This window comes from Drosophila obscura, unplaced genomic scaffold (genome assembly GCF_018151105.1).
Source record: "Drosophila obscura isolate BZ-5 IFL unplaced genomic scaffold, ASM1815110v1 contig_4, whole genome shotgun sequence".
Taxonomy (NCBI): domain Eukaryota; kingdom Metazoa; phylum Arthropoda; class Insecta; order Diptera; family Drosophilidae; genus Drosophila; species Drosophila obscura.
Genome location: NW_024542828.1, coordinates 8,379,487 through 8,594,122, shown reverse-complemented (window position 1 = coordinate 8,594,122; position 214,636 = coordinate 8,379,487). Strand labels below are relative to the sequence as shown.

Below are 214,636 nucleotides of genomic sequence, written 5' to 3'. Positions count from 1 at the left end.
CGTTTCGATGATTCCGATTTCCGATAGCTTCTGCGCCGTGCATTTTTAAAACGCCGTTGTTTCTAACCTGCGATCTTTGGTCGTTTTCCAGTACGCCTCGAAACTAATTTGGTCTGAAAACCATACACTACGCACAAATAATTAAGTAAATAAAATGCAGGGCCTAATGGAGGCACGCAAGTAACTAAATAAAAAGTTAATGCCTTACAGAGCATTTGATCTAACATTTCTAATTCCAGCTGGCTACCGATCACACAGAACCTTATTAAAATCACTTTCGCATCAACTGATTTCGATTCGTTGCGTTTTAAGTGAATTATTGGGTTATTTTTTATATTTTACATACACACATGTGTATGTATATCATTCCGACAGCTCAGCGCTCAAATGCAAAAATTAATGCATAGTAATTGGCGTTTAATTAGCTGCAGCTTATCCATGGCTCGATAATGATGAATTAGCTTTGGTCCCTGACCCACTCCGAGCAATAACAGGAGTAGCAGTTGTGGAAGCAGAACAAGAGGCAATCCTACAGGCAATCCTGCTGCTGCTTTTGAAACTTTCCCTCAGTTTTACATCCAGCATTCGGCATGTTTGAGTTAATTGAATTGTTGTTTTGTTCGGCTATATGACCAGCTGCATGCATGCATATTCCATATTAGTTATTGATTTCCCTCAGGTTGAGGTGTGCTTAATAGCAATCAACTTTGAGCAAGACCCGACCGGAACCAGAACCGAAGTCATGTTTCAATCAGTGGTTACATGGCTCTACTTCTATGGATGCAACGTCCATGCATTGGGTTTATTGATAATCCATAAAAAGGTCACAAAATGCATTCATTAAACACGATTGAAAAAAATACGAAATGGAACACACCACGTGCGTTGAAACAGATATGTACGTGTACATATGTATGTATGTAATTATTTGTTGAACTACAACTACTGTGAGTCGTTGCAAATGGGACGACTGGAGCAGGGCTGCTCGTACGACCCAGCCGGTTCTTCCTGATCGACAGGAGCCATTGCCATAGCGGCCTGAACCATGTACTGATGCTGCTGCTGCGATTCGAACGAGTTTTCTTCGTTCTCGGTGTCATCTGGAGTTTCATCGCCATCATCCCCAGTGTCCTCCTCCACATAGCCATAGCCGTACTCTTCCAAGACTCTTGGGTCACATATCTGACCCTCCACGCAGCCCACATACTCCTCTTCGTCCGTCTCGCTGTCATAGAGATCATCGTCGGCGCCCATACTGATCAGAAGGTCGCGCAAATAGCGCAACTCATCGTGGGCACGCGTCACCTTCCGCTCCAGCGCCTTCATTTGGGCCTGCAACAAAAAAGACCAGCAAACATTACCATTTTTCACATGTTTTCACCCAAAAAGTGCAACAAAATCAGACCTGCGGAATTAGGGGGCAGTCCAGCTGATGGAGAACGTACATCAGAGGGTCCACTGGCTGCGGCTCGATATTCATTAACTGCTTCAAAATGTCCACGAACCGAGAAAGAAGACCCGTCTCCGCTAAAAATTCCATGCTATCATTTTCCATCGTCGACATGCTTGCTGCGTAGTAAAAGTGTGAAGCGTAGAACGTGGGAAGCGTGGGAAGGTGCAAGGCGGAGAGTGGGATAGGTGCACAGCGGCGATCGTGCGATAACTGTAAGCTGGGCATGTGGAATATACATTTGTGTTGGCGAAAATATCCAAAGATTATTTTGTGTGGGAAAACGCAGCTTAGATTCGGCAAATACATACCTTTTTATTACGGAAATAAAACTTTTGAGCACGATCGACGCAAATCGCGGGATAACTGTAACAGCAGGATTGCTTTGGCAGCCCTCTAGCGGCAATTTCGAGTACTAATATAGCAACAAACGGGAGTGTGCTGTTAAGTGCAAGCTCTTTAGTGTGCTGTTGTGCGCGGACTCATTAGAGCTTCTGCGCAATGTGCTGTTAGGCGCAATATTGTTATTTTCAAAATAAAAACTCTAGTGTCATATAGCTATTACCACTAATCATACAGTATACAGATATGTGCCAGTCCTTGCAACGAAAGGGGCGCAGCTGAGGTTTCGCGTTAAATCGTGGTAAATTGGTGATGGAATTTTTTCCAAAAAAACATCGATTCCCAAAACAAGAATCGATTATATCGATGTTTGAATCGAGTTTTTCCCACCTCTATTGTTTATATATAGTCAAAATTTGAAGGAACGAATTAGAAGTTATATATAGCATCGCATCGACTTTTATCAAAATGGAAAAGTTAGGCAAGGCTAAAAAGGTGGCTCGAGAGGAGAAACAGCGCGAACAGAAGCTGGAAGAGCTGGTAAGAACATTCATTCCATTCCTTCCGTTGCGCGACTGCGCCCGGCGTTGCAATGGCAACGAAAATGCATATTGAAATATCCCTTAAATGGTTGACACCCTTGACACCCACGCAGGTGCTGAAGTCCCTCGACGAGTGCCACACGAACGAGGACAAAGTGAAGATGCTGATGCAACGGCAGGTGGAGAGCGAGAAGAACGTGGGCCGGCTGACGGCCGAACTGCGGGTGGTGCAACGCCACACGGAGGGGCAGCAGCGCGAGAAGGAGGCAATGCAGCGTGAACTCAACAAGTGCATCCTGATGCGCGACAAGCTGCAGGAGGTGTGCCGCGAGCAACAGCGCATCATCAAGTCGGTGAAGAACGAGAGCATGCTGCAAATCAAGGTGGAGGAGGAGCGCCGCAAGGAGAGCCAGATCAAGTTCCAGAGCTCGCTGAACGATGTCCAGAAGTCGCTGTCCAAAAACAACGAGGAGAACATCAAGTTGCGCGATTACAACATCGAAATGACCAAAAAGTGAGTGGGGCAGCCTTCGGTAGCAGCAGCAGCAGCAACAGCAGCCGGCGTTGCTTCAGCGGTGTGGTGTGCGCGCTGTCTAAACGTCTAAATATAGACACTGCATGCCGCATGTCTGCGGCATAGGCACGCACACACACTGACCATCTGTTCTCTGATTTTAGGTTAAAGCTGCTGGCGGAGCAGTACCAGACGCGCGAACAGCATCTGGAGAAACTCAATGAGCAGGTGCAGCTGGAGGCGCAGCTGCATCAGGCCAGGCTCAGCAAGGCCCAGGTCGAGGCGGCCATGGAGAAGGAGATTCTCAAAAAGTTTGTGCCCCCCACACCTCGCATAGTAATTAGCCAACCTCTAAATGTGCGTACCCGCTCGTTACAGGGAGAACCAAATTGGACTCGAAAAGCTGATTCAGGCTCAGCGCAGCATCAAGGATCTGACCGATCGCGAGCACCAGTTGAAGGAGCAGCTGAACATCTACATGGCCAAATACGATGACTTCCAGCAGTCGCTGACCAAGTCGAACGAGGTCTTCGGCAGCTACAAAATCGAACTGGAGAAGATGTCCAAGCACACAAAGAAGGTCGAAAAGGAGTCGCTGGGCTGGCGCCAGAGGTACGAGAAGGCCAATGCCATGGTCATCGAATTGGCCACCGAGAAGCAGATGCGCGACCAGCAGTCGGACCGCCTGGTCAAGCAAGTCACGCAACTGCAAAAACTTTTGCGTGCCCTGCAGCTGGAGCGAACGACTCTGCACAAGAGCCTCCGGGAGAACAACATTGAGATTCCTCCTCTGCCACAGCTGCCGCCAGAGCCGGAGGCAGTAAAGATTACGCCCATCAACACGGACAAGGCCAAGATGGAGCTGATGAGCCGAAACTGCGCCGAGCTGAAGCAAACTTTAACCAACTTGCAGAACCAAATGAAACTGCTGACCACCGCTGAGGCCAAGACAGCCATTGAGGAGAAGAACAAGGCGGCCGAGGATCAGCAGAAGCTGGCCAATGCCAAGAAGAACAACAAGAAGAAGGAGAAAAAGTCCAAGGCCAAGGCAGCGGCAGCAGCTGCTGCAGCAGCAGCCGCGGCAGGCGCATCAAACGAAGAACTGCCCGAAGTTGATGGGGCTGCTGCTGCAGAAACTACTTCCAACGGGGAGACACCTGAAGAGAAGTCTGAAGAGGCCGCCGACGAGCCGCCAACTTCAACAGAAGATCCGCAACCGTTAGAGCAAGCTGTGGAGGCGGTCATCGACCTGCAGGAAGCTGCCGGAGATGCCAGCAAAGTGAAGCACACCAAGGATGCACAGGAGCAGACTGCTCCTATTCCAAAAGTGGCAGAGTCTCCGAGGACCGTGGGCGATGGCGATGGCCCCCAACCTGCTGAACCCAACGATCTTGCAGCAGTGCCAGCCCTAATCGATGTCGATTAGATCCTTCGACTGTCGACTGCTCTACACATCTCACAACTAGCCCTCCACCCTCAAAGCATTTTGTGTCATTCAGTCTCCACCAACCGGCATGCTGCATAAATAAGAAGAGCCACAAATTTTGTACTAGTTATTTATTGTAGTTTATATTGTATTTATTTAAAGGAGTGTCTTCGATTATCGATCATATGTGTGTTGCTATACAACATCAAATTTTAAATTGAATAAACGTGTTTCCTATCAACGTGAATTGTGTCACAGCAAAGCTAATAGCAAGTAGCTCACTTGTGTTAACAAATTGTGCCATAGGACTCCATGCGGAGCTTACCAACAGGATCAGAAATTTAATACTATCCAATAAAGATGGATTATTTAAATAAATTAAATTAAACTAGTTAAATGCACCCTTCGAAAATAAATTAATCAATTAACAAATCCATAGATTAACAACCGAAAAGTGCTAGCCAAACTGGACCAACTGGCCGATGACAAGACCTTCCCCAATTTACAAGTTCATATGCAGAGAACATATAATTTATATCTATAATTCAGTATAGCTTTAATTTAAAGCCAAAGTACATAAATAAACCCCTTCATGTATGTACATACGTATAGCAATCATAGTGCACCTTGTGCTGGCCATGACTACGCCGCACACGTCATTGTTTAGTGACGCCAAAGTGTCTGCTGCCGCCACATGCAACACATTGCAATGCCCACCAACTGTGGGGGGCCTGTGGGAAAAAGTAAGTGGCCCCGTTTCGTTGCCAGGGTCATTATAATGCCGCCTTAATTATCTTCCGCACGCAGCTGTCATTTCTGCCGTTCGGCCAACCTCAGATATGAAATATTAAAGACGCATGCAACGCGGCGAATGCGTAATATCCGCAAGTGGCAGCGGTCAACAGAACTCTCTCTCTCTTTCACTCTTGGCAACCACAACAAAAAAAACAAACTGTGTTGGCGTGGGTCGGAGGAGAGAGAGAGTGTGTGAAAAGTGTGGCTAAAGTCGTCCATTCATGGCACTAAAATAATTACAGAAATTAATTTAGCTTGCATAAAGAGTGGTGCATATATGTAAGTAAAATAAAAAACGAAGGAATATAATGAGTGTGCGAGGATAACTATAAGGTTTCGACAGTTTGATACCCCTCATTGAAACGATGAGAACAATGATGTTGAACATATATTTTTGTTTTTTTTTTTTACATATGTGTGTATGTACATTTAAAAGTAAAAATACTCCATCTAGTTAGAAACAGTCTGTCCATGGGTCTGCCTATAAGCACACCTGGATCTCTGTTACTATGAGAGCTAGAGTACTTTTTACAATAACCTCGCAAACAAATTATTCCTTGACAGAATATTCACCCCATCATTGGTGCAACATTTTAATGCCAACATTACCTATCAGATTAGGTGGTATTTTTTAGTCAAAACACTCGACTCTACCATTCTAACATGCTCGATTCTAAGTTCTTGTGTATATTAATTAGAAACATTGTTTATTTATGGCTCATCACATCACACCCCCGCCCCAAGCCAAGCCAAGCCAAGCCACCAACCGTCGGCTATTAGGCGGTACTAAAAATGTCATTGCAGCGGCAAAATCAGCGGGCAGCACACATACACACATATGCATACATATTTAACACACTCTCAGCCAGACACACACGCACACCACTTACACACACTTACTCCCAGAAATGTGTGCACATTTCGCAGGCAATGAGCTTTTGAACATTTAATGAGTTAATACGGTAAGCCGCGCAAGCGTGCGCCAAGTACTTTGCCCACTTCCCCCCTACCGCCCACCCGACCCACCACGCTCACTGAGCAGTTTCCGTTTCGCCATTTGCAAGCTTGAAAAATGAGCATAAGAAAGAACACGCATACAGAGGTAGGCAGCCGTACCAGCGGCAGTCACACCGACAGGCCAGGCCACTAAGCACTTGTCATTTGGGGCTGTAAAACCTTCCACGTCCGTTCGTTGGTGAAAAAAAAAACTGTCCAAGTGTCCAACACTGAGTGGCACATGTGAATGCGAGAGACGCGCAAGCAGAGGCGTAACCAGGCGGCAGGGCAGGAGGTGCAAACATCATGTTCGTCCTAAGCACATGGGTGTCATTTCTCAGGCGGCGCCGAAAACGGCCAAGGCAGCAGCAGCACAGCAGCCAACATCATCAGTAGGGGCCAGCTACGCATTAACAGATCTGGAAACAGACGCCACACACAGTGGCGAGCGGGGGGAATCCTTTTTTGTGAGCTCTGTAAAGGCTGCCAGACTGCTTGACTATTCTGCTCAGGGATATTGGGATGAGCGCGTGCGAAATGTGGCAATATTTCTGCCTGCCAATTGCGGGCTGAGTAAGATGAATGTGGGAGCAGGACTGGCACAGTGGACATGGCTTGAATTTATTTGGGCAGTATTCAATAATCAAGATGTTAAACTTTGTTTGGTTGTCTTTGATTTAATTAAATTTATCATGCACAGGCATTTATTTTTTTTAATTTATTTTTGATAGCAAAAATTAATTGTAGCGTAAGCAATAAGCTTAATAATAACAAGAACACAACTAAAAACTCTAACACTTTTCCAGCTTATGGCATAGCCCGTCCCACTGTGTGCCTCAGACACAAGACAATGGAGCCCTCATCCATCCAACAGCCAAGTGAGCCAAGTGAATGCGCACCCACTCAATGCTCCAGCTGCTGGCCTGCTGCTGCTGCTGCTACTGCTACTGCTCTCTTTTCGCAGAGCTACTGTTAGCCGGGGCCTGTTATCCTGCTAGTGCTGGCTGTTGCAGGAGAGCGCATGTCAGGTTCCGCAGAGCGCAATGCGGGGAGAGCATAACAACTGTGAAGCTGTCGCCCGTCTTGGACAAAGCTGTGCTTAGTCAAATTTCGGCAACAGAAACCTGCCTGCCAGAGCAACAACAACGAGACGTGAAAACGGGAACGAGAACGGGATGCGGCACAACACGACACGTCAGATGGGGGGGACATGACACGACACGACACGAAGCGTGGAAGCGAAACGAAGCGAATGAAGCCATCGCATCGTTGCTTCTGCTGCCACACTGCCACTGCTAAACATTTTCGCAGTCCGCAGTCCTGGTAGCCGCGAAGGACTCGACTCCAACTGTAATCAGTTGTGTATAGGACACTCGGGTGCGCGCGTCGAACGGTTTCCTTGTCGAATGTGAGTGAGTGCAGTGGCTCCTGCTCCTGCTCCTGCTAACGCCAAACGGACTTGGAACGCTGCGCGGTTTTCTGCTGCTCTCCAGTTTTGTGCGGGGGGGGGATTTATGGTAAAACTTCTATCTGTTGTTGCTGGTTGCTTCTTCTGTTGTTAATTGCCAAAAACAAATTAGCGAGTAAACATTAAAAATAGTGTAGAAAGCAAAGCAAAAGCATGGGAAATTTTCCAGCTACAGCTGCTGCTGCTCCTGCTGCCGCTGTGAGCGTCAACAGCGCTGCTGCTGCTGCTTGTGCTGCTGTGTCCGAGATAAAGGATATGCCCGGATCTAAAAGATACAGTTTTTCTTCTTCTGTTTCAATTTTTTTTTTCTTGTTTTTTTTTTTCTTGTTTGTCTTGTGCAGGCTGCTTGGCTTTCTCGCTGCGGAATAGCGGAACGGAACCAGCAACAACAACAGAAATACAGCAATAATTTGCTTGTAGGATTGGCTGCGAAGGCTGGCCAAAAATGTAGCCACATACAATATAACTGAAAGTGAGGCCGAAACGAAACTATGCAAATAAATTAATATGCCGAAATCATTAACAAATTAAAACGAAACACGCAAAAGCAAGAGCAGAATATACACGAGAATAAAAAGGGAAAACGAAACCCGAGAGTCAAGTGCTTCGAGGAGAGCTGTTTGCTGGCATGCTTTGAGGTTAATTCCACCCAAAAACCAACCATCACCCAAGCCCGCCATCACCCAAGCGCCCCTTGGGTCCCTGGGTCCCCTAGCCACTCCTCTCCTCTCGTCTCGTCTCCGCCACGTCTCGTCTCACGTCTCGTCTTCTGTTTTCTGCTGTTGTCGTCGGACCTGCTTTCGCCCACATTTCTGCTTCTTCCGCTGCCGTCACCAGCGCCGCGTCAAAGGCATCAAAGGTAAATATACAAAGAGTGGATGGCAAAACAGAGAATGAGCATGGCTAGCGATAAGCCTTAAAGCTAGAGCAGAACTAACCTACAAAGTAAACAATACATAGGTACCCACCGTTCCGTTCCGTTACGCTACAAATGCAAATTTGTGCACACCCACACATCCGTCCAGCCAGCTCTGTGCCCATCCCCTACATTCTTGAGAACTGCAAACAACTCATTTAACAACGCCAGGGGGGGTGTGCCGTATGCAGTACCTCTAACCTGCTTCGTCTCTTCACCTGAAACTAGAAAAAAGAGAGAAGAACACAACAATGCAAAACGCACGCCGCCTTCAAACGCGATTTGTATGAAATTTTAATCGCATGCGATTTATTTGACTAGGCGCCAAAGCCGCACACACACACACACAAACACACCAACGCATTGTTGCACAAACATTCACACATACTACGGCATGAATGGCACACTAAAACAGAGACAAACACACGCAAACAGGGCCAAACAAACATTCACTCACCTGAAAGGATATTTTGTAGGGGGGGCATCAAACTGCTGCGGAAAACAGTCAGCGACATATGTATACGCAGAGAAATATATCTAAAGATTCTCTAAAAAAAAGTATAGGTTTATTTATTGAATATTGGAAATATGTACAGTTGAAATCAACAAATTCTTTTTTGTTGCTGTAATAATAATAAATAAAATTTTTTTATTTTTATCGGCAATGGGATTAATATGAAAGTAAGCTTTCATTAACAATCTACATGTTGAGAATGTGAAAAATAACTCACAAACTTCCAATCCTGAAATAGCAGCACAATATATATTTCCTCTAAAAGCTAAATAATCTTCCAGCGTATAGTCGTTAAAACTGTTCAGAACTCTGGGTAAATTCCATTTAGCCTTTCCCAATTGCACATATGTATAGTCTCATAAATAATACAGATAATCTATAGATTTTTTTAGTCACATTTCTCGTATTTACATTCTCCCGTTTACATTCTCGGCTGCCATTTCCATTCCATTTAATCCGACATCAGCAATTGGAACGAGCAAAACAAACCAAAAGATATGTGCAACAAATAAAAAAAAAAACTTTTCGATAATCCCTGACCAGATATTCTGCAGTTTGCCAATAAGCCAAATGTCAATACCATTTAGATCCACAAGCCGATTATAAAATGCCACTTACGACCGACAACATCAGTTGTTATTCGACAAGAGAAAGCAATTAGAAATGCCAACAAGTGTGGCCTGGCCGCACACTTGCGAGGGTCAGTGTGTCTGCCAGTCGTCGGGAGTGGGAGTGGGAGGCAGGCAGGTATTTAGCTGTCATCTATTTATATAATACTTGACGCACTTGGCCCTAACTATTTTTAAGTGCTGTCCGCTAAAAGGATCTGCACCTGCAGCACTGCAGCAGCGGGAGAGGCAAACAGAGGGCGGAAATGAAATTAAATGAACTTGCCTCGTCCTCAAGGGGCAGGCGTGTGGGATAGGGGGGGAAAAAAAACACTTAACACTTAACTAAGCGACAATTGTTGTTTTGTGTGGCGTTTAAAAATAGCATCAAGGTGCGCTTTCATTCATACACACACACACACACACACTCACAGGGGGAAAGCCTACACAAAAGTGGCTGCTGTTGTCCTCAAAGTGGGCGAATGAGAGCAGGAAAGCTAGGGACACAGCGCCTGAATGTATGCAACACGAAACTGTGAATGAAAATGTTAAAAATAGGAATACCCACGGAAGCCACGCGTTTAGCCAGCGATCTATATGGTCTGCTCCACAAGGATTCAGGGGAAATACGAGAGGGATAACAGTTGTTAGTGCACTAACAAAGTCTTCCACATAAGGTCACAGAGCATTAACTTTGCCTAGTGAGTAGTTTGAGAGAATGTTGGGAAAGGTCAGTGCATGCAAGCCGTAGAAATAATTGATGTTAAGTTAGAGACCGATAGTCGTAGCTTGCCTGATATGACCCCCAGTTGTAGACCGGATGGAAGACCACGAGAACTTGAGCCCAGCACTTCAAGCGGCAGTCCGAGAGTATCATTTTAATTAACGTTCGTATTTTATTAAGCTGACAGCGGTTAAACTTGCCCTCCTTTTTAAGTAATCAATGACGCTTTCGTTATCATACTATCAGTTAGACCACACGATAAGGTCACAGAACCTTAACCTTGATCGAAAATAGTTTTCAGCTGAAAGCAAAGCAAAGTTCATGACACGCACAGGGGAGGTAGTGCCAAATGCCAAATGGCAGGCCAGGCCACTGCTGCTGAGTCGTGAGGTGCAAAATATTTCTACGGCTTCGGCTATAAATTGCCTAATCACTTTAGGTGTTATATACACAGTTGCGTGGGCTATCGAATGACACAGGTGATTAAGGGCCGAATCGAATGATACGCGCTCGGTACTATGTATTGTCTGCGTGCAAGTGCGAAATGATTAATAGGCGTGACTGTGTTTTGTTTTCCTATGAATAATTAACAGCATAACTTTGGGCTTTAAACAAATTAAGTACTTAAAGAAGCCATAACTTTAACTCAACCAACTGTGTGCCCTCTTAGTGACATCTTAGATCTAGTTCGAAACGTTTATGCCTGGCCAAGGTCACATTACAGAATCCACAAGCCCCCTCCCCACCACAGCGTGAACATCAATTTGGAAACCATTAATGGTCAACTTATCAATGGACAACTGCTGCTGCTACAGCAGTTCCTTCCACTGGTTAAGGCCGTAAAACATACATGAAAACACACGAATGCAACAGCTAGCAAAAAAAAAATAAACGTTTAACTTTGGAGCAACAACAAACTTGAAATTTATATGAATATATACGGACAGGCAGCCAGATGTGTCTATAAAAGTTGCAAAACACCCATATAACCATTTTGATACATCCATCCATATTATATATATGTTGCAGAGGGTTTTCCCTCTTTTTTTTTGTTTCTTTTATATTTTTATCGCCAGCTGATAAGAGCAAAGTTTTCGTACGAAAGTTGGCGCCTACAGCCGTAACACGCATACGCCATGTGTTACACCAAAAAAATATACATCAAAAATTCGAAAAAAGTTAAATGTCTTTGCTGGGAAAAGCGCTTGGGCATAATTTTTGTTTTCTTTAATTTTCCCAGAGACGAAATCTACTGTGACAGGCTGAAGTATGCTGAAGGCATGCAATTAGCAAGTACAGTGCTTCACAAAAAATAATGGAAGCAGCTCTTGCACTGCTTTGCGGGCAAAGATTTTGGGTAACATTTCTTAATTTTCGCAGAGAGAGAGAGAGAGAGAGAAAATCCACAGTTACAGAGGAACAAGTGCTGGAAACATGCAATTAACAAGTACAATTGTTAAAAGTTCTTACTGAAAAGTGTGGCAACTCTGGCCCAGCACACACACACACACCCACTGGGGGAACGAGTGGCACTCACAAGCATTAATTACTGGGCCGAACCGAGCCGCCAAGTCAGCAGCAAACCACCAAAGTTGAAGGACCAACAGCAGGCGGAGGAGTAGAAGGAAAATATTGCATACTTTTCGGGAATATACCCCGCAGTTTTGCTGCCTCCCGCCGCCCCAACCCGTCTCGCGGCTGTATGAGTTGCCAGAGTTGAATGTTTCTTTTTATTACCATGGCCATTTGCTTTTGTTGTAATTGTTGTCGGGCTTTTGTTTTTGCTCAATTTTGTATTATTTGGTCTGCTCTTATTGTTCTTGTTTTTCGTCATGTTCTTGTAGATGCTCCCCCATACCCATACCCATACCGCCATGTTCAATGTGAACATAAAAACAAGCCAAGCAAAAACAAACGTTGAACAACCAGAGAAAAGTTAGTTTTTGTAGTTGATTTTCCACAAGAGAAAGAATTAACTTTTGGCCAAAAACATACACCAAAAAAATATGTAATTGGTTTTTGAATGGTGTTGGCAGCGTAGAGGCTGGGGGAATGACAAACTTTCATTCGTTGAATGTCAGTTAAGGATTATATGCTAGAAAGTTTCGAATACGATATACCTAAGAAGTTGTAGAGGTTTTGTTTTTCTATAAGAGCAATTTGATTGGGAAAGGAATTATCCAAGTAGCTGCGAAGATTATTTCAATCAGCGCTTAAATATATTAAATATAATGTAGATACAAGACTGGAATACAATAGATTTTATTTGGGGTTTGAACCATCCCTATTAATTAAAAAAAAAGCGTTTCAAACAATGAGTAAAAAAAAGATTATGAAACCTGATCTTAAACATTTTCAATGGTCCAATCAAAACACTTTAGCAGTTCTGAAGATTTATTTAAATTAAGTTTAATCATAAAGTAAATTTCCAACAATATAAAACCGAAGAGATTTAAGAGTCTCTCAGTGGTAGGCTGTCAGCGCAGCTACTCCCACAAATTTAATTCGTATAAAAATCTATAAATAGTTTAATGGTTATTGCACTCATAGAAATATGATATCGTTAAACTGTAATACCATTTCCACTGGCCAACAATTCTATCGTCTAAACCAATGTAACTTGCTTCGGCATTATTTTTTTGCCTTCATTCTGCTGGGCGGAAATAAATTAAGTCAGCTAATAAATTAAATCAAATCAAGCAACAAAAAAATTGTTGTCCAGTCAACTTTTGTGGTTCGCATACACGCACAGTGGGCATATATACTATATACAGTACGGTACATACGTATATGTGGATATCGCGTAATATTTATAGCTTGGCCAGAAATTTTCGCTAAGCTTTTGCCTTTTGGGCCAAGAAAGGGAACAACGAGAATGATTGTCTAAAAGTTGGCGCATATCGCCAAACCGGAAGTTCCGGGGGCCATAACGACTAGCGGGTGGCTATATATATACGGGTGTGTGTACTGTATGTGTGTGGGCACAAGTCGCCAGCAGGACGACGTTCAATGGCGTTTTATTGTTGAGCATTTCGCACAGTTGAATACGAAATTTTTGGGAACATACTCGTACACCCGAGGAGTACACAAAAACCCACTCTTAAGTCGCCTTTGCTTTTGTATAATTTTCATAGGAAACCACCCCCACACCCCCACACGCCATACACCCCCCTCCCGAAGTACTTGCAACTATTTTGGCAGTTTTCTTGTTGGCTGGCCAACAATGAAGCCAGTTTCTTGTTGGCCATTGCCAGAAATAACTGCATTTTGTGCGCGGGAGTTAGTAAAACTTTCGCTGTGCACGGAAATGCAATGGAAACTTTTTGGGTTACTATGGCTCCCCCCGGATTTTAGCATAGTCAGCAGAACAGAATTTTGCCTTGGCCCGGCCATAACTAAGACTGAATTGCATTTTTAGTGAGTCCTAACTGCTGTCAAATTAATGAACAACACTGTTGCCAGAGCTGAACTTTGATTGTGTCAGAGATTGTCAGTAATAAGCATCCGGTTAGGATTTCACTTTCACTTTGCCAATCCATCCTAGACATCCCATTCTCCATTCCCATGCCATACCATGCAATGGTGTGTGTGTGAGTGTGTGTGTGTGTGTGTGTCTGTGCAACTTGAGCTGATTGCTAACTTCCTCCAAGTGGCCCGACCCGGACTTGACTCGACTCCTTGAAATGTATACAGCTCGGTTCTTTGTTAAACATTTGCTCGTCTTTAAGTGCAGCAATTGCTCATCTATGATTGCTACTTCATTTCGGTTAGAGGCCACTTGAGCTGCTGCAATCCCTGTCGGGATGTCGCTTGGAGAGCGCTTGCCGCTTCAAGGCAAGTGCTCAAGATGCTTAAAAGCAAAAATATACACAGCAAATGATAAACAGTTGAACAGTGGAATAGTTTTGTCAACACTTTTCATGTAGAGTATGCCAGAACTCTAATGCCCGAACCCTCTGTATGATTACATGGCTGCCCCACATCAATTGAAGTGCCACCAACCACAAAAGAAACGATGATACCACACACTCACAGGTGCCACCAATTACGTGTCGCGTGTCGGATGTGCGATTAAGGCATCAGAAGCGACTAATAATACTCGTAGTAGCAGCTCTCGGGGAGCTCCCAGTCCACTTTGTTGATTTAAGATAGCCGCAAATACTTTGCCGAAAATTGCTTTTCCCTTTTGCCTCTTCTGTTTAACTAAAAAATTATTGCAAACTGAGAAGCGAACCATATGCCATGCCACACGCTCTGGGGAGTCGTTTGTTATTGCTGCCTTGCTTGTGTCGCGTCCTGGCTTATCTGACAGAGCTGCAAGCGAGTGGAGAATCCCTGCTGGAAAATGCCCTCTTAAATTATCGCACGCTTTTCCATTAACAGCCAAAAAACTAACTACAAAAGGGGGAATTTTCATCAGCACTTTTAGCTTGATTTCCCCAAGCTCCAGTGCCGGCTCACAGCCAAAGCCAAGCGCAAAACTAAAACTCAAAGTGAATGTCAAAAGGCAGCCACTAAAAACTAATATAATGCACTTGCTGTTCACACTCCATTAAGGATAATAAACTTTGGTCACACGGCTCTACGGTATGTACGGAATGAGTAACGACCCTTCCTTCCCCATGCCCTGGCCCAAGCCCATCTTATAACTCTCTGATAGGCCATTTATCTATCTATTGGCTGGCAGCCAACATTGGCCCATATCTTAGATCTTTTGGAAATTGGCAGAAATCCTTTTGGCACAATTACAAACTTTAATTATGCGTCATGCTGTCAAATCTATATATAGATAATACTCATTCATATCTACATGCATATGGAGCGTGCAAAACAGGAGCCGACGGAAATTAAACAATCAGAAATAAATCATTTATTATGACAGTGATTAAAATGCTTTATTTTATAGCAAATTGCTGGCCAATTTGTATACCAAATGCCCGATAACTCTTGGCAAATAGTTTCAAACACTAAATGCATTCAATTTAGAATTTTCATCGATTTATTTTAATATTTTGTACCAGATTATGATAATTTTTTCCCATTAGTTAAGCATAGGAATATATGCTAATATTATCCTTAGGGAAAACGTTTAACACAAAGATTATTCAGCACTTGTTTCTGCAAATTAATTCAATATTTCCTCTCATTACGCCAAAACACTTGAATCATTCATCAATCCTTGAGGCCAAGCGTGCTTGTTGCATCCTGCACTGCAGCTACACCGCCAATGTTGCTTCAATCTAATTTTAGTTAGAAGCTCTCAAAGTACACACGAGCATATGCAATTAAAGTTAATCCCCTATAATGTTCAGTGTTCAATGCAAGCATTATTAATCAATTAGGGTCGGATCCATTTACCTGAGGCCGTTGCTGATGACATTCAAATGTCTAAACAGGGCATTATCTCAAATCCCCACAGGGCTTGTGTCAACATCAAATATCTCGGCTTAGATTTGGCGCTCCGTTGGAAACTCAGTGGGAAAATCAGCACAGACAGGCTGCAAATGCACTTGCCATTTGCAATTTGCCATTTCGATTCGGTTGGCGATATCCGCCTACATATATTTCTCCCGAGATTCGGTGGCTCAACATTTTGCCAGTCTGTTCATTATACTCCGCCCTCCCTGCCCATTTTGTGGGCGGATTTGGTTCGGTTTTGAGAGCCGTACATCATGTGTGTCGTCATCGCTTGCCTTGGCCAACGAAGGTTCGGTTGAGGAGCACCGCAATACCACAGAACAGCAAAAAAAAAAAAAGGGAAAACCATGAAAAAATGACTATAATTGGCGTTGATTTATTGTCTTTGGTGGGCGCATCAAGATTGGGCGGCTGACCTCGTGGGCGTGCCCCACAAAACAAGCCGTGCCAAAAATTCAATTGTTTGAGCACCCGCACACCCCCACCCATAAAAATTATAAACTCGCTAGCACACAGATATACCATCCAAAATTTAATAATGCTCTCGGAATTGAAGTAGGGCTGCGACTGCAGCAGCGGCAGCGGCAGCGGCACCGGCTTCTGCGGTTGGTTGCGTGTTGTCTCTGGCCAGGAGTTTCTATTTAGATATGGCTGGGTTCGGCTCGAGCATGGCACTCCTCTCATTGTGCCAGTCTGTCTGCTGATGTCCATGAAAGTGGCATGAAAGCAGCGGGAAATGACAATGCCACAGGCTTGAAGACACGACACACAAACAGTGGGTCAAAGTTATTGTCAAATGGAATGGGAATCATGTAATTTGGGTAGTAAATATTTAGATGAACTGTAGGTAAAGGATAATTAATGCCGGGACCACTTAGTCCCTTGAATTTATTTCTGTAACATATTTATCGCACTCTCTTAAGCCTTTCTGTACACAAATTATAGCTGAATATATGAATGCACTTACTGCCTTGAAGCTCTAACCAAATCTACCCAGAATATAGTCAAACTTGACCTTGAAGCAAGATATTATACCCGTAAATTATTAAATATGTATTATTAAGTATTTCCAAGCTGCATACATCTAGTATTATTTCTAAGCCACACCAATGCTAAACAACACAAAATAATTTCAGTTGGTGTACTCTACAATATACTATGTATGTATGCAAATTCGTTTAGAGCTTTGCCTCATCAACAATGTCAAATATTATTCTGTGCAAATATCCAAACCACTGTTGACAATTCCAGTTAGTTGTGATAGAGAGGAGGAATAATGTTAGCAGTTGGGAGAAGGAGGCCGGGCCGGGCAGGGCTGGCCTGGCGTGCGTTCTTGTTTAGTTTTAGTTTTTCGTTCGAGTGGCATTGCATGACTGCATGCAAGCCGGTTTGGGCCGGGCCGGGCCAAGCCTTGTCCTTGCCTCGATTGTCGGCTGCTGCTGCTTCTACTTCTGCTGCTGCTGCTGCCATTTAAAAGCTAGCGTCCTGACATGCCACACAACAGGACTACCCGGGATACCCGCTCCAGGAACAACACAATTAGACAAATGAATAAACATACAAAACTTGGCAATGGCTTTGCCAGAAAATTTGCATATCCCATTTAATTGTACACTCCTCCTGCTGCTCCTCCTGCCAATGGACTATCTGCCGCCTTAAGTGCATTTCTGTGTCCTACCAGTACTCGTGTATTTTGTGTCTCACAACAATTGCCAATCGGCTAATAAGTATTTTCGTATTATGGCATTATACTCTGACCTGATTTAATATTTAATTAGGATTGCCCTGGCATTGAATGCGTGTGACTCCTGGATTGCCTAACTGCATGCACAGCCTGTGCAGCCTGTGCCTGCTATTTGTGGGTGTTCGTGCGCTCTATGCCGGAAGCACATGTCGTATACGTGATATTTGACAAACATTCCACACACATGCACTGCACATGCACATACTAAAGCTCTGGCCAAAACTGCATTTGAATGCTAAATATGTGTGCCGGTGCGGGTGTGGCGGCATGCTAAAAAAAAAAAGAGGGCTCTGACCATGCAGAGGCGTTGCTCCAACATGGCTTCAAATGTGGTAAAATGCATGCGGTTACACGGTCGAGCCAAGCCAAGCCGAACCACCACAGATTTGTGCGAAATAGAGTCATGAAATTAGTTGGCCGCCACTCGAGCGGTTAAGTATGACATTGCATTCGCTTTTATGGCTGCTCTCCTCTCCTTCCGTTTAATGCAATTTATGCTAATGGCAGCACCCATTTTCAGCACTCGCTTGAAGCGGCTTAAAGAGCTCAGCTCTTTAGCTCTCGACGCTCTTCTTTATGGCATTACGTCTGGGGCTAAGCTTTGTTGTTGATGCCATCCTTTAAGTTTTGGCTACACGAAAACTGCATAAATATTTCAGTCCTGCCGTGGCCGTTCATCACTTATTTATGCATTCAATATTCAACATGAATGAGCGCAAAAGTCTATGCAAAAAGAAAACACAAAGGCCCAGGAGCGTACAAAAGTTTTCAGTGTAAATATCTGTACAGACTTGAGGGGATTTTTGTGTTATTTTTTTGTGCCAGCGTTTTTAACAGAAAAGAATGAACAAGACTTGATACTTTAATGTATTAATATTAATACTTTAATATTACAGATCGAAATGGCATATAAGAAATCGATATTATTCCACAAGAAACTAAATAAGGCTTTTTATATATTTCCCAGATCTTAAAAGAGCTATCTTTATACTAAAACTCTGTCTTTGAAGCCCTCAACTAGTTCCTGAAACTAACCAAAATGTGTAACTATCTTTCACTTACTCCTTTGATATAAAATCAAAACCATTTCATTCGATTCTACGATTCTATTCGTTCTTTTGGAATGGCTTCATATCATTTTTAACGAATAATTCTTTTGGGAACTACAGTATCTGATATTCCTTCATGAATCTGGGCGCTTTAAATCTATTTGCAAAAAAATATTTCCTCAAATATTTAACAATTGAAACAAATACGAAAGCTGCGTTTTTCTACGATGATTTTATGTACGTAGGGCATCCATAGCTTCGGTTAGACTTTCTTTTGATTGTTTTAAACATATTTTTGACAGCCCGGAAATGAATGCAGCAATTTGCCTGGCAGGAAGAAGAAGTGTGATTCAGAGGCGAAGAACCGGCAAAAAGAATGGCAGAGCAGAGCTAAAGGGGGCAAATGTAAGCTATGCAAAAAGGGAACATAAATATGCTGCTTGGATTAAAACTGTCAAAGCTATTTCCGTTTCGCAGTGACCCCATTTTGGTCTATCTGGTGCTTAATCAATTCCAACTGAAAAATAGCCGTGACGTCGGAAATGGAACGTCCCCCCAACACTGCCCTACCCTAACCCTACCCTTTTTTTTCTAACCATTTCGCAAACACTCAACCATCTTCTCCCTCTCCCGCTCTCTCTCTCCCCTGCCTGTGTATGTGTGTGTGTGAGTAAGAGCAAATAGAATGGAAATGCAAAATGGAAATAGAGTGGAAATAGTTTGCAGCAAAAACTTTTTGACTTTTCGCTGATAAATATTGAAGGGCTGTTGAAATTTGTCAGTGAAAAAAGCGACAAGGATGCAGACTTGAGTTGGCAAAGAAATTGAATTTGCTAGGTTTATGGGATTACTTTCATGGCCTGTGATTTAATAGGACAGCATAGTTGGGGGCAAATGGCTGTGCGTTTTCCGTAAACTATGAAGCAAAAACCTTTCTCTGCTGCAGCACAAATACCCACTCGAATTAGCATTGGCAATCCATTTAGCATTTACCTCTGCAATCCTATTTCACTTACCAGTCTTAACTCAATTCAGAAGAAGATTTGCTAAGTGCAAATCAAAGCGGAGCAAACAAACAGCCAGAGCGAACTTGCATTCAATTCATTTGCATGCAAAGTGCTCATTAATTTCGTCTGGGAAGAACAACCTACCTACCTGCATACCTGCCCTTGCAGCGCGTGGCAAGTGAGTGCTGCAAGTACGCCAAAGTGCGCGCATAACTCGATTCGCGCCTTTGATTTATGGTACGCAATAATAATCTCCATTTGCATGTTACGCGCTGCGGCAACAGAGCCCGGCTGCAGACCCAACGGCAGTCAACAAGGCGTATACTCGATGTGCTCACACACACAAACATACTCGTACCTGCAACGAGTTGCACTTCCGGCTGCTGCAAGCCCACCACCTCCACCAGCAGCACTGATTTATGTAACTTTTTCCCTCACTCACTCACTCACTCACTCACCCGATCTCTATCTCTGCCTCTCTTTCAGAAATGGTTGCCTCATTAGCGACTTAGCGGAACGCGCCGCAAAGGAAACCGTAACCAAAAACCACCAAAAAAAAAAAAAGAAAAAAAAAGAACATCAAAATAAAGAGGATACCCCGAAAGGGCTTAAGAGCCGCAACAGCATCGTGTGCGCTCGTCAGGAAAAGGAAAAGGAAGCAGATGAACCCATAAAAAAAAAGGACAAAGAAATTGAATACTCGCCGGTTTTTCGGCGCCTTGCCAGCGAATTGAAGCAGCATGAGTTCGTACTCTGGCAACTAAAATCCCTCGTCTAACAGAGAGCACCTCAAATGAGTATTGATATTAAGCCATAAATCATAATTAACAAGCGTTAATTAAGCAACAACTGCAGACAAGAATAAGCACAAAGCAAAACAAAACCACGAACAAGTCAAAGCTGAAGTGGAAGTGGAAGTAAAAGTACAACAAGAACAACCATGGCCTCACCACCAGAAAGCCCCATCGAGGAGGTGGTCTATGAGTTGGAACAAACACGCGTGCCTAAGCCCATTCCCGTTGCCCTCGAGGATTTGTGCCGCCAAACAAAATTCACCAAGCAGGAAATCCGCGTCATGTACAGGGGATTCAAAACAGTAAGAGACTAACATATTTCAAGACTTATTTTTCCTCTACTACTATCTTTCTGAAACAGTTCAAGTTTGTTCAAAATTTATTAGAATAATTGGCAGATTAAGCAATAATTAATAAATATAGTCAGTACTCATACGATAAATAGTGAAAAACCGTAAGCATATATTAGTTTCCAGCTAGGTATATCTGTGTCTGATTAACTCATTTGCAATTCTCCAATTCTTTAAAGTTTAACAGCCAAATACAGCTGACCGGCGAAATGGCGTGCAAAAGAGAGTGCCATAAATGGCAGTCCATTTTAATGCACAAGCGTTTTGGGTTTCATTGCAAATGAATTGTACTTCTTTGTATGCGTTAGAGTCTGCCACTGCGTGTGTGTGGCAAGCAGCACTTGCAATCGCAGCAGCAGCATTTGCGCGTTCATTCGGAAAAAGTTTCTATACGTGTAGAATATGTGGGTCAACAGGAGATGAGCATTGGGTCAAGCAAATGGATAGTTTGCCTTTGCTTGCAGTGTTCGCTACACTCTGATACTGATACTGATACTTACTTTGCGCCATTGATAGTTTGTCTTACTGATAGTTTGTCTTATTGATGGTTTGCTTTATTGATCGTTATTATGGCTGATGGCTGTTCGCTGTTGGCTGCTGGCCTTATTGATGGCTTGCAGTTTCGAGGTCACTGCTGCGGGCACTGTTTACTCAATTAACCTGGCGAAAATTGTTTACTTTGGCAATAGAAAACTCTGAAAGTGTGGAAAAACTTTGTGAGCGTGCAGTTAAGCCTTCAAGATACATTGTTTGATAACCTACTTGGGTGTGTTATTGCGTATTGCGTATAGGATTACTTGGGTAATTTCATTTAAAGTACATATCTATGTAATAAAACCGACTAACCAACTGACTCATCAACGCAGGATAGCATTAAGGCCTTAAGCATTGGGCCAAGGCTTTTTTTTTCAATTGAATTTTGTTGTTAGTCCGAAATTTCTTCAAGAACTTCTAGAAATAGAGCATTCCACCAGATAGATTCCTTTTATTTTCCTAGTCGCTTAACATTTTGCTTATCCTCATTCATTACATTTGCTTTTTCTTTTTTGCCACTCATATTCAAGCAAACATTTTCATGGCGATTTCTTTCTTTTGCAGGAATGCCCCGAGGGCGTGGTGCACGAGGATTGTTTTAAGGATATTTACGCCAAATTCTTTCCACATGGCAGTAAGTATTTGTATATAAGTTGTGAGTGTGTGTGTGTCTTTGCCCCCACATTCTCAATGTGTGTGTGTGCCCATTCAATGTTGTCGCTGAGGTCTTATGCTTTGCCTTTTTATAGTTGCGCATCATAAAGCGCCACTTAAGCGACCATTTCGCTTTTGCAGCAGCTGCGTCCACACACAAATACCCCCAAAAAAAAAAAAGCCCACCGAAAAAGAAACTTCGACACGCCCCTAATTGTAATATATATTTTTTGTTTCTTTTGCTTATTCTATTTATATAGATTCGAGTTTATACGCTCATTATGTGTTCAAGGCGTTCGATGTAAATTGCAATGGCGCCATTAGTTTTCGGGTAATTACCGCCTCATTACAATGAGCTTTGCGCAATCTTTATTCATGAGTATTTCTGTTCTTATTCATTGATGATGGTTATTAGGATTTACTGGTCACCTTGTCGACACTGCTGCGTGGCTCTGTCTACGAGCGCCTCCGCTGGACATTCAAGCTCTACGACCTGAATGGCGATGGGCGGATCAGTCGCGGCGAGCTGAGCGAAATTATCTTGGCCATTCACGAGCTTATGGGCAGAAGACCACACCAGCCTGAGGACGATCGCAAAGCGAGGGATCAGGTGAGAATTAAATCTATTAAAATGGCTGTGGAGGAATACCAATTGAATGATATCTTAAAATATATTCATTTTCGATTGAAGGATTTATCAAAAGATTAATCATCTTAGTGGCAAAAATATTTAAAGTTTGGCCATAATTTTCAGATATTTTCATATGCATATTGATAATGATAGAACTACCAAAACTAAAGAGCAAATAAATCCATGGGACTCCACCAACGAAAATCCTGTTATAAAGGAATCCAATCCTCGTTTGCCTAGATCTCGGCATACAATTCTATTTGCATTTCGCAATCAGTGATAAGCTTTGGCCATGCCACACAAAGAGCTTCATTAAAATGCCGAGAGATGCAAGGCAAAATCCTTCCTTGTTTATCTAGACAGAGGGGCGGCAGGGGGCAGCAATCTGTCTCTGTCACTCCTACTGTCTCTCTATCTCTTTTTCTGCATATTCTTCTATCTCTGTCGCTGTGGCACACAGTTTTGTGCGCTTCATTTTTTATGCAAGAGCCATCGCAATTGATATAACATGCAGCATCCGCTGACGTTGGTCGCGGGCTCACAGTGCGTATGAGTAATTATAATTGTGAAAACAGTGGGGGAAATTGCACCAGAGGGGTATTGAAAATGCATTGACAGCTCAACCATACTCGTGTGCGGAAGAGGAAAGGCGAAAATCGGATACTTTTATGCGCGGAAACTGCGGCGGATATTTTACTTAATGACGCACATCGCACACTGCACGTTGCATGTCCTCCGCTCCTTATTGGTGATGATGAAAATCCCAATGAATAAAATCGGGAAAAAATTAAAATGAGGGATTAAATCGTAAATTGATTTCTGTTTGCCAAATGATTAAATCCACGCAAAGCGAAGAAAATAAAGGTAATTTGTATTTATTTTACTTAAAGGTGGATCGTGTGTTTCGCAAGCTGGACTTGAATCAGGATGGCATCATAACGATAGAGGAGTTCTTGGAGGCCTGCCTGAAGGACGATTTGGTAACGCGCTCGCTGCAGATGTTCGACATTGACCTTTGATGACAAGAGGACGAGCCCGTGTTGTTGACCACTTCAAAGACTATAGTATCGCTCATAGATCTATAAATGCATTCAACCAAAGCAAAGCAAAATCTCAAAACAACAAAAAAAAATTGAGAGGGGAAAGGAGGCCCCAAAAACAAACAAAAAAGACAAACATATACTACCTATGACAAAAACACCAGTGAAATTGATGGCAAAAGAGGAAATGAAACATATTAGTAATTAAAATTAGTTTAGGCCAAAATATCGAAAGAAGAAAAACTTTAAACTTTATGAGTGTGTTATTGTATAACTAGAAATGGCTAACAAAAAAAAAAAAAAAACGATGATAAAGAACAGATCAGAATATGAATATGAGGAAATATGTAATTTTTTGAGCATATTATGAATTTAATCCTGCCGTAAAAAGCGAATTGGTCTTATATGTATTTATAAACATATACATATGCGATATTTGAATGTGTAAATGGACTTTATTTCAAGAACATAAGCTAAACTAAAAACAAAAACTAAACCCCCAAACCGCAATGATTGATTCATGAATGGAATTGGTATTAGCGATAACAACCGAGAGTGACCGAGCTCTCAATACACGATTTACTTTACTCAATTAACAATATTCATACAACAACAAAACAAAAACAAAAACAAAAAACAGAAGAAATATTCTAATATTTACACTAAACTAAAGGATAATGCTAAAGAAATGTTTTTGTTTCCCTTTAACTTGGTTGCCGCCTAAATTTTGAACTCCCATTGGACCCGACAAAACCCTCCTCCTCTTTGCAGTCAATTAAATCTCCTGAATACAGAACATATGACAAAATGACAAATTGAATTCATTCAGCATGTGGAAAAATCTATTAAAATTCATTTTCCATTTACATAAATTGTACATTCCATTTTATGGCATCAACTAATTGAATTTGCAATGCGTAATTTAATATAAAGAAGACAAAAAAAAGTGTATACACGAGAATACACATGATGAATAATATAATGAATCAAGTATGTATGCCTGGGTCCTGTGTGTGCCCGACCAACCACCGATATATAAAAATAGCACTTGACAATTACAGTTTATTTAATATTTATACAAGGCCGTGCTGATTTTTTAATGTTAACTGCAATTCATACGACACGACTCTTCAATTATATTACATTTTCATTCAATTACCCATGCAATCACATACATACATATGTACGAATATATTTTTGTATGGGATCCTACGACTCCCCAACACCTGCACATTTTCCACATTTATTATTTCAACGCCCCATCAATCAGCGAGAAATGGGCGGCAGTGCCTTTGGCTCCTAGGGCAGCCACAATTGTTGCCCATTGCAGTGCAAAACAAAAGCATACAAAAGGAATGAAAGGATAGACAGGTTTTTACACTCAAACATTGAGTGCTTAATGGTACATGGTCAAGACAAGACAATCAATGTGGTTTGATATTTCCTATTTCCCCTTTTAGTTGTACGATTACACATCGTTCTTCCATTGTTGCTTCGAACAAAGAAAAACAAAAAACATAAATCTATATAAACTGTAGTGCACAGGGAAAAACGATAGTCACATCAAATCATTTCCAAAGGCTTTGGTCAGCTCACCGCAAATAAAAAACTGTTTGGAATTGAAAGAGTTATGCTATTATGAGGAATTTAAAGACATTTTTTTACTCGTTTTTATTGAAATGGTTTCAATCTAGGGCTGACATTTCAACCTATTTTCAAGTATTTTTTTTCGAATTTAGCTGTCCTTGATCCAAACTCGATCGTCACTTCATTTGAAATAAATAAAGGTTTCATTTATCTGTGTCCACAAACGTTCGTTTTACTTTCCAATAATTTTTATTTACATATATCAAAGTTCCATCCAACTTAAGTCAAGTATTCAATATAGATAAAATCTAGCATGAATGTAAGTTCTATTTTATATCAAACTGGGAGCCAACCACATTTAATCCCTATCCAAAATAAATCCAATCTAATTTCAATGTAGGCTTGAGCAAAACTTTTTTGAGTCTACTTCTTGGGGCATGCTAGCATTCCGCCATTAAATCATCGCCCCAGAATATGTATTTTTCCTTTCAGAAGGTTAAGCTATTTCATTTAGAGATACCTTCATCACAAAGAGATCAAACTATTCGGTTTTAGTAAAGAGCCTAACGGAAACATAAGCGACCTACCTACTGAATAAACCACCACACCCGCCCCGATGCTCTACCTAGTAAGAAAGGCGATCGATGCCATATTTAATGTATTATACACTGTCCAAAACTGAAACCGAAATGGCAAACGAAATTATATTAAACTATGATTCGTGTTGAAGGAACCTAAATGTCTAACTAGTCACATAATAATAATAATAATGAAATTGAAACGCTTAAACTTAATCTTAACCTAAATTAAACTCGAAAGTACTTTATTTAACTAATCGAATTGGATGTCAAAATATTACTGTTTTTAGCTGCTAAATGTTTAGTACGACTATGAATTAAAATATCCACTATGCTATGTGTCCAGATCGAAGTCTAATTGTTGTACGAGTAGCTAGATGGATGGGGTATTGAGATCAGATGAGGATGCCCCATAACCAGAAGCCCCAGACCCTGTGCTGTGGGCTGAGGCAATGTATTTTTAGCAAACATATTGTAACCACAATGACGATGATTACCTTTTAAACTACGTTTAATTCGCATTTAGTTGAGGCTAAATTTAATCAAAATGTACCTAGTAAATGTAAATTACGATAATAATTTTCCAGCTTAAGCGATTTGTAAATGAGCCCCAAAGAATGTTACGAGAGGGTTAATGTCCAAGCAGCCATCAAACCATCTCGTATGTAATTCCCTAAGTTATCTAAATATATAATTTACGAGTATGCTATCCCTATGAATAATAAATGGAACGAAATGAAACTTAACAAGAGCAAACGTGGTTAGTGATTTGGATTGTTTATAAGTAATTGATGAAAGGAGCAAGCCCCACAAAACTTTATTATAATAGCAATAACTACGATAATACTACGTCTAACATACATACATATGATATGATAAATCCATTTTATGTGTACAATTCATTCACCTAATTGTCTAAAGCTTGTCCCCAAGCTTCGTTCTACTTACCCACAACATTGTTAAATATTCCAGCCGACTAATCTACAAAATCGAATGAAACATATTTGCTGTCAACTTTAAAACAAAAGCAAATTTAATACTAAAGTCTCACTTTGCTTACAAAAACAAAACAAAATAAACAAAATAATAAATTAAAATTTGGTAAATGACAGAAAAAATACTAAATGGAATCTTCAGTTAAATGTTGTGTACTAAGGATAAACCTATTCGTGGTTACTTTTTAGTCAGCCTTACGGATGTCATTCACTAGGTTCTTGGACACTTCCAATCGAATTTCGTTTAAACTTAGTTCATAGCAGAGCAAAGCATAAATGGAAAATTTAAATAAAATAAAACTGTTCTTATGCCACTTATAATAATATTAAATAATACGAAAACTGAACAAAACAAATCTTGAATGATGCCCAAAAACAGAATGGGGTAAAACGATATAAAAAAAAAACAACAAAAACAAACATTTTAATAAAAATAACAATTTAATTATAAATGTGACTGAAGCAATTTCATTTTTGGGGTATCCAAGAGACAGAGCCACAATATTCTCAGCGTAGGCTAGCACTGAGACATGGAAGGATAGCTAACGAAATCTGGCAATAATATAGTACCTTATAAATTGGGCCTTTAGATTGTAGATAATTATAAAATTCTTAAAAAGTTTATTTTTATTTAAATCCCCAAGAGATTTAAAAAAACTCCAATTTATTTGTTTTAATAGATGTTTATTTATTTATCTCAAATATCCATAATGATTCCATATTATCTCTGGCTCTTGTTATTATTTTATAGATAAGTATTTAGTTTTACAAATATCTTTATCCTTCAAATTGAATACAAATCTTGAGCATCGTTTATATTGCTTTATTTCTGTCACTGACTTTTGCCTATTTGATGTCTTGCTGAATGTGCATTTTGTTTTATTTTGTGTATGTATTTATGTAAGTAGTTTCCATATGCTTTAAACAGGCAGAGTTTTTTTTGATTAGAATGAAAATGGTATTTCTGGGTATGTACTACATTTTGTTTTAATTTCAGATGCCTGATGATGTTTATAGTGCATTAAATATTTCGCTACAATCAATTTTAATTAATTATTTTCTTAGGTGACTTATATCCTAGATATTCCAATGGTTTGCTACAGTTCCAACACATGAATGAACTTTTGCCTCGATTGCCTTTATTTATGAAATATCTGATCTTAGCCTAAAACCTTTCTGATGATTTGATTTAACTCCGATGAAATTCCGCACATAAATACGTACTAAGAGATGTTCAATAAATAATTTACTTTAAGGTGTACATTTAAATACAATATAGATTTATTTACTTAAACTTGTTTTTGTTTTTTGCTTCATCTTCTTCCTTGTAAATTTAATATAATTTTGTCCTTGGATGGGTTCTTGTAGATTTGATTTATTTAAACGCTGTGAGGGGGTACAAAGTGTGACGCTCAGGCTACGCTTAACTAACAACAAAATTCACATACGTTTAACAACAATAAAATGAAAAATTGTACAAAAAATATATGTACGTACATTATTCAATTAGTTTACGGTGTATGGTAAAAATACAATGTAAATATATAGAGATTTTCGTTTCGATTTGTGTGTACTTTCCATTTAACATTTTGTGTGGTTGTGTTGCTCTCTTGATTTTTCCTCATACATACTATAAATAGTTGCACTTACACAATGATTCGTAAATAATAATGTTCATTTCGATGCAGGTAATATGGATTCGACAAAATTCGTTTCTAGTATGTGTGTGTTTCGGGTGGTTTCGAGAATGGCCAAAATTCAAAGTTTTATCGAAAGGTACAGTGCTCTTTTTAGCTTGCATTATAATGGTATTCCTGAAACTAATTTTGATTTGATTCAAGCATGAAGAAGAAAATAGTTGCAAGAGAAGGGAATATTCCAAAAGGGGTTAAAGTGGAAAAGTCAATCCAAAAATGAAATCAATATCGATCTCTTTCCAGATGACCTTCAAATTATTTAAATTTTTTATCAAATCAAAATCAGTATCTTTAATACCATTAATGAAGCAGATTTCCACAGAACAGCTCTTAGTGAACAGAATGGCCAACGTTTACTTAATATTTTCTAACATTTAGCTTTTGGCCAAATAAATTGGTTTTACGAAAACAAATACAATTTTGTAAATACATAAAATATTTGGCATTTAATTTCGTGAAGCTCAACGAATCGAATTTGGGGATTTTTATGTTTTTTTTAACAACATTTTGCACAAGATTAAAAAAAATGATTTGAATATTTATTTTGGGCTGGGTCTTTGGATAGCAATGCGTCTTTAACCAGAACAAAAATCTGTCAATCATTATCATTCTTGTGGAATGCCGTACGTTATGCAATATATACATACTACTACTACCATGTATATATAGATGTGTGTGTATGTATGTATGTAGATGTATATATGTACTTATATAATTTGGCTTTGCTTTAGCATAATAGCATACAAAAAATGGCCACCAATCAACTTAATAGGTAATCGAAAGTCTTATGGGAGAAACAAATTTTAAACCAAATTTGATTGCTTTTCATTTTGTTTGGATTTCATTTTTTTCTTTTTTTTTTTTGGCAATTAACATTATACTTTGTGCTTACGTTTGGTTCTATATATTTAATATATAGTATGTATGTATTGTATGTATCTATGAATTCGAAAACTTTCTCATTATGCTTAATATTATGGAGCCTGCTGCTTTATGCTTTTCGTATATTGTATAAAGTTTACTCTGTGTGTGTATGTGTGTCTTCTTGTTGTAGAAATATTTGGTTAGAAAAGTGTGTGTTTTTGTTTTGTTTTTGTTTGCATATCAAGATCTTATAAAGTGTATTTTGTTTATCTGCGTGACTTTGTATGTGTGTTTGTGCTTCAAATATCGTTTCGTCACAAACTCCAAAAAAGTGTCACTTCTCTCTACTCCTCAAATACAAATTCAAATTGCTCCGCTTATGCTGCACGCACTCTTGCTCTTCTTGTTGTTGTTAAAAGTACTACAAAATTGTGTTGTTGTTAAAGTATTGACCAGGGAACATCGGACATTATTCTCGTTTGCCTTCTAGTTTGCTGCTGAAATGCACACGTTTTTCCCCCCATTTCGCATTTGCATTCGCATTCGCTTGTCCGCTCTCAGTAATGCTTGCTATGCATCCGTTTCGATTTGGTTTGTTAGTACTTCTCATCGTCTGTGATTTCCCTATGGGAGTTCTGTAATTCTCAGGCCTTGTAGTGCTGATTCCTCACCGCACAGCACAGGCTCAGGGCAAAGGTCAGCGACAGCAGCTCCAGCAGTATGACGGCAGCAGTGATGGCGAAAATAGTGACCCAATTCTCGTAAATGATCTCAATCAGTTTATCAACGCAGCCCTGTAACAGAGAGTGCGATTCATTAATATATATGGTACATACATACAGTAAATATATCGAATTGTAAGTAAATATCAATCAGCATTCAGTTTGTTCACAGTTCGCATTCTCTGGCTCCACAAACATTTGAAATGCGTGTGGAATATCAATATTAATTAATACATTTTTATTGTCTCAGTGTCGGGCGTGGCGTGGCGATGAGAGAAAAACAAATCCACAATAACAGCAAAGGATTATTAATTTTGATGGGCTCTCAGACCATCGATAGCGTTCGCCAGTGCCAAGAAATCATGCTTCAGCCACACCTATCAATTGATTTTTGATGGTTTTTCGGTGGCTCAATGAATCGAAGAACGACCACAGACAACCAGACAACAGGCGACAGCCGACAGTTAAGGAAACAATTTGAATGTCAAATGAGATTGCCATAAGAATGGGCAATACTATAAATCTACTATGCCATGAATCATCCATTGAAACTTCTCCATTTATCCAGGCATTACCTGCTGATAGATGGCCGTATTCAAGGGGCCACCAAATTTCAAGCGACGCGACAATTCACACTCATTATCCTTGAGATTCTCCTTGCAGCAGGACTCGGGTATGTTGTAGAAGACATTCATGGAAGACACAGCAATTTCCACAATATTAGTGCGATCTACATTATTAAATCGACTCGTGGCCCAGTCCCCAGGTCCATCCGCACCGCAGCACTTCAACTGCAAAAAAACAAACAGAAAATAAATCAACTTCACTGTTCGCTTCAGATCTTTTACAAAATATGTGTACTCACATTCTTCTGCAGCGTATCAAAGGTAACCGTGCGTGAGCTCATGCTGGACTGGCCGTACTCCTCCTGCACCGAAGATTTCACCGCCGCCCGCACAATGTCGTCCAGCTTGTCTTTGTTGTGGAAGGCCCAGGCACCAGCTGCAATTTGTGCCACCATCACAATGAGTATCACACAGAAGAACTGCAACGGAAATTTCAAAATCAGATTTATGAATGGCTCTTTTTCCTCCGGCTGTGGGCGTTGAGTAAATAAACCCACTGGCGTCTGCACAAATATTTGGACTTGCCAGAGAATTTACTCGTTTTTGTTTTGTTCTCTGAACTCTTAATGTACTTTGTAAATGTTAGTTAATGGGCCATAAGTTAACCAAAACTGGCTCTACCAATATATCTTTTATTTCTCTTCGCTAATAATGTGTTCTTTTGAGCATCAGTTCTTAGGTTTTGCCAATTAAATAAAAACAAACCCAAATTGTTCAGAGCACGACATGTCGAAATACTTGTGTGGACGACTGTAAGGCGATCTAAGAAAGATATTCAACAAATTGCAGACTCCGCAAGAGGACCGTGGGCGCTCCAAGACTGCAATTATCTGAGCAGATTTCGGCGTGGGCCGGTCCGCACAACGGTATCCATTTTAATTGGAATTTGCAGGCAGACGCTATTTTTTATGGTTTTCTTTTGTTTGTTTACTTACCGATACCAGCAGACATTGCGACTCTCGACAAACGCCCCAGCAGCCAAAGAATGCGCCCAGTGTGATCAATATGCCGATGCCCAGGAAAACGTAGAGCGCTATATGATAATGATTATAGGATTGTGCCATTGACAGCATGAATGTGGGATCCGTCAGCATCCATACGGATGTGATTACGATGCTCAGTCCGATGAGCTGCAATAGAAATGAATAAAGGGAAATATTTTATATATTTATCAATATTTTGCAATCTTCTGTGTGGCTCGGTTGTAAAAGTTGCATTGTACACACTCGAAACACGCTTCCATGACGCCATCTGGGAGGCGTTGAAGGCAATTAAAGTGGGAGGCCCGACAGGCCTCTAATTCTACTCACTCATGCCCCTCCAACTTTGGTCGCGTTACTTATGATGTCAGCAGTGAGAGTGGAGAGGAAAATATTTTCTATTTGTTTCATTTTTAATTCAATTAAATTAAGGGATATATTTGTACGCAATAAGTACGAAATTCTAAAAATGGGATAAATACTACGAATTCTCTGATTAACTCGAGTGGCTACTGTAGCTTGAATTATGTATAGTATATGCACCAAGTGAACTGATTGTGAATCCGAGACGCTAAACTTATCTTCGTTTTGTTGTTGGGGGTTATCATAGGTCTACTCATACCCCAACGACTCCGAGAAAACAAATGAAACGCGAATTATATATGTTTGGATTAAAGCAATTGCAAGAAATTCTCTTATTAACTTCCCCTTAGGAATTTGTATAAAAGCAATTGAATCACTTAACCCGAGGAATACGAGTATGCAATCTGGACAGAGAATTTTTTATTTAAATTTGAATTTTCAGATCGTGTCATGAGTGAGAAAATCTAATTAAGAGCTAATGACTTAATAGCCGAGACATCCTATGTAGTGTGTGTGTGTGTGTGTGTGTGCTCGCTTCGTTCTGTTCATGAATTATTCAGAAAAATTATTCATAGTGGGGCAGGGAAATGTGTATTGAGTGTGCGATAAAAACGCTAATGGAAAGATGTAAACAAGTGCACTTATTATAAGGGAAATACAATCATTCGAGCTATACAAATATTCGAAGGTTCCAACTACAGAAACTTTGATTCATAATTTTAGCAACAAAACAAAAATGAGAATAAACTCTTGAAGACATTTCCAAATTCAAACATCTTCTTATCTCGTATCTTTCGCAATTGAACCAATATCTGGAGCATGGCCTACAATCTGTGCTACTTGATAAGATTACGCAGCCGATCTCGCAATAAACTGCGGAAGAGCAGTCTTCAAACGATAGATAGTAAAGTTTATCCTTTATTGCCTTAATTATATGGGCGGTAGTGTACGAGAACACATAGCAAAAACGAAAAGTACCGCAAATTTCATTCAAACGTAATGTAATGAGAGAGAGCCAAATCCAAGCTCTCCATGCGGGTGGTCCATGAGAAGACAAAAACAAAAGTGCAGCGTCGAGAGAACCTACAATATTGCGAGGGCGATTGAGAGAGCGAGACAAAAACTGTGTCACACTAAAATGCATTATATGAAAGAGTGAGAGATGGCCCTGTGTGTGTATGTGTGTGTGTGCAAGCTAACGGAGCATGTTGGATGATGGAAATGTTATACAAAGTTGCACATGCGAGGGCCGTTTTCAGAGTATGTAATATAAAAAGCAAGCTTAGATACGTTTATGTTCCCCCAGAGTACAAAATGGAATGCTTTACTAAGTCAACAGCCCCTCGTAAAAATGCTAAAAATGTTACGAGAATTGAATCCACGCCTTGGCAAATACACATACACATATCAGACACGATGTCGCGTGTCCACAACAAACAAACCGAACGAGGCGGACTAATAAATGTGCAAAGTCCTTTGGTGACCTACTTTTGAGTGCTCAAGAGAGCGTGAGAACGACCGAAGGGAGACAGTGAGAGAATGTGGCCAGGGCAAAGAGAAAAGAGAGCGATGCCGTTGCCGCTGCCGCTGCCGCTGCCTTTTGCATGTCCAGTCGCCGTTTTGTCCCCCACGCATTCCCCATTGATTTAACCATGCCATGCAACAGCAATTTTGGCCCGAAAGTACAATGGAATGCATTGCGGCCAAATGAAACCCCATTATGAATAATTGAGTGAAAAATAGCAGAAATTAATTATATAGTATCCATAGGTTGAAAAATAGAGATGGCAACTAAATTTATTTTGTGCCGGTGGGTGGACGGATGGACGGTCTCCCGAGTTAATGAGACGCAAGCCTTGTCAGATGGCCAAAAGACAAACAGCAGGCAGGCAAAGGCAACATTTTGGTCACTGTCAGCCTCAATGACGGCAGCGTCGGCATCATTGGAACGTCAGCGTCCCCGAGATCGTGGCGTTTGATCACGATGCCCCGCAGCGACTATGGAAATGGAAACGAGTCACAGTGGGATGTGCAAATATAAAAAGGATGAGAGATGACGCATGAACTTTTCCATGCACAACGAGATGAATCTTTGAGAAATATTGAAAAAACGATGTACTGTGTTAAATAAGTAAAAGTCAGACAGAATATTTCTTTCGGCTTTCATATAATATCCCCCATGAAAATAAAACGCGCACCACTATGCAATAGCGGGATAGGCTCTGCCAACAGCGCTGCTACTACCAATACCAACACACAGTTCCCGACCAAGACGGAACGGACGCACATGTTATTGTTGGTTTTCCGCCGTTTTCGAAAATAGCTCTTGACTAATAAATACTATAGACAGAAATCGAAAAAAGGCAACAACCATCAACACAAAAAACAAAATAAAAATTTAAAAACATTTAACAAAAGCATCAAAATTTCAAAATCGAAACCGATTTCGACAGGAAAGAAAGGAAGGAGAATCTACAGAGGAAAACAAACCAAACCACACACTCATATGTATGTACATGCGAGGGAGAGAATAATTGAATGAAAAACAATTGAAACAGAAACAACGAAATGTTGAAAGCTAAGAAATTGCGTAAAATTACAAACAAACAAAACGCGGAAAACGAGTGAAGGAGAGGCAAAGGCCGTGGGTGGTGTGACGAAAGGGTGGGCGGGGCGACCAATGTAGGTCCTTTCCCACTGATAAAAGAGAGAAAGAAGTTGGTAAAGAATTTAACTCAACAAAAAACTCACGTAAACGTTATAAAAATACTAGAAAAAAAAGAAAAGAATGAGAAGCACCAGCAGGAAAAGGCAGTCCAAAGAAAAACAACAACTGAACAAACTTGTGGTGTGGGGCTCGGGCAAGGGAGCCGCGCTGGAGAAGGTGGAAGGTGGAGATGGGGCGATGCTTTAGATGTCTGTCTTTCTGTCGAACTTTCTGTCTGTATGAGTGGGTGTGCGTGCATGTCATTCGCTCTCCCACTCACCCACAGCGGAACTTCTATTGTTTATGGGTGTAGGGAGCAGAGGAAGAGAGAGAATTCAGTGAGAACCCGGGAGCAGAGATAATGCTCTAGCTTTTTTTTTAAGTTAGAGCGTCTTTATAAGCACAATTCAATTCAAAATCCTGTTTACACATTCTACAAAATTTAGTTTTTTCCATTTCTGATGTTTGGCAAAATTTTAAACGGAAGCAGGGACTTAAAGTATCGCAGATGTCGCTTTGACTTTTATGCAGACAGATTTAGCTTCAAGTTTTTGTTATATTTATTTTCAGCTGAATAAGCACAATTTATGATTTCACATACGAATTAATTTAAATATTTCCTAACAGATGTTTTTTTTTTAATTTATTGTATTTCTAAATATATGTATAATAATTTTGCCATTTCCATTTTCCCATTTATTTATTTCCTATTAAAAACTGATTGCTATTATTTTATCTTTTTTTAGCATTGTTTAATCCATCTAGTTGTCGGGTTCCTGTAGGAGGAGAAGCAGAGAGCGTGCGCGCGCTGCCAGGCGGAGACTTGGCCCCACAAGAGGGCGTAGGGAATACACAAACAAATACACACACGCACGTCCATTCACATTCACGCTCTCATGTACACAAAATTCACTCTTCCACACACACACTCTCTCCAGCACTGCCGTTGCATATGTGTGTGTGTGTTTGTTCCAGTTGTTGTTGCTGCATTGGGAAGAAGATTCTTCTCCCATTTGCTGTTGTCGCGTTTACATACCCAAAATAAAATGTTTATAAGGACCATCAGATATTTGACGCACGAACAGCAGCCTTTGAGACCCATTGTGTCGATTAGTTAGCTATAGCTCTTTCCTCGCTTGAAATTCGTTAGATTTAACTGGTTTCTATCACCCCACCACCGCTCGTTGCGTTGGCTTCCTTCTGCTACGAACACGATTTGGTCGAAAGAAAATTGGAATTGACTCTGGGCCTGCAACAGCGACCGCGCCACCAGCAGCCTTAATGCACTTTTCACTTTTCTCCTGTATGGATGCTTGCACAATATTTGAAACACTCGATTGGCGGGCTCTATTTTTATAGATTTTTCAGCGGAACAACACTTTTATGCTCGAAACACCAATTGTGCATTTAACCGTTGCAACCGAATTATTTAAAAATTGTATTTCTGCGGCTGCGGCGGTACGGGCCGTGTTTTTTTGTTGATTATTTTTACTAGGGATGGAATGGGTATCGATATGGCAATGTCGATATTGTATCGATACTCAACAGCGATATTGTATCGATACTCAAATGCGATATTTGACGAAATCATAGAACTTTCTAAGGATATTAAAAATTGTCACAATTACTTTTGAGTTAATTTTTTTTGTCGTAGTCGGTGAAAACAGAGAATAAAGGATCTCAGTCGAAAGAGAGCACTCAAAACGCTTTCCGACTCGCTTTTGCGTTTTTTTATTTAATTCCGTACATACATGTACGTTTTTACATACAAATGTAGTTACCGTGTATTTACCATGTACAACATTTTTGTTGTCTCGTTTAATTTAAACAATATTTTATAAACAATCCAATAAAAGAGAGTACTTTAAATTAACCAATCTTGTAAAAAATTAACTAGTAAATGAAAATAAATTATGTGTTCTGTGCTGAGGATCCTAGATAGCTAGTAATATGAAACCGTGTTCGTCAGTATATTTACGGTATATTATTAAAAAGGAAGGGTATATTTCGGTATAGTAGTATAACTATATATTTTTAATCAAGTTCCAATTTATTTTTAAAGATATGAAGCTATTTTTCAAACTGACCGCCAAACCCCATTTAGCGCACAAAAAATACCGACATTTTTCGCTCTCAAATCGTGGTGGTTTTTCAACGTTAGTCAACATTTACGTTTTATTCTTTGGCCGTTTTTGTTTGAACCTTTTTATGGAAATAATGCAATAAAAATGACTTCTGAAAACTAGCTAATCTTGTAGAAAATTGATGTATCTATCGGATAAAATCATTTGTTTAGGGCTGAGAGGGCCAACTAGCTGTTAACATTAAGCCGAATATCAAAATCATGGAATACGAATTCAATCAATAAAATATAACGTTATCCCATTGTCGACCAGGGGGGTATTTAATATTTCCAAGAAATTTATGTAACTTTAAAATATTTTAAACTTTACAGGTGAAACAGGTCGGTGGTTATTTTTGTTTTTTAAATAACGAGGAGGATGGAGCTACGAGGAGCCTTTACAAACAGTATTATTTTCCGCGGTGTAACAATGGGTGGTCTACTTTTTAAATAGAGTGGTGTTAATAAAGTCTCGTTTAATCGCCGGATTTGGTATGGTATTTAAATGGTATTTCTTGAAACTGATATGGAATTTTTTATCGTTATCGTCTTTTGTATTTTGTACAATTCGCTTAAACCTTATTTTATAAGTAAATTCAATAAATGGGAGTCATTAAAATAGTCCATATATCAGAAAATTGATTCACCTATCTGATAAAATGATATGTTCAGTCGTTTTAGTCCTAACTAGTTAGGTATATTAAGCCGAATATCAAAATCGAGGAATATCAACGCTCCGGTCAGTATATTTACGGTATATTTTGATTATGAAAAGGTATATTTCGGAAGGTCTGACCGTATATCTTATCGATAAAGCCGATAAATCAGCTGAACGTAAAATGGCAACAAGCACAACAAAAATAAAAAGAAAAAACGCAAGTGCAAGTGTTAAATGGGCTGTCTAAGTTGAAATAGAATTTAATATTTAAAAGACTGTGAAAATGCGCATTGAACGTGTCTTTCGAGCACAACGGCCCACCGATAAAATGTAGAAGTGGCTTCTTTGGTGTTCTTTTCTCGCAGAAAGAAAATCGGTGCAAAGGAAAAAACAAAAATACATTCAAACACACGAATGTTAATGTAAAGGCAAAGTAAGCAAGGAGACGAGACCGAGAAACTCCCCCACCCCCTGATGAGTGTGACGACTGCAATGGGTTTTTCTTTCTTAAATTTTTTCCTGTAATTAAACACAAAGTGTACCCCACTCCCCCCTCACTAAGCTGAATCGCCTTATTTTTGTTGTTATTCGTGAGTGCATATGTGTGTGTCTTGTAATTTAGTTACGCAGTGGAGCGCGGAGTAGGGGGAAGTGGAATGAAGTGGAGTGTAACCAAACACGATACGGTGGAAAAAAAAACCTTAAAGCGCAGGCTAAAAGTTTCTCAAGCGCTGCAATCCAGTCTTGGCCCCCAACCACCCATCCCCTCCGCCTTACATTGGACCCCCCTCTAACAGTGCTTTGCATAGGTTTACGCACTTGTTTTTTTGCTACAACTATTTGGCATGGTCCACTCACCTCTCTTCCCCCCCTTCTACTTGGCGCCACTGCGTCTATGTCTTTTGCAATTTCACTTTCACATTCGTTGTGGGCCGTTACAACAACAACCGATTGCTTTGTAGTACTTCTTTTTTTGTGGGTTGTTGTTTCCTCCTCGTACCACTCCTACACACCTCCCTCTCCTCGGGCTATGGGGCGTTTCGAATTAGAAAGTGTTTATGTGTGTGTGTGAGCGGCATTTTCTCAATGATATTTTAGAGTGTGCGAGTGTGAGTGAATGGTTAATGGTTAATGTTTTGTAACCGCTTTTAAGCTGTGAAAATGCTTTGCAGCAGGCCCCCCACATCTCCGCTATATATTGTCACATGATTTAATTCTAATTAGTGCTCGTTAACAGTCCACCCCCGCTGTCCGCCCCTGGCAACTGCAATCAGCATGTGTGGGAAATTTAAATTGTTGCATCCAGAGAGAGAGAAACAGACAGACAGAATGAGACAAAAGGGGGACATCGCTCTTTTGCATACAATCACACAGATACAAATGTATATTTCAATCATTTGCATTTCACACACACACACACACAACACACAATCATACATACGTTGAGAGACAACATAAATTAGTGCAAGCAACGGCACTTGGCAACATGCAAAAGTAACAGCAGCTTTAACAGTGGTCTGTAAACTATGAAGTGGCAGCAGTTAACAGGGCGCAAAGAGCGTCTTAACATTGGACAAGAATGGCATGATGTGACGATTTGATACCCTGCAAGTCGATAGTTACTAAAGTTAATATATATAAAATCTTGGCTAATTTTTTGGTTTAATAGCATTGGCGGTTTCTGATCGTTTCTTCGGCAGTTAAACTATACAATTATTCATTATTTGATATTTTGAAGCTGATAAAGAACCAATATACTCTGTGTTTTCGCTCTGCGCGGGTATAAGAACATTTGTATGTAAGCCAACAGATAATTAACAGCGCCTTAACAGTGGACAAGTGCATCAACCTACAGCAATTATATGTGTGTGCGTGTGTGTGCATGGCTGTGTGTGAACAATTGTATAGAATTTGTTGCAATAACAATAGAAAACAACAACAAGCATAAAAGAAACTAGGTAACACTCTTATAATTTATTCCAACAACGTTTTAATGGCCTTCTTTCTGGGCTGTTAATGGTTGTGGTTGTTGTTGCAAGTTCCATGTGGACGGATTGTTATTTTTTCACACCGGTTCAACAGTTGCGGTTGCCCCTACTGGAACACTTCCCCCACCCCAGGGAAAGCACCATTACTAGACTGGTTGTAAATGGGGTTGGGGTGGGAATATGGAGAAATAAAAGTGCTATATATAGAAACGAGTATTATAAATGTTTGCTTACTTATAGGGATTATATGAGGAGCCACTTCCATGAGAGCCACAACTCATGTCTCGTTCAAATTTAATCACTGAAAATCATAGAACATAAAATCGTTAAACATTTTACTATTGATAGCATTTGAAGAAAACAAATTTAGAGAAATAAAGCATAAAATAATGAATATTTTTGCGGAGAATGCACAAATAAAGAAACGACAAATAGGTCAAAATTTTATATTGTTTATAACCTAGACCCCAACTATTATTTATTTATCTGTAAAGCACTTCTTAATGCACATCCCACCCCCTACAAAACCTTTGAGCAAATTCTAAGTAACTTTTCCCCTTCCTTACTTCCTTAAGGCCCTGCAAGTTGAGAAAAAACTGTGCTATCCATAAGTTTGTAAATATGAGGAGCAAATGTTGTTGTTTTGTTTATGGAACGTTTATTAACCGATTCTCCAAATAGAAGAAGTCTCTAATGCAATAAAATAAACTTGTTTATCGACTGTTAAACGGGAAATAGCCGTCAAAAGTGTTCTACTTTAATTTGAGGGCTGCGCGAAAGTTAACCTTAGAGTTTCTGTGCCTGACCTTAGTCATAACCAAGTAAATTATACATGTACATTTAGGTATATGGGTCTGTGGGACTGTGCGGCTGTTTGTGCTGTGAAAAAACCATAACCGCAGCTGCAGCTGTCCAAAGACAAGCGACAGATAGCGCCGCACAACATGCGGGGAGGGGGGCATGGCAGAGCGATAAGGCCCCATATAAACAAAACTTATCGCTGAATCAATAAACCAAAACAAATTTCACTTTTATTTCGTGTTTAGATTTCAAGCAGCAGCAGCGGGAAGCGGGAAAAGAGGACACACCACGCCACGCCACGCCAAGCGATAAAGATAAGCTCTCAGGGGGTACCCCCAGATAACCCCACTGAAACGGATATCTACTGACGCCTCTGATAAGGAACAGCTATCGGCGGTGACTGTCCGGAGGAGCTACTAACCGCCGGAACCAGGTAGAGCACTCGGCTCGGCTCAGCCGCCGAGCTTATCAGCGATCCCAGGGGGGTAGCATGTCGCACGGCAGCGCCGGCGGCAGTGGCGGCAGTCTGGGCGCGCAAACTGTGGGTGCCGGCAGCATTGGTGGCGGTGCAGCGGCAGCGGCGGCGGCAGCAGCAGCAGCAGCAGCGGCAGCGGGCGGCGGCAACGGCGAGTACCGTGAACTCCACTGGACAGTGTCGAGCGTGATGGACTCGTCGCGCGTCTCCACCTGCCTCATCTCGATGCTGCTCATTGTGTACGGCAGCTTCCGGAGTCTCAACATCGAACAGGAGGCACGCGAGCGGGAGCAAAAGAAGCGCAATGAGTCCATGACGAATCTCCTCACCGGGGAGCAGGTCGAAAAGGAGCCAAGTGAGTGTCGCCATTCTGTAATATTGCCACCATAACCTCGCTAATGGCTAAAGGCTCTTTGTGCTTCTTTACAGCGGATAAATTCGCCACACTAGACACGATGCATGCTCTGTGCCTGCCACTGGGCGCCTCCATATCGCTGCTCATCATGTTCTTCTTTTTCGACTCGATGCAGCTGCTCTTTGCCGTGTGCACAGCCAGTGAGTATCAATGGGAGTCTCCATGGGTCCCCCTACCCCTGCATCGTTCCATCAAACACTAAACTAACTTTCTGTCGCGCTCTCCTCCTTGCAGTCATTGCCACTGTGGCGCTGGCCTTTCTGCTGCTGCCCATGTGCCAGTACATTATGCGACCCTGCACGGACGGCAAACGTTTCTCCTTTGGCGTTTGTGGACGCTTCACGGGGGCAGAGCTCTTTAGCTTTATGCTGTCCGTGTCGATTGTGTGCGTTTGGGTGCTAACCGGCCACTGGCTGCTGATGGATGGTAAGCTGATCCATCTTACCCATAGACAAAAGCATTCGATAATTGTGTGTGTGTGTTTGATTTCTTACCAGCAATGGGCATGGGTCTGTGTGTGGCCTTTATAGCGTTCGTGCGTTTGCCCAGTTTGAAGGTGTCGACGCTGCTGTTGACCGGCCTGCTCATCTACGACGTCTTCTGGGTATTCCTCTCCTCGTACATATTCAGCACGAACGTGATGGTGAAGGTGGCCACGCGACCCGCCGAGAATCCCGTGGGTATAGTGGCGCGCAAATTGAATTTGGGCGGCCTTGTGCGGGACACACCGAAACTGAATTTGCCGGGCAAACTGGTTTTCCCCAGCATACACAATACGGGCCACTTTTCGATGCTCGGCCTGGGCGATGTGGTGATGCCGGGCCTGCTACTCTGCTTTGTGCTGCGCTATGATGCGTACAAAAAGTCACAGGGCGTCACATCGGATCCCACACTATCAACGCCAAGGGGCGTGGGCTCTAGGCTAACATATTTTCATTGTTCCTTACTGGGGTAAGTCCTGCAGTTGCTTTAGCGCTTTCTATATATATACTTATTTATTGTTGCATTTTTTTTTTGCAGCTATTTTTTGGGTCTGCTAACGGCCACGGTCAGCTCGGAGGTGTTTAAAGCTGCACAGCCGGCGCTGCTGTATTTGGTGCCCTTTACGTTATTGCCACTACTGCTGATGGCCTATCTAAAGGTAACAAATATTATATGCACTACGAATACTGAATGCTGTAATGCTTCCGTTTTTTTTTTGTTGTTGTTAGGGCGATCTGCGGCGCATGTGGAGCGAGCCGTTTATTACGCACCCACCATCAAAACAACTGGAAGTCTGAGTGTGTGTACTCTATTATCTACATATAACAAGCAACAAGAACAACAACCACAACAACAAAAGTAACATCAAACACACACACACAAAACACTCACACACACACACACAAAACACACACCCATAAGAAGATCTATTACTAAACAAATTTGTCTCTTAAATAACGTATTGAGTATGTATGTATTTTTTAATTCTACTCAACTAAGTTTCGTTTTAAGTTAGGTGATACTCGTTTTTCATAGTGAAATAAAACGCTAACAAAATCGAGTAATTTTAGTTTCTAGCATTTAAGTATGGGCAGTAAAAACTCTTATAGCATCCCGCATTCATTTCAATTGGCTTTAATGTCTCACCCAGCCCATGCAGATAAATACGAGTAGCAAATAGAGTCCAGCCCACAGTTCATAGGGCTAACATACACACACATAATCTATCATTACCCACTGCATACTATAGCAAGAGATAGCGAGAGACTAGCAAGGAAACTGTTGGAGATTCGTGTTCTTAAGGGAGTTCTCTCCTGCGGGGAGAAATTCAGAATCAGTATGGCCGTTCTGTAAATACTTAAGTTAACAAAACAAACAAACAAAATACATACATATATATGATAAATGATAAATTCTGGAGATAAACAAACCACCATGCAACAAATAATAGTTAGTAAGTTCGCCTTCACACACACTCACACACAACACACACACACACACATTTTATACCCCCGTTTTATGTTATCTCAAAATCACCCACATTTCCGTCCCCTCACAAAACCATCTAAAGAATTTTTGCCAAAATGCATGTGTTCGTTTTAAACAATAAAAGGAAAAGAATAGCAAGAGAAAATCAGAAATTTAGCGTAAAAGATTTGCACCTGCGGTGTGTGTTTCACAAATTAAGTTTCACGAATTTTAATTGTTTGTAATTAGAGCAGCTAAAAAACAAAAACAAAACAAAAAAAAACAACAATAATAACGATTAATTGTAATTGTATGCATATGGAAGCGATAGTTACATACTAATTTTAAGTAAATGCAATTTCGAAACGTATAGAAACAATAAAATGTGAGATTTAAACAAAACCAAAAACCAGCTAACCTTATTTGTGCACTACGCTTATTTCTACAGAAATTTTTACGTTAAAAATTAGTAACTTCAACTATAAACGATTATTCTATTTTCTTTTTTTTTTATGATAAGACAAACGAAACAAACTGCCGCAATATTTGAATTCAGATACAGTTTTAGAAGGACTGCCGCTACTCAGAGTGCGGTCACACCGACTTATCGTTATCGACTATAGTTTTTCATCGGTATATTTCATTGGTATTTTTGGGCTCATACCTGCAACACAAAAATGAGTCGCGAGAGCGACAAAAAATACCGCGGTGGGGTATAAATGGGTTAAGTCTCGTTGGATCGCCGGATTGCCCTGGTTTTTCTGCCCTGGCTGCTATGCCCGGGAAATCCCACACTAGATAAAATAAAAAATATGTTTTCTAATAATCCGAACTATATTTTGTATTTATTTAAATAGATAAAACACTTGAAATTAATGTTTCAAATGTATGGTATTTAAGTGGTATTTCTCGAAACTGAAATCGTATTTAATGGTATTTATTTGTTGGCAGAAAATACAGAAAAAATCGAAAACCGTATTTACGACGTAAATTGTTATTGATTATTATTAATTTATTAATACAATTTAAATAAAATAAATAGTGTAATTGGTATGTGTGTTTTGCTGCGTGTATTTGAATGAAACGAAGGCGAGCCCACGCGAGATATTTGGCAGAAGCATAACGCTTGTCGTAGGCGTGGAAATTCCTGTGGGAAATTTTTTCTTCTCGCGCGTTTGTGTAGGTGTGTGCGGTGTGTGTGTGGCGATATTGTTGTCGTTTTTTGTTTTTAATTCCGGAGAAGCATTTAATGCGCGTTACCAACGGGAATAAGCATATATATATGTACACTATACTATATACATAATACATATACTATGTAGGTGCATGCGTGTGGTGCTTTATCAGTGTGAATGCGCGGGGTCCGCCTTTATGTCTGCGTAATTTCCGACAGTGACACCTGGCCAGTGCGTGGGAGGACTTTTCATGCTAATGCGTAAAACATCTTTGTGTCCTTCTTTGTAGCTTGTGGCAGCCCCCTTCTTCTTGAACGCACTTCAGCTGGGTAATCCGTGCAGCAAACTGAATCACAACCGGCAGAGACAGAGGCAGCAGTCGCTGGGTGGCCATATGGGTGGCAACAGTGCTGGTGCGTCGAATGCCAGCGCCTTTAGCGCTGGCGGCTATATCGGCCCCACCAGCGCCAGTAGCCAACACAGCCTGGGGGCGGCGGGGGGCAGTGATCTGATACCCGGGCCGATTGGCACTGGCGCCGCCTTGAGCGTGACCTCGTACGCCTATGGTGGCACCAGCTGGGAGGAATTCTGCGAGCGGCATGCCCGCGTGGCGGCCTCGGACTTTGCCAAGGCCTGCATCACGTACATCAACGGCAACCTGCCGCCCGAGGAGGCGCGCAACATACAGCATCGCAGCTTTTCACAGAAATTCGTAGAGTCCTTTGCGATCCACTATGACACAGAGTTCTTCAGGCGCCGCAGCACTCTGAAGATTGGAGCCGGTTCGTTGGACTTTGATGAGCACGAGCACGAGGTGCCGCGCCTGCTGTCCAAGTCGCTGCTGCGGCGGCTCTCCTTCAAGGGACTGCGCAAGGGCAAGGTGAGCAGGGCCGCCCAAAGGCGGTGCCCGTCTCGTAGATTGTTATCCATTTGGATTTTAACTTAAGTTCCCCCTCCTGCAGGCCTTCTTTCACAAGAACTCGGACGACGTGGACGGCAGCGGCAAGCAGAGCAAGACCAAGCTGGCCAAGATCGTGGTCGAGTGCCGCAAGGAGGGCTACGTGAATAACCTGACCCCCGAGAGCCTCGACCAGCCGACAGGCTCCCAAAAGTGGGAGAAGTGCCGCCTGGCCTTGGTCAAGGCCGTCGGCGGCTACATGCTGGAGTTTTACACGCCGCCAAAGTCTGCCAAGCCACGCAGCGGTGTCTTCTGTTTCCTAATCTCGGAGGCACGCGAGACCACAGCCTTGGAGATGCCCGACCGCCTCAACACGTTCGTTCTGAAGGCGGACAACAACATGGAGTATGTGATCGAGGCGGAGAGCGCCGAGGAGATGCGCAGCTGGCTGGCCACCATTCGCTACTGCATGCGTACACCGCCCACACAGCAGCCCCTCATCGAATCGGACGTTATAGCGGCGGCCATGCAGACATCGCCGACAAATCCTTCGGGCAGCAGTGCCTTGGGTGGCATACAGAATCCCCAGTACCAGCAGCAGGGCGGCCTCGGTGGCTCCAATGGCAATCTAGTGGCCGGCGGCGGAGGAGTCGTTCTGTCCTCTTCGCTGTCGGCGGACAGCGCATTGGCCTCTGCTGCCATTGGCCATGGAGCCACATCCGCGAGCGACATAAATGCCATCAATGAGCTGGGCACGACACCGCCGTCGGGACCGCCGGAAATACCCATGCGACCGCATCGCGGCGAGCAGCGTCTATCGGCCTCCAGCAATTTCGATGGCGTCGAGCTGACCGAGAACGATGCGGACGTGAATGTGGCCGATCTAACGGCAGAGATGAGCCTCTTTCCCTGGTTCCATGGCACGTTGACCAGGTCGGAGGCGGCACGCATGGTTCTACAGTCGGAGGCTGCCGGACATGGCTACTTTCTGGTGCGGCAGAGCGAGACGCGGCGCGGCGAATTCGTGCTGACCTTCAATTTCCAGGGCAGGGCCAAGCACCTGCGGCTGACCATCTCGGAGAAGGGCCAGTGTCGGGTGCAGCATTTGTGGTTCCCTTCGATACAGGAGATGCTCGAACACTTTCGCCATAATCCCATTCCCCTTGAATCGGGCGGCACCTCTGACGTGGTCCTCACTGATTGGGTGCACAATACCAGCAGACTGAATGATCACTCAGCTTCGATGGCGGCAGGCGGCGGAGGTGGAGGAGGAGGAGGAGCGCACGAGGCGCACGGCCAGCAGCATCATGATCCATCAGCGGCAGGCGGTGGGCCAACCAATGGAAATGGAAACGGGCATGGTCATGGCACAGCAGGAGGAGGAGCAGCTGGCGGGGGCCATCCGTCGCCGAGACATGTGAGATAGCCAAAATTTTGGAGTCAATTCAGTGTCAGTGATGGTTTTATTTTATTTTACTTTGATTTCTGTTCGATTTCTTATCATTTTCATTGCAAAAGATGGGAGGGATGTGGCTTGAGCTCTGACCCCTGCGGGGGTACTAGGGAAATACGTTGAACCACGACATTATGTTCTATGTAGGCATATAGAAGTAGTTCGAAAAGTTTAACACTTTCCTAATATTTAAAAAAAAATGCCATAAAAATGATATTCTAGGATAAAGGGAATCACTCTTTTTATGGATTTTTTTTAGAAATCTTACAAATTGGCAATTGGAAACCATAACAAAAATTTATTTAAAATTTAAAAATTTATCTGAGACGTATTTCAGAAATATTTTCGATTTAAGCGTAAAGGAACTCTTGAGTCTGAGGTCTGATTAGAGGGAGTCTGTGCTCCAATATTTGTCTGCAAAGTCTGATTTAAATTATTGCCATAATTGTTACAATTTCTTAAGCATTTTATTGTAGTTATGTTTTCAGTCAATTGCGATTCGAAAAGGTTTTGAATGTAGGATGAACAAAATAAAATAAATGTATGAGAAAAGATTTCGAAATTATTCACACAAATTGTGAGGATTAATTGATCATAATATCAGAATTAAACACTGTTAAGGGAATAGTTCTTAAACATTGAGGGATTTTCCATAGGTAACCCAGGAAAGCAAAAATTTAGAAAAAAATCTACTCTTTTTTGTATAATTTTGTCCATTTAATTTGTGACATTCTTTAGGGGATTCCTGCTTGGAATCCCTGGATCTTTAATGTATAGTTTTTAGTTAGTATTTCTGTGTTTAGTTTGAATGACTTTGATATGTTTGTCGCATGCTAAATGTCTCCCACCAACACCACCACCGCCTCTCAACCCCAACCCCAACACCGAAACCAACATCAAATCCTACCCTCAGTACCAACAGACCACTAATGAAGTTTCTGCCTTGCGTTATGTTCCCACAGTGCAACGAAGTGATTACCATGAATCTAAGTGTTCGCCTAAAGACAAACGAAATTGAACTGCCATTGGAGCAGCCAACACACGTCTATTTTCCGGAGCAAGCCTACTTTCCATTGGACCCCACAACGCTCACGGTGCACAGTTCGCCGCCAGCTGGGCAGGGTAGCTTTCTCGATCAGCCGCATCTGCGGGCATCCAACGCCTCACTGCAGGGCTCCGCTGCACACCATCAGCAGCAGCAGCAGCAACAGGCGGGACAGGGTGGCAATGCCAGCGGTAGCGGCGCCAGCGGCAGTGGGAACGAGGGCAGCGGACGCGCCGTCGATAATCAGTATAGCTTCACCTAAATCCCGAACGGATTAGATTGGATTGGATTTGGGGGGATACTTTGCGAAATTTATCATTGTGCCATTTGTCTTGAGGGGGGGAAATATTTGTGTTTTATTGCATTATAAATAGTACAAGAGATGTATTGTATTGTATTTGTATATCGTGTAGTCAGCTTTTCTTATTTCCGTCTGCGTGTTCCGTTTCCTTCTCTCTTTGCTTTCTTTACTTGTTTCTATTAAGTTTAGTAGTACATAGCTCCTTTGGAAGACATGAATTAACTGAATATTATTATGTATACAATATTATATTATAGCTAAATGTGTGTGTTCATTTTTAAGTACATCAATGTTGTATGTATAGAAAAAAAAACAAAACAAAACAAAAAGAAAACGGAAAATATTACAAACAAAATTTAAGATTTATGTGGCACCAAAGGTGCGACTCAAGCGAATCCTAAAACTTCCTGCTTTACAAAACAAAAACAAAATTACATACATATATATATAAATACTATACCTATAAATATAAATTATGTATACATATATATAAAAATATATATTATATATATTGAAATTGGTAAACTACAATAAAATAAATGAAGTTATGTAAAAGTCAAACTAATTTGATTAGTTTCGTTGCTATTTCAATTTTTAAATTATTCACTTGGCGCCTACAAATTAAAAGCCAATTTCCAGCACTTTTCGATTTTACTATCGATAGAATGATTAGCCCATTATTCGGTATTTACGAGAAAAAGTGCTAATACCATAGGTTTCAAAGAAGCTTGGATAACAGAAATTTAATATTAAATTAAAATTGGTTGACCAGCAACAATGATGTCACATTCCGGTACACACTTTCGTTTTGTGCTTTGGCCGTTTGGCCGATAATGACAAGGTATATTTCGGTATATATTTGACGAACAGAGGGTATATTTTGTCGACAAGTCGGCGGTCACACTGCTTGGTCGATCGGTCTATCGCCTGTCTCTCCTCTCTAGCCGGTAAATTTAGCAATTTTTTGCTTTAAACTCGGAGTTTCTGTTAAAAATGGAGCTTGAACTGGATGTGGTGGACTCCCTCCAGGCACTGGCTTACGATGGCAACTGCCTGCAGCAGGAGGCGCTGACCAAAGCGCTGGACAACGGCATCGACGACGAGGACTTGCGTGCGGTAATTTTCTGGCTGGCCCACGAATTGCATGTGCTGCGCAAGACGGACGAGCATGTGACCTCCAGCAAGAAGGACCACGACGAGTTTGCCATCGAGCTGTCGCTGCTGCTCACAGAGCTGAGCTGTCCCTACAGCCAGCTGGTGATGGGGCCCATTTCGGAGCGCTTTGAGAGCCGCGACGCACTGCTGCAGTTGCTGGACTATTTGACCTCGGAGCTGATGTTCACTAAGATTTCGCTGAAGGCGCAGCCCGTGGGACCGCCTTGCAAAAAGTCCAAGACTGAGTCCAATGTCGAGGCGACGGTATTGCAGCTGGTGAAGGATCTGCAGCTGGGCGAGTTGCCCAAGAACATCACCACCAAGGCCATGTTCGACAAGATTACACCCCGACTGGAGCAGCGCATGGGTCAGACCAATCGCGGGGTTATCAGCGAGCCCCTGCTCAACCAGAAGAAGCCGCTCAGCGATGTCCAGTGGCGAATGCTGGAGGCGCTGCACATTGATCTGGATAGCGAGTACAATCTTCGTCGCCAAATGATGCTCACGCGCCTGGAGGCGACCATTCAGAGTTTCCAGTGGTCGGAGAGCATGAGGAATCGCGAGAACGAGATAATGCAACTCTTCCAGCTCAAGCTCAAGGAACTGGAGCAGTTCAAGCTGGGTGGCAACGAAACCAACATTGTGGCTCTCTTGGCCGCCCGCGCCGACTTGGCCATCATCGAAAAGACAAGTTCCGCAAATGTTCGCAAGAATACTGCCTCGAAGATCCAAAAGCACATGATTGGCAGTGTCCCGGATCGCGGTGGGCGAGCCAATGAGCATGCGCCGCCTCCCCCAGAGATGCCCTCTTGGCAGCAGCAGCGGGCAGGCGGGCCCCAAGGTGGAGGCGGTGGCGGGGGCCGTGGAGGTGGAAACTTTCGAGGCGGTGGCCGTGGCGGTGGGCGCGGTGGTGGTCGAGGAGGAGCAGCTGGTGGCGACAATAATTGGCAACAGCAGCAGCCACATCAACAGCAGCATCGCGATCGCGATAACAGCCGCGATAGAGACCGAGATCAGCAATGGACTGGCGGCAGTGGACGCGTGCAGGGCTCTGGCTGGAATCCCCAGGGCGGACGCGGAGGAGGTGGTCGCGGCGGCGGTGGGCGTGGTCGTGGAGGAGGCGGCGGTGGCTATCAACAACGCGGTGGCTACCGATAAGCTTTACATCTGTATAAACCAATTCCATGAACTGATATTATAAGAGATCATCGATACGTATCTACCCTGCTCTCCGCCTGTTTTAACTAATTTCGCCGTCTGTGCGGATAACCCAGTTTTATTTATTGCTAATTTAAATGAATGTGTTTATAAATGGCTGAAATTTATAAAATAAACTATCTATGTCATCAAATGCCAGCAAATGTCGCGTGTCGGCTTCAGTTTTGTACCCGGTAATCAGACAGAATTTGGGTATATTTTATTTCTGTAAGCAGTTGGAGATATATTTTTAAATTCGTAAATTCGCGTATGTGCAAAAACAATTATTTGTCCTTTTAAACTCGCTATGGAATAGCTCTAAGAAAACAGCAGTATACGGAAATATCATTGCTGTGCTCATACTAAAGTTTGTCGCTGGATAATGTTCTTACGTTTGCAGCTCTAAGAATATAAGTCTTACGTTCCCTTAGCCTCAGCCCTTCATATTCGCAGTAGATGGTTCCACGGGGCTGTTTTATACCACGTTCAAAATAATCAAAGCCACGTGGAAGAATGTTGAACACTTTTATAATTTCAATGGCAATTAAATTCGTTTAATTTCATAACTATAATTATTATTTCGATAAAAGATTCCATTTGGAGTCTAAGGCTTTACAAGCGTCGCTGTGTGAGAAAGATTTTCAGATATGTCATGACCCTGGGAAGTCCAACTCGAGCGCTTGTTACGCGGCCCTGCTGCTCATCATATAATATAACTCAACGAGTATGTATAGAGGGTATCACATAGCTCCTACAGCAACTATAACCTATCTATTTTGTAAGATTTGGGTTAGGATTTCACTTTCAATAGCCTGTCGATGATCTAGTTTACGTTTTGTTGACGGGCTCTTATCGAAGTGGGACCCATCGCTCCTCCAGAGTCGCCAGAGGGTCAGTCAGGGGACGTAACCTGTTAGCCATGAATGTGAAACTTTCAATGACAATTGATGTACGCAAGAGGCTTCTGCTGTCCACATAGTACTTGATCTTGCCCTCAATTCCCCCTGGTAAAGAACTACGCCCCTGGGCAGGTAACCAAGCATCAAACACACGCGACACTCAATTGACATTAGCGTCCAATCTAGTCATCATCTATGGGTACCAACGATACGCGCACTAATACTGCCACTGGCCAACCACCCACCCACCACCATAGATCCACTCTACAGCGCCGACAATTAACGTGTTCAATCAGCATGAAAACCATGTCGAAGTCATCATGGATGAGCCGGCAACAGCGGCTTGGATCAGTTCAAACGAAGCCCTAGCCCAGAGCGGTCGAGTGAGAGTCCCAGAAATTCCGAATACAAATTTTCAAATTAGATCAAAATGCTCAGCGTTAAACTGATGCATCTGATGCTGATAATTGGCACATACAGCGGCATTTTTGTGCCTGGCAGTGCACAAAATCTGTTGGACCGTCTCCGGTCTCCGGTGAATGTGACGCGGTTCGATGATGGCATCAAAGTCGTCTCCGGCACCAAAGTGAAGCGATACGAACGTCTGACGGTGCCACTGGGCGGTCCTGTTGGCATACCAGGAGGTGCTGCTGGTCTTTTGGGGCCACTGCTACCACCACAACCGGCTTACTTGGGATACACCTATGTAAGCAATTGGCACAGAACCTTCGGCACACTATTAACCCATCATTTATTTATTTATTTATTATTTAGTTGGTGCCGCAATGGCAGGCGGGTGCGAAGCTTATGGGCGATGGCGAGGCAGCCGGCGTGGCTGGCATGATCACCTTCCAGCAGCTGCCCTACAACTCGGACATCAAGGTGACCATCAATGTGACTGGGCTGCCGCCGGGCAAGCATGCTCTGCATATCCACACTTTTGGTGATATGAGTGATGGCTGCAAGTCCACGGGCGGACAGTTTCCCAATAACTTTGTAAGTTCCTGAAGCAAAGAAGCAAATCTGGAGACACTTTACGCCATAAAATACATACTTTCAGCTGGGCAATGTGGACGCTAAAGACGATGGCAGCATATCCGCGGTCTTCCAGAGCATCTACATCCAATTGTTTGGTTTCAACGGCATTGTGGGTAGGGCCATTGTTATACACAGCAAGGCGATCGATCTGAATACGGCTCTCAATGCGGAGGTCTTCTCCTCGGCGCTTCAGGCCATGCCGAATGCCTTGGCCTATCAAAACGAGGAGAACTCTGTGGGTCCATCCATAGCTTGCGGCGTGATTAGCCTGATGAGCACCGCCGTGGCTCCTGCATCCAGTTCATCGGCTGCGGCAGTGGAAAAAAGGGAGACATAATGCATTTTTAACAAATATTCTAAAGCTATTTAAATAAATATTCTACTTATCGTCTTAATGGAATAAAAGCTTCTTATTATTTAAAGATTTATTTAGATTTAAGCGCTCCCAAAGGCAATTATATTTAAATCAAAGTGAATTCTATTTAATTTCCCAATGGTTGTATTTAAAAATCGAATATTTAATTTAAACTTGGGTTTGTTTCTTTATAATATTCCCTTTTTTTCTTCATTTTAGAGGCCAGCAGAAAGCCTGCAGATTAAATTTAAGCACACACCTGCACGTTTCTGCCTAGCGAGAGATAATGCAGTGATCCATGTTTGTACAGTGATGGAAAAAATAATAGAAACGACAATTTTTTTTCGCATTTTTCAAAATTTTCTTCAGTCAAAATTTTTATTTTTTAAGTTTAATAATTTTGACTAATAGTCTATACAGTTATGTATCAAAACATAACAAAATAATAATTTAAAAAAAATTAGTGTAGCAAAAATAAATTTTTTCATTTTTAGGGCCTGGAAAAAATAATAGAAACGGCCGAACTAAAGCTATGAAAAATTGTTTTTTATCTTCAAAAAAGTTAACCTACTAACCGGTTAATTTTTAGCTTATATATTTGGATGTAATACCGCGATTTTCAGTGACTTCGACCCATCTGAGAGCCTATGGACTCCACCAGTTCGTCATAAATGGATGGATCCATGGAGAACCATTCGGACTTAACATTTTGACAAAAATCGTTCCTATTTTTGGTCTTATAGCCACCAGTCCTTTTCATTAAGATCTCCTAAAGGTAATCTATACGATTAAAGTCTGATATTTCATCAGGCCAATCCATTAGGGAAACTTCTTTGTCCAGGAACCATTTTTTGGTCAGCATTTAGGAGTGATTCGGGTCATTATCCTGATCGAACTACCACTTTAATGGTATTTCCTACTCAGAATTATACTGGCGAGTATATTTACATAGTCGGAGGCACACATTTTTTTCTATATCCAAAGTATTGGACCAATAACCGAATGGATAAAGCATCCCCACAACATTATGTGCCCACCACCATGCATACCCGCTTTAACAGAATACCTGGGTCGTGAGAAGTAGTATTAAAATGCCTTATATGAAGTGCCCCAACAAATATAAGCCCATTTACCTTAGTTTCATATGACTTTAACACATTTTTGTAACTTGGACGACATAAATGCACCTTCGCGAAATTTACTCGGTTTCTAAACTTTTTTGGAAAGTAGTGTTATATTTTTTGAGCTATATGACCTTTTAAATTGACATCAATCAGCCTATTCCTTATAGTACGACTACTAACCCGTGCTTTAAGATCATTTTTCAGATCTATCAACGAGAGAAAGGGATTTTTTTTGGATTTTCGAACAATGCGCCTGTCGAAATGAACCCATGTTCCGGGCTTTCATACGCGTGTGGTTCGCTATTTTTTGTAGTAAATCGAAGTAAACACTCTTTTTAAATCCATTTTAGATATGTGTGACCATCTGACCTTGTGTGGCCCTCAGTTTTTAGATTTAGGATATGTTTTTTTTAATATCCCTACAATATACTCCACGACCCATTCTGAACCGAATAATAACAACAACAAAAACGGTATCCTTAGGAATAGGTATTTCATATCTTCTTTTGTCTTTTGGCGATAATATATTACCTATATAATTCGATTTTAACCGTTTTATTACAATATAAGAACAAAATTGGAATGCGTTTCTATTATTTTTTCCAAGACAAAAACGTGATCTTCCTACAAATTAGTGTACCTAGCTTATAATTTTTACGAAAGGAGCCCCAAAGAGAATCCAAAGTAAACACCCATTATCCTGACACTAAGCACAGTTGTTTTTATTCAAAAAATTTGCTCCAAAAATGAAATATTTGGTTTCAAATTTGAATGCGCATGCCGTTTCTATTATTTTTTCCATCACTGTATATCTACATATAGATTCTATACAAATAGTGTGATTATTACGAAATTCTTAAAGTTATTACGTCATGCGAAGTTATTGCTAATAAGCCAACAAATATCAACATCAATATCAATGTTGACACAATATGCTGCAGCCTGCAGAAGAGTTTCATTGGAATCGCTGGGAAGCACAGGGAAAAGTCAGTGCTATACTCTGCCTGCAATAATTATACGATCGCCATAAACATTTTTGTAGATCAGCGACACAGAAAATTGCACAAATTTTAGAGCACCAACCTGCCTGCCGTTTATCTTTGGGAGCTGAACATGTTCAAACAGACAGACAGACAGACAGCAATGCCATGCCCGGTCGATGATCCATTCTATGCTGTAATCTGCGCGTGGCGGCCTCTATAAAAATAATCTTCAGATCTAGCAAAGTTTTTACCATCGTCTGTTATCCATTTGGCATGTTGGTTGGGGTCTTTCATTTCAATTCATTGCAATGGGAGGGGGCCTGGGACTTGGACTTATCAAATTCTGCTCAGCTTTAATGGCAGCTACGTGCAGCGCATGCCCAAAGGTCTTGGGGGCGCCCCCAAAGCAAACTTTCTTCGCACGTTGCATTCAACGCTTTGGACAGTTGCTTGCCAAAGCTCAAGATGTGCGTACGCGAAAGTAAAAGTTTTCCCAGCCACTGGATTATTATTTTCTTGGTTCTGGGCTTGGCCCAGGCCTTGACAGAGGAGGAGGCGGCTCTCCCAGAGGATATCGCAGATCCTCTGTTCAGCACAGATGAGGCCAAGTTCGATTGGCCGTGGGCGCGCAACAAGACCACCAAAGGCACACCGGCGGGCCTCAATTTGAAGAACGACTACACACAGATGGACATTGGCAGCTTCAGTGACTTTGACCGTCATCCGTGCCGACGTGTCTGCCAGCAGGGCCAGTCGCAGAGCTGCTACTACCAGCTGGTGGTGCACAACTACCAGAGACTGGGACCCGAGTGCCAGCGCTGCCAGTTCGATGAGCGGGCGTGTGCCGCGGAGCACTGCATCTATGGCGATGGTGTGGCCTCGCCCGTAATGGCCGTCAATCGAATGATACCGGGTCCGTCGATCGAGCTGTGCGAGAACGATTCTGTGGTGGTGGATGTGCTCAACTATCTGGGCGAGGCCACCACCATGCACTGGCATGGCCTGAATATGGTGGGCACACCGGAGATGGATGGAGCGGCATTTGTCACTCAGTACCCGCTGCAGCCGGGCGAGGTCTATCGCTACGAGTTCAAGGCCGATCGGGGTGGATCGCTGTGGTACCACAGCCACATGGGCTGGCAGCGGGGATTCGGTGTGGCTGGTCACCTGATCGTACGACAGTCGCGTCAGGCCAATCAGCACGCGCATCTCTACGACTACGATCTGGTCGAGCATGCGCTGATGGTGCAGGACATCTTCTACGACCGCGAGCTTCAGACGGTGCGAAATATTCTCATCAATGGCAAGGGCAGAAATCATCTGAATCAGCTGCCGGATAACGACAACCGACACCGCTACGAGCGTCTCAGGGTTACGCCTGGCTATCGCTATCGCATGCGAGTCCTGCTCAATGGGATCTCCAACTGTCCCGTGGAGTTCTCCATCGAGGAGCACAAGCTGCTGATCATCAGCACAGATGGCAACGACATTGAGCCCGTGCTGGCTGATGGATTCTTCCTCACCTCTGCGGAGAGATTCGACTTTGTGCTGGAGGCCAATCAGTTGGCCACGAACTACTGGATCCGTGTCCGTGGCTACGAGCAGTGCGAGGGTCGCAAACTCTATCAGGGCGCAGTGCTCAGCTATCGGGGCGCCACACGCACTGAGCAGCCACGGGGCAACATTTTGCCCACAATTGCCCCACAGAGCAGAGCCCTGGATGGTGTGGATAATCTGCTTAAGCCCACAAATAGCTCCGAGCAGAGCAGAGCTCTGGATGAGGGCCGCGTGCTGGTCAACGATTATCGCATTGTGGCCACGATTGCCGCCGGCCCGGAGGCCTTTCTGCGTCTGGCCACGGCCGAGAAGGACAACAATGTGGGCACTGTGGCGCTGCGTTCGCTGCAGCCTGTTCCCTGGCCACGCAACACCAGGTTCCTCACCTACTACTCCAGTTTCAGTCTCCGCCGGGCACCCAATGGCGAGCTGCTCTTCCAGATCGATGAGATCTCGTACATTCCTCCGGGCATATCCCTGCTGCAGGGTCGGCATCTCCTCCAGGAGGGTGGATACTTCTGCAATCGGAGTTCCCTCGCCGCTCAGGGGCGCAACTGCCAGCAGGATGTCTGCGAGTGCCTGAACGTAATCCGTATGCCTGCCTACCGCCCCATCGAGATGGTGGTGGCCAACTACATGACCAGCACGCATCCCTACCACATCCATGGCAACTCCTTCCGCCTGGTTGGCCAAGGTGTGGTCGGCAATATTGATGAGCTTCGCAATGTGAGTATATCCACACAATGAATCCTCCCATTTCGATTAATTCCAAACCGTTTCCCTTCACAGATACAGAATCTCGATCGGCAGGGACGTCTACCGCGCCTGCCAGATCACTACCATGCGGTGGTCAAGGACTCGGTGCAGATACCCGGATTGGGCTACATCATTGTACGCTTCATTTCCAACAATCCCGGCTTCTGGCTGTATCACTGCCACATCGAGGCCCACGCAGTTCAGGGCATGATGGCCGTGCTCAAGATCGGTGAGGATCACCAGATGAAACGAGTTCCGGCTCGTGTGCGGTGTTAGTTGTAGAAAAGTTATTTCTCATAGCTACCATTTAATGTTATTTAATTTCTTTATTTCTATAAATATAAATATAATTATATTTATTTATTGCTTGTGATTCTGATAGTTTTGGAGCTCCGAATGGTGTCAGATAATTCGGTGATTTTTAATAAATATTTGGCAAGGCTCCTTGAGGCAGAAATGCAGATGGGATACAGCAACATGGAAATCAGCAAAATTTAAGCCAAAGTGGCTAGCCACTAGCCATACACAATTGATAAGAGAGCGAAACACTTTATAAATCAGAGGACTCTTCAATATTGCGTCTATTAAATTGGCTAGAAAATGTATTATCTTAACATTTCTTTTTTCCATTTCTCGACAGGTTGCTGTCGTCTATTTTGCCTGTTTAGATTAATTTTCGATGAGAGGTTCAATTGCTGTACAAACATTTGCTTAAGATTGGCGAGCTTATCAAATAACTTAAAGTAAAATCTTACAGATAACACAATAACTCAATCAAGTAGCACTGTTCTCCTTCTCCTTCTCGTATTGCTGCATTATGGAAATCACGGGCTCGTTAATATACACACGAACTTCGTTGTTTAAGGCAAAGTCGCCGTGATCCCACATCGGATCCAGCATGCGGTGCATAAACTTATTGGGCAGACGCTCGCTCAGTGCCTCGACATCTTCCACGGCGACCAAAGCATCGTTGTCGGAATACCACAAGTGAACATCTGAGGTGATCAGCTCCACGGGGTACTGCGGTGGCTCCTCCGAACCATAGATCTTTAAATTCTTCTTGGGGCCATAATCGAATTGACGGAAATAGCCAGACTGCTGCTCCTGGAGGTAGTGAAGCATTTGATCGGTCGAACAGCCCGCCGGATGAGTAGCCAAACCATCTGGCATGGCGGTCTACGGGTAGATTGGGAAGCTTTCAAATCAAAGTAAAACGAATTTTTGGATTTCATGTTACTTACCATATTGACACGACCAGCGGTGTAGATCGACTCTATGGCATTTACGCACAGCGGACGCAGCAGGAAGTCAGGCTCACACAGGTTGAAAAGCAGAGCCATGAGGAAGTCGTTGTGGGGCAGGAACTCCTGGGAACCAAACAGCTTTGCATATATATTCTGATGGCCCAAATAGGGACCCAGAGCCCGCACCAATTTGTTTGTCAGATGCGTCATGATCGCCACCGGGGCAAACATGTGAGCTGTCTTGATTTTCCCATTGTACTCCGGCCGGGAGGACATCAGGGCAAAGAACACCGTCGTTCCCTGGGAGTGACCCACATAGTGGATGGCCTCCTGTCCCCTGCCATTATCGGTGGACAGCGCATAATCGATCATGGCCGCAATATCGTAGATTCCAATCTCGTGCCATGTGAACTGCCAGAAGTAGGGATGCTTTGTGGAGAGCTTCGTGTGGTTCTTGGAGTAGGTGGTGCCGCGGCCATTGCCCATCCAAACGTCGTAGCCAGCATCGGCCAGCAGATAGGGTAGGCCATCATTAGGTCCACACAGGATCCAGGCATCCGAGCAGCTAGTCAAGCCGTGCTGCAGCAGGACAATGGGACGCTTCTCGTTCTGGTTCTGAAGCTTGTGGGAGTAGGGTATGCGAAAGATCCCCAGGATATAGCCGTCATCGGTGACGACATTGTGATGTTCGGCTGGATAACCGTGAGCGGCAATACGATCGGCCTACGGGTGGATCCACCAGTTAATAATTTATCTCAGGAGTAATTTTTAATCTCTAGCATCCACTTACAGTCGTCAATCGATCCTTGAGGCCGATGTGTGCCTCTGGGTTATCGTATAGCTGGTAGAAATCGACTGCCCCCACCGGCTCATCTAGTGCTGCGGCATAGCTGCCCACGGACAAGCAAATCAGGATCAGTAACTGCCTGCAGATCGGGTTCATCATGGTTGGGCGATGGTTCGTTGAATACTGAGTGCTGGCCAACGTAAGGCTTTCAGCTTTTGTAGCAGTCCCAAAGTGGTTCGATCTCAAGTAGCTTTAGCTATCAAGATGTTGATTACATATATGTATATATATATTTGGACTCTCGAGATTATGCACCCATAAGGAGCAAAATCTACTTAAAAGCTACACAATTCGGATTAGAGAAATTAAACATATATGTATTTAAAATCAAAATAAATTCCATGCTTTTCCATGCATTGAAAATCCCAGTTGATTATTATGAGTGGGTAAAACCCTCAGAGTATTATTGGGTACTATGTAAACTGACAAAATAAAACCATATATGCCTATGCCATAAATCTAAAATCCTAATTGATGTATTCCGAAAATTGTGTACATTTTTCGAAGAATTACTTGCGTCACCTTCGCGTACTTATCGGCAATTAAAGCCACTTGAAGAGTCGTGTGATAATCCACAGAAAATACCCCCCATCGAAAGTTGTTGTTGTTATTATAGATTAGTGAGCAATTTATAGATTTTTAGGGGGGATGCAAAGGCAACTACCTATAAACTTTACGGCATGTACTTTCTAATGCAAAAATTACTATTTGATTAGAAAAGCCGGTTAAGTCGGTTATGATCCAATGAATGAAATATTTATGTGGAAGCAAGACCTTGTTCACCTTAGAAGTGGATCTACTTGTGGGTGTCTAAGAGGCATATCCGTTCAGTTCATGATAAGATTGCATTTATTCTGATTTATATTAATAGCTAAAACTAACTAAAATATTTAATAAAATATTTAATCCATTATCACTGTGGGTTTTCTGCTTCGTGTGCACTCATGATGGCGATAATTGGATCATTGATGTACTGGCGCACTTGCCAGTTCATGGCAAAGTCCCCATGATCCCACAGCGGATCCTCCATATGATGCATCTCTGCGTTGGGAATTGTCACGCTCAGGCGGAGAACATCCTCCACGGCGGCCATCTCATCGTTGTCCGAGTACCACATGTGCATTTCACACGTGATCTGCTCGGTGGCATAATCAGCGGGTGTATTCGTGCCGTAAAATTTCTGATTCCTCTTTGTGCCGAAGTCGAACTGGCGAAAGTGTCCGGACTGGTGTTCCTGCATGTAGTGCAGAATCTGGTCGGTTGAGACGCCAGCGGGAAAGGCACCAGCCAGCAAAGATGAAGCGGTCTATACAGTTAAGAAGTAAGCATATTAGAAAATCATAACTTAATTAGAGGATTAAATTTGATGGCCCTACCGTATTGGTTCGTCCTTCTTTGGATGTATCATCATCGCTGCTGCTGCTGCTGCTGCTGCTGCAGAAACCAGAGACCACAGATTCAGGACGGCAAACGTTGTACATCAGCGCCAGAACAAAGTCATTGTGGGGCAGGAACTCCTGGGAGCAGAAGAGCCGCGAGTAGGCATTGTTGAATCCCAGATAGGGGGACAAGCTGTTCACCATGAAATCATCCATGTGATCCATAAAGGCCACCGGGGCCAGCATGTGAGCTGTCTTGATCTTGGCATTATACTCCGGCCGCGAAGACAGCAAAGCGAATAAAACCGTTGTGCCCTGCGAGTGGCCCACATAGTGGATGCCCCTCTGTCCCTTGCCGTTCTCCGTGGCGAGCGTGTAGTCGATGGCAGCGGCGATGTCGAAGTAACCAATTTCGTGCCAGCTGAACCGCCAGAAGTTCGGATGCTTCGTGGAGAGGGAAGTGTGATTCTTGGAGTAGCGATTACCCCGAGCATTTCCCATCCAGACATCGTAGCCGGCATCCGAGAGCAGGAAGGGAAGGGCATCGTCGGGGCCCAGGCTGGGCCAGCCATCGGAGCTGCCGAACAGTCCGTGCTGGATAAAGGCGATGGGACGCTGCTGGTCCTCGTTCTGCAGGTTGTGCGAGTAGGGAATGCGGAAGACGCTGACTATGTAGCCATCTTCGGTGGTCACATAGTGCCGCTCCGCTGGATAGCCGTGCTCCGTGATGTAATCGAGCTGTGGCAACCGAGAAGGTTGAGTACTCGACAATTAAATGCCACTTCTCTGTGCATAGTTACCGTGGTGGGTGCAGTGGCCAAGGACAGATGCGCATCGGGATTGTTGAACAACCGATAGAAGTCGGTAACCTCCGCTGGGTCCGCAGGAGCACTCTGTCCGATTGTGCCCAGGCAAATCCATGCCAAAGCGAAGTAGACACCGATGTGAGATCCGGACATATTTCTGCTGAACTACAGAAAATGCGCAGCGCGCGCTCCCTTTAAAGACTAGCGCCTTGGACTCGATTAGTGGGCTAATCTCTTTTCGATAAGTATAGTCAACATTAGCCAATTAAATGGGCATAAACTGAAGTGGAGGACCACCCATAAACTCTCGCATGGGAATACCCAAAGCGACATAACTTGCAGCAAGCAGCGAAGAGAGTAATTAAATTACTCTTTGCTGGATGGATTTTTTCTCTAATCCGAATTTTATAACTTTTAGATTTTGCTCTTTATGGATCTCGGCAGTCTAAATATATATAATCCAACCTATATATTCAAAATGCATATCTGAGACTTGAATACATTTTACTCCTTGAAACGATTGCGTTATGTTCTTAGCAGCAACTCTAATCAACTTTGCCCAACATCAGATCAAACCTCCATTCACTACATAATCGACCAGAGGAACGCATGTAATATTTCCACTTGAGCAATTGCTGATTGCGAGTGAATGGATTGGCCGGCCGGCCAGCCAGACAGGAGAGAGAATAATGCATATTCGAGCATTTCATTACCATTTCACTAGTTCACAACCCAAACATCTCTCCGAGGGCCCAGTCGATAGCTGTGTGTGTGTGTGTCTGTATCTGAGCCGTTCAATTAGGCATAAAAATCCCCGGGTGGATATGCTAAAACGAAAGGAGAAACAAGAAGATAGTCGGGCTTCTGATGGCTGCATGCCAAGTTCAAGGTCATGATTCGAGTGTTCTGACTCTCGATTTGCCAGCCAAACATGGATTTGATTTAATTGGTCTTAATTTGTGGGCCGTCTAATCAATTGCCATGCATGGTTCTTGTCGAGCCGAGAAATATCCGTGCGATTACTTAATTGGATTAATTTTAGTGTACAATGTAAATGGTAGGCTGGCAGTGCATTAATTCACTGATCACTGAGCACAAGCGAGTGCCTGCTATATTTAGTTTGAGATTAAATCACTCTCCGCCACTCTCCGGCCACTTCTCTCTGCAGTCAGCGGAAAGTAGAATTACAACACAAACACAAACTGAAACGAGCAGCGAGGCGTGGCAAATAAAAAAACACACGGAAGCGTTAAATTGGCTCAAGTGTGCCCAAAACAAAACGAAAACCAGCAGAACAAAAATGTATACAGCCACACAAGAAGCGAGCCAAACAGTGCCAAAGTCAAGGCAAACTGCACACAAGGTTTGAGCAACAACAACAGCAGCTGCAACATCCAAGCAGCAGCTGCAGTCATAGAGAAGAAATATCAGAAAAAGTAACTAAACAACCATGTGGGTGGGTTCTTGCTCTTAACCCTTCAGTTTTGTATTTAAGAGTTTAATATTTTTATGCACAATTTTTAGCTGTTTCAAAAATATTACCCATAAACAGAATATCCATAAATATCAGCGGACAAATAATTAAAAACGCAGCGTAAATTCGGCTGAACTTTATTGATCAATAAAATCACAATAAAAAGAAATTATCCAGCAATAAAAGTGTTTTAATTTAATAAAGAAACAGATAAAGAACAGGGCAGGGAGCACTGCCAATTGGTTAAATTTAAGCTAGTATTTGGCGCCAAGTCATAAAGCCAGAAAATTTGTGGCTCGCAGACAAATTAAGTCCAGCCAAAAAAGGGTCAAGAGCTGGTGCCGGATTTTCGGTCATTATTTTGCATATGCTAAACACTGGTGTTCCGTCTCGCTTTTACTGATTTTTCCTTCATTTTTTGTTTGCCGCACAAAAATAATTAAATTTTGTAGCACTTTGTGGCCTTTATTTTCTTTGGCGCCATATTTGCATTGTGTTTTTTTTTTTTTTTACTTTTATTGCGGCTGCTACTGTCCCGCTATCTGCGCGTAATTTCTGCTCTTTGAAGAGATAAGGGGGCATATACCATATACTAGTAGTAGGTACTACTTTAGCCGTTTGTGTTTACACGAATTTATGATTTTAAGTGTATTATCTTTTTTTTACAATTATTACATGTTCATCCAGTCACTTCTTTTGGGTGTAATGTTTGCTTGTTAACATTAACGAATAGTGCTTGTATTTTGTTGAGCTTTATCTATGGGGCTGGGCCTCCATTAAAATCTAATTATAATATGTTGCAACTTTGGAAGGGGAAACCAAACTTTTGCAACTGTGCTAAAGGCTTGAAGTTGATCTAATTGTTATATATTGTTCTAATGGCAAATGCAATTAAGTTTTTGTCTAATCATTTAAGCTGCTGGTAATTTTCTGCCGTCCATCCTTTCAGGTTCTGATGTCCCAACCAAAGGTTAACTCTGCAAAAGATTACCCCAAAAGTGGAAGTCACGTTGTGTGTGTATGTGCATTATTTAGGTTTCTCAAATTGAATTTCACCTTCCTTCCTCGCACACTGAAACATATATGTATATAGTTCCTATATGTAATTGTCAAAAATCAATTGGTGCGCTTGGAGCATGACTGCAGCTGAGACTGTTTTAAGTTAACACAAATTGCTGCACAATTCGCAGGCATATAACTCTGCTATTGTCCGCCCATTAATGTGCATTAAAACCAATAAAATAGAGCTGAAGCAGTAAATGGATTCAAGGCGAGCACGCGTACAAGTGACATCGTTTCCATTCACTTTGCACTTGAGATGGGGTACAGTCAGCCAAGAGTGAAACCTGCCGCAGTTTCACAGTTTCACGCGCTGCTACTGCCAGTCGGATGTAGCCAATTTGGGCATTTGAACGGTTAGCTAACTCTGTTGGCCATTTTCAAAATTCGATTTGTGTCGCATCCTGTTTCGCCGCTTAACTCAATTTGCTGGCAGAAAAATGCCCCCAAATGGACAATATCCACTGCAAAGTTGTGGGCGTGATAATATTTCCCCGAACATTTAATTCAATTTAAATTACGGTCCCGTATTCAACACGCATAAGTCATGCCTTGGCCTTGGCCTGGCGCATTCAGCAAATACTAAGCAGCTCTTGAGGGTCGGTCTAATCTTCGACAAATACAATGTCTCGGCCAACACTCTGCTACATGGATCAGCTATCCTTAACGCCGTTGCCCATATCTATCTCTCAGTTTTGTTCCCAGGTGTTGCGATAACCAGTAGCCACTCGTTAAAACCAAACAGTACTCGTAGCCAAGTGACGTACCAAGTTTTGGTTTTTTTTAATGGAATTTTACCCTATTTTGATGTTGTAAAACTAGGATTTAGATATCCAAACTTTGTGGGTATATTGCATTTATATATATTACCGAGCGTCGGGCATAAAGCCGCAGACACGCCACGTCCGTGTACAAAGGAAAGTAATTTACAATCTGGCAAATCTAATGGCAGACGCATCTTAAGTACACGCGGCACCAAATGGGGGGTGTGCATTTGTCTATCTACGAGCATTCGAGCGGACCACAGTAGGCCTCAGTTGCCCAGTGTCGCGACTGACATACCCCTGGCAAATTAGGTGATAAAGCTTTACACAAAGCCTCAGACAGCACGATACAAGATTTGCGTGAATTATGAGAGGGGGGAGGTTGGTCGGTCGCTGCTGATGATGCTGATGCTGCCTACTGCTTTGCCATGGAAAGTTGATAAGATCTCTGGTGATCTCTAACGCCAACTACCGTCGAATAATTGAGTTCAGTGCTCAGTCGTGATTTGGAGCAGCCACTTGTGTGTGCTCTCGTCTAAATTGAAAACGATCTGGTCGCCGTGTGATCGTAATCCTGACACTCAAGGATCTGCGGATCGTGTGGGATATTTTTTCATTTACTTACTTACTTATTAAAAGTCGACTGAAATCAAATTTTAGCTCAACTTTTCAGCATATTTCTATGTAGCTTAAAGTGAAAAGTGTTCTGTTAGTACTAAAAAAAAACCCTAATGAAAAATCGAAACCGTTTCGCAGTGCCAAACTAAAACAAAAGTAATCAAATCCGACGGCATTAAAGTGAAGCGATTGAACGCGGCTGGAAGTCAATAAAAATAAATCCATAAAAGCAACTTGTGGTCCACGAAATAATGTCAGCCACTACGAGTCCAGTGGACTCAACTACTGCCACTGGCAGCCCCACCACAATAACCTCCACCGCCGCAACAATGACCAATGCGATTGTGAAGACAGTGGAGGCCATAATTAGCAACACGGCGCCAGCAGCCAGTCCCAGCTCTAGTGCCCACCCAACGCCCACTCAATCGTCCACTTTCGCATTCACTCCCACGACGACAGCCTCCATGGGCGGCCCGGAAGAGAAACTCAGCGTGAAGGATTTGAGTCAAACGCTGCAGCACTTTGGCATCGTCGACTATTTGGTGTTCATAGCCATGCTGGCGGTGTGCGCCGTCATCGGGGTCTATTTCGGTTTCATCGAGAAGAAGCAAAAGGCCAAAAAGAAGAAGGGCCAGCTGGACGGCAAGGATGGGGCTGGTGCGGCCGGAGTCGAGGAGCGACGCGGCTCGGAGGCATTGGATTACCTGGTGGGCGGTCGTCAAATGAAAGTGTTTCCGGTCGCGCTGTCACTGGTGGCCAGGTGAGTTACGGTTAAAGCTCTATGTAAATGTTAAATTGGCTTTGGCCACGTAGCTTTTTTTTTTTTTTCCTTTTTTTGTATCTGGCTACAGGATATGTGACACTGCTGTTTAATTGCTTTTGACGTGACCAGGAACGATAGAGATTGAGGTTGCTTCATGTTTGCGGTGCCCGGAGATTTGATGGGCTTTCTTAAAGTCAATTGCGACTCTTTGCTCTCTTTAAGTCTCTTGAGGGATAATCCTTAAAATTAAGTGGCATGCATTTCCTTGAATTTTGATATTATTTGGTTTATTCTAAATGAAATTCAGGCAGCCATTTTGAGGGACTTTAAGGGGGGATAATCTCCTGCAAATTGATGAGGATGTGCGTGCATTCACTTGAATTCTGAAATAATATTTGCACAAATTATCGTAATGGGCTTGGCTTATCCCTGGCAAATCAATCTAAATAATTTTTTAGCAATTTTCCACATCGACCAAACGTGCGTATACGTAATCTAAGCAAAAGACCAGACCAGACCAGACCATCTTCGTCTGGCTGTACGGGAATTGTTTGGCCAGGGCAAACAGAATAACATTTTATTTAAAAGTTTTCTTTACAAGCCGCCGGATGGCGTAAACAATATTCATTGTCAGGGTCAAGCCTATTATGGCCAAAGATGATGATGATAATGATGATGAGGATGATGCGAATAAGGGCCAATGCTGATTGTGCTGATATTGAAATGGCTTGCGGAACTTTTGGCAAGTAAATATGTATATGTACGAGTGTGCGAGAGTATCTGGCGTATAAATACAACTTAACAGCTTTCTGTGTCTAAGCCAGATTGAAGTTATTTAAACTTACGCCCGCCGCAAACTCAAATAATTTGCCAAAATTACTTTTTCTTTGGCGTTGCTATTCCTATTGTTGTTGCGTTACGGCGGTGAAGACTGACCTTGAATGCCAGAACTGGAGGGACTTTCTTTGACACGTTTTTGGTCAAGCACCTTTCGAAGGGTGCGGCCCTTTTGTCTTAGGCGTGTTTGTCGCCGCATTAATGACCCAGGCCGACAGGTCCTGGTCTCCGAAATACCATACCGGCTCTCTCTAGTACTTGGTCATTTGCCTTGGCCTTCCTTTCCTTTTTTTTTTTTTTTCTTTCTTGGTGCTGACAATTGTTTTGTGCGCCTTTTATTGTTATGGCATTCTATTTGTTGTCGTTTGCTTTTTGCAACAAATTCGGCCAACGTGCTTTGAATCACAATTACATGGCCCATCATTTTTTTTTGGTTCTTCTCTCCTCTCAAAAATGTCCTTTATGGCAGGGATACTTTTTTTCAATTTTTCAAATACGAGTATGCCTCCCTGCGTGAGATTTTATTTCGGTGTATGTGTGTCTGCATACTTTAACGCCGCTTGTTATCAACTTTTAATGGCATTTCTCTTTTGGTTGGCAACTTTTTTTGTTTTGGTTTTCTGCTCTGTTCTGGCAAATCATTTGTTTTGTGGCCGAAATTGAAATGATGATTGTTATGGACATTAATCATTAAAATCAGATTACGGAATGCACGGCCAGCGAAAGTTTTTCTTTCGCCCAATGCGACCAGACAGAATGTTAGCTCGATTACCATTTGAGCCATATTGCTGTTGTTGGTCATAATCCAATCGATTTGCTGTTAAGAGAAGAGCTTAGTAAATGTTGGCTGAATTTTTCCTTAAATTTCTTTCACCTTCTCGACAAACTTTTGCCGAATAGCTGCCGAAGTCGAATCAAGCCTAAGCTTAATTTAATTAAAAATTTATTAATGGAAAGCTGGAAATTAAATTTTGGGCCAGACTAAAAATAAACCTTGATCAATCGGTCGTCAATTAGGGTTTATCCATTTATGCTTTATGCTTTGGCCATAATTAGCCGTGACTAATATTTTCCCTCTCTCTCTCTCTCTCTCTCTCCACAGCTTCGTTTCGGGCATTTCTCTTTTGGGAACTTCGACGGAAATCTATGTGTATGGCACACAGTACGCCTTCATTCTGGTTACCCTGGCCATTTCGGGCGCCATCTCGTGGTACATCTTCCTGCCGGTGTTCTGCAACCTGCAGCTGACATCCACCTATGAGGTAAGCTGCACGTTCTCCGAATCGATGGAGTTGCTTGTGTCTGCATGTAACATATTAATTCAATGGTTTTTGAGTGCCTTCTGTATTCTGTATTTTCTCTAATACTTGATGGCATGTTATTGTCTAAGTAAAATTAAAGGGAAAACGTGTATTTCAATGGCATTCTTTGTGTGCCAAAAGCAAAGCAGAGCTAGAGGCAGTGGCAGTGGCAGAGCCAGCGTGCAATCAGCTGAAAGTATTTTTTGCCCTCAGTTTATTTGCATGCCGTTGCAATAACATTGGGTGGTATGGTGTAGTGTGCTCTGTTCTGTACCGTTGTTGTTTTTCGAATAGATATCTACGAGGGTATGGGGGCGCACAATGCCCAGCTGCAATAAGCCAGAACAATACCAATTGTCTCGACTGACATACGGAAATTTCGTTGCTGCTGTAGCTGGTTCCTGGTGTAGTCGTAGATTATAAGTTAGTGCAGCCAACATGGCGTATGGGTAATATTCGATTATGTATGCGCGACGTAGCCGCACAGCCACATGCTATGTGTCGGTTTACGTGTGTATGTGTGTCCGTGTGGGTAGGACAATGTTTTATTGTGTTAACCAAATGCCGAAGAACCAATGGAAAAAAAAATATTTACAGTACTTCGAGATGCGCTTTAACAAATCGGTTCGACTGCTGGGATCCACCCTCTTCACCTGCTCAAACGTAAGTTGAATACAATTTTAAACTAAAAAAATAGAAGTCAGTAGTGCTCACCGGAAGTAAATCTTTGTGTATTGACTTCACTTCTTTTGCATCTCTTTTCTGTAGATGATCTGGCTGCCCATTGTCATCTATGTCCCTGCCCTGGCGTTCAATCAAGGTAAGAGAGAGCTGCATTTAAAGTGTGGCAGTTACTCGTGCTAATACTTGTGGTTGCCTTTTGTATAATTTGTACAGTAACTGGCATAAATATACACATCATCACACCCATCGTGTGCGTCATCTGCATATTCTACACAACTGCCGGTGGCTTGAAGGCCGTTGTCTGGACAGATGTCATCCAGACCATCGTGATGGTGATCGCCATTTTTTTTGTCATTATCAAGGGCACCATGGATGTGGGCGGCCTCGGTGTGGTTATCCAGCGCAACTTTGACAGCGGGCGTCTCGAATGGCCGGAGTAGGTGAAATTTTTATTTTAATTACTTAAAGAATTCAATGACAAAATTATTACTTGTTGGATAACTTCAGCTTTTGTGTGTTGTACTATTTGACAGACTGATTCTCATTACTCTTTATCTCTTGCTATGTCTCAAACAGATGGACTTTCGATCCCAAGGTACGCATGTCCATGCTGGCCATGATGGTGGGTAACGTGGGACACAACGCCTATATGTTGGGCTGTAACCAAATAATTATACAACGCTACAATTCACTGCCCGGAAAGAAGGAGATGGCCCAGACAGCGTTGATTTTTATTATCGGATTGACGGTACTGAATGCCGTTTGCCTGTACAACGGACTTTTGCTTTATGCCACATATTTCGACTGCGATCCGCTGACCACGAAGGTAGGGTAAAACTGTTTGGAAGACATATTGAACATATTTTTCATAGTGTGAAATTTCTTGCAGTTGGCGGTGGCCAAGGATCAGTTGGTGCCTCTGCTGGTGGTGCAGTCACTTAGCTCTTTTCCTGGAGTTCCCGGTATGTTTGTGGCTGGTGTGTTCAGTGCTGCACTCAGTTCTCTGTCCACGGGGCTCAATTCACTGGCTGCTGTCTTTCTGGAGGATTACATCAAGCCACTGAGAAAGAAACCCATGACCGAGCATGAGGTGGCCATCACAGTGCGCCTCTGCACGGTCATTATAGGCGTCCTGTCGGTTGCCTTGGTCTTTGTGGTCGAGCGCATGGGCACTCATGTGATGCAGCTGTCCATGACCATTGGTGCGGTTGTCAATGGCCCGCTGGTGGGCCTGTTCGTGATGGGACTGCTGATCCCAAGCATTAACTCAAAGGTCGGTATTCCTTACGAAATCCTTGAGTCAAAATAAATAAACGATATTCTTGTTTGTTCAGAGCGCACTATTGGGCACCGTTGTCTCGTTCGTCTTCATGGCCTGGCTGTGTCTTTCGGCCCAGATGGCTGTCACCTCGGGGGAGATGCAGTGGGAGACCAAGCCGGTGAGCACCGATGGATGTACCTACGAATTCGAGCGTCCGTTGGTGAGCCCAGCAAATGCCACCATTCCAACGGCTGAGCATACGTAAGTTTTCCGTTTTATCTTCTGTAGAGCATACAAATTCTAACCTGAAAAGCTATTTTTACAGCTCCCTTAGTATTGGCGAGCAAATCTATCATGTTTCCTTCATGTACTACTCCATGATTGGAGCCGTTGTGTCAGTGGTGGTTGCCCAGCTGGCAGGCTTCTTCTTTGGCCGCAATACCCCCGAAGATGTGGACCCCGAGCTGCTCTCCCCCTGCATCCGAGGATTCTATAAGACCAACTATGCCAGCGTTCAGCTGGAAGAGAACACCTTAACGAATTTCAATGAGAAATCTTAGAGCCAATCTCTTGCCATGTACTTACTCAATAAAATTTACTATTAATAAGAGCATGACGTTTGAATTATCATAGGTCAACCATATTTGCATGAGACTAACTTATGTTTAAGTGAACATTGTAACGTACCTATAGCAAAAGCATACAATCGATCATTTGAATCACTTTAGTACTTTCAATTGCGCTATGGTGCTGGCATACGCAATTTGGGTGCTGTGCTCTTCATAGTGGATACGGTAAGCATATTAGTTCAGCATTTATATGACACAAATCTCACTCTACCCGCACTCTCTCTCCCCCACAGACGATCTGGCTGCCTCTATGCATGTATATACCGGCTATCACCTATAGCCAAGGTGAGTTAGATTGTGCTCTGTACACTACTATTTCCATTATTGCTTGCGTTGTTGCTTTCAGTAACCGGCACTGGCATATATGTAATTACGCCAATTGTGTGCATCATCTGCACTTTCTACACGTGTGTGGTGAGGCTTAATTAAATTTTGCTACCCACTTGTCAGTGTGAAAGACATACCTCATTACAGGGTGGATTGAAGGCCGTCATTTGGTCAGATGTCATACAGAGTTTCGTGATGTTCGGCTCCATTCTGGTGGTCTGCATCAAGGGAACCTACGATGTGGGCGGACTGCCTGTTGTTTTGCAGCGCAACGAGGACAGCGGTCGTCTTAATGTCCCAGAGTGAGTCTTAATTTTGTGTGTGTTTTACTTAGTATAAGATTATTCCTACTATCAGATGGACATGGGATCCCACTGTGCGATTGTCAATGTTGTCTGTGATTGTGGGCGGCACTCTGCACAAGATGCAGTCTTCGGATGTCAATCAAATCTCCATTCAGCGCTTCCTCTCTCTGCCCAGCTATGAGCATGCGAAGCGTTGCATGTTGGTTTTCACATTGCTGCTGATATTTCTGTTGAGCTGTTGCAGCTACATGGGTCTGGTGTCCTATGCCGTTTACCACGACTGTGATCCCATTAGCACCAAGGTAATCAAACTTTAAATCAGTCATTAATTCGTCTTAAAGTAGATATTAATTGTTGTATTTTTTTTTTGTTTCCATTTAATCAGCTGGCCAAAGCTAGTGATCAGCTCCCTGCACTGCTGATGATGCGCACTCTGGGATCGTTGCCAGGTCTGCCCGGACTTTTTGTGGCCGGTGTCTTCAGTGCCGCACTTAGTTCCCTTTCCACGGGTCTCAATTCCTTGGCGTGTGTGCTCACATAGGATATTGTGCAACCCTTGCTGAAGAGACCCCTGACGGAGCGTCAGACTGCGTTTTGGCTGCGTGCGATAGTCGTTGGCTTTGGCTTCTCGTGCATTGGGATGGTCCACATCGTGGAAAAACTGGGCAATGTGGTTCCACTAGCCACAACCACAGCGGCCGTGTCAATGGGTCCACTTTTGGGCATTTACGGCATGGGCGTGTGTCTGCCATGGGTCAAAGGAAAGGTAAGTTATGCCCTGGAATATAATTTAATTGTTACTTTATTTTGATGTTTTGTTTGCCAGAGTGTCATGGTGGGTAGCCTGGTGTCTTTCCTGGCCCTAGCCTGGATATGTGTCCATGCACAGCTGGGCCAAATGAATGGGCAGATTCGTCATCCCAAGATGCCCGTTTCGGTCGAGGGCTGTGACTACACCTTCGACAATACCACCGTCTTTCAGACCATCCACGATTACACGTAAGTATAGAATCTCCATGGGTTCACATTTGTCATCGAATATTTCTATATCTCCTCTAGTCCCTCGGAGCGTAATCTCTACCATTTATCGTTCCTCTGGTACACTGCTTTGGGCGGCGTCATTTGCACAGTTGTTTCGCTGCTGGCTAGCCTTTTTTTCGGCTGGGAGGACTTGTCTCAAATGGATCCCGCCCTGATCACGCCGTGCATGCGTCGATTCCTGCCCAACAAAAACTACCAAGCCGTACTTATGCAGGATCTGTTTAAGCGCAAGGATTGTGATGCTGAGACTGAAAACGATCCTTAAATTGAACCAATAAAGATTTATTATTGCGCTCTGGCTAAACGACTTTTATTTTAATTTGTTGTATCCATTCGTGCACTTTTCATTTGATCAATTCATCCTGTAAATACGCATTCATCGATATAATCTATGTTCTTCCTTCTGCTTGATTTATTTCTTTGTAGTACTTCGAGCGGCGTTTCGACAGGCGCATCCGCATCTTTGGATCATGTCTTTTTGTGGTGATGAATGTGAGTAGAAGTTCTGTCGTGATTATACGCCCCATAACTAATCAATTGAATCAATCTCAGATACTTTGGCAGCCCATTTGCATATATGTACCTGCCCTGACTTTGAACCAAGGTGGGTTAAATGGATTGATCCTGTCTTACTTATACGCATACGAGCATATTGTCCCCTTTTCACTCCATAGTTTCTGGCATAAGTGTGTCCAAAATAGTGCCCGTGACCAGTATGGTGTGCATTTTATATACCAGTGTGGTAAGTACCCAAACACCTCGCTCCCATATAAGTTTCGCCAATGATTATGGGTTTTCAGGGTGGCATAAAGGGCGTTGTTTGGACAGATGTCATTCAGGGCTTTGTGATGATTGGCTCCATGGCTTTTGTCATCATCAAGGGCACCTTGGACATGGGTGGCTTAAATGTTGTGCTCGACAGGAATCGTCAGTTCGAGCGTCTGGTGGGTCCTGAGTAAGTTTAACTTTTGGCGTGCCACCTAATCTGCAATGTTTTATGAGTAAATCTCTTTCAGCATGACCTTAGATCCAACGGTGCGAATGGGTGTCTTTGCTTTGTTTATCGGTGGGGCCTTCTTCAAGCTCCAAGCAAATGGCATCAACCAGGCCATTGTACAAAGATATCTGACCCTGCCAAACTTCAGAGCGGTTAAACAGGCAATTGTATTATCCCTAACCGGCTTCATGATTGTCCTACTGATGTGCGTGTACATTGGAATGCTGGCATTTGCTGAATTCTATCACTGCGATCCCATAACGACTGGTGTAAGTAGAGATTTTTGCGAGCACATACAATAAATTATGCTATCTTACTTATCTTACAGTTGGCCCGTGCCAAGGATCAGGTTATACCTCTATATGTGATGAAAAGTGCTGGAACTGTTCCCGGTCTGGTGGGTCTGTTCGTGGCTGGAGTGTTTAGTGCTGCACTTAGTTCCCTTTCCACGGCGCTCAACTCGCTGTCGGGTGTGATCCTGACAGACTTCATAGAACCGTTCCGCAAGAAACCCCTGACCGAGCGTCAAACCGCCTTCGTGCTGAGAGGCGTGGTTGTGGTCTTTGGTCTACTCTCAATGGCCAGTGTTCCGATTGTGGAGAAACTTGGCCTAGTCATGCAGTTGTCCTCGACAGTGGCTGCCATCACTTGCGGTCCCCTCCTGGGCGCCTTCAGTGTGGGAATGCTGCTGCCTTTTGTTAAAACTGAGGTTTGATTTACCCATCTGTGCTTTAGCTCTGCATTATTTGACAGTTTTCCCTCCCCATTGAAGAGTCTCCTCACTGGCATCTCGTGTGCCTCCGCCTTCACAGCTTATATTGTGGTTAGAGCTCAGATTGCCATATTTACTGGCCAAATGACATGGCCCACGAAACCTGTCTCTGTGGAGGATTGCGACTATCTGTTCGATCTGCCTGACAACTGGAATGTCACCACACCGGCGTATGTAATTGTTCCGAGTGGGTGAAGCCAGGCAGGAATTTATTTTAATGTTCCCTCTGTCCATTACAGAACCCCAGCTGAAGCCAAGAGCTTTAGCCTGCATGAGATATCATTTTTGTGGTACACTACAGTTGGCTCTGTGGGTACCTTAGTCGGATCGCTGTTGGCCACCCTGTACTTTGGGCGCCAGGATCCTCGTCTGGTGGACAAGGAACTGGTTAGCCCTGTCCTGCGCAACTATTGGTACGGCAAATACGAGAGTGTGGCCTGTGATGAGAAAACGGATCCGGCGCTCCACGAATCAGTGACACAACCAAAGCTGGAGCTGGCTGACAAATCCTAGCAATAGTCATGCGTTTTTAACATACTCAATAATAAATTTATATCCTATCCACCAATGCAGTTCCAGTAGTTTTTCTTAGATTTAAGATTTGTTTTTGTACCTAATCGAATGCTGAGGCTTGACTTTTTTTAGCTAACCTGCAAAGTCAACTTTCTACTGGATATAACCCCTTGCTATAATCAGAGATTATTTAGACCTGGCGAACCAATACTTATACACACTCATTCTTTCAGTACTTTGAGAGACGTTTTAGCAGGCGAATGCGTTTATTTGGAGCGTCCCTGTTTGTCCTAAAAGCGGTAAGATGATCAGCAAAGGGTCCGCAATTGAATATCTATTAAATGATTATCCAACTCTTCAGATTGTGTGGCTACCCATAGCGGTCTATGTTCCGGCGCTTACCTTCAATCAGGTGACTGGAATTGGGATACACACCATCACACCCATTGTGATCATCATTTGCACCTTCTACACCTGTGTGGGTGGCCTCAGGGGCGTTGTCTACACCGATGTGGTACAGAGCGTCATCATGTTTGGCTCCCTGATTGTTATCATGATCAAGGGAACTTTGGATTTGGGCGGATTCGGTGTTGTCTGGCAGCGTAATCAGGACGGTGGACGTCTCAACACGCCTGAGTAAGCTGATCCCTATATCAGGCCAGGAATACATTCCCATTCAACGCTATTATTTTTGTATCGCAGTTGGACTATGGATCCCACCGTACGGCTGAGTGTGTTCTCTGTGTTTGTGGGCGGCGCATTCTTCAAGCTGCAGAGCACTTCCATCAATCAGGCCACTGTGCAGCGCTTCATGTCGTTGCCATCGCTCAGGCACATCAAACAAACCCTTTACACCTTTACCATTGGTCTGATTCTGCTCTATTGTGGCTGCATCTACATTGGTTTGGTGTGCTATGCCACCTACTACGACTGCGATCCCATGTCGACAGGTGTAAGTTTTACTCATTAAATTGCAAGCAAAAGAAAGTCATCAGTTGGCCTGTGAATTTGATGCTAGTAAAACTTATATTTTATTTAGTTGGCTGGACGTCGGGATCAGCTGGTCCCGTTGCTGGTGATGCGCGTCCTGGGTGTTTTACCAGGCCTGCCGGGACTCTTCGTTTCGGCTGTGTTTAGCGCAGCTTTAAGTTCACTCTCCACGCTGCTCAACTCTTTGGCTGCCGTGATATTGGAGGACTTTGTGCGGCCGAAAATGGGAAAATCCATGAAGGAGAGTCATGTGGCACTGACCATGCGTTTGGTGGTAATCCTCTTTGGCATTAGCTCTATTTTTATGGTCTATGTGGTGGAGAAACTGGGCATGGTGCTGCAGTTATCCGCGACACTCCAGTCGAGCTTGTACGGGCCCATGTTGGGCGTCTTCACCGTTGGGATGCTAATGCCTTGGGTGGGCGAAAAGGTAATTGAAACAGTTGCAAATTTAATTTGTTTCATAATGATTTCCTGGTTACTTTTTTGTAGAGCATCTTTGTGGGCAGCGTTTGTGCCTTTTTAACCATGGCCTGGATAGCAGTCAATGCGCAAGTTGCCAATGTCACTGGCACCTTCAGGCACACAAAATTGCCAGTCTCCGTTGAGAACTGCGACTATGAGTTTGATATGAATCGCTATCTCAACTCAACATTGGAACAGTAAGCCTTCATTCGTCTATGGACCATAAGTTTTGTATAATGATTTCAATTATTATATCTTATTCAGGGAGCATCACAGTGGATCCTCTGTGTATCACGTTTCCTTCCTGTTATATGCCATGTTGGGTGCCCTGCTCACAATAATTATCTCGAACCTGGCCACATGCATATTTGGTCGTCAGAATATCAAGGATGTAGATGAGCAACTTCTTGCTTCATTTGTTCAACGTTATTTGCGAAAGAATAATTATTATGAGAGTGTGGAGCTGAAGAAGCCAATGAATGTTTCCTAATGTACACCACAAAGTCTAGAAATTTGCCTACAAATTAATTGCTGATAGGTGCAATCGAAATAGTTTTTACTTCTCCAGAGAAATTTTCCATCTTTCCATTCTCTTTATTAAAATATCTTTATAATTGTACGATGATTTGAATACAAACTATGACAGACAGTTGTATGGCAAAAGAAGGATATGGTGCCATTTCTGATCCCTTCTCATGCTATACAACTGGCTGCCATGGCAGATCTGTGAACTTAGATATGGACAAAATACTTTATGTTATTCCAAATGCTCTACGCTGGAGCCACTCTTGACGCATCGACGTGTGGTTGAGTCGCTGCGTAAGGTTGGCGGATAGGCAAGGACTGGGCAGGGAGCACGTTGCCTGCTGGACTGCCGGTTGGGCCTTGCCTTTAATGACTGCACTTCGGGCTGCATGGCACGGTTAATGCCGTTATTGGATACGGCTCGCTTCGACAGATCAGGCATGCTGGCGGCGGGCATTTTATTTTGCAGGCGTGGCACGGACTGTTGCCTAGAGGGTGGCCTAGACGGTGGTGCAGGTCGACATGTCTTGCATTCGTCCTGCGTGTAGGGCTTGCACATTTCGGTGTGGTATATGTGACGGTTTTGTTGCTGCCACAACTGATGCTGTGGCCCTCTCATATTGGGATCATTCTCCTCACTTCCACAGGTGGACCGTTTCTTCTTCCGTTCTCGTCCCCGCTCCTTCTCACTATCTCGTTCGGCTTGGTGGCGCCGTTTGTCCATTTTGGCTTGGTTGAGGGCACGATAGTGCACCGTTTGGTTGTCGATTAGCATTTGTGTGACGAACTTGAACTGGTTCAGGTTCGTCTCGTTCTGATCGTCGATTTCTGCGGGGCCAGAGTGAAGAGTTTTGCGTATTTTATTGAGAGTCAAACAAAAACACTTACTGGCGTTGATGTCGCGAAACATTTTGTGTAGCATCTTCTCCTGGCGCAGCATCTCCGACGACAGTAGCTCCATCTTTGCTATGGACTCCTCAAAGCACTTGGTCACCATACTCTGCACGGCTCCCTGCACCGTCTCCAGGACATTGTCGTGAATGATGCTAAAGAAGTCGGCGAAGGATTCCTGCAGCTCTTGATTCGGATCGTCGACTTGTACATTTGCTTGTCGCTTGCAATGTCGGTCCCTAACCATGTCCTCGCCTGCCGGTACGCGTGCATGCTTTTTAGTGTGCCCCACGGACTCTTTGCTGACGCACACCACTGCGGGCAATTGAAAGGCCACGTTTCGTCTGGACGAAGTCGGCTTGAGGGCTGATGGAGGTTTATATGCCATATTTTTGATGCTGCTCGACATTGGCAGCTTTCGCTTGGGACGCTTGCTGTTGACGCTTCCCTGATATCCCGGTCCCGGCCCAGAGACGTCCGCGTAGCGCATTCCCTGGCGAGGTGTTCCACTTCTGCTAAATGCTGCCGATCGCTCCGAGGGCCGGCCACTGCGTGGGTAGCCGTCTCTGGGCATGTACGGTCGCCGCTGAATGTCAAAACCTTGCTGTTTGGTTGATTTGGTAAAGCAGTAATTTGGAAACATGACTTCTTTGACAAAAATTTAAAATATTAGTAGTATATCTGTATGCAGTTGTCACTTTCATCGATTTTTTTTCATTACAATTTTTTTTAATTTGGAAATTATTAGTTTACTTTATTTTTGAAAGGTAACGCCAAAATAAGTTGAATGATCGTTCCAGTTGGATTTGGTTGAGACGGGTTGGTCAGAGTTGGCTCTGAGTGGTAGCTTTAAGGGGTTTATTGGTTCATACAAACGTCAGCTATGCCAGATCCATAAAAGCATACTTCGAGAGGATATACAAGCCTAAAATCTTAAGCCCTTTGTGCAGCATTTCTGATAGTAGCTATTTATTTCGTATATTTAATTTCTGTTGGCCATTTTCAGTAATTATATAATTAAAAGATGAAATGTCAATGCTTCTAATGCTCTCTTCTCGCTCTTCTCCATTTCCTGTTCGTTGTGGAACATTTCAATTAGAAGTTGACAAATAAATTATAGAAAATTATAATTGCAAAACTGCTCGACAGTCAACGGCAGCGCTCAGTGAGCTCCTTAATGGAATTTTCTTCGCTCGCCATGTCCAATGAAGCGCGTGCCCCAGACAAATCTTGTAATGCACTTTTGTCTTTATCAATTTGTTTCCCACCATCGGGTGGCTAGAGTGTTTCCATCAACTGCCACTGCCATTAAATATCAGGAAAAGGAGAGAGTAAATTTAAAGAGGGTGAAATGAAATGGACTTAACCAACCATAAAGCAAATATAAACAGGATATAAAACAGGATACAACGTTGCACAGCATTTAAACATGTATTTGCCTGATTCTCTGTTGGAACTTTGCATAGCACTCGTAATATTTGCCATTTATTGATACTGTAACAATAAATGAGAGATCCTCTGGCTGTGTGCTGGGCCCGCAGAAACCAATATGTTTTTATTGTCTGTTGGGTTTGTCGTTCAATTTGTTTGCTCTGTTGACTTTCTCTGGTGACGTCAGCCGTGGCCACAGACAAATTTCCCCATCATCGCAACAATTATAAATGAAGTGAGAGCAAAAATGAGCCCCAGGCCCCAGGAACCCATCATCCTTGTCGTCCTTGTGCCCATTGTGTGCTGGGGCGCACCGAAGTAGATTTTCCAGAGCGTGCCAAAATGAATGAAAACGCGAGAAAGGGACACATTGTGACACTCTGAGAATTTGTGGCCTTTATTCAGCTTTCTACACATTATTATGATATAAATATTAGCTTAAACCAAATTGACTACAACTTTATGCTCTATTAACTCTTATGGTCTACTTATAACTAATAGAATTTGGTTTCAGATGCTTGCACATGCTTCTTGTATACGTAGAATTATGTACTATATGTACAGGAGATGAGATGGAATTTAAATAGCCTTAATCGCTACTTAGGCCTGCAAAAAAAGATGTAATCATGAGAGTTTCTTGTCCACACAAATAATATGAGTCCGTTCAATAGAATACAAATTGGAGTGTGCATGAAATGAGCTTGGGGATATACAAGTAGTTCTTAATTTCACTCAAAATTGTAAGTATTATTTCTGAAATATCGAAATTCGAAAATGAGTAGTTTTGGCAATCCCACGAACTTTAACTGTCTGAAAGTGAGTTAAATGAACATTCTAGAGAATACTTGCAAAAATAAAAATTAATTTTAAAGTTAATTTCAGCTTAATTGCTCAGAGATACCCAGAGACTCATACATATATCCTTCTCAATTTCAGCTTTTGCTTAGCGTTAATTAAAATTCATACAAAATGCAAGTAAAGTAAGTACTAGATAATGCATAAATACCTATTATTAGATTGAGAGCATATTATAGTAGAGTAAGATTAAGTGTTTGAAATTCGTAGCGTAGACTTGGCATACTTATACGTACAGTTTGGATTTGGCTTTCACTATGCCTAGTACAACTATCGAACTTATTGTCTAAGCCTCTCGTGCAGTCGCATTCATATTGAAGTATCCTTTGCCCATTCTAGAGAAACTCCGCATCGCTGAAGGATGTGGGCCCGTGAACCGCAAACGTTGAACGCTTGCGGGTCGTGTGCGCCAGCTATCATACCTCCGACATGGCCGGCACGGTAATAATCTTGCTGGGACGCTCGCATATTACCACCCGCGCATTCGTTTTGTTCGTGGAGCGCCGCGACACCGTTAGAGAAGTGGTCAGCGTTCTCATCGAGTCGCAGCTGTTGTGCATCCGACGCCCCACTGTGTGGCAGCGATTCTGCTGCGAGTTGTTGCGATATGACTTGCAACAGCAGGTGAACCACTTGAAGGGTGGAAACCGACTGCAAGGCGAGCACATAAGAGAAAAAGCCAATAAAAAATAGATAAAGCAGAGGAAAATTAATTAAAATACACTCTAAATATTGTTGGAGAAACCACTGGACACACTAGTTTTATATATATTTAGCATAACTTACCTAAGTGTGCGAAAGACCTGCGATGAGAACAGACAGTAGATCAGTGGATTTGCCGCCGAATTCAAGGGAGCCAGACTCTGGATGAAGGTGGCAATGGCAATGTTTGTCTGCGAGTGTGGTATCTGGCCAAAGACCTGCAGCAAATCGAAGATGATGTACGGCGACCAGCAGATGATAAACACAAACACAATGGTCAGTGTCATCTTCACCGTCTTGACCTTGGCCCGTGGAATGATGCCCCTGGAGCTGGCTCGTCTTGCAGGTGCTGCACCAAAACCCGCTCGCTCTACAACAAACATCTTAATAAATTGCTCTAATACTTTTGGTATGATGTGTACCTGTGGGAACAAATATAGAGCCCTTGGCCCAAATTGTCTTGACTATAATCGCATAGCAGGCGGAGATGATAAGAGCTGGAAAAGCGAAGAGCGTGGCGGAGACCAGGCTCATGTACACCTGCCAGGCCATGGGCGAGCCCAGCTCTATCCAGCACTGCGGATGCCCCTGGATGAGCTTCTCCTCATACAGCACAAGAATGGGCAGCGAGAAGATAGCCGAGATGAGCCACGCGCCAGTCACCAAATGACGTGCTCTCTTCCCTAAGGAATATAAATTATGTATACATATAACTTACAAATATATTTCTGTGAAAACATTTTGCGCTGAACAAAATCGTTTGGCAATTAGAAAAGTTTTGGCAGAACGACTTACACGACTTGGAGAAGTTCATGGGATGCGTTATTGCATCGTATCTGTCAATGCTCATGGCCACCAGCACGTAGGTTGAGGAGTAAGTGACGCACACCTGCGAGAACCGTATAACCTTGCAGGCCAGATTGCCCGCTCGCCACGAAATCGTGATGCGCCATATAATGTCTGTCAGCACATTGAGCAGACCCACGCACAGATCTAAATTAAAGTCAGGTGAAAGCTTAAAATAGGGGAAAAATGGCAGATTAACCTTTTGTGTTCGTATCTCACCTGCTAGGGCCAATTGCTTGATGAAGTAATTCATCCGCGACTTGCGATTCTTGTTGATGAACATCACAAAGAGCACCGCGGAATTGCCGAGTACAATGACGGTGAAGAGTATCCACAGCACCGCAAATTGTTCCGTCTTAAAAGAAGCAAAATTTTTGTCACATTTCATTAAACGCTTATAACATTTTCATTGTCAACATTGTGTGAACAAAGTGTTAAGAACGGAAATCACGCATAAAACTCAATTTAATACCCGCCCATACACACGCGCACTCACTTCGTTGTTTATGGCTCTTTAAATAGCCATAAAAATGATAGAGCCAGCGACCTGGCTGGGGACAGGAGTGGGCCCTGGGGCAGGATGTGCCAGCGGAAGTTTGCCGTTTCCAGCTCGGTACTAACAAGACTAGGACAACACAAGAGCCAGCCCACACACAGATACTCCATCGAACACACCCACACAAATACTAATGATGAAATGGCAGACAGCAAAGGTTTTTTTTTTATTCTTTTCTTTTTTTTTTGGGTGAGGAAATTGCTGCCAAGTGCCGAGAACTGTCAGTGGCAAATCAGTGAGGAAAGAAATATATGTAGAAATAGTATAAGCGTTTCTAGGAAATCTAAAATATTGCGCAGAAAAAAATAATATCAAAATTCAATTACATGAGTGTTACTTAAATTGAATATTTGATTATTTTATTATGATTATTTTATCATATTATTTGGTCGCTAAATGTATAAATTTTAAATGCCAGATGCTATTTGTTCATGTCATATCAATAATATATAATTGCTGAACATTGGATGTATATTTTAATGTAAATATTTCACATAATTTGTTCTGTCTTTTACTGACTTTGCTACGATATTTAAGAATTTTCAGATATATGAATGTTTTTCTCAATATTAAATTTACTCTTAGGGCTCTTACATCTCTCAAGACTCACATATATCGAAGGTAAGTTTGAATTATGGCCTCGAGGTCTGAGCAGTCAGACGCCAAGCAAACTTGTCCCGAAAAAAACTTGACAGCCGACGTCCTTGGTGCGCCCAGACAGAGAAGACGCCCGAGCTTATGCTACATATATTTTCGTGTGGCTCATACTCATTGCTTATGTTCGCAGTATTCACTTTGCTTTCTTTTTTTCGGGCCTAAGTGCGAGATATATATACGAGTAAAGAGAGAGAGAGAGAGGTTCCGGCGACTTTTTGGCGTTGTGCGCTTTGGACCATTCTGTTGTCTGCCAGTCCATCATGTTGCGCAAATTGGAGCATAAATCAACAAATGAACAAACCACGACCAGGGCCCAGCTATTTTTACTCATTTTCTGCACATCCTGTCTGCTCCGTTTTTCATTATTCGCGGGTGTCGCGTTTATTATTAAATGTGGCTGCTGTTTCTGCCCCAAATCATTTGTTGAAAGCAAATTTCAACACTTTTTCTTGCAGATTGGAGTCGAGCCCTGATTTTGTTCCTCCGCCAAATGAGTTTGCAGTTTTCTTAAATCCTTTTTCGGCTTTGTGTCTTGAAGTGTTGGTGTTCTCGACAACTCGACTGCAATTTCCTACCATGACTTTTGAGTATATTCGCTTAGGATATTCCCGCCTGAACCTAACTCAAAGCAGTGCAAACTTTTCACGCGTTTCAAAAGTTTTTCCCATTTGATGTTGGCTCAGCTCCTATTTTTATTAGCAGCCATCTTTAGGGTAAAATTTTTCGCACGTTTTGTGCTTTTACTTTTTGCGGAAAGTGTTGGCAAAATATTTGCGCTTACAGATTCACAAATATTTCCCACTGAATGGGGCTGGGTAGGTTTTTGGGAAGAGGTGCACGTGTATATTTCTTTTTTCAGTTTATATATATTTTGTGAATTTCTCAGAATTGTTAAATGTGTTTAAAATGTATCACCTTTGTACGTTTAAGAAATGCCTTTAAATGGTTTAACATTGTTTGAAGTGGGGTAAAAGTAACATCGAAAATCTCTTGAGTGGATTGCCACCATTCCAAAGATACGTTTTGGTGTCCTCTTTTGTTGTTGAAATATTTAGAGATATAATGAATACCAAAAATGTATCTTATTCCGAATTAATACACGTTAAACGGTGTTCAATAAATGGGTAAAGAAAATTTTGGGGATACCAAACATGAGTATGAGTTTTAAGCACAATTCCCGCTTGAATTTAAGTAGGGTCGAATTTAAAAAGGATGGAAATATATGTATTTAAATATATAGATTTCTTACTATGTATTTAGTATTTAATTCAACATTGGGATGAATTTTTCCATAATTTTTCCATCATTTTGTTATATGTTCATTGTGAAATAAAAGCATTCTACAACCAATTACATAAAGTATTCAAAGTAAAGTGAATTACCGCAGGAAATTGATTGCACACATAGGAGAGGTATCTGAAATGTAATTTATTTAGCAAATCAAGTAGCAAAAATAGGACGAAATATTTTTAACAAAACATTGACAAGTAAACATACGTACATACATACACACATATATGTTTATTATTTGAGAGTGAAGAATACAGAAACTTTTTTGTGATTTCTTTTTGGTCTGTTTTAGATTTTTATTATGTGCCATGCTGTGGGCGATATAAAAATGTAATAAATGGCACATTGTAAGCCTTTTTTAATGATCGACCATTTCTGGTTGCCGCATCTTTTTTTTTTTGCTCTTGTGTGTGTGCGTGCGAGAGTGGGCTTTGTGTGTGTGTGTGTGTGTGTGTGTGTGGTTGCCCTTTTTTTGCCAAGTCATTATGCCTTTTTCAATTTGGCTTTGCACCTCGAGGAAATTGCTTTTTTGCTGCGAGAACAACATTAAAAGTGCGAAATTTAATTTCGAGCCAAAAAGAGTTCAAGCAATAAGCCGCAAGGCAAACGCTTAGCGAACAGATAGAAGGTAGAAAAACAAACACAGAGAAGCAGTATAGTACGAGAGACGGACAGAGAGAATACCAGCAGCCAGGGCAACCGTAAATCCTCATTAAAAAAGAATTTAACCACAGTGCCAGGTTGCACAATAGACGCACCACCTGTTGCAGCATTAGAAACTTTAGCTGCCGCCGCAAACTATTATGTCTGATTATTAAGTGGGACAGCCATAACAATAGCAGCCACTTGGCCCTTGACTGCCACGATGCGATTCCAAATGATGGTAGTCTCCTCCTGATGGTGCTCCAACATTGTGCCATTCCTGCACATCTTGTTTCCCGCTTTTATGTGACTTTAAGTGCACTTTCCGCGGCTTTTGGGTTTCGCCTTTAAGCTCACTAAATCGCCCGTGCTGACAAATTTCAACCGCTGCCTGCGGATCGTAAAGTGCAGCAACAAAGACAAATGGGTGGCCACAAACAAAGGCAATGGGAAATTAATTTCATTTTGCAAGAAAAGGAGCTTTCCATTCTGTTTTTGTTGCAGCTGCAGCCGTGGCAGCCACAGGCAGCTGCGCTTATAAATCAGCCCTTGTAGCGAAGTTGGCGTTCGCGGCAGTGCGGCCAGCGCAGGGCACAAACAGAGAAGAATCATTGCTCGAGCTCTCGATTGTGAGTTGCGGACAGAATGATACTCTGGCAATTATTTGCGATTAGTATCCTGTACATATTATATGTCTGTATATCTTTAATATTCTATCTTCATGGCAAACTGCGACCCTACCGCAAAAACTTTATTTGTATCATTTTTCCAGATAGGAATCATATCCCGAAAAGGCTGGACACAAAAAAATATATACAAATGTACAAAGACCCAGCCATGGCCTTACTGTAATTCAGACTGTTTGTTGAGACTTTAACCTAAGTGTGGCTAGAATTTTCTCAGAACAAAGGCTAGCCACACCCGCAAATATTCCATCGAACACGGTTTGTTCCATTTTATAGGGTACTAAAACGTCTGGCATACGCAGCCATAAGCTTAATCAACTTTTATTTTTGTTGCTCATATTTAAAAAGCATTGGACTTAAGGACGCAGGGGCACATGGCACTCGGCACTCGGCACATGGCACGCGGCTGCCATTGTGCGTTTCCCGAGAAGCTTTAGCTTGTATGTATGTATATATGTAGCTTCGACTGCAAGGATCCGTGTTGAACGTATTTTGTTTGCTTGTTGGTCTGCTTTCGTTTCTTTGGCACTTTTAAGGGCACATTCATTAATAGCGATTACAATGTGCTTGAGTGCTCTGGCTCTCACATCGGTCGCACTCTTCGCAGAAGTTGCATAAAGTAACATTAAATTTCATATTACGTATACGCCGCGTGCTGAGCCAGCAAATGGTCAGATAATAAGCATTAGCTGAAACTTTAACCGAAAGTTCAACGAACCCCAAGAAGCTCCAAGCATACTGTCCCCACGTAGGGAGAAGCATCATCTATATAAATATATATAAACACACACATATATATGTATGTATATCGTATAGAAGATAAGGGATACTAGTGCTTATGGGCGACAGGAGATGAGTGCGTATTATTTTGGTATAAAAACATGCATTTGGGTCAAGCCGAGCACATCAATCATGGTTTTTATAGTTGTTTGGTGTTGCTTGTTTTTTGGGGCAACAATGGTCCGAACCAACCGTTTATGAACTGTTCGCCCCACCAAAGCCACTGAAGTCAACCCGAACACGGCACTGGGATGGGGGATGGGGGTGGCCAGGCTGGCACATGAATGATGCTGCCACATGAGGGAGCTTGGGGAAAAACACTGCGCTTTAATTCGCCTAATGGCCAAACATTTTGTCATCAGCTGGCTTAAATCATGCCACTTCCACGGGACGCCGGGAGCCTGCATTTTTGGCGTTGATGTTGACACAAATTGAAATTAATAAAAGCTCCCCATTAGGGCCATCAGGAGCAAGTGGGAGTACTGACTGCTTGTGTACACACTGTTGACAAACTGTTGAGTGGAAATTCGGGGGCCATTCGCCAATGGCTGATGGGTGATTGTGTCGCTGGGTGTCGCTGGGTGGCGCTGTGTGTCGGTGTGGAAATATGAAAAATTGCCAAGGATTTGACCAACATAATTGTGGTCAGCTGTGATGTCAGTAATGGAAATGTGGCCAGTGGTAAAAGAGCAAAACGCTAATAATGACTGACTGCTGACATAATGGTTATTTAACTGGTCAACGAACGGGCGGCTTTGGCTCCCTCACAACTTTAAAGCAGCTTGAGCACTTGAGGCTAATGAGGGATTAGTACCATGGGTCTGTGCTCTGCTCTGCTCTGCTCCGACCCGCACTGACAGCTGTGACCTACTAAACACATCGATAAATTTTCAGCAAATACAAAAAATGTGTAAAGAAAACGCCCAGCACAAACCTCAAATTGTTACGCCAGTGACTCGTAAATTCTTTGGGGCCAGCAAAACACATTAATCAAATGAGTCGAACATAAATTCAGCTGGTTGGCCAAAAGATGGCCATAAAAGAAGCGCATAGATAGGCTGGCCCCTGCTGAATGCAAATGTACATATCTAATGTATAAATAAATTAAGGGGACGAAACGAACATAAATATAAGCTGAAATGGGCTGATTTTGACATAGCCTAGGCACAAGGCAAATTAAATTTCCACAGAAATAACACCAGAAGTACAAGCAAGGGCACGCACTCTCCCCATTGACCAGACAATGGGAAAACAAAGGCAAAGTTATATTTTGAACAGTAGACCAGGACCAGGAGACACCAAGCAGGGCAAACAATAAATACAAACACGCGCCTAGAACTATGCAAAACAAATTACACCTAACCCTCGGGCCCGAATGGGATGTGGATGTTGAGAATCTGCTGCTGCGGTTGGCGGAAGTTATGGTCTACATACACATATAGATATACATGTGTGTATGTATATGCTGGTGTGTGTTTTCAGCAATTTGCATAAACAACATGGGCATTTGTGATACTCGTACGCGTACGCACCAAAAGTCAAGTCAGGCATATATTTGAATATTTTTCCCAGCCATTTACCGCTTGAGCAGGGTTACCCTAGGGCCTCTTGCCCAGTGATAATTAACACATAAGCAGCAGACACATGTCTGACTATCGCCCCCTGACTATCGTTGGCCAAATGAGCCGAGGGACCAGGGCCTTAAGTAGCCATGCCAAATCGTTCTATTTGTGTGGTCAGCAGATAAGTTGACAGCCAGACCAGCCAGACCTGCCAGTGGGCAGCCAGCGATATTGAAGCCAGATTTTAACTAGACATTGCCTGTCAGTCAGCGTAAGTAAGAAGTTTGCTATTCGTTCACAGACAATTTGATTTGGCCATTGTCCTGTTTAGTTGGTCTTTGTCTAGCAGGCTTGCAAGCAGCTCAGAATTATTTGTGCAGACATTTTATCAAACATTGAAAGTAATACTATGAATAGCTCGGAGGTTTAGTTAGTTTCTTGGATAAATATTTAATTTTTAGATTTTATATGACTTGTTCCCTGCTTAGGCTCTTTATATAGACTCCCATCCAAGTTGCTCCCGTTATAATTCAAGCAATTAAACAAATACTTAAATATTACATGGTATAGCACTTTCAAAGTACATAGTGGGTACTCTCTGGGCAAGAACTTTCCCAGCATATCCACAAACTTGAGCCCAAAAGAGTGATGTGAGCCCGTGTCCATTATTGTGCCGGGCAAGCCTCACTTAATGCCTATGGACATCATTAGATGCCTGTAGACGAACTTTAGATGAACTTCCTCCGCAAACTGGCACACAGAAAAAAGACCAACGAAAATATAAACTTTCCAGCAATGGAAAGTTTGGAGCAACATTCGCTTTAAGCTGTGCTGGAAGGAACGGAACAGAACAGAGTAAGCAAACCGAACTAAAAGTGGGTATTGTTGATATACTAGTATTTGCCGAAAACTCTCCAACTCTTCAGATCCAACTCCAAACACATTGTCAGCCGCATTCCACCCGCAGGAATCTAACAAATTTAATTAACGTCCAGTTCCCCAAACGACAGCTGCACCTTCCGATTAACGCAAATCCCGGGCAAAGACAAGCTGTGAGTCCCATTCCGCTGCCAGAGCAGCAGCAGTAGCAGCATCCGAAAGAACAGCAGAACCTATCGAAAGCTAAATAAACTTTTTCTTAATTTAAAATTCCACAACTGGCACTTGTCAAAGGAGCACGAGTAAACCTACAAGGCAGACAGCAAGGGAGTGGGGCGAGTGCGAGTGCGAGCGGTTCGGAGACACACGGAAATGCAGCAGCTTTATAAGGAAACAGCTCGGACATGTTGGCGTTGGCCAAGACGAAGTCGGTACTCGGTCATAGTCCTCATCCTCATCCTTATCCTCGTGTTCATGCCCGTCTTAGTCCTCGTTCTCGTCCTCGGTCGAATGCTTGGGCAAGGACGACTAGCTGCCTGGCAGGCAGTCAAGTGGTCCAGAGCAACTAAAAACTAGACGCCAGAGTTGTTATTTCTGATTTTTTTGCCTCTGCAGTTTACAAATTTTCTTTTCTACTTTTTGTTATTTTTCCGCTTTCCCACACCACTGTGTATGCTATTCTATATGCTCGACCAACACTTGGCGGCCGGCTTTGATTTCATTTAAAGTAAGACTTGATTCCTCTGAGCACTCCCCGTGCTCCATACCCCGGGACTGCGAGGTGCCAAGTCAAGTAATTTTGTGTGTAAATGAAAAGTGTTGCCATGTTCTGTTATGCAAATTGCTGCGGTTGTTCTCGCTGAGGGATTGGTGCGGGCACGACTTTCGGATATAAAGTTTTCCTACTGAGATATGGGTATGGGAAAGATGCACATACAAGGAACTGACTTTAAAGTTGGCAGCTGAAAGTTATTAGTTGCTTGGCACTTGGCGAAGTTTTACCGACTGACTGGATAAACATAATGCTCGTGGAATAGCTCAGCAGCGGCAACTTATTCAAAATTTAACTGTTTCAAACTAATGCACTGATTTCACTTGTACAACTAATTGAATTAAGCTACTGGCTTACCAGACAAACCACTTTAATTTGAATCAAACTTGAGTTAACTGACTGGACAGAGTAATTCATTAGCCAGTGGTAGGAGGTAAATACATGCTTCACAAAACTACAAGTATTTACTGTTAACTAACTTGCTTGCATACGTAAAGTGAAAGCCAAAATTAAATTTAAAATCTCAGAGTATACTTTAAACTCAACGACTGTAAGAGTACGGTGAAGCAGTCAAGTGAACCCTCATGGAAAGAATAAAATAATCGTACATGGCCAGGGACAGAGAGATAGCGCCTATATTAAAGTTCTGCTTAAGCCTGCACATATGTAAATATAGCATCTGGGATTTCTTGAATCCTTTTCTCTTTCAACAACGTGTTGTACCAGTTACAGGGAGTGGCACCAACCACCAACCCCACCAGAAGCATAGAACTAGCTTTTTGAAGATACTAAAATTTCAAAAGAAACTAAAAAACTGAATTCTAATTTATCATTACAATGCAAAAGATAGATTGAAAGGAAAAAAATCCTCCATGAAATGGCAAATACGAATCAAATGCAACAGTAAATATCCAGCTCTCTAATTGAGTGTGTGTGTGTGTGTGCCTGAGTTGGTGTTCTATTCTGTATTTGTAGCTGTGTATCTGGCATTATAAAGTGCTTTGTGTCAAAGGAAAAAATGCATGGCACGCACGTGCCTTGCAGGCCAAATGCAATCACACACTTAATCATTTATGCACACACACACATATAGATATTTGAACACACTCACTTGCACAGATGCACACTGCTGGATCGTGTTCCAGTATGGTTTTATGTCACATTTGACATGGAGCACGTAGTAAACGTCGGGGCGTACGCGACTATGTCACGCTTTGGCAGAATTTTGCTTTTAAGTTTCCCACAGATCTGGTCCAGTTCGAGCAGAACAATGCCATAAAAGAAAATTATGTGACAAATGAGAGCAGTCGGAGTCAAAGATGAAGATGGAGTGGGGAAAATTGATTGATCTTTAAGGAAAATACCCTTGAAAATGCGGGAAATATTAAAAGTTGCATATCCGCCGAAGCTGCTTGGAAGCTGCTTTCATCATGCGCACATCATCATCATCAACAACAAACTGGCAATGACAGAGTCAATCGGAAAGACTCGATGGCGGAGGAGGATGAGTAGGGCATCACCAGGTGGATGAGTGGAGTGAGGATGTTTGTGCCAATTTCATCAAAAATGCGTAAATGACGTCGGCCACGAACTGCATTTTCCACGTGTGGCCCCGCTCTCTGGCACTGCCTCTAGCCACTTTGATGCTTTTTTGGCATGTGTTTCCCGTGCTGCTACTTTGATGTGGCACTCGGTCGCCGTCGCCTCACTCCGGTGTCGGCGGTGTATGTAATTTCTATGCATGTCTGTAACAGCAAATAAGCTGTCTGACATGTGCATCTTCCTCCCGTATCTTGACGCCTTGTTCCGTTTACATTTTAGCAAAAAAAAAGCCACTGAAATTCTTGGAATTTTGCAAGTGAAATTCAAGAGAAACTTGATTTTGTGTGTTGGCCATGAGGAAAGCATTTGTGTATTTTTTAGCCCCACTGAACCGGTAAATAAAGGCACCAATGAATGGCTCTGAATAGTGTATTAAAGGTTACATCTTAAAGCAGTCAACGTTCTCTAAGCTTAGAGTGCTGAAAAACTTTTCTCAACGCTGCAAGTGACAGTCCCTGGGATTTCCTTAAGGGAGCATCACATAATAAACACAAATGCATCATCCAAGAATTTGTTTTACTCAGCACCCACACAGACATAGACACCCATTTAAGCCATTTAATTTAATTTCATTTAAAGCGCCACATAGTTCATTGCATACTTTGGTGCGTCCTCAAGTGCTGCTGCTGCTGTCGCTGCTGCTGCTGGTGACCTATTTCCTAGGACCTGGTCTATGTAAATAGCTCACCCAAGCACTCAGACTCAGACCCAGACTGAGGCTCTTTTTCTCTCTCTCTCTCACAGTGCTTATATATATCTCTATCCCACTGGCTGGGACTTTTTCTGGTGCTGTACTTCAAGTATTTACTGAGCATAATTTCGCTGTTGGTTTGTCGCCTTTTGCATTTTCTCATTAAGTGCATTTCGCGCTCATGCACAAAAACAGCTGGAGCTGAAGCTCAAGTACGCTCTGAAGATGAATGTTCTACGCTTTGGGGAGATTTCTTTTATTTTTTCGTTTTGTTCCGCCTTGCATGCAGCTTAGCATTGTGGAAATTGTCGTATAACTTCAATAGATTCTACTGCAATTATCTGCCCTGGGGGGTCAGATTTGGTCCCTTAGGCTCGGATTTCAGCGCTTTTACGATTTGCATAATTTACACAATGTTTTTTTTTTTCGTTTCCTCTCGAAGTTTTTACGATTTTTAAAGTGTCATCCGTTCTGGTGTGTGTGTGTGTCTGTGTGTGTGTGCGTCTTTGGGCTGAGTCCCCCGTCTCTTACTTCGTTGTTATTTTTTCGCGGCTTGAATGCATTCGTGTGCTTCCGTTTCTCTTTTTTTGTGTTCTTCCTTTTTTGGAGGGCTTTCCACTTTGGGTTACCCATACGCTGTGTGGTTCCATGGCAGATGTAGCGGAACAGCAGCAGCAGTAAAAGTAATGCTGTAATTGACTTGGGCTATGTAAAATTTATTGTGTGCACTCGCCCCGGCTGCTTATGCATGCAAATTGTAATGATGCGAAAATGTAGCTGGGGCGGGTTTTCGCCCCCCGTTTCCTAGCAGCATTTCACGAAGAGACATACACTTAATGTTGCCACTTTTTCTGTGCCACTATTCTGTTGCTGTGCTGCCGTCCCGTCAGCTGTAGTGAGTGGCGTTTTGTGTTTATGAAAATGAAATTAAATTTTTTTCCTTTGCTCCGTTTTAGCATCTGACAATTTGGGGTTGCGTGTGGCGGAAAGAAATTGTTTTTGTTGGGTGTTTGTGTTCGTCTCCTCCCCCATTGTTCTAGGGGTTAGCTCTTATCGTTTCAGCTTATTGTTGCACAAAATGTCTCTTGATGTCTGTCATTAAGACAACTTCCGCAAATGATTACAGAGTGGAAGATAGCAAAAAGGAAGTGGATGGAAAATAGCACAAAGACAAATGGCTGCACACATGTATCTGTTATGATGTATGCCGGTGTTTGCAAAATTAAATACATATATTGATTTTTTGACTTCTGTTTCAGTATATTTGGATCAAGTTTCAGAGGGTGTTATGACTTCCTGCAAAGCTTTCAAACACATCAAGTAATATTCTTGCTATTTTGGATAAGTATACGTATAGCTGCCATAGCTATCGCTTCAAATGCTTCCACATAGCCCTGAAAAATTAGATAAAAATCAGATAGCATCATTGTATTTTTAGTTCTTTTAGGGTATCCAGAGCTTCGGCCACCGCAGCTAAGTTTTCTTTCTGGTGTACTATATTCTTGGGATACTTTTGTTTTCGTGCAACGATTCCCCTGGATAAACACAAATATCAATAATAAAACATACATTTGTCAGGAGTTGCCAATGTGGGCGAAGTGGCCCTGGGCCTTTGTGTGTGCCTCACTGATTGCAACAATAACTGAAGTTGAGTCGAGTGAAGTGGAGTGGAATGGTGTAATAGCAAGCATGAATGGGATGAATGCTGGCGGGTGGGTCCTGTTCAGATTGGGTCCTGACAGTTCCTCCTTAGCATATAATATAGCGGGAAAAACAAATCAATTAGACATTAAAAAGGAAACACAAACAGCATGGGGCACACCATGAGCTCCAGCTCCAGCTGCTGAATCCAAACCACATGTGGATGGACTCCTTCCGCTTGTGTTTGGTATTTAGTCGATGCCGTCGATCTCCCATGACGACGCCCACTTAATGGTTATCAGTTGGAGATGGAACGCTATTAGCGCCATGTTGATTTATTGCAATTTAATTTGGATTCAATTTGGGTCTGCGCTTTTGCAGCGAGTGTTCTATTTCACAAATTATGTGCAGACACGACTGGGGCGTGGCACAGATTTGGCCAGACGGGGGGGCTGTCCTTATTCTTTGTGTGGTTATTTATAGCGGCTACCGCAGGACTCCTCCTCTGAGGATATAAGATTGATTGCTTATAGACAGTAAATGCCTTTCGAGCCTTTAAAAAGGAAGTTTAAATTTTTATTTGATTTTTATGGTTCATGAAAAGTACAAAAAAGTTTTTGATAATAAAAAAAAAAAAACCAATTTCGAGAAGCGATTTGGCTTTCTATTTTATGCTTCGCCCTTTGGCAGAGTGCCTTTGCCATGCCATGAATATTTTCCGTTGAGTATGCTAAACGTTGTTGCATGCAACTTTTCGGGACAATGTCTGGCTGCCTATTGATTCTCTGTTCAAAATTTGGCAACAAGAATCTTACTTGGCAGAGAATGTGAAAAGTTTCCCCTTTTAATTGTTGCCGAGTTCAAAGTTCAAGCGTGACAAATAAACCAACAATTAACTTGAGCACTCATTAAGTCAACTTCTCAACCATCCATCCCTCCATCCATCCATCCATCCTTCCCCATTTATCTCCTTTTGGGGGTGTGGAAATATATTTTTGAAATTAACACTTCTAAGCATTGTTACTGCCTTTGTGGATGGAGGCTGTCGTCTAGCATAAGTTTGACAATGCGCCCGTTTCAGAGGCATTGACAAGGCCTGGCCTGGCCTGGCCTGGCCTTTGAATATGATAGAAATGGGGAGTCGAGGAGGCAAATTATAACAATTAGTTGACAAGAAGATGCTTATTGATTTTGCTGGTCAAGTGACACTTTGGGGAATTTGAACAGTCTTTTTGAAAAGCATCCAGCGTCAAGAGAGATACTCTTGAGGCGACCATTGAACCCGAGGTCGAAACCGAACCTGTGGATTGAACTATTGCCACCAGAAATTCGATGTCGGTGAACGTTAATGAGCTGCCAGAAATCATCGAAGCTGAAAAGTCAAGAAACGTGTCCCGAAGTCTCATTATGGATAGATTAAAGTAGCGGAAGTGCATTGACTTTCAATCCGAAATGAAATACAATACTCATATTTCATCGAGGACAAACACACAGAGTTCACTGAGAGAAAGATGGTGCGACTAAGTAAATGTTTAACTAGTAAAAACCGAGTGTTAGCCGAATGTTACTATTAATCCATGATAAAATAATCCTCTCCTGCTCTCTGTTTCTTATTTCTTGGTATAATTTTTCTGGCATTATGTTACTATTAGAAACGGTTATTTTTTTAATAATAGATCTCCTTTTTCTCTTGCTAAATTCGACAACACATTTAGTCTGGCTTAAGCCGTTTCTTTGCGCTGAAATCGTGAAATGTTTTTCTCTCTCTGCAGCTGTCACTGGATATTCCTGATGGCAACAAATCCTTATAAATCGCTATGACACATCCAACTAACAGGCGACGTGCGAGATAAAACTCTTGTCAAAACGTATTTTATGGGCCCGGACGAAAGCCTCCATAGAAGGCATTGAAAGTCGTCAAGGACCTGCGGCCAGCGTGGCACGTTGCCGTTGCTGCCTTAATAAAATTGATGTTTGTCGGTTCGTCTGTTGCCGGTATGTTTCCAGCACTTGGCTATGGGCAAATAATGTTGTTAACTCATTTCTAGCCAAGTGTGTGCTGCGGTGTCCCCACGGTCACATTTGAGGCCGGCCCGCTGGCCACTCAGGCAGTTGATGGCCTTGTGGGCATTTTGTTTTGTCAACAGCTTGACTCGGCCCTGCCAATGGGCGAATGTAATTAAGACCAACTAAGTGTGACGAAAGCGGGGTGTCTCTGGTGCCTGGAATTATGCTTTAATTTGCGTTAAAGCTCAGCCAGTGTAATTACACCTCAACTCGTGCCCACTCCCGGCACTCCGGTAGATCTCACATATGTTTATTTACTGCCTCGAGGGCTCGGCAAATACTTGAAGCTCGGCACGGCACCATAAACAAGCAGCTCAGCCCTTCCCACGCCTGTGAGAATTTATTCCTTCAAGCCGCTTAGTTCTGTAATTTTCTGGGGCTGCCCACTACACGCTCTGCAAGGCGCAACTTGAGGCAAATTAAATTGCTAAAAAAGGCAGAAAAACGAAACGAGGATGGGAGATTCACACCCCGCTCAAACACTTGCCTCCAACGGTTAATGATGCCGCTTTGTGGCCACTAAGTGTTTAACCTTCCAGACTGCGAGCCAGACTCAGAGCCAGACGAGGCATCAACGACGACGACGACGACACATGTCCCATATTTTACATGCGTCAAGTCTCGCCGTTCTGCTCCAAGCACAAGCTTAATTTTCCTTGGCAAATAAGCTTAAGACAAATTTTTACGCTAGATTAATGAGTTCTTGGAATTGACGCGTTTTCGTGGAATAATATTTGCCAAAGCAAAGGAAATTCGAAGCTCAACGAAAGCAAAAGCCCTAGATTGTGGCAGGTGTGGCGACTGGCAATAATAATAATCTACAATATTTCATTATTAAATTCGAATTCATTGAGGAAACTATTTGGCCCCAACATTAAGTACCATATTGTTTGATGACAGCTGTTTAGCTTTTATCAGCGTGTCCGAATGTCAGTATTGTGTTTTTTTTTTCAAATATTTGCAGCTGTAGCTGAACAAAATGCCGATTAATTTTGGCCTTTGATGGTCACATTAGCCAGAGCACCAGGGTCGCCATTGTACAATATTTCTTTACATATATATTTGTGCTATTATGTGTGGAGCCGCGCATGAGGTCCAGGCTAAAAATAGATGCAGTCATATAAGAATGATAGCCTTGAAACGTTGGCAGGAGTGCGTGGGGCTGTGTGAGATTGAGGGCCAGTCTCATTAGGGCATATGTAATTACGAGTATGGTGTAATAAGCTGAGAAGTAATGTGCTCCAAGGATTTCTAGCAGAGTTTCCCCCATCCCAGCCCATTCCATTCCACATCAAGCAGAAATATTTCTTTTCTGAATGAATTCCCATCAAATCACAAACAATGACTCTGAGAGCTTGTCCGGCTGCATAATATGCTTTGGTTTCCTCGAGCTAACAAACAAACATAAAATGGCGCATTTTTTCGATTCATTCTCCTTGCTGTTGGCTGTTGGCTATTGGCTATTGGCCCGGCAATCGATTCCAGTCGGGAAAAATTGTGGCCGGGTCCAGTTTGGCTTCCATCGGTTGTGGGGCAGTGTCGATGGGGGATAATTCTCGCAGATCCCCCTTCTCGTTTATTGAACAGCAAACACTGCAGTGTTGGCCATGGTCAGCATTTTGACATTGGCTAACCTTCCTCCCCATCCTGTCCAATCTCCCAGTCCAGTTGTAATTGGCATATCTGTGTCAGAGGCATTAGCTCGGGGCCAGCTTACTGCTAAGTCAGGCTGTGTGGTAGTGGGGAGGGGACCCTATCTGGGTGTTTATTATCTTTAAGGTGAGACATCAATATCAACAGCCTCCCACAGAATTCAGTAAGCAACTTCTATATGATTTACTTGTCTCAATGGGAAAAATGTGTTAACAAAGGATTTGGACAGATGAAACGCAATCAGAACAGCATCACGGTTCAGCAACAGGGTGACAAGGATGACCGCTGGTCAGACAAAATCCCTAACTAAGCTATTTAAATTTCAAATCATACGAGACCCCTTTTGCACCGACTTGTTAAGCCCGGGGCCCACACACACACACACACACACGGTAAAAGTATTACAGAAAATACTGCCAGTTCAGGTTCAGCGACCTTTTTATGCCAACGCTTTTATCTTTTATTTTCTGTTTTCATTTTTCTGTGTGACAGATTATTTTGAAAAATATACACGCTCGTTCTTGGTTGGTTCTATCAGACGCATATTTAATTTTCTATAAATTTACAGCACTTTCAAGCCTTGTAAAATTCGATGTAATAACATTTGTATATAAAATTTAAATATATTACGTATAAACATTACAGATAATCCTAGAAAACCTTTATAAATGTAGGCGTGAGCTAAAACAAATTTTATTTAGACACATTTAGTTCAATTTTTTTGCAAAATGCCGAATATAATAATGAAAACTGTTCAACTTTAAACCAGAAATTCTTTATATGTTATTATATTCACTACAAAAGTGGAATACTTAAAAGAAACCCTAATTTATTTTTATGAAATAGCTTAACTGGCTCAGATCTTTTCAAGGCAAACTTAAATTGATTGTCGCATAGGATGGGTTATTATTATTTATTTTGAATATGCCCGTATGTTATGTCAGGCCAAACTATGCATACATCATATCCCTAAGCCCTCGTCAGTTGGGACTCGTTTATTTGCCCATCCAACCGCTGCTGCCACAGATTATTGTTAGTTTCGTCAAAGAGGCAGACAGACAGTCAGTCAGACAGACAGACAAACAGACAGACAGTAACCCTTGACATTGCTCTTTGTCAGCCCAAATGCCATATGTTGCCGTGGCTCCTAAATACGACAGTGGCTCTTTTTTGCTCTTTTTTTTTGCGGTCCTCGCAGGCGACTCATTTAAATAAACCCAAATTTATGGCATCCACATACGCACGCACGTACTTTGAGTGATTGTCCCGCTAACACGGCTCCAGAATGTGCGGGTGTGGGCGAGGTTCTCGAAGTTTGTCGCATCTGATCGGATTGGTTTGGCTTGGCTCGGCTGAGGGGCCACTTCCGTCCCAACAATGGTGTGATTTATACGATGGGGCGTATGGAAATTTCATTACATTTTTATCACAGCCTCTCAACGCTCCAAGAAAAAACGAACGGAAGTTTAGTTTAATCGAAGTTGTTGTCACGATCCGCCTTGGCCTTTGATTGATTGCCCCCCATTGATAAGGAATGTGCTCCCTGTGGCCCCAGCATGCAAATGACTCGCTCCCTCCCTACCTCCAACCCCTCCACGAAAACTTTTTCTGTCTTGAAATTTTCTTAATTTGCAGCTGGCAAATGACATTTGCCTTTTTATTGTTTGTCGCTGACGCTTGGCTGCCTGGAATGAAGTTGGCCTTTTGCCGCTGTCTTTGCCTTCGCCCCCGCCTTCAAAAGGGAAATTGCACCAAATTGAAATTTGTATCAGCAGGCAACAAGGCGCTGGCAGCTGCGACACCAAAAACCCTCAGCCCAATCTTTTACTTATTTGCGGAGCTTCGTCTTTTCGTCTTTTGTTATATGTTTGGCAGAGTGCGACTTTGACGACAATCCTTTCTGTACCTTTTGGCCAAAGCCGTTTGTTTCCCGGCTTGTGAAGCTGTTGGATCTTTATACCCTTTGAAGAGGGTGTTGTAATTATTCCCAGAAGTTTCAAAGGCAATTATTTTTTTAGTATACTTTGTTTTCAACATTCGAACTGATTTTATTTTTACTTATTATATTTTTATATGTCTTTAAAACCCACAATCTTTGACCGAAATCAAACAATCAATTCGCAAAGGGTATCTATGGCAACGGCACACAACTCTGAAGCTTCCCTTACTTGTTTAAATTGTTTTCTATCCGCAGCTTCAGTTACCACCCACTCCATAGACCAAGCCAAAGCTCTTTGGTGTCTCTGGTGTGCAAATATTAGAATTGAAATTGAAATCGAAGCATGCAGCTGGGTCTACGATTGGCTTGGCTTGGCCAAGCGTGATTTCGATAAATATATTAGTGTATATATAAATTTCCATATTCATTCCTTTCTCTTACTCACCTCATAAAAGTAGAACGAATTTAAATTGTCCAATTCGCCCGAGTGGTCCGCTGTCGCATTGTGGACCGCCTCTGACATTGCATCTAAGTCGTGGCCTGGCGCCGCTGTCGTCTGGACAATTGTAGCCGACACAGTCGCTGTCGTTGTTGGCGCCAGCATCACGTGTGATATCGCAGGTGTAAAAAATGTCAGATTAACTGCGCTGCCGAGGGAGGGCGGCGACCCGGTCCCACCTGTCAGCGCTAGCTGGCTGTCATTGCCCGCCTCCTGCTCCGTTTCGGACTGCGACAGTCCTGCCGGAGCGGCCTCTGAGGCGGAGGCCAGCGTATAGTAGAGGGAGCTATCGAATAGCCTCAGGTGCAGCATACCGTGGCCGTAGATCCTGTCTCAGCTCTAGGCTCGAGCGGTATTTGCCATCCGCCTGTGGAAATGAGCGAAATTAAGAGAGTATTTAAAATATGGCTTAGCGGGGGGTGCTGTGCGAATGCTTAAAAACCCATAAATCCCGAATGAAAAGCTGCGCAATAAATGCTTTAAGTACTTTCCCGACATTTCCCTCAGTTAACATGGCTCTTGTGTGTATTCTCGTTTTACGGAGACCGAACACCAGGTGTTGCCGAGCAGCGGATTGTTGTCCTGTTATTAATATCGCCCATACGCCGCGTGTGACTTTTGTTGGTAGGGAGGGGGAGTGTGGAAACGATGTACATAACGGCCCAGAAGTTTATTCTTGTTTAAATTTGTTATCGCATGTGAGCGAAGCCTAAAAGAACGATTTCGATAGCAATAATCAGGGCTTCCCTGAACCCTCAAACCCCCAACAAATGGGCGTGCTCAGTGATTTGGAATAATTTATGACACCGCACGCTTGTCAAATACTATCATGAACGTGTCTCTAATTGAATTAGTGGCCCACGCACGCGATTTGACCCCTCTGGACACACTCGGTGTGTCCATCTCCATCTCCTCCCATGTAATTCAACAATTAGCTGCCAACAATGGACCTTTTAACCCCAAATGGGATTGTCACGTTTGAGCCCGTACAAGGGGGGTTGGGGTGTGGGGAGCCAGAAGAGCTTGTAACAAAGGAGCTTTGCTAAACTTTGAACCTAGCCTCGCTCGAAAATTTATGCATGCATATGTGCCTCTGTCTGGCATATCCATCTGTGGCCGTTCGCTCTCCTTCTGCCCTTTGACTACAACTTTAAATTGATTAAACACAACTTTGGGGGCGGCCCCAAAGAACGTGCCCTAAATTCTCAAATAAATTTTATTTAAAATGTCAAAACTTTTGTTAACTGCAGCCAGGTATTTTGTTCACTAATGTCAGCACGCAACTATTTAGCCAGTGATTTATATTGAAACCACACACACACACACAGCAGAAGAGTGGTATCCGTCTGGGTACCTCGCTCTCTTTTCTGACACATTCAATCTGTGGGCTTAGCAGGAGAGGCAGGGGGATTGAGAAGTACAAAATGTTGCCATTTTGATTTATTTGATAAATTTATCATTATAGCTCAGCGGTGGGTATTCTAATTCTGAATAAAGTCTGGAGATTAAGTCTATACTGATACCAGATAAAATCAATGAGGTGATTCTCTCTTTCCATAGTAAATTTTCTTAGCTTTAATGTTGAAAAGTCTATGAAACTAATTAAACAAATTTCAGGCTAAAATATTTATTATTCGTATAATTATTATTTATCATTGTTTTTGCATGCTCCCAAAATTATTACCATTAGTATGAAATTTCTTTAAATCAGAAGTATCTACATATTTTCGATCAGACTTTTCATTTGTCATATAATCTGAGTATATAATATATAGGTCAAACAACGTGATTTCCTTTGCATAATCAAATTTTTTTTTACACGAAAATATATGTCACATTAATTCGTTTCACATTAACATGCAGGAAAATGTTCATGAATTTCTCATTAATAATATGTAACATTAAAAAAAAACCGATGAGGTAATGTGGCACAAAATCCGCTTAATATTCTCCCAGAAAATCCTTTTCCACAGAACATTAAATCTTTGTTGTGCAACAAAATAGTTTCCTAGAATTTTGTGTCTAATATTTCACCATCTAATGAAGCTTACATAAATTGTCAGTGAATGAAAAATTTTAAAAAAGGGTTATAAGCCAAGGAATTTATCTTTGCAGCAGTTTGTCGATGGCCTCTGGCAAATCATTGGCCCGGGGCTTAGTTCTTCATTTTCGATATTTACATATGGAAATGGCCCAAAGAGCTTTGAAGTATTTTTGCCGGCGAATCAACCCATTTGGGCTTTGCATAAGTAGATTTGGGTATTAAAGTTTTAGGCTGCTGTTAATGCGCATTTAATTTGCATGCAAAATAGCCAAAAAATAAGTCTAAAACACCTCCCTCTGGATAGCAGTATTCTGGCTTCTGGCATTGAGTGAAATTTGATTGACATATTTTGAGTAAGCTGACAAACAAACCAACATTTCTCTTGGCAGCCGATTTGACTTGAGCCACTGCCACTGGCATTTTAGCATAGTCGCTGTCACAATTGGCGCTAAAACCTTCGAGCAGCATCGAGTTTGATTGTGAAATTGCTGAAGCGTTGACGAGAGGATTGCTTTTCTCTCATTTGAAGTTGATCGGCAATGGAGCTGCCTTAAAGCTGACAAAGGAGCATCCTTAAAGCGTCAGATGCAGATTAACAGTCCTCAGAGAATCTTGGCTACCAACTTGGCAAAAGTGTTTGCCTTTGTTGGCTGCATTTCGTTTTGGGAAACTTTGTGCAACGTTGCGTATGAGTCATAAAAGTCCAAAGCAGCTGGCTTTTGTTCTTTCACAATGCCACTTGCTGCATATTTATGTATTTCTGTTGTTTCTTCTCTGTCTCTAACTCTGCGATTTTTGTGTGGCCATTATATAAACCATTACGCTGTCTGCTCCGGAGTCACTTTAAATGTGCTCTGTGACAATTTTGGAGCACATATTGCACCAAGAGAGAGCAAGAGCGAGTGGAGGCGAGAAAAGAAGAGGAAGTGGCGTCACCAAGTTGTCTCAAAATGAAAAATTGATTTCACTGCAAAAAATATGGCATGGCACAGGACGGCACAAAGTTTATTGGGTCACTCCGTCCAGTCCACATCCACTCCGATCCTGCTCTGCTCCTTCTTTGCGTTATGTTTATGGACCGGACAATGCACGCAGCCCCGATTCCCTGTATGCAATTGCAGTTCATGGCAATCAGCGTCATAACGACCAAAGTTTAGTATTTCATTTCAGTTTTATGGAGCGTGACGCGTGCTGGCCACATAAAGGATAATTGCCTGTGAGTAAGCCAACTGGGAATGGGGAATGGTAGAGAACTGGAGCTGACTGCTGCCACTGCATACTGGATACGATACATTTTAATTATAGTTGCAGTCGTGCCACATCTGATACTTTGATTGTGTGAACAGCAGACTAATTGACAATCTGAAAACCATTTTCCGATCAGACACTTTAAACTGTCTCTACAAATCCACTCAAGAGTCCCTCGCCTAAAGTAGCCCGTAAATTTTAATCTAAACGCCAGACAGAGACGTGCGACTCTATGCTGGAAAACGGACCCAAAAATACGAGAATACACGAAAATTCCAAATGGTAGCCGTAACTGGATATCCAGGCTCGTTTAGGTGTCTGAAAGTGTTCCACATCTCTCCATTTCAATTTCCAGGCCTGGTTTTGTTAAAATTGTAAATAGACGAGCCGAGCAAATTGAAAAGTTGCAGCCACCAAGAAATACTGGGAGATGGCGAGTGTGGCGCCTCGGAATGGTCCCCGTTGGCCAAAAATGCCGACGCGTCGTTTCAAGGAGGTGGCAACGACGACGAAGGCGATGCCATTGAATGGCATTTTATTTTATTATTACACACAGCATGCTCGCTAGCTGCTTGTGTATTTATATTCAAATTTGTAGCACCTGTAAAACAGTTTGCGAAACAATGAAGACGCCGCCAGACATCGGTGAGGGAATGTCAGCTGCTGCTCCTTCAACCTTTCTGCCAGTGCCTGTGGCCCCCACCAGCATGCTAACCATTTGTGCAAAAGTTAGACAAATGTATGTTAATGTTGAATGCTGTGTGTGCTGGGCAAAAATTGCGTCAAGACATTTGCCACACGAGATTAAGTTCTCGGTCTCCGCTCCATGACAAGTTTAAAGTTCGACTTTCTTATCGGCCGGCCAGACATTATGAATGGAACAGAAAAGAAAACTTGACGTACACGCGCTAGAGGTGAGCTTCAGCTTCAGCTAAAGCCAAAGCCATAGACATGATTCTGCTTTTGCCCCGCAAATAGACAAAGAAAAGAAAAGTTAAGAGAATTGCGTATACGACATGTTGCCTTGACACCTTGTGTATGTGTGTGTGTGTGTGTGTGTGTTTGCGTGTGGCCTGGCGAGTTTCTCTACTAAGTGGGCGACTTTTGACGTATTCTTCTATATTTGTACAACGAACAGAACACCACTCTCATTTATTATGAATTTGTACAATTATTTATAAATACTTTTAACCCCCAGTCTGTCCACCTGTCTGTCTCACTGTCTGTCAAGTTTGTCTAATATGTGAGCACACTTAAGCACCTGATTGATATTTTGCCATAGAGTTTAACTGACAGGCTCTTGAAAATTGATACTTAAACAGTTTCGTGAAAAAGGAGACGGCGCGAGGCGCCGCTGTTAAGCGGTGTTATTGAATTATTTGTCTTTCAGCGATGGCCACCGAAAGGTGCAAATAAAAACAGAATCATAAATTACTTGGAATGAATTACTTGGCCAAGACCCCACTTGGGGGGTAGGTTAAGTCTATTAAGTCAATTATAAATAAATTATGCCGCTCTCATCCCCTACCCCGGAAAACGTGCTGAGGCTGGCGCAAAATAATCGACCAAGTGGATGGAGAGTGTTAATTAGCCAGAAGAGACGCAGAGTGAGGGTGCAGCCATAAAGGAACTCCAGCATTCTGCTGGGAAATTATTATTATTTATGCGTATTCACGGTATGCACTGCAAGTAATTGTTTCTCATGGCGAATGAGTTGTGAGTGTAATAATATATTTTCATTTACACTCTGCCCTTAAGCATTCCTCAAGGATACAGCCGAGCGACAGCTCTTCAATGGCCAATAGCGGACTAACCTCAGGGCATTTAATATTCAAAAATATTCAACGGTTAAATCATTTAGTTGGCTCTCTACTAATGCTGATGCTGGTGGCGGTGACTTCTCCTAGTTGGCTAATGAAAATGAACTGCCACGGGGGCTCAACCACAGCCCAGCCTCGGCTCTGTCTCGCTCATGTCAGACAGTCAGTATTAATGTTTGTATGTACGTAAGTTCAGAGTTGGATACTCGTATGATGTATCCCATAATTTATGCAGCACACAGAGCAACGCGTTCTGTGTTAAGTAGAATTTTGAACTTAACTTAATTAGACGCAAATGCAGAAAATAGAAATTGCCACAACCGCAACTCTCTAGCGAGTTCGAAACGCTTCATCAGTGATGCTAAGTCGCTGCTGGAATGTAGCTAGAAAGGTCTTAAATAACTGTACCAAGAATTTAAGAATGTAAATTTAAATGTCTTAAAAATAAAATCAAATTAAAAATAAGAGAAAAAAAACAGAGCAAATAGTTGTAATCCAGAAAATTCGCCTGTCAAAAATTCACACAAGCAAGTAAGGCTTTTAGACTGTGCATTAGTACCCTCAGATAATTCCATCTACTCTGAGCATTAAAACATTAGAAAGCGCGTACACACAGATTAAATAAAGAAATACAAGAATACAAAGAAAAACTCGCGCGTGTACCAACGAAGCAAAGCCAACTGATTGCTTTCAGTTTTATGGCCAGACATATTCTATTACATATTCTTTGTACCTTTGTTTAACCTTTGACATGTATGTATAGGAATATAAAAGTGGAGCCCGATGAGTGATTTCTGCATCAGAAACTGCTTCCACATAAAGCTCATTTCGCTAAATTTTGGCTAGAAAACAACCAAGAAAGCAGCACTTGACACAGCACTGAATTATGCGTTTACGGCTTCCCTCGGACTGAGACTACCAGCAGCGAGGGCGTGTCGTGGCAGTGCCCGATGCTCGGATGTTTCGATGCCTATTGCCCCTAAAGGCCGTGGCTCGTTAATTAATCAAAATACTGTGGGAGCTGCTGTCAGCGGCTTTTCCCCTGCTCCCATTCATTCGTCCCTTGCATCTGTCTCCTCTTGTCCTGGTCAACGAACCGGCGCGGTAGCTGGAAATCTGTCTCCTCGTGGTGTACACGGGCAAACAATTAAAGTCACGCGCGAAATCAATCGAATGCGTAGGGGAACTGGGGGATCTGCCCCATAGTAAGACCATTTAATTAAAAGCCGAATAATGAAGCACGAGTGCTGCGGCCAGGAAGTGACCAAAAGTCAGAGGGCAGTGCCCCACGAAAAGCAATTATAATTCCAGTGCAAATACTCTTACAAAGAGCAACTGCACGATGGCCAAAGAAGTGACTCAAACAACACCAGTTGAAAATTCACCATTGGAAATCAAAGTGGGCAACCGACGCCCAAAGGGACTGATGAGCAAATAAATCAGAAACAGAGACTGACTGGCAGACTGGCAGACCGGCAGACATGGAGGAACCCAGATAGAGATAGAGATTGACGATTGACACCTCCTACAACGCAGATTTTAATCAGGTGCCATACGTGGGCCACCGGCTGGAGGCGGGTGGGCTGCTCTCTGTAATTATAGGAGCGCCCCGAGAGGTGTGACACAAAATACGCTTTTTAATTCGATGGATTGAATGAACTTGAAATCAGAAGGCTCCAAAGTTTAAGACAACTCGGAGCATCGTGTTTTTTTTTTTTGGCGGTGTTTTCGTTGTTTTCATTGGGGATTTTGGGAAATGCTGTCAATCACGGACAGGCGGGTGGGTAGTCGCAGACATATCACAAATCGCTCGAGTGTAAAATAATTTGTCTCGATTCTCTTCTGCCTGAATAAAATCAATAAACGGCGACCTCTTCAGGGGGTGTGCCGACAAGATGCTGCAAATGCCATTTTGGCAAATCACCAAAGCAGGTGAGGTATCCCGCTCTCTCATTAGGTGGCGAGTGTACCTGTCGGGTGTCAGAGGTACTGGCAGTACCGCATAATTGCGATGACTTCTTGCTCTCGAGCACCATGTTTATTCTGATTCCCAACACGTTCGCGACGACGACTCCTTACTCCTTTCCTGACGGGCCTAGGCCTTGTCGGTCTGCCTGCCGGTCTCCACCTTTGATTGCAGCACTTTGTCCGTACACAAAATCAACCAGAGCTCTGCAGAGGTAAATACTCGTACAATTGAGCGACAAACGTGCATGACTTTTGTAATGTTTGTTTCCATGTGCCACTTTGGGGACTTCGCCTAGAACTTGAAAGTTTTTGTCAAACTGCAACATCTGTTGTTTAAGTCGAATCTTTTCTATTAATCACATCTGCCACATATGCTTGTAATCCAGTGCAGACGCAATTAGAGTCACATAACTGCCAAACTTTGGACATTCTATGTAAAAAACTTGTCAGAGTTCAAGCGTTATTTGCATATTAAATTATTATATCTGACTCGTAAAATTTATTTATTTATTGACTTTTTATATTCATAATGCTGAATAATAATATTAAAATATTAATTAAAAGGAAATTTAAGCAAAGTTTTGATGCTTTGGCCTGAAATATGAATTTTAACTCACTAAATCCTTTCCTTTCATTCATTTATATTTCATGTCACCCTCTTGTCAATCTTTCCCATCGATTACCGACAGTGATGAAAGCTTATGCAGTCAAGCAGCTGCACAAGTTCTTGGCCCAGAGTCGTTAAAGCTACCAAAGTACAGCAAACACTCAATGGCTTTCCCCCCCTTTAGCCCCCTTTTCCATCGAGAGCACGAGTACTTGGCAAAGAAGTTTTTGCATTTGAATAAGTTGCACAGAAAGTTTATCTGCTGTCGATTTCAGTTTTGTCTGAAAATACTTTTCGTCGCACTTCTGTGAGAAATCGAGCACTGAAAGGTTTTTGACTTTGATGCTAGTCCTGGTGCCGCCATAAATGATATGTGTGTCCAAGGGTCTTGATCTACACGACAAACTTTCAGTGCAGGGTGTAAACAAATGTGATTTGTAGAGCTGCCAGAAATATCATCCGTCTGTTGGTGTGTCTAATAGCTGGCGTCAGGTAACAGTTAAATTTTTTGTAACACCAAACGAAAAACACGTTGCATTTGCTGTTTTATCTATAGCTTGTTATGTTTTGCTCGTCCGTTGGTTGCACATCATTTTTGATGGCCAAACGCCCACACTTTGGCTAACAGAAACAGAGAAATGAAAACTAGCGTTGATGGTCGTAGCTCTAGATACCCTTGCAGATAGATCACAATTAAGAGAGTCTATACAAAACAGCGGTAGCTCGCTGTTCATACTGATTTCGAACAGATCAAAATCCTGGTCACAACCGTACTATCCTCTGCAAGGGTATAAAGACAAACATCATGTTTAGGACCAGCTGTTGTAATTTTTTGGGTTTTCTGCCATTCTTATTGCTGTCAAAGGCCCCAGCCCATTGTTGCCATTTATCCAACCTGTTTACATGTGTTGCCCCTTATCGCTTATCTCTACCCCAGTTTGGGCCTGTCCGAGGCACCGCCTAATTAGACAGTTGCCAACACCGATAAAGTGCCTGGAATATACGCGTACTTTGATAGCCTTGGCCTATCTGGCTGGCGCAGAGATTTATGTGACATCTAAACTTGAATTTGTGTCTTTGGGTGCATGCGGGCAAAGAAAGGGATTAGGCTAATGAAATATGTGAGACTCTAACACAAATAATATTTAGCTGATCTAAGGCAATAGTTATCTTACAAAACTCCCACACTGTTTCTCCTCTATATAATTTCAGAATTAAACAGAATTTCAGCGTAGAAAATGCTTGGTTTTTATGCCTGATGCTTTAGCTGTTATACAAACCATTACCTACTTATAAATAGAGTTTTGGGGTTCCACATTACGTGTCTGATGCAATGTGCAGTGCATATCAAACACTGCAAGCTAAGTGGCTTACAGCCCACACGCACCCATTTAAAAAAACGCAGAGAATGAGAGGGAAAATTAAGTGAATGAGAGAGAAAGCACACCCACATGCAGTTGAGACCAATGCGAGGGCGGCACACGTAGCGTACGAGTATGATTAACATGACTAATGTGCGGCTGGCCCCCGGTTTCTTGTGCATTTTTGTTTGTCACACCTTCAAGAGTATATTTAAATAAAATTGCAGCTCCAACCCAACATGATATTTATATTATAAATGGCGTAAAAATAACAATATAAAATTATTGAAATGTCAGCCTCAGCGATTCAGCCATAATTGCATGGCCAATAAAATCTCCGAGATCCCCGCTGAAATGTCAGCCCCGATTATTGGCCTCCAGGCACCTCGATAATTAAGCACCGGGACTGGTAACAGCGCATAAATTAAATGTAAATTGTTATATTAAAGCCTTTTGATTGAGGCTGATGCTGATGAGGATGTGGCCAGCGAGGCGGAGCCAACACATCATTAAAAAAAACTGGCAAACGCAGCAGAAAACCCATGAAAAAAGGTGAATCCTTGTGGCAGACAGGCCAGGCCAGACAGAGAGGCTGGGGCACAGACAGACCGTCAGACAGTCAGCATATTATAGGTAATCACGATATTTATGTGCGTTTAACGAGACATTCGGCAGGCGAATTTTTTGAAACAAATCATTGACAGCTGGCACAGCAGCCACACATTTGCGGTCTCTTTCATTGAGTTTGAAACTTTTCTTTTCTTTCTCCATTGTTTTTAAAGGCATTTGCCTGGTGGTTTTGGTCTTGATCTTTTTACTGCCATTTTTCATTTCCCTTGAGTGAAGAAAAAACCACATTAAGTTGACAAATAATTGAAAGAATAACAAATTGGATGTGAATTGTGAAAATAATTCATTTGTAAATATGTATATTATTAAATTGGAATTTTATTGTATTCCCTAAATAAGCTTTAAAAGTCAATTTGATTGTTTGGCATTTGGTTATTTTTATAACGAGTATTTAACTAAAATGTTGTTCTTATTTCTCTCCCCCTTTTTGTGAGAGGGAATGAACATATTTACACTGTGCTATTTGAACAGAGCAATTAGCAATAAACAGGGAAAAACTTTTCCCTTGTTGCAGTTGTCCCAAAAAAAAAGTTTATGCAAATTGTTGTTCTGTGCTTGTTTCCTAGTTTTCTGAAACAACCATTGAAAAGAGAGCATGTACAATCCCGAAATTAAAGTCCTGAATGGGAACGACGCTTTAAAAAGAATATAAATCATTTGCGTATCAAGCCGAGACACACAAATTTCCCTGGAACTCAACGTGGAGTCCTGAGCATTGTGACCCAATTTCTCAAACGATTTAACTTGAATAAATAAATTAGCTTCATTTATTCACATTCCAGGTCCTACGAAGTTACGAGCCGTTAAAATACGTGGAAAGGAAAGTCGAGTGGAGGATTCAATTAGGCACATTAGAGTGGCAACAAATCAGCGGCACATTCAACTAGCGATGATCAACATTGGGCGGAAGTTGCAGGCAACAACGCAGCATACGAATACGAAAATAAATTCTGAGGAAATGGGAAAAGCAAGACGAAAAGAAAAAACTGATATACTGACGAACAGATGGAATGTCTGTGTAGCTCTTTTTCATTCAGTCTCTGTTGGGGAAGTGACGTGGGCGTTTAATCGACTACTTCCTGTTATTGCTAGCCAATACCCATCCCCATACCCATCCCATTGGCGCCGATCCCAAACCATCGCATCCCATCTCTGCCCGAAGCACCGGATCCAATGACATGTAAAATTCGTCAAGTGTAAAGTTACCCTCCGAGAAGAGTCACCAAATCAAAGTGGAAGCTCCTGTTTCTCGCTCCATTTTTATGGCGCCGAAACACGTAAACCAGCGATTAGCTTTGAAGTTCAATTGTGTCGGCAAACAATAGCTAGGGGGAAACGCAAACGCATCCCCGATAAGAACGTGAGGGATTGAAGCTGGGCCATTCCTAAATTTAAAGAATCCACGCACGACCGCCCAAACTAAAGTTGTATGGGAAGTGGCTGCTAAAGCCCTCGGCGAAAGCATTTGAAATGCTGAGAATAACATAATCAATGCATCAAAAATGCCGGCAACTGGAAATTGAAATCATCAGGCACTACGAGCAGTCTAAACCAGAGCTGCAAATCTGATTTGCAATTTTACACGCACGTCTTTCTATGTGTGTTTCTATAGAATGCTCCAATCTAGGGGGACGGGCCACCGGCATTCATACGTGATATGGCTGGCACTTCCATTGCATACATCTGGGCTATCTGCCACTCTGGCTGCTGTCTCCGCTTAATATTTCTAACTGTTCCAAATGGAATGGTGCTGCAAATGGAGATATTTGTTTGTGGAAATGCCGAGAATTTCTCCCACATTGTCTCTCATATTTCCAGCATTATTTATGCGCATTTTTTTTTTAGCCCATCAAGGCCTGCCTGACACAACCACATGATTAGCCCGAGCTCAAAGTTATATATGTAAAAATGATACTCGGTCGAGGACAAGCTGGCATATGCTTATGCTGGCTGGAGCTGGAGTATATTCGTATTGCATGTCAGCGGTTGCCCGGCCAAACTAACAACTTCATAAATATGTCGAGCATGTGTAGGATGTATCGGATGGCAGCCGAACCCCGAACACTCTGGCAGAGATTTGTGCCACATCATCGCTCAGGGCTGACCATTTTTACGCTTCCGTCTAACAACAAAATGGCATTAAACGCAGATCAATCACAATCACCGCACCACGCTGACCCACATATCGTACCCGTACGCACACAAAGATACATTCGGAGACGTGGAGCGAGAGATTGACTTTGAGGCGGGGATAAAGTTGTCCTTGTGGTCGTCTCGGGTTCTCTATGGGAGTGTGTGTGTGTGTTTGTGGGGGCGGACTGCTCATAACCGACTTTTCACTGACATTCAATGCACGCATTTTTTTTTCTGGGGGCTTGGAAAGTTTTTCTATTTACTTGAATTTCTGTGTGCTTTGTGCTTGGATTGCTTTTTGCTTTTTGCTTTTTTCGGCAACTTCCGTACCCACTCCAAACAACAAATGAAGCTGGAAAAGTTGGTGGGAGGGGGGGTGTTGGCTTCTTCTCCAGAAAGTACCCTTTCTGAACTTTGTCTGGCTGCAATTTTCTTATTAATTGCCAGCCACTATGGAGGCCTCTGTTCCTCATTTTGGATTCAGAAATGTGCTACTTTTGGGGCGGCCTATCTGCCCTTGAGAACTTCCTGGAAAACGCACCACGACTTTAGTACAAATTGACAACTATTCGCCACTAAACTTAATTTTTTAGCCACAAAACAGCCGCACAAACTTTGCGATAGTTTATTCATTTACAACAGTATGACATGCTCGGTTTGTGGTTCCATCTGGCATCAATATTAAACTTGAACCCTGCCAAGTGGTGGGACAACCAAAAACATGAATAAAACAAAGAAGTTTCAACAAAAACCACTAATAATTTTTGGACTGAAACTATAGGGGAATTCAGAAAATGTTGTGTGTGCACCAAAACTACAGAAAAAAAAGAATTATTTTTAGGAATATTTAAATGTAATATTTTTAGATTTTGATGGAGAAACACAATAATAATAAAATCATCTCATTTAAATATAAAGTGCGTAGGTTTTATTTGAATTAATATTCTTATTCTTCTTTGGCTTTGTTATTCAGATAATAAATTATTGTTTATTCCATGATTCTGGCGATTATCAAAACCCTCACCAATTTGTCTCAATGAAATTGTTTTTGTTTTTTTGCTGGCTTGTTTGTAGAAGAGCATGTTGAGCATTAGTGTTCGAAATGAATTTTAAAGTGTAAATATTATTCTACGAAAATAAAGTTTATTTGCGCAGTTGCCTTGATATTTGCTATGTCTACTTAAACTCTTAGCGCGGCATGTCATGTGTCTAACGTTTCCAGTTAAGCAAATGTCTAACATTACTGTCAAATAATTTAATTAAATTTTAATACATCGTTTGCAACGATAGAATTTATGGGGAATATTTTATTGAAATGAATCCAATTAAACTTTACAAACGAGTTCAGGCACTCATTTGAATCCCTAATAAAATCCCATGCCTTTCAATCCATTTTAATGTAGAGGTATTTGTGGTGAACTGAAGCAAAATTCAATTAACTGTGCCATCCTTTGTCAGACACAGTCTCAGATGTGTAGCATGCCCCATGCATAATTGAGGGGCACAGAGACACGGAATGGAAGTCCAAAATCCATAGAATATGTGTAAATTAATTGCTAAGCTGCTGTTGCTAGTGCCAGCATGATTTTGCATTCAAATGTTAAGATTAATCACTGTCAACTAAATGCGAACAAATATATAAATTGAATGGATACTTAAGAGCTAAGAGGGAGACATATGGAGAAGGAGTGCAAGGCATGGCGCTTGGTAATTGCGCAATCGCAACTTGATACTCACTCAAACTGCTTGCCGTGGCATGAATTGCAACTGCAGCTCCAGTTCCAATGGCATAAGGTGCACTCGATACGTAGATGGAAATTACAGTTCGAATTCAAATTGAAATTGAGTTTGGTGTTCAAAAATGTGTTGAACAAGTGCTGCTGCCAACCAATTGGCTTGGGAATTACACTTCGATTTGCAAATTTGGCACGAACAAATTTCACTCGACTTCAATGGCTTCGATGAGCCGGAGGTGCAACAGCAGCAGCAGCAGTCACTGCAACTGCCCCTGCCACGGTTGACTACTTTCTTGTCTTGTAAGTATCTTAAAGATGCACACGCGATGGCCGGACAGTGGCCCTGATTGAGCTGCCAAATTGATTGTTAGCCTTATTCACACAGAACTTTCTTCACAGAGGATTCTCTGAGAAATTTCGTATCCTTATTTCTTTTAAAATTTAAAAATATTTTTGTATATATTGTTTTTATTCTATAGTTTTTTGCACTAAGCACATTTTGCTTTTAACAATTTTTACGCACTTGCCAACGCAATTCTTTGGCCAAGCAGCGTGAAGATATTTCGCGTCTGGTTCAAACAAAATTTCGGATTGAACTGAATATCTGTGTGGCATCGTTGTACGGATTTTCCTGTTTGGGCTGCTGCTGCTGTTGCTGATGGTGTTGCTGCCGCTGCTGTTGCCGACACCGACGATGGCCACGACGACGCACGAGGCAGGCAGCGGCAGCGGCAGCGACAGAGGCAGCATGCTGCTTGATTTCACTTCACAAAGCTTCAGCCGGCTCCAGAAGCCGACTCGTGTCCCCCCAGAAACAGCTGTTTTTTGTTTATGTTGCCGAACTCGTTTTGCTTGTTCTTCGTGTGGCAGGGTGTCAACATGATGCTACCACTGTTGCTGTTGCTATTGCTGCTGCTGCTGCTGCCACTGCCACTGCACTTGACCAAGCCATGCGGATGTGGAGCCAGAGTGCTTCAAGTGTTGAGTTAATATTTGTGGCGACTGGTCGGTCAATTAATTATTGTTGCTACTGCCGTTGGCTGGCAACCTTCAGGCTGGCAGCATGTTTGCCCAGCCACATGTTGTTGGCAGTTTGAGGAGAGCTTACTGCTGCGCAACATTCGGTGAATGTGAAGCTTTCTTATCAAAGGAATGATAGCAGCGAAGTAGGTAAGGGAGAGATGGGTGTCGGATTTGATCATCAATAAGTGGATTAGTTAGGGAATTTGTATGTTACAATTTTATCGATTTAATGTACCTGCCCCAACGGCAAGTCCATATGAGGGCTCAATGGATAAGCTGTGGATAAGCAAACAACACGATTTTTATATGCTGACATTTTTATTTACGCGTACATTACAACACTTAAATAGAAGCCGCCTTGTAAAAGCACATCGCACACACGACAGTGCCATGTTTTTCCGCCGTCATATTTATGACTTTAATTGAACCGCCTGAAGTGATGCAAAAACAATTTTTGTGCTGACCCACATACCGATGAATTGTATTTATCATTTCATTCAGAGTTGTGCGCCGCCTTAAAACAAAAGACATATGAACCTCACTGATCTTTTATACGTCATAAAAACCATGCAAATATCATAAAGAAATGTTCCGTTCCGAATGCATGTCAAAAAGCCATCACAGCCAAAACACTGCGAATTCGAATAATCATCACCAATCAAAGTGCCGAGCCGAGGCAATTTTTTTTTATTGAAAAGCCTAAACAAAATAAAACAAAGCGACAGCAGCTGCAATTTTGAGTCAGAGCCAGACGACAGACCCGCAAAACGAAACGCAAATCGAACAATTTGTTGGAAACTTTGGCATCATCGCATAGCATAAATAACAAATTTATTTGAATGATATCTGTAGGCAATTTATGTTGTTGTAGCGTTTATTTATTGTGCACATTTTGTCATAAAGCACACGGCCCGGATACAGCAGCCAGGGAAAGAGATGGAGCGAGAGAGAGAGAGCGGGGACTATTCTTTCGGGCGATGCCAACGCGATGTCGGCCCGTCATGTCTGTGTGTCAACTGTGAATGCTTAAAATTTATTTAAGCAACAATAAATAGCTCTTAAATTAAGCAAATAAATAGGCGTTAAAATTACACATATGTACATATGTACGTACGTGTGTGTACTGCGCATAATAAATAATGCTACAAATGAGAACGTTGAAGAATTCATCAAGTCAACGAGTCTTGGATACTCTGAAGTGGGAAGAAGAATTTGAATAAAAGAAAATTCTAGGAAATATAGTTCATAAATAAGCATACAAAGAAATTCCTCTGCACCCTCATGCCACCAAGAATAGAAAACTAAAATTGTTCAAGTGACGTATTTCGGGGTGGACAGAGAAAAGTCCTCTTGAAGATCTTGCTGACAGCTAACAAATTTATGTGTCTGTATGTGTCTGCTGCACTCGCTTGCCGCTGGCCTTTGAATTGGCTTGCCTGCAATTAAAATAAAATAAAATACAAGAAATAAAAACAGTAATACTCGTCATTTCTTGTGGCTTATAAATTGGAGCCACTTGTGAATTTGTGGCCAAACGACACGTGGTCAGAATTTTTGTTGATTTATCTTCATTGCGGCCTAATCTTTTCTGGGTGATAAATTTCTTGGAAATTTCGCTGCCTTAAGCCTGTCCAATGCTCTGGTCCCAGCAAATTTATCGTTTCACATAATGAAAATGACTAATATTCGTTTCAAATGGTGCACGTTTTGGTCATTCATCCCCTAAAACCAAATCTTTGTGCCCATTCAACAGATGTTCCCACACACACACAGACAGACCAAAACCAGAAATCAAAATCATTTCTACTGAAATGCTAATAATAAAGATGAATATGAATATAAACAAGTGCTGGTATTTTGCATTACCATGGCAGCATGAATACTTAAGCTCTTCAGTTCGGATGGCAGTCGGCACTCACATGCGCTTAGTAGCGGCTTTTCATGGAATTGCATCAAATGAAAAAACAATCTGATCCCAGTTCCCTCTCTCACTCTCTCTCTGTATTCCGCATTGTGCAATATACATAATGGGGCAAGTATGAAGGCAAATTCACAATACAGACAGTGAGAGAATGGGGCTTGTGGTCAACTGCAGGCATGGATGCCAGGACACGACCAGGCCAGACTAGAAACAGAACCAGAGCCAGTCACTGGCAGGAATCATACAATAAGTTATCAAAACGTTGACTGTCGTCGGCGTTTCATGGCTCATGGCTTATATTTATGCCAAAGCCACAAACACCCACACACACACACACACAAAACACTCACTTGCATAGGAAATGAGCTGCACTCGAGAGAGCATTTGAATAGAAATGGAAACCGAGCAAGGCCGGAAGGCGTTACATTAAATTAAAATTATCCCAGCAGATCTCATCTTATGTGGTACATAATAACTTTGTTTGTGGCCCGACGCATGCAACAGATTGTCAGTTAAATTATCTGCATGCGGCAGTTGATAATGTCTTCTGCAGCTTCCCCCATCCAGGCCCAGGTCCATGCCCATGCCCATGCCACCCCTCACGCACACACGTCGTATACGCAATTTGCATAATGGGGCCATCAAGGGCAAGAGAAATGGTTTCAGAATGGGTGTAGAATGCAACATTCCATGGATGGGTCTTTTGTTTCAAGGCACAGTCCCGGCGACAGTTGACCCAATTTTTAAAGGGTCTCCGCCAACGCTTTATTGAGCCCCTTTTTCCTTTCCGTCTCCTTTCCTTTTTTTGTTTCTTCACTTTTTCCCCTTTATTTTCAGTTTTATTAAACGAGTACGTCTTAAGTGTCTGTAACCTGAGGCCAAGCGGTCTATTTTTGGAAGTCCAGACTCGTAGACTTGAGGCTGCGGGCCTTAAAGCTAGCTAGCCAGAAAGTTGTGTACTTATGGATTCGAGCCACGCGGCTCAGCTGTCGAATCCTTCGCCTCGGATACACATCTGCACTTGCACCCCGAAGGCAGTTCAAAGGTAAATAGTCGGATAAATATTTGTAATAATTTTTTATGCGCTGTCAAGAAGCGAATGAACCACTTCCCCAGCTAAAGTAAGAGTCGCAATCAGCTGCAATGTATGTACATAGAAGCAGAGCAGAAGCAGAGGCTCATTAGCATTTTGATTTGACATCAAATCACACAAATATTTCCGGCAAAAAGTCAATGAATGGAAGCCGCAAACATTGAACCGAACATTGGTCTGCTATCCTCTCTCCTCTCTGCGGTCTTTGGTCTTTGTCATTGCCTTGCGCGGCCAGTGGAGCGGCAAAAGGTAAACAAATTTATGGGAAGAAGTCTGCCCCGCATGAATAATGAATCGATGGGAATATGGATGAAAGGTGTGAAAATGTGCACTGCAAGTAGTCAAGTTTTGGGCAATGCTTAATCAATTGGAATACATTTTGAGTTCATTAATCTTTGTTTTGCTGTTGAAAACAAAGCAATAATTAATTTATACGATAAATTATCAAGCCCTAAAACTTAAATTGATTCTTATTAAAATATAAATAAGAAGAATACTTTTTGAATTTCGAAAATGTTGCTTTGATTCCATTTAATTTACCGACTCTACAAACCTGAATCCGTACACTTTAACTAATCAAGTAGGCTCTCCATCTTGCGTGCGCTGTGTGTGCTCTCATACAAGCTAAGTCATCGGATGAAACAACATACTAAATGTAAATCAACAAAATTTTACAAGAATTTTTTTTGGAAAATTCCGAAACTTTTACGTATATTAATAGAAACAAACGAAAACAGAAAACTCCCGCGGAAGAGTGTCAATTGCAAGTGACAATTTGTTGATTTGTGTTCCACTTCCGATTTTAACATACAACTGACTGAATATGAAGATGATACGCTCCAATCGACGCAAGGTGATCGAAGAGGTATATGGCTCCAAGCTGGAAGGTATCCATTCGGCCAAGTCACAGGCCATACCCCAGGCGGGCAGGGCGTCCGCACAGAAGACCGGACGCAATGCGTCAGCTGGGGGCGGAGCAGCTGCTGCTGGATTGGGACACTTGCGTCCGCCGGACACACGCATTCAGCGCAGCTTTATGACGGACAACGACTACTACATTCAGACGAATCTTCCCCTGACGGCGGCAAACTTGCGAAATAACCCCAGTATTCTAGCGCACTCATCCCAGGCCCATCTGATGCCTGGTGGGCAGCCCCAGCCGTCGCCATACAGTGCCATGAATACGCGGCGTAGCAACATGGGCGGCGGCAAGATCACCGGACGTCAGTCCCAAATACAGAAGGTTGCCCATTTCGCTATGCCCGATGGTAAGGTAAACAACAGTGTCTACAGCTTGGCCAAGCCAAAAGAGCATTCGCATCCGCATCCACATCAGCAACGGCATAGTCGCGCCCTCAGCAAGTCCGTCACACAGCGCACCAACTATGGCGACAACAACAACGCAGACACGGAGCTCTCCGACAAGGATATGCTACTACCCAGCGGGACCAGCGGTTCGGTCAACAAACGTCGCACGCACCAGCACACACACCACATGCCGATGGAGATGCCGATCCAAATGAGTGCGATGCAGCCGCACCCACCACAGCACCAGCTGCACCAGCAACAATTGACCCATCACAGCAGCCATCAGCATCAGAATGTGGCACATTCGCATGCCCATGCACACCCACACCAGCATCCTCAGCATCCTCATCAAAAGCACACGTGTCCACGACAGTTGCAGTCAACGAGCCAGCCCCGTGTGAGTGCGGCCACTGATGACGATAAGGACGATGATCCCGAGGAGTTCTTCGAACTGATACGCCAGACCGTTCAGACAGCCATAGGGGTAGGTGATCGACTCACACATTGCCTTACTCTCATGATATTTTATGCACTAATTATATCTAGAACACCATTAATGAAACCCTGTTCAAGAACTTTCGAGATCTTGGCACCAAGATCGAACGCTTTTCGGGGGAACTGAAGCAGACAAACGAACATTTGGACAAGCTGCAGGAGACGGTTGCCGGCAGTAGGTGTATCCGCTGGAAACTTGAAATATAATCCCTAATTGTTATATGCCATTCCGCAGAGCTCGTTCACTATGGCGAGGAGAACTCGCGCCACTTCCGGTATCTGTGCATGAAGTCCGAGTACGATAAAATGTTCTTTCAGCACCAAGCGATGCTGACCAATCCGTCCGCAGATTCGAGCAATCCATCGCAGCAAAATGTTGCTGCCATTGGCGTTGCACCCACTCTGGGGGGTAATGCCCGTCCAATGTCCAACCAGAAGTTCAATAGCAAGGCGCCCAAGCGTTCCGGCTCTACCCAAGAGCGTGGCAAGATGCCCACAAGCAACACCAACAAAGTGCAGAACCCTTGTACATACCGCACCACTTCGAAAGCGCCGCACCAGCAGCAGACCACTGAGCCGCACAAGTCGTCATCGGATCAGAGTCTCGGTCAGTCCTCGCAACTGGGAGTGGCCGAAGTGTTGGGGCACATACAACGCTTCTGCACACAGATCCAGCAAAACGATATGGGCAGCCAGAACCAGATGACACCCGATGCCTTCAACAAGATGGAGGCGAGCTTGATCGCCAAGGCCAAATCGAATGTCGTACTAGGACTTTGTGGAACCGACAATAAGCCTGCAGCTCGCACCGCTGCTGCCAGTCAGAAGAAGACGAGCGATGAGCACGAGGGAGAGATGATGGGCGACAGCATGGATGAGGCCTACTCCGAGCTGGAAGACTTTCAAATGTCCTCCGATGAGATGACCTCATGCAGTGACGACGACGACTGTGGCCTGAAATATCCCAGCGGTGCGGTCACATCTCGTGCGCCGGCAGCCGTCAACTCGTTCCGCAGGCAGTCCAACAATGGAGCCGGGGATGGGCAATAGATACCATACCATACCCCCATCCATACCCCCCCCCCCACCCCTTTTTACAACCACAACCCTTGCAGAGAAATTTTCTACCTGATCAGACACACAGACACTACACAGATGTCCTTTTATACGTTTTTTCTTTCCCTGAGTACAATCGCAGTTTATTATGTTCATGACTGTATTCTCGGCTGCCACAAAATTTTTAATTGTTTCTATGACATAGCAAAAGCATAAATACTCTTTAGGTTCTGTCCAAAATATTTACATAAATTAACGAGAAATTAACGTGTTATCTATACATATTTCCATGTGTTCATTTGATTTGTCTCGGGAAAATCTTTTTATAATAAAAAAAAAAATACAAGAAAATGCAAATTGAATTTGTTTTAAGCTTTGACCTATATGCCCCACACCAATCCCAGTCACAGTACCAGTCAAGTAATGTCTATTGGTGTCACTAATAACTGTATTATATTGACTGCAAAAATAACATAAAGCTGCACCCGGGCTGACACCAAAACTACACATAAATAAATGCACTGACAAAAAAAATCAGGAATGTAATTTTAAATTCTGGAAAACATCAGAATTGACTAAGATAAACAAGCATCTATATAGTGCAAATGGTCCGCTATAGGTTCAACCATTAATATTAAATAAAATATATATTTAACTTTCAAAGTCGTATATTACTTGGATTTACATAGACTTAAAAGCCTCATTCTAGGCCGTTCTACGTGGCTTTTTTTTCCCTTAGTGCGCCGTGTGTCAAAGAGTGCGACGAGTGAAGAGCAAGACCTAACCACCCCCACAAACCCTTAGGCCGGTGCGAGCGGCCAGGCCTGGTTAACATGCAGCTGCATTTTTATGGGCTTACGGCGGCCACAGTTCTGCCAGTGCTTCCAGTTCTGCTGCAGACCAAAAAAACAGTTGCATCGTGAACGTGGTCTAGAGGCGACATATTGTGTGCGTGTGTGCAGAGTGTAATATTTATTTATTTGCATAGAACAAAAATTGCAATAAAAAAGCTAGCAAGTGATGCCTGAAAATTGCCTTCGAATCGCCCCCAAACTGTAATTAAAACTGGACTTTCTGACATTTGCGAATTGAACTTACGCAAGAGTCCCGGAGGGGAAAGAGGAATGTGACTAAATGCAATTTGTAGTTTTTCAACTGCTGTTTGCTTTTGACATTAATTAAAAGTGTTATGCAAAAGCCCGAAAACCGGAAACGCGCCATACGGCAGTTCGGCCTGGGCTGGCCTGGGCTGGGCTGGGCCAATGTCAAAGCTCATGTCTGTCTGTTTGTCTGTCAGTGTGGTTGCTTAATAGCCAAGGATGACATTTTGTATGGCTATGCTAGCTGCAGATTCGAAGCGTAAACTTTGATAGGTAGTTCTGGGAATTCTGTCAAAGCTTTTCCAATATTAGTTCTCCAATTATAATTACTGCTCGACCAGCGCGAGCACCTATGGGCAGGGGGCAGCTTGCAGGCCACCCTTCGAATGTGCAACCCGAAACTTTCTTCAGTGAATCGACTAATTGCAATGACCAATATTTGAACTGGCTTCGAGGCATGCTCGGAGTCGTATCAGGGGTTGCAGGCAGTACACCTAGCCGTACATATTTGCTCTTATAATTATGAAACACGGCACAGTGTGGCGAGGAAACCACTCAATGTTGAGTGACGATTCGAGCCAATAACCATAACAACGAGCCAGTGCCCGGTCTAAGCCAAGTTAGTCAAAACAAAACAGCCAACAGCCAAAACAGGTGCAGAACATTGCCACAACAGTGTTCCGCGTTTAGCTGCTTCGAGGGTGGGTTCAAGCAGTGAAAACAAAAAATAAATAAAACGAAATAAAAAAGCCAATAGAACATAATTGCAACGTTGACTCTGTACTCTTTTGTCTAGCCATTGCAATGCACTGCACCCGTTAACCGACGGGCACCCAAATCAAATTGATTGTCCACAGAACGATCACAAAAAAATACATACATACGAGTACGTACACCCGTATAGTTTTTGAGTGTGTGGGTGGGGAACTGTGTACCTCAGTGGACAAATATAAAACGAGAAACGTTTAATTGACCCTAAAATCACTGAGGCGTTGCCATCATTCTTTTTGTTGTTGTTGTTGTTTTGCCTTGGTTCAAACCGAAATTATTGTGGCCCACACTGTCAGATGGTTCACTAGCAAATAAGAGTGCGCGAATCGATGTGAAAAGTGAAATAATAAATTTTAGCAACAAAAAGAAATACTATGTATTGATTTTCTTGAACGCAAAAGAATATGAGAAAAATAAATATTTTCCAACGCATTACTTTACACTGATAGTGGGGAAAATCACGAAGAGTCGGAAAATGTGGCAGAGAGGAAACTGTGCCAAGCCAAAGTCTTTCGCTGTGTTAGTGTGACAATTTTTAATGCGATTAAAGTGCAACACACTCTCAACGCAACGCAACGTGGCACAGAGCGGCAAATGGTTGAAGTGGCATGGAAAAATGGCAATAGCTAAAATTAAAATTCTGCAAATGTTCGCATAACGTTTCAAACTCGTGTTCAACCAGCACCAGCACCAGCCTGCCCTGCCCTGCCTGTTACTCGTTACTCGTGTGTTCCAATGTCCAATTTAAAAACTTAAAATTTCCTCTCTGTGTTTTTAGTGTGTGGATATAAAATGCCAATAATTAGCCGTCTCCGTAATTGTTAAAAGAGAGAAAGACTGCAAAAACGAGCATTTTTTGTTAAATTAAAAAGCATACAATTTTAAGCAGAAAGGTCATGAGTCCGCGACAGTCTGCTACGAGGAGGCCATTACAATTGGGTGAGTACTGCACACACAAAGAAGAATGGAGAAGAGCCTCAAAGAAATGGAGAGAAGTGGACAATGGCGACCACTTAGGAGGGCTTTTATATACTATATTTACATAAAGACATTTATTCCAAGAGTCTGCTATAAAATAATTTAATGCGTGCTGAAATACATACATTTAATGCCAACCAACACTTCATTATCAATATGCAGCGCTCTTCTGTGTCCTAATCATACTACTTTGTGTCTACGATTGCCATGGAGTGGAGGTGTCATCACCGACCAGGAAATCTGCTCCTTTGCGAATCACCAAGCCGCAAGCACCAACACAGCAGGCAAGGCCAAGCAGCAGCAGCAGCAGCACATCCAAGGCAACCACCACTGAAGCTTCCACAACTGACGAGGGAGCCTCCTCCAGTCCGGGGGAGGGCCAGCTGGCCCCACTTATCTCTTCCACTACGGAGGAGAGCATCAGCAGCAGCAGCAGCAGTGGGGGGAGTAGCAGTGGCACAACGGCCAGCTTAGTGCCAGAGATATGTCTCAATGGACTGCAGTTGACAATCAGCAGCCCGGACGAAGGAACCCTCATACGAGAGCAAGATGAATTCGTTCAGATTATAGAGGGCGATGTGATGCTTAGTGTCCTGACCAAGGATCCCATCTCGGCCCTCTTTGTAGTCAATCGAGTGAACCAAGCGAATCTCATAAATGCAGATTTTGAAATAGGTAAGCAACCCATTCCCACAGCTTGTTAAATGACTTGTTAAATAACCCGCTTATCCATAGGACTTCGTGCCATCAATATTGATAACGTCAGCCTGGCGGAGAGCATTCTCCTGCAGGAGGTTCAATATCTGCAGCAGTGCACCCAGTACTCCTTGGGCATATTCATGGACTATGAACTGTACAAGCAGCTCGAGTCCATCATCAAAGATCTGGAGTACAATATCTGGCCCATTCCAGGCACACGGTCCTATCTCTTCCCCAAGGTGGCACATTTGTTGCATCAAATGCCTTGGGGCGACAAAATTGCGTCCGTTGAGATTGCTACCGAGAATCTGGAGATGTACAATGAATTCATGGAGGCCGCCCGTCAGGAGCACATGTGTCTGATGCACTTCAAGAGCGAGGACAATGTCTACATTTTGTTTGGCAACAAGATGGCCAGCCATTTCAAGGAGAATGGCACCCTCTTTGCGGTGCCCACCGACCGTACTGATGCTGAGTTCCTGGCAGGTGAATACAAATAATGATATTAAAATTATAGTAGAATTAGCGACTGTTTTATGCTCGGTAGCTGAGAGACAATAGAGAGATAAATAAACTAATTAAAATATTTTAGTAAATTCCACAAAATGCATAGCAACATTTAACATATATAAATTAATATCTAGCCCATTTATTTTCTTTTCCACAGATCTTCCCAACAGAGCATTTATCCTGATGGAGAAAGAAATAGACTTGGGCACCACCAACGAACTGGATCCCACGTCCACCACCCTGGATGAGGTGCTGATCGGAAAGAGTGTGCTGCCCTCGAGAGTGCTCAGCTTTGCCGATCCGCTGGTGGATTTAATGCACTGGTTGCGCGGCTCCCTGGCCAAGCACTGCAAACGGGATGGGGAAATGTACGTGCTGGAGAGCTGCTTTAATTTTCTCAACTTCATTGAGGACTGGCGCACGTCCGAGTATCGTCAGGCGCATGAGACTGCAGAGATTCTGTCGCTGCTGCTCATGCGCAAGCTGACCACCTCCATGAATTTCCAGATGTACCAGAAAAAGGTGCTGACCATCGACAATATCTCGAAGGAAACCCGCACAGAGCTGCGAGAGATTGCCTCGCAAAATTTAGTGAGCAACGTGACCACCTACTACCACTACAATCGCGACAACAGCACCAGCCTAGAGCTGAAGACAAAGTTCGGTCAGGTGTTCGATTGTCAGTACAGCGCTGGTGAGAACCGCCGTTATCCGTTCCTGTTCGACGGCGAGTCGGTCATGTTCTGGCGCTTCAAAGTGGACACGTGGGTGGCAACGGGACTGACGGCCGCCATTCTAGGCCTGATAGCCACGCTGGCCATCTTGGTGTTCATTGTGGTGCGCATTTCGGTGGGCGATGTCTTCGAGGGCAATCCAGTCACCTCGATACTGCTGCTCCTCTCGCTGATCCTGGTCTTCTTCTCGTTTGTCCCCTTCTCCATTGAGTATGTTGGCGAGCAGCGCAACTCGCACGTCACCTTCGAGGATGCTCAGACCCTCAACACGCTGTGCGCGGTGCGGGTGTTCATCATGTCTCTGTTATACTGCTTTGTGTTCTCGTTGCTTCTATGCAGGGCCCTGATGCTCGCCTCTATTGGCTCTGAGGGCGGCTTCCTGTCCCACGTCAATGGCTATATACAGGCCGTGATTTGTGTCTTCAGTGTCTTTGTTCAGGTGGGCATGTCTGTACAGCTGCTGGTCGTGATGCACGTGGCCTCCGAGGCGGTGTCCTGCGAGAATCTCTACTATGGCCACTGGCTGTGGGGCTTATTGTCCTACGACTTTGTGCTGCTCTGCAGTGTGGCGGCCCTGATCCCCTTCATATATCGCTCGCAGCGCAACTATCGCGAGGGCATACTCATTGTCATCGGCGCTGTGCTCATCATGGTCATCTGGGTCGCTTGGATTGTTCTCTCTCTGTTCGGTGACGAGTGGCGGGATGCTGCCATTCCGCTTGGACTGCAGGCCTCGGGCTGGGCCGTGCTTGTCGGCATTCTGATACCGCGCTCTTTCCTCATTGTGCGGGGTATTGAACGCTCGGACATTGCCCAGGCCCTTCCCTCGCTCACATCGCTGGCATTTGCCCAAAACAATCAGTATTCCTCAGAACAGGTGGGTTCTCACTGGATATATCTTTATATTTGCATATATCTTAATATTTGAATTTATTCTAGAGTGTCTATGAGTGCGTGAATCCCGCCATGCGCCACTGTTCGCAGGAGGAGATGAACCATCAGTCGCCCAGCGAGATACCCACGTTACCATTGCGCGGCGGCGGCCCACGACGACAGCAGTTCTTCGCCAATCTGCGGCAGGCCAATGCCAACATCAATCCCCAACGTCCGCCACCTCGGCCACAGCATAGTCCTTCACGCTCATCGGTCTCCTCGCTGCCTCCCTCGCCCGAAAGCAACAAGATCACACGATTTTAGAATCGAGTACGAGCATCCTTGTATGCCCTCGCGTGTGTGTGATGCACTTCTAGTCAAAGCTCCGAGAACGTGAATTCAGTTTGTTAACAATCTTTAATTTTAAATCATTGACGAACCAAAATATTACAAGCAAATAAATAAAATACATAAGTGAAAATACAATTCTGCCAAGAGCAAATGGATAATAGACACGATATTGGCAGCCTTGGGCACTTTTTATCGATGTTGGAATTTCCTCTCAGGCATCATAGAAGTCCAGCCCGAATTTGGGCGCTTAACCCCCCATCTAGCCGCGCCTGTCATTCAAAGTTCCTTATCCAAGGTTCATGCACACACTAAGTGAAAGCTCTCCATAGAAAGCTCTGCGACTTGGTCGCTTTTTTTTGTCGCACCATAACTCTAATTGGCTGAGCAAACACGTGACAAGGCAAATAATAGTGGCAAGACAAAGGCGGCCAGGCCCGTAAGAAATTCATCTAAGCTGGCAAAAAAAGCAGCAACAACAATCAAAGAACTCAATATCCTTGTGCGTCACGCGACATTGGACGCCCCGTTTTGTTTGGCCTTGGGGCCGCTGTGGAGTTTGTGCTGGATGGAGAAGTGGATGGCGGGTTTTGGAGGCCGCTGACGTCAGGCTGACATTGACCAGAGCTCGAGCATTGACCGTGGTACATGGACAAAGGCGCAACAAGATGTCGAGCCATGTGCCTATCCCCCCCACACAAGGGGCACGCTCCAAACCGAGGTTGCCACAAACTACAGACTACACGCGAACATTTTAAGTGGCGCCGATTGTGCTGACAATGCCACGCGCAAGCCATTCGGCGTGGCAGGGCTGTGGAAGGGCAGGGCAGGGAGGTGTGATCCAGGCCAACCTCAATAAAGTTATGCTTTGCCATGTAATCCCACCAAGCCCCGTCGCCCTCATAGCCACAGCCACTTCCTCTTGTTTCCCATTTCCCATTTCCGATTCCATGTTTACACAAAATGAATTGCATACTTTTCGGGGCGAGTGTGTAGGCGGTAGGCAGTTGGCGCTCCTTCAGCGCCTTTGTTTTCCGCGCTTTTCCGTGCACTGGCCGTTGGCATAATTTGCACTTCATTTGCCCACAGAGCAACACAGAAAGAAAATGTCTTAGCCAGGCAAGGACAAGGATTTGCACGCCTCCTTGCCAGGCAGGCAAGGCAAGGCTGACTGCCTGCCCATTCAGCCTCTCTTTGAGGCTCGGCACGATTTCGGCGCGTAGATAACTAAGCGAAATGAAATTTCGCCCCCCACAATATTCGTGTTTATTTGTTTGTCCTTGCGTATGTTTTGGCATAATTTTCAGCCCGAATTTTATGTACAGTTTTTTGCAATTAAATTTATTTTTGATCGAAGCAGTTTTAAATGGTATAATTTTTTGGCGTTTTCTAGGGCTTGCTTTGGCTGCTGCTTAAATCCAAGAAGTTCCTACATAATTGGACATGTTAAGCAGCGTATAATCATGGCCATACCCCAAGGATTGTAGCCGGAGCATGTGACACTTGACTGTCAAAAGCTGTGCTACGTGACATTATTAGCAATGCAGCCATAACGTGTATGTTTTCCTGCCATCCAGTCTTCGTTGGCGTGCTGCCGGCTACAGTTGCCGCTCATGGGGCGGGGGTGGTGGTGGGGTGCCGCATGATTTATGACTATGACAAAACTAATGATGGCACATTCGGTAGATGCCAGGCGTGCGACCAAACCCAAACCCAAACACACACACACATGGTACGTACATTTATTATTATTATGCATATATTTGTACATATGTACATACATACATATGTATGTATGTGTACTCGTATATGAGGTATTCCAGAAATTTATAGAGGCCAGCATAAAAATTTTAATTTATTATTATTCATTTTTTTTTTAATTATGAATAACAAGCTGCAATAAATTAATAAAATATTCATTTGAAATACTCAAAGAAATAACTAAAAAAAAAAAAACATAAAATAAGCAGTGATGCAACTACATGAGATTTCAGCAACATCCAGAGCTATTATCGTGGCATTTTTGAGTTATTTTTTGCTATTTTGGGAACACCGCAAAGTTTGTCTATCTCTTCCCAATTCGAGTCAAATTTAGACGAGCTGCGACACAACCACGTCAAAAGCTATGACGTTTACCGCCCCCACAACGTAGAAAGAGCAACATCTTGCAGATGAAATGGTTGAAGGAGAGAACGAACCCACCTCCGAACATGAGGCCAAAGTTCAATCTGTCATACGCAAAGTTTTCTTTGTTTCGCCAGTCTAAAAAAAATATAAGCCCGAAGCAATAAAATGAAACAATGAAAACACTCACACTCCACGCTCGATGATTCAACAGAGAATCTATTGGGGTTCAGTGACGACATCAACATATCCCCTGGCCGTATCCGCCGGTGAAAAGCAGCCATTACCAGTTACACAGACGCATTTCGGCCAAGAATGCGTATCTGCTCTGGCATGTCGCCAAATGTGCCCCACATCCTGCGACGCGATAGGCATTTGCTTATATTAGTCATGCTGCCCAAAAAAAGACATGTGACGCTCGGGCTCCCACTCACTCCACTCCCCATACACTCACACACAGATGCACATACAAATACGAACACACACACACACACACACACACACACACTGTCTCAGCAAGCTTTTACTATGCATGGGGCCAGGACGTCAGTAGCTGTCGCAATTTTACAACTATAGCAAAAGGCTCTTGGTGGGCTTGGGGGGCTTGGTGTGGCGAGGGTGGCAGAGAAGGAGTTTTCCCTTTTTACTCACTCTACACGCCGCGCAGATAGCGGCAAGGCAAACCAGAAAGCTTTTCATTCATCAAAAGTAATCAGGCGACGAGCAGCGTGACGCGGGCCTGGCCTATGTCACAAAAAGAGACACCCAATGGGGCATGTACAAGAAGGCGAGCAAGAGAGCGACGAGAGCTCTCCGGGTAGAGTTTGCGCCATTTGGCAAACTCGTGGAGCTATTTTTCGCCTATTTCATGACTGGCTCTGGCTATTTTAAACCCACAATTTCGTTGGCCAACTTGACGAAGCTTCTATTTCTGTGCATGGGGCTTTTTGTTGTTTGCGGTTTTTGCTCGAGTTTTTCTTGAATTGCGCTTGAGGGTTCATTCATGAAATTTGACAGGCTGACTCGCGTCGAACACTCGAACAAAAGACGAGTTTCGAGCTTTTTGTTTCTTTTTGTAATGTTTTACATTTAATTGCCAGGGTTTTGGCTATTAATAGACAGCAATTGAGGAGTTTTCCCAGCAAAAATTGTATAGCATCCTAGAGTTTTAATTAAAGGGTTTTCTCTGAAATTAAAAATGTTATTGCTGGCGAAATTAATTCAATAAATAAAGGGTTACAAAATGAGCAAAAAAGAATGAGTAAAAAAGAATTATGGCCAAACAAACTGCACTTATATTTAATCATTTACTAAAAAAAAAAAATAATAATATAATTTATTTTGTAACTGGCAACCTTCCCAATATTAATATTGAGTAATAATTTATGAATAAGGCATAAAAGATAATACATTTTTATATTGCTTATTTTTAAGCATATATTCATTGCATATAGCTGATATCTACTGTATTATATTTGCATATTTTAGCATCATTCTGTTTCATGATCTCGTATGTTAAATCCAGAAAGCCACTTTTAAAGACTGTCGAATTTTCCCGCTCCAATTGCTGCGCTCTCACTCTAATACACACTCTGCCAACCGCATCACTTTCCCTCTCTTTCAACAGCTGTACATCTGCCCGTCGTACGCAGGAAAGCTTTCGTCAAGTTGTGGAGAGCTTTCGCGAATGGAATACACATGTGGCAGGAGAACGAGCCAACATCCTTGAACAAACAGATTGGAGTCCAATGGGCTTTTCGCGTTAGTACGCGACGTTGACTCCAAGAGCACAGACACGGCAGCGGCTGGCCGACACGTTAAGCCAACACAAAAAAAAAACACACACACACTGTGACACAGGACGACACACGCACACAGTCAAACGCGCACCAACACTGACTCAGACAAAATCCATTCGTATATAATTGAAGCGCCAAGTGCCAGTGTCCTAGAAATGAAACATACTCCCCGAAATCAAATCGAAGTGGATAATGGAAAATTATTTGAAGAGAAAGTTGATAAGGAAGCGCCAGTAGAAGAAAAGTGCAAGTGAAAAGTTACTATAAGAAGCAGCAAAATCAAACAACCACTCACGCACACACACACATACACACGCGGACATACACACAAAGGAAACGTCATATGCCAGAGGCATTGACAGGAGCCACATCCAGAGCCATAGCCAAAGCAACGGAGCCACACTGCTGGAAAAGCATTTTGTGTATCCTATTTTGTGGGCTCGAACTCGAACCAGGCAAGCCAAGGCAAAGGCAAAGGCAAGGCAAGCGTGCGTCCGTGTCCGTGTCCATGCCCGTGTCCTTTGCAATAGCAGCCAGCAGCCAGCAGCCAACAGCAACAGAAACAGCAGCAACAAACAATAGCAATTACATCGTGTAGTAGTTGCTATAATGATAGATTTCAAAAATAAATTGAGCAAATTAACGTATAAAACGTGCCCCGCTTCGAAATTCTAAAAATACATACTGGCACAGCGCTACGCCAACTTGTCGAACCCAAAGGAGCAGTGGAAGTTGATTCAAGGGTCCAAGTGCCGCAACCGACTTTAAATTATGCATGCACATTGATTTTCTGACTGCGACGTTGTTGTTCCCGTTCCCATCGTATCCTTCGAAGTCGTCGTCGTCGTCGTCATTACCGTCGTTGTCGTCGTCGTCGTCGTCGTCGTTATATCCTCATCATCTTTATCATCAGCCTATATAGGCAATCTGGTCTGTTGTCGCATGTTATCGTCGGAACTGGTGTCGTCGACGGCTTTGTTGAATGCGAGTTATCAGCGCAACAACGGCCCAACAAAAGGTGAGCATCCGCCTGGACCATGCTGCGTATGTGTATGTTTCCTGTTTGCAAGGGGAAGCATTTTGTTGGATAGGACAAATCGACCAGGCCGATGATGTTAATGGTGGTTCATTATTTAACAATATGCATAGAATGGGGAGGTTCTTATCTAGAGGCAGCAGGACGATAGAGAATTATGGCACGAAAAGGAATGTAGAAAATAAAGCTGGGAATATGCTAGAGTATAAAGCTGGGGGACTGACTACATTCTGACTATTTCTTTTTTGACTTTTACTAAGCTATTATTGCTTTCTGATAGTGAAACCTTTGCTTAGTCACCTGGAGCTTATCTTATTCCTTTTCCATATCCATTTCGATCCAAGAAGAAATTTGTATCACTAATAGGTATTATCCGCTGCATCTAACAATTCTACTTATATTTATACTCTTTAGGCAGGCGCATTACATTCTCAGATACCCTGAACAAAAAGTCATTAAGTAAGAATATTCAATAACTCATTTGCAGAGTTTATTAACACCCTCGCAATCTCTAAGACAGCCACCCAGTCGACTGGTGACTGGACGCAGAACGGGCGATAGCCCATTGACACCCTTTGGAAATGACCTATTCACAGGCTCCTTGTCCTAGTCCTAGTGCCACTTTTGTCCTCCTTCTGAATGCTGTTAATGCTGTGTCATTGTTGCCACTACAACTGCTTTTAATCAGATTTCAATTATAATTTCATTTCGCAGCACTAATGTCGTTTGGCACACACTTTTCCGCCCACACGGGCTGCACCCGCCGGGTAATTTTCTACTGTGCAACGGCTTTTTAATGCAATTTATTAGGGGCTGACTGCTGGCCCAGTGGCCCAGAGCCAAGATCCAAGAGCCGATGGCGTTAAAATTTCCATTCAAACTGCAGTGAAAACTTCCACCGGAAACTCAGTTATAAAATGTCAACACCAATGGGAGCTTCGAACAGTTTTCACATTTCCGGTATGCAACTTCGGCTAGCCTTTGCCTTGTGCCACTGCCTCTGCCACTGCCACTGCATGGGTCCAAGTGAGTGGGTTTTAGTGTGTGGGTTTTGTGCTGACGTTGTTCTAACGATTTTACGACTTGATGTCATGCACCAAAACAGCAGCAACAACCAGTACAAGCATGATTGCATTGTTTGCTTGATTTTTTCTTTGCTTAGAATTCAGAATTGACTTTATGGCATGCATTCAGTCTGGCAATTGCCTTAATTATACAAATTGCTTGGCAGATTATAAATTACATTGCAGTTTGCACACACGACAGGGAGGGGCTGAGGATAGGTTGATTAAATTTCGGAAAATTCTTTCGCGTACCTTTCAATGAGTTTTCTCGGAAATTCGTAATAATAAACACACAATAAATAGTTATATCATGCTACTATTGGGGTATTTGTTTCGGGTCTGTGCAAAACTCAAAGGATTCAAGATATCAGAATACAAATTCATGTGAAATCCATTTCCTTTTCTCGTTGTTCCTGCTGCAGATGAAGTTTTACTGTCAACAACACTTGAAGAGTGCTACACATCAACAACAGCAGCAGCAGCAGCAGCCACAGGAGCAGCAGCAGCAACAGCAACAATGACCAAACAATTGACAACCACCACAGCAACCAATGGGGCATCGAGCATAACCCAAACGGGAGACTTGGCGCCCACAGTTATATCACCAACAGCCTCCACAACAACAATCGAAACAACAGGAGCAGCGGCAGGACCTGGACCTGCAGCTGGCACACCTTCAACCCTGACAGCTGAGGCAACAAAGAGTTTGACGCAAGCAGCAGCAGCAGCAGCAGCAGCAACATCGTCAGGAACATCGTTAAGTAACGATGCCAGCGGTCGTTCGGCAGCTCTGGAGCGTGCCTACGTCCATGATGTGTACGAGCACTGCGAGGAGCCCACGGGCCCAGTGCGGCCACGTATGGCGCACTTTCTGAGCAACCTGGAACCGGGCTCTGTGGTGTGCGACGTGGGCTGTGGCAGCGGACGCTACCTCACACAATGCAATCCGGCAATTTGCACAATTGGCGTGGAGCGGTGTTACCGTCTGAGCAAAGTGGCCCACGAGAAGGGCGGTGAGGTGAGTACAATGGGTCTGGAGTCAAAAGGATGTGTGTGTGCCCTGCCCTCTCTACGGTGCTAATTGTATGCAAGTGTTTGTGTTTCGTGGTCGTGGCAAGTTGCAGCCATGCAATTGACCCATTTTCCATTAACAAGCGGCACACACAGGGAGACAGGATGGCGAGAACCATAAAACATTCGCTGGATTCAAATGCCGCTGCTGCTGCGCCACTTGAGTTGTTGGCCATTAGCAGCACGCATAAATTATGCTTATCATTGGGAATTATTTGCACATGTTCCTGCTGCCGTTGCATTGGGGAGTTTTTAATGCTCCGTAATTGCAATGGCCGACAAGGGCGCCGTTAAGCGAGTCGTTAGAGAGCACTCAGAGGCGGTGTGAATGTGCTGGTGGGATATAATAAACTGCAGCAGCTCCTTTGCAGGCACAAACGTTGCATAATTGCTGCGCAGTTGGTGCAGACGCAAATCGCAAGCAAGTTTCCAATTGACCAACTTTGAATGGGCAATGAATCGATACTACCAATATAAGATAGCCGCAGTTGCTATACGTACGTATATAAATGCATTCGTAAGCATGAAGAATGAAATTGTTTTAATTGCAATAAATGAAAATTCCGCTCGCAATCAGCGAACAAAAGATATCAATTACTGTCACAGAATAATCGAAGGATGCAAGACAGGAAATACCATATTATTCACTGCTTATTCTGCACTCACGATTTTTAATGAGTTTCGTCTTTTAAATTGATTGTGAAATTAATTGCGAGACTTATGCAGTTTTTTTTTAAATTGAACTTTCGATGCGTATGCATCACAGGCCCTAAAGATAAATATGTTTATGCACCCCAAAGCATATAGATGTAGAAACTTATTAATGGTGGACAAAGTTTAAGCAAAGCCTGGCTAGCCTGTTGATCGTGGTAGGAATTGCCAGCATATCCAGTAACATTGTGCATGAAAGGGATGAGAAATATATTCGCAACTCAAAACTAAATAAATAGCCCAAGCAGCTGACTTTCAGGATCATGCTGATATTTATAATGTTTTATATATGAAATCCTTGAATCGTTTCTCCGCTTAAAACTTCTGCACGGCATTAAATGTAATACCCTCTGCCATGGGCGTAATGAACATCAGCCATAACAGCGAAAAGTTTTCCCCTCGAGCTGTATTTTCACTTAACAATGACACAACCATTCCGTATGGTTTCTCTCTCTCTATTTTTTTTCCTGTTTTTTCCCCGCTGTTACTGCTGGCTACCCACAACATTTCCTTTTACAGCGAGCAGCTATAAATTGCTACCACAGCCCCAGCCCCACCCGCTCCGCCCGCACTGCACGGGCTATTATTCAGTTGCCCGCCCTGAGGTATGCAACGCTTTTTGCAATAATCTATTACTAACGCCGGGGCTTCACATCATTTTGCTTATTTATGCTGCCATTTGCAGGCAAGAAAATACCATTTACTAAGAAATGCATTCCTCACCCTCTCTCCCGCAACACGCATTCTTCGCATTTAAATTGCTTTTGCGTGGGATTGCACGACGGGAAGGTACGAGGCCGTTGCGAGGGTTCCAGTTCCAGTTGCACAGCTGCAGCCATTCACCCAGCATTTACTGTAAATGGTTTAATTTATTTAATAACCTGTCATATTATCGGCCACCGGACAACGTGCCACTGATTGCGCGTCCTTGACATTTAGCCAATTATTTGCATGTGTTTCTAATCACTTTTTGCTGGCAGTATGCAGAGACTGTCGCTGCATAAAAACAGCAAATTGCAATCACATTCAATTGTTGGGATTCTGGCTGGCTTTGTTTCCATTTACCTAATGTGTTTAAAATAAACTCAAATGGCACCGGCACCAGCACCAGCACCAGCGCCAGCGCCAGCACCCGATGCAAACGTGACATGCAAGCAGATGAAAGTTTTTCGCTGTGAGACGTAAACTTTATGCAAAACCAATTTAACTTTGGCCGGGCGACTGAAAGTTGCACTTACTGGCAGGAACTTTGATTTCTGCAGCTCGTGCATGGCCTGGTTTTCAATAATTTTTGCAAGCCAATAAACCAGCAAGTGGAGCGTCAGCAGCTGCAACAATCACACACACACACACACATAGTCTGGGTGCAGGGGGGATATCCTGTGTAGGGCTGGAGGCTCATAAATTTTGAGCCGCGCCCAAAATGGCGCATAAAAGTGGGTAGCGCCGTGGCCGCAAAACATAACAAAAAGTAAAACTCAATAAGAGCGGAAAGCGAAAGCGCAGCCAGATTCCTTGCAGCAGCAGAGAATAACGAAAGGGCCACACGGAAAGGCTCTGGTAGCTTGTGGCACACTTTCCTTTTTTGGGCCAGGTGAAACCTGCAATTTACCAAAAGGGAAAAGCAGCAAAAGGAGCAAGCGGAGCAAACGGGAAAAAAAAGAGACGGCTCGAGGGGCCGTTCTTGGCTTAAGCGCCATTTAAATAAGCCGCAAGTCGAGTAGGCCAAAGAGGAACTGCATAAAATATAAGTATTTTCTTTTAGCCGAGAGTGCTGATCCCCCCCGTACTCCCCCCCGTTCTATCTGTCTGTGTGTATGTATGTTCTTGGTGAAACTTTGAGCGGCTTTGGCCTCATTAGCGTGCAACGTCGCGTATGCGTAACATGTTTCATTCTCACCTGGCACATGGCACTCTCCGCCAGGAGAAAACCTTGTCAACATAAATTCCAAAAGGGTAATGTGACCGACCCGTGTGACATTACACACCCACAAAGCACTCTCACTGTGTGTGTGTGTGTGTGTGTGTACAAAATGGCGACTGCCTGCTATAAATATGATTTGTAAAGCGCATAGCAGTGAAAGCAGAGAAGGGAAAAAGAAAAATGTTAGCGCACGCATTCATCCTATCTTGGACATTGAAACGCGAAACTATGAAGGCAGCAAGGCAGCAATGCATCAAGCGGCTTCTATGCGAGTAGAATGCAGCGAGGCTTAGGGGGCTATAGTAGATGAATGGGAATGAGCGATGGTCCTGCGACGGACAACGTATACTAGATATAACTCAAATGCTGCCTCACCTAAAATTCATGGGAATGCTGCTGTTTTAAGCAAGAATTTCCCGCAGCAAAGATTAAATATTTGCAGTGAAATGCAATTCAATTCTGTTTAATGGATTCCAACGTTTAGATGGGGGCACTATTTCTTTCAGCTGCTGCTCGTACTATTGTCGCAATTTCTATGCTCGTTCATCGACATGTCAGTGCTCGAAAACACTTATGTTAATTGATATTTGCTGAAGACTCTGGCAGGTACATGCACAGAACTGAACTCGCATTGAGGCAAAGGGCACAGAGCCCTTAAAATAGGTAGAAAACTCACAGCAAGTTGGGTCAAGGCTTCTACATTTTGCAGAAAATTACACAGTGAGCAAGAGGGAGAGAGAGAGTGACGCTTATTCGTGATAATCCTAGAGCTTTCAATGGAGTGTGCATCCATAGATTACAGCAAATAAATTGCTATTGTATCAGTGAGAGCGAAAACACTTTTCTGTGGCCACACAACAGACCACAGTCACAGTCACAGCCACAGTCACAGCCACAGCATGAAAACCGTGGGATAGTTTGCATATTTTTTTGCCTGTTAAGCAACATAAATTAGATTCATAAATCGATAGTTTGTTGCCCAATGCAGCATCCGGAAAATAAGTAAAAAAAAAAAAGGTAGGGCAGAACCCTAGCTAAATCGCTTAACAATTCGACACGTTCGCCAATTTTTCATCTGTGTGGCCATTTCCTCTTTTTCTGCCCGGGTAATTCACACCGTCACGGTGTTATCGAGGTCTGTCCGTGCCATGCAAATGAATATAAATGGCGTGCATTGCTGTAAACATGCATCAAGAGGTAAAAGCAATTTATACGAGTATGTACGTCTTATGTCCATGTTGAGTCAGGTCAGGTACTGTTCTGTCTGTTCCTGTCTTGATGGGTCGGTCAAGCGTCCCCACAAGAATTACAAATTGACAAAAACCAAACGAACAATTTCCCCAACCGATGGGGGGAGAGTCTCTTGGTTTTCTTTTGCCTTCCAGCACCCCACATTGAGTACGAAAAACTTACTAATTGCAAAAGTCTGTAGACAAATGGTTAGGGATTACAGTCTACTCTCGGTAAGAGAATTTTCAGCTTTTCTTGCATTAAGCAATAAACTTACTTACTTTCCTTCTCTCTATCGAGCGCACACTGTGTAAGAGAAAAGAGATTATACAATGATATTGAACCGCTTTGATATGGAAATGGCTTTTGTCGCAAACGAACCCTTTGTGAACAGTTCCCCAACTGCATCAGAGCTTAAAATTGCATTACTCCTACTCGGCCACACTGTCCTCTCTACCCCTATCCCCTATCCCCCCTGGTAGTCCTGGCTGACCTTTCCGCAGCTGCAGAACAATTTCAAATTGAATACTTTTGCCAGCAAGACCCTAGGGAAGGCGGCTATGAATGTGGCAGTTCCTGTTTCAAAGAGATTCCTGCGTGGGCTCTGCATTTGCGTAACCTAATTGGCATTGGTGCTGGTAACTGGAATTCCTTCCTGTTAGCCTTCCTTCCTGTTGGCCTTCCCTCCTTCTCATGTTTCTCATTGTGCTTTGCTTTCGCTTCGCAGGTGGCGCTGTGCGACAATCTGGAGCTGCCGTTCCGCGATGACAGCTTCGATGCGGTGCTTTCGCTGGCCGTGGTGCATCACTTTGCCACGACCGAGCGACGCGTTCAGGCCCTGAGGGAGCTGGCCAGAATACTGAGAATTGGCGGCCGTGTCGTCATAACTGTGTGGGCACTGGAGCAGCGTCATCGCCGCTTTGAGTCGCAGGATGTCCTCATACCCTGGCAGCCGCCCAAGAATCGCAATTATTCATATTCTGATGAAGAGGACGATGACAATTGTCAGCCGCCCTACCACGCCTACACGGAGGACTCAACGAACTCCAGTCGCTCGGCAGGAGACGGCGACAGCTCCAGTCTCAGTTCATCGTCGCCCGGCGAGTCCTGCTACAGTTTTGTGCGACGGGCCATTCAGGTAGGATCAAGAACCCAAACACACAAGCTAGAAAATAATTTTAATCTTTCATTTTTTGCTGCAGAAATTGGCCCGTGGACGTCGTCATGCCTGGTTCATGGACTCGTGGTCCTCCAAGGACACCAAAAACGACAGCAGCCTGGACTATGAGGATGCCAAGGATCTGCCCATCGAGCTGCGTCGCCTGGAGGACTTTGAAGACTTTCCGCCAGATCCACCACTGTCCGCCGGCCTCAAGTCCCGCAGCCTGGGCAGCATTCTACAGCCGCCGCCACGGCAGATCGTTCGCTCCCGCTCGAGTGTGCCCAGCCTGGGGGGTCCCCTGATTCCGGGCGAGACAAAGGCCAGTGCGGCGGCTCTGCTGCTCAATGCACCCGAGGGACAGCAGACAAATGGCCGCCACTCGCCGCCCACCACCGCGAGTGCGGGCAACACGCTCAGCCGCCGGCCCAAGCTCATCAAACAGAAGCAGTCGCTGTGCGAGGATGATGGCCTGGCCGATGCAGCTACGCCGCCCACCTCCGAGGCGTTCCACATGATGAGCAGCTACAACAGCTCAAACGGGGGAGTGAGCAGCAGCTTGTACACGCGCAGCGGCTGCTATGCCTCCAATTTCCATCAGCATGCCTCATCGGTGGCCTCACCACCGGCAACGTCCAAAGGAACGGGAGTGGGAGTGGGAGTGGTACCAGGACCAGGAGGCACTGCCTCTGGCCTGCCCAGCTTTCTGCGCAAGCAGAGCTCTCTCAACGAGGAGCTGATGGCCTGCAATCGGCTGCGGGAGAAGGAACGGGTGCGAAAGCGGATACAGAAGCAGACGTCGCTGAACGAGGCCTTCCTCTGTCGCTCGGCCATGTTCTCCAAGCGGCTGCAGGTGATCCGCGAGGGCTTCACCACCAAGATCAAGAGCTCGACGGGCAGTCTGGAGCGTGTGACCAAGACGGGCATCAGCAAGCTGATCCAGAACATCAAGAGTGCGCCCCAGACGCCATCAAATCCTGTACAGACGCCAGCTGCGGCGGATAAGGCTGCCACGAACAACAATAACAAGCAGGCGGCCACAGTGTCGCCGGCACCACAGCACCACCATCACCATCATCACCACCATCTGCAGCATCACCTGACGCACCTGATACTGTCCAGCACGGCCACCTCGCCCGCGCCCGCACCCGCACCCGCAGCCACGACCGCGGCCGGTCCCGTGACGTACTGCAGCAGCGTGGACTGCAGCCTGGGGAACAGCTGCCACTGCAGCCAGTACCAGCAGGAGTGCTTCGCCTGTGCGGACAGCGAGCAGGCCAAGGCCAGGCGGCACTCGCGCGAGTCCGGCTCGGACTCCTCCAAGGACAGCAGCCTGCAGTCGGACACGAGCATCGAGTCCGAGGACAGCTTCGCCTCGGTCATCTTCATACCCAAGCCGGAGCAGCATCAGCAGCAGCTGAACTACCAGCAGCAGCACCAGAACTCCAACTCCAGCTCGAGTAATTCCTCCTCCAGCAATGGCCAGGCGGTGAATGCGCCTGCTGGGGCCACCGCTGGAGCAGCTAACCACCCACAACAGGGTACCAATCCCAACTTCCGACTGCCGCCCACACACTCTGTGCCAACCTCTCCGCTGATAATGCCCTGCCCTCCGACTCCGGCGCACTCCCCTGCCGCCATACAGGGCACGGTGACGTCGCCGCCACAGTCCACGACCGCTGTGTCGGCGGCCATGGCCATACTGACGCCACCCACGAAGCCGGCACGCTTCAGCTTCGACGAGGCTCACATCAAGCAGCAGAAGGAGCAACAGGCACAGCCCCAGACACAGCCCCAGACACAGACCCAGCTGCAGCCACAGCCCCACACACCGGTCCACAAAATCACGCGTCAGACAATCAGGGACTTGCCGCCGATACCCAAGTTCCGGAAGCAGCAATCCCTGCAATTGCAGCGCCAGAATTTTCCGATTGTGAGGCGTGCCTCGGGTTCGGGTGTGTCCACATCGGCCTCTGCCCACTCGCTGGCGAGCAGGCTGCTCTCTCTGGAACTGTTCAATCCGGCCACCGACGACCTGGACAGCGACTCCAGTGAACCCTCCTCGCCCGACTCCATTGACAGTGTCATCAGTGCTCCGCGCTCGGCAAAGATCCCAACTGGCAGTGGCGGCGAGGGCGAGGGCGGCGACGCCTCCACATCCGCGTCCCAGGACGAGGGAGAGGCCAGCCTGGCGCAGATGATCAGTCTGCAGCAGGAGCAGTACCACAAGGGCGAGCTGCAGATCAATAATGCCGTGCCCCATGCCAACGATGACATCATCCTCAATGCGGACAGTGCCCCGCTGCTGCCGGAGAAACGGGAGTCGGGCCAGACGCAGGACTGTGCCGAGTTTGCCGAGCAGTTGACGGCCCAGCTGCAGCGGGAGCTGGAGGACAAGAGCAGCCGTGCGGAGTGCCGGTCCCTGGATGGTATCGGAGATCTCTCCGAGTACCTGGGCGGCGCCAAGAAGCGCTCGAATGGCGAACTGAGCGCCTTCAGGGATGAGCTGCGAGAGCGTCGCTTGATGCTGGTCAATCTTTCCACGCAGCCGAGTCTGCAGCAGTCACCAATTTCCTCTAGCACCTCCTCGCTGTCCTCGCAGACTCGCAGCTTCACCATCCAAGAGGAGGATGGCGAAGAGGAGGAGGAGGAGGAGGAGAATGAGTCCAGCTACTCGCTGGGCATCTACGAGCACTGCAAGATCTCCAAGTTCAACTACAAGCGGAATCGCCACTACCAGCTCAATCCGGAGACAGCCTACCTGCTGCAGGACGATGGCGACAGCGATGTGCGCGACGACGAGGACGATGTGATTCCCGAAGAGGAGGAGGACGAGGATGCCGAGGCGCTCGAGGCACGTGGCGGCGACCAGCTGGGCGAGGGCATAGGCGCCTCCATGCACGACTACGGACAGCGGCGCCGCAATATGGCGGCCATGAAGCAGAGCACGCCCAGCACCCCCTCGCCCGTGTGCGCAAATCCTTCGGCAACGCAGCAACAGCAGCAACAGCAGCAACAGCAGCAGCAGCAGGCACCGCTCCAGCAGCGCAACTCCACCGACTCGATGGAGCACTCGAACAGCTCCACCAACTCGCTGGACAGCCCCTCCCAAGGCGGCTCGAGCACACACCATCGCTACTACCATGTGTTCCGCGAGGGCGAGCTGGACGCGCTGATCAACCATCATGTGGCCAGTCTGCATATCGTGAGCTCCTACTACGAGCGTGCCAGCTGGTGTGTGGTGGCCGAAAAGGTTCAAGTGTGGACCATTTAAGCTTCTAAACTCCTCCCCTACCCTCCCCACCCCTCCAACAATTGATTCTCTCTGATGCCCCCAATGGAATTGTTAAATTTAGTCTCTTAACTCTAGTAAACGCAAAATTGAGGCGGGGAAACCCCTTACAAAAAACTAGGCACTAATTTACCGGTAGGCAACTCGCGCTTTTCAGAGTTGCCAGGCCTGCTCAAGAACGGCAGGGTTGCACTGCATTGAAATCAAATTTCAAAAATAAAAAACCAAAACCACTTAGCTATAAGCCAACGAAGAGGAAAACAACGCAAACAAAAAAATATACATAGATACATACTATAGGGATCTTGAAACATCTACGCGTAAATCTATTTACAACGAGCATCAGTTCTGCGCTATTCTCAGACTCAGTTCCCGCGACACTTTTAGCACTTTATCATTTCCGATCAACTAATCATCAAACGTCCATACGAAACTTGACATACCTACAAAAGAAAGTTACATATATACTCATACAGAATATACATACATATATAGAGCAAAGAAAGAATGTAATGTACCCATCTAACCGATATAAAAAAAATAATTATAGCAGCCCATAACTAACGAAGTAATATCAATACCTGCATTTAAAGGACAGAGAAAACCCATACATACAAACAATACATACTCGTATATTCCAATGCAAAGGAAATCAAAAAGGAAATACTCGAAACGAATACTCGTATAACTGCAACGCCTACCCTACCTACCACTATACCGCGATAATATTTTCAATCTATTTTCTGTACGCTTCTTTTAAATTTCTTTAATTAGTAGAAGCTAATGAACACACTTCCCCAAAAACGGCCAATAAAAACGAATGTAACATAAGCTTATGCCTAAATTAAACATTTTTTGTCTACTTAAGTGCTGTTATTTTTGAAAAATAACACAGACATTTTCAATAAATGGTATTTATTATATACATACATAATACCTGTCCTATATGCGACTGTAAATGTGTTTTTTAGGTAGCAACAAAAAGAAAACGAAAAACTAACTTTATACCACGAATAGAACAATTTAATTATTAATAACGAATGTTGGACGAAACTCTAAATCACTACTGCTCGAAATGCTGAAACATTACAAATATTTGATTAGTATTACTGGAAATTATTTATAATTTGCACGAAAGCCCCCACACACACACAGACACAGAAACGTAACAACCAAACAACCAACCAACCAACCAAGAGACACAACAGCACCGGCTAAAACAGAGGAATACTATCAAAAATATTCAATAGTAATAATTTGTTATGCATAAACAACATTAAATAAACGAATTATAACTAACAATAGAAATGATTTTTTTAATTTTAAAACAGCGCGCTCTTAAGAGCTCATATGAACCGAAAAGAAGGGAGATCTGGTTCAGTTTAATTTTTCGTTTTTAATTTGGTTGCTTGGATCTATATTTGAAATTATTATTGGCGCCAACTTCCGTGTAATTTTGGAAGGTATCGATAGTATCGATAATTACAGTTGCATTAGTGTGACCAATGTGTGATTTAAACGAACGGTCTACGGTATATTTTGAAAATGAGACGGTACTTATGGTATGTTTTTGAGGTTCAGACGATATATTTTGTCGATAAGTCCGCGGTCACACTAGAAACTGTGAACGGCTCATTTTTGCGTCAAAAGTGAGCTCCAATTGGATTTTTATAATTCCAATACCGTTTGTCCACAATTGGGAATTGGGAAAAATCCCATACCGCTTGTACGCAACGGCAAATACCGAATTGGGAATTAATAGGTTTCAGTTTCAAATTTCGGTGGGCGCGTCGGGTCTTGAACTTAAACAAAAAATGCAGTGAAAAGGCTTTAAATAATTGCAAAAACCACACAAAATGGCTACTCAAAAGCCTGGCGAGTGGGCCAGTGCCCTGCTGGCGCGCTTCGAGGATCAGGCAAGTGTTCCTTCAACGTTTTTCAGGTTGCTGCGTTTCGGCAATGCCAAGGCGAAAAAATGTACCTGCTGCTCAGCGCCTGCCTCCCCCCATCCACCACCCGCATGCTGGCTCCTGCTCTTTTCTCAATGGGGCTACGTTGTGCGAGGGGGAGGAGGGTGGCAACGGCAAACCCCCCATGAATGAATGAATGAAATGGAAATAATCAATTAAATGCGTTTCTGTTTCTCTCTTTTGCTTTGCAGCTGCCGAACCGTATCGGTGCTTATGGGACACAGGCACGTATGAGCCAGGACCAACTGGTGGCATGCCTCATCCACATATCGCGCTACCGCTTTTCGCTGGTCATCTCTGGCCTCACAAAAATGCTGCAGCGCGTCAACGAGGCTGTAAGTGAACGAAAAAAAACACTTAATTAACTTAATTAATAAAAATAAAATATAAACTTTTGTAGGCACTGCAAAACCGATATGAGCCAGAACGTTGCTATTTCGAATCTCTGGTCATTATACTGACCACCCTCGAGCGATGTCTGACCAATCAGACCAAGGATACGGCCCGCTTTGAGGAGGCCATGAATGTGAAGCTGCTGCTGCGTGAAATCTCACAATTTGTGGATGTGCAGAGCGACAGTAATCCGAATGCGGCACAGTTAAAGGCGCTGGCCTCCAAGGTGCTGTTTGCGCTGTCCCAAAATCATTTCTCGGCTGTTTTCAATCGCATCTCGGCAAGGATTCAGGAGCTGACATCGTGCTCGGAGGAGAACCCCGATTACAATGACATCGAATTGATACAACACATCGATATGGATATGGTTAAGCTTACCAAGCTGCTACAAGGTAAAAAGTTCTTAGCCAACAGAACTACAGGGTATTAAAAAGCTTTCATTTTTGCAGAAACCATCACAAAGTTCCGCTCTAAGCGCGCTCCACCTTTGATTTTACTCTACTCCCTGGAGAAGGCCATTTGGAACTGGATTGAATACCATCCACAGGAGTTCCAGGACCTGCAGCGTGGCACCAATCGAGATATATCCACGTGCGTAAATAGTTTAGTTTTTATATTGGGTAACATTAATTTCGTACCTTACAGCTGCTGGGAGCCACTGCTGGACTTTGTCGAGTATTTCAAGACCGAAAACAAGAAGAGCAAGACCATGGTCTGGCCTTTGCAAATGCTGCTGTTGATATTGAATCCCTCCAGCCTGGAGGCCACCGTCAACGAGCTGCAGCAGTCGGAGAAGGAGAAAGAGAAGGAAAAGGTGCCCTCAAAGTCCACACAGTCGGCATCGCGGGACAAGGACAAGGACTTTTCGGCCAGGCAGTTTATTGAGAGCATCAAGCGTGGCCTGGGCCAGCATTCGCCATCGAAACAGGTCACCGAATCCTCAGCGATTGCCTGTGTGAAGCTGTGCAAGGCCTCCACATACATCAATATAACGGATTCCAACAATGTGGTCTTTAAGCTGGTGCAATACTTCATCAATGATCTGAAGGCGTTGCTGTTTAACCCAGCCAAACCGTTCTCCCGCGGTCAGGGCTATAACTTTGCCGACATCGAGCTAATGATCGACTGCTGGGTGTCATGCTTCCGCATCAGTCCGCACAACATTGAGGCTCTTAAGGTCTGCCTGAATCTGTCATCGCCACAGGCATATCATTTTGTAATTGTGTGCTCGCTGCTGAGGTAATTATGAGATGTATTCCATCAACATCGGTGTCTGATAAAGTCTCTCCCCTGCAGATTGGCTCACATCTACGTGGATTTTCGTCTGCAAAACAAGAATCCCTTTCGCATTGTCAACCAGCCGCGTCTGTCCTGGTGGCCACAGACCGAAGTCGTCCACTATCGCTCTGCGGAGCTGCGCGCTTTGTTTACGGACACCCTAAATAAGGCCACGCAAGGGTATATAGCACACACGCCATTGCGCTACATTACCTCCCTGACGCTCAAGTCCAAGGACACGCAAAAGGGTCTTACACGTGCCGAGGAGGGACCAGCCCACAAGATGCTCTTGCTGCTGCTGGTGCGACTGATACACGCTGATCCCACGCTGCTGCTGAATGTAAGCTCTGAACGATGAGACGGCCAAGCTCTTGCTTTAATTTCTCCTTTTCGCAGACCCAAGGCAAGGTGGCCCATGAGGTACAAAGCTCTACACTAGAGCTAATCAATGGTTTGGTCAGTCTGGTGCATCAAACCACCATGCCAGATGTGGCACAGGAGGCCATGGAAGCCCTGCTGGCGCTGCATGCACCCGAAAAAATCGAAGTCTGGAATCCCGAGGCGCCCATCAACACCTTCTGGGACGTCAGCTCTCAGGTGCTGTTCTCCATTTCGCAGAAGCTCATTCAGCATCAGATAGCCAACTATACGGATGTGCTGAAGTGGCTGCGCGAGATATTGATCTGCCGCAACACTTTCCTGCAGCGGCACAAGGACTATGCCCATGTGGGCAGTCAGATAGCCATCTGCAAGCAGGCGCATATCAAAATGGAGGTCGTGTTCTTCATGTATTTGTGGAGCGTGGACTTGGATGCAGTACTGACATCGCTCTCCTGCTTTGGCCTGCTCTGCGAGGAGGCAGAGATATGCTGCAGCTCCGACGAACTGACAGTGGGCTTCATCATGCCCAATTATCACATCTATCAGGAGCTGGCACAGTTGTCCACTTGTGGGTTGATTAAATAATTAATTTATCAATTAATTATCATATTTATTTTCGTATATTTTTGTTTAGCTGCAACGGATACCCGCATTTGCTTCTTTGACAACACCCATGGCAATGTGTTGAGTCGCCTCACACTCCAGAAACGCATCATGACGCTGCTGCGCAAGATCGAGCACTGTGTCCATGGCGTTCAGCCCGCCTGGGAGGAGACCTTTCGCAACTGGGAGGTGTCCAGCAAGGTGCTGCAAACGTATCCCAAATGCAAGGGCGAAGATGGCCAGGCGGAGGTCTTCCATCGGGGCATGGGCAAGCGCCGGGCAAGCCATCAGAGTTCCGAGCACGATCTGGAGGAACAAATCAACGAATGGGCCAATATGACGTGGTTCCTGCTGGCCCTGGGCGGCGTTTGCCTGCACAAACGCTGCAGCAGCCGTCAAACTTTGCTGCAGCAGTCGCAGAATAATGCCTCCCTGGGCTCATTGGCTCAACCGTCGCTCTACTCGAGCTCCACAAGCTCCGGGCATGGTTCACTGCATCCCAGCACTGTATCGCTATCGACGCTACCACCAGCCCCGCCACAGGATGTCAGCTACTGCCCCGTGACGCAGTTCATTGGCCAACTGCTGCGTCTGCTGGTGTGCAGCAACGAGAAGATCGGCCTCAACATACAGAAGAATGTGAAGGAGCTGGTGGGCGAGGAAATGTCCACCCAACTGTATCCCATACTCTTCGACCAGATCAGGGCCATTGTGGAGAAGTTCTTCGACCAGCAGGGCCAGGTGAATGTCAATGTGACGGACATCAATACGCAGTTTATTGAGCACACGATCTACATCATGAAGTCGATACTGGACCCCAAGGCCAGCAAGGATCCCAACAACGAGCAGCCCTCGCCCTCGGAGCACTTGGGTGTGACGAGCATTGAGGGCATGATGCTGGGCATTGTCCGATATGTCCGCCATCTGGACATGACCGTCTATGCCATTCGCGTCAAGACAAAACTCTGCCAGCTGGTGGAGGTGATGATGAAGCGACGCGACGATTTAGCCTTCCGTCAGGAGATGAAGTTCCGCAACAAACTGGTGGAGTACCTTACCGACTGGGTGATGGGCACCTCCCATCAGATTGCACCGCCCAGCTCGGCGGATGCTGCTATATTGACGAACACATCGCTGATATTCAGGGACTTGGACCAAGCATGCATGGAAGCTGTCGCGGCGCTTCTACGTGGTCTTCCGTTGCAGCCAGAGGAATCGGATCGTGGCGATCTAATGGATGCAAAGAGTGCGCTCTTTCTAAAGTATTTCACGTTGTTCATGAACCTCTTGAACGATTGCATCGACAGCTCGGAGGCGGAGAAGGAGCTGAACAACACACCGTTGCTGCCGCCACGGCCACGCATGGCAGCCGGCAAGCTGACGGCACTGAGAAATGCCACCATCCAAGCCATGTCGAATCTGTTGGGTGCCAACATTGATTCTGGCTTAATGCACTCCATTGACCTGGGCTACAATCCCGATCTGCAGACGCGTGCCGCCTTCATGGAAGTTCTCACACAAATCCTGCAGCAGGGCACAGAGTTTGACACGCTGGCCGAGACGGTTCTGGCCGATCGCTTCGAGCAGTTGGTGCAGCTGGTGACGATGATCAGCGACAAGGGAGAGCTGCCCATTGCCATGGCCTTGGCCAATGTTGTGACCACCTCCCAAATGGATGAACTGGCACGGGTTCTGGTCACCCTATTCGATGCGAAGCACCTGCTGTCGCCGCTGCTGTGGAACATGTTCTATCGCGAAGTGGAGGTCTCCGACTGCATGCAGACGCTCTTCCGTGGCAACTCTCTGGGCAGCAAGATCATGGCATTTTGCTTTAAGATCTATGGCGCCAGCTATTTGCAAATGCTGCTGGAGCCACTCATTCGTCCGCTGCTGGACGAACAGGAGGAGACCTGCTTTGAGGTGGATCCAGCAAGGCTGGAGGCTGGCGAGGATATCGAACAGCATCGCAACAATTTGATTGCACTCACGCAGAAGGTATTCGATGCCATAACCAACTCATCGGATCGTTTTCCACCCCAGCTGCGTTCCATGTGCCATTGCCTGTACCAGGTGCTGAGCAAACGGTTCCCCAATCTGCTGCAGAATAACATTGGAGCCGTGGGCACAGTCATCTTTTTGCGCTTCATAAATCCAGCCATAGGTAAGACATCTGCAGACATAATAAACACAATCCAAACACTAATTCTATTTACCATTCTTCCGTGTAGTTTCCCCCCAGGAATTGGGCATTGTGGACAAGCAGGTGCACAGCTCGGCCAAGCGGGGTCTCATGCTAATGTCCAAGATCCTACAGAATATTGCCAATCATGTGGAGTTCTCCAAGGAGCAGCACATGTTGTGCTTCAACGATTTCCTGCGCGATCACTTCGAGGCGGGTCGCCGTTTCTTTATACAGATTGCCTCCGATTGCGAGACCGTGGATCAGACATCGCATAGCATGAGCTTCATTTCGGATGCGAATGTTTTGGCCCTGCATCGACTGCTGTGGACGCATCAGGAGAAGATCGGCGACTATCTGTCAAGCAGTCGCGATCACAAGGCGGTGGGCAGGCGACCCTTTGATAAAATGGCCACACTGTTGGCCTATCTGGGGCCGCCAGAGCACAAGCCCGTGGACTCGCACATGATGTTCAGTTCGTATGCACGCTGGAGCTCCATTGATATGTCCTCAACGAACTTTGAGGAGATAATGGTCAAGCATCAGATGCACGAGAAGGAGGAGTTCAAGACGCTCAAGTCCATGAATATATTCTACCAGGCGGGTACCAGCAAATCGGGCTATCCCGTCTTCTACTATATAGCGAGGCGATACAAGTGAGTGTCCGTTTAACACCCCCACTCACTGTAATCTCCCACTAAAACTTTATTATTTTATTGAAGGATTGGCGAGACAAACGGGGATCTATTGATCTACCATGTCATACTCACACTGAAGCCCTTCTGCCACTCGCCCTTCGAGGTGGTCATTGATTTCACGCACACCTGTTCGGACAATCGCTTCCGCACAGAGTTCCTGCAGAAGTGGTTCTATGTGCTGCCCACGGTGGCCTACGAGAATGTCCATGCGGTGTACATCTACAACTGCAATTCGTGGGTGCGCGAGTATACCAAATTCCACGATCGAATTCTGGCCCCGCTCAAGGGCAATCGCAAGCTAATGTTCCTGGAGTCACCGAACAAGCTGACGGACTATATTGATGCCGAGCAGCAGAAGCTGCCGGGTGCCACACTCTCGCTGGATGAGGATCTCAAGGTGTTTAGCAATGCCCTGAAGCTGAGCCACAAGGACACCAAGGTGGCCATTAAAGTGGGTCCCACCGCACTGCAGATCACGTCGGCGGAAAAGACCAAAGTGCTGGCCCATTCGGTGCTGCTGAACGATGTCTACTATGCCTCGGAGATTGAGGAGGTGTGCCTGGTGGATGACAATCAGTTTACGCTGTCGATAACCAATGAAAGCGGCCAACTGAGCTTCATCCACAATGACTGCGACAACATTGTCCAGGCCATTATACACATACGCAACCGCTGGGAGCTGAGCCAGCCGGATTCGGTGACAGTCCATCAGAAGATCAGACCGAAGGATGTGCCGGGCACGCTGCTGAATATGGCACTCCTCAACCTGGGCTCTTGCGATCCCAATCTGAGAACAGCTGCCTACAACCTGCTGTGTGCTTTGACAGCCACATTTGACCTGAAGATTGAGGGGCAACTGCTGGAGACGCAGGGACTGTGCATCCCTTCGAACAACACCATCTTCATCAAGTCGGTCAGCGAGAAATTGGCCACCAATGAGCCGCACTTGACGCTGGAGTTCCTCGAGGAATCCATCCAGGGCTTCCAGCGCAGCACCATCGAGCTGAAGCATTTATGTTTGGAGTACATGACGCCCTGGCTGAAGAATCTGGTCAAGTTTTGCAAGTCCAACGACGATGCCAAGAAGCTAAAGGTATCCCAGATCCTGGACAAGCTGATCAATCTCACCATTGACCAGAAGGAGATGTACCCCTCGGTGCAGGCCAAAATCTGGGGCTCCATTGGTCAGATACCAGAGCTCATCGACATGGTTCTGGATAATTTCCTGCATAAATCGATAACGTATGGTCTGGGCTCACCGCAGGTGGAGATTATGGCCGATACAGCCGTGGCCCTGGCCTCGGCCAACGTTCAGTTGGTGTCCAAGAAGGTAATCACGCGCATGTGTCGTGTCATGGACAAATCGTGCACGAATCCCACTCAATATCTGGAGCAGCACATGATGTGGGATGACATTGCCATACTGGGACGCTATCTGCTCATGTTGTCGTTCAACAACTGCTTGGATGTGGCCACATCGGTGCCCTATCTATTCCACACGATTACGTTCTTGGTCTGCTCTGGATCGCTGTCGATGAGAGCCTCCACCCATGGCCTGGTGATCAATATCATTCACTCACTGTGCACCTGCACAAATCCCTCCTTTTCGGAGGAGGCACAGCGTGTGCTGCGACTCTCACTGGATGAGTTCTCGCTGCCAAAATTCTACTTACTCTTCGGCATCAGCAAGGTCAAGTCGGCAGCAGTCACCGCCTTCCGGTCCAGCTGCCGCCATCCCACGGACAAGTGGCTGGGCAATGAGCGTGTCACACAGCCATTGCCTGCAGATCGGGAGCGTCTATCGCTGCCCTCGCTGGAGGTCATTACGGATGCCCTGCTTGAGATAATGGAGGCCTGCATGCGCGATGTCCCCGACTGCGAATGGCTGCAAACTTGGACCTCGTTGGCCCGCAGCTTTGCCTTCTGCTACAATCCGGCCCTGCAGCCGCGTGCGCTCATCGTCTATGGCTGCATCAGCAAGAGTGTGACGGATCACGAGGTGAAGCAACTGCTGCGCATTCTGGTCAAGGCTTTGGAGTCGTTTAATGATCTAATTCTGATCGAGGCATTGGTCATGTGCCTGACGCGCATTCAGCCACTGCTGCGACCCGAATCGCCCATCCATCGAGCCCTCTTTTGGGTGGCCATATCAGTGCTGCAACTGGACGAGATTACCCTCTATGGGGCTGGGCTGGCGCTGCTCGAACAGAATCTGCACACACTCAAGTCGCAAGGATGTTTCGACAAGAAGGAAACCATAGCCGAGGTCATGATGAAGACACGCGAAAAGCTCGAGTGGCACTTCAAACAGCTGGACCATGCCGTGGGTCTCTCATTCCGTAGCAATTTCCACTTTGCTCTGGTCGGACATCTGATAAAGGTGAGGGGATTGCACAGAAGTTGGATTTGTTTTTTAATTTATATTTCATTCCTTAGGGCTTCCGTCATCCCACACCGACCACTGTATCGCGCACATCACGTGTGCTGACCATGCTGCTGGGCATCATAGCCAAGCCGCTGCATCGCGACAAGTTCGAGGTGACGCCCGACAGTGTGGCCTATCTGACAGCTCTTGTGGCTGTGTCCGAGGAAGTGCGCTCCCGCTGTCATGTGAAGCATGCCCTTCCCCGCTGGCCCGCCGATCTCAGTGGCAGCGTAGAGAACGCAGAACTATCAAATGGAGCAGTTCAGGCTGTAAGTTACATAAAATACACGACAAACAAATATATATATATATATATATATATTTTTTACACCCACAAAAATAGATTGGCCAGCCCTTGTCGCGACGACAAAAGAGTTGGGACATACTGGATCAGTCCGCACTGCAGTTTGCACGCCAGCACAAGGTGCCTACTCTGCAGGTAAATACCCACACTCCACCCACAACCCCACGTGTACTCCTTTGCCAGTTGTTCGAAAATCGCTGTACAAAAGTTGTTATAACCATCTGCTATAGTAACTTTTGGCTATCTATTTGAGTCTCTAATTATATATACATATATATATATTTCTATATGGTATATATCCCCACTACTATATCCGACTATATATCTATCAGATCGAGCGAGTGATCAGCCTTTGCATAACTAATAATCGTTCAATGATGTTTTCTTGTTTCTCTTTTTATGATTTAAAAAAAAAAAAAAAACAAATCCGTTACGTTACATACATATAAATCACAATGTATACTCGTATATATACCGTTTATATACCATTATAATCTGCCTGCCTGCCGACTCTTACTACTACTACTACTACTACTACATCTAATTGGTGCTTGTAACTCTCATCAAAATATATATCTATTGCCACACTACTACTCCACCACCACTACCACCACCACTACTACTGCTCATACTCTACGCATGAACAATTGTCATTTGATTTGCGTTTGATTTGGTCTCAACATCAACACCACAACAAAAAAACAACATTTAAACAAAAAAATACTGTATACATTCGTAGAATGCGAGAGTTTTATTCAAAACTCAACGCTCATTCTCGGTGCCAACAACCAAAGATCCGAACAATGCAACCGGCATCGAAGAACGTCAGGTATTGCTCTACAAACATAATCTTATCTCTTAGCTAAAACTAAAACTAAAACTATACCTAAAACTAACATCTATCCCCACTAACCTCGTACTTCTCTAAGTATTCTTTCTATCTACTAAAACCCACCCACTCGAAAGAAAACATCTTTTGTTTTGTTGTTACTCTGCATGGCACTGCATGAAAGGCAAAGTAATATTCCATCCAACCAGATCATTGCACATTTTCGTACACTCTGTTATTTTTTTATTTATGGTAGACAACATCTTCACGAACCTTTTTTCCAAAACGTATATCTATGTGTGTGTGTGTATTAGGTTGTAATTTCTCCCAAACAATTTGATAAAATATATTTCATTCACAACAGGAACGCGGCTCACGCTCTTCGGTATCCAACGAGTCGAATGTTCTACTTGATCCCGAAGTTCTACCCGATTTATCCATACAAGCCTTGGTGCTGACTGTGCTGGCGACCTTGGTCAAGTACTCATCGGATGAGGGAGAAACTCGCGTATTGTATCAGTATTTAGCCGAAGGATCTGTCGTCTTTCCAAAAGTATTTCCAGTCATGTAAGTGGATCATTAAACGCATTATAATATAATCAAAATTGATGCATTCATTCTCATTTCAGCCATTCGTTGCTGGACCAAAAGATCAACAATATATTGTCCGTGTCGCACGATCAGGTTGTGCTCAATTCGGTACAGAATATCATACAGAATATGCTGGCCAGCGAGGATCCCTCCCAGCAGCAGTTGCACTTCTTACAGAGCTGCGGTTTTGGTGGACTTTGGCGCTTTGCTGGTCCATTTACCAAAGTATGTTTTAATGTCTGCAAATAATATAAAGCAAATAATAATCAATAATAATATTTCTAGTATAACATGATGGGTGAATCGTCAGAGCTGTTTGTCAACTGCTTGGAGGCCATGGTTGAGACTTGCTTGCCGGGCGATGAAACTGCACCAGTGCCACCCTCACCGCGTCCCTACAACCTGAGCTCCAGCTTGAGCAGCCTGACCTTGGGCTCACCAACGGATAAAGGTGAGTAGATATAGCTTTGACGGTATACCGAGCACAAAATCGTATAATGCAATGCTTAACCTAGTGAGTTTCTTTTCTTACACTAGCATTCCCAGTCGAATGAACACTGACAAATTGTATAAACAATACTATTTACTCAAATTTAACCTTTTCTTTGTATCACACCGATTATATATTTATATAGCATTCTCATCGGAATCATTAGATTTTTATGACAATTGCCCGGGCAGCGCTAGCAGCCTGCGACGCGCCTCTCACAGCAAATCACGCGCCAAACATCGAATTAATGACAGTCCATCACATTGAAACTTCCAAAAAAAAAAAAAGAAACAAAAAGCTAAATAACACTAATAGTAAAATTGCAAATTAATTTCAAAATATATAATTGCTAAAACAAACATTAAAACAGCTGAATATTGACAGCCAATGAAATATCGTCACAGCATACACAAAAATATTCCAAATATTCCAAAATAAATGTATTTTGTAGTTATCTAAGCTTTGCCAAAATCGAAATCGAAACACCAAGAACGATTGATTGATTGATTGATTGGTCCCAAAAATGAAAATTGTTAAACACTCGGAGAGATGACAAAAAAAAGCCCAAAAGATAATGCACTACATATTTATATGTCTTATTAGCGAATTGATGTTTAAAAACATTTGATAATTATATACTTATATACATATATATATACATAACTACATATATGGTACGGTACCTTAAAGCATTTACAGCATACATATTTTCGATAATATTTGTGTGAATTAAACGCACCTTACGATTATGTAGCGTAGTGTAGTTTTTGCCATACCTTTTGTTGTTCCAATACGAAACAATGGACTTAACCAGCGCTGAAAGAGACAAGCAAGATAGGAGAACAAAAACACCAAAATGTTACATTGTAACAGCAATCAAGATACATACAATATATATTTATGATATGCATGCCCAGATGATTTTTATATTATTATCCATAGAACTACCTAAGAACACAATTTCCACTTGCCAATAATTCATTTCAGTTTTCAGTAGCTTTTAGCGTAAACCTAACATTAAACCTAACTAGAAATGAAATCAGATTTATCGGATACATCAAGATTTTATATACGTGTATATTTTTATTAAAATTTGAATTTTATACAAGAAAATCCAAGCTAAGAAATAAGTAACCAATGTTAACCAATGTCCCCGCCCACCCTACCGCATTGTTAACCCGCTTTTCTTTTGTCCATCCCAAAAATTATGCCTACCCCTCGATGTGTTTATGCAAAACTTTTGTCTTATTTTCAGCTGCATGAATAACAACTACAGACCCGCGCACTAGACGTACCACACTTGGCGCAAGAGTAATGCGTTTCCTAAATCTGTTTAAAAAGTGCTTTTAGAGACAAAAGGACAAAACCAAAACCCCTCCCACAGAAAGTCGTACAAATACCTATATAGAGAGTGTTTATATATATTGATACAATACATGTATAGAATGTCCAGAGATAGAGATGTCCAGAGTCCATTATCAGTATATGCGAACGGAAGATGTGCGAGCGATAAGAGATAAGTGTAAAAATGTTGTGTATATATATATATATATGTATGTGTATGTGTAGAATGGATACGGAATGGAAAGGCCTTCACTGAAAATGCAACCACTTGGATGACAATGACGATGAATACGAAACGGAAATATTTTTTACCGAATATCGATTGCATGTATATTTTTAAATTTGTAAAGCACGTACACAAAGATCACCAGTTCCTGAGATGAAGATAAAGACCACGGCCCAGGCCCAACGGAGTTAACCAAGCAAACAGCAAAAAAGAAAAAAAAAACGAAACAAAACAAAAAACTATAAAATCAAACGAAACGAACACGAGAAGAACATAAAGCTTTAAGAAACTGGCATGCCCTGTCGTGGCATGTCCTCTGAATTCTTTTGTATTATACGAGAATCTCCCCGCGCTGCAATTGTATCAACTGGCATTTATTTTTATTGTAATTATTATTATATTGTTTTTTTTTTACTTAAGTTCATCATTCATTTAAACCTACTTATTTATTTCACCAACATTTATTTGTACAAACAAACAAAAAAGGAAGTTAAACACCAAAACTAACTGAACAAAGAAAAGGGGCGCCTTTTTAACCTATACTTAAATCACGACCCAGCAGTCCGCTTTTAATGCAAATTAGTTGTAAGAACACACAAAAACCGAGTTTTAAATCGAAATAGAGAGTTGATAAGCGAATCGAAACAAGCGAAACAAAAGAACACCACTACGAATGTTATAAACACACTTGTACCTCTTATTAAACAATAAACGCAACAATTTAGTCCGTTAAACTTACCTTCTAGCGCACAAGAATTTGATTTTTGTATTTGAATTTATATCTTATTGTATTGTATTGTATTGTACTATGGCATCGTATTAACCAAGCGTTCAAAGCGAATATTTAACGAAACAAACAAAAAAAAATCAAACAAACTAGACGAGCGACAAAGCTAACGCGTTACTTTTCATTAACTAATCTATATGTATATGTGTGTGTTGCTATATGTGTATTTAACGAATATGTATCTTTGTATATTACGGCCACTTAAAGATATTTATGAAATGTTAAAACCTCAAATCTATCAATGTACAAGTATATCGAACAAAAATTCATTTACTTTCAATAAATCGTTTAAATGAATTTAATGTGTTAAATGTGTTTTAAATGCCCGACAAATAACTGGAATAGCCCTTGCCAATATTTAAATCCGCTAGTGCAGTGTTCTAAAATATTTGGGAAATTTTTACAATATTCTTTCAAAAATTAAAATATTTCTAATGTTTCTAATTCTACCTTGAATTCAAATTGCTCCGCCGCTTTGATTCACTTTCAAGATAAGGCTCCTGCAATAGAAATTCTTTACAATCAATGCCGAGCAAATCCCGCATTGTTACAATGATGAATCACTCACCCTCAGAAGCTTATCCCCCTTTTTCAATCGTCTTCTTTCGATGTAAATTTCCGCAATGCAATTGAAATCTTTGTTTTTGCATATGGTTGGGTTGTCTTGCCTCACTCATACCACCGTCTGCTTCCACAGAGACCCATATCAAAACAATTGTCGGCTGATGATCTCAGAAACCTCCCCCACGAAGAACTCTGTAAATGAAATGCATGAAATCAGTGCCATCAAATGTCAACTTTGTTGCAGTCCCTGGATGTTCCCGTTCTGTGTACGAGCATGTTAACTTCTCGATTTCATGGATGCGATTGCAACGGCCACGACGACCCTCGGTCTTGGCTCAACTACCCCTTGGCATTCGGCCGAGCAGGTGAATTTCGTCAATACGAGAACCCAGAACCCAATCTCGCAAAATGCGCCAAACAAGTGTCACAGCTGACCGAGAAGACTCGACTCGACCCGAGCAGGAGCGCGGCACAATCCCAATACTTGTGGGAATGCCTCAAGTAAACTTTCTCACGATGCACCAACCAACAACCCAACATAGCATAACACACAACCGAGCAGGGAAGAACACCGGCTGCTGGCATGGGTGGTGGTGGTGGTTGATGCGGTGGTTGCTCCGTGTCCGTAAGTGTAACGCAATGTCGCGCCAAAGAGGAAATGAGGTCTGTGTCTCTGCCTCTGCCGCTGCTTCTGCCTCGGCGACTGTGCGCCAAAAGGGAAGAGCACACACACACACACACACAGTCACACAATGCGACGCACACACGCATGTGCAATACAATGGCAACGTCTCGATGAGATTGGCTCTATGGCTTAAGTGAGGATGGCACGCATGGGGCACGGCTCGGCTCGCTTCGGGTCGGGGGTTCGGATCGGTTCGGTTCGGCTTGCAAGCGTGCGAGGAGCAGGGATAGGCGACATGGCAGGCAGGCAGGTCGAGGTCATGTCGCCGTCGCTTTCCAGTTGGGATAAATGTCGTGTGTGCGTGTGGTGCGCGCTGCTGCTGTTGCTGGTGGTGGTGGTGGTGGTTGTTGATGGCTCTGGGCCTCAGTTGGAGTCGTCGTCGCGTCGTCTTTCTTTTGGCTCTTTCTCCTCCCGGTACTGTTGCGCCGGCGCACGGCATAAGCACGAGGGAGAGCAGGCACCGAAAGAGAGTGAGCACCAAAGAACGTGTTATTGGGCCCTAGTCAATACACTCGAAGAAATTTTGCAGGAGTTGGATAAATTATATTGTAAATATTTATTTTAATTTAAAAAAAATCAAAGATTCAAAAATTGTTATATTAGAAAATATTCAAAAATTTATTTTGTATAGAAATTTAGTCATTAAAAAAGAGGATTATTGCTTTTTAAGCAATACTTTAAATTAAAAGCTGTCCAATTAATTTAAATGCAGATGATTAGAATTCTTTTTAAATAAAATGTATGAGCTATCAGTTATAAAATATTTAAATTATATATATTCTATAAAATACTCCATATACATATAGATATAGATATATTTATATAGTAGGATATATGCACTCCACGATCACTTAATTTCTCTCACTGTACAGAGAGACAAAACGGCTTCCGCTCGATACCATTTTTTTGTTGTTTTGTTTAATGTTGCACACGTGCAGCAGCGAATGAATCTTGCCACAAGCAGAGAGCCCAGTGCCACACAGACGACGCTGACGCCGACGCCGATGCCCATGCCGATGCCAGTGCCGTCTCCGTCTCTGACCCGATTGATGCTTCGTTGTGATCGTCGATTGTGCGTGGTAGCAGTTAGGGGAGGATTTTGCAAGTGTATGGCACAGACGACGATGTTGCAGCTACAAAAAGGATCAGCTTACCTTGCGGCAAGATCATTTCTCAAGTGACTACCGTGCAGTGCAGAGCAGCAGTAGCAGCAGAAGAGCAGAAGCATCAACAACATCAGCAAGTGCCGCCGTTCAACGTGGATCATTTGCATTGCCAGCTTTAACTACAAACAAACTAAAGACACAACACAAGCCAAATCACAATGGCAGTGCAGGGTCAGAGATTTATGACCAAGACGCAGCACTACCGCAAGGTGACCAAGCCACTGCTGGAGCGCAAGAGGCGGGCCCGCATGAACCTGTACTTGGACGAGCTGAAAGACCTCATTGTGGATACGATGGACGCGCAGGGCGATCAGGTCAGCAAGCTGGAGAAGGCCGATATACTGGAGCTGACGGTCAACTATCTGAAGACACAGCAGCAGCAGCGCCTCGCCAGTCCAGCGTCGCCATCTTCCGCATCCTCCACCTCCCAAGTGAATTTAGACAAATTCCGTGCGGGCTATACCCAGGCCGCCTACGAGGTCTCGCACATATTCTCCACCGTTCCGGGCTTGGATCTCAAGTTCGGCACACACCTGATGAAGCAGCTGGGCCACCAGCTAAAGGACATGAAGGAGGAACGGGACACATCAGAACTAAGCGAGGAGCCCGTCAATCTCTCCGATCGCAAATCGGAGGCGCATCAGCACGATGAGCGCCCCATCACCCCTCAGGAGGAGGACAATGACAACCCCAATGGCGAGGATGTGTGGCGGCCCTGGTGAACCTCACGAAACCCATTAACCCATCAACTCAGCAGCTTTACTACTCTGGATTTAGTTCGTAGGCCATAAAGATATTCAGAAACGATCCAAGTTTTCCAAGGTGTAGTGTAAACATTTGCCTCAGAATTGTATTTACAACCAATAGTAGCTATTATTTGATATGATGTGATGTTCCTGTGATAGTTCTTAAGTTCGTATTTTTTATTTGATCTCCCATAGATGTATAGAAAGCACATTTATAATTATATATAATTTATTGTATTTACCATAAGCAAGAGTATCCCCATTGATCTTCCACTTAGTTTTATTAAGGAAATACATACATTTTTTGTATACTTAACAGGTTCCATATGCTTTACAACATTTACAATTAATAATCAAAACATTAATAAATATTTTAAATAAAAAAAAAAATAACATTACCGGTTTCATTGATTTGATGGAGAAACATAAAATATTTATAGGTTTCCAATAGGTAACTGACGCTGGAACGAGAGTTTTAACCCCCGCTGTGGGGAATAGAATACCATTAACCATAAAGAATGCCAATTTATTTACTATTTAATTACTCTTGTTGCAATGCCTGGAGCACACTTAATAGAGGATAACTCATCCGATTGGAAAAATATATCATATGTTCTTTGAGGCAAGGGTTGCATCGTTTGAAAAAGTCTCAAAATCTCAATGGTATAATTAGAGTGAAAGTTTCCAATTTTGCATTTATAATATAAATTATATTATATATTATTATATTATATATTATTATATTATATATTATTATATTATATTATATATTATTATATATTATTATATATAGTACACAATAAACAAAAAAGGTACGCTTCAAAAGAAGCAAGAATCTTCCGTAATAGACAAATGGAATTGATACCATGGGGTCATAATTCAGCTTTATATTTGATGATGTTTCTAGGGGCTATTTTCGGCTTTCCGATATGGTGACGAATAGAAAAATCTGGAACTGAGATAGAATATCCAATTATTCATAGGTATTTGTAGCTGGTACTCTAAACCTTATTAAATAATAAATTATATTTAATAATTAAATAATTTAACTTAAATAATATTTTCAGCTTGGTTTAAAAAATCACAATATTTGCTTTTCGTTCCATGATAATTATTTTAATCCTTTCAGCAATTAATATCACCCAAGAGAATCCAAAGAATCCACCCATCATTAATTGATTTCCCATCCAACTCTCTTATAAAGGGGGTTTCCTTTCAAATCATTCGCTCTCCATGTATAGCTGCCAGTAATTCAACCCAATTACAATCCCCACTGCGGGGTTACACGGGGCACGTCAATCGATTACAAAAGTCCTGGAACGCGTACAACTTACAGCCGAAAGTGTGTCCACCGCGAGCCACACGTGAGCAGCGCTCCAGGAGCAGCATCGCTTGGCCCCTTATTACAGAACAAGGCAGAGACTAAGCAGAGCCAGAGCAGAGATCAGGGATCAGGGCAGGAGCAGAATGAACGACACACACATTAAGCACACTCGACGCACACGAGCAATGTTCCCACAGGATCGGGGATCATAGCAGGCCGACCAACAAGTGCAGGTTGCCTACCTCGGCCGGGCACGAATACGATCCAAGGTGGAATGCCAACAGTAAACAGGAAGTTGTCGACGAATCGCAACGCCCCATCCCCCTACCCCCCATCCTTGTGCTGTGCTGTGTCCCTATATCCCTGCTGTCGGAGCCGTGGGAACCTCGAGACCTAAATGAGATGGCATAAAGCAAGCAGCAGTTCATTATCCTTCTGCTCACCTCGACATTTGTGTATGGGGGTATGGCATGGTAGTCAAATCATAACACACAAATCTAGAAACGGCAGCGGCAGCGGCAGCTGTTCCTGCCCGCAAATTCCCATGCTCGACTCGACTCGAGTCGGAGTCCGAATATGAAAACCATAGGGCCCATATCCATGCAGAGTTAGGGCCAAGCCCATGACTACGAGCATGCTCATGCTCCGTTGCTCTTTCGGGGCAGGTGAGCGAATCGAGCGAGCATATTTTGGTGTGAGAAACTGAGCAGGAAAGTGTTTCCCACGGTTCCAAGGCGCACACACACACACAATGCGAAACGATCCTTGCAGCGATCCTGCTCCCTTAACCGTTGATAAGGGTGCCCAGCGCAGACCCCGACTCGGCGACGGGGACAAGCCAACAATAAGAAAACGGACAAACAATAAGAAGCAGCCTCAAGAAGCGGAAGGGCGACCAACCCTCATGCCAGCACACGCTTCGCTCCGTCCCGCTCTGGCCGACACAGAAAATGCCAGCACACGGGGCCCTGGCCAGCCACACGAGAGATCCCTGGATCTTGGGGGTTGTTTCTGGCCAGCTATAAATGCCAGGGCCCGGCCCGGCAGACAGCACACAACGTCTTTAGCCGTCGGAGCAGCCACAGCTCAAAAGAAACACAGAACAGAACAAAAAAAAAACACAACCAAAAATGTCGTCGTCACAAATATCGGAAATGTCGAAGACGTATCAGTACCGCAAGGTGATGAAGCCCATGCTGGAGAGGAAGCGTCGGGCGCGCATCAACAAGTGCCTGGACGAGCTGAAGGATCTAATGGTAGCCACGCTGGAGTCGGAGGGCGAACATGTCACCCGGCTGGAAAAGGCCGACATTCTCGAGCTAACAGTCACCCACCTCCAGAAGATGAAGCAGAAACGCCAGCACAAGCGCGCCAGCGGCGACGAGAGCCTCAGTCCGGCCGAGGGCTTCCGCTCCGGCTACATTCATGCCGTCAACGAGGTCTCCCGCTCCCTGTCTCATCTGCCCGGCATGAATGTCAGCCTGGGCACCCAACTGATGACACATCTGGGACAGCGCCTCAATCAGCTGCAGCCCGCCGTCAAGGAGGCTCTGCCCATCACCGCTCCACTCTCCGTGCATATCGCCAGCCGGGATGCCTACTCCGTGCCCATTTCTCCCGTCTCCAGCTTTGCTGGCAGCCCCAACTCCAGTGTGGCCAGCAGCGAGCGTCTGGGCAGTGCCTCCCTACTCACCACTTGCTCCTCCATTGATGTCACCAAAATGGAATTGGAGGTTGACAGCGAGGATGAGGAGAATGTCTGGCGTCCCTGGTAGGGAACAGCCAGCACAGGAGCACACTGAAAGAGAGAGAGAGAGAAACAAAAGAACGATTTAGAAAGTAAAAGTCTTCCGAGTCAATGGGGCAAAGGAAACCCCCTCCCATTGGCTCTCCACCACTTAGGTTTAAGAACGCACCACAAAGCTTTAGATGGGACGCACAGTTCACGTGATAAATAAACTATAAACAACTAATAAATTATATAGCTAAAATTGAAAGATCACGACTCGTTTTACTGCCAATATTTACACGCCATTTCAGAATGATTCATCGCCAGCAAATTCCATTTGGAACATGCAAATGTGCGCGAGCGACCGATCGGGAGACTATCCAATTGGTTAGGCACACCCATCGACAATAGCCAATTCTCGATAATTTGCTCTCTGGCTGCGGTTTGTAGCGGAAATAGCCACTGTCGAATTCCATGAAGAATTTCTAGTTTTCCACACCAAAGCGCTGTGAATGCTCTCCCCATAGATGGCTGGCTGGCTGGCTGGCTGGACACACACACATACACACGAAGAAGATCGGAGACAAAAGAAAGCGAAAACAATGCCAAGGCCAAAACAAGAAAAATTAAGCAGAAGAAGAGGCCAAGCCGAGAGGAGAAAGAACAAAGTCGAGTCGAGACTACTGACAGCAGCCAGCAACCAGCCAGCCAGCAGCCACAGTTGCCCCTTGAACACGTGTGCCTACAATAAGCGAAGGTAACACAAAAAATTAGAGACTTATCTCAGCGTGTCTAATCGAGTTACGACAATGTCGCTCAGACTTAGGCCCAGCAGCAGAAGAGCCCGAAACGAAATATCAAAGGAGAACGGGAAATGGGAGGGGGAAGGGGAGCAAAGAACCGAAAAAAAAGGGACCGAGTCATCATTCATCCCATATCCAGCCTGATTTTGTTTCTCCTTTATGCTGCGCTGTGGCCATTCGACTAGAAAATCGCCCCGCACAATGGTCAAGGCGAGAGAGCTACGGCTATGGCTACATAATTGCTTGGGATCAGATCAGGTAAATGAGTGTCTTGCCCTAGGGCAACTTTAAGATGGAGCCCGGGACAGGATATCACTTTTTAGTGTTGCTTTGGGTTTTTTTTTTTGCTGTTTCTTTTATTTTTTTTTATTTTTGGTTTCGGCCTGACCCAGCATCATTTGGTTATCTGTGTGGTGCCAAGACAAGACCAGTAGCCGGTCCCCAGACGCCTCTGTCTTAACCATCGATTGCTTGGCAGGCGAGGCCATAACGAGAGAATAGTCAAGCAGATAAATATCAGGGATGCCGCAGGTACAGGGTTGGCCTAAATTAAATTCAACTTAATTCAAAATCTGTGAATCTGATTAAATCTTGTGTCGATTCTTGGGATCTAAAGGATGTAATAAATTAACAAGAAACTTAAATACTTAGAGAGATTTATTTAACGATAATTATGTGTAAATTTGTTCAAGATGCAGAGGATGTTATAAATTAAATGAAAGCACCTTAATCCTTTCATTCAAAAAGAACTTAAATCAGAGTTCTGTAGAACGATTTGTTAATTAAGTGAAACTCTATTTAGATCATCTCGGTAACAGTGCCAAGCGACTTTTACTTCCCCCCTTCAGATCTCAGATCCTTGCCGATACAAAATCTTAACTCATTTTTTAAACCCTGTCCAACCCTCGATGATCCGATCAGTGCCGATCACACAGTTGGCAAGACAATTAGAGGAACAACACCAACCAATGCATGCACGAGACCCACATACGACAATGGACAATAAGGAAAAAATAAAAATATGGCTATATGGATATATGGATATATATAGAGGAATCGCACCCAAAATGAAATGCCAAAAGGAAATGCAAGCAGCAGCAGCAGCAGCAGAGGCAGAGGCAGGCAACACAACACAGCACACAAAAGATACTTAATCTTATAGGTAAACCCGATGAATGATGAACGAATGGCGGCGACGTAACGTAACCGAACCCCGATCCAGCTCGATCGAGCTCTCGAACGCAAGCCCAAGTCATTAAAAACTACAATACACAAACTGCATACGAATCACTCCAGGCTGAGGCACAGGCACAGGCAGAGGCAGAGGCATAGGACGACAACCAAGACAGTGTCGGAGGTGGAGAAGGGTCTCTCGGTCTACTCTCGCACACACGCAAATGGATTGAAGGGCCCAGTCACAGTCAGGGACAGGAGCAGGGGGAGCAGGGAACCGGAGCCAAGTACAAAAAAAAAAAAGGAAAACAAAAAAAATATATCAGAAGCGAAGATCGTGAGAAAATGGTTTGGAACGTGGTTCTCACACGATCGACACACCTGCCCTTTTTTATGTGTGTGTGTGTGTGTGTGTCTGCTGCAAGCCAAAAGACAGAGAGGGAGAGACAGATCCGCTGTGTGTGTGTGTGTACGAGTATTTTTACGAATTCAAGATACAAGACCACTTACGGGCAAGATCACGACCGAACGACCAAGTAGAAGAGTGGCTGGAGACCAAACTGCGGCTGCGCCTGCGCCTGCGCCTTACGACTGCGCCTCAGCCGGAGACGGAGACGAGGCTGGCTGGCTGGCTGGCTGGCCCGAGCCTAGCCAGCGATCGACATGAAAGAGAAAAGCAGCGTGCGGTAAGTGTGCAGTCCTCAGTCCTCAGTCTCAGTCGGCTGGTTGGTTGTGCATTGGCCAACATTGTAATGACTGTGGACACACGATCGTTAAGAGCGCGCCGTGTGATGTGGACAAAAGGGGTTAGTTCGGGGCACGGATCGGTTCGGTTCGGATCGGATCGGTTGGGTTAGGAGGTGGCCGGCCCGCGTTGCGCCGCGCATGCGTCGCTGTTTTGTTGAACGAACTCAATTTAGTTGGTTTATGACCAAAAAGCGAGAGCGAGTGAGATGGGAACGTAGATGGTTATAGAGATGGACTCGGGAGTTGCTTGAGAGTAGGAATTGGGAGTGGGAATGGGAATGGGAATGGGTATGGGAATGGCAGTTGGAGAGGCACCCAACCACACTTATATGGTGTGCTATTGACTCTGTAATATCTTTAATATGGGATGTTGTTACACTACATTGGCACACGCTCTGGCTGCCACTGGACAAGCTGCCCACAGCTTTTGATAGTCAGAGTCCCTCTCTCTCTCTCTCACTCTCTCTCTTTCCATCTCTCTCTGTCTCTGACTGTGTGTGTGTTGGATGCTGTTGAGTTGGTTATGGAGGGAGGAGGCTGGCTGTGTTGCTGAGGCACGAGTGTATGGCTGATGCCAAAGCAGCATCCTCAGACCATCCATTCCCAGGCCAGGCCAGGCCGGGCCGGTTTCCGCCGCTCCTCTCCTGCATTAAGTGGTGGTCTTGCGCTTACTTTAATATGGCTGCATTAACTTTTGCGGCGTGTGTATTATGACTGAAGTAGGTGGCCGGACCCGCAGTGAATTGGGCGGGAGTGGTGGTGCGGGGCGGACTACTGCCACTGCCACACAGAGGTCACGTGATGTATGATGTGTGCGGCCGTACTGTACAGATTTTTGGCGTGGTTTGGGGCGCGGAAGCAAAATCTTTGACTTTTGCTTAATTTATTTATTTATGAAAATAAATTGCTCTTAGGTTTGATTTAATTTAGAATTTATTTTGACAAATTATATAAAAAAAATAAATAATTATATTAAATAAATTATGTTCATATTAGTTTTACGTACGATGTTAGGTAGATCCTATTCAAGGATTTTTTATTTTCCCAAACAGAAGACCCACAGATAATACCTATAGGGTCAGATCCGTGTCAGCGTTGGCTGTGATAAATCACCCATCACCCAAGGAGATTATCATATCTATCGTAAACATGCCAACATCCAGCTAATGATCAATAAGAAACGCCTTTAAACAACCCTAATGGTCGTTGCCAAGGTTTATAAATGCCAGCAACTGCCTCTGCTTCTGCTCCATCTCAAAGCTATCAAAGTAGATCACACATTTCGGCAAACTACCGGTTGAAGCCCAATAATAGCCGTTTTGTGCCCAACAAAAAAAATAAAAAAGAAGAAGAGCTGCCAAAAAAACAGAAAAAATAACCCAATCTATGGTCTCGATGACTTGGTTTTCATGCCAAAAGTTACGTGACTAATCACATTTTCTGAAGATTAACAGCAATCAGCGACGGCTTGAACGGTCCCAGACTTGACTTGAGCCGGGGTCGGGTCGGGTAAGTAGTCATCATCATCATAGTTGTCCACCAGACAAAAGCGTTGAAACTGAAGTTCCGTAATCGAACCTCACTCAAGCACACACACACACACACACACGAGTAGACAGTAGACCCCCACACACACACACACACACACAGTGAAGTTTTAAGTGCCGAGACGGTCGCGGTCGCGAGCTTAATTTGCAATGTCTGACCGGACTGGACTGACTGTTGTCCCATCGTCCGTCTGTGTGTCCGCGAGTTCGACCGGCCCCGGCGCATGTGCCAAGCGGTCAAGCGCAGTTAAAGCTGTCAAAGCCACAATGGCAGGCCACAGTCACAGCGTGCGGAGGCATTGACAGGCGAGCCGCGGTTCTCACACTCGAATACGAGAGCCTGAGCCTCATAATAAATGACGTTTCCTAGAACTGACTTTTTGCTTTATTTTTATTATTTAATTGCGACAGAGACAGCGCCGGCGCAAATCGCCGGCTGCCCCCCGCTTCGAACCCGCAGCTGAGTGAAGCGGATCGGGCCATAATGAGGCCAACCCAACGAGCTGGAGACCCAGAGACAGAGACAGAGCCAGAGACGCAAAGGCAAAGGCAAAACGCAGACGACGAGTCTGATGGCTGGGCCCCGAGTGTGGGAAAATATTTAGCGACTTCCGGCTGCGGTCTCTGGTCTCTGTGAGATTCGGCCCGGCCAGCCATCGAGTTTATCTCGAAAAGTATTTGGTTTCTGGTTTAATTTTTATTTTTTTCGGCTTGCGGTCGAACGCCTCCGGAAAGGCTGGGGACAGGAAAGATTGTGAAACTGAATCTCACTCTCGTTGCAGTAAAAGGAAGAATACAATAGTTTTGGGTGCAATTTTCCATATTTATTTCGATTTCAATTTCAATAAAATTCAGTTAATAATTTGGGCGACGCCATAGCCCATCCATAGCCCGAATGCGGGGCTCTCCTGGCGAGCGGCGGCGTCTGAGCAGCGGCGGGGAAGGGCACATATTGATTGGCTGCGCGGTTCCATTCCAGCGCAGTACTACCAATAACCTCTCCGGGTCAGCTGGCGCTCAGTTGGGTTGAGTTGTGACGGCCTTCCACTTGAAGGCGTATCCAGAATGCAGCTCTGCAGCGCTCACCAGGGACGCCACATGGGACCGGAGGTGGAGCTGGCCTCACTGGGTGCCGGGCTGCAGGTGCCGCTCTCCAGGCTGCCACATTCCGACGGAGGCGGCGTGACCAGAGCAGCATCATCCACACCCGAGACTGGGGTCTTGAGCGGCACACCCATGCCAATGGGCAGCGTGGGCACCACCACTTGCAGATAGTTGAGGCGGTGGCCCAGATGACTCATCAGCTGGGTGCCAAGATCGACGGTGACGCCGGGAACGGCAGCCAAAGTCTTGGACACCTCGTTGGCGGCATGCACGTAGCCGGCACGGAAGCTCTCTGCGATGCTCAGCTTGGAGTCGGCGGCGTTGCCACTGGGCGACACACTGCCGCTGCTGCTGCTGCTGCTGCTCAGGCGCAACTGTTTCTGGGCCCGCAGCTTCTTCATGTGCTCGACGGTCAGCTCCAGGATGTCGGCCTTCTCCAGGCGCGTAATGTGCTCCCCCTCCTGGGTGAGGCACTCCACCATAATGTCTTTCAGCTCGTCCAGGCACTTGTTGATGCGCGCCCGACGCTTCCGCTCCAGCATGGGCTTCATCACCTTGCGGTACTGATACGTCTTCGACATTTCCATCTCCAGCACCATGGTGGAACACTGTCTTTGCTTTCGAATGGCTTTGAATGAATGAATGAATGAAAACTCGCGTAATCCACAGAAAATAGCGTTCGACTCGGTTTGGCTTGGGGCGATCTGTGTGCGCACTCAACGGATTCGAAGCTTTGAATGATTCAGCTGGCAGCGAGGGCTCGGCTTTATATAGGCTCGGCTGTGCTCGTACCGAGCTGTGAGTGCGAGCGAGATACTCGTTTTGCCTCGTGCGCGGCCTGCTGCTGCTGTTGCCAGTGGTGCCAGCGGTGTGCGGTGCTGCTGGTGGTGGCTTCTGTTTTTTTTGTTGTTTTTTTTTGCTTTTGTTGCTTTTTCCTGTGTGTGTGTGAGGGCAATAAAATGACTTGAGCTGCGGCTGCGCCCTCCTCTCGCTCTTGCCTTCACTGTCCCATTCCCATTCCCGTTCTCGTCTCCCTCCCTCTCTGGCTCTCTACCCCCAGTCTCTTTATCTTTGTAAGTGGTACGTGTGTGTATGTGTGTGTGTGTGTGTGATTGTTATACCGTGGGAAACTGTTTCGCAGCCGATTTCCACGACGGCGATGACGACGGCTGGCCTGACTTCTTCTGATTGTGCATGCTTGGGGTCTTGTACGATCCCTCTGTCCGTCTGTCCGTGTGTCCGTCCGGTCTGTCTGTTTGTCCGTCCTTACTGACGTCCCGCCTTAAGAGCTGACTCGCGCAGAGCCCGCTTCCAAGTCGATCCAATACGATGCGATGCGACGCGACGCGACTCGGCAGCCAAGCGAGCACATGCCTTCCATCCATAACAAGATGTTTGCATTTCAATTCATTTGTATGGTCGGTCGGTCCGGTCCGGCCCGGTCTCTGGTCTCTGGTCTTTGGGTCTGTGCCTTGGTTTTGGTCTTGGTCTCTCTCTCTCTTGCCATGTGCCTTCACTTCACCCTTTTGCAGTAGCTTATGGCACGCTGATAATTGTGGAATCGTCATCGGGGCAGAGGCGCATATTTGTTGGTTGTGGTCTCTGGTCTCTCTCTGGTCTCTGGTCTCTGGTCGGTGGTTGTGTGTTATTTTTTTTAACGCTTTATGGATCATTGATTGGATCGTGGTAGTCGTGGGTTTCGTGGGACGAGCATTACGCTTTTCGTTTACATGATTATTCTTGATTGTCGGTTTGGCTTTGGCTATGGCTATGGCTATGGCTTTGGCTTCAGTCTTGGGCCTCTGCTCTGAGCTGAGCTCTTGGGTCGTCGCTCGCTTCTATTTGTAGACAATTACCATCTTGACTCTGGGACCCCGATCGACTCTCTGCTGCTGGGCCCTGCTGACTGCGATCGACGTGTGCGCGAAAGTCAGTTACAATCGATCGATCGTTGGTATGGCATGGCATGGCATGGTTGTTTTTGTACTCGTATGTAGCCTGTGCTTTTTGTTTTTGTTGTTAGCACACGCTATAAATGTTATGGCTCGTGGGGTGTTTCAGGCATTTGGCACGTCACGAATGCGCTATATGATGTGTGCGATATATATGTAGCACATGGGTTAACTATTTATAGCGCTGGGCTTCAAAACAGGTACTACATACTACCACGACTACTCGTATGATTCATCAGCAGTGCCAATACACATACGCCGGAGACACTCATCCTCAGTCACTAGCCAGCGCTATCTCACAGCATCTCTGACACATCTCTGAAGAGCAAAAAGCTCATCTCACATTTCAAAATACTTAATTAGAAGTGACCCAACAATGACGGAGATATGTATGTACGTACGTTGCCGTGTGCCCCATTCAAAATGACACGAGCTCGACTCATCGACAAAACAAATAACGAAAAGCAGCAACAACAACTGCCAGACTAAAGCAAATAAAATAAAAACCACACACACAGAGACAGAAAAAAAAAACAAATGAGACAAATTAAGATTGCCTCTCGACGCATTAACAATGAGCTACAGTTAACAGCAATAGTATGCCCCTGTAAGCGGGGCCAGGCCAGGCCAGCACAATCAGTTAGCCAACTTATCTAACCGAATCGTTTTGTCAGCCGCTGCGGGACCGTTAAACGGCCGATGTCAAAAAGCTGAATGCTCCGGAAATGGCTAATTGGATATTATCTGCGTTACAGTGTTGGAAAGTGTTTTGTACAGCAGGAAGGGTTTGAGGGTTGTGATAAATGGGCATTGTAATGGATACGTTAATTGTTGTTCCAATAATTTGCACATTGTCAGAGATCAGCAATCAGTAACAAAATTGTAAACTATGGAACACTTAATTAAGTTCTACATTCTACATTGTTTCGAATCACTGCAATATGTACATATCTTGCCATCCATTAATACCAATTGGCACAATTAAGGAAGTTGTCGTACCAGCACGTGCCCCTAATGCACTAATTTATCGGTTATAATAGATTTTAATTTGCTGTATCATACACGTACCCTAATTGGACAGAGACATACCCTTAATTTGTACTGAGAAACTGTGGGACAGGTTCCTCAAGCAGACCCATGACTCATGCTGCACCGCCTCATCGTCATCATCATCGTCAGATTTCGCAAGATTGTGCAAAGCGAATGTGTAGCGCATATCCTGAAGTCGTTCAAGACCAACTGGAATTTATACACCCAATCATCCACACACACACACACACACACACACAGACACAGGGAGAGCACCACACTACTACCCAGCAAAGACCTCATTTCTCTCGCTTTATTATTTCTTATTTTATGTATTCTTTTTTTTTTTTTTTTTTCTGTTAAACAATTTTTTTTATCGATGGCATACGCACGCGCGAATTTCAGTGCCCCCGCTGAGACGGCAGCGACCAACATTTGGGTTCCCCGATCGCCGCCACACAGATGTGGCCAGAGGAGAGGCAGTGGGCAGAGGGATCGCTGGTGGAGCAGCAGCAGCAGCAGCAGCACGAGAGCGTGCAAAGCTCAGAGACCCAGAGAAACAGCAACAACCACACACACACACAACTGTAGCGTGTTGTTGAATTAATTTATATCCAACAGTGCGCTTTCAACTTTATTGCGCCGCGAAAAGCAACCAGCCCCAAGTCCCAGCAAACAGCCAGAGCCAGTGAGCCAGTGAGCCAGTGATCCCCCCCGCAAACCCACACACCAGCACAACAGCACATCAGCATGAGGCGCACACAGATACACACAGAGACAGCTCCGGACCGTGGGAAACAAACTCGTGCCAGTCGTTTCATTGCTGTCAAATAATATCTTGATGGGGATCAACTTGAAAAGATTGGTTGGGGCTTGGGCTTGGGCTGGGACTGCGGACTGTGGACTGGGGCTCGGGTCTCCGTCTCTGACTCTGGCTCGTTGCCGCCGCCGCCGCTGCTGCTGCTGCTGCTGCTGCTGCTGGTCGCTGTTTAGGATGCGGTCGACGCTTTTGTTTTTTTTTTTCAACTCTTTTTTTCTTGTTTTCTTTTTTTGTATTTTTTTTTTTTTTGTAGATCTCTTTTTTAATGCTTTACACATTTGTTCGTCATACCCGAGCGTTAAGTATGTGGAGAGTGTATGCCAGTATGAGTGGTATGAGTGTGTATCCATGTTGGCATTGGCATCTCTCGTGGTGTATGTAAAGATCCAAAAACCGAGAAACCAGTTTGCCATCCGCCAAAGCGAGGCTGTGTGGCTGTGGCTGCTGCTGCTGCTGCTGCTGGGATGCCGACACATACTCCACTCTCTGTTCGGAGATCACATAAAAGACCCGGCACACCTCCTACTGCAGTTCCAGGTCCCCTCCCAGCCCACTCCCATGGGCCCTCCGGCTTGTGAATGGCTGAGGAGAGGAGCCTCCTCCTCCGCCTGCTTTTATGCACTGTTTGTTGTGTATACACGGTCGAGGCACTTGGCACGTTGCCCATTATCTTGCCACAGACTGAAGCGGAGATGGAGACTGGAACTGGAACTCGCACTGGCACTGGCACTGCGCTGGGGCTTGACTGAGGCTTTTATTTTTTGTTGTTTTTGTTTTTCTGAAGATTTTCGAGTGCATATATCATATTACCACCAGCATCAGCATCTCAGCAGAACGGAGGAGATGCATCATCATCATCCCCCCTCGAAGTGTAAACTGTCAATGCCCCCTTGACAGGAGGTCCTCCCCCCTGCAGCCCTTCTGATAAGAAAGAGCAAAGCCATCCTCCCTTTGCCTTGCGCACTTTAGATTCTGATTTCACATAAACATTGCCAGCTCCTCTTGACGGGGGGTTCCAATCTGTTCCATCCATTAGCCAGCACAGATAAGTAAAAGACTATAAAACAAAAAAAAGAGAGAGTCGTCTCCCTCTATGAAGAAGATCCCTGCTATAAAGCAGAAGAGACAACTCCCCTACCCTAGCCTAGCCTACCCCATTGCCGAGTCATTAAAATGTATCTCAAAGTATGTTCCATGGTCTCTTCTCACAGCTCAAAGACCTCCCCCCCCACCCACACAGCTCGCTCCGCACACACTTTTTTCCCTGCGTCGCCTTATCGTTAATCCCCTAAAAACCCTCCCTATCAACGTTCCACACTTTCAGCACACTCGGACCGCAAGAAAAGAAATTAATTAAAATATCTATAGGATATTGTGCCCATTCCCTCTCGCACCCCAAGGGAGCAAACGAGCATTCGAAGTGAAATCGAAGACAAGTGGCAAGTCCGTATTTTATTGCTTCTGATGGCTGATGGCTGGTGGTGGATGGATGGCAGGATGGATGGATGGATTCATAGAGCGAGCCCTGTGGGAAAGTTGGAAATCAAAACACGAAAACAAGTGATTCGAGATGCCTATACAAATAGAATAGACTTCAACCCCAATTTTGTCCTTGTCCTTTCTTTGCATTCCGGTAACCAGAACCAGGACGAAACAAATGTGTGGGAATGCGTGGGAATGGTCTTGGGGTTCCGTTCTCGAACTCAAACTCAAACACGAACAGAGGAGCAGTCGGAGTCGGGGTCCCCTGCTCAGCCTTTATGTTGATTGCCCATTAGGAATACAATTTGCAACTCCTTTTTCCATGCGTTCGATCCCCTTGTTGATCCTGGGCTTCCTTCGGTCGTGAGAAATTTTACCAAGGAACACCTGCCCTTTGTCCATGTGTGTGTATGTGTGTATTGCTCTGCTTACTTTTTGGGATTTCTTGAGGCACTTGAATACATTTCCTAAAATTTTTGAGGCCAACGAAAAATTGTTTCCCACACTCGGAGCTCGGAGTCGTCTTCTTCGGACAGTTGCAGTTTTTTGTAGGGGTTTGTTTCCTTTAATGCAGTGTCTCTCCCTCTCTCGCAAAGACTTCCTCCACAGAGCTGCAGGCTTGCCCACGACTACCTGCTCCTGAACCTTCTCCAGCTCTTAATGCTGCTCCTGCTCCTGCTCCTTTGTGCTCTGCTCTTAGCGAGCGTCGTATTTCAGGTTCTCTCTCTCTCTCTCTCTCTCTCTCTGTGTCTTCTCCCGATTATCTGTTGTGGTCGTCGCTTCAATGAGGGTGAGGTACGACACGCTTGAACCGGGTAGGGTCGGGGTCGGGTCCCTCTCCGTTCCTCGGGCCTGGCTATGGTTGTTGTCGTTGTTTCTGGTGCGTACCACGTACGCGTGTCTGTCGGAGGGGTCCGTTTCTCCCTGTCCCTGTCTCTGTCTCTGTCTGTTTCCCTTCGAGTTGGTATCTCGCTGTGAGCGGCACAGGAAATGCATTTCGAGCGCCGAGCACCGAGCCGGCTATAAAAGCCGTGCCACTGCCGGTTGGGAAATCATTCTGACATCGTCAGCGTTTCAAGCAACACAACAAATTTCTTCCAAAAATGTGCCAACAAATCGTTGTCGTACCCGCTGCCAACAACAGCAACAACAAGATGAAGACCAGCTACAGCATCAAGCAGGTCCTGAAGACGCTCTTCAAGAAACAGCAGAAGCAGCAGCAACAGCAGCAGCAGCAGCACCGCCACCACCATCACTCGCTGGAGTCCCTCGAGTCGCATGAAAATCTGCGCAACGCCCAAGTCGAGGAGGCGTACTATGCCGAAATCGATGAGAATGCCGCCAACGAGAAACTCGCTCAAATGGCCCAATCCCAAGAGATCAAGATGATCGTGGAGGATGAGGAGGAAGAGGAAGACATCTATGTGCCCGTTCGCTTTGCACGCACTCAGGCCGGTACCTTCTTCTGGACCACCAACCTGCAGCCGGTGGCCAGCGTTGAGCCCGCCCTCTGCTACTCCATGCAGTTCCAGGATCGTTGGGCCCAGGCCTAAGCATCACACAACACCATCAGAATGCCTGATCCCTGATCAATTATCAGCTTTAAAACGACTACAAAATTGTGATAGCAGCAGCAGCAGCAGCAGCAGCAGTGGCTTTAACTCCTCCCACGCATCAAACTCAGCAGGAAAACAATCTCAACTCGGCGATCCAGCGCTTCCATTAGATCTTAAGATATTGTGATAGAAAACAAGAGCTTTAAAAATAATCATAAACAAAATACAAAACAAAAACAAAATCAAACTTAAATTGAATTATATCTTCTAATTGGGTTGGAGGGGGGGGATATTGGGTTTTAGCTGCAACAAAAAATATGCCAAAGATTTCTATGTTTTGATTCGCATTCCATTGGAATGAGTCGTCGTTGTCTTGTCTTGCCTCAAGATTGTTCTCGAAGTTGAGTGTCTGATAAGAGCTATGTACAATTTTTTTTAAGGTTTCCTGGCGTTGCTCGAATACGATATGGTGTGATAAATGCAGAGAAAACAATTCAAATTACGCTTACTATTAAGTTATTCCACGATGACATCAATGGAGCAGAATGACTGTTGTTTGTAAACAAAGTCTTAAAAGGAAAAAAGATAAGGGCAGATAGATAGAAGATTTTTGTAATGGAACCCTTTGATATTTAATTTCATTCAATAATTATTTATATTTATTAAAGTTATATTCTAAGGAGAAATTGAAACCCTTAAGGCTCTAGCAATATACAAAAAGGAGCTCCAACATAGAAGAATAATTCAAATAATCTGAGCATTTCAGTTCTGTATTAAAAAAATGATTTAAACATCTAATTGGAATTAGCGTATAATTTTAAATTTTGTATATGTATCTATTTATATGGAATATCAGGAATCTAACACAGTTAATATCTCCTGCCAATACATTTCCAACTTCCATCATTAAACCCCTTGAAATAATTCTATTACATTTGTAGGTCAAAGCAGATCAAATAAAAAATTTCTACGATAATTCCTATGGCAGTAATTGATTTTCTGCTCATTAAAGTTCTTCTTTCAACTGGGTCACTGTACAATTCCGCTAACTGCAACGCCAACGCCAACACACATCCTGCCATAAACCAGACCTCGCACCTCGCACATAGATGAAAGTCAATTCCTGAGATAGGCGCATCCTTAAATGGACAACCTTGAAATCGAACTAAGAGAAAATCAATCTACTGCAAGCGACTGACTAGAAGAAGTGTGATACACGAGCAACTCGACTGTTAGAGAGAGAGAGAACGAGCGATACCTTGGCTCGTTGCCAATTGGAGGCAACACACACACACACACACATTATGCGATCAGGCCCGGGGCAGCCACTACGGCTATCACCTTGGCTAAGGCCACCATCGCCACCTGTGTGCGGCCAAATATGGATATCGTGCGCATAACTTCACGGCAGCTCCTGGCAAACGGACAACGGGCTTGTTGTCGCTTGTCGTACAACTTATTTATGTGCCGGTGGCGGTGCCCCGTGGCAGCGAGGGAGTGCAGCGTGCAGAGTGGTTTTTGTGTGGAGTGTGGAAACCCCCAAGAAGCAAAAGAACGCAGAATGCAGTGCTGAGAATCGAGAAGTCGAGAACCCAAAACCACAATTAAAATGCAACATGTAGACGTCAACACCTCAAGACAGCACATCACATGCCAAGGCGTCTCAAGGCGGACGTTGAAATTGGGCATAAAAACAGTTGCCGCAAAAGATAATCGCCTTTGCTAGAGAATCACAAAACGAACAAAAAAAAAACCAACGCAGGTCCCCCCCACACTCCACTCCTTGCCGCACTCTACCACACCTGTACCGCATCTCATTCCAATATTATGCTCTCTCACACCCTGTCTCTTTCTATCAATCACAAACGCATTTCTCCTACACTAAAAATGCAAATTGATGTCGACAGCATGAGAAGGAGTCAAAGAAGGAGTAGCTAAAAGAAAGAACGAACAAAAATAAAAAGATCAGCAGCAGCAACAACTAAAAGAAAGGTTAGCTTTGGGCGTAGACGTCGTAGATACCCTTTAAATACTACATAAATCATAACTAAAATTTTGTGAACTTTTTCTAGAACTATGTAAGAAGGTTTTAGCTCGAATCTAAAAATCTACGAAAATACAGATTTTCTGACCATTATCTTGGATTCTGTTCTCAGTCGAAAGATTAGTCATTAAAACCAGCTACTAAACTAATTAATGAGGCTATATTTGTTATAATATTTAATTTATATTTTTGGTTGAATTTTCCAAGAAGTTTTTAGTGAATTATTTTTATTTTTCATTTATTTATTTTTATTTATTAATTGATTGGTTCTTAGTTGGACACCTTCAAGTCTTGTTTTTTCCCTTAATAGCTATGTAAATAATGTTGTGAGATCTTAGTGTCTTCGGCTTACACTTACATGCAGCAGTATCATCAAAAAAGAAGGTCACACGAACACCCTGATTGCTAATATTAAATAAGAATACATTTACACTCTTAAACTGTTACTCCTTCTACATTAACACAACATACCCTAGTGTACCCTGCTGAGTAACAGGTATCCAAAGTTCTGGTAGCGCCGTGACGTAAATTAAGTAGCAATATAAGTTTCTGTTAAATTGCCTTTGACAGCACATAATTAATTTCGTATGCAAAGCGGCGTTTGTCTGCACGAAAGAATTGAAATTTGGGCGGGGAGAGAGAGTAAGAGAGAGAGAACAAACCCGAACCCGAACAGAACCAACAGAACCGTGGAATGCCGTTGATAATGCTGATGACAATGTTCATGAGGTCATAACGATGATAGCGCGAGGAGTTGGAGTCTGATAGTTATCTACATGAAACGTACCTCAGCCATTCCTCATTTGCATACCTGTACAGAGTACACAACACACAAACCCAACCTGATCCTGCGCCGTGATGTCTTCGTGTATGGCTTGGTGCCGGGGCTGCTTGGGTTCTGCTGAGTTAGGGTTTAATGTACGCGTGTGTACTCAATTCTTGACGACAGCCAACCGCGCTGGTGGCGGCCTTCGCGTGCGTGACGGGCATACGCTTAGCGGTCATTGATTGGCCGGACCGAGTCGGGCCGGCAACATTGTTATTGTTGGGTTTTGGCCAGCTCTATGCACGGGCTGGCTGGCTTTTGGGCCACTCACTACTTGGCTGAGGGCGCCGCCGTCAGCAACAAGTGTGTGAACACCATTAAACGGTGATTAGGCCTTACCACGACTCCTGTCTCTCTCTCTTTCCCCAGTGGTCCGTCTAAGCCAAGGGGGGGAGCTGTGTATGTATGTGTGTGTGCTCATGTGTGGCATGTGGAGAGGCCTCAATTAACATTACCCCATGGAGATTGAGCGTTGCGATGCGCCGTGTGTAACTACAACTATGTGGGCGATCACAATGTTGTAACCGAATTAGATCGAAGCGAAGCGTGAGCAAAGAGCCACACGATCATTTGTCAAAGTTGTGAGGGTTGCAGATGAATGAAGGCAATTGTTTTGGGGTGTGTTTTGGCCAAATTAAAGTTATTTAACGACTCCCAAATCCTAGACTCCCACCAACATAGCAGACAAAAATCTTCTTTATTTTTAAATTGAATTTCTTTGATTCCTTTGGCATCAGTACCAAAACTGAATAGCTCTGGCAAGAGGTGACTCAATTCCATTTGGTGGAAGATGAACATGGAGGTGTGAACTTCTAATTTTATCTTATTTACTATAACTACAGAAAAGGTACTGCGTGTACTACGCAGTATCAACAACAGACACTGAATCATTTGGCCAAAAACAGCGATGCAGTCTTTACACAGATGTCAGGAAACAACAATTTATCACGGCTAAAAGATGTTGCCAAAACAACATCAGCAAGCAGAATAATAATTGCCCGAAAAAATATCAATGGAATTGATATTGAATGGAATTGTTAGCTGCGATAAACAAGATAGTAGCGCGACAATCAATGATGCTGTTTGAAGACGCTGCTACAATTTTTACCAGACACTAGACAACACAATTAGTAGACCCAAAGTTCAGCTAGTATTCGTTGGTTAGTCACACAACGACACCGGCAACACGTCGAACTTTGTAGACCAAATAAACAAGTTTTTTTTTGTTTGGGCACACCGATAAGGCGCCGAGTCTTATCAGAGTGGAACGCGCTGATAAACTATCTGTGAGTGAGTAGCTCCAACGAGCCATAAAAAATATATATAAATCAATGAATTTCGAGACAGTTACGGCAATTGCAATCAATAGCTACTACAGAGTGAACGGCTTTCCCTCCGCACTGAAAAGAAATACAGAAACCAAACCCAAATAAAATAATAACAATATCATCGATATGATGTTCCAAACTTTAACCCTCTGCTGCCTGGCCCTGGTCGCTGGCATTGCGGCCAACACGGTATCCACCAACGAGACAGACTGTCCACTATTCTGCGCTGCCGTCTATCGCCCGGTGTGCGCCACTGATGGAAAGATCTTCAAGGAATTCGCCAGCGCCTGCAACCTTAAGTCTGACAACTGTCGCCGCGAACGCAACAAAATTTCGCGTAAGTTACTATAATACAAAATCCCATGGCTCCATCTATAATGGGGGTGTATTGCTTCTTTAGCTTATACTGAAACCGATGCCGCTTGGTGCAGCTCCGAGTTGGTGGACAATCTGCACGAGAAATTGGGCAGCTTCAGGCTGGATCGTGAAGAGTGCTTCAAGCCCTGCTCGATGATCTACCAACCGATCTGTGTGACCAATGGCAAATATCGTGCCCAGCTGAGCAACGTCTGCCTTTTGGAGACCTTCAACTGCGCTCTGGCGGCCGCCAGCGCCCAGCCCACAGAACTGCTGCGTGTCCTGCGCGACACGACCTGCTAGGAAAGCATCTAAATCTGAACGGAACAATACAGGCTTCAATTGTTTGAAATAAAATTCTTTTTGTTTGGAAAAGTATACATACATATATTTGTTTAAAGAAATCGTACCGTGAGACAATGTAAACGACTTGTTAATTAGGGTTCGCACAGCGGGACTGCAACGAAAGTGAAAATTATTTATGGACAGTTCAGTTGGCGAACTTCTGCGCGTTGACAATCTGGTCACTTGGCTTAGACATGGTTAGACGTAAATAAAACAAAGGCTAGACGAGGTTTAAGAATGTATAGACACTGGGCGCCTATTTAAGCAGCTGTGCGTCGTCCAGGCCTCGTTCCAGAGACTCTGCCTTCAGTATGCTTCAGTTCTTTCCTTCTGGAGTCAGCAGCTTGGTCACAGCATGCCGGTTAAGATACATTCTCGGGTCGTCGATAGGTCGAAAAATATACGTATGTATGTGTGGATATTTCTGCTTTGAACGTTGAACACAGGGACTATGAAATCAGTTCTCAGGCGCCTTTGAAGCGAATTCTGTGGTTTAATTCTGTGGTTAATAACTTTTATTTGAATTGTAAAAAAGTTTTTTTGTAGCTTTGCTAATATACAACACATTTCAAACTTGATATCTAGAGGCTAAACTCAATTGTATAGTTTTTTTGCTGTATAAGGATGTAGAGACTCCCAAACTAATTGTTCTATGATGGTCGTATATTGAATATCACATGACTTAAATTATATTAGAAAATTCTTCTGACTATCAAATATTTATGGGCAACATTTTGAAATAATTAGGTGTATTTTAATTCGATGCCTAATTTATGTAAACTTAACCCAAGCGACCATCTTTTGTTCTTAAATTGCCTCATTCAAGCGATCGATGCGACATCCTCTGCACTGCAAGATGATACCAGGCTGCGCATCCTCATTATACCCCTCCCCACCCTTCCCTCTTTCGCTTTGCATCTTCTCCAAGTTATCAGTTTACCAACCCGTCCGTTATGCAGCGCTGCACAGCGCTGTCCGTTCATCTGTCAAGCCTCATTAGGTTGCACTCATAACAGCGCTTCCGTTATCCGTTATCCTTTGCCTTCATCTTCGCTCTTCCGTTAGGCTCCGTTCTCATGCCCAACCAGATCCAGTTCTCGCTTCTTCGCTTATCTGATCAGCTGATCAGCCCCCCCCCACACATGATAAAACAGCAGCGGATTCTAGTTCGTATTCTTTTCCGTTTGTATGCTACAAAGGCTTCAGTGTATATTTTATTTTATATGCAAATTAGTATCACATTAACAACGTATATATTGCGCAGGAGAATAAATAAATGAAATTACAATAATTGTGGGGGGCGGGTGGGGGTCGGGGGTAGTGAGATCTGTGTACTGGGGAGGGCTGGGTGGCTGGAGCATGAGCATGTGAGATCCAGCTAGCAGAGTGTGCCGGGCAGTTGGCTGAAGCTCTGGCAGAGCAAGGCGTGCAGCAGGTCATCGTCCACCCGCTCCTGGGTGTTGGCCCAGAAGAAGGTGCCGTTATCGGTGCTAATGTATTGCAACGGCAACTGCAGATCCCACAGATTGCTGGGCAGCTGTGTGGCAGTTGCACTTGCAGTTGAAGTTGCAGTTGTTGTGCTGCTGTTGCTGTTGTGATTTGTGTGCTGACAGTTGCGTCCGTGGGGGCAGGCGCCACAGCTCTGTGCGCTGGCCTTCTCCACATAGACGCTGCTGATGAGTGTGGGCGTATTGGGGGGCTGTGTGAGTGACACCTCATCCTCGACGGGGGGCAGCTGCCTCAGCTCCGCCCCATACTTGTAGATAGACTCCTCTGGCGTTGACTTGCTCTCATCCTCGAGAATAAGCTCGATCTGCTGCAGCTGCTGCTGCTGCTGCTGCTGTGTGTTGTTGAGATCCACATTGTTGGGGTGGGCCAGGGTCAGGGGCGCAGGCCTGCCCTTGCCACCCACTGTCAACAGGCGGCGCAGTGGCTGCCAGACTTTGCGCATGCGTCGCACCGTCTTGGGCACGCCCAAAGGTGTTGATGCTGGCGCTGTCAGCGCTGATGTGTGGATGCTGCTGCTGCTGCTGTTGGTGCTGCAGGCCGTCAAGTTTTTCGTATCTAGATACATGGCGAGAGAGAGAGAGAGAGCGGAGAGCTTCTTGCTGGTCGTGTGTGTTGAGAGCTTTTTCTTGTTTCGTTTTGTTTTTGTTTTTGTGCAGCGAGCGTTGCGTGTGCGCACCTCGCGAGAGTTGGTCGTTTACTGATGCTGCTGCGCCTGGCGTCGCTCATATTTATATATGAGGCACTGCCGCTGCGCAGCCGATGGCCAGTCAAGAGTGAAATCGTATGCCGGCTGATCTCACGAGCAGCAAAGGCAAAGGCAACGGCAATGGCAGCGGCAGCAGCAGCAGCAGCAGCAGCAGAACAGCCAAGCACCGTACGAAATTTGAGTGCACTCTCACACACACACCATGGTGAGGGTGAGGGTGAGGGTGAGAAGGTAAGGCGAGTGATGGCGAGGGTGAGAGAGGTGACTGGTAACTGGCAACTGGGAACAGGAGAACCAGGTGAAGAGAGGGGGGCGAACCGGGACTGGCAGCCTTTTTATGTGCGCGTATTTCCCAAATAAATTCCAACAGGAATCACAAGCTCCGTCCGCTCTGGTCTCTTCTGTGTGTGTACTTTTCCCATGCACGTACAATCGACAAGGGCCGCTTGATGAGTTTCGGCTGCAGGTAGATGGAAATGGAGATGGAGATGGAGGAGACGACCACAACGACTTCGGCCAGAGACTGTGGCAACAGCACAGTGGTTCAAGATGCTCGGTTAAGTGTAAGGATTTTGCCATTTGGCTAAGGATTTTAATGGTTTAGTAGGGGAATTATTTGAAATATTTAAACTTGATCTATCTGCATAGTTCTGCCTATTATTAATATGCCCAATAATCCTTTCCGAATTGCCTAATATAATACTTAATATAATATAATTTAATATATATAATATTTATTTATTTAATTTATTCAATTTAATATTTCTTATTTCCACCATTTTTATAGAATTATAAATTCGAATTTTAAAATATTATTAATCCAAATTAAACAATATAACTTAAACTTATTACAACACAACTTTATGGATGCAGTTTCCTTTTTCCTGTAAAATACTCTGCACCTTCTATGCTGCTGCTCTTCCCCTCATTTCCTAATATATGCCACACCACTTTCCCATACACTTTGTACCCAGTGTGCGAATCGCCTGTTCGTCATTTATGCACGACTGACTTTGTTTTCACATTCACACGGTACCCGGAGCCCGGAGCCCAGTAGTACATGGGGTTTGTTGTCCAGCCGGCTTGCGGAGGCTAGGGCCGCCACAGTGACGTAGTCGAATGTCTTACCCAGAGGGTCCCAGAGAGTGCCAGGGCCCTGACAGCACCTGTTCCCCTTTTCAGTTTGATGGCACTAAGACGCTGCCTATTTCCGTCCTGGGACCCCGAAACGCAGGCGCAGGCGTCGTGGTCGATGTCTTCGACAGCGTCGACGTCGTTGCGAGTGTGGGAAAGGGCTTATAAGAATTTCACTTGGTTTTTCGGATTTCGGGTTGTATTATTATTATTGTTGTTGTTGCTGTTGTTGCTGTTGCTGTTATTTTTGTTTCCTTTCCTTGTGATTTTACTGCTGTTGCTGCAGGGGGCTGAGCAGCTGTTATTGCTACTTGTTGGCCTGTTTGTTGTCATTTATAATCAAGGCTCGGAGCCACGGCGCTGATAAGTTCATTTTAAAAAGGGACTACGAGTAGAGTCGCATCGACGGGGATTATGACATGTTGTGGTTCACACGCTCCGAGTAGGAAATCTCGACGTAGTCGGTGTAGTCTGGCTATGGGTATGGGGTATGGGCATGGGGGATGGCGATGGTGATGGAGTGAGGTTCTAATGAGGCCGTGACCTGATTTGGGCGAGCTGCAAGTCCTTGCCTTGCTCGCAGGTTCCCACACACACACACACACCACAATCGGACTTAGCCCCCGCTCCGTCAGTCCATCAGTCTGTCCATTGGGAGAACTAGTTAGACGAGCTCTCTGGCTCGAACCAGGTTTCTGTTTCTGTGATTCTGTTGCTGCCCCTCGGCGGGCCTAGGCTGCCGAAACTCGTGCCAATCGCGTGTGCACCGCACGCCTGCCCACCAGAGAGACTCGGTTGCCTTTGGCCGCTATTAATCTTGAGCGGAGTCGCACTCGGGCCCCCCAGCCCCCCTGTGTACACCGCGCACATTTGCCCCCAATCAGCGTCTAGGCTTTGAACTGCACGTTTGCTAAATTGAAAGCGACTGAGTTGGCAACACGGACGGACACCGGCCGACTCTGGGACCCCAGCTTGAAGCCAACTGTGTGACTGCTATTGCAGCTACAGCGGAGGCAAGCTTGTGCCCGCGCTTGCGCCTTATGGATGGACAGACAGAGGTCTGAGCCGCCAAGTCGTTAGGCGATTTTTACTCTAGCTATGAGCGGGGGGTATTCAGATGGGATTGAGGCAACGCCAGAGACTCAAATTTATGAGGATTATCCAGGAGGATTTTATTTATGCATATGCAATCTTTCTTGGGGCTGTTTTTAACTATATTAAAGATAAATAAATAAGACCTAAATCACAATAAATTAAAAATAAAATAAAATTAAATTATATTTCTTTTTAGATTTTTTTAACGTTCCTTCAATTTAAACCCTCGTATGTTAGAGCATCTCCCATTCGGTGTCCAAACGCCACTCGATTCGCTTTTGCCCATCAGCAACTATTTGGCTTTTAAGCTCTTGGTTCACACGATGGCCAGCGATGGCAACAAGTTTTGTGCACACACACACACACACACACACACACACTGACATGCTCATATTGTGGCCATATAGACATATACATATAAGAGTATATGACAAGCAATTAGTGTGCATTGAGGTTAGTCGAAAATGGCTTTGCGGTTGATGGTTATTTTGCATTGCTCATACGCCACGTGTGCCCGCTGAGCAGAGGTTGAAAGTTGAGAGGAATCATGGGATCTTGCAAGCCGATCCCAATGCCTCTCGTCGAGAGATGCCGCTTAATTGTGATCTGCCGCTATGCCACAGTCAGCAGAAAAGGCAGAAAACTCAGAAAGGCAAAACGGCCAGCGGAAGTCATGGACAGAAGACAAACAAACAGAAACAGAAACAGAGCGATTCTGCAGCATCATGGGAAATGCTTAGCCAGGCAAAAACGCCAAGCCAAGCCAAGCCAAGCCAGAAAAATAACTCTGAGGCGTCCGACCACAAGTGTCATATTGCCACAAGTCGAGGCGGCAAAAAAAAAAAAAAGAGAGAGGGGACAAACGATAAAAACCAGGCAACATTTTGTACACTCTGTGGCTGCTGACCAGCAGTAGCCCTGAGATCAGCGGAATCACACACAAATATGTATATATACTCGCTCATACTTAGATGTGAGACGACAAAAATCTTAGAACGACAACCGGATGTTAAAGTTTATGACGAAACCGACTAGAAGGGTTGTGGCGGCGGCGGCGGCGGCCTATGCAAAAACCATTTTCGGAATCCACTACCCCCCGACCAACACACAGAGACTGGAGGGGGGAGATAGGGCAACTGTTACACTTAATCGATACGCTTCAACGAAATGTCGAGGCACAGTCAAAGCACAGTGATAGTAGTTGTGGTTGTAGTTGTCGCAGTCATCATCATCAGCGAAGCATGCGACATAATTGCGCGAGTTAAAGCCAGCCCCCTGCCCTCGCCATCTACCCTACCCCCTCCCCACCAGCCACCCCGCAGTGGTCGCCCACTGCCCCCCCCAAACCACCATCGTCGTCACACACAGTCAACCCGCTTGAAAAACAACCAGCAGCAGCAGCAGCAGCGGCAGTAACAGCAACAACATTTCAGCAATCCATCGGATCGCATCACAATCCAGCCATCCGTCCAACGTGTGGGAAACACACGACAAATCTGTTTCCCACGGTCTCGTAAAGTAGGCACCACACACACACACACACACACACTCAAGCATGCACCCAGAGAGTCCCACAATCACACTCACAGTAGTAGTTGTAGGCTCCCCCATGTCTCTTTGCGGGACGGACAGAGACAGAGAATCGACTTGGACAGCGAATGGGAGCCCGAGCCGAGTCGATCCGATCCGATCCGTTCCGAGTCGAGTAGAGCGGCGGCAGCGCAACTGTCATCATTGACAATAAGTATGACATGGGCAAAGGCAACGGGGCCGGAGGCCGGAGGCAGAGGCAGAGCGAGGAGCAACGGCAGAAACAGAGACAGAGAATGGCAGACCGAAGCAGTGTGGTAGCAGTCTGAGAGCCACGCGCAGTCGCTGAGAATGAGATCCAATCCGAATGCCGACGCTGGGGCTGGCTCCCTCTGGGTCTCTGCTGCAATCAATTGAAGACGACGCGCGCCAGAGCACAGGCGCACAGGCACAGGCACAGTGCGAGGCACGCTCGCTCTCGCTCCCATTGCGCGAGCACAGTGGTTGGGAATGCAACGAAAAGTGGCAAATGCATTTTCGGGAAATTACACATTTGGATTTATATCATTCCATTATTATATCTATTTTACTTTAACTAAACTTCTTAGGTAAAGTTTAAAGTAAATAAGCCTTTTTTGCACCCTTTCATGTGAGTCTCTGTCGCACTTCCGTCAATTGCCTGACTCCAAAAAGCAGACTATACATTTTACGTAAAATAATGCTCCTTCTGGCAAAAACTTCCTTATGATTCTATTTAAATGTTTTTAAGTTCTGGAAATGTATCGATATTGGAAATGCATCATATTATAAATTATCCATTCGGAAGAGTTCCATTTATCTTAATAAGCTTTTCATTTTCTCTACTCTTGCAGTAAATTCGGCAATTTTCCCCATTAGCCTTCTATTTTAAAGCTTTTCCAATGCTTAAGTCTTGTATTCACAGGAATGGACTACAAATTAAATCACAATCCATTGAAATGCTTGCCATGATTGCTGTACATTCTGCCCAGTAAATGTCGTCTCGACCCACTGTGACTGTGCAGACAACCCCCAGCAGCCGCTCGCTCCCCTGCAATGACTTACAGTAGCCTCTCTTTGTGCCCGCTGCCGAATGCCGCTACCGAGCCGAGACCGAGACCGAAGTCGAGACTCGAGCTCGAGCTGCTCAACCGAGTGCCAGCACACTGTGCGCGTATGTGTGCGAGTGGTGTGCCGATCATGCGGGAGCTTTGTGTTTGTGTGCGAGCTGAGCGAGGAGCTAGCGTGCGAGAGTGTGGCCGCAACGGGGGTCGTATAAAAGTAACGCTGGGAACTAGTTTGCCACTCATTTCGTAAACGCCTGTTGAACGCCACGCAGCCAAGAACGCGCACCGCACGCGCAGCGGCCCCAAAAGACAAAAATAATACTCGTAAAATCCCCAAAACCAAAACCCCAAGAAATCGGCGTGATAATGTGCAGCTAACTAAATCGCTCAACGGTTCAGAAACTCTATGAAAACATATATATCCAAAGATACAAAAAAAATAACGATCAAAGACACAACATGGTCATGGAGATGTCCAAGACGTATCAGTACCGCAAGGTGATGAAGCCCCTACTGGAGCGCAAGCGACGGGCGCGCATCAACAAGTGTCTCGATGACCTCAAGGACCTGATGGTGGAGTGTCTGCAGCAGGAGGGCGAGCATGTGACTCGCCTGGAGAAGGCCGACATCCTGGAGCTGACCGTGGATCATATGCGCAAGCTGAAGCAACGCGGCGGCCTCTCCCTGCAAGGACCCGGAGCCGGAGGCAGTCCACCGCCCGCCACCAGCACCGCCCACGTTGAGTCTTTCCGCTCTGGATATGTGCACGCGGCCGATCAGATTACGCAAGTCCTGCTGCAGACCCAGCAAACGGATGAGATTGGACGCAAGATTATGAAATTTTTATCGACGCGACTAATTGAGCTGCAGACCCAATTGCTGACACAGCAGCAGCAGCAACAGCAACAGCAACAACAGCAATCAGGGCCCGCCGTGGGTTTTGCATCGGGTCGACTGGCCTTCCCGCTGCTGGGTGGCTACGGGCCAGCGGCCGCTGCTGCCGCAGTCAGCTACAGTGCCTTTCTGGCCGGCAAGGACGAACTGATCGACGTGACCTCTGTGGATGGGACGGCGATGTCCGAAACGGCGTCGGTCAGCTCTCAGGAGTCTGGCGCCTCGGAGCCCGTCTGGAGGCCCTGGTGAAGGATGTCCGACGACATCTATTTTCGTAGATCTTATCCCTAGTGTGTAACCCAACAACAACAACAAAATGGCTATTAATCGTTCGCTACTCACAGCGTACAGCAACCGCAACAAGATCCGTTGTCTTCCAAAGTAAATTATAGCAAAACATCAGATGAATCCGAATCGCTAATCGCATTCGGAATACCTTTTGAAATACCTTTAAGTCTAGTTCCGATAATTGTATATGTAGTCTGTAAATGGATTATTTAATTTAATCAACTGTGATATAACTGAAGTACGAAGATCAATTCATTTCATGGAGTGCGCCAGTTTCCTAATAATTTGCTAAACAAACAAAACGTTTCCTAAGTTGCTTAGTTCACTGCGCTCTATTCAAAATGTAGTTACCTAATTTAAGCTTTAAATAATTTATAAATGTTAATTTATGGTTAGTTGAGAACAACAAATCAAAGGCAAATCAAATACAATACCCAAAATACATCAAATACATCAATAAAATTGTAAAAATTAAACTAACATATATTTATCTTATTATTGGGTGGATTTTAGTTGGGCCTGTCATTAAATTTCAGATAAATCCAAACAGAAATAAAGGATGCGGATTTTCGTATACTCTTTCAAAGGGTTTATAATTATCAAATTGAATTACTTTAACTTGAAGAACAACAACCCCTCAATCGTATAGGTCTTGGTTTGTTCTCCATGGAGTTACAAAAGCAAAAATAAAAAATAAATAAAAACAAAGCTGCAACTGATATCAGCCTGAACTAAAGCTGCAGGGACTTTAAATTCATTAATCTATTAGAAATCAGCTCAAAGTTAAATGAGCATTAAATGGAACACCAAGCGGACAGCTACAATAGGCTATTATCTTCCGCATATGTATATTTTATATTATATATATTTTTCCTTCAATGTTTTACTATATTTAAATCTATAAATCTCTTCGATCAGAACAAATAATTATATAATTAAAAACAACCCAAATGTAGAGCCCTAAGTATGTATTTCCTTCCATATATCAAGATATCCCTTCACGTTAACTGCTCAATCCCAATTAATTCGTATAACAACAGCCCTAATATATGCAACACATTTCTGCAGCGAGGCTGATTCATTCACATAAGCAGATCGCCGATCGTCTAATTGGAGTCGAGCCTGTTTGGGCCAAGCGATGAGCAATCAACAGGCCACGGCGATCGATCCTCTCTACCTGCCAGCCGCTGCAAACTGGTTGGAACTGTGCCGGAGAATCAACAGTCAAGCAACCCCCGAAGAGAGCTCAACTCTCAACTACCTGCTGGCAGGTAAATTGCACAACAATAAGACCAAACCAAAAAAAAGGTCCAGGATCGAATCGGATTAGGCTCTGGCTCTCGCTCTGAGTCATGCCAATTAACAAAGGATTTCTGTCCCTTATTATATTCGTGCGATCTGTAAATGGGAAAATTGTGGGAACAATGCCCATAGGGAGAGAGATAGAAAACAATTCAGATTCTTTTTCAATTGTATATATATTTTGCGTTGTTTTGTTTTGTTTTTTGTAAATGTAAAATAAAATGTATCACAATTTTTTGTAAAGCTTTCAGTTGTGGCTTGCGTGTTAATTTTTGGTGGATTTTTGTCCAAAAAATTAACGGAAGACGTTGATTAAAGCTGGTGGCTGGTGGCTGGTGCCCGAAGACCCCAAAAGTGGAAGACATGGTTGCCGTTGTTGGGTGGATGCTGCTCGATTTAGGCCTGAACCCAACGATCCTGGGCGACGGCAATCTCGTTGGCAGTGCTGCAGCACAGCGGCTGGATCAGATCGTTGTCGGCTGGCAGATCGGAGGCGGCGGTCCAGAAGAAGGTGCCATGGGCGGTGCGCACAAAGTGAACTGGCACTGAGGGCAATTGCTCGAGCTCGTAGTCCTCCATTTCGCAGGAGGCGGAGAGGCGCTCATTGGCCTCATTCTCGTAGGATTCCATTGAGGCGCAAACGGAGGCAGACTCCAGATCAGCGTTGCGGCTGTTCTCAATGGATTCAAGCGACTCCAAAGAGTTGGCCTTCAGTGTGTTCTTCAGATTTTGCTCCTCCTCGACAAGCTGCTGCTGTTGTTGCTGCTGCTGCTTGAAGATCTTCTGCAGCAGTTTCTTGACGCTGTAGGACAGCTTCTTGTTCGACTTGAGGCTCATGGTGTTGGTGTCGTTGGTCTTGTTCTGGCACATTTTGTGTGGATTGTTGTGTAGCTGTGGTGTAGCTGAGTTGTGTACTGTACGAAGCGTTGAGCTCGAATGATGTCTGATCCTCCGAACGGTGGGCCTTTTATACCCTGGCTAAGGGTTGCTGTCGCAGGACCCGAACGAGGAGAAACCCAAGACGAGGCAAGCAGGTCACAAAACACCGAGACCGAGTCCGATACCGAGTGTGGGAAACTACAAGGATACGTGTCCGATCTGCCAACCAGAAAATCCTATACACTGCACACACACACACACACACACAGATGCACACTGGCGGGTACACGGAGAGCAACAACAAAAACGGCAGGTGTGTTTTGAAAACGGGACGGGCCGGGACGGACGGCCTGGCATTAACCTGCCTGTGTTGGAGTGTGACGGCATGTCGTGCGGACCTGCTCGCACCTGCTGACGGTATGGGGCAATTTTATCCTGCTGCAGGATCGTGAGAAACGAGACTTTCTACCAGTTCCCACAGTTTTTCGAAAGGATCCTTTTTGAAAAGGAGATTCTTTTTTTTTCTGCTGATCACTTTTGGTTTTTATGTGCTCTTTATGCACTTATCTCATTCGGTGACGGGCGGGGGATGCAGAGGAGAGCTAGAGCGAGAGGGAACGGTATGGTGAGCCTGCCAGAGAGTGGGGGCGGGGGAAATCCCTTTTCGATTTCTTGAACACGTGTGCAGCTCGGGAACGTGGGAGAATATTTTCAATTTTCAACGCTCGAACTGCAGCAAACAATTAATGCCCAAAAAGATCCCAAAAGATCACATAGCTCAATAGGCAAACAGACACTGGGACACTGGGAGACTGAGTCTGTGGCAGGGGGGATGGGGGAAGGGGACAGCAGCCGAGACCATTTAATGCGCTGTAATTTGAAATTTATCAAATTCTATGGAGAGGCGTTGCCCGAGTGCGAGAGAATGGATGATGGAGGAATGCAGGAGATTGGAGAGAGTGGTGGAATGAGGACAAGGATCGACAGCGAAGGAGTTGCTTTTAATTTTTGTTTCTCGATGGAAGACAATTAGCAGGGGATGGGGTCTCCAAGGTCCCCCTTGTCTGTGCCTTATTAAGGGGCACTCTCTCTCTCGCTCTGTGTGTGTGTGCCTGTGTGTGGAGTAAAAGGAGGAGTACGTTGGAGGATGAGTGTGGGTACGAGGAGCACACGCACAGCAAGCGTTTGTCCCTTTTTTTTTATGCGGCTCTTGTTTTTTGTTTTTTGTTTCTGTGCCCGTCTCGGGTTGGACACGTGATGGCGCGTGAGGCGCTGGAAGCCAACGTTTCCCAGGATTTCTTTGGCTGTGTCTTCTCCTCCTTGGATATCTGTCTGGCGTACTTAATGGATTGTCCTTTGACTTAACCATAAATATTTGGAACTCGTTTGTGAGTTGGGACAAATTAAGCAGCAGAGAAGTCTCCCCGGTGAGAAGTTGTAGGCTGGCGTTAACAGTTCGTTTCAATAGTTGGGCCACAATTGCTCTCCTGTATGCCAGGACCTATTGATCTTCCATGTGGAGGTGATGATGATTATATGGTTAGTGTTTTTTTTATTTTTCCTTTGGGTGGGTATAAGATTGGATTTTTTGTGTGTTTCGTTTCAGTTGAACAGATCTCAGATGGGTGGGGCGTTATTGCTAGAAGAATCCTTTCAATTGGAAATTGTAAAGGATCATTTTAGTTCAATTGTTTTGGATAATTGGCAGGTTATATAACTGATTAATAAATCAATATATAGCTATGTATATAATTATTGTTAGGGTTAGGCTTTCAGCTAAAGGATTTCTTATAATAAACTAACTACAGTTCTGCATTTCTTTGATTTTTTTACGAATAGAATCATGCATCTCCAATTGTTTACAAGACTATATTAGTATTGGGAAAAAATTAATTGCATTAACTGCAAAAAGAAACTAAAATCAAAAGAAAATCTCAATAAATAAACATGTATTATTGGGGCACAATTGTTGGGCCAGAAAATTCCAAGAAAGAACACGATTACTTATGTACAACAAAAGATAAAAGAAGAAAAATCTTTCTTAGGTTCCTTAGCCGTTTTTTTATTATCATATTACTCTAGATTTAAATCAACATAATAATAAATTAATATGCAATTAATATTATGGAATATTCTGGACAATCAATGCATGATATTCCTTCCCACTTGTTGAATATCCCTTAAGTTGTTCGCTGAAATGATTACCAATTTGGGGAAACCCTTTTATTGCATATTATTGGGGGCATTAATTAGGGAATATTTTATTGCAAATAAGTAAATAAAATCTCTACACGATAAGGGCCGAAATCTCGTATTTCTTTGGAACCCAATGGAACTGAAATGGCATCAGTGAAGTTGGAAAAGATATAGCCATTGATCATAGATCATATAATATATCTATAAAATTATATCAGTGCCCATATCATATGTAACTCAATGCAATATAATCCTTTCAATAATTATTTGATAATAACAAATATCAATACTCCATATCGAATCAATAAACTTGACAGTCCCCTTAAGCATCCCTCACAGACGACTTCTATCGACCATTAAGATGTATAAATGTATAAAATATTTCTGAGATTGAGACTTTGACGCATACAAGACAGTCCCGTCCCAATGGCATCCCCTGCACTCCACTTTTCAGATACAGAATATATATTTATGTCTGATTGAGATTTCTATTGCAATAAAGAATATTTTCTTTTATCACAGACAGAACTGCCTTCAATCTATTGAAGGTCCTTTGCTGGATAAACAGTACCAAATTATGGGATTGCTTCTAGGAATTTGACCTCTGTATAGCCTCCGAACGACTCTGTTCTGTTCTTCTTTATCCTACCCATTTTTATTTTTTGGTTGACTCATTCTACCGCATTATTCGGCCTTATTATGCATGGATTGTGTTGATCTAATTGTGTTTTTGGTCCTTTTGGTTGCACGAGTCGAGTCGAGTCTATTTCTATGTTTTTTTTGGTCGACTCATTGCCCCTAGTTTTCCCTTTTGATGGATACTTTTTTGTGTATGTGTGTATGTTTTTTTTCTCGGGTTTTATTGTGTGCCCACGTGCAGGGCCCAAAACAAATAAAAATAGTTAACCATTTCTATGGGAAACCAAAGCCCCGCTGGGGGTCCAAGGCAAGACGGAGGCAGAGTTGCCCCTGCAGTGGTTTTCACTGGCGACTACTGTGGTGCCTTTTCTCTTCTTCGAAATCTTTTTTTGCCCCTGCTCTCTCCGTCGTTGAACACGTGCACTGATTTCTTATCGCCGCCCGATCATTTAAGGTTCCAAAATCGTAGATTAGCTCGCACACACAATGAAAAAGAAAATAAAACGAAAAAATAAAGTAAAAATAATACAAATAAAATCAACCTGACCCTGACAATCCATTGTCTCCTAGCCGAAAAACGAAACAAGTCGAGCGAACCAAGTGTTCATCGAGGGATGGCTGGCTGTCTGTCTGGCTGGCTGGCTGGCTGGCTGACTGGTTATGAGATGGGAACGTAGACGTTCATGTTTGTGCACGTGACGACCTCGTTTCGGTCACAGCGGGGTGTTGTATGCTAAGACAACGTTTCGAAACTCCCCAGCACATCGCACCGACACGTCCCTCCCAGCCACATATACCCATATCCATATCCATCCATATCTTCTATCCACAATGCAGCAAGTGCGAACGCGAAGACGAAGCCGAACCTGAAGCTAAAGCCTGAAGCCTGAAGCCGAAACGTGAGTTACTTGCCAAACGTGAAATTTTCACACATGTGTGGCTGGCAGCGTGGAAATGCCCACCAATGATTGTGGTTCCTCTAGCTCTCTCTCTGGATTCTGCGCATATTTCCGCAGGTCCTGTTACAGGGACACGGAATCCTACTCGTACACCCGAATGTGTTAACTGCCCGAATCTGTTACGGTATTTCCGTTTACATTTGCTTTTGGGGTCGGTCAGGCACCGTGAACTTCAAACGAGGCGTGCGCGAAATTCCACCGAACGTAAGACGAGCTGCACTTGAGCCCGGCCTGTCTTCGTGCCAGGACATGCACCCACGGCCATGTGTCCTGCAGTTATGATAACAACAGCCAGAGATTTATCTCTTTTTTGGGGGAGGTACGCTATGGAGTAGGAACTGAAGGCGAAGTACAGATACACTTATCGGAGTGAAATATATGCGTTGGATTGGTTTTTAAAATATTTTCCACTGATTGCTTATCTTTTCCTTTTACATTTTTACTCATTAATATTTAAGTGGAGCGTAAAACTATTAACTGAAAATATGCCACAATTATACAAAAATATTTTTATCAATAATTCAGCGCCTCCTTGGCTCTATTTAATTATTTTAAACTGCCTTTTACTAATCGTTTATTCATTTTCTTTTCAGATCATTAATAATACCAATTAAATATCCTATATCCTATCACAATATCCTAGAAACCAGCCACTCTTCCATGCAAAATCACATGTCCCATATCATTGCTAGAGAGTATAAGTAAGTAAGCCCCCTTGGGCGCTGGAACCTCATGGCTTTGGTTTCTTTGGTTTTGTAATGATAAAATAACACAGACAATAATCTGTGTGGTGGTGATACAACGACAGACACATGTGGGGTCCTTTTAGTCGTCGGGTTACAGAGACACTCGCGTGGTTGGCAACAATGTGAAACCCATGCACTTGACACGAGACAGCGCGACGATGTTGGAATTTCTTTAAATTTTTTTTTTTTTTGTTTTTGTATTATTCTTTCTTTTTTTTAGTTTACAAATTAGTATGTGCGATTGTGTGTGTCGCATATGCGGGAGGCAGGTTCCAGGAATCACATGGGCATTGTCAGTGTTGGTTTAGGATATCAACCGAGGACCGAATACCGCCGGGGCCTCAAGAGTCCCGTTCTCCGTTCTCTCCGTTCTCCGCCCATCATTCAACACGCACGTGCACTGCACAAAAGGGGGTTGTAATTGACGGTTTAACTCGATGGTTGGTCCCAGAACCTCCCTAATCGAAGAAAGATATGTGATCCCTGTCCAGGGGTTCTGGTATGCAGATTCGGTAACACTCCATCCAGCCAGCCAGCCAGCCAGGCAGGGGCAGCAACACGTGCACCACACTCGGGCAGCAACGAGCTGTTGATCAGGGCGTAGACAGGTCTCGAGTTTGGTTCGCCACTCGGGGGGCGTCGCCTGGCCAGTGTCTTCTCTTGGCTTGTCTTGTCTTGTGCTTATGGCCAGGGGACCTCCTACTTGGACTCGGGGGAGTTCAACGAGCTGCAGTGGAGGTCCCCAGCTGCGGTGTCACTTACAAAACGTTCGTGTTTGGTTCATTTATCAGGTGGAGGAGGGCTAAACTAATGTGTGTGTAATTCACACATAAACGCAGAAATTATTTCAATGAGTTGGGCAACTTACATGAGGCAAATATGTAATCTGTGGAATTTCCAAAGGGAGAAGAATATACTTTCAAGATTAAAATTAATTTGTAACATATGCAACATGAAATTTAGGATTAAATTTATATTTTATTTATTTATTTGTAAACTGCTAATTATGGATTACAAACAATAAAATTGAAGGATCTATGGCATTGAAAGTTTTATAATTGAAGATGGTAGTAAATATTACAAGCTATAATTTTCAGGGATTTTCCTATTATTAGTTTAGGATCTAATACCTTATCTTTCATGTTGATAGACTAAAACCTTTAAATATTTAAATGAAGCTACAAAATTTAAAAAATGAGAACAATCTTCCTTAGACAAGTTTTTTTGTTACTTCAATGGGTATTTTAATTCATGGAAAATATGAATATTTTATCGCTTTGGAAATATTAAATCATTTAAAATAAATTCATGTCTCGTTTGCAGCCTTCTGGATTCAAGTACCTTCTTTCTTAACGGTCTAAAATAAGAAATATTTCATTGATTGGTTAAGTATTCAACAAGAATATCTCCTACTTAATGAGCCAAAAACAGCTGCCTTGCCTGAGTAAATTCCCATTTCATTTACGAAAATGTCTTTGATTTGCTGTTAGATCAATAAATAAGGCCAAAGTGAGTTTGTTTTTCTTGTGTTTTTTATTTTATTTAATGTCTATTAAAGCTGTTGTTGCTGTTGTTTTTTTATACCCGTACTCAAAAAAGAGTTAAGGGGTATATTAGATTTGTGGTAAAAGTGGATGTGTGTAACGCAGAGAAGGAAACGTTTCCGACCCCATAAAGTATATATATTCTTGATCAGCATCAATAGCCGAGTCGATAGAGCCATGTCTGTCTGTCCGTCTGTCTGTCTGTCTGTCTGTCTGTCTGTCTGTCTCGATGAGCGCCTAGATCTCAGAGACTATAAGAGCTAGGGCAACCAAATTTGGTTTCCAGACTCATGTGATATCCCACTGTTACAAGTGTATTTCAAAATTTCGCTCCGCCCCCTTCCGCCTCCACAAAGGACGAAAATCTGTGGCAGGCACATTTTTAAAGATACGATAAAACTAAAAACGCAGTGTCGTAGAGAATGCCCATATCTACCAGACTGCCGAATCTGAATCAGATCGGATCATAATTATAGCCAGAATGAAGAAATTAATTTTCAGTTGCTTCCCCTTCCCCCTCCTGACGCATTAAAGCAAGTCATTTTCCTTCTCGCTCGCACACTCTGCCGCGTTCAGTGCGCGAGCAACCCCTAGCGGAGGAGATGTAGAATCTAATTGGAACATGTACAATCTACATGTTAGATGTAGAATATACATTGTAGATGTAGATATCAGATGTAGCAAAAAAATGTTAAATGTAAAATTTTTTTTTTAATTCTAAAATTCTAAAAAATCATATGCTTAAAAATGTTTATGCTGACTGAGTACGGGTATAAGTAGAGTCGCGTCCCCAGAAGCGACTCGCACGTTCCTTCTCGTTTTTTTTTGTTCTTATAAATATTAAAGCTTGTGGTTCGTTTAAGTTCTAAGTAAAGCTTGGGGTTTGCCTAAGTGCTAAGTAAAGCTGTTATCACAGTATGCACGAGTCAATTGGAAGACATGATTCGTTGTTGTTGTTGATTGGAAGACAGGATTCGTAGTCGTAGTCGTATTCGTATTCGTTGAATGGAAGGCACAGGATTCGTAGTCGTAGTCGAAGTCGTTGCTGATTTACCAAGGACGCCACATGGATTCTGGCTTGGGGCTGGCAGCCGCCTCGGATTCCTCGGCATCGCTGTGATATCCCGACGAGGCGGGACTGGCAGGACGTGAGGTGGATTCCAATTGGGTTGTTGGCTGCTCGGGCTCCTGTGGCTGATCGGACTGAAGCATGCGCTGGAACTCAGCGCCCAGATGTGTCATCACCGTCTTGCCAATGTCAACGCTCATGGCCGGGGTGCAGGCCATCACACGGGAGATCTCGCTGACGGCGTTCATGTAGCCGTTCTTGAAGCTATTCATTGGCAGTGGTGAGACGGGCGCCTGTTGCTTGACGACCTGTTTGCGCATGAAGACAAGTGCCGCCTCCAGCATCTCGGCCTTGTCCAGGCGCAGTATGGCATCGTCGCCCTGGAACTCGGCCACCAGTGTCTTGAGCGTGTCCAGGCACTTGTTCATGCGGGCACGGCGCTGTCGCTCCAGCAGCGGCTTCTTCACCTTCAGATAGTGCTGCGTCTTCGATACGAATGCGCTGCTTTCGCTGTTTGCCTGTGGAGCCATTTTTGCGTTTTTTTAAGATCGCTTTTTGCTTTGCAGAGGAGCAGAAGAGATGTGTGTGTGTGTGTGGAAGAGATGTGTTCACGGTTTGCAGGATGCTGCTCGAATGATGCTGTTGTCGGCTGCTGCACTGCCTTTTATACCCCGCAGGTCGAGTAGTCCTGGGTCCTGCGAGGAGGACCTGCCTTGCAGGTAGCCAGAAATCTCTAGAAATCTTATGGCTGTGCGTGCGTGGGAAAGGAAATCGTTGTGCAAAGAAGGTTCCTTCGTCCGTCCGTCTGTCTGTCTATCTGTCTTTTTATTCTTTCTCTCTGCTACTCGGCAATTGTCTAGCCAAGGAGTGTGTGTCCTGTGTGCCCTATTGTAACTGCAATTAAAACCGTAAAATGCTGGCCAAGACGTGAGAACCGAAAGGACGTCGTGCAATTGTCTGTTACTAACTGATTTGGTTTGGGCCAAGCAAATGAAAATCAAACTCAGCTAAATTGTATTTGTCTTGTTGTGGCTTATTGATGCCTTGTTCTCGTTCTCGTCTGAGCAGATGGAAGGAGGAGTTTACTGCGGATGGGTCCTAGCTATAGGGGCTATGGCATGCTTCGGTTATGACACACATTTAATGTGTGTTTTGTGTGTGTTTGGAATCTTGCCCTGAGTCTACATGCTATGAGTATAATTCTCACCTCTAGCTGAGGTCATTCGCTGTTTAAAATCATCTTTGGAATCCTCTAAATACGATCTACGAACTCAGTAATCTTTTCTCAAGTTATAAATCTTTTTTTTTAGTTTTTTTTTCTCAATATTATCCCAATATTTTGAGGCTCTTTAATAGATTGAGGGGACAAAAACTGATTGAGGGTTGTGTGTTCACAGCTCTCATCTAACTATGGGATACATAGAGTCCTTCTTTTTTTTTGTGGTAATATAAATAGCTCTTGCCCCTATTTGGGCTGACTCTCATCTAATCTGTAACTCTAGCATGGGCTGGTCCTAATGTGATCTCATCTTAACAAGCAACCCGCAATCCTTTGCCCGGGCACCCCTCTCGCTCACTCTGTTTTCCCCATAAATCTTGGACGATATTAATGGGGACCCGGAGGGACCCTCTCTCTGCCACATGCAACGAGCAACGAGCAACGGACAACCCTTAATACGTACTCCAATCCCTTCGTATAGCAATCCAATTCGAATCCCTAGAAAGTGGCGAACGGTTGTCAGGTTGTCGGTCGGTCTTGGGTTTGTTTTGCTCGATTTTCATATCGTGAGAACCGCTCGAGACGCGTCGTGTGTTTCCCACGCGATGTGCACACCTGCCATTTAAGACGCTTATATGGTTACGATTACACACACACACACACATAGAGGCAGAGATACTGATACACAGAAGCGGAGCCAGCAACAACACAAGCCTCAAGATGAGGGCACTCTCTGTCGGCACACATTTATTGCGCCGGCGCGACGCTTATTATCAGGCCCAAGTAGCATTCGTTTGTCGTTCGTGTGACTGACGGACGACTAACTGACTGACTGGCAGACTGGCAGACTGGTAGACTGACTAACTGACAGACAGACAGACTCTGACTGATTGCTGGCTGCTTTACTTTAGTTTTTCACTCTTGTCGCCGTCATTGACGATTGTTTAATTTAAATTGCCGTCGAGACGGTCGCGAAGGCAGCAGCAGCTACCGGCAGTCCAGTACCGTCCCCGTCTTGGTTAGGTCTTGGCTTGGCTTAATGATTATGGCCAAGCTCTCGGGGTTTCCAAGGAACTGTACGCAATAGCTATTTGTACTTTACGACATGAGCTAATTGAACGAGCGACGATCCGAACGCACCCGCAGACATAGAGGAAGTTTAACGAGGGCTCTTTCAAGCTTGGCATTGATTGGACGAAGGTGAGGCGGAATCGACTGTCCATGGCGTTGACAGCACTGGGCGCACCACATCAATGGGCCCATCAAATCATTAATGGAGATCCACACACACACATACAGACACAAACAAGTGGTGAGTGAGAAGCCACAGTAGCCGGCTGACAGTTTGGATTGATCGTTAGCTACTGTCTCTCTGGCTATAGCTCGTAGACGGGTAGATCAATGATCCATTCAGGTTGAATAATTGTACTAGATCGATGATCCATTCCACTTAGTGTTGACCACGGCCTGGGCCATCCTTCGAGCCAATTATGCTCGACCACCTCGTAGCATTCGCATTGCATTCGTTTGTTTTCGACAGCTTAAATATCTTGGGTAAATGTTTGCCCACAAATAAATTAGCCAAACGATAAGTGGACAATTGTTGTCGGACATTAGCACCATGCGAAGGCATTTATGGGATCTTTTAGAATAGCTTTTACTGAGGGTGGGGGGAAGAAATAAAGTTGATTTCCTGGGTGTTAATCTGCTTGTTCTTTTCTTGAGGTGGGACACCATGGGAAAATACTTTAAGCAGGTAAAGTGGATGGCTTTTTATTTGTATTGGAAAATATTTGTTTTACAATAAGTAAAACAAATAATTTAAAATTAATTATTAAATGCCTTTAAATTGAAACTTCATCAAAAATATATTTAGAATTTTTTTCAAAATAGTTTTCTAATAATTAAGTAAAAGTTGCAATCCCTTTATTTAATTTTAATGCTGAGCCCTTTACGTATTCTATTCAATGCTCTTTTGAAAAATTTTTTATGGGTCTGTACCATACCTTATAAGTATGGATTCCTACCTAAAAATCTATGGATGCCAAATAATTTACAAATGTATGTTCCTTTAAATTTTTTAACCCTTATTTTAACTACAAGCTAAAATAATAATCGTATTGTAAAATAGAGCCAACCATTTACAAACATTACAATTTCCCAAACACTTCCACTAATTAGTAACAACCCCGCCCTGCCACTTGTCTGCCTACCACAAACCCCAGACCAAACGGTTCACTCAATTGAATGTTCCCATTGAAGCACCATTGACTCTTCCAAAAACCAACCTCAAATCAACCCAGCGCCAGCACTCACCCCCCAAAAGCAGCCCGCCTACCACCCACCCCATAAGACAAATACTCCAAATTATAATCCCAGAAAAATTCTATTAAAAGACCATCAGAGAGTACACCGCAAATGAATGCACCTTGCACGCAGAGTTGGCCCACACGTGGCCGACCCACGCTCAATCAGCAGAGGAGCACGCGGAGGAGCACTTGTGCGCCACGCGACGGGCGCAATGCTGAGCTTTCCAAGCGGTGTGTGCCAGGCAGAGAGCCCACAGAGCCAGACAATCAATCAGGTGGAAAGGCGGCTGAGCAGCGTACGCGTGACCCGCGCGGCGAGTGATGCAATTAACCAAAGTTGAACCAACTCTGCTTTCGCTTCAGCTCGGCTTCGGCAGCCAGCAAGTGCAATATGTGTCAGAAGAGGCAAACAACAACAACAACAACAACCAACCACCAACCGTCCTCCAATATACAAGGCAGCGAAATGAAATGAGCGGGGCTGTGGCCTAAATTGCAAACAGCTGCCACTCGAACCGTGGGATACTTTTCCCCTAGCCTGAAAACGAGAGATACGAGATACGCACTCACTCACTCGGCCAGGATAGGGGAAGGGCCCGTCCTCGTTGCTTGCTTGCTGGCAAAACCTTATCCATGGGAACCACAACTGCTCGACGCTCTCAATATTTATTCTGTGCATTCGTTATATTGAAAAAAAAAAAACACAAAAAAGGAAGAGATGAAATTCAACACAAAAAAAAGGGAAGGGAAGGGAAGGGCAGGGAGACACGATTATCCTGCACGTGTTGAGCTTGCTTCGGGGCCCCTCACGCTGAAAGCGTGGCAGGCGAACGTTGGGCTGCTGTTGCCATTGAAGATGAGGATACTGCTGCTGCTGCTGTTGCTGCTGTTGCTGTTGCGCAGTGAGTTTGCACATGTGTCGGGCACATGTGGCACTTGTTGTTTTGGGTGGTGCGGTTTTTGGGTGGCGTTGGTGGTGGGTTGCTTCTGCCAGCTATAAAAGCGCGCCACTTGCCATCCGGCCACAACAGTTACAATTTGCCAGCCCACGCGATTAGAACACTGAAAGCACTGAAAGTGAAAATAATACGCACACAAAAATGTCGAAAGTTAAGAATTTATTTGCCAAAATGTTGCAACGCTTCGGCAGAGGCAACCAGGGCCAGGCCAGCAGCGATGGCCAGCGGTACGACAGCCTGGAGGAGATTGCCCAGAATCAGGCCAATGAGCAGCGTATGCTCATGGAGACGCTGACGGGCTACGAGGAGGAGCATTTGGTGATTTGCCTGGAGACGGCGGCGGGCAGCTTCTATTGGCATTCGCAGTAGCAACAACCGAAGGAGGCAACACAGCAAAGCGCAAGGGAAGCGGAAACAAAAGGCGCTACAAAAGGAGCTACAGAGGGAGCTACAGAAGGAGCTGCAGAGGGAGCTACAGAAGGAGTCACAGAAGGAGCTACAGAAGGAGCCACAGAAGTAGCTTGATCAGCAGGCAAATCTCAGAGACTCAGATAGAAGTCCAGCAAACGCAGCAGCAACATCTGCATGTGCAGCAGCAACATTATCAGAGGCAACCATTTAAGCAGCAACAAAGGCTTCAAGCAAAGGATATAACAGGAACAAAACATCTCAAAGAACCAGAACATCATCAGCAGAAGCTGTAGCATGAGCAGCTCTATCTACAGTTGCCTCAGCAATATTAGCATCTCCAGAGCTTCAATAGTGGCATCACCAACCCCTCATAGATGCCACAAAATGATCATCAAAGCAGCAGAAGCTTTTGCTAAACAGCAGCCAGATCTGGCGCAGCTAGAAGCCGCAACATCTTGTACATCCGTGGCTGCAACAAGAGCCTCAGCAGCAGGCAGCATCAAAAGCAGCAGCAGTAAGAACGGCAGCAGCAGCAACCGGGCCAGCGCCAACGTGCGCAAAAACCGGTAGTTAGAAGCGGCCAAAATGCATGAATGAATGAGTAAAACGAACAACAACAACAAAAAAGCGCATTTCGTTCCATGAATGAATGAAGCTGTCGCAGCAGCAACTTACGTTCGTGCGAAACAAGTTGCGTGATAGCAGCCTGCCACTGCCACTGCAACAAGTGGCAGCCCAGTCAGAAAGTTGCGCCACACCAACACACGGGGGACAATCGTCGGTCCTGGAGTCCTTCGATGGGTGTTGATTGTAAAGAATACATAATAAATTTTGTGATAATAATTCTCTTTTAGCCATAGCAGTAGCATAAATGTTATATTAAATTATAAGTCATACAAATATATAAAACAACAAAAATTGAATTTATTTTGTGTAATTTTTTATTTAATTACAGTTGACTTTTAAAGGGGCTTTTGAACTTGATATTTACAGATAAAAATTCAAATTTAATGCAATCAAATTGGATTGTAATTGAAAACAATCCAGGCGATTTTTCAAGCGAGTAAAAAACCCCCAAGAGGCTTAGTAAATGAAGTCATTTAGAGTCGTTTGTTTGTGGTTTCTTTTGATATGTTATGGGGGTGGGGAATTTACACTGAAATTGAAAGTGAATAGTGAATCATTAAATGCTGCTATACCATTCATAATCATAGGTATCCCATCGTTACAGAACCCAAAATCAACTTTAAAAAACCCAATTTAATAAATAAAAATATAAAAAAATTAAATAAAAATCCCTTGCATGCCACCCCAAAAAAAAACCCATTGGAATTTGACCTTCAACATCGCCACTAAATCTGCGTAGCTCTCTCACTCCACTCTCTCCACTCTCAGCAACAAATCCCCCAACAAACATCAAATTTAATCGATGCAAATGAGGACGCGGCAGCCCCAGTCATTCCCCACAAATGATAATTTCCTGTCGCAGATGAAGCTCAAATCTTTTTCTTTTTGCATTTCATTCTCGCTCAGCGAGCTTCTGGTCAGCCCTTTTTTTTCTGCGTGCTTCTGTCGCGCGTTTGGCGTGCCGGGCATGCGCATCGGGCCCATACATATTCAATTACACAGTGCGCTGCCACAGCGACAACAGTCGATGCTGCAACAACCACAAATAAAATGCTGCTGCTGCTGCTGCTGCTGCCGCTGCATTGACAATAAGCCCAACCCCGTTGCGTGCCCAAATGGGCCCCTATCTATAGAGATGGAGTGGAGTGAATGGAATGGAGTGAGGCACCACGGCCATGTGCAGCTCGAAAAATTTTCTCACACTCGACTCGACTCGGACAGAAAATTGTAACGGCTTGTTGTTCAGCACACTCTCAGCACGCAATGCTTTATCTCTCTCTTTCTCTCTCTCTCTTACTGTCTCTGTCTCTTTCTTTATGTTACAGTCTGTCTCTGTCTGTCTTTGGCCCAGACTTCCTGTCAAGAGTTTTTAAACCGGCCACGTATATTGTTTATATAGTTAACGAATGCGATACATTTAATCTTTAGTGTGTGTCAATTTGCCGTACAGTCATTTAGTTTGCATGTCCCTCGATCCATCCATCCCTATACGTATCCCTTCCCTACCCTATCCCTATACCTATACCCTCACTGGGTCCCACGATGATGATGTCCCGACGTGCCCAGGCATGCCACTTAGCGTTCCCTTCTCTCTTCTCTCTCTCTCTCTGTGTTGGCCCCTGGGCCCAGCCGTTTGCCCAAGTGTTCAACAGAAGCTACAATTCCAGCATTCATAATTGACAACCGACCTGCTGGAGGGAAAGAGACGGACGGATGCCAGAAGCGGGACAGAGAACCTATTGGGCCCACGTCTGACACAAGAAACAAAAATTAAGTAAAATAAAGGGCAGGTGGTAGGTTTTTTTTTCTCTTCGCCACTCTGAATGACTCGCACTCGGAGCACGGTCAGATTTACAGTGGTGCAAGTGAGCAGAAAACTTGGGGGCAAATTTTAAAGCTAAGCAAAAAAATAAATAAAAAAAATAATTACATAAAAAATATATAATAAATAATAAATTATTTAATTAATTATAATAATAAATATTTATCCAAAGGCGGAACTTAAAAGGGGAGCTACAATTATCCCATCAAGAACTTTACTTTCAATATATGTAAAAGAACAAACCAATACACTGATTCTGACACCAGCCTGCACAAAATCACATTCCCATTAACCTTCTTTTGCAACATCTTTAACGGAAATACCAGAATTGCTTTTCCGTTTCAACACCCACAGAGAACCTGCAAGGGCAGACTGCGCAGAGATCTCCCTACAGTTCACACACTACGCCTAGAAAGACCCTGAAGCAGTGTCTCCTGCTAATTGCAACGCATCAACCTTCCAAGAGGCACCTTCCATGAGGCACCTTCCCAGAGGCACCTTCCCAGAGGCACCTTCGCACAGGCACCTTCCCAGAGGCACCTTCCCTGACGCACCTTATATCCGAAACTCTGATTCCCACGCACCGTCACAGAGTACGGAAATTAACCAAAGCAAGTAGAACACAGGACCAAGCCACCTTAAAGACCGTAAAATACTTTGCCTAAAATTCTGAAATATTCACAAGTCCAAAACAACACGTACATGGATGGAAAACCTTCAATCGGAGTCGGTCATAGAGATCCAGAAATTCCCGCATGTGTGAAAATCAACCTTCCACGACCCACCTTATTTCTCACGCACCGTCACAGAGTCCGGAAAGCAAGTAGGAAAACCGTAGAATACCTTGCCTGAAATATTCACAGGTCCAAAAAAGAAAAAAAAACACGTACATAGGTAGAATGGAAGGCAAACCTTGCTTCATTCAGAGTCGGTCATAGAGCGATGCAGAAATTCCCGCATGTGTGCAGTGGTTTGACCCACTGTGCCATGTGCATAAGGGCTCGGAACTCGGACCTCGGGGACACGGATCAGACACGGACTCGGGGTACGTTCGCTCGCCCTACCTCCGATTATAACTTATAACACCAACGAGCGAGAAAAATCTTGTGGGAAACTTGAGGGCAAAGTGTTTCCCACGATTCGAATGTCAGGCTAAAAGAAAACAGTGGAGAGCACACACAAGAAAACACACACACACACGTGCATCAGCCGCATGTGCAACCACCACCACCGCCAAGAGCTGCAGCAACAGCAGCACCAACACAGGAGTGGAGGAGAGACACACCAGCACATCGTCTTCATCCCCTGCCAAGGCGACTTGTTTGTCGAGAAAAACCCACCACCGAAAAGCAGGCGAGGATCGTGGTCGTCGGGTAACGTCGAGTAACGATTCGTAACGACACGACCAAACGACTCGTCTCGGCTTGGCTCGGCTTGGCTCGGCTCGACCCGACCCAGTGACTGACGGCAGGTGGTCGTCGTCGCTCCGGTGGTGCCTCTCTCTCTCTCTCGTTCGCTCTGCTCAGCGCATGCGCGCTCTCTCTGCGCGCGCTGAGCACGAGACGTCGCTGCCGGCACGTGCAGCTATAAAAGCGGCGGTAACTGGAGACGAGAGCAACATTCTCAACAAATTCGACGTGCAGTGAACAACCGGATCCCAGCCAGAGATCTGCCAACAAGTTTTCCACATTCACAATTTTACGTCAAGACAACAAATCTCATCTACAATGGCCACCACCAAATACGAAGTTTCCAAGACGTACGAGTACCGCAAGGTGATGAAGCCACTGCTGGAACGCAGGCGTCGGGCCCGCATCAACATGTGCCTGGACGAGCTCAAAGATCTGATGGCCCAGTGCACCGTCTCGAACGGTGATGGCAAATTCGATAGGGCCGACATTCTGGAGGTCACCGTCGATCATTTGCGCAAACTCAAGCAGGCGAGGATTGAGGCCACCGCTGCTGCAGCCAAAGTCGCCTCCACCACCAACGCAGAGCAGAGTTTCCGCGACGGTTTCATCCGCGCTGCCGATGAGGTCTCCCGCGCATTGGCTTCCCTGCCCAATGTGGATGTCGTCTTTGGCACACATCTGATGACACACCTCGGCATGCGACTCAACCAATTGGAAATGCCCAGAGCGGCACCCAGGCCAATAAATGCCCCGCTCTCCATCATCTGCGGCGGCAACAGCAGCAGCAGCAGCAGCAGCATCAGCAGCCGCTCCTCCATGGCGCCCAGCCGGGATGCCTGCAGTCCCGTGTCCAGCGGCTATTGCAGCGACAGCGATTGCAGCGTCAGCTCCCTGCCAGCGCCACAGTCTCTGCTCCAGATCAGCACCGGTCAGATTTGGCGCCCCTGGTAAATCCATCGATTGGCTGGCCATCATCCCCATCGGGCAATCGCGCAATGGAACTGCAGCTTTAGAAATGCTTTACAATGATCCTCATTAATCATCCTCGATAAGTGTTAAAAATTATGACCACGTTATAGGGCTTTAAGTTAAGTCTGTGATAGGACATGCTTTATTTACTTTTGTCAAGATCATTTGATCAGAAGTTTGTTTTTGTACCCATACTCGTACTTACCACATAAACATTTATTTTGTTTACCACATAAGCGATCTCAACAATGCGACAGCAAAAGAATACAAACACGAAAAGAAATACAAACACACACAAAATATGAACTGAAAATCCTTGAACATCTTTTTTATTATTTGGGTCTTGCTTATTTCTTTTACAGCTTCCTCCAATAAGAAATTGAAGAGCGGAAATATTAAATTGGGTATTTTCATTGCATCGAAAAGGTTTCTAATAGGCAAGGCCTAGAGTTAAATAAATTAAGGTAAATGCAGGGCTTTAGACTCCATGGCTCTAAGTACTTTATATGGAGTATATTTATTGTTGGTAGTAATTATTCAAAGGCTAAATACAAGCAGGGTAATATTTGAATATTATGATTAAAGTATCAATTCAATCTATGGAAAAACGAGCGGATTGCAGGCAAAATAGCAGACCACCTTCCTTCCACCCAGCCATTTAAGGAACGGTGGCGCACGACGCTCGACACGTGCCGACAGATTGGGTGCATGGAAATAGATAGGAATAAATATTTTAGAATGAGTGTAATAAAAAGATAAAAAGGAACAGGCTGTTATAAATATTTTGCACATAAAAATATAAGCAGTTGAACAATTGAAAGATTTGAGCAGTGGACATTTTTAAAGACCTTTCTGGGGATGTTACTAAAACAAATTAACTGAACAATGAGCCAATTTGCAGGTTTTTCTTCATCTGAATGCTCCTACCTGAGTGCATGGAATTGGACTCATGTTCATTATATTACTGACTACTCAATGAGTATAGGGATTAGTTGTGTGTGGAAAAAGAAAAGGTTTCCGACAAAAGGATTTTACATTATTTTAATATATTAATAAACTGATGAAGTTAAATTTAAATTTCAATTGGATATCAACGGAAAGTTCAATTTTCATTTTGCAAATATATATAATTGATATTCCAGTAATGTAATTTCGGCATTAATATTTAATATTGTATGTATCTAAATATTTTAAGCACACACATACACATGTATGTCAAAATATCCATAAATAATTTAAATCCACATTTTAAGGAGACAAAATATAATACGACACCTACGATTATGGACAAACCGTATTTGCTGCGTTTATTTTTAGATAAGCAACATTTAAGAACAAATTATTTAAGTTCTTAAATATGTTGGTACATTTATCAAACCCACAACTTCGCTGTGGTACTCCACCGACATGTATCCATCTCCTTATATGTACGCTACAGGGCATAAAAAAGGGTACTCCCACACCCACTACCACTATGTTCGCAGTGCGCCTCAAATACGACAATATATCGCCCTAAAACATGTGTATTTACCACCTAAAATTAACCAATACAACCTCCCAACACCAACTCCCTGCTTCGCCCATTAAAGTTGAATGCTGTCAAGGATCAACACAGCCACCTCTCCCCTCGACTTTCCTCACCTCATCTCACATCCCCGTGCCATCGATCGATCATTAAGTCCACCTATTACATACCAATTAGGCGGGGGGTTGCGATCGGTAGAGATCGGCATGGGGAGGTACATATGGCAGCGCATGCCATGCCTCACCTCAGGTCAAAGTCTCACCTCAGGCGGCAGGGCACACTTCCAGCGCCCGTTTGGCCATGGCCCTCCCTCTCGAAACTCTCCCAACTTCTCGCCCAGCGAGCAGCACGACCCGACACGACCCAACATGCAGCCAATCTGCCACATCCCTAATTGTGTCCAATAACCACTCATCATCGGGCAGGGCGGGCAGTGTGGGAACGGAAAGCGGACGGCAAGAGGCATTATGCCATCATCATCTGCATGCATTGATGAAACAATAAGCAGAGCGGAGATGCCACGGCAGGATAACAATGAGAGAGTGAGAGAGTGAGAGAGAGAGAGAGAGAGAGCAGCGGCCCACGCACAACCAGATGCCCCCGACTCCAGCTCCTCAGCTGCGACTTCAGACTCCGACTCTCGGATCTGCGATCCACGAACGACATAGCTCCGACAACCGACAACCGACAGGATGAGGCACTGAAGTATGCATTAAGGATAATAACACCGGCCTAAAGAGCAATGCGAACGCAGGGAGCATGGGGCAGGGGCAGCAGCAGCAGCAGCAACAGCAACAACAAGAGCGACAGCTGCAAAAATGTGCCCTGATCCTTAAAAAAAAAAAAAACGAGACGAGCGAAGCATGTGGCCAAAAGGGAAAACAAACGAGAAAAAATTGTGTGAGAAACTTACTTTCAGCTCGGTTCCCACGCCACGAGCCACAAGGATTGTGTGTGCGATTGTCCTCGGAGCATGTTGCAGCTGTTCCAAAACTCTTCGACTCTACTCCCGCTGCCTGTGCCGCCTGTGCGCCAGAGCAGTGCAGAGTTGTGGTGTAGCAGCGTACCGTACCCCCGGGATCCTGTGTGTGTGTGTGTGCGAGCGAGACGCAGCGAAGTCGCGCATGCGTGCCGAGGGTGGATTCTCGTTCGGGGGCGGGGGGGCAGGCACTGGCGGTGTGTGTGCCCAGGGTATAAAAGCGCATCGCTGTCGGGGGAACAACATCATTCACGATACAGCCATCTACAAGGCAACATCGCAAGAGCAAAAAACGAGCCACATTTCGTTTGCTGCACACAAAAACTCGTAAAAATGGAATACACCACCAAGACACAGATCTACCAGAAGGTGAAGAAGCCACTGCTGGAACGCCAGCGTCGGGCACGCATCAACAAGTGCCTGGACAACCTGAAGACACTTGTCGCCGAGATGCGCGGCGATGATGGCATCCTGCGCATGGACAAGGCGGAAATGCTCGAATCAGCTGTGATCTTTATGCGCCAGCAAAAGTCAAAGAAAACATCCGCCTCTACACCAGCCGCACAGCCCGCCCAGTCCGCCCTGCCTCTGGATAGCTTCCGTAATGGCTACATGAATGCCGTCAATGAGGTGTCACGTGTCATGGCCTCCACACCTGGCATGAGCGTTGATCTCGGCAAGTCGGTGATGACGCATCTGGGACGCATCTACAAGAACCTGCAGCAGTTCCACGAGGCCCAGACAACAATGGCCGTCGTCGAGAGTGAGAGCGAAATGGACTGCTCCTCATCATCCAATGCGGCACCCCTCAGCCCCGCCTCATCTGGTTATCACAGCGATTGCGAGAGTCCAGCCCCGTCGCCCATGCCAGAGGATGCCGAGAAATTGGGGCGCCCCTGGTAAAGTGGCAGGCGAGCAGGATGGAAGAGAGAGATAGAGATAGAGATAGATAGAGATAGAGATATTAAATAGAATGGAAACGCATCTGTGATAACCGAACTGTGATGGCAACAAAATAGCAAAACAAAACAAATAGAAAACAATTAACAAAACAATTGAAACAAAATATATAACAAATTGACAAAGAAAATCAAAACATTTTATTTTTGTGGGTTTTTTGGGTTTAGTCGGATTTATTTGTCAGCCTTTCAGTTGACCAAATGGATGGAACAACGGAACGGAATTGGCCGAATTTCAAATTCTTTTATATTATATATTATATTTATATTAATGTATTGTATTGAAAAATAAATACAATGCATTTTTTATTCACTGCAGTGATTTTAATTGCTTCAGATTTATATTTCAAACTACGCGCCCTAATCTCTTTTACCGATATACTACGATAGTCGCGATGTGAAGCTCTTAGAGATGCGTAATTTTCCAAAACCAAGTCAAATGCGATGATTTTTTTGCGATAGAATAACATTATATGTATCGTATACCATAGCTGCATGCCGAGCAAACTACCCTCTTGTTTAAACCTTATTTTAAAACAATCCAATAAAATGGGAGTCCTTAAACACAACCAATCTTTTAGAAAATTGTTTTAACAATCAAATAAAAGTGTGTGTTCTATGCCGAGGATCCCAGGTAGCTAAAAATATTAAATCGAATAGCAAAATCGAGGTATATGATTTTCGAGAATTTAATGCGAACTACTAACCCATTGTCGACCAGTGGGGTATTTAAGCACACATACGAAAATTATGAAACTGGACGAGACTTACCGCAGTTCAGGTCAAAAATATATTTGTAATTTTGTTTTGTCAGTAGTGGAAAGGATACATTTACAAGCAGAATTAACAAACAGTATAACTTTCCGGCTTTTATCTCAAGTTGTTCACCTGTGTTAATGTGTGATTGTGTGTGTGTTTTGGTATGCATACGGTACATAAACCGTCTACAAATTTGTCGTCGCAACTAGAACTTGAACCAGTTGGACTGCGGAGAGGGATTCCTACGTCGAGCAAATGAGGGTCTGAAGACACGGCGACAGCCTCTGTTGATTGCAGTTGAATAAAATGAGTATCAGAAACAGTACCATCACTGCCTGTTCAGTCGCATATTTATGCAGTAATTAATATTACATAATATACACTTATCGAATAAGTCAGGTCGACCCATGTAACGGGAGACATAATAACAAACGACAAAGCATTGTAGCTGAGTCAAAAATAACCGCTTCTGCAGCAATTTCTGCCAACGATGCGATCGCTCGTCAGAGGGCAAAAACACTGGTGCAATTGCTGACTATCACAATTGCCCAATAACACAATATCATATTAAATCCAAATTAATTCAATATTAATTCCAATTCCCTTTTACCATATTCTTACTAGACTCAGCACTTTCTGTACCTTTTGTTACCTATAAATAGAAATTAAGTTTGTTGAATAAAATGAGTATCAGAAACAGTACCATCACTGCCTGTTCACTCATTCTCTACAACTGCAATCAACAGAGGCTGTCGCCGTGTCTTCAGACCCTCATTTGCTCGACGTAGGAATCCCTCTCCGCAGTCCAACTGGTTCAAGTTCTAGTTGCGACGACAAATTTGTAGACGGTTTATGTACCGTATGCATACCAAAACACACACACAATCACACATTAACAGTTGGTGACCCCGAACCCAAGTAAGAGGCGAAATGGAGGAACACGCTGTCACCACGGAGACTTACAGCAAATTGCCTTCACTATGTCGCCGACAAAAGGCCATAGTAGCGTCCATAAAACGCATTCTGAGACAATTCTCAGAGGCGGGAGGACGTACATCAAGTGATTTGATAAAATCACTATGGATTCAAGCACAAGAAGTCCATTTTACTATTCACGAAGAATACGATAACCCAGAGGAAGGAGGATACAACATGGAAGCCTACCTGACCCTGGAAAAAGAGGTTCAAAGTGCATTGGCAAAACCAGCCACATCAAACAATAATGACGTGCAGCTTCCACGCATTAACATTCCCAAGTTTGATGGGGACATACTGAAATGGTCCCAGTTCTATGACCTGTTTTCATGTATGATACATGAAACAAACATGCCCACAGTTCGGAAGATGTGGTATCTGAAAACAACCGTAACTGGAGAGGCAGAAAGATTGATCCGACATATCGATCTAAAGGAAGAAAACTATTTGAGCGCCTGGGAAATTCTGATTGATACATACAACAATCCCAGAGACGTCGCTAGCACGGTATTAAACCGCTTCCTAAATTATAACACAGTTAATGACGACTCCAAGTCATTAAAAGAGTTGTACGTTACAACTATCGAATCCCTGGCATCACTAAAGGGATTGGGCATCAATATATCCACATGGGATCCAATATTGATTGCCGTCATCAAAAATAAGCTAGATGTCACTAACAGAGCCTTGTACGAGCAATCATTGGGAAGCTCAAAGGAAATACAGGCCTTGGACACAATGCTTCAGTTCCTAGAACAAAGAGTTCGAGTTCTAGGAACAGGCAAAAAGACACAAATGTCAAGGAAAGAGCCAAAAGGCACAACATGTGCAACAGTAAATACTGGAAAATCGAAGACGCCTCTCTGCTCATTCTGCAAGAAGGCAAGCCATTGGCTCTACGGATGCGATGAGTTTCGCTCCAAATCACCATCAGAACGACTAAATTGGGTACAAAAGCAGAAATTGTGTGTCAACTGTTTTAAAACAAGCCACAAAACAAATGCATGCCCAGGTCGGACATGTTTCAAATGCGACAAAAAACACAATACACTGCTGCACTTGGACATACCATCGGGCGTAAGTACAGAACCAAGAGCACCGACGGTTGGCGCAGCAAGTAACAATAATTACAACCTGTTAGCTACAGCAAAAGTAGCAGTAGAAGCAAACAATGGACAGAGAGCCAATTTCAGAGCCTTGCTGGATTCAGGATCACAGATCAACCTGATCTCTGAACGAATGGCATCAATGTTGTCAGTAAAACTTAATGATACAACATTACGCATCGAAGGAATTGGAGGTCAGTCAAAGACCAGCAGAGCACGAGTAAATGTTCTAATAAAATCACTTCACGGCGGATTTAAGCAAAGAATTGAAGCATTCGTACTACCTCAGATAATTGCTGATCAACCAGCGCAGGCACTCGATGAAATGAACTTGAACATACCAAACAATTGCCCATTGGCAGATCCGGATTTCTATAAACCGGGAAAGGTCGACATGCTCATCGGAGCAGAACACTATTATTCGCTACTACTCCCAGACCAAAAACAGCCAAAGTCAGGAGGTCCGTTGCTGCAAAATACAAAATTGGGATGGATTGTGGCAGGAAAAATCAGGTCTGCACACAACTCCGCATCCATTTGTGCAATTGGACTCAACGAGCTAATGGAAAAATTCTGGACTCTGGACAATTTAGAGACGGAAGAAAAACCACGCACGCCAATCGAAGCACATTGCGAAGCTCACTTTATAGAGAACTTACAAACAGCATCGGATGGCAGGTTGATAGTAAAACTCCCTTTTTCCGAACACTCTTCAGCCCTGGGGGGGTCTTTGGAAACTGCAACGAAACGATTCCTGGCATTAGAGCGACGGATTTCACCAGACACCTGGAAAGGCTATGTGGAATTTATGAATGAATATGAAGGACTTGGACACATGAAGATGGTCCCAGCAACTCAAGTGCCGGAGAGACACTACTTCATACCACACCACTGTGTACTCAAACCTGAGAGCACCAGCACAAAGTTACGGGTCGTGTTTGATGCATCATGCAAATCAACAAGTGGAAAGTCTCTAAACGACATTCTGCATGCCGGACCCACAGTTCAGAGTGAACTTATGTCCATTCTACTACGTTTTCGTATACATAAGTACGTATTCACAGCGGACATCGAGAAAATGTACCGACAAGTGTGGATAAATCCAGAGGATCAGTTTCATCAGATGATAGTCTGGAGAAACAATCCATCTGAAGATATCAGGTACTATCGCTTAAAAACAGTCACATATGGGACCACATCTGCTCCATTCCTGGCAACGAAATGTCTGGATCATTTGGCAACTCGGAGCCAACACAGATTACCTATTGGATCTGCTGCATTGAAGAACGATTTCTATGTGGACGACTGTCTTACTGGAGCGGATACCATTCAGGAAGCGATACAAGTTCAACAAGAACTTAATAAAATATTGCTACCGTTCGGCCTTAAACTTCGCAAATGGTGCTCCAACAACGACCAGCTCTTGCAAGGAATCCCTAAAGAGGACATTGTCAACGACGTCAAACTAGGTGAAACATTAGAGCAATACAGCGTGAAAACGCTGGGTCTCATTTGGATGCCAAAACAAGACCAACTGCGAGGACGAACCACAAAAAGCCAAGCAACACGCATCACCAAAAGGGTCGTGTGCTCAGAATTGGCCCAAACCTTTGACCCACTGGGTCTCTTTGCCCCGGTGATAGTCAAGGCAAAAATATTTATGCAACAGCTGTGGGAGATTAAACTCGATTGGGACGATGAACTGCCATTACAACTCCAAAACGAATGGAAGGAGTACCGGGAGGACCTACAATCATTAAACTCAATGGAGATTCCCCGGCACGTATATGATGGAAAAGTGCCAGTCACCCAGGATCTACATACCTTTGTAGACGCATCGGAACGAGCCTATGGCGCGGCAGTGTACGTACGAGCCACCTACAAAAACAATCAGGTCTCTGTACGACTATTATGCTCAAAATCTCGAGTAGCACCCACCGCCAAACAATCCCTACCACGTCTAGAACTGTGCGCTGCAGTTTTAGGTGCCGAACTCACCAATCGAGTTAGAAAGGATCTCCATATGAATCTTGACACAGTATCAGGAATCTTCTGGACTGATTCCACCGTTGTACTGTCCTGGATTAACGCATCGGCGTCCACATACCACACATTCG

The 214,636-nt window shown here is 44.2% G+C and overlaps 31 protein-coding genes across 43 annotated transcripts; 20 read left to right on the top strand and 11 right to left on the bottom strand.

Annotated features, from left to right (window-relative positions):
- Positions 1 to 777: 777 nt before the first annotated feature.
- Positions 778 to 1,839, bottom strand: LOC111066574. Its single transcript, XM_022355297.2, has 3 exons — positions 1,762 to 1,839; positions 1,406 to 1,670; positions 778 to 1,332 (listed from the first exon to the last, which is right to left on the bottom strand). Exons 2-3 carry the CDS (start codon positions 1,562 to 1,564, stop codon positions 943 to 945), a joined length of 549 nt encoding a protein of 182 aa, XP_022210989.1. The 5' UTR covers positions 1,565 to 1,670; positions 1,762 to 1,839; the 3' UTR covers positions 778 to 942.
- A 349-nt stretch (positions 1,840 to 2,188) lies between these two features.
- On the top strand, positions 2,189 to 4,561 carry LOC111066564 (beta-taxilin). Its single transcript, XM_022355284.2, has 4 exons — positions 2,189 to 2,332; positions 2,448 to 2,848; positions 3,013 to 3,159; positions 3,227 to 4,561. The coding sequence occupies exons 1-4, from the start codon at positions 2,261 to 2,263 to the stop codon at positions 4,272 to 4,274; spliced, it is 1,668 nt and encodes a 555-aa protein (XP_022210976.2). The 5' UTR covers positions 2,189 to 2,260; the 3' UTR covers positions 4,275 to 4,561.
- A 2,849-nt stretch (positions 4,562 to 7,410) lies between these two features.
- On the top strand, positions 7,411 to 25,352 carry LOC111065670 (Kv channel-interacting protein 1). Of its 2 annotated transcripts, none has more exons than XM_022353977.2 (7): positions 7,411 to 7,582; positions 7,954 to 8,392; positions 20,000 to 20,609; positions 21,756 to 21,825; positions 22,106 to 22,176; positions 22,261 to 22,455; positions 23,367 to 25,352. In XM_022353977.2, the coding sequence occupies exons 3-7, from the start codon at positions 20,454 to 20,456 to the stop codon at positions 23,493 to 23,495; spliced, it is 621 nt and encodes a 206-aa protein (XP_022209669.1). In that variant the 5' UTR covers positions 7,411 to 7,582; positions 7,954 to 8,392; positions 20,000 to 20,453; the 3' UTR covers positions 23,496 to 25,352. The 2 variants fall into 2 exon arrangements, with proteins under 2 accessions (XP_022209669.1, XP_022209677.1); XM_022353985.2 differs by having other exon boundaries at positions 7,875 to 8,392.
- A 2,087-nt stretch (positions 25,353 to 27,439) lies between these two features.
- LOC111065161 (CD81 antigen) lies at positions 27,440 to 36,120 on the bottom strand. Its single transcript, XM_022353172.2, has 5 exons — positions 35,672 to 36,120; positions 31,521 to 31,715; positions 30,825 to 31,004; positions 30,535 to 30,750; positions 27,440 to 30,031 (listed from the first exon to the last, which is right to left on the bottom strand). Exons 1-5 carry the CDS (start codon positions 35,735 to 35,737, stop codon positions 29,882 to 29,884), a joined length of 807 nt encoding a protein of 268 aa, XP_022208864.1. The 5' UTR covers positions 35,738 to 36,120; the 3' UTR covers positions 27,440 to 29,881.
- Positions 36,121 to 37,577: 1,457 nt separating this feature from the next.
- Positions 37,578 to 43,456, top strand: LOC111065146 (signal peptide peptidase-like 3). 2 transcript variants are annotated; one of them, XM_022353152.2, is made up of 7 exons: positions 37,578 to 37,848; positions 40,450 to 41,034; positions 41,088 to 41,234; positions 41,329 to 41,520; positions 41,592 to 42,045; positions 42,115 to 42,235; positions 42,306 to 43,456. In XM_022353152.2, exons 2-7 carry the CDS (start codon positions 40,695 to 40,697, stop codon positions 42,372 to 42,374), a joined length of 1,323 nt encoding a protein of 440 aa, XP_022208844.1. In that variant the 5' UTR covers positions 37,578 to 37,848; positions 40,450 to 40,694; the 3' UTR covers positions 42,375 to 43,456. The 2 variants fall into 2 exon arrangements, with proteins under 2 accessions (XP_022208844.1, XP_022208852.1); XM_022353160.2 differs by having other exon boundaries at positions 37,579 to 37,848; positions 41,109 to 41,234.
- An 824-nt stretch (positions 43,457 to 44,280) lies between these two features.
- LOC111066462 (SH2B adapter protein 1) lies at positions 44,281 to 48,347 on the top strand. Of its 4 annotated transcripts, XM_022355148.2 has the most exons (4): positions 44,281 to 44,362; positions 44,509 to 45,099; positions 45,167 to 46,534; positions 47,533 to 48,347. In XM_022355148.2, the coding sequence occupies exons 2-4, from the start codon at positions 44,614 to 44,616 to the stop codon at positions 47,875 to 47,877; spliced, it is 2,199 nt and encodes a 732-aa protein (XP_022210840.2). In that variant the 5' UTR covers positions 44,281 to 44,362; positions 44,509 to 44,613; the 3' UTR covers positions 47,878 to 48,347. The 4 variants fall into 4 exon arrangements, with proteins under 4 accessions (XP_022210840.2, XP_022210848.2, XP_041450856.1 ...); XM_022355156.2 differs by lacking the exon at positions 44,281 to 44,362 and having other exon boundaries at positions 44,420 to 45,099; positions 45,167 to 46,567; positions 47,533 to 47,618; XM_041594922.1 differs by lacking the exon at positions 44,281 to 44,362 and having other exon boundaries at positions 44,423 to 45,099.
- Positions 48,348 to 48,821: 474 nt separating this feature from the next.
- On the top strand, positions 48,822 to 50,432 carry LOC111065649 (protein FAM98B). Its single transcript, XM_022353940.2, has one exon. It carries the CDS (start codon positions 48,910 to 48,912, stop codon positions 50,227 to 50,229), a length of 1,320 nt encoding a protein of 439 aa, XP_022209632.2. The 5' UTR covers positions 48,822 to 48,909; the 3' UTR covers positions 50,230 to 50,432.
- A 604-nt stretch (positions 50,433 to 51,036) lies between these two features.
- LOC111066385 (superoxide dismutase [Cu-Zn], chloroplastic) lies at positions 51,037 to 52,582 on the top strand. Its single transcript, XM_022354944.2, has 3 exons — positions 51,037 to 51,873; positions 51,942 to 52,163; positions 52,228 to 52,582. The coding sequence occupies exons 1-3, from the start codon at positions 51,598 to 51,600 to the stop codon at positions 52,540 to 52,542; spliced, it is 813 nt and encodes a 270-aa protein (XP_022210636.2). The 5' UTR covers positions 51,037 to 51,597; the 3' UTR covers positions 52,543 to 52,582.
- Positions 52,583 to 55,132: 2,550 nt separating this feature from the next.
- LOC111065617 (laccase) lies at positions 55,133 to 57,280 on the top strand. The gene is made up of 2 exons (XM_041594987.1): positions 55,133 to 56,950; positions 57,014 to 57,280. Exons 1-2 carry the CDS (start codon positions 55,133 to 55,135, stop codon positions 57,254 to 57,256), a joined length of 2,061 nt encoding a protein of 686 aa, XP_041450921.1. The 3' UTR covers positions 57,257 to 57,280.
- Positions 57,281 to 57,405: 125 nt separating this feature from the next.
- On the bottom strand, positions 57,406 to 59,215 carry LOC111065626 (lipase 3). The gene is made up of 3 exons (XM_022353884.2): positions 59,015 to 59,215; positions 58,222 to 58,947; positions 57,406 to 58,156 (listed from the first exon to the last, which is right to left on the bottom strand). The coding sequence occupies exons 1-3, from the start codon at positions 59,168 to 59,170 to the stop codon at positions 57,755 to 57,757; spliced, it is 1,284 nt and encodes a 427-aa protein (XP_022209576.2). The 5' UTR covers positions 59,171 to 59,215; the 3' UTR covers positions 57,406 to 57,754.
- A 246-nt stretch (positions 59,216 to 59,461) lies between these two features.
- LOC111066159 (lipase 3) lies at positions 59,462 to 61,411 on the bottom strand. Its single transcript, XM_022354611.2, has 3 exons — positions 61,251 to 61,411; positions 60,448 to 61,188; positions 59,462 to 60,377 (listed from the first exon to the last, which is right to left on the bottom strand). The coding sequence occupies exons 1-3, from the start codon at positions 61,407 to 61,409 to the stop codon at positions 59,985 to 59,987; spliced, it is 1,293 nt and encodes a 430-aa protein (XP_022210303.2). The 5' UTR covers positions 61,410 to 61,411; the 3' UTR covers positions 59,462 to 59,984.
- A 3,617-nt stretch (positions 61,412 to 65,028) lies between these two features.
- Positions 65,029 to 76,681, top strand: LOC111065695 (sodium-coupled monocarboxylate transporter 1). Of its 4 annotated transcripts, none has more exons than XR_005968188.1 (10): positions 65,029 to 65,931; positions 67,874 to 68,033; positions 70,746 to 70,811; positions 70,880 to 70,931; positions 70,993 to 71,060; positions 71,121 to 71,275; positions 71,331 to 71,580; positions 71,664 to 72,044; positions 72,105 to 72,277; positions 72,338 to 72,592. XR_005968188.1 is itself a non-coding variant. In XM_022354027.2 (10 exons), the coding sequence occupies exons 1-10, from the start codon at positions 65,423 to 65,425 to the stop codon at positions 74,599 to 74,601; spliced, it is 2,085 nt and encodes a 694-aa protein (XP_022209719.2). In that variant the 5' UTR covers positions 65,031 to 65,422; the 3' UTR covers positions 74,602 to 74,656. The 4 variants fall into 4 exon arrangements, 3 of the variants coding, with proteins under 3 accessions (XP_022209741.2, XP_022209719.2, XP_022209730.2); XM_022354027.2 differs by lacking the exons at positions 70,746 to 70,811; positions 70,880 to 70,931; positions 70,993 to 71,060; ... (3 more) ...; positions 72,105 to 72,277; positions 72,338 to 72,592 and adding exons at positions 72,746 to 72,811; positions 72,872 to 72,923; positions 72,994 to 73,061; ... (3 more) ...; positions 74,089 to 74,258; positions 74,328 to 74,656 and having other exon boundaries at positions 65,031 to 65,931; XM_022354038.2 differs by lacking the exons at positions 70,746 to 70,811; positions 70,880 to 70,931; positions 70,993 to 71,060; ... (3 more) ...; positions 72,105 to 72,277; positions 72,338 to 72,592 and adding exons at positions 68,670 to 68,735; positions 68,841 to 68,892; positions 68,970 to 69,192; ... (2 more) ...; positions 70,091 to 70,278; positions 70,343 to 70,627 and having other exon boundaries at positions 65,032 to 65,931.
- LOC111065701 lies at positions 76,623 to 78,240 on the bottom strand. Its single transcript, XM_022354072.2, has 2 exons — positions 77,470 to 78,240; positions 76,623 to 77,409 (listed from the first exon to the last, which is right to left on the bottom strand). Exons 1-2 carry the CDS (start codon positions 78,113 to 78,115, stop codon positions 76,814 to 76,816), a joined length of 1,242 nt encoding a protein of 413 aa, XP_022209764.2. The 5' UTR covers positions 78,116 to 78,240; the 3' UTR covers positions 76,623 to 76,813.
- Positions 78,241 to 79,294: 1,054 nt separating this feature from the next.
- Positions 79,295 to 113,183, bottom strand: LOC111066713 (cardioacceleratory peptide receptor). Its single transcript, XM_022355534.2, has 7 exons — positions 112,771 to 113,183; positions 99,169 to 99,589; positions 81,526 to 81,661; positions 81,256 to 81,453; positions 80,883 to 81,143; positions 80,545 to 80,830; positions 79,295 to 80,409 (listed from the first exon to the last, which is right to left on the bottom strand). Exons 2-7 carry the CDS (start codon positions 99,532 to 99,534, stop codon positions 80,175 to 80,177), a joined length of 1,482 nt encoding a protein of 493 aa, XP_022211226.1. The 5' UTR covers positions 99,535 to 99,589; positions 112,771 to 113,183; the 3' UTR covers positions 79,295 to 80,174.
- Positions 113,184 to 117,421: 4,238 nt separating this feature from the next.
- On the top strand, positions 117,422 to 119,999 carry LOC111065691. The gene is made up of 3 exons (XM_022354012.2): positions 117,422 to 118,598; positions 118,661 to 118,784; positions 118,845 to 119,999. Exons 1-3 carry the CDS (start codon positions 117,630 to 117,632, stop codon positions 119,657 to 119,659), a joined length of 1,908 nt encoding a protein of 635 aa, XP_022209704.2. The 5' UTR covers positions 117,422 to 117,629; the 3' UTR covers positions 119,660 to 119,999.
- A 2,501-nt stretch (positions 120,000 to 122,500) lies between these two features.
- Positions 122,501 to 125,662, top strand: LOC111066948 (protein bride of sevenless). The gene is made up of 5 exons (XM_041594969.1): positions 122,501 to 122,531; positions 122,677 to 123,189; positions 123,250 to 123,699; positions 123,881 to 125,334; positions 125,397 to 125,662. The coding sequence occupies exons 1-5, from the start codon at positions 122,501 to 122,503 to the stop codon at positions 125,652 to 125,654; spliced, it is 2,706 nt and encodes a 901-aa protein (XP_041450903.1). The 3' UTR covers positions 125,655 to 125,662.
- Positions 125,663 to 129,591: 3,929 nt separating this feature from the next.
- Positions 129,592 to 142,382, top strand: LOC111066702. Of its 2 annotated transcripts, XM_022355511.2 has the most exons (4): positions 129,592 to 130,619; positions 132,124 to 132,719; positions 137,365 to 137,775; positions 137,840 to 142,382. In XM_022355511.2, exons 1-4 carry the CDS (start codon positions 130,544 to 130,546, stop codon positions 141,068 to 141,070), a joined length of 4,314 nt encoding a protein of 1,437 aa, XP_022211203.2. In that variant the 5' UTR covers positions 129,592 to 130,543; the 3' UTR covers positions 141,071 to 142,382. The 2 variants fall into 2 exon arrangements, with proteins under 2 accessions (XP_022211203.2, XP_022211213.2); XM_022355521.2 differs by lacking the exons at positions 129,592 to 130,619; positions 132,124 to 132,719 and adding an exon at positions 136,766 to 136,870.
- A 325-nt stretch (positions 142,383 to 142,707) lies between these two features.
- On the top strand, positions 142,708 to 155,874 carry LOC111065264 (neurofibromin). 4 transcript variants are annotated; one of them, XM_022353377.2, is made up of 17 exons: positions 142,708 to 143,004; positions 143,250 to 143,393; positions 143,459 to 143,843; positions 143,901 to 144,042; positions 144,097 to 144,690; positions 144,748 to 145,069; positions 145,126 to 145,678; positions 145,745 to 147,874; positions 147,942 to 148,548; positions 148,615 to 150,970; positions 151,027 to 151,284; positions 151,359 to 151,454; positions 152,059 to 152,148; positions 152,513 to 152,715; positions 152,778 to 152,964; positions 153,025 to 153,190; positions 154,485 to 155,874. In XM_022353377.2, the coding sequence occupies exons 1-17, from the start codon at positions 142,945 to 142,947 to the stop codon at positions 154,490 to 154,492; spliced, it is 8,301 nt and encodes a 2,766-aa protein (XP_022209069.2). In that variant the 5' UTR covers positions 142,708 to 142,944; the 3' UTR covers positions 154,493 to 155,874. The 4 variants fall into 4 exon arrangements, with proteins under 4 accessions (XP_022209069.2, XP_022209042.2, XP_022209061.2 ...); XM_022353350.2 differs by having other exon boundaries at positions 153,375 to 155,874; XM_022353369.2 differs by lacking the exon at positions 154,485 to 155,874 and adding an exon at positions 153,277 to 153,364.
- A 651-nt stretch (positions 155,875 to 156,525) lies between these two features.
- LOC111067018 lies at positions 156,526 to 157,096 on the bottom strand. The gene is given in 5 exon segments (XM_022356033.2): positions 156,526 to 156,608; positions 156,611 to 156,710; positions 156,712 to 156,821; positions 156,852 to 157,003; positions 157,047 to 157,096. Coding segments are annotated over 5 exon segments (495 nt in total).
- An 817-nt stretch (positions 157,097 to 157,913) lies between these two features.
- LOC111066376 (enhancer of split mdelta protein) lies at positions 157,914 to 159,099 on the top strand. The gene has a single exon (XM_022354931.2). It carries the CDS (start codon positions 158,160 to 158,162, stop codon positions 158,721 to 158,723), a length of 564 nt encoding a protein of 187 aa, XP_022210623.1. The 5' UTR covers positions 157,914 to 158,159; the 3' UTR covers positions 158,724 to 159,099.
- Positions 159,100 to 161,145: 2,046 nt separating this feature from the next.
- Positions 161,146 to 162,046, top strand: LOC111066626 (enhancer of split mgamma protein). Its single transcript, XM_022355368.2, has one exon. It carries the CDS (start codon positions 161,202 to 161,204, stop codon positions 161,844 to 161,846), a length of 645 nt encoding a protein of 214 aa, XP_022211060.1. The 5' UTR covers positions 161,146 to 161,201; the 3' UTR covers positions 161,847 to 162,046.
- A 4,833-nt stretch (positions 162,047 to 166,879) lies between these two features.
- On the bottom strand, positions 166,880 to 168,012 carry LOC111066634 (enhancer of split mbeta protein). The gene has a single exon (XM_022355380.2). The coding sequence runs from the start codon at positions 167,771 to 167,773 to the stop codon at positions 167,153 to 167,155; it is 621 nt and encodes a 206-aa protein (XP_022211072.2). The 5' UTR covers positions 167,774 to 168,012; the 3' UTR covers positions 166,880 to 167,152.
- Positions 168,013 to 173,524: 5,512 nt separating this feature from the next.
- Positions 173,525 to 174,255, top strand: LOC111066456 (enhancer of split malpha protein). The gene has a single exon (XM_022355099.2). It carries the CDS (start codon positions 173,561 to 173,563, stop codon positions 174,008 to 174,010), a length of 450 nt encoding a protein of 149 aa, XP_022210791.2. The 5' UTR covers positions 173,525 to 173,560; the 3' UTR covers positions 174,011 to 174,255.
- Positions 174,256 to 178,239: 3,984 nt separating this feature from the next.
- On the top strand, positions 178,240 to 178,946 carry LOC111065909 (enhancer of split M1 protein). Its single transcript, XM_022354352.2, has 2 exons — positions 178,240 to 178,548; positions 178,612 to 178,946. Exons 1-2 carry the CDS (start codon positions 178,338 to 178,340, stop codon positions 178,869 to 178,871), a joined length of 471 nt encoding a protein of 156 aa, XP_022210044.2. The 5' UTR covers positions 178,240 to 178,337; the 3' UTR covers positions 178,872 to 178,946.
- A 1,124-nt stretch (positions 178,947 to 180,070) lies between these two features.
- On the bottom strand, positions 180,071 to 181,112 carry LOC111065919 (enhancer of split M2 protein). Its single transcript, XM_022354364.2, has one exon. It carries the CDS (start codon positions 180,985 to 180,987, stop codon positions 180,292 to 180,294), a length of 696 nt encoding a protein of 231 aa, XP_022210056.2. The 5' UTR covers positions 180,988 to 181,112; the 3' UTR covers positions 180,071 to 180,291.
- Positions 181,113 to 186,226: 5,114 nt separating this feature from the next.
- Positions 186,227 to 187,621, top strand: LOC111065734 (enhancer of split m3 protein). The gene has a single exon (XM_022354112.2). It carries the CDS (start codon positions 186,432 to 186,434, stop codon positions 187,113 to 187,115), a length of 684 nt encoding a protein of 227 aa, XP_022209804.2. The 5' UTR covers positions 186,227 to 186,431; the 3' UTR covers positions 187,116 to 187,621.
- A 1,029-nt stretch (positions 187,622 to 188,650) lies between these two features.
- LOC111066555 (enhancer of split m4 protein) lies at positions 188,651 to 189,379 on the bottom strand. Its single transcript, XM_022355273.2, has one exon. The coding sequence runs from the start codon at positions 189,324 to 189,326 to the stop codon at positions 188,853 to 188,855; it is 474 nt and encodes a 157-aa protein (XP_022210965.1). The 5' UTR covers positions 189,327 to 189,379; the 3' UTR covers positions 188,651 to 188,852.
- Positions 189,380 to 196,243: 6,864 nt separating this feature from the next.
- On the bottom strand, positions 196,244 to 197,108 carry LOC111066060 (enhancer of split m5 protein). Its single transcript, XM_041595002.1, has one exon. It carries the CDS (start codon positions 197,016 to 197,018, stop codon positions 196,470 to 196,472), a length of 549 nt encoding a protein of 182 aa, XP_041450936.1. The 5' UTR covers positions 197,019 to 197,108; the 3' UTR covers positions 196,244 to 196,469.
- Positions 197,109 to 201,058: 3,950 nt separating this feature from the next.
- Positions 201,059 to 201,478, top strand: LOC111066099 (enhancer of split m6 protein). The gene has a single exon (XM_022354551.2). The coding sequence runs from the start codon at positions 201,117 to 201,119 to the stop codon at positions 201,342 to 201,344; it is 228 nt and encodes a 75-aa protein (XP_022210243.1). The 5' UTR covers positions 201,059 to 201,116; the 3' UTR covers positions 201,345 to 201,478.
- A 3,988-nt stretch (positions 201,479 to 205,466) lies between these two features.
- Positions 205,467 to 206,523, top strand: LOC111066089 (enhancer of split m7 protein). Its single transcript, XM_022354540.2, has one exon. It carries the CDS (start codon positions 205,563 to 205,565, stop codon positions 206,196 to 206,198), a length of 636 nt encoding a protein of 211 aa, XP_022210232.2. The 5' UTR covers positions 205,467 to 205,562; the 3' UTR covers positions 206,199 to 206,523.
- A 2,460-nt stretch (positions 206,524 to 208,983) lies between these two features.
- Positions 208,984 to 209,664, top strand: LOC111066051 (enhancer of split m8 protein). The gene has a single exon (XM_022354502.2). It carries the CDS (start codon positions 209,054 to 209,056, stop codon positions 209,621 to 209,623), a length of 570 nt encoding a protein of 189 aa, XP_022210194.2. The 5' UTR covers positions 208,984 to 209,053; the 3' UTR covers positions 209,624 to 209,664.
- The last annotated feature ends 4,972 nt before the right edge of the window (positions 209,665 to 214,636 follow it).

What these genes read in the sequence shown, in the direction of transcription:
- LOC111065909 (XM_022354352.2), top strand. Translation starts at nt 178,338, where the DNA reads ATGATGTTCCAAACTTTAACCCTCTGCTGCCTGGCCCTGGTCGCTGGC. An exon ending in CGAACGCAACAAAATTTCGC is followed by an intron (nt 178,549 to 178,611) that starts GTAAGTTACTAT and finishes TTGCTTCTTTAG; the next exon opens with CTTATACTGAAACCGATGCC.
- LOC111066462 (XM_022355148.2), top strand. Translation starts at nt 44,614, where the DNA reads ATGGGTGGCAACAGTGCTGGTGCGTCGAATGCCAGCGCCTTTAGCGCT. An exon ending in AGGGACTGCGCAAGGGCAAG is followed by an intron (nt 45,100 to 45,166) that starts GTGAGCAGGGCC and finishes TTTTAACTTAAG; the next exon opens with TTCCCCCTCCTGCAGGCCTT. An exon ending in GCCATCCGTCGCCGAGACAT is followed by an intron (nt 46,535 to 47,532) that starts GTGAGATAGCCA and finishes ATGTTCCCACAG; the next exon opens with TGCAACGAAGTGATTACCAT.
- LOC111066555 (XM_022355273.2), bottom strand. Translation starts at nt 189,326, where the DNA reads ATGTGCCAGAACAAGACCAACGACACCAACACCATGAGCCTCAAGTCG.
- LOC111066702 (XM_022355511.2), top strand. Translation starts at nt 130,544, where the DNA reads ATGTTATCGTCGGAACTGGTGTCGTCGACGGCTTTGTTGAATGCGAGT. An exon ending in CAACAACGGCCCAACAAAAG is followed by an intron (nt 130,620 to 132,123) that starts GTGAGCATCCGC and finishes TTCCTGCTGCAG; the next exon opens with ATGAAGTTTTACTGTCAACA. An exon ending in TTGTGCGACGGGCCATTCAG is followed by an intron (nt 137,776 to 137,839) that starts GTAGGATCAAGA and finishes TTTTTGCTGCAG; the next exon opens with AAATTGGCCCGTGGACGTCG.
- LOC111065734 (XM_022354112.2), top strand. Translation starts at nt 186,432, where the DNA reads ATGGTCATGGAGATGTCCAAGACGTATCAGTACCGCAAGGTGATGAAG.
- LOC111065695 (XM_022354027.2), top strand. Translation starts at nt 65,423, where the DNA reads ATGTCAGCCACTACGAGTCCAGTGGACTCAACTACTGCCACTGGCAGC. An exon ending in GTCTTTTTGTGGTGATGAAT is followed by an intron (nt 72,812 to 72,871) that starts GTGAGTAGAAGT and finishes AATCAATCTCAG; the next exon opens with ATACTTTGGCAGCCCATTTG. An exon ending in GAGCGTCTGGTGGGTCCTGA is followed by an intron (nt 73,275 to 73,335) that starts GTAAGTTTAACT and finishes AATCTCTTTCAG; the next exon opens with CATGACCTTAGATCCAACGG.
- LOC111065691 (XM_022354012.2), top strand. Translation starts at nt 117,630, where the DNA reads ATGAAGATGATACGCTCCAATCGACGCAAGGTGATCGAAGAGGTATAT. An exon ending in CCGTTCAGACAGCCATAGGG is followed by an intron (nt 118,599 to 118,660) that starts GTAGGTGATCGA and finishes AATTATATCTAG; the next exon opens with AACACCATTAATGAAACCCT. An exon ending in GCAGGAGACGGTTGCCGGCA is followed by an intron (nt 118,785 to 118,844) that starts GTAGGTGTATCC and finishes GCCATTCCGCAG; the next exon opens with AGCTCGTTCACTATGGCGAG.
- LOC111066564 (XM_022355284.2), top strand. Translation starts at nt 2,261, where the DNA reads ATGGAAAAGTTAGGCAAGGCTAAAAAGGTGGCTCGAGAGGAGAAACAG. An exon ending in AACAGAAGCTGGAAGAGCTG is followed by an intron (nt 2,333 to 2,447) that starts GTAAGAACATTC and finishes ACACCCACGCAG; the next exon opens with GTGCTGAAGTCCCTCGACGA. An exon ending in GAGAAGGAGATTCTCAAAAA is followed by an intron (nt 3,160 to 3,226) that starts GTTTGTGCCCCC and finishes CGCTCGTTACAG; the next exon opens with GGAGAACCAAATTGGACTCG.
- LOC111066634 (XM_022355380.2), bottom strand. Translation starts at nt 167,773, where the DNA reads ATGGTGCTGGAGATGGAAATGTCGAAGACGTATCAGTACCGCAAGGTG.
- LOC111066060 (XM_041595002.1), bottom strand. Translation starts at nt 197,018, where the DNA reads ATGGCTCCACAGGCAAACAGCGAAAGCAGCGCATTCGTATCGAAGACG.
- LOC111065617 (XM_041594987.1), top strand. Translation starts at nt 55,133, where the DNA reads ATGTGCGTACGCGAAAGTAAAAGTTTTCCCAGCCACTGGATTATTATT. An exon ending in ATATTGATGAGCTTCGCAAT is followed by an intron (nt 56,951 to 57,013) that starts GTGAGTATATCC and finishes TTCCCTTCACAG; the next exon opens with ATACAGAATCTCGATCGGCA.
- LOC111066385 (XM_022354944.2), top strand. Translation starts at nt 51,598, where the DNA reads ATGCTCAGCGTTAAACTGATGCATCTGATGCTGATAATTGGCACATAC. An exon ending in CTTACTTGGGATACACCTAT is followed by an intron (nt 51,874 to 51,941) that starts GTAAGCAATTGG and finishes TTTATTATTTAG; the next exon opens with TTGGTGCCGCAATGGCAGGC. An exon ending in GACAGTTTCCCAATAACTTT is followed by an intron (nt 52,164 to 52,227) that starts GTAAGTTCCTGA and finishes ACATACTTTCAG; the next exon opens with CTGGGCAATGTGGACGCTAA.
- LOC111065264 (XM_022353350.2), top strand. Translation starts at nt 142,945, where the DNA reads ATGGCTACTCAAAAGCCTGGCGAGTGGGCCAGTGCCCTGCTGGCGCGC. An exon ending in TGGTCGGACATCTGATAAAG is followed by an intron (nt 150,971 to 151,026) that starts GTGAGGGGATTG and finishes TTCATTCCTTAG; the next exon opens with GGCTTCCGTCATCCCACACC. An exon ending in GGGCTCACCAACGGATAAAG is followed by an intron (nt 153,191 to 153,374) that starts GTGAGTAGATAT and finishes ATATTTATATAG; the next exon opens with CATTCTCATCGGAATCATTA.
- LOC111066574 (XM_022355297.2), bottom strand. Translation starts at nt 1,564, where the DNA reads ATGTCGACGATGGAAAATGATAGCATGGAATTTTTAGCGGAGACGGGT. An exon ending in ACTGCCCCCTAATTCCGCAG is followed by an intron (nt 1,333 to 1,405) that starts GTCTGATTTTGT and finishes TTTTTGTTGCAG; the next exon opens with GCCCAAATGAAGGCGCTGGA.
- LOC111066713 (XM_022355534.2), bottom strand. Translation starts at nt 99,534, where the DNA reads ATGCTGCACCTGAGGCTATTCGATAGCTCCCTCTACTATACGCTGGCC. An exon ending in CTCTATATTTGTTCCCACAG is followed by an intron (nt 80,831 to 80,882) that starts GTACACATCATA and finishes TGTTTGTTGTAG; the next exon opens with AGCGAGCGGGTTTTGGTGCA. An exon ending in CAGGTCTTTCGCACACTTAG is followed by an intron (nt 80,410 to 80,544) that starts GTAAGTTATGCT and finishes CTCGCCTTGCAG; the next exon opens with TCGGTTTCCACCCTTCAAGT.
- LOC111066051 (XM_022354502.2), top strand. Translation starts at nt 209,054, where the DNA reads ATGGAATACACCACCAAGACACAGATCTACCAGAAGGTGAAGAAGCCA.
- LOC111066159 (XM_022354611.2), bottom strand. Translation starts at nt 61,409, where the DNA reads ATGTCCGGATCTCACATCGGTGTCTACTTCGCTTTGGCATGGATTTGC. An exon ending in TGGCCACTGCACCCACCACG is followed by an intron (nt 61,189 to 61,250) that starts GTAACTATGCAC and finishes CGGTTGCCACAG; the next exon opens with CTCGATTACATCACGGAGCA. An exon ending in AAGAAGGACGAACCAATACG is followed by an intron (nt 60,378 to 60,447) that starts GTAGGGCCATCA and finishes TTAACTGTATAG; the next exon opens with ACCGCTTCATCTTTGCTGGC.
- LOC111066948 (XM_041594969.1), top strand. Translation starts at nt 122,501, where the DNA reads ATGGAGAAGAGCCTCAAAGAAATGGAGAGAA. An exon ending in CCTCAAAGAAATGGAGAGAA is followed by an intron (nt 122,532 to 122,676) that starts GTGGACAATGGC and finishes ATCAATATGCAG; the next exon opens with CGCTCTTCTGTGTCCTAATC. An exon ending in TGATGCTGAGTTCCTGGCAG is followed by an intron (nt 123,700 to 123,880) that starts GTGAATACAAAT and finishes TCTTTTCCACAG; the next exon opens with ATCTTCCCAACAGAGCATTT.
- LOC111065161 (XM_022353172.2), bottom strand. Translation starts at nt 35,737, where the DNA reads ATGGGTCTCAAAGGCTGCTGTTCGTGCGTCAAATATCTGATGGTCCTT. An exon ending in CGCAATGTCTGCTGGTATCG is followed by an intron (nt 31,005 to 31,520) that starts GTAAGTAAACAA and finishes TTTCCGTTGCAG; the next exon opens with TTCTTCTGTGTGATACTCAT. An exon ending in ATACGGCCATCTATCAGCAG is followed by an intron (nt 30,032 to 30,534) that starts GTAATGCCTGGA and finishes TCTCTGTTACAG; the next exon opens with GGCTGCGTTGATAAACTGAT.
- LOC111065146 (XM_022353152.2), top strand. Translation starts at nt 40,695, where the DNA reads ATGTCGCACGGCAGCGCCGGCGGCAGTGGCGGCAGTCTGGGCGCGCAA. An exon ending in CCACTGGCTGCTGATGGATG is followed by an intron (nt 41,521 to 41,591) that starts GTAAGCTGATCC and finishes ATTTCTTACCAG; the next exon opens with CAATGGGCATGGGTCTGTGT. An exon ending in TTTCATTGTTCCTTACTGGG is followed by an intron (nt 42,046 to 42,114) that starts GTAAGTCCTGCA and finishes TTTTTTTTGCAG; the next exon opens with CTATTTTTTGGGTCTGCTAA.
- LOC111066089 (XM_022354540.2), top strand. Translation starts at nt 205,563, where the DNA reads ATGGCCACCACCAAATACGAAGTTTCCAAGACGTACGAGTACCGCAAG.
- LOC111065670 (XM_022353977.2), top strand. Translation starts at nt 20,454, where the DNA reads ATGGCCTCACCACCAGAAAGCCCCATCGAGGAGGTGGTCTATGAGTTG. An exon ending in CAAATTCTTTCCACATGGCA is followed by an intron (nt 21,826 to 22,105) that starts GTAAGTATTTGT and finishes CTATTTATATAG; the next exon opens with ATTCGAGTTTATACGCTCAT. An exon ending in ATCGCAAAGCGAGGGATCAG is followed by an intron (nt 22,456 to 23,366) that starts GTGAGAATTAAA and finishes TTTTACTTAAAG; the next exon opens with GTGGATCGTGTGTTTCGCAA.
- LOC111065701 (XM_022354072.2), bottom strand. Translation starts at nt 78,115, where the DNA reads ATGTTTCCAAATTACTGCTTTACCAAATCAACCAAACAGCAAGGTTTT. An exon ending in GTTTCGCGACATCAACGCCA is followed by an intron (nt 77,410 to 77,469) that starts GTAAGTGTTTTT and finishes CTGGCCCCGCAG; the next exon opens with AAATCGACGATCAGAACGAG.
- LOC111065919 (XM_022354364.2), bottom strand. Translation starts at nt 180,987, where the DNA reads ATGTATCTAGATACGAAAAACTTGACGGCCTGCAGCACCAACAGCAGC.
- LOC111065626 (XM_022353884.2), bottom strand. Translation starts at nt 59,170, where the DNA reads ATGATGAACCCGATCTGCAGGCAGTTACTGATCCTGATTTGCTTGTCC. An exon ending in TCAAGGATCGATTGACGACT is followed by an intron (nt 58,948 to 59,014) that starts GTAAGTGGATGC and finishes ATCCACCCGTAG; the next exon opens with GCCGATCGTATTGCCGCTCA. An exon ending in CCGCTGGTCGTGTCAATATG is followed by an intron (nt 58,157 to 58,221) that starts GTAAGTAACATG and finishes ATCTACCCGTAG; the next exon opens with ACCGCCATGCCAGATGGTTT.
- LOC111066099 (XM_022354551.2), top strand. Translation starts at nt 201,117, where the DNA reads ATGTCGAAAGTTAAGAATTTATTTGCCAAAATGTTGCAACGCTTCGGC.
- LOC111066376 (XM_022354931.2), top strand. Translation starts at nt 158,160, where the DNA reads ATGGCAGTGCAGGGTCAGAGATTTATGACCAAGACGCAGCACTACCGC.
- LOC111066456 (XM_022355099.2), top strand. Translation starts at nt 173,561, where the DNA reads ATGTGCCAACAAATCGTTGTCGTACCCGCTGCCAACAACAGCAACAAC.
- LOC111066626 (XM_022355368.2), top strand. Translation starts at nt 161,202, where the DNA reads ATGTCGTCGTCACAAATATCGGAAATGTCGAAGACGTATCAGTACCGC.
- LOC111065649 (XM_022353940.2), top strand. Translation starts at nt 48,910, where the DNA reads ATGGAGCTTGAACTGGATGTGGTGGACTCCCTCCAGGCACTGGCTTAC.